Source organism: Populus nigra, chromosome 6, assembly GCF_951802175.1.
Source record: "Populus nigra chromosome 6, ddPopNigr1.1, whole genome shotgun sequence".
Lineage (NCBI taxonomy): Eukaryota > Viridiplantae > Streptophyta > Magnoliopsida > Malpighiales > Salicaceae > Populus > Populus nigra.
In genome coordinates, this window is record NC_084857.1 from 2,160,769 (window position 1) to 2,438,941 (window position 278,173).

At 35.1% G+C, this 278,173-nt stretch overlaps 33 protein-coding genes, 2 long non-coding RNA genes, 1 other non-coding gene and 1 pseudogene across 66 annotated transcripts in view; 17 read left to right on the forward strand and 20 right to left on the reverse strand.

The window, feature by feature from the left end:
* Window positions 1-4,086: 4,086 nt before the first annotated feature.
* LOC133697254 (uncharacterized) lies at window positions 4,087-13,391 on the forward strand. 4 transcript variants are annotated; one of them, XM_062119711.1, is made up of 5 exons: window positions 4,087-4,367; window positions 4,634-4,906; window positions 6,227-7,093; window positions 7,656-8,786; window positions 10,209-13,391. In XM_062119711.1, exons 2-5 carry the CDS (start codon window positions 4,708-4,710, stop codon window positions 13,175-13,177), a joined length of 5,166 nt encoding a protein of 1,721 aa, XP_061975695.1. In that variant the 5' UTR covers window positions 4,087-4,367; window positions 4,634-4,707; the 3' UTR covers window positions 13,178-13,391. The 4 variants fall into 4 exon arrangements, with proteins under 4 accessions (XP_061975695.1, XP_061975694.1, XP_061975696.1 ...); XM_062119710.1 differs by having other exon boundaries at window positions 4,089-4,367; window positions 4,531-4,906; XM_062119712.1 differs by lacking the exon at window positions 4,634-4,906 and having other exon boundaries at window positions 4,089-4,367.
* Window positions 13,392-14,692: 1,301 nt separating this feature from the next.
* Window positions 14,693-16,726, reverse strand: LOC133695816 (uncharacterized). 2 transcript variants are annotated; one of them, XR_009842554.1, is made up of 5 exons: window positions 16,425-16,724; window positions 16,021-16,344; window positions 15,329-15,913; window positions 15,024-15,092; window positions 14,693-14,865 (listed from the first exon to the last, which is right to left on the reverse strand). It is a non-coding gene; the product is annotated as an uncharacterized LOC133695816 (long non-coding RNA). The 2 variants fall into 2 exon arrangements; XR_009842553.1 differs by having other exon boundaries at window positions 15,024-15,913; window positions 16,425-16,726.
* Window positions 16,727-17,247: 521 nt separating this feature from the next.
* On the reverse strand, window positions 17,248-19,877 carry LOC133697658 (uncharacterized). Of its 2 annotated transcripts, none has more exons than XM_062120367.1 (4): window positions 19,611-19,877; window positions 18,758-18,914; window positions 18,190-18,483; window positions 17,248-18,077 (listed from the first exon to the last, which is right to left on the reverse strand). In XM_062120367.1, the coding sequence occupies exons 2-4, from the start codon at window positions 18,890-18,892 to the stop codon at window positions 17,451-17,453; spliced, it is 1,056 nt and encodes a 351-aa protein (XP_061976351.1). In that variant the 5' UTR covers window positions 18,893-18,914; window positions 19,611-19,877; the 3' UTR covers window positions 17,248-17,450. The 2 variants fall into 2 exon arrangements, with proteins under 2 accessions (XP_061976351.1, XP_061976352.1); XM_062120368.1 differs by lacking the exon at window positions 19,611-19,877 and adding an exon at window positions 19,391-19,577.
* A 1,351-nt stretch (window positions 19,878-21,228) lies between these two features.
* On the reverse strand, window positions 21,229-26,097 carry LOC133697458 (uncharacterized). Its single transcript, XM_062120015.1, has 6 exons — window positions 25,697-26,097; window positions 24,321-24,429; window positions 23,494-23,624; window positions 23,344-23,409; window positions 23,061-23,207; window positions 21,229-21,641 (listed from the first exon to the last, which is right to left on the reverse strand). Exons 1-6 carry the CDS (start codon window positions 25,979-25,981, stop codon window positions 21,522-21,524), a joined length of 858 nt encoding a protein of 285 aa, XP_061975999.1. The 5' UTR covers window positions 25,982-26,097; the 3' UTR covers window positions 21,229-21,521.
* Window positions 26,098-26,231: 134 nt separating this feature from the next.
* Window positions 26,232-31,653, forward strand: LOC133697457 (uncharacterized). The gene is made up of 12 exons (XM_062120014.1): window positions 26,232-26,389; window positions 26,809-27,255; window positions 27,353-27,441; window positions 27,783-27,891; window positions 28,598-28,665; window positions 29,025-29,102; window positions 29,228-29,292; window positions 29,859-29,925; window positions 30,033-30,215; window positions 30,604-30,660; window positions 30,793-30,888; window positions 31,322-31,653. The coding sequence occupies exons 2-12, from the start codon at window positions 26,814-26,816 to the stop codon at window positions 31,478-31,480; spliced, it is 1,413 nt and encodes a 470-aa protein (XP_061975998.1). The 5' UTR covers window positions 26,232-26,389; window positions 26,809-26,813; the 3' UTR covers window positions 31,481-31,653.
* A 1,604-nt stretch (window positions 31,654-33,257) lies between these two features.
* Window positions 33,258-43,065, forward strand: LOC133697102 (E3 SUMO-protein ligase SIZ1-like). Of its 4 annotated transcripts, XM_062119457.1 has the most exons (21): window positions 33,261-33,460; window positions 33,547-33,589; window positions 33,767-33,847; window positions 34,013-34,055; window positions 34,370-34,448; window positions 34,697-34,853; window positions 35,117-35,247; window positions 35,885-35,953; window positions 36,253-36,340; window positions 36,462-36,537; window positions 37,278-37,351; window positions 37,526-37,633; window positions 37,937-38,092; window positions 38,513-38,617; window positions 38,708-38,788; window positions 38,883-40,065; window positions 40,747-41,099; window positions 41,714-41,763; window positions 42,026-42,392; window positions 42,581-42,905; window positions 43,017-43,065. In XM_062119457.1, the coding sequence occupies exons 2-17, from the start codon at window positions 33,560-33,562 to the stop codon at window positions 40,872-40,874; spliced, it is 2,589 nt and encodes an 862-aa protein (XP_061975441.1). In that variant the 5' UTR covers window positions 33,261-33,460; window positions 33,547-33,559; the 3' UTR covers window positions 40,875-41,099; window positions 41,714-41,763; window positions 42,026-42,392; window positions 42,581-42,905; window positions 43,017-43,065. The 4 variants fall into 4 exon arrangements, with proteins under 4 accessions (XP_061975443.1, XP_061975442.1, XP_061975441.1 ...); XM_062119459.1 differs by having other exon boundaries at window positions 33,258-33,460; window positions 38,883-39,546; window positions 42,581-43,065; XM_062119456.1 differs by having other exon boundaries at window positions 42,581-43,065.
* A 2,603-nt stretch (window positions 43,066-45,668) lies between these two features.
* Window positions 45,669-48,381, forward strand: LOC133695618 (elongation factor 1-alpha). Its single transcript, XM_062117524.1, has 3 exons — window positions 45,669-45,794; window positions 46,544-47,025; window positions 47,155-48,381. The coding sequence occupies exons 2-3, from the start codon at window positions 46,564-46,566 to the stop codon at window positions 48,040-48,042; spliced, it is 1,350 nt and encodes a 449-aa protein (XP_061973508.1). The 5' UTR covers window positions 45,669-45,794; window positions 46,544-46,563; the 3' UTR covers window positions 48,043-48,381.
* A 1,347-nt stretch (window positions 48,382-49,728) lies between these two features.
* LOC133696225 (uncharacterized) lies at window positions 49,729-52,405 on the reverse strand. The gene is made up of 2 exons (XM_062118345.1): window positions 52,248-52,405; window positions 49,729-50,586 (listed from the first exon to the last, which is right to left on the reverse strand). Exons 1-2 carry the CDS (start codon window positions 52,324-52,326, stop codon window positions 49,937-49,939), a joined length of 729 nt encoding a protein of 242 aa, XP_061974329.1. The 5' UTR covers window positions 52,327-52,405; the 3' UTR covers window positions 49,729-49,936.
* Window positions 52,406-52,478: 73 nt separating this feature from the next.
* TRNAP-AGG (transfer RNA proline (anticodon AGG)) lies at window positions 52,479-52,550 on the forward strand. The gene has a single exon. It is a non-coding gene; the product is annotated as a tRNA-Pro (tRNA).
* A 3,061-nt stretch (window positions 52,551-55,611) lies between these two features.
* Window positions 55,612-58,588, forward strand: LOC133697700 (transcription factor GTE6-like). 2 transcript variants are annotated; one of them, XM_062120442.1, is made up of 9 exons: window positions 55,612-55,734; window positions 55,857-55,980; window positions 56,063-56,287; window positions 56,569-56,646; window positions 57,032-57,256; window positions 57,367-57,465; window positions 57,695-57,753; window positions 57,940-58,090; window positions 58,189-58,588. In XM_062120442.1, the coding sequence occupies exons 2-9, from the start codon at window positions 55,864-55,866 to the stop codon at window positions 58,384-58,386; spliced, it is 1,152 nt and encodes a 383-aa protein (XP_061976426.1). In that variant the 5' UTR covers window positions 55,612-55,734; window positions 55,857-55,863; the 3' UTR covers window positions 58,387-58,588. The 2 variants fall into 2 exon arrangements, with proteins under 2 accessions (XP_061976426.1, XP_061976425.1); XM_062120441.1 differs by having other exon boundaries at window positions 55,860-55,980.
* Window positions 58,589-60,425: 1,837 nt separating this feature from the next.
* Window positions 60,426-63,149, reverse strand: LOC133697699 (elongation factor 1-alpha-like). Its single transcript, XM_062120440.1, has 3 exons — window positions 63,006-63,149; window positions 61,830-62,311; window positions 60,426-61,700 (listed from the first exon to the last, which is right to left on the reverse strand). The coding sequence occupies exons 2-3, from the start codon at window positions 62,289-62,291 to the stop codon at window positions 60,813-60,815; spliced, it is 1,350 nt and encodes a 449-aa protein (XP_061976424.1). The 5' UTR covers window positions 62,292-62,311; window positions 63,006-63,149; the 3' UTR covers window positions 60,426-60,812.
* Window positions 63,150-64,105: 956 nt separating this feature from the next.
* LOC133697698 (elongation factor 1-alpha) lies at window positions 64,106-72,422 on the reverse strand. 4 transcript variants are annotated; one of them, XM_062120439.1, is made up of 4 exons: window positions 72,264-72,420; window positions 71,041-71,522; window positions 65,389-65,742; window positions 64,106-65,259 (listed from the first exon to the last, which is right to left on the reverse strand). In XM_062120439.1, exons 2-4 carry the CDS (start codon window positions 71,500-71,502, stop codon window positions 64,372-64,374), a joined length of 1,704 nt encoding a protein of 567 aa, XP_061976423.1. In that variant the 5' UTR covers window positions 71,503-71,522; window positions 72,264-72,420; the 3' UTR covers window positions 64,106-64,371. The 4 variants fall into 4 exon arrangements, with proteins under 4 accessions (XP_061976423.1, XP_061976420.1, XP_061976422.1 ...); XM_062120436.1 differs by lacking the exons at window positions 71,041-71,522; window positions 72,264-72,420 and adding an exon at window positions 66,739-66,891 and having other exon boundaries at window positions 65,389-65,870; XM_062120438.1 differs by lacking the exons at window positions 64,106-65,259; window positions 65,389-65,742 and adding an exon at window positions 69,653-70,912 and having other exon boundaries at window positions 72,277-72,422.
* A 14,799-nt stretch (window positions 72,423-87,221) lies between these two features.
* LOC133696488 (uncharacterized) lies at window positions 87,222-87,959 on the forward strand. The gene has a single exon (XM_062118683.1). It carries the CDS (start codon window positions 87,222-87,224, stop codon window positions 87,957-87,959), a length of 738 nt encoding a protein of 245 aa, XP_061974667.1.
* Window positions 87,960-94,134: 6,175 nt separating this feature from the next.
* On the reverse strand, window positions 94,135-98,433 carry LOC133697463 (protein IQ-DOMAIN 3). 2 transcript variants are annotated; one of them, XM_062120025.1, is made up of 6 exons: window positions 98,364-98,433; window positions 97,388-97,470; window positions 96,950-97,282; window positions 96,415-96,642; window positions 96,044-96,163; window positions 94,135-95,173 (listed from the first exon to the last, which is right to left on the reverse strand). In XM_062120025.1, exons 2-6 carry the CDS (start codon window positions 97,442-97,444, stop codon window positions 94,442-94,444), a joined length of 1,470 nt encoding a protein of 489 aa, XP_061976009.1. In that variant the 5' UTR covers window positions 97,445-97,470; window positions 98,364-98,433; the 3' UTR covers window positions 94,135-94,441. The 2 variants fall into 2 exon arrangements, with proteins under 2 accessions (XP_061976009.1, XP_061976008.1); XM_062120024.1 differs by lacking the exon at window positions 98,364-98,433 and adding an exon at window positions 98,020-98,249.
* Window positions 98,434-100,930: 2,497 nt separating this feature from the next.
* On the reverse strand, window positions 100,931-103,041 carry LOC133698015 (uncharacterized). Of its 2 annotated transcripts, XR_009842978.1 has the most exons (5): window positions 102,638-103,041; window positions 101,866-102,530; window positions 101,691-101,726; window positions 101,443-101,597; window positions 100,931-101,233 (listed from the first exon to the last, which is right to left on the reverse strand). It is a non-coding gene; the product is annotated as an uncharacterized LOC133698015 (long non-coding RNA). The 2 variants fall into 2 exon arrangements; XR_009842977.1 differs by having other exon boundaries at window positions 100,931-101,597; window positions 102,638-103,040.
* Window positions 103,042-104,995: 1,954 nt separating this feature from the next.
* On the forward strand, window positions 104,996-110,710 carry LOC133696990 (uncharacterized). Its single transcript, XM_062119302.1, has 7 exons — window positions 104,996-106,853; window positions 107,279-107,696; window positions 107,858-108,002; window positions 108,409-108,524; window positions 108,608-108,686; window positions 109,311-109,544; window positions 110,090-110,710. Exons 1-7 carry the CDS (start codon window positions 105,650-105,652, stop codon window positions 110,408-110,410), a joined length of 2,517 nt encoding a protein of 838 aa, XP_061975286.1. The 5' UTR covers window positions 104,996-105,649; the 3' UTR covers window positions 110,411-110,710.
* Window positions 110,711-111,782: 1,072 nt separating this feature from the next.
* Window positions 111,783-114,946, reverse strand: LOC133697955 (ATP synthase subunit d, mitochondrial-like). The gene is made up of 5 exons (XM_062120799.1): window positions 114,677-114,946; window positions 113,973-114,054; window positions 112,454-112,518; window positions 112,256-112,342; window positions 111,783-112,171 (listed from the first exon to the last, which is right to left on the reverse strand). Exons 1-5 carry the CDS (start codon window positions 114,845-114,847, stop codon window positions 112,070-112,072), a joined length of 507 nt encoding a protein of 168 aa, XP_061976783.1. The 5' UTR covers window positions 114,848-114,946; the 3' UTR covers window positions 111,783-112,069.
* An 11,329-nt stretch (window positions 114,947-126,275) lies between these two features.
* On the reverse strand, window positions 126,276-128,115 carry LOC133696930 (LOB domain-containing protein 1-like). The gene is made up of 2 exons (XM_062119228.1): window positions 127,720-128,115; window positions 126,276-126,939 (listed from the first exon to the last, which is right to left on the reverse strand). The coding sequence occupies exons 1-2, from the start codon at window positions 128,053-128,055 to the stop codon at window positions 126,616-126,618; spliced, it is 660 nt and encodes a 219-aa protein (XP_061975212.1). The 5' UTR covers window positions 128,056-128,115; the 3' UTR covers window positions 126,276-126,615.
* An 8,237-nt stretch (window positions 128,116-136,352) lies between these two features.
* LOC133696336 (pentatricopeptide repeat-containing protein At2g16880) lies at window positions 136,353-139,367 on the reverse strand. The gene has a single exon (XM_062118508.1). It carries the CDS (start codon window positions 139,230-139,232, stop codon window positions 136,878-136,880), a length of 2,355 nt encoding a protein of 784 aa, XP_061974492.1. The 5' UTR covers window positions 139,233-139,367; the 3' UTR covers window positions 136,353-136,877.
* A 3,031-nt stretch (window positions 139,368-142,398) lies between these two features.
* On the forward strand, window positions 142,399-144,349 carry LOC133697677 (uncharacterized). Its single transcript, XM_062120400.1, has 3 exons — window positions 142,399-142,707; window positions 142,980-143,313; window positions 144,171-144,349. The coding sequence occupies exons 1-3, from the start codon at window positions 142,535-142,537 to the stop codon at window positions 144,234-144,236; spliced, it is 573 nt and encodes a 190-aa protein (XP_061976384.1). The 5' UTR covers window positions 142,399-142,534; the 3' UTR covers window positions 144,237-144,349.
* Window positions 144,350-144,817: 468 nt separating this feature from the next.
* Window positions 144,818-150,043, reverse strand: LOC133697676 (protein GET4-like). Its single transcript, XM_062120397.1, has 12 exons — window positions 149,914-150,043; window positions 149,531-149,610; window positions 149,220-149,298; window positions 148,379-148,460; window positions 147,915-148,065; window positions 147,211-147,301; window positions 146,718-146,801; window positions 146,295-146,341; window positions 145,997-146,125; window positions 145,652-145,736; window positions 145,372-145,452; window positions 144,818-145,058 (listed from the first exon to the last, which is right to left on the reverse strand). Exons 1-12 carry the CDS (start codon window positions 149,959-149,961, stop codon window positions 145,047-145,049), a joined length of 969 nt encoding a protein of 322 aa, XP_061976381.1. The 5' UTR covers window positions 149,962-150,043; the 3' UTR covers window positions 144,818-145,046.
* A 6-nt stretch (window positions 150,044-150,049) lies between these two features.
* Window positions 150,050-156,596, forward strand: LOC133696490 (uncharacterized; annotated as a pseudogene).
* A 2,174-nt stretch (window positions 156,597-158,770) lies between these two features.
* Window positions 158,771-159,457, forward strand: LOC133695829 (salt stress-induced hydrophobic peptide ESI3). Its single transcript, XM_062117783.1, has 2 exons — window positions 158,771-159,049; window positions 159,164-159,457. Exons 1-2 carry the CDS (start codon window positions 158,969-158,971, stop codon window positions 159,245-159,247), a joined length of 165 nt encoding a protein of 54 aa, XP_061973767.1. The 5' UTR covers window positions 158,771-158,968; the 3' UTR covers window positions 159,248-159,457.
* Window positions 159,458-161,322: 1,865 nt separating this feature from the next.
* LOC133695956 (small ribosomal subunit protein uS12) lies at window positions 161,323-163,511 on the forward strand. The gene is made up of 4 exons (XM_062117943.1): window positions 161,323-161,479; window positions 162,380-162,535; window positions 162,635-162,761; window positions 163,179-163,511. The coding sequence occupies exons 1-4, from the start codon at window positions 161,475-161,477 to the stop codon at window positions 163,317-163,319; spliced, it is 429 nt and encodes a 142-aa protein (XP_061973927.1). The 5' UTR covers window positions 161,323-161,474; the 3' UTR covers window positions 163,320-163,511.
* A 564-nt stretch (window positions 163,512-164,075) lies between these two features.
* Window positions 164,076-167,699, reverse strand: LOC133695955 (uncharacterized). Of its 2 annotated transcripts, XM_062117942.1 has the most exons (9): window positions 167,535-167,699; window positions 166,876-167,052; window positions 166,586-166,774; window positions 166,201-166,452; window positions 165,799-165,833; window positions 165,426-165,573; window positions 165,200-165,349; window positions 164,712-164,956; window positions 164,076-164,576 (listed from the first exon to the last, which is right to left on the reverse strand). In XM_062117942.1, the coding sequence occupies exons 1-9, from the start codon at window positions 167,602-167,604 to the stop codon at window positions 164,220-164,222; spliced, it is 1,623 nt and encodes a 540-aa protein (XP_061973926.1). In that variant the 5' UTR covers window positions 167,605-167,699; the 3' UTR covers window positions 164,076-164,219. The 2 variants fall into 2 exon arrangements, with proteins under 2 accessions (XP_061973926.1, XP_061973925.1); XM_062117941.1 differs by having other exon boundaries at window positions 164,712-165,349.
* Window positions 167,700-168,500: 801 nt separating this feature from the next.
* On the reverse strand, window positions 168,501-174,764 carry LOC133697786 (uncharacterized). Of its 5 annotated transcripts, XM_062120558.1 has the most exons (4): window positions 174,619-174,764; window positions 173,014-174,429; window positions 170,142-172,902; window positions 168,501-168,983 (listed from the first exon to the last, which is right to left on the reverse strand). In XM_062120558.1, the coding sequence occupies exons 2-3, from the start codon at window positions 174,377-174,379 to the stop codon at window positions 170,165-170,167; spliced, it is 4,104 nt and encodes a 1,367-aa protein (XP_061976542.1). In that variant the 5' UTR covers window positions 174,380-174,429; window positions 174,619-174,764; the 3' UTR covers window positions 168,501-168,983; window positions 170,142-170,164. The 5 variants fall into 5 exon arrangements, with proteins under 5 accessions (XP_061976542.1, XP_061976541.1, XP_061976540.1 ...); XM_062120557.1 differs by having other exon boundaries at window positions 168,501-168,964; window positions 170,142-174,429; XM_062120556.1 differs by having other exon boundaries at window positions 170,142-174,429.
* A 5,673-nt stretch (window positions 174,765-180,437) lies between these two features.
* On the reverse strand, window positions 180,438-183,836 carry LOC133696146 (probable RNA-binding protein ARP1). 3 transcript variants are annotated; one of them, XM_062118211.1, is made up of 7 exons: window positions 183,634-183,836; window positions 183,329-183,531; window positions 183,086-183,227; window positions 182,478-182,613; window positions 182,343-182,385; window positions 181,814-182,048; window positions 180,438-180,807 (listed from the first exon to the last, which is right to left on the reverse strand). In XM_062118211.1, exons 2-7 carry the CDS (start codon window positions 183,512-183,514, stop codon window positions 180,767-180,769), a joined length of 783 nt encoding a protein of 260 aa, XP_061974195.1. In that variant the 5' UTR covers window positions 183,515-183,531; window positions 183,634-183,836; the 3' UTR covers window positions 180,438-180,766. The 3 variants fall into 3 exon arrangements, with proteins under 3 accessions (XP_061974195.1, XP_061974198.1, XP_061974197.1); XM_062118214.1 differs by having other exon boundaries at window positions 180,438-180,827; window positions 183,329-183,833; XM_062118213.1 differs by lacking the exon at window positions 180,438-180,807 and having other exon boundaries at window positions 181,405-182,048; window positions 183,329-183,835.
* A 7,455-nt stretch (window positions 183,837-191,291) lies between these two features.
* LOC133697953 (nuclear transcription factor Y subunit B-1-like) lies at window positions 191,292-195,800 on the reverse strand. 4 transcript variants are annotated; one of them, XM_062120795.1, is made up of 7 exons: window positions 195,614-195,800; window positions 195,089-195,310; window positions 194,599-194,728; window positions 194,457-194,531; window positions 194,247-194,330; window positions 194,099-194,137; window positions 191,292-191,613 (listed from the first exon to the last, which is right to left on the reverse strand). In XM_062120795.1, the coding sequence occupies exons 2-7, from the start codon at window positions 195,304-195,306 to the stop codon at window positions 191,566-191,568; spliced, it is 594 nt and encodes a 197-aa protein (XP_061976779.1). In that variant the 5' UTR covers window positions 195,307-195,310; window positions 195,614-195,800; the 3' UTR covers window positions 191,292-191,565. The 4 variants fall into 4 exon arrangements, with proteins under 4 accessions (XP_061976779.1, XP_061976778.1, XP_061976781.1 ...); XM_062120794.1 differs by having other exon boundaries at window positions 195,089-195,320; XM_062120797.1 differs by lacking the exon at window positions 195,614-195,800 and adding an exon at window positions 195,495-195,613.
* A 1,403-nt stretch (window positions 195,801-197,203) lies between these two features.
* Window positions 197,204-200,257, reverse strand: LOC133696461 (uncharacterized). The gene is made up of 7 exons (XM_062118652.1): window positions 199,504-200,257; window positions 199,272-199,389; window positions 199,009-199,124; window positions 198,476-198,561; window positions 197,997-198,106; window positions 197,872-197,904; window positions 197,204-197,696 (listed from the first exon to the last, which is right to left on the reverse strand). The coding sequence occupies exons 1-7, from the start codon at window positions 200,064-200,066 to the stop codon at window positions 197,667-197,669; spliced, it is 1,056 nt and encodes a 351-aa protein (XP_061974636.1). The 5' UTR covers window positions 200,067-200,257; the 3' UTR covers window positions 197,204-197,666.
* Window positions 200,258-200,995: 738 nt separating this feature from the next.
* On the forward strand, window positions 200,996-202,201 carry LOC133696492 (uncharacterized). Its single transcript, XM_062118689.1, has 2 exons — window positions 200,996-201,843; window positions 201,946-202,201. Exons 1-2 carry the CDS (start codon window positions 200,996-200,998, stop codon window positions 202,199-202,201), a joined length of 1,104 nt encoding a protein of 367 aa, XP_061974673.1.
* A 2,475-nt stretch (window positions 202,202-204,676) lies between these two features.
* On the reverse strand, window positions 204,677-208,238 carry LOC133697952 (protein RETARDED ROOT GROWTH-LIKE-like). Its single transcript, XM_062120793.1, has 7 exons — window positions 207,738-208,238; window positions 207,539-207,647; window positions 207,040-207,199; window positions 206,441-206,589; window positions 206,204-206,355; window positions 205,125-205,239; window positions 204,677-205,009 (listed from the first exon to the last, which is right to left on the reverse strand). Exons 1-7 carry the CDS (start codon window positions 208,163-208,165, stop codon window positions 204,869-204,871), a joined length of 1,254 nt encoding a protein of 417 aa, XP_061976777.1. The 5' UTR covers window positions 208,166-208,238; the 3' UTR covers window positions 204,677-204,868.
* Window positions 208,239-210,114: 1,876 nt separating this feature from the next.
* On the reverse strand, window positions 210,115-213,799 carry LOC133697951 (APETALA2-like protein 3). Of its 3 annotated transcripts, none has more exons than XM_062120789.1 (10): window positions 212,778-213,799; window positions 212,603-212,628; window positions 212,450-212,483; window positions 212,219-212,306; window positions 211,953-212,098; window positions 211,722-211,766; window positions 211,512-211,615; window positions 211,288-211,418; window positions 210,989-211,108; window positions 210,115-210,510 (listed from the first exon to the last, which is right to left on the reverse strand). In XM_062120789.1, exons 1-10 carry the CDS (start codon window positions 213,332-213,334, stop codon window positions 210,250-210,252), a joined length of 1,512 nt encoding a protein of 503 aa, XP_061976773.1. In that variant the 5' UTR covers window positions 213,335-213,799; the 3' UTR covers window positions 210,115-210,249. The 3 variants fall into 3 exon arrangements, with proteins under 3 accessions (XP_061976773.1, XP_061976774.1, XP_061976775.1); XM_062120790.1 differs by having other exon boundaries at window positions 212,450-212,480; window positions 212,778-213,798; XM_062120791.1 differs by lacking the exon at window positions 211,722-211,766 and having other exon boundaries at window positions 212,778-213,798.
* Window positions 213,800-233,122: 19,323 nt separating this feature from the next.
* On the reverse strand, window positions 233,123-246,076 carry LOC133697094 (regulator of nonsense transcripts UPF2-like). 2 transcript variants are annotated; one of them, XM_062119444.1, is made up of 18 exons: window positions 245,943-246,076; window positions 245,650-245,752; window positions 245,287-245,374; window positions 243,468-243,670; window positions 242,460-242,804; window positions 241,989-242,084; window positions 241,692-241,819; window positions 240,530-240,706; window positions 240,296-240,377; window positions 239,547-239,837; window positions 239,253-239,450; window positions 239,027-239,128; window positions 238,216-238,467; window positions 237,920-238,138; window positions 236,564-236,734; window positions 235,926-236,111; window positions 234,553-235,014; window positions 233,123-234,210 (listed from the first exon to the last, which is right to left on the reverse strand). In XM_062119444.1, exons 2-18 carry the CDS (start codon window positions 245,710-245,712, stop codon window positions 233,713-233,715), a joined length of 3,561 nt encoding a protein of 1,186 aa, XP_061975428.1. In that variant the 5' UTR covers window positions 245,713-245,752; window positions 245,943-246,076; the 3' UTR covers window positions 233,123-233,712. The 2 variants fall into 2 exon arrangements, with proteins under 2 accessions (XP_061975428.1, XP_061975429.1); XM_062119445.1 differs by having other exon boundaries at window positions 245,854-246,059.
* A 14,589-nt stretch (window positions 246,077-260,665) lies between these two features.
* Window positions 260,666-265,296, forward strand: LOC133696500 (mitochondrial hydrolase YKR070W-like). Of its 4 annotated transcripts, none has more exons than XM_062118699.1 (12): window positions 260,667-260,941; window positions 261,040-261,143; window positions 261,246-261,281; window positions 261,553-261,626; window positions 261,754-261,794; window positions 262,324-262,446; window positions 262,539-262,740; window positions 263,399-263,500; window positions 263,860-263,927; window positions 264,399-264,603; window positions 264,727-264,810; window positions 264,970-265,296. In XM_062118699.1, the coding sequence occupies exons 1-12, from the start codon at window positions 260,817-260,819 to the stop codon at window positions 265,027-265,029; spliced, it is 1,224 nt and encodes a 407-aa protein (XP_061974683.1). In that variant the 5' UTR covers window positions 260,667-260,816; the 3' UTR covers window positions 265,030-265,296. The 4 variants fall into 4 exon arrangements, with proteins under 4 accessions (XP_061974682.1, XP_061974684.1, XP_061974683.1 ...); XM_062118701.1 differs by having other exon boundaries at window positions 262,375-262,446; XM_062118698.1 differs by lacking the exon at window positions 264,970-265,296 and having other exon boundaries at window positions 260,666-260,941; window positions 264,727-264,924.
* A 1,017-nt stretch (window positions 265,297-266,313) lies between these two features.
* LOC133696465 (large ribosomal subunit protein uL10c-like) lies at window positions 266,314-267,352 on the forward strand. The gene has a single exon (XM_062118655.1). The coding sequence runs from the start codon at window positions 266,445-266,447 to the stop codon at window positions 267,126-267,128; it is 684 nt and encodes a 227-aa protein (XP_061974639.1). The 5' UTR covers window positions 266,314-266,444; the 3' UTR covers window positions 267,129-267,352.
* A 2,082-nt stretch (window positions 267,353-269,434) lies between these two features.
* Window positions 269,435-272,725, forward strand: LOC133696464 (leucine aminopeptidase-like). The gene is made up of 4 exons (XM_062118654.1): window positions 269,435-270,607; window positions 271,139-271,372; window positions 271,461-271,787; window positions 272,334-272,725. Exons 1-4 carry the CDS (start codon window positions 269,603-269,605, stop codon window positions 272,628-272,630), a joined length of 1,863 nt encoding a protein of 620 aa, XP_061974638.1. The 5' UTR covers window positions 269,435-269,602; the 3' UTR covers window positions 272,631-272,725.
* Window positions 272,726-274,119: 1,394 nt separating this feature from the next.
* The window catches only part of LOC133695976 (protein TONNEAU 1a-like), a 5,343-nt gene continuing 1,289 nt past the window's right edge, over window positions 274,120-278,173 (forward strand). The window contains exons 1-4 of the mRNA XM_062117969.1: window positions 274,120-274,329; window positions 274,956-275,088; window positions 275,799-275,887; window positions 276,002-276,124. Coding sequence (XP_061973953.1) covers window positions 274,243-274,329; window positions 274,956-275,088; window positions 275,799-275,887; window positions 276,002-276,124 — 432 coding nt within the window. The 5' untranslated portion in view covers window positions 274,120-274,242. The remainder of the gene's footprint in view (window positions 274,330-274,955; window positions 275,089-275,798; window positions 275,888-276,001; window positions 276,125-278,173) is intronic.

Genomic DNA, 278,173 nt, shown 5'->3' on the forward strand with positions numbered 1-278,173 from the left:
CTATTGTTTTTTTTATGGTTTTTGGAATTAATTTTTGTTTTACAGTTTTATCCTTCTTCATTGTATTTACATGTGAAATTATGTTCTTATTTTTTTATTGCTATTTTTTAACCCTGACAAATTTTTAAAAATGATTTTTTTATTACATCTCTCAACCTTAAATTGAACTTATTGATCGGCTCCGTGTCTAGAATTTAACGAATTGTAAATTTGAGAGATTTACTTATGTTCAGGAGAGTTGCCCGAGTTCACTTGTTGTTTGTTTTTATTATTTTTCAAGCTCATGTTTTCAAGGTCATCACTTGGCATTTAATTTAATTAGATATTAGACTCCATAATTTTTTTCTCTCTATATATTTTTTCTTTACTTTTAAAAATAACTTGAGTTATTTCGAGTTTTTTATATTTTTTTTCTCTACTGGATTTATCTTTTTTTCAAATTAATATTTTTTAAAATTAAATTTGAGGAATTGCTCAATGTTTATTTTTAATACTTTTTCAAGGCTAGGAAAAAAATATTTAACTTGTGAACATAGTGTAATGTATTAAATACTTATTTTCTTTTTTTAGCTTTTTTTTTTGTTTTATTTTCAGCGTTTAATTTATTTGAGGACTAAACTCCCCTTTTATTTTCATTTCTGTATGACTTTTCACTAATTTTAAAAATAACATGAGTTATCTTGAGTGTTTTTAAATCTTTTTTCATTGTCCATTGTTATAACCATATTAATAAAATTAATACGACTTAATGGATCCATTCATGTTAATTACTTGAGTCTTAAGATTTTATTTCTTCCTTTAAAAATTTGGTTTGAGTCGTGTCATAGTGCAATACACTATCCTAGGTTCACTCAAGTATATTTTTTATTTTTACTAAATTATTTTTTCATTTAAAGCCTTCGATATTTGGTTAATTTAAATTGTGATTCCTAATTTGTTTTGATTTAGATTTAATGGTGTTGTCGCATGCTTGTATCCTATATCGAAAGTTCTGCGAGTTAAACATGACTGGTACTAGAGCTGTTCAAAAGACCGAACAACTGAGAAAACCAAAAAAATCAAAGAAAAATTAACCGAGAAAACCAAACCGGTATGAAAAACCGATTTTCAAAACCATAAAATCTTGTCGATTTGGTTTCGATTTTAAAACTGAAACCGATGAACCGAACCGAACTAACTAAAAAAAAAAGAGGGATATAAATACTACAGTTAACCTAACCCTAACAATAACATGACATCTCCATCTCTTGTGCGCAACATCTCCAAAAAGTCCCCGCCCTCCACTCTCCTTCTCAAAACTCAAAAGCTAAGCCATCTACCCACAAATAAATCCCGAACAAAAACTCACATCTTCATCTCATTGGCTTCTCTTTTTATTTATATGCAACATCTCCACCTCTTTTGCACAAGCTAAACAAAAACCCACATCTCCATCTCCTTGGCTCCTCTCTTTTATTTATGCATAAGCTGTTAGGAAGATCTAGTTTGTCTACTTGTTAAAGGGATAACTTTCGTAGCAAAAATTTATGATAGATTGGTGGCCTAGTGAAAAACGCGATTACAACTAGTGCCCGTGGGAGAAGGCTGGCCTCCTCGATTTGGTTTGTCCTTTTCTTTTGTTTTGTAAATTTCGTTACTAACAAATATTCTTATCAATCGAGATGCTAAAACTTTTGGGGCTTTGACATGTTTGTAAGATTTAAATAACAAGATCTTGACTAAATTGAAATATAATTGCATGCAATCGTCCTGATAATTCTAAAACGGAGATGACAATTGTAATCCTTTATATAGCAAGCATACATGAAGAGTTTTATATTCTCATGGAATAAGATTAGATTTTCCAGTTTTATGGTAAAAAAACTGAATTTCACCGAACTGAGCTGGTTTGATCTGAATCGATTTTTGGTTCAATTTGGTTTAAATTTTTCAAACTTTAAGTTTGTCGGTTCGGTTGGTTTTTATAATTCGAACAAAACCATGAACAATCTTAACTTGTACTAATCGAATCAATGGGTTAACATATCAATTTTTTAAAATATCATATAATACATCACAATATTAACATGATTAAAATTCTTCAGCCATTATCAAGTTTTAACTTTCTAATTTTTTATATTTTTTTACAAGACAAAGCAGCTTGGGTGAAAAAAAGTGGTGAACCGACTATACTGAGATTTCAGGTACGAACAAGAATGTATTAACAGAGACTGCACATTATTTTAAAATAAGTTAATGATTTCCACCATCATTACAGTGTAATTGTATAATCATAATCGCTCATTCTCTGCCCTCCATTTCCGCATCTGCTGTAAATAAAAGAACGTCCAGATTGTGATTTAAACATGCATTTGAAATGAGAGTCATAATTTCGAGCAAACGAGATGCTGTATTCTTGTTAAAATAATCAATTAAACTGTTACGATTAATAAGTAAATATACTTGACAGTCCATGACTTACAATTATTTTAATCAATTATCTGTAAAAAAATGGTAGACACACCATACGAGAGATAACAACGCCACGTCCTGCCTTATCCTTTTTCAAATTAAAAGACAATTTCCCACGTTGACAAGAAGAGTACACCGTCCTTCAAATATTTAGTTAGAATAATGATTTAGTTAAAAAGATTTAGTTAGTATTTAGAATTATAATGATGATTATTTTTTATAATATTTTTCATTTAAACATATACTATAATAATATATTTTTTATTTTTTTCTACATCAGTATATTAAAATAATTTAAAATAAAATTTCATAAACATTAACAGCAAAAACAAACAAAATCTTATTTGGAGATTTCCACTGCCATATAAAGCATTTTAAATTTAAAACCAGCCTATCTTGCCATTCTTCGGAACTCGAAGGTTAAACTCGTCAAAACCCCAGTTCCAGCGCGTGCATTTCACTCCAATGTCACCCGTCAATACGTGCCTGCAATCAAGGGCATTGCCTTAAATAAGTGAAAGAGAACATGGCGGGGGGCCAAAGTGAGAAAAACTGAAAAGCAAAAGCTTTGATTGACGAGAAAAAAAAGGAGTTAAAAATAAAGCTTGTGAATATATAACTCAAAGAGGGGCACACGCTAATCAATCAATAATTAATTAATTTAATCAGAAACTAAACCTTACTAAAAAAAAAAAAATACAGAAACAAGACTATATTTTAAAGACTAATGGAATTATTTCAAAATGTTTTACTACATAAACAAAAAATCTTTAGAGGTGAGTAAAAAAATCAAAAAACTAAAAAAACTAGAAAAAAATAACTGAAAAAATCAAACCGTGAAAAAAATTGATTAAAATTTTAAAAAACTGTCCGGTTCGGTTCAGTTTTATAAGTCTAAAACCAAAAAAATCAAACAAAAAAAAACTGAGCCAAACTGATTTAAACCGATTTTTGTCCAAAAAAACATAACCGAAACCGGTCGGTTTGAACCAGTTTAGGTTTTTTTAATTTTTTTTTGGTTTGATTAACTTTTTTTGATAAAAATCAAATCGAACTGAAAATAATCACCCCTAGTTTATCCATCACTCAAATAGAAAATTATCAATAAAAATTATTTATAAATTTGATCTTTAATAGACTTCAACCACAAGTGTAATAAATGATTAATTTTTTATATTAACACTTGATTTTTATTTTTATGATTGAAAATAAAATAATAATATTATGAAATCAAACTTCAATAAAGCTCAACCACATATGTAATAAATAATTTCTTATACTATTTTACTTTATTTTTATTTTTATGACTAAAAATAAATTATAGTTGAAGTATCTAATATGTTTTTAATAATAATATGTAAAACATAATTTAACCTTGAGTTTAGAGATTAAAAAGGTTTTTTTTTTAACTCTTTCATTATTAGAGTTAAAATCTAAAAGCACTTATTTCTTTGAACGCAAGAAATCGAGGGTTTGCTCAAAATCTATGGGAGAGAATTTATTTACTGCTGTTTATAATTTAAAAAAACAACTGGCTAAAAAAAATACCACACAAGAAAAAAAATATTGATAAACAAAAATTACTCCCGAAATATTTATTTTAATAGCGGACGCGAGAGAAGAATGAATTAGGGTTTAATAGCGCCGTTGAGATACGGGTGCCACTCTCCCTCCTCTCTCTCTTTCTCTCTCTCAAGGCTCTCTGTGTCCCTTATCGTTACACACAAAAAAAGGAAAAAAAATTTCTCTTCTCGTCTCTCCTTTTCTCCCACAGATTTTCTTTCTGCAACCAAATAGCAGCAGAAAGGTTGTTCTAATCCAAAATCTCCATGGAATCATTGCACTCTACTATCTCTTTCGATCCAAAACCCTAACTCTCACTAACTGCCAATCAAATTTCAACCCTCTCCTCTCAGGTGCGTTTAATCTTATTTAAATATATTTTTTTGTAAATTTCTCCATCTTTAATCGAATTATTAGTTGGTAACACAATGGATTTGGTGCTTTTTTTGGACTTCCACATAATTCTAATAATAACATAATAATAGTCACTATAGTAAAAAATATCTATTTTCTTAGGCTAATCTAGGTGCCGTGGATTCTACTCGGCTGTTTCGTGAAGCTGCTAGTGCAGCAGCTTTTTCAATCTTTTTTCAAAGGAATTGCGTTTGGTGCGGCGCAGGTGGAAAAGAATTGGCGGCGCATGTGATATAGGTGGATTAGACTAGGGTTAGGGTTTTTGTTTTGTTAGTTTCGATGCCGCCAGAGCCATTGCCGTGGGATCGGAAGGACTTCTTTAAGGAGAGGAAGCACGAGAGGTCAGAGTCGACGTCTTCTTCTTTTGGTGGCGGGTCTACGCCGCGATGGAGGGAATTTCCTTTTTCTTCCGCGAATAATTATGGATCCCCTCGCGATTTCAATCGTTGGGGTCCCCACGACTTTCGCAGGCCTCCTGGTGAGTTTTCTTTGTTTCTTTTACAAGCTGTTTGGAACATTAGGGTTTGACAAGAATTGATTTCATTTCATCCATTTTAAAATTAATTATTTTTGGAATCAAACAATTGATTTCAGAATTGATTTCCATCGTGCGGTTTGAAATCGCACCTATAGATGCTATTCAATGATAATTCATTATCACCGTTGCAAAGCTCACCAAAACCTAGCTGTTTCGAAGCCCTTGTCCTGCAATTTTTTCAACCACCAACCAAGACTTGTTTCCCCAATGAATATCACCAGCTAAGCACTGACCTATTGGTCAAAATAAAGTATGAGAAGAAACCACATTTCAACCATAAAGTGGAACAGCCTCTCATCATGGTAATAGCAAAACTCAATTACACTGATCGACCTCCTTGTATGCATCAAAAGGCACCCACAATTGAAGGGAGCAAAAAAAGATAGAAAAGGAAGCGATTTAAGAGATAAGATGAGACAGGGTAAAGGAAATTGAGAAGAAGAAAACACGGAGAGAAATGATGGGCAGAGTTCATCAATAAAGAGAAACCAATGTTCTTGTTCCCCCTCTTTTTGACAATAAGAAACTTTTGTACGTATCCACCCACATGTAGAAGAAGGAACTAAGAGACCAGTTTAGAACTGAAATCTCTAGTCCAAGAAACCAACGTTTGTTTATCTTAGACTCTAAGGGTAATATGGTTAAATTCAAATCTTATACACATCAGTATCATTCCATTCAGAGCATTTGAATTCAAAATCATTTTTCAAATCTTATATACATCAGTATCATTCCATTCAGAGCATTTGAATTCAAAATCATTTTTCTCAGTTTTACTATCAGAAATGAATTCAATTTCATCGTGGAATTGGTTCCTGACAGGTGCTAATTTCTCAAATTTTGTTCTTTTTAATTGTATGCTGCTGTCTGCAGTATATTTTTTAGAAGAGATTTAACTTAGGTTTTCTTTGGAATTTGAGGCAATAGGCTATTGCTTTGATTTTAGGTACTTTTCCTTTTCTAGTGAATAAATTCATAGGTGTTGAGGTGATTGCCTTTGCAGTGTTCTAATTTTTCTTTTTGTATTTTGTTGTTTCTTATTTTAGTTTTTACTGAACAAAATCTGACTTGGTGGGTTTTTTGGTTATTAGAATTTGTTATGTTCATCTTTTGATTATTGGTTTGCTAGATCAGAACTTTTTTGCTTCGGGGTACTTGTTTTCTTTTCAAAGTTCATGTATTCTTTTTTTTTTGTGTGGTGAAAATATATACTTTGCTTATGTTAATTATGTGTTTTTTCCCTTCAAATGTCATGTGAAGGTCATGGTAAGCAGGGTGGTTGGCACATGCTTGCTGAAGAATCTGGTCATGTGTTGTCACCTTATAGGTTGAGTGACAAGATGCTGGAAGATGAGAATTGCAGGCCTTTTTCGCGTGGAGATGGAAGATATGGCCGGAACAATAGGGAAAATAGGGGGTATGTCAGCCAGAGAGATTGGAGAGGTGGTCATTCATGGGAAATTATCAATGGGTCTCCGAATATGCCTGGGAGGCAGCATGATGTGAATAATGATCAGAGGTCAGTTGATGAAATGCTAATGTATCCTCCCTCTCATCCTGCTCATTCTGACTTTGTTAACTCATGGGATCAGCATCAATTGAAAGACCAAGACGATAATAATAAGATGGGCGGTGTCGTTGGTTCGGGCACAAGCCAAAGAGGTGATAGAGAGATCCCACTTGATTGGAAGCCTCTTAAATGGACACGCTCTGGAAGCTTGTCTTCCCGAGGGTCTGGTTTCAGTCATTCAAGTAGCTCGAAGAGCCTTGGGGGTGTAGATTCAAATGAAGGAAAGACTGAGTTGCAGCCAAAGAATGCCACTCCAGTTCAATCTCCATCAGTGGATGTTGCAGCCCGCGTTACTTCTGTAGCACTATCTGAAGAGATTTCTTCTAGGAAAAAGGCGCGCCTTGGATGGGGTGAGGGGCTGGCAAAGTATGAGAAGAAGAAAGTTGAAGGCCCAGATGCAAGTGAGAACAAAGATGGAGCTGCCGTTTCCGCTAGTAACATGGAGTCCATTCATTTTCAAACTTCAAACTTGGCTGACAAGAGCCCCAGAGTTATGGGCTTTTCAGATTGTGCATCTCCTGCAACGCCTTCCTCCGTTGCTTGTAGTTCCTCACCAGGTACTTGTTCGTTTCTTTGTAATTTTTCTGTTAAGCTATTGTGTTTAGTTATTTCTTCTAAGTTGTTGATATGACATGGAAGTCTGGCACATTCACATGGCTCGTAAACTTAAGTGATATGCTGGTATTTTTCATTTAATTGTCTCTGCTATTGCTGCTATTATTTGGTTGATTAGTTGACGCCTAGTACCGGGAGTATCACCTATTATGTATGTGATTAGAATAGTGAATTGCTATGTCGCAAGGACTCATTACTCATATTGAGGAAAATTTGTGCCATCCTCTTCTAGTTCTTCCTGCCTGATGACCTAAACTACTCTCATAATCATAATTTGGTGTAAGAAAATTGCATTGCCAATTTCTTCTAGAGGAATTTTAGATGACCTTTCTAGATCTTCTTCCATCAATACGAACTTTGATTTTACTCCAAAATACTATTCTTCTCTTTAAGAACAATGTTTCAGACTGCCATGCTAGGCAGTGTCTATGTTCATGAAGTTACTATATCTTATTTTCTCTTTTTTTTTGCCGTTAAGGATTTTAATTTTTGCCTCTATTACAGGTTTAGAGGAGAAAACTTTTCTGAAGTCAACAAATGCTGATAACATTGCTAGTAACTTATGTGGTTCACCTAGTGTTGGTTCTCAAAGCCATATTGAGGGATTATCTTTTAATTTAGAGAAGATGGATGTTAGTTCTATAGCTAATCTGGGATCTTCCCTTGCTGAATTGCTTCAGTCTGATGATCCAAGTTCTATGGACTCTGGTTTTGTGAGGTCTACTGCAATGAATAAGGTACTTGTATGGAAAGGTGACATTTCAAAGGCATTGGAATTGACGGAATCTGAAATTGATTCTCTTGAAAATGAACTTAAGTCCATGAAATTTGAATATGGAAGCAGGTGTCCCTGGCCTGCAGCATCCAGTCCTCTGTTTGTGAGTGATGTAAAACCTTGTAGTGTACAGGGGGTGGCCTCTAACACTGTCCCTCGACCTTCTCCCTTGCAAGTTGCATCACGTGGGGATGGAATTGTGGAGAAGGTTCCTCTTTGCAATGGTGGGCTGGAAGTTCATGGTGATGTTAAGGATGATGATATTGATAGTCCTGGAACTGCTACATCTAAGCTTGTTGAACCAGTTTGCTTGGTGAGGATAGATTCATCGACCGTTGCTTTGGAAAATGATTTTGATGGTATTCAGTCTGCAAGGATGGACTTGAAAGGCCCAGTTCCCTGTGCTGATGATGAAGAGACTGGTGTATTAGCTTGCAAAGATGATGTAATTTCTTCTGGTGATGTGATTTCAGAAACAAATGGAGAAGATAATTTATGTAGTTTAATACTGGCTTCTAATAAAGAATCTGCTAGTGGAGCATCTGAAGTATTCAATAAGTTATTTCCTAGTGATCAGTGTAAGTTTGATTTTTCGTGTGTTACCAATGGACCCTCTTGGCAGAGTGGTGACTTAGTTGTGGAAAAAATTGCTAAAAAGAAACGGCTATTAAGATTTAAGGAGACAGTTGTAACCCTCAAGTTTAAAGCTTTTCAGCATCTGTGGAAGGAAGAAATGCGACTGCCTTCTATAAGGAAGTATCCTGCGAAGTCTCAGAAGAAATGGGAACCAAGCTTGCGGACAACTCATATTGGGTATCAAAAACATCGTTCTTCTATTCGTGCTCGATTCTCTTCTCCTGGTAAGGCTACTAATTTTGTTTGACTCTTTCTTTATAAGTTGCTGTAGTTTTACTGATTAAACTTGTTATCATTTTAGTAAATTGGAAAAAAAAGGTGCCTTATTCTTTGATAATTTGGAACCACCATAAGTTGCTGTGCAAGTCTGACACCATTCTGGCTAGAAAATGTTAAGCTAACAGATCTGCAAGGGGACCTTTTGTTTTCCATATGATGAAGTGATAATAAAGCACATGGCTACCAGCTTATAATGTTGTTCTGTTTCTGTACCACACAATGAATCTTTACAAACATGCTATTGTTCCTTGTGTCCGTTGTTAGGGGGTTGGAAATCCATCATTTGAGAACTGTCCCTGTATTTGTGCCATTGACTTTCCTGTTTTGTGCCACAAAGTCAGATGCCCTCTAAGAGGTTTGTTGGCTAGAAACGATGTGTTTAATTGTGAGTTTACTTGCGATACTCCATCTTAAGTGGATCTGGAGTACTTGCCCTATGCATAAAACAGGAGTTATTTATTAATGAAATTAAGTTTTAGAACGAATATTTTTGCATGACATCCTTCCTGGCACCAGTTCTACTGTGGAGGATTTGTGACTCATTCCTGACCGGTAATTGTTGTTGCGGAGAGCTTTTGCATGTACCGAGTGACCAAATGTCTGCTTGAGAAGATTTGGATCACAAATGCTCTGTGAACATTTCATTGGTGGTGGTCTAGAGTTCTCTTGAACTGTATGGATAGTGCCTAGGTGAAATTGGATCTCTTATGACCTTGGCACCTGATGATCAAACAAATAGCAATTGTCTGGACACTGCGAGAATCACATGCAAGTATTTGTATCTTTGGGTAACTTCATCCATGGGGCATTATGTAGCTCCAATCTTATAGACTGGATAGGATTTTATAGATTTTGATGTCTAATTGTTAAACTGTGTTGTAACTCAGGTTTTATGTCATTGGACTATGGTGTAATTAAGGTTTTTATGGCATACATGTATATGACCTTTACATTGTATGTCAAAATGGATACTGCTCTATTTGGTCACAGTGATCTAAGCCAAATTTGTGACATTACATCTGTTCTGTTTTTAGGATATGGTTACAGTAATTATTATGGTGCAGATGTGGGCAAGTATTATCATTTGATTCCTGTCTCCCTTCCTCCACTTTTGTTATATATGTTGTGAAAATGTAATTTTCCAGAGTTGACTAACTCTGTATTTTTGAGAAAAATTCTCCACCCCAATGTCCTTTATCGGTCTAAGCCAAACCAAAGTTAATTTTGGAACTGTGAGGATTTTACTTGCTTGCTTAGTGTATTGTGAGTTCAAAATATGATAAAAATGATTCTTAATGGTAGTCTTAAATTTTAAGATTTATGTTGTTGAATTCTCTTGAATTATAATTTTTGTTTGAATATTGCAGCTGGAAATTTGAGCCTGGTCCCTACAACAGAGATCCTCAACTTCACAAGCAAGCTACTTTCAGATTCTCAGGTCAAGCCATACAGGAATGCTTTGAAAATGCCAGCTCTAATTTTGGACAAGAAAGAGAAGATGGGATCACGGTTTATCTCTAGTAATGGATTGGTTGAAGATCCTTATGCTGTTGAGAAGGAAAGAGCTATGATCAATCCCTGGACTTCTGATGAGAAAGAAATTTTCATGCATAAGCTAGCGACTTTTGGGAAGGATTTCCGAAAAATTGCTTCCTTTCTTGATCACAAGTCAACTGCAGACTGTGTTGAATTCTACTACAAAAATCACAAATCTGATTGTTTTGAAAAAACCAAGAAGAGTAAGCAAACTAAATCTTCTACTAACTACTTGATGGCATCAAGTACAAAATGGAATCGTGAATTGAACGCTGCTTCGCTTGATATTTTGGGTGTGGCTTCACGGATTGCAGCTGATGCTGACCATGCTATGAACAGTCAGCAGTTGTTCTCTGGGAGAATCTTTTCCAGAGGCTATTGTAATTCTAAAATAACAGAAGGTGATGACGGTATTTTAGAAAGATCAAGCAGTTTTGATGTTCTTGGGAATGAAAGAGAGACTGTTGCTGCTGATGTCTTGGGTTCACTGTCCTCAGAGGCCATGGGTTCTTGTATTACTACTTCTGTTGATCTCATGGAGGGCTATCGAGAACAGAAGTGCCAAAAGGTGGATTCTGTTGCAAAAGCACCTTTGATATCTGATGTTATGGAGAATTTTGATGAAGAAACCTGCTCAGATGAGAGTTGTGGGGAGATGGATCCTACTGATTGGACAGATGAGGAAAAGTCCATCTTTATGCAAGCTGTGTCATCATATGGCAAGGATTTTGCAATGATCTCCCAAGTTGTCAGGACAAGAACTAGAGACCAGTGCAAGGTGTTTTTTAGCAAGGCTCGGAAGTGTCTTGGACTGGATTTGATGCATCCTCCACCCAGAAAGTCCAGGACACCAGTTAGCGATAATGCAAATGGAGGTGGGAGTGACACTGAAGATGCTTGTGCCATGGAGACTGGATCAGCTATCTGTAGTGATAAGTTGGACTCTAAGATTGACGAGGACTTGCCATCGTCCATCATGAATACAGAGCATGGTGAATCTGATGCAGAGGAGATGATAGGATTGCACGAGGACCTGAATGGAACTGAAGGCAATAATGCATGTGGGATATTAGATAAGAATGATTCCAGGGTTGTAGATGAAATGGTTTCTGATCCATCCGAGGCAGGGCAGAGTGCTGATATAGCTTTCGATGTTGACAGCAAATTCATGAATACTGTTCATCAGTCAGAGCCTGTACAGGCCCAGAAATTGTTGATTGCATCAGCTAATGCAGAATCTGAAAGAGATCAAGTAGCTGACAAGGGTGTTTCTGTTGTTGAATCACTGTCTGTTGTAGGTGCAGTTGATGTCAGCACATCCAATGCAAATACTGCAATTGAGTTGAAAGGTGTAGCTGAGGTCTCTGGTAATGGATTGCAAAATGGTTTTACAGAGCAAGAACTTTTTTTACCTGAAAATAGTTTGGGTAGTCCAAGTGGCTTGATGCAAGATTCAACCAGCAATGCCTCACACCATCCTGTACATATGGATTCCTGTTCAGAATTCAGCTGTAATTTAGAAAATATGCATCAAGTCTCTGTCCAGTTAGAATCTGTGGAAAAGCCTCCTGTCATCTCATTGCCACAGGAAAATAATCTTGCTTTAACAAATTCCATCTTACAAGATTCTGCTGTCATCCAATTTGAGAAAAGGCACAAACAGGATACACTTCAGGAGAGCAGTAGAGATAAGCAGGGTAAAATATCTGTTAGTGGAGATGATTACTTCCAGCATCTGTTGGATCATCCTTTGTTGAACCATAACGAATCCTCCCAGATCCCCCGGGGTTATTCACTGCAAATTCCTACAAAGAAAGAGATGAATGGGGTTATTTCTGGTAGACTTCTTTCTGGAGCTCAAAGCCTTCCAAACTCAGAGCAGAATGTCACCAGTCAGTCTGAAGCTCAGGAGTGCTATCTTCAAAAGTGTAGCAGTTTGAAAGCTCAGCATTCAGTGCCTGAGCTTCCATTCATATCCCAACGGCGTGGACGTGGAAGTGATAATCTGAGAGATCATTTACGGAGCTCATTAGATGTGGAAAAGCCATGTAGGAATGGTGATGTTAAACTGTTTGGTAAAATACTAAGTAACCCCTTGCAAAAGCAGAATTCTAGTGCTCATGAGAATGGTGAAAAAGAGGCCCAGCATCTTAAACCAACAAGCAAGTCTGCAACTTTTAAATTTACTGGCCATCACCCTACAGAGGGTAACATAACTCTCTCGAAGTGTGATCCTAATAATCAGCCTGGCCTGGAGAATGTTCCCATGAGAAGCTATGGTTTCTGGGACGGGAACAGAATACAGACTGGGTTTCCATCTATGCCTGATTCTGCTACTTTACTGGTCAAGTATCCTGCTGCATTTAGCAATTACCATGTGTCATCATCCAAAATGCCCCAGCAGACATTGCAAGCTGCTGTCAAGAGTAACGAGTGTAATCTGAATGGCATTTCTGTTTTTCCTTCAAGGGAAATAACTGGGAGCAATGGAGTGGTGGACTATCAAATGTACAGAAGCCATGACAGCACTGGAGTGCCGTCATTTACTGTAGATATGAAGCAGCGGGAGGTTATATTAGCTGAGATGCAAAGACTGAATGGGCAGCAAACAAGGGGGATGGCAGGGGTGAATGTTGTTGGAAGAGGGGGGATTCTTGTTGGGGGAGCTTGCACAGGTGTTTCAGATCCTGTGGCAGCCATTAAACGGCACTATGCCAAAGCTGATCAGTATGGTGGGCAAAGTGGAATTGTCTTCAGAGAAGAAGAATCTTGGAGAGGTAAGGGGGACATAGGCAGGTAGTAGGAGTGTTAAGAGGGCATCTTTAGGACGTCCTCAGTGGCAAATTCTTCCTTTGCCGCGCTTTGTATCATAGTTCCTGTATTTTCAATGGAATGTTAGGGCATTAGACGGTTTCTCAGTCCCATCTTTTTGGTAAAGTTATTTTAGGTGTCTGTATTATTGCAGCTATTTGTTGTATTTGATGGAAAATGCAAAAATAATTTGTTGTTGGTTAGGGCGACGCGGAAGCCACCCCCCCTGCTTTCAAAAACCTAATCTTGGAGACAATTCACCCTTTCTTGCACATTAACAGAACTCTGCAAATTTATCCTGTTTTATGAGGTGATTATTTTTGAATTGGTTTGGTTTTTATAAAAAAAATAATTAAACTGAAATTTTTTTCTTAAAAAAATACTGAAATTGAACTGAAATTAGTTCAAACTGTTTGATTTTGGTTTGATTTGGTTTTTTAGGATAAAAATCGGTTTAACCTGGTTTGACTCGGTTTTTTTTTGTTTGGTTTGATTTTTTTTCTAGTTTTTTTTTTATGAGGGTTGGATTTGGTTTGGTATTTTTAGTGTTAGGTTTATAAAATTAAAATCGAATCGAAGTGGTTAGGTTATTTAAAATTTTAATTTTAATTTTCTCAATTTTTCAGTTGTTTTCTTTTTAGAATCAGAAACGCTCAACTAATGGGTTTTGTGACTAGAAACGTTAAGTATCGTGTAAACTGTAAACGTTAACCATGTGTAAAAGAAAGAGAAAAACACTTGAACACGGTAAAATCTTATTGCTTAAGAACACCCGCGTTCAACCCTTGCTCAAACCGCGGCAGGACAGAGGTAGCGACATTCATCACTTCTTTGGTTTCAGCCTGTGCGCGTAAAATGGATGGGATAGGTGCTGTAATTTATAGTTCTTGCAGTTAACCAAGGAAGAAATAACTGAAGAAAGAGAACATGAAGCCTCTTGCATCTTAAAAATTGCATCACAGTATCACCAAGAATTGCTTAAAAAATAGTTGAGCAAATTTTATAGCTGATCATGAAGCTTGTGTAGCACAAAATCACCAAAAGTTTATATAAAAAAAAAAACAGCACCTTTTCTTGTTTTTTAGTGTATCTCATAAAAATTATCTCGCAGTGATCTCTTGTCCATCTTAGCTTAACATCTCCTGGGAATCTTGCATTGGTGTCTTTTATTATATCTGTCTGTGAAAGCCCACTATCCTAAGAGGGGAAAAGAGTATAAAACTTTTACTCTGGGATGCAATGAATTGTTAATGATTCAGCAAAAAGCTCTCCTTCTGTTTTTTTTATTTTTTTATTTATTTTTTCTATGCAGCCCTTTTAACTCTGTTTGATATATGTTACAACTGGGGTCTGGTTTGATCTAGTTACTATTATATATAGCTTTGTTGTACGGCTTGGCTCCTACATTTTTTTATCCTTGATCAAGGAATTCATTTAATTCATAAGTTCTTTTAACTTCAGTACACATCGAATTAGCAATTAATGAACCATAATAAACACTCTGTAGCGATAAACAGCTTTCTTTCCCATATCAATTGCCTTCTGAATGTTGACAAAGGTGTAAACTTCATTCAAATACACAGTAAAAAACTATCCACACTAAGGTCTACCCAGCAAAGGATGCCCTATGAACGAGAGAAGGCAAATCTGGCGTGGGCGTCCTGATTCAATCTCAGCCTGTTAAAACATATTAACAAGTACTTGAAAGTTCAGAAAAAAGTTAAATGATGTTCCACTGCCTTCCCTCCATTTTTTCAGATGTTGAATCAGAGAAAGCTACTGCATATGTGCGCTAAGACAAATTCAAAATGTACAAAGTGAAGCGTGCAGAGTACCTGGACCAATGTGTGGTTTCGTCGTGCATCTCTCTCAAGGACTTCCAACTTTGCTCAAAGATGGTTATCCTGGCTTGGCCATTAGTAAAACATAAACATGATCAGAAATACATTCAAAATAGAAAAGGAGGATCTTGACAGCAAATAGTGGAATAACAAACATTCAAAGGCGAGGACACTTCAGGAGACTAGAAAACACAACTAAAAAATTTCTATATAGTATTGAATTTATGCAGTAACTAGGAGTGCTTGAGAGGAGGAAAAAAACAGAAATTTTATTTAGAGAAGGGAAGGATTTAATGAACCTGAGGGTGAAGCAACACACAGCCCTTTGGCCACTCCAGGGAAACGCATTGTTACCTATCCTGATTCTTATCATGAAAAGTTATTTGCAAGGAATGGCGTGATTGAGAAAAAACAAACAACCACTGGATACAGATGGTTCTTCAAGTTGTCAGCATTATAAACACAAAATAATCATTGCCAACCAAAGAAGAAATCACAGCATAACCAGAAGAGTACAAATGCCACAAACAGAAAAGGAAGCAAAAGGCAGTGGTTGAGCCAAGGTGTTACCTATCCTGATTCAGTATCCCATTCACTAGTGCTAGGTATATCTTTGAAATCTTCCGCTTTATTCTCTGCTCCATGTTGGTATTGCTATACATGAGGGAATCGAATACGTTTTATCAGCAAAATATATTCTGCTTTACAACCATGACATTGGCTGTCACACAATTATGTCAAGAACCGTTTCTTCAGTTAAAGCAGAACAGAAGAAAATTATGCCAGGTCTTCGCTTGTCAGCATTTCTTATTTTCATATCAATGCAATGTAGTAGTGTAAAGTAGTCCTCATAAGCAAAGCTTCCTCCTGACTGACTAATGAAACTGGAAAAAGAGTGCAATTATCACGTGCACATTTCCAAAATTTAGCCAGCGGTAAGCAGAGAAAATAAGAGTTATGGTCATTCATTTATTCAGCACCAGTAGCTAACCTGATGCAGGCGATGAACAGGATGTGATGCTTGGCTTGCTAGGGAAGAGATGTCCTTGCTTGCCCTCCACTAGAGTTGCATTAAACTTGAAGACCGGACAGCTTGTTCAAAGCAATCTGATCATCACCTTCACATGAAACTTGAAGCAAGGCGCATCAGGCTCTCTCCACGGAGCCTATGATAGGCCAATTCTGAACCATCCCTACAAAATCATGATCCCTTTCTACCCAAAAAATATACATGAAATTCTTTTATTTGGTTTTCAACAGAAATCTACCCAAGGATTGTATAGGGCTCTTTAAAAACTTCACCATCAATTCTTATCTGTAACCAAAAACAAAAACCCATTTCAAAGAATTACTCAACAGTACAGTACATCACCAAAAATAAAGTGAAAAACTCACCATTTTCTCAAGACTATGAGTAAAGTGGTGATGTGCTTCCCCTTTTTTCTGTACGTCACTATGGCTCTCACCCCTTTAGTTAATGTGGTGGTTATTTGTTTTGGAGTAGTTTTAGTTTTACCACTGTCAGTAGTGTTTTAACATCCATGAATTTCAAAATTCTTAATAGCCTATTGACCATCTTCCTCGTAAATTTTTTTAACAGGTGGACATGTAAGTTGTGTCAAGTGAGTTTTGAATATATATATATTTTTTATCAGTGGAGTTTAGACTTAAGTGGTTTTATTTTTTGAGGAAAAAAGTAATTATCTTGCAATTGATCAGGATTTGAAGACTTGACAAAAGCATTAGTGTCAAAACAGGCACCCCACAAACCCTGCACAATGGAATGTTGAACACAAACGGGGACCAGGTCATTCGTTCGTCAAGAACAAACTGCAACTCGAAGTACAAAAATCCAATATAAACTAGTGTTCTGGGTTCAAGCAAATTAGTTGACCTGCTCCCATGGTCGATTGCCACTAAAAAAAGAGAGCGCCATTTGGATATCTCAGCAAGATTTTGTTGAAAATTCCATAGATGGCTTATGGAGATAGGGAAAAAGTGACAAGCAATGAAACGTGGATCTCACAGACGTTGAATGATAGGTTGAGCATGGAAAAATTAGTTATCGCAATTTTGAATGATGTATTCATAATAATGCATTGCTATCTTATTCGGTCACTTTTTTAAGTTCTAATACGCACAGATAAATTCCTATTTGTTGGAAAGATGACAAGATCTCAAGTATCAAGCACTCCAAGATATTTGTCTGGACAGAGAATTGCCTGAATAATAAATAAATAAATCACTCATGATTTATTATCTTTTATTTCTTCAATTGCCGGAATCAGGTCTTTACAGGAAAGGAAAACAGCGACAATCATGGAAAAACAAGGAGCAGGCAACCACCCCTTGTTGGACACAAATTACAATAATGTAAAAGCACAAAGATGGGGTAAACAAGTAAGTGCCAAGACAGAAGAATTAGCAGAACACATCTGCTGCTGAAGAGGAATTCCCTGCCATCTGAAGGGAAACTGGATATTCCACCAGAGCGCCGCAATGTCCACTCTTAACAGCAACAACTTGCAACTGACTGGAGCTACTGGCAGGGGTGTCGGCTAGAGGCATTCTCTTGGCAGCTACTGCCTTCAGCCGGTACCGCTCTGCCCTAGATCCAATAACCTGTCCTAATATAGATGCTCCAATGGTAAGTGCCATGGCTGACTTTGGCATCAATATGGATTTCCTAAGCATGGCTATGAATGGAACTGCAGCATGGACAGCAGCAAACCATGATGGCGAAAATTTTTTGGTGTGTTCCCTCCATATTCCTAAAGGAACATTTGCTGCCATACCCAACATCCCAATCACAAGTATTTTTGAGGGCAAGGGCTGTGGCCGGAGATTCTTTGCAAAGGAAGTTCGTGATATAGCTGCTCTGGCTGCAATCACTGCAGGTGGGCACTTGATGTTCATGCCTGGAGGGGGTTTCAGAACCTTAGCTACAAGTGGCAAGACACTGCTAACTGCCCGATAAGATTTCGCAATAGGGCAGTTTCCAGTTTGCAGCCACTCATTGCTCAATGCCTCATGATTAGATTGTCCTCCCTGAAACATTATCATAAAAATTTGTCAAAAAGGGAGAGCTGAAACACAATTTAAAGTTTCAAATTTGTTTTTCATCATATATGCAACAGTCTAGAAATCAACATTTATTTACCTGTGAAGACGACCCTTTCTTGGATGAATTGGAGTTTTTCTTCTGATTATTCCACTTCTTAGAAAACGCATCAAAACTGAAGGGCCCCCCAGCTCCAAAGGATGAAAGACTGATGGTGGCTGCCTTTGCAGCTAAAGGATTGAATTTAGGTACAGTGAGTTGAGGTTCTACTTTCTCAGCATTTGATAAAGATCTTTCAGAAAGTGGGACTACTCCATCATGTCCATGGAATAGCCTAAAAGCCATGTCAAAATTGGGACCATCTTCAAAAATTGGACCCTTACCCATGCGCACCTAGCAAAAAGATTGATCAAAATTTTAGTCGCACATTAACCAATTTCAAAGGTGCAATGGACAAAACATCGGATTAAGTAACAGGTGAGATGCAAGCCCAGGTTCAGAATCTATTGGTTTCATACTAGGCCAGGCAAGCTTCGAGCAACAATACAGTTTTCCAGGTCTCAGGAAATGCACAAGGTATAATAAATGAGGCAACACCTGAACCAATACCTAATTGAGATGAAGAAACTTATATTTAAGCAAAACTGAGCAAAAATAGAAAACTTACAGGCATTGGGAAAGGCATGGATGAGGAAAGGGAAAAACTAGTGGGCTCATTAATGTTTCTCAGAAAGGGACACCTATGGATGTCTAGCTGAGAAGGTGCGGGATCCTCACTTAGACCTCTGAAGAAAAAGTCCATCTTTATCAGAAATCAAGGTTACCTGCACAAAAAGAGGAAAGAGCATAAAGATAAATGTCTTCATCATCTTATGAACATGAAAAGATAAACTTCCAAACATGAAATCAAACGCTCAAAACAACGTTAAGAATAAAAATTGACCACAACTCTGAATCATACCAACCACCGATCAAGATTGTAAAACCAATCTCAGAAACTGAAGAAACACACACAAGATTTTGATTGCAAAGTGTGTGATCATATGCCCAGTAAACACAAACAATTCATCAAATCAGAAGTTCTAGCTATCAAAATCTGAACTTTAACAAAGAGACAAGCATCATTAACACACAGGTACAGTTTCAATTATATACCAACAATTATAAAAACTGAACATAACTCTTAAAAAAAGAATACAACTAAATAAAACCGGACATCATCTAATATCTCAACAGATCACTACACAAAGCTTTTTATTACAAGAGCTATAGAGTTTAAGATTTTTCGAATTATCTTTACCCGGAAAAAAATGAAACCCATTTGACTTCCAGAAAACCCCATTAAAGTTTTTTTTCTTTAAACCTCTAAATTATCGAACTTTAGCAAACCATTAACCCTCTGGAATCAACAAATCTCAATTATAATGAAATAAAGCAAAACACCAAACAATGCCAGAAAAAACGTCAAAAACAAGGATCTAAAAAACCGAAAGAAAGCAAGAAACTTTAAGATGCCATACCTCTTGCGCTGATGTTATAATTAAAACCCAGAAATCAAAATAGAAAAAAGTGAGTAAAAAAGGGTTTTTTTGAGGGATTGAAGAGACAAAGAAAGGAATCAAAGTTAGGTAACAAAGGGGAGAGAGAGAAAATTGTTCGAGAGAAGAAAGAGAGGGTGTAAACGACGACGTGCTAAGCACACGCCTTGGATGTTTAGTGCTTGTAAATGTCAACGTTCGAGTAACATGCTTTTGTGTTGTTTGGTTTGGTCAGAGCTGGTGGATGGAGGCTTTATTCTTAATTTAAATAAGGGTTGGGATTCTTCGTTATTTCCTTTTCAGATTAGGATTCGGAATTATGGATTTGTTAACCTAATTTTCTCTTTAAAAAAACGAGAGAAAAAATATTCCTTACAGATAATATATTACTTCTTTATATATATAAAAAGGCACAGGCTTTTCCATCTGTGAATACTAAATTTGGGTTTTCCATTGTATCACAAATATCTTATTGACAATTAACTCAATTGATTCGTAGTTTCTAGGTATATTATCAGATAATAATCATCTAATTAGCTAAGATTAAAAAAAAAAAGCCTAATATCAAGGGAAAGAAATGAAATTTTACCTATAAATAAAAAATAATGGAGAAACATGTGTATCAAAGTATTTCAACTTTTTTTTTCTGAGTTTTTATTTATTTTTCAATAAGTAATATTGCTCTCAATCTTCCCAATCAAGAGCCAAAAACTTATTCTAAAATTAATTATTTCGAATTATTAGAACTATACACCAAGTTTAATGGGTTTTTACTAACTCTTCGTTATAGCAATGTTATGCCATCTTTTTCAGAGTCATGTCATCTTACAATCTAGTGTTTAAGAAGCTGAGATGCTGGTCGAGAGGAACAAGTGCTGGAATTACTTGACCAAGTAAATAAAGTCATGTGCTTGGTATATATCTTTCCCACTAACAGTAAGTCTGGGAATAGTAAAAGTGATGTTCGAGCAAAATCTAATCATCCTCGTGAATGGATACAGATGGCTTTCAAGATCTCTGCTTTTGGTCTTGTTGGAAGTTAGCGATAAGGTGGTTGATGACTTCAAGCACCTTTGATTAATTTTAAAACAGTCTTGACTCTTGATCATGCAATTTTAATAAATGATTCTTGGCACTATTACTATTTTATTCCGCCATGGAAATATCTTTTTTGCAGCACTGTTTAAAGACCTGAAGCATTTTAAACATTGACAAGGTGTCCATGCATGAAGCATGTGGTGAAGTTTTTTTTGAAGGAATAGTCCACTCATTCTGAGGTGCTGTGTGAGCCAACTCAAATCCTTTAACCAGCCATTATCTCCGCTAACATTTTTTTTTTTGGGTAGGCAAAAATCAGTTCACGAGCTCGTTGCAAATGACCAAATTAGCTCTCTGCTATAAGTTCACTGGGCAAATTTTATTGTTTACTGAACAAAATCCTTGTATTTTTGACCATTTACCTTTGCAATCCGTGGGAGATAAACAAACATTATCATGACCGGTCCCATACCAACAAATTCACAACATGGGCCAGTTTCAGAAATCACTGATCAGTAGCCAAGGACAGCCTTTGTTTGGCAAGAAAATGAAAGAACAGTCATAGTTGAAAGGGTCAGACATTAAACATTCTCGTAAATGACAATACTCTGAATGAAATATGTGGCCAAGTTTGTATTTACAGAAAGCTGACAAAATTGCCATCGTGTGCTGATCTGAAAACTAGAGGTTAAAAAGCAAAGACGCCTACTGTTTCCTTCGCGGCCTGCCCTCTTGCATACAAGTCAATTTCATTAGAAAGAGGGCATCAGGAAAGTAGTTTAGGGAAAAGGAGAACAGTACAAATTACTATTAATAGAGCTCCTTTCTGCAGTCATTCATCAGCAATACTAAAATCTATTCAGGCGCTGGTTCCTCGTTTGATTTCTTGTATTCCGGCTTCAGCTCATATGATCCTTGATTACTTCCCTTGTTGTTATAGACACAAAGGTCTTTAAGCATGTCTTTAACAAATTGCTGCAGAACGACAAGGTAATAATGAGACAGAGAAGGCGAGGACAAAATACTTCTATACTGAAATTCAACAGAGAAAATGGCAAAAAAGCAAATCTTAAAACAAGCATTTCAAAAGAAAATAAAAGGTATTTCACATAAGCCTTAAAAGATCCTGGTGGCTGGCCGCATAAGTTTTTGAAACAGCCAAAACTATATTTTTTTTGTCTGCAATCCAGATGGGGGAAGGAGGAAGAAGGATGGTCAATAGATGATAAAGTTATTCTAGTGTGACAATTCATGGAGCACCATCTGCCCAAGGCTTGTTCGAAATGTTCAAAAATAAAAAGAAGTATGCAAAGTCACAGTTATTCTGAATTTTGAAACAAGTTCCATATTGGAGATAAACAGAGCTTCTGAATTTCCCAGCATAGAGAAACCCTGGTTAAAATAGATAGAATTGCTAAAATCTGCAAGAAACAATATTATGTAAAATCTTAGAACCCTAGCATCCAAAATTAGGGTTTTGATGAGTCGAACAATTTCATTCAAAATCCAGAGACAAGGTATAGAAAACCATCCAATGAAAGGATGCAATCATGAGGTCAACTAACATGAAGCATGTGGTCATGACCATTCTAAAAAGACATGCCTCGTGCCCATTTGAACAGTCAAGTTAACAAAAAGACGAAAAAGCTCATGCCCATTTGAACCTGTTAGTGAGAGATATTTGAATTTCAACTAAAGGCTCAAAGAACTTTTGCCTAGTGTTTGGATGCAGAGTGCATGTACTTTTCATAGCTGAACAGCTTGGAATTTGGCGAATAATTTTACTTCTGACCCCCATAGAAGAAAAGTGTTATCATGGTGTTAAAGGATGAGTTCATAACAGAAACCAAAAGTAGTAGTATACTAAATAGTAGGAGCCTGTAATGTTTAAACATGGGTATAGCAGGTAAGCATAATGCTGGAATTCTTCAAATTACTATGAGAAGATCAAATTAGAGCACTTTCACCCTACACAAACAAAGAGATAATCAGAGCACCCCAACTTGTCTTACAGCTTTGTAAAGACCCATATTTAGAAACAGCGCCTAACAAGTCAAATGTCCAAATATACACTATATTCTCTGTTGATCTAAAGGTCATGCGTAGCAAAGTTTGTCAAACTCATGATTGCATAGTTCATGAAATCATATATTCCTCTAAAAGCAATATGTTTTTGCATGCTTTCAATACAGCATTATGGCAACAATATGGACACGTAAAATGACTTGGAAGATCGAAAATATGGCATACAGCACTAAAAAGAACTCTGGCCACTAATTCTTGGTATCATACACACATAGAATTTTTAATTATTTTTTTACACGCACTATTGTTACTAAGATCCAAACGGTAGCATAAGCACATTTGCAAAAACTAAGTGGTCAAAAAACATACTTCAGGTTGGTCTGTCTCTTGGACCAGCTGTTTTAGTGTCCAGTTTGGTTGCTTTTCAAAAAGCTTAAACATAATCCCTTCCATTTCTCTACGGTCTCTTCTAGTCCTTTTCATATCTGATGCCTTGATTGGCAGTTTCTTCTTATCCTATTGCAAACACAAATGTTTAGAATAGTCCATATCATAAATATCACTAATCTATCAGGTAATAGCAAAAAAGAAAGAGACTCCACATAAAGCAAGGTGAAAAAACATTGACAAATATGTAGAAAAAGGACAGTACAGCGAGTCCAGATATAATCATCCCCGGCATAGGCATCATATGACTCCCAGTGTCATTGTCGATGACCTGAAATTGGGAACAAGGAGAGGGTCAAAGAGAATTGATCATCCATAAAAAGCATGAAGAAAAGATGTTTAGTGTAAAGCAGACCTTTATTTGTCTACTCTTGACCATGTACTTTTTTGTTCTTTCACGACAGATTTTTCTATAGTTCTCAAGGTTTTCACTATGAGGCCTCACATCAAATTTGTTCAGTATTCTTCCCTCCACAGACAGCTTTCCTATAAAACAATGGAATTTCACCAACTTTAGTTCAGCTTCCAAAGTTCAGTTGCCAAAATTGAAACATGTTTTATGAGTTAGAAGTTAGAACAAGAAACCAGCTGTTTGCTATCCAAGTAAACAGGCAGAAAAAACAGCATATACTAATTGCATATTCTCTTGAAGAAAGTAAGAGTTCCATTTCCATGACGAACTGATGTGCATTTTTTTTGGTACAGAGAAGGGCCCACAGGCACAAGGACACAAATACTAACTAATTATCATGGATACTATTACAAGCAAACCTACAATGATCAGCTGAAAGTAAGTTCAGGAGTCCTGGTAGAGGATCAGGAAGATATTTGATTCCTAACTTCGCATTAGATCTTATATTAGTTAGTCAACCAGCATTATGAGTTCCCTTCTCTGTAGCATGTGCAATTATATTTAAGTTATTGCTCAGTGGCAATACAGTGCAGAAAAATTCAACCTAGAGTTTTCTAGCTATCCCAAAAAAATGATCCACTGGCTTGCTTTTCCTTGAAGTGAACCATCTTAAGAGGTTACTATTGTCCTCAGTTTGGATAGAGAGGCAAAACAGGGAATTTATGCAAGCTATTTTGTCAAATAAAAATGATAAATTAACTATGATCTGAAGTGTTCTTCATGGAAAGTGAATTTCATGACATGGGCTCCAAAGACAGAAGCATGCTTACCTTGAGATGACTCAGAAAACACAGACATATCAACTAAGTCTTTAGACATTTCCATAGAGTAAGACTTGAGTCCTTCTCCAGGTCCAGTGCCAGCCATTTCCATAGTGAACTGAATATGATAGGGGATGACTTAGATAAGGTGAAGCAGTACAATAGACGTCCCAAAACAACAAAAGAAATGCTATATTATCTCCCGAATTTTTTCATTGAGGTCATGAATTAATCTAAATTATTGATCTAGTTATTGTGACATCTTCACTCAACCCAAGGAAAAGAAGAACAGAAATCAAGGCAAACATAGTACCAAGAAGCTCGTTATTATCAAATTTTGTCCGTGCAAATTCATTCGTATGCACCACATAAAGGAGCTCTACAATCCAACAATTCCTTTCAAACCTTAGTCAATGCTGATGAAATTAGAAAATTTTAATGTCATGATCACTGCTCGCTAAGAAATAAAACAATTTGAACACACCATCTTCTAACTCATCTACTGTATGTTGCACTTGAAAAGGATTAACAATCGGAATACCAGAAAGGATTGAAAGCATTTGATATCAAGTTTGCATAATGAAATAGATTCTTTTCCATGGGAACATGATGATTACAGCAATTCAAATATTTCCATCCGGATACTGATGTACTTCCTAAGAAATCTTCCAAGCACAAAGTTATGACTCACTCTGCCTTCAATTCCCACAAGCCAATCCAACAGGAAAAACAAAAACATGCAAGTCGCAACATAACAGAAAAACAACAAGTCGCCTCATCTAAGATTTTTTTCTTAAAGTAGAAAAGGTCATTACTAACTTGCGGACCACAATTCCTGAAAAGGGAAATATGAAGATAATGGGCAGAAATATTTAGTTTGATACATGAAATTCAATTCTCATTAGCAAAATTCATTAAAACTAAGCAACACGATACACAACATTACAGATAAAGAAAATCAAAATGACACGAAACTGAAAAATAACACCACGTTCCATAAGAGTGCGATAACTCGTGAAATGCAGAAACCAAAAGAAATCGTGAAGTGTGAAAACCAAACAAAACAAAACAAGACTCAACTCGAAATTTAATGCATTCGGATAATCCCGCAGTAAAATGTCACCATTAACCAAAACAATCCAAAACCACACAAATTAGTCCCTAGAAATGACACGGCACAAAATCCAGCCAGCAAAAGAAAAAGAAAACACAATCTTGATTCAAAACAAAGGGAACCCATAAACCCCAAGGAACCACACAACGCAAATAAACCATCAAACCTACAAAAACCAACCATGCAAGGCAAAGAAGAAACCCAAAAGACATAAACTTGAACATATCTTAAAAAAGGAAAGAAACACAAAAAAAGGTTGTATCTTTTTAACCTCAGTAGCAGAATTATCATCATCATTGCTTTTAAGAGGGTCAACAGAGACAATGACTTTAGCTACAGGTGGCGAAGAGGCATCACCATCACCACCTTCATGTTCTTGGCTTCGTAGAAAACGAGAGACTATTGAAGGACATTTCATCAACCAAACTGATTTCTCTGCTTTGCTTGCATCCAAGAACCCACCAAGAACAGGACTTTTGTTATTATTGTCATTTGTAAGGTTTTTGTTGTTGTTGTTGTTGTTGCCGCTGCTGCTGTTGCTTGCCTCATCGTCCATGGCGCGAGAGACTAAAATGGGGCAACGGGGTCTTTCTCTCTTTGGGAGTGAAAGAAACGGTTTTTGAGATAATATTTTGGTTTTTTATTTTTTTTTATTTTTAGCAGCGAGAAGACCACAACGGGTTATGGGGGCAGTTTTATATAGCGAGAAGGAGCCACGTAAGGCGTGATCCAGCTGGAGTCTTTGTGTTTGAATTGAGGAATTAGGATTATTAGTTTATTAGTTTATTACCACCTAGAATTAACTAAACCTGGTTTCGCTACAACGACAAGTCGTCTGCTGCCACTACATAGTGAACCAAGAGGATTAAAACCCCGCTACGAGCAACAAAGTTTGTGACTTTTTTGAGTTCTTTTCATAAACTCTCTCTCCCTCTTTCTCAATTTGGTCCTCATTACTTATATGGTAATCTCTTGATCTCTCTTTCCTCTTTTACATGCAATTGTTCATTCTTCTATGTAGTTTTGATTTATTTTTTTTGTTATATATATAATGGTGGAATTGTAAGTGAAAAAGCAAAAGCCCAGTTGCTGATTGGGATTTTGGTTTGTTCTTACGAACTGGGTTCTTCTTACTTTGGTCTCGAAAGTGTAAAAATGGATGAGTTTCTGGAATCATGTTGCATTGTTGTTTGAGGTTTATGTCCGGTTCTTTGTTTGATTATCAATTGATGCAACAATGTTAAGTTATTGCAATTTTTCAATTTTGAGAAGGGAAAAGGCTGTCTAGAGAAAAAAACTTGAGCTTTCTTTTACATTTAGTTATAGTTAAGCGATGAATCTTGTTGTTGTAGAAATTTGTCTTGATATTTAGTGTTCGAATAGGTAAAATGGAGAACAGAGTTGCTAATCAGCTCCCTGAAGTAGACTCTTTGCCAGATGGGTTTGTTGACAGCTCAATAGAACCCGTGGCTCCTCAAACTCCAACTTCAGAGCAAGAGAAGCCAGTCAGCGACTGCAAGGAGGATAGTATTGGTAAAGTGGATCATGTGAGTGAAGCATTACAGGAGTTGGCTGCAAATGAGTCTCAAACCAGTCAGAATGGTACCGAGAAGCCTGAAAAGATGAGAAATTTCCCTGTTCCATTGTCTGATATCGATGGATGTGATGCTTCAGTGCACTTGGTAGTTGAGCCTGATCAGGGCGCGTGGCAGGAAGAGGGTACACTTACCAAGCCTGTTTTAGATGATTTAGTTCCTGAGGCTTCTGTTGGGGTGTCCAGATGCAGCGAGGTAATCGAAGTTCAAGGGAGTTCTCAAAGTTCAGATAGATGTAATTATCTTCTCTTCCATTGCAATTGCTTTCATAACTCCAATTTTGTTTTGAGTTTCTGATTTTACATTGTTGGCCCTTGGTCATTCCTTTGCAGCCACTCAAGGAGGTTTGGACTCACAAGCCACTGGTGTAAAAGAAATATCTTCATCAGAAAGCACTGAGTTACAGAAAGGCAGAAAAGTAGTCAGTGACCTACCTTGATTAGTTTGATCACTAAAGAGACTTCTAGCTAATTTATTTTTTCTTATTTCTAGCTACTTAAATGCATTTTGATCTCTGTGTGAGAACTGCACAGTTGTGTGTTCGTTTCTTTCCTATTCCTATAATTCCTTGACAGTGAGGCCTGCCATCTTTTTCAGCCATCCAACTCCATACTGTCATGCCATTTTGACAACAACATGCATACTACCATGCAGTATTTTTTTTTTTCCTGGATGTGCTTTATTTTTATGAACACCCCATATTTCCATCTATATAGGAAGTATTACTATTGTGATTCACTGTACTTCATTTATTGCCTTCAGGAAGCTACTGAAACAAAACGTAAGAATGCAAAACGAACCTTCAAGTCAGAAAAGGAGTTTCTGGAGTTCACTTTGAAGTATCAACAAGTGCTTACTGAAAGAGATGCTGGTGAGTTTGAATGTGTTTGTAGTACCTGAAGCTTACTTTCATTGTATTTGATAAACTTAATACATCCTTAAAGCGAAGAAATTTTGAAGCTTCTTTTTAGTATCTCCTTAAGTATAATTGATTTGGATGTAGCATACCTTGTTCAGATATTTGTTTTCAGACTAGCATAATTTGATGACAATATAACTAGGACATGTTTTGTTGGTTTATAAGATTTGCACCCACAATTATGAAAATGAAGCAAACCACATTTCATGCAGGAATTTAATGTAGAAAATGGCTTTCACTTGTTACCTGGGCTTGCAATATGTTGATCTCTGGAATCTAGAACATCACTTCTTCACATTTACAGGAAAACACTGTTAAATTAAGGGATAATTCCTCCTTTCTGAGAACAAGTTTGCCAAGGTCTTCCAGATTCCTGCCAAAATACCTTCCTTTGCTTTCTCCAATGAAAAAAAAACTTGTCAGAAGCTGGTGACAAATGGATTGAACCATTGAAGCTGTTTTTCCTTGAATTGCTCATTGTAGCATTTTATACAATCTTTGCAGGATCGAAGAGACAACTACATCAAAATTAAAACCATTTTTTATCGATTTTTGTTTGTAAAATCATGATACCCATTGTGATTTTCATTAAAATCTTTACAATTTTGAAGATAGATCAAACTCATGCTCGGTAACCTTTTCCCTTATTCTTTTGCAGCTATTGTTGTTCGTGACAAGCTTGAGTCACTGTGCAGAGAGTTGCAACGCCAGAATAAAATGTTGATGGTATACTTGCTTTTAAACTGTATCTATCCACACTGAGTGAACTGTAAAGTTGTTACTTGTTTCAGATGATGATACTTTACATGTGATTGGTAATGTTTGGGTTAGTATTTTGAGCATGCAAAATCTGTTGAGGTCCTTGACTTTTCCCACAGTTGATGGCTTTTAAAGTTCTGTTATCATCTATCCCTACTCTTGAAAATAACACTCTTAAGGGAAAGAAACTGTTCAAGTTCTGAACTTGTATTTTTCATTCACAAACTGTGCTTTATTTAATTCAGTGGATTGTTTCTCTTACAAATTTGATATGAGAACTTGTTTTCCTAATTAAGATAGGAAGTGATGGGGTGATAATTTGACAGGATGAATGCAAACGGGTATCAACAGAGGGGCAACATTTGAGATTGGATTTATCAACCAAATTCCAAGATGCAATAAAGGTTTGGTTAGCATTTTTCACTCAATTGAGATTGAGTATTGAGCTGTAGTACACTTGCATCATTCCTTTTTCCTGGGAGGATGAACCATCTGATGCAACTGGAATAACTAGTGTCTTCTGTTATAGGACGTGAGCAACAGACTAGAAGAGCAGAAGGAGGAATCTCTCACTCAGTTGAAGGAGAATGAGATGTAAGACAAATATAAAATACATGCAAAATTATCAAATTTTATAGTAATTTCATTTTTTGTTTGAAGTGGATGAATCAATATATAATAGTAATATTGTTGCAATGATAAATATTCTGGGCTTGACTATGACGGTTCAGTTTCGAGTAGTGAGCAGCCCGTTTATTACAGACAGGTCTGTCTCCAAATTCCCCTTCCCTAAAATTACTGCTGGTACACAAAATTGTCAATACGTAATGACCGTGGCTGTATTTGATGTTTCTCTTTCATGAATAAGAATTGAAGCAGAATGGAATTGGATTCCTTGAATCTTGAGATTGTATAACCACGCAGTAGGCATCTCTATATCATAAATAAGAATCACCATAGCTGTGTAGTCACAAACAAAATTTTGTGATTTGGCTGTCTCAGTTTTTGTCCTCTATCCCTACCCTTTTATGCCCAGATCATGGATGCTTTCTTGGATATATCCAGGACTTATCCGCTCACACCTATCAATGGTTCTTTAAAACATATGAAGTGTGAATACTATTGCTCTCAACATAATCTACCTGATTTTTCATCCTTAGGTTAAGAAAAAAGCTGAAGGAATTTGCTGATCAGTATGCCATTTCTGAACAGCAAAATGCACAAAAGGTTTGTAATTTATGCTTTACTTGAATATGAAGAATGCTCACTTGTTCCTTGTCTTTAAGTACTTGTGAAGTTGTTGTTGATCTTGTTTTTGGAATTTGAATTCACAGTTAAAGCAGAAAACACTGGAACTTCAGATTGCTGATTTGAAGATCAAACAACATGAAGAAAAATTAGTTCAGGAGCAGTCACAGATGAAAATATATGCAGAACAGGTGTCCCAATTATTGGCAACTGAAAAGAATTTGCGTTTGCAGTTGACAGCAGATGGAGACAAGTTCCAACAATTCCAGGTCAACTTCATTTGCTGTTATGCTTCAGCTTACATCATTATACATGAATTTTAAATTGGATAGTGAATGTGAATTTCAAGTTTCATGTCCTGGTAACACTTGATAAAGGGTGGTATGCTAAGATGCTTTTTTTTTTGTCCTTGTACAATATTGATGCCAGCTGATCTAATTAGCTAAAATCATCATCAGCTTCTCTTAACCAAAAAAGAAAAAAAAAAGTTGTAATCTCTTCTTAATCCCGCTCCACTTTGTCATTGTGATGTCTGTGGCCCGTGGCAATTATTTTCGAGTTAGAGAGTACTGTATATAATCCATCTCCCACAACTTACATATTCCATTCATAATAACTTAACATTGAGGGATCTAAAGTGCTAAGTTGATTTTGCAGGAAGCGTTGGTAAAGAGCAATGAGGTTTTTGAAACATTTAAGCAAGAGATTGACAAGGTACACTTGCATTTCTATGAAAGATAACATACATTTTATTAACGTGCCTATTCTTGATTTCTCTCTGTTTCAGTGCTGTGTGCATTATGTGTGTTGAGTAATCATTTCTCCTTGTTGTCGCGGAAATAATAGATGGCAAAATCGATCAAGGAACTCAAGAAAGAAAATACATTCTTGAAGAGCAAGAGCGAGAAATCAGATGTTATGCTGATTGAGCTTGTTGATGAGGTATGGTTGGCTTGCATTTGTAGATTACATCTTTCTCGATTATTTGCAACCGGTAACCCTTCCTTTTTTAAAGCTTTAATTGACATGCAAGCATGGATTTTTACCAGTACTTAAGCTCCATGAGCTTTTAAGCATGTTGCTCTCTTCAACTTCATGCAAGGGGTGTGTCTGTCCTCCATCTTTGGAGGATATTATCCTCCTCCATGTGCTATCTTCAAATGTAGAATTTAAGTTGTACATCAAGAAAGCCTTTTGCCCCAACTACAATTGGCTACTCTAATTATATGTGATCCGCCCATACAAATTCTAGACATTTCATTGCTCGTTCCAGTGATTTTGGTGCAGTACTGATTTACTACTGCAAAATTCCTCTATTAACATATGCTTTCTATTACCTGAAACATAAAGCCCTTTGAATTCTTCTTTTTGGCAGAGAGAGAAGTTGAAGAAACAACTGGATAAAACAAGGAATCAAAAAGAAAAGCTGGAGTCACTGTGCCGATCACTCCAGGCAGAGAGAAAGCAGAATAAAACTGGGAGCAACAACAGTGATTCAGTCGGGAGCAACAGCAGTGATTCAGTCCCAGCCTGATTATTATCGATCCTCCACCTGATTATTATTGATCCATGCTTTAATCTCATTGTGAATTTTGGAATATTGTTTCAAATTTTATTATGTTTTGTGTCGGCTTTGGTTTCTTATTGAGGGGATTCGCAGTGATCAAATGTAACCAACCCTTTATGAGTAGTTTGCTTTTTTCGTGAGATAGTTCTCTTTTCTTTTCTTGGAACCAAAAAAGTTGTTCTTGTTATTGTACTGCTTTAGCTTATTCTAGTACCTATGTTGTGATTGGCATCCGAAGTTACTTTCGGAAATTAGTGTACAGTTTTTCAGGTTAGTTTTTGCTCGCAGCCCTACAGATTCAAAATCTAGATAACAATGAAGAATATATCTAATAACCATTTTGCCAGAGTTCGAAGTGATGTGGGCCTCCAAAGCAGGCGAGAATCTCTTCGAGCCTTCCTCTATTCGCTTTACAAATCACCACGAGTTTCAAGCTCGTGCATGGTAGGTGTATTTCTTGCAATACGAAGAATATTTGCCTCGTCATGAAATCCTTACCGGACAAGGAAAACATCATGTTTTCTCCTTAGAAATTTGTCAGGTAAAAGACGTCGTCTCCGCCTCTCAGGTTACTTCCAACCATTTTCCATTTGAATTGTTTGAAGGTGAGGAATTGTCGGTGTTCGAGAATTGTTGACACGTATTTGTAAAAAGAAGAAAAAAACCTGGTCGTATTTCTTCTTCTTTTTCCTTTTCAAACCAATATTCAACATGTCCTGCAGAGGTAATTGTCGATCACATATTTTTTCCTTGTAGTGTTCTTGGTGTACAGCACATATCCAACTGCGATTGTAGTATTTGTAAATTTTTATACCAAGATCATAATCTAAAATGTACCATACATGGAAATTTCAACTGTGGTTATTTGAACTAAATTCATCTCTCCAATTTGACTAAATTCAATTAATTTTTGTAAATGGAAACTTACCTTCTCACACACTAAAAAGGAGATTATTGAACACTTCCAACACATAATTAATTCACACTCACAAAATTGGTGAATCCCACAAAACAATTTAGAATCTTCGAACAAACCAGCACACAATCAATTCACACCACAGATTTGGCAATCTCACAAAACTCCATGCTTATCCCCTTCTTTTTTCCACTGTATACTAATAACATCCTAGTCGTAATCCACACATTTTTTGGGATAAAAAAAGAAGACAGCACGCGAATCTTTTGTTTGAAAAGACTGAGAAATTTATAATTAATCAAACATGTTTTCGTTTTTTTTTCATGCGACACAAACAATTTTTCTGCATACATAAAGTATTAAAAATCTAGGAATTGAAAACCGGAATCTCAAAGCCATGAGGTTTCTCATGATCTTACGTTTTCATTAAATGAACATGTAAGAACAAAACGCTTGGAAAATAAATATATTTACAAAGGGAAGGCAGGAGGAGAGTTTTGTGGGGAGACTTGAGAGAGATGAAGAAGAGGGCACCTCACCTAATATTATTTTTTGCTAACGCCAGTTGAACCGTGAGTCAATACTAACGGACTTGGGCAGCCACGCCGAAAAGACACTGCCTACGTCAGCAGAATCCACGATAATGTTCTTTTAATGTTTCTCGTACTCACTCACCAACTCCAAGACCCCCCGAACCGTCGCACACTCATTTGCTCAAAGATTTGACAGCCAATAGCGTTCCTCCACGTTTCCCCAAACTCCCTACTTCTGCATGCACCGAACTCAGACCCGGACTTGTACACAAACTCCATAACATGAAATTTATATAACCGTTTCGAATCCGTTGTTCTCGTATGTAACAACCACCTGAACCATTCATCGCTGCAAGTTTAAGACCCATCTTCCTTCCCCCTTTTCCCTCTCCAAAGTTTGTAAAGTCATGAACTTTACTGATCACTAAAAACCCTAGCTCAGTATAATCACTGCTGTGTTCCTTCTCCTTTTCTCTTCCTTTCAATTTCAAGTCAAAGGTAGGCCTGTTTGTTTTAACCATCTATTGTTTGGGTGATTTTATGGTTTTGGGCTGAATTCTGTGGTTTTGTTATTCATTTTTTAGGGTTTTTGTGCTGATGGAGATGAATTTAGTGGCTAGTTGCAAGGTAATCAGTAATTTAGTATACTTATCAGTGGTGGTGTTGATCAAAGTGTGGTTTATTTGGATGTTGATTCACGTTTTTGTGGCAAAGAAGAATTTTATTTTGTTATTTTATGCATGCATGTATGTAGGCGTGCATGTATGTATCTGTGCTAATAATGTTTATATGCTTAACTTGAAGGGAAAGTTGGCATATTTTAGAATTAAAGAGCTCAAGGATATTTTATCCCTGTTGGGTCTTTCAAAGCAAGGGAAGAAGCAGGTCTCTGTCCTCCTTTTTCTGTCTTTTTTTTTTTGCAATTGTTTGTGCAAAGATTTGCAGGTTTTACTCATTTTTAACTTGTTTGTTGGCTCAATAATTATTCAGGGTCCTTTTTCCTGCATTTAAATCATGATTGTTTTATCTGATATTTTTCTTTTTGTGCAGGATTTAATGGACAGAGTTTTGGGTTTGCTCTCAGATGATGAAAGTGAGTTTCATTGCAATTTTTGTCATCGATAGAATGTTATTTATTATTTGCCCTTGGTAGTGTTAGTCAGGGCTGGTGTGAATCACTAGGGGAATCAGCCTGTAGGTTTTTTTTTTTTTTGTTCTTTTCTTTTATTTTATTTTTATTTCAGATGTGTCTTTCGTGCCAATGTTTCTCGGAAATCTAATCATCCCTTCTGTTGTCATGAATTTGGTTTCTCTTGTTTAGAATCACAACTCTTTATTTACTTGCCTCAGCGCAGTTTAATTCAACTCTTGATAAATGTGATTAACATGTGTGAAAACTTTTTGCAGTTTGCTCCGCTCGCAGCTTTGTAAGGAAACAGCAGATTGGAAAGGAAGCTGTAGTGAAAATAATTGATGATGCTTACAGGTATTTTTTTTCCTTCCTATTTTCATGTCCTGTGCGTGAAATCCTGATGGCTGCTCTGTAGTGTTTCTGTGTGGGTGTCTGCCTGTTATTTCCTGACTTGTTTTGTACAAATGGTTTGGTTTTCTAATCAAAATACTTCTAGTTTCTTCTAAACCTATATTTTGCCCATCTATTTATTGGAAAATAAAGTGTTATTTCCCCTTGTTTCTTGCTCAAATGCTGTGTGTTAAACCAATTATTTTGCCCAGAAAAATGCAGATAACAGATGCATCAGATTTAGCAGCGGGGGCTCCAAGTGGCTTACATACTATGAGTGTTAAAGAAGAAGTTGAAGATTTCATTAGTCCAGAGAAGAGGATTCGTTGTCCTTGTGGAAGTTCACTGCCTACTGAGTTCATGATACAGGTAAGGTCAAACATAGTGGTAATTTTCTTTTCGGGTTTGAATTAAACGTGGAAGAACTCTGCAGTCACAGCTTAATCGGATATCTAGTTCTTTGTTTTAATCTTAGAGTTTTAGCAGGAAGAGATAGCTAGCTATGAAGTTGAATGCGTTACACAGCACCTTAGGATTCAGAGCACTTACATTGCCTGATTATTTGATTTTTGCTTCCCTTGTAAAATGTAGAGTGTTGTTTCAAATTCTTACTGGGGCTTTTCTATATGCAGTGTATAGATTCAAAATGTCAAGTGCAACAACATATTAGTTGCGTCATTTTTCTGGAGAACCCTGTGGAGAGTGACCATCCAATTCCACCTGTATTTTACTGTGAAACATGCCGTATTGACCGAGCAGATCCGTATGTATTTTATAGTTATCTTTTTGTTTGGTCATGTATGTATATTCCCAAGTGAATCATGTCTAATTAGTCCAGTTATGGCCATCACTATTTTTCTTTTCCTGGTGCATAATTATTGTCTTCTAATGGTGTCCGAACTTGAAAATGATTTTGTGTCCACAATGGAATTTCTTCTCTATATGAAGGTATTGTAAGCTCATAATTGTTCTGTATGGATGTGACTTTGAACTTGCTCTATTTAATTGTTGCTTGCTACTTGTCGAAACAAAAAAGTAGTTCTGAGGTAGAATGTGAAGTGGATAAACTCTCTATTTTCACCTAGCAAAGAGGATCTCCATTTGCATAGAACAAAATGGTATAATCATACCAAAAAGGCATGTCAAAATATTATTTGGGACATCCTTTAGCATGTGTTGCATGACTTGTTTTCACACGTGATATGATGATTTTCCATGAGAAATTACACGTGGATCAACATATTGATTCCCTTAATAGAATTGATGCTTGACCATCACCCATAAGCGCAATGGACTCCTATTGGCGATTTATGTTTGTTTCAATCTTTTTACTTTTGTTTTCTTTAGATTAGATTCGCAAACGAAGGGTTCTACTATATTAACATGCTTCTTGTGGACAGTTTTTGGGTTACTGTGGCGCATCTATCATTGCCTGTGAAGTTAACGAGTTCAAATATTTCAATGGATGGGTGAGCTCTCTCTCTCTCCCAACCTTAGAATTAAGTGCTACTACAACTATGGAGGGTATCCAATCAAGGAATCCACTTAAGCCTATCACACGACAAGAATTAATGAGCCATGAAATTGATTTTGTTAGCATTATCACTGTTGCTATAGCTTTTTGGATCTATAATTTTGCAATTCCTTTTTTTGGGTTAAGGCTTTTTTTATTTTTCATATGCCATTCTAGCTCTTATTTTCTCAATTTTTTGGCTCATGTGTTTTTGTAATCCATTATATTCTAATTTTTTTTCTCAATGTTCTCCAGTAATATCACATTGCAGAATGTGGAAACAACTTTTCAACTGACAAGATCAGATCAACACCTACTACAGAATTGTGAATATGATGTTCAGGTTGGTTTCCTGAATGGTGCGTTGATTGCAGAATGTTCACGATTAATAAAAAAAGAGTGTCATGCCTCCATAGTTTTGTCATGTACAGATAAATTTACATGCTCAAGTTGTTTTCGTGTAGGCCTGGTGCATGCTTCTCAATGATAATGTTTTGTTTAGGATGCAGTGGCCACTTCATGCAAATTTACAGGTTAATGGTATGCAAATGTGATCTTCTTCCATTATGCATTAATGGGTACACCAGCAGCTTTACTACCTTTCTCAGATGTAATAGAATTATTAATATGAGCTGAACAGTCTCTTCTGTTACCCTTTTTTTTTTTAAATCTGGGTGTAACTTTGGTTAAGCATTGGTGCTGTCCTTAGGGCAGGTGTAGAAATGTTTCATAATTCAGTAATGACTAGACTTTCCTTGGCCATGAAATGGATGGATTGTATCGTGTTGTTGCAATCCATTAGGCTTTTCTCTTGGATTAACAATAGTGTTGTATGGTGAACAATAATTGTTATGCATCTGATGCATTACACAAGGATCTTTTGATCATGATAGGGTTTCAGGTGCAACACCTTGGCTAAAACAATTTATTTTAGTGGGTTAAGGTTTCAAGGTGCTATTGGTCGATATGCATTTATTTAACTTAGAGAAGATATGACACCTTTTATCTACGACTTGGTCTGCTAAGCTTGCCACATAAGTACCCCCCCTCCCCGAAAGGCCTGATGCTCTTTATGCAAAAGAGGCAAAATAGGTGATTTAGGAATGTTTGCCTAGTATGCTCATTGCTCAGACCCTCCAAACAAGTTGCTTGGAGTTGGTTCATTTTGTTTTAATTTGTTGACTGACAAGCCGGTGGAGCTGGTATTTCAGAAGTCTTGTTTTTTTTTCCTGAATGCTATGCAAAAGCCCAGTTGACAGTTCTTCATTCTTTAAATGCAGATATGCCCGTGAGAACGCTAAATAGACCGGGATCACAGTCTCTTGGTGCTAATGGCCGTGATGATGGTGCACAAGTGAGTCCATTCCCCATTCTCCTTTCTTATGAGATGATTAATATCCTACTTGGCATTGTTTGTGTCCATTTTTTTGTGCAACTTTGTATTTGATTGGATATTGTTTCGAGTTAAAGCCAAGCATTCTTTCATTACATGTTTTATTGAAATTAACATCGGTGCTCTTGATGTCAGATCAAATTATGCATTCGAGAGGGAATAAATAGAATTTCTTTATCAGGATGTGATTCTCGTGTTTTCTCCTTCGGCATCAGACTCGTAAAGCGACGAACTGTTGAACAGGTGTTCCCACCCTTCATTCATATGATTTACTTGTTGGGACAAATGGATGGCTCATCTCTTTGAAGACTATGTCCATAGAATCAATTTTTTGGAACATTACATTACTGCCGCCTCTATTTGCCTGCAAAAAAATGTAGCGAACTTGATTTTAATAAAAATGTCTTCCTAAGTTTATTAATTTTGTTTTAAATATTTGTTTGTGCTCATCTATGCTACATCTCACTCTTAGATCCAAAGAAACAATGTGCCTTGAGTTCCATGTCACTAAATGTTTTTCCTCTGCTGACCAATTTACTATCGAAGGTTCTCAACCTGATTCCCAAAGTTGGTGAGTCTTTTGAAGATGCTCTTGCTCGTGTTTGTCGTTGCATTGGTGGTGGGATGAGTACTACAAACGAAGATAGTGATAGTGATTTGGAGGTGATTGCAGAGGCGATTACAGTTAATCTCCGCTGTCCTGTGAGTATGCCTGGCTTTTCCGTATTCATGCACCTCGATGTATTAAGCACATGTCATGAAGTTCCATCTGACCTTGATATGGATAATGTCCTATGATTCTTGGCAAAAGATTCATTTTTCTTTTGATCTAGCATAATCCCAAGTTTGGGTATCTAGTATGATCTTTATGCATCATGATGTTTGCATTTTGATAGGATAACTACTGTTTATAAAAAAAAACCTAGTGTTTTTTTTTCTTGTCCATTCCACTGTTAATATGTCATTATGTGCATCTATGGCACACAAAAATGGTTTAATGAGAAAGACCAGTTCTATTAAAATTGTTGGTTGAGAATATTATTCATTTCAATTTACATTTCTTTTCTTTTGTGTGTTGGGGTCCATTAGTAATGTTTTTAACTGACCATGTGTATACTGTAGATGAGTGGCTCTAGAATGAAGATTGCTGGCAGATTTAAACCTTGTGCTCACATGGGCTGTTTTGATCTTGAAACTTTCGTGAAACTAAATCAACGCTCCCGCAAGGTAAGTGATCTAACATACATGTATTGCAATTCTCATTTTGTATTTGATTCACAAGTTTATATATCTGAGTGAGGTGTTCTGTGGTTGCAGTGGCAGTGTCCTATTTGTCTTAAGAATTACTGTTTGGAGGATATTGTCATTGATCCTTACTTCAACCGCATTTCAACTATGGTAGTTCCTATGCTTAATATCTGAAACTTTTTTTTTACTAGCATGCCCATCAAATGTCTAACAAGAGAAAATGTATGTATGCTTATTGGTATAGATGTGTCATTGTGAAGAAGACATAACTGAGATTGAGGTGAAACCTGATGGTTCTTGGACTGTAAAGACCAAAGTTGACATAGGTGATCTCAGGCAATGGCATTTTCCTGATGGTTCTCTTTGTGCTCTTACTGATGAAGTTACTTCCTGTTACAAAATCCCGAGGCAGATCGAGAAGGGAGATGGCTTGAAAGCACATTTTAGTCCTGAGACCGGAATTAAGAATAATCTCAGTGGAATTGTGCAAGGAAGAAACCCTCAGCTTGCTTTTTGTTCCTTAAAGAATCAACTTGAGGGAAGTTTTGTAAATCATGGCCAAAGGACAATAACAATGAGTAGTAGCACCACTGGAAGTGGCGGGGATGAAGAGGACCCAAGTATAAACCAAGATTACAGTGGGCATGTTGAAATATCTCCCAGTAGTGTCAATGAGATCAACTCTATCTGTCATTATTTTGACCCAACACTTGCAATAAACCATGGTAGTTCTGTGCCACCAGGGAATGCTGACATCATTATTCTAAGTGATTCCGATGAAGAGAATGTCAATTTAGTTCCTCCTGAAACTGTCTATGATACTTACAGAGTAAATGGGAGTGGTTCTTCATTGGCTGTCAATCCTGGAATAACAGACTCATACTTAGAAGATCTAGCTCTTGATGCAGGTGCAAATTCTTGTTTTGGTCTCTTTGATACAGGTGTCAATGATGTTGGGATGTCTAACTGGTCATACTCTTCTTGTACTCAAGCTGGTCCCCATTTCCAATTATTTAATACAGACCCGGATGTATCAGATGCTTTTATTGATCTGGATCATCCTTCCATTAGTTGTGCTGTTCCAATGAATGGTTGTACACTGGCATCAACGCCAGCTATAACTTCTGGTGGTGAGGTCCTAGATTCTTTAGCCTGTGACGCCAATGTTGATATGGATGTTGGCTTGGTTGATAATCCTATGAGATTTGTTGCTGAGGACCCCTCATTACAAACATTTCTCCCGGTTCAACCTGTGCAGCCTGACTTGGTGCACCAGCCTCTTGTATCAAATCGTGCCACTACTGAGGATTGGTTTCCCCTTAGCCTCAGCAGCACCAGTGAGAGTTTTGGCAATCACACCAGGAATCATGATCAGGGTGCTGCTAAAATTGGGGTTGATTTGAGAAACCAGTTAGGATCAAATCAAGGTGCCTGATTGATATTCTTACATTGTTTTAAGCAATACTTTGGATTAGATGGTAATGTTGTTGCTTTATATTCCAGCTGATTAAATCCCTGTTAAATTTCCAACATTTCAAAATTTCTATAATTCTCCAATACAAATTTGTTTCGAAATGTATCATGGAGGGCTTAATTGTTTTGGGATCAAGAAAATCTTATGTTGATTCCTTTAGGGTCCTGAATTGGTATTTATGCCAATTTGTTAAATCATAATTGAATGTGACCAACTGACGATCTAAAGTGTTAACACGGTGATGCTTGCCACTTTTTTGGCCAATGATATTGCTAGCATGTTTTAATGTAGTTAGATACTTAGATCAGGTCATGGGTTCTCATGTGGTGCCATTTATGCAATCAAACTCCTTGAAGTTTCGTGGGTGATCATTAACTATGCTTTTAAAACCGGTTACTAATCTTTAGACTTGGTCATTTATCCCTTCTGGTAGAAGCCTTTTTTTCTAAATCAGGAATATGAAAGCAATTGCGTGTTAATTTCGTGATGAAATATAATTTTGTGACCTATAATATCGATTCTTCCAGTTTGTGGTTGTGTTCACTCACACATTCATCTGTGTAAATGTATGGGTTGAGTTAAATTTTTAATCGTTTATGGTTTTTGGTAAGGTGTTAACTTTGAGCCTTTGCAGCTACTTCAGTTGCAGCTCTAAACGATGAAGCTAGGTCTAACAGGAAATGTAACAAGAAATTTTCAGATGGCCCTTTCTCATTTCCTCGCCAGCCACGATCTGTGAGACAACGTGTTTATTCTCAATAGATTCTGAAAGACAAGAAGGGAATATACATTGTTTGATTCATCAGGAAGGCTAATAGCCACCAGCATGATGCTCCCTGTTCATGTCGTTTAGTCTTTTTCTTGTGAATGAAGCAAATAATTTCTTTCTAGCATGTGCATGTGAAGCCTATTGATCATGCTGCCTATGGGATCAACGCTGATGTGCTACATGATTTTGCGGCAGTAATGGGTCTGCTTTATTTAATGGTGAGCATTAATCGTACATTTGTCATTTTAAATTTCAGTGTTGACTGATATATCATGACTTTTAGCATCTATACTTAACACGCATGTGCCTCTCTGCGTATGTTTATATGTGAACATGTGACTGCGATCGTGTTATACATGTAATATTGGGTTAAAGTAGTATACTTTGTAGATACTATAATTGAACATCTGCAATGCTAGCCAAATGATTTACATCGGTATGACTAATACAGCCAAAGAAAAATTGTAGGGAGTTTCTAAATGGAGTGTGCTTCTATTTATTTGTTGTTATTTTTTTTAGTAGAATTTCTGGATATTCATGTTATCATTCAGCTGTGAGTGCTCTGATGATAACCTTGTCTAAATATGGTAGGAAATTATTGACTTTTTGAGATAAAGACCGAAACGTGAATCATGCATTTCATAACCAGCAATAGTTGTAAAATTGTGTTGAATAGGAAACTATGTATGATGCAATTGAATCTGTTGCTAGTGTTAACAGAATCAGTGGATGCTTATAAATGAGCCGACCATCTTTGATAGTTGTGTCAAACAAGTTTTGACAGTATTATTCAAATCAGATTATCTAATGCTATTTGCTCGCTCTCTTTTAGGTACCCTTATATTTATCTATTTTTGGATCTTGGTGTTGAAGATTTGGCAGGTCAGACAACTATCTTGTCTTTTTGAGTTTTACAACTGCTAATATCAGTCTGAACAAGGGAATGAAAATCGCATTTTTCTCGGTGGTGGTTAGTCTTAGACATCATAGGTCTTTCTTTGAAAAAGAAAAGTAAAAAAATAAATTTTCTCATTGAACTGAATTATCGGAGAATTATAGACAGCTGGAGAAATCTGCTTATTTTGTCTTTCTTTGACAAAAAAAAGTAAAAAAATAAATTTTCTCATTTGTTTGTGGCTGCCAGTGGAGCCATGGGATGGGACAGGATGGTGAGTTGCCAAACAAGCAACATTTGTGGCATTACCGTGTCAATAGGGTGAAAATTGGAATTGGAGTTGTCCAACATAGAACATTAATCCCTAGGTGGATGTGGAAGTAGATGAGCAACCAACAGGAAGCAGGGCAGGTTTCTCCCTTAGTTGCTAGAGGTGGTTAAATTTGATTTCCATCTCTTTGGGAACTTCTATGTTACAACATTGGAAGGCATGCGATATGATATCAGGTTATTGCTGAAGCGGGTTTTGAAATAGATGCAACCAACTGCAAGCAAGGCAGATTGTATTCAACTATGAAAGAGGGGCTGTAGATGGGGTTCATCGCACTGCCTACAGGTTTGTGGTTTTACAAAAATTGGTTGTAGGCTTGAATGGTTTTATTGGATGGAGCCAGTCGCCCTTAATTTGATTTGTAGGAATTGTGTTCCAACATCTTACCTTGGGGTTGCTTTGATTAGTGAATTTCGTCATTGTGGATTTCTATCAGACCATCAAATTTAAATTATTTGTTTGTATAAATGCAGACAAGTTGGGCGCTCAGTCTCTGGTGGCCGAGGTTGAGCATGGAGAGACACTGCAAAGGGGGGTAAATGTTGGCCTGTGTGAAGGTAGATTCAAGATGTTAATCCTGCAACTTGCATGATTCAGCAATTTTCTTCGTCGCGCGGTACCTGTGAAATGACTCGGATGAAGATTCTAAGATCCTATAGGCAGAACTATGACATGTAAAGCAATGAGCACCTTTTAACCTTCTCTTGAATATTATTAGGCTCGTTGTGTAATCTTGGGCAAGGCAAAGCTGCATTACATTTTCTCAAAGCCACCAATTTTACTCAAGTAAACGTCTAGGTTTGTTTTTCTGGGATGTTCCTTTTGTGATCTTTGGTTCTTCAAAGTCTTCCTTGCTCTTTATGCCTCGTCTAATTTTCTTGTTGCGTTGGTACTTCTATGTTTGTGCAGAACAAATATTGTCGCCGTATATATGATTTGCCAAGTTTAATCCTTTTCATCTGGATGCTACTCATTTGTATTTGTTTAGAGTATGTTCTTGTTCTCTTGCTTCATCGTGTTTTTTTTACGGCCTTCATTTATTTTTGTCATGGGTTTCATGTTTGCAAGGTCAAGGTTCATTTTTTTTCTTGTCAAAAAATGTTGTTTGGCTGGGATTTGATGATCTTAGGGTTCCCTTGGAAAACTTTTCTTGAATTTCCCAAAACATCTCCAAAAACTCCAAATTTACACACTAATGGTAGTAGTTATCGCTCCACATATAGCTTTTGAAATTATATCTGTAACCTTCCATCTTCGTAACTGGCATATACAACTCGATTTTTTCTATCAATAATTCCTATAATAAATCGAACTTGCACAGACACATGACTTTTTAACTTGCTTCGACTAAATTAGTCATTCTTAGAACTTTGTTTATCTCAGTCAATAATAATAAAAATTTGAGGCACGAGAGGCTATAGAATGAAGCTTTTATGGCTTTCTTGACCCAAAAGCCCGCCTCAGCAAATTATAATTAGTCTAACCCATGTGAAAGAAAATTCTACATCAAGGAGAGAAAACAGCTAACAATATTAAAAATTAAAACTAAGAATTAGAATCTTTGAATAGAAGTTAGAAAACAAAACTGAAACATGGCGGAATTTTAATGTCTGTGCACTATTCATCCCCTTATAGTAGACTGGGATTTATTTCTTTTCGTTTTGATCCCTCCAGTTTTTTGCTCGGGTTATATAATTTATTTATTTAAGCTATGTTGTTATTATTTTATCTTTTGAGATGTGGTTCGTTGCACATGCTCTCCCATATATATGTTGTAATAGAGATTATTATTACATTACGTTAAAGATAATTGTTATGAAATAATAGGTTGTAGTTAAAAAGAATAAAAGAAAAAAAAAAGTACTTTTTTTTCATTTGTGCCACTTAAAGGGTGTCTTTCTAAATTTCATGAAACTTTATTTTTTTTATATTTCAATTATTAATGGGCGAGAGATGTGGGAGAGCCGCTAAAAATAAAAATAAAAAGGAAAATCTAATGACATCAAAAAAGATTATCAATGGTGACCCGAGTGGATCACATATGTCACCCAAAGACGACAAGTGGCTCACTTGTTCCTGGCTACAAGTGTGACCCACTCGGGTCGCCGTTAATGATCTTTTTTGATAATGTTGGATTTGTCTTGTCGAAATCTTTCTAATGGTACCAATGATGTAAGAATCAGAGCTTCAATGTGTCATGAAGGTATTTTTTTCTTTCTTTATTTTTTCTCCATCCCCCCTCATTTTTCTTGTCCATTTAGAATTTTTTGTTGGATGTCGTTGTTTTGAATAGCAACAAGTTATAAAAATCATGTTTCTTAATAGTGACATGTATAAATTATGTTGTTTCGCCAATTTTTTTTTACGTATGTTATTTCGACATTTTGTTTTAAAAAAAATGTGCTAATAACCAAAAATAGATTTTTTTCCCCTGAACTAGCATGGTAGGAAAAAAAAAATATTTTCCAAATTAGCACATTTAGAAAAATAATTCCCAAGTTAACACAAGAGTTGATATATGCATACAGTACATGCGCAGTTATATGTGTTGAGCACATGCACAACCAATAAATTTCCATTGTTTGTTTCTCAAATAATTCACATGTGCAAAAGTCAACATGCATTTTCATAAAGCTCCAAATTGCATGAAAGAAACAAAAATGATATAATTGCTAAAAAAATATGATGAAAAAAAAGAAAAAAAATAAAAAAAAGGATGAAGTATCAGAACTCATAACACTACTTGAAAAATATATTTACAAAAAAAATTCGTAAACATCATGAAAAACTAAATTCAAAATTACTTATGAAATGCACATATAATTTAAAAACAACAACGTGCTTATTTGTTGACATCTTAACACTAGCTTTGAAGTTAATTTTTTAATTTGTGTATGAATTCATCTCGTTGATTTTTTTTTAGTACTAAGAGTTTTATTGTCGGAGCGACATGTCTCCAACGCCTCACTATTTCTTTCTTTTTTCTTTCTTTTTTTTTTTTTGCCATGCCATTTTTCTTTATAGCCATTAGATATATATATATTTTTTCATGTCATCGGATCTTTATAGAAAGAAATACATGTTGATTTTTGCATAGATGAATTATTTGAGAAAGAAAAAAAAAATGAAATTTGTTAGTTGCTGCATGCATATTAATTACTGTGTTAGATTAAGAATTATTTTTTAATATACCAGAAATATTTTTTCTAATGTGGCACTCCTGGAATAAACTCCCAAAAATAGCCTACAAAAACAGACAACATGACGTCGTCTATTCTTCTGCCTTTGCCTTTTGCGGACAGCAAGCGTTTATCATTTGCCATTTCTCTCATTTTTCTACCGTATTCTCTATGACACCCTGTCAAATCCTTAAACCTCAAAGTGGACACAGACACTTCCACCACTTCCACGCTTTTCTAAAGCGCGTGAACAAACATAGGCACTGATTTGCTTGCAGGATAGTAATACGCGCATTCATGCGGCTGGTGATATAACACATCAGGGGAAAGTCACGAGAGGATAGCTCAGTGATTCTAAATTAACAACAAGGACAGTTTAGGAACTCAAATTACAATATTTGCAATATAAATAACACAAACCCTACACTCTCTCTTCACCCCCCCCCCATTTGCTACTCTCTGCCTATCATCTCTTTCGCGGCTAAGGTTTAAGCGAAACTTTCTGCAGGTCGGATTCTTCGATCCCTATCTCTCTTTGCTTTCTATTCTAGTTCTAATAAAGGTTATTATAATTGTGTTTTGCTGGTTAATCTCTAATTAAGTTTTGTTAGTTTTTCTGGTTTCGTTGTCGAAGATTTTAAGCTGTATTATGTTTAAAATTTGACTGTTAGTGCCTTTGTAATTCTTTTTATTTTTTATTTTTTTACGCAGATCTAAAAGATATCATTAGTGTATTTGGATTCCGTGTTAGAACTTAAATGATAATTTTTCCTGCTTGACAGATATGGATATTAGAAATTAATTGTTGTTGTTGTTATGATCTTCTGAAGAAAAATATTTTTTTTACATATATGTTGACCTGGCTTCCCATGGATGATATTTAGATGTTTTACTCGTCTGTTGATGAGATAATAGACTTGTTTAATTTTCAGGATTTGAAATTTGTAAATTTGAAAAAATGCAACTGTTTATCAGATAATGGATAGTTGGTGTTTTTGTTCTCTCTAAATGGATGTTGCACTCTTGAAGAATTGTTATATAAACAGTTCTCACTGTACTGCTTTGTGATTTTAATAGCAATTTTATTATAGGTTGAAGTTTTGGAAATTTAATTACTAAAATCTGTCAATAATTTAAAGCTACTGCTATGATTGATCCTCTGGATGTTGACTTTATTCTTTATTTGGAGTATGCTCTCATCGTGTATTTTAAGTATGGCATGGATGGTTTCTAACATTATATTTTTATGTTTAACAGTTTAACACTAAGACTTAAGCATGGGTAAAGAGAAGACTCACATCAACATCGTGGTTATTGGCCATGTTGACTCTGGAAAGTCGACCACCACTGGCCACTTGATTTATAAGCTTGGAGGTATTGACAAGCGTGTCATCGAGAGGTTCGAGAAGGAAGCTGCTGAGATGAACAAGAGGTCATTCAAGTATGCCTGGGTGCTCGACAAGCTCAAGGCTGAGCGCGAGCGTGGAATTACCATTGATATTGCCTTGTGGAAGTTTGAGACCACCAGGTACTACTGCACTGTCATTGATGCCCCCGGACATCGTGACTTTATTAAGAACATGATTACTGGAACTTCCCAGGCTGACTGTGCTGTGCTTATCATTGATTCCACTACTGGTGGTTTCGAAGCTGGTATCTCTAAGGATGGCCAGACCCGTGAGCACGCTCTTCTTGCTTTTACCCTCGGTGTGAAGCAAATGATATGCTGTTGTAACAAGGTATATTTATTTTTTCTTCCTTCAAGTTAACTGGGTGGTTAATTTTTCATTGAACTCTTTCCTGTTGCATGTTTGTAGTTAAGTTGTTTTTTGCTCTCTACTGATGTTTGCTGGTTCTTTTTGGAAAAGATGGACGCCACCACTCCAAAATACTCCAAGGCAAGGTATGATGAAATTGTCAAGGAAGTGTCATCCTACTTGAAGAAGGTCGGTTACAACCCTGACAAGATTCCCTTTGTCCCAATCTCTGGATTTGAGGGTGACAACATGATTGAGAGGTCCACCAACCTTGACTGGTACAAGGGCCCAACACTCCTGGAAGCCCTCGACCAGATCCAGGAGCCCAAGAGGCCCTCAGACAAGCCCCTCCGTCTCCCACTTCAGGACGTGTACAAGATTGGTGGTATTGGAACTGTCCCAGTGGGTCGTGTTGAAACTGGTGTCATCAAGCCTGGCATGGTTGTCACATTCGGTCCAACTGGACTGAGTACTGAAGTCAAGTCTGTTGAGATGCACCACGAGGCTCTCCAAGAGGCTCTTCCTGGTGACAATGTCGGGTTCAATGTTAAGAATGTAGCTGTTAAGGATCTGAAGCGTGGTTTTGTGGCCTCAAACTCTAAGGACGATCCTGCCAGGGAAGCTGCCAACTTCACCTCCCAAGTTATCATCATGAACCATCCCGGACAGATCGGAAACGGTTACGCTCCAGTCCTTGACTGCCACACCTGTCACATTGCTGTGAAGTTTGCTGAGATCCTCACCAAGATTGACAGGCGTTCTGGTAAGGAACTGGAGAAGGAGCCCAAGTTCCTGAAGAACGGTGATGCTGGTATGATCAAGATGATTCCCACCAAGCCCATGGTGGTGGAGACTTTCTCAGCGTATCCTCCACTTGGTCGTTTTGCTGTGAGGGATATGCGCCAGACCGTTGCTGTGGGAGTTATCAAGAACGTGGAGAAGAAGGATCCCTCTGGTGCCAAGGTAACCAAATCTGCTGCCAAGAAGGGTGCAAAGTGAATTGTGCGGGTTGGTGCACTAAGAAGCTTTAATAAAAATCAAGAGTGGGTTCTTGTTACTGGTCCATTTCTTGGATGTCTATCAGTTCATTATGAGAACTGTAGTCTTAAGTCATCACCTTCATTGCAAGGCTTTTGTTCACAGAACTGGGTTCTTGACAGGCGGTGGCGTCTTTTGGTCTCAATTTTTTTTCCGAGTCATTGTTGTGTCTCTCATGTTGAGAATTTTAATCTGTTTTTATTTTTACTAGCTCTGCTCAGGAGTTAAGTATTTTGCTGTTATGTTAAGTACCCTGGAATACTTTTTTACAATTTTACCTGTCTAGTTTTTGTTCGTCTACTTAGTTTCTACCTATGCCTTTGTAGAAGAGTGATATTCTGAATGTTTTTTCCATTGCCTGTCTCTTAAGGTTTGAACCGCAATGCAGTATTTGCAAGGTTGTATCGTGATACTTCCCTTGCGGGTCGAAACCTCCACGAGGATTGTTCCAATCAAGACGATTGCCTGTTCCCATTTCTTGTTCTTTGTGCTTCATTTCTTAGGTGACTGAATGACTGTAATGTCGTTGAAATTTTTTTTTATAGAGGCAGGCAAAATTTGTCAGTTGGCCGCCGGGAACGAATGCTTGGGTGGACAGGCCTCTAGCTGCAGAGGCAATTGGGATTCACAACTGTTTAGTGAGATCTTTTTGAAATCTGTTGTGAGAAAAATGGTGTGACCCGTCTTCCTGATGCAAGCTCGAGCCTGTATTAATTGATTTTGAGTGCCCTTATAGCGTGGAGACCAAAACGAGTGCTAATAGATTGCCTTCGTCCTGGGTTAGTGTGGAGCAGACCGGTGAGAGTGGAAAGGCTTGAGTTTTTCAAATTGCCTAGAGAATCGTTTAGGTCCCAACTTCAGAGTCTCAAAACTGGCAAAGAAAACGATGATCAGTTGCATTGGTGTAGTTGAGGGCTATTAAATCCCAATGCAACTCACCAAAATAATCCATTTAATTTCCCCCCTCTCTCTCTCTTATGTTTTTTTTTTCTTAGTAATAACTTTAACTGAAATTTCATTTCTCATTCTATCAAAGAAATTAAAGCAACCTGGAATAAAGCATGCTTCACCGAACCCCACGTTGCTGGGGAGGAAAGGCAAATTGCTTGGAATACCCTCCCAAGGTCGGTTGAACTTAACATGGATGGTTGAGCAGAGGAAAACCTGGAATTTTAGGTGCAGGAGGCTTGCTTCGTTATTGGCAGGGGATATATATATATATACATATATATGGTTTGCTTCATTCTGGTACTTCCTGTACATCACTTAATTAGAGCTGAATTTTGGCGTGGGAGATGGCTTGGCTGAAGGGAGTCACTGGATATATGCAGGTGATATTGGAGGTGCACTCTCAGATAATTATCCACTTACTAACAAAGGCCAGAGAAAAATGCTGGAAGTAATCGTTCCCTCATTAACCAGATTAGAACCTTGTTAAGGAGAGCATGGCAAGTTGCAGTTCCAGCATGAGCTGATTGGTTGGAAAACAAAGGAGCAGATCAAACGATCAGCAGCGTAGTGTGTTTTGCATAGCCTCCTACTGGTAATCGGAAATGTTTATGGGCTGAAATGGGATTGCCACTCCACGTGATTGCAAGGATTGCTAGCTTGTATTGAGCCTTTTGGCCCCTCCCCTTACCCAAGATAAAACTTCAAGTGTAAATTTATCCATTACTTCAAACATCAAAATTCAAATATTGATTCGTTTCCTACTCTAGAAAACATTGTCTCGATAAGTAGAAAAGGCTAGGGGGGGAAAATGCCCTTTGGCTCAAAACCAGGCCAGAGCTTATCACAAACCATGAAGTAAAATCAGGTCATACCGTACTCAGGGAAACCTTGCAGAATTTTCCAATCACAAATTTTTGAAAGCAGACTCGTGAGCTGATTTCTGTGGGGTTAGTCTATTCAACAATGCCTTGTTATGACAGTGCTCTGAATCAACGAAGTAGAAATTTCCGTTCGCCTTAAAAGTCACAAAGGGCCTGTTGGTTTCTGGAAGCCGGATATCAGCAAATTTGATAGTCTTTGGAATGTAGGTTGCTAACCAGGACATCATCTCCACTTCAAAACTATCTGAGCCGGGCTGCCATCTAAGCTTGTGAATGTAGGGGCTAACAAACCAGTGCAGAGCAGCAGTGGTTGAAGCACTGAAGAATATAACAGAAGATGCAACTGCCCCCTTCAGGATGACATTTGTATCTTGAGATGTCATAAAAGTTACAACTGGACCCAAGGATACAGACAGACAGCATGTTGAAAGAGAGAGCATTTTTACTTTCTTGATGGTGGATGTGATTGGACCATAATACACCACCCCAGTTTCTTTTTCATCTTCTCCTGCTTCCTTCCCTCGGCGTGGTCCAATGCTGATCTTATTGTCATCTTTTGTTGTTGTAGCTCGAGATGCCCATCTTTTCTGAGTAGCAGTGAGACTGGCATGGTTGAAGTTGAGTTTGGCACACTGATCGTGTGGCCATGTGCCAAACCGACAAGGATGATAGCCTAAAAGAGAGAAAAACAATGACGATAAGAACACATAGAGTAGTGGCTATTTAAGAAATGCTCCCAAGAACTTTGTAGATATGCTTTCTCATCTATTGATTAGCCTCTCCAAACAGAAGCAGACATTACTACATAACAGATAATACTAAAACATAATCAAGCAACTTCAGAAAGAATAATCTGCATTCGACTCATAATAAGAACCTTCCTGACACAAATCAATAGGCCGACTCTAAAATATGACTTGTCATGATCAGCAACAAATAAAATATGTATAAATGAATCCGAGTAAAGAGAAAAATTGAACAGAGAATAGCATATTCCAATAACAGGTTCAGATACACATAATAGAAATTGCCATGGGGCATGGAATTATCAAAGGGAAATCAATGATCACGTTATGAATCCTGTAATAGCAGGTGCTACTGAATTGAAATACAGAGTCTAAGACAGTGAGCAATTTGTCAAGTCCGATTCGTTTAGACTATGGCATTGGTAGAAAGTTCCAAGACAACGCCTAAGAAGTTCATTCTCTTATTGAAATCACGTAAAAAGGAGCTAAAAATAAAATGTAAGTGACAGCCAGTGGTACTTCTAGAATTCATCTAAACAGATGATACCTTCAGCCATATAGTCCATCACAAGCTATAGGGCACAACAGATTCCCACTAACAAGTAAACCATATCCATGAACAACTGAACTTAGCCAGTGACCAGCTTTGCCCAAAAACAATTTAATTTCACAGAAGTGACCTCATATTTTCAAATGAGAATTTCAACATAAAAGCAGCAAAAAGCAAATGACTTTAAAGTTCCTGACGTTGTTCGATGAAACCATTTAAGAGACAAGGGATATTACATACAAAGATCGACAAACACACTAGCTGATTCAAGAAAGTGTCCCCGTAAGCAAAATTAAATATGATCTTTTTAGTGCAAACTGTAATTAAGTCCAGGCATATATTTCAGTCTAGGCAGCACAGAACAGAAATTGCAGCAAGGCAATATGGTGCAGAGGGAAAGATTCACAAAAACACGGTTGAAAAAGGACCGTCTTAAAACAAAATACAACAAATTTAATTCATGTGAACTGGTTGATCCTAAATCTTTATATTAACGGCTTAATAAGTTCAAAACACAGAAGAACAGGCATTGAGCCACATACATTCCTAGCTTCCAACGTATCAAGTATTCATTACTCCAACAACATCAAACTATTCAAAAGTGCATATGGTTCACATATGCTCGGATATTGAGGATACTCAAGAATCTGAAGACTGGTCGATCCTAAATCTTTATTGAACGGCTTAATTCAACAAAGTTGAAACCTTTTCACTAGATTATATACATAAGCCAGCCCCTCCCTCTTAATTCAACAGAACCTCTAAGAGCACAAAAACAATTAAGGGTCTCTTACACCCTTCCAATTCTAAATCTTTATGCTTTTGAAAATTTAAACCCTTGTATGTGCTAAAGATTCCAGCTTTATTCACTCTAGAACAAACCCCCCACAGATATGAAACAACCTGGTTTCTTCTCCAATCAAAAATCAGATATTGCATCGTGACTTTTAAGTTAGTTACTGGTTTGTGCTCTTTTAAGTAAAAATGAGATTGTAAAATGAAAGCCAGGTATAGGGAAAAGGAAATGAAGAGAGAAACCTGAGTGGAAGTTTCTGATGGTTGAGAGCTGTTTGCTTTGAGATCGAAACAAATGAAGAAGAGCCGCTCCTCTCGCCATTTCTTTGGGCTTCCTTTGAGTTTCTTGATCCCCGCAGGACTCCCTTCGTGAGTGTAAATATCCAAGGGTTTGGTTTGGACGGAGGGTTCAAGAGCCTTTGAGCTCAAGAATAAACTGTGTTATTAATAATTAGAAGAATCCGAAGGCCAAAAGGGCATTTGGTCTAGTGGTATGATTCTCGCTTAGGGTGCGAGAGGTCCCGAGTTCAATTCTCGGAATGCCCCTTGGTTCCTTTGTTTTCCCCTCACTTGTTTTTCCGGTGAAGTGTTTCGGAGGTTTTCGGGCTAAGCAATTAGGAGATTTTGTGGCTCAGCGTGTAGTACTGTGATAGCTGTTGTGATTGTGCTTTGAAAAAAATTGTTTTATAAAAAGTATTTTTAGTTGAGGTTGGTTTGAAAAAATAGGTATTTAGTTAAAACTGTGGTTGAAATTGAGGTTGAAAAAAAAATAATTTAATATATTTGGTTAAGAATGCTTTTGAAATTAAGGTTATAAAATAAATATATATATATATATATATTAATATTGATGGTTTTAAATTTAAATAGAGTAGAATTAACTACTCCTATTACATCATGAAATAAATAATACTTGATATAAAATATTTTTTATTATTTCATTAAACTATTTATAATTCCATTATATACAAAATTCAGCCGATAAGAACTACAGTTTTCATAATTTTGTGAGCGTGTAATAAAATCAGATAAAATATTATCAAGTATAAAATTGATATTACAGTGCGAGTGAATTTTATTTACTCTATACTAGTTTTTCATGAAAAAAAATATTGTTCACATCACAATGCGAGTGAATTTAATTCACTTTAAACTAGTTTTTTTAAAAAAAAATTGTTAAAAAAATTAACAAACTGAAAAAAAAATACACGTAAACAGTGCAATTCACTGAATAGTGTGTTTCATAGACTGAAACTCGTAAAAAAACAGTATATTACTGCTTCTGCAAAATCGTGGTCCTGCCGCATATAAATGCCGGGACCCATGTGTTTTAATTGTTTCAGTATTTGTAACCAAACGATCATTTCATGTGTTTTTGAAGAAACGCAAACGCTAACGCGTTGCTAAACGGGTTCTTAGGGGAAGTCTTCCTTCAAAAAGATTTCGGAGATTTTCGGGTTAAGCAATATTTGTAAGTGCATTTGCAATGTTTGTAAAATGATTTCCAACATTTTACCATCGACAATGTCACTCATTATTATATAATATAGGAGACACAAAATAACAAAACCAAAGTAATTAAACCTGGTTTTGTCGAAACAGAAGAGATCCGTCTGAATGGAAAGGAAAAAAACTAGATTAGCCAGCTAATTATCACAATGATATTTTTTATTTATTTATTTTTAATTATCAAAACGATAATTTTTAACATAACACTTTAAAGTCAATAAAAAAAATTATATATTTCTAGAACACAGTTTAGCACAATTTACTGGCCACAAGCAGCATCAAGTTAATTAATCATACTATCTAGAGAGCTTTTGTATTTGACAGCTTCTTTTCAGACCCAGTTCCTGCAAGAGTCAAACAATCTATTTCCTAATTGTTTCTCTCTTCCAAGCATCGCATTTCCTCAGTCCTAACACACCACTGCTGCTGCCACGTCCTTTCTTTCTTGCATTTTTATTATTTATTTATTTATTGAACCCTCAAACCCAGGACTCCTTCCAGAATCCTGACAAAACAGTCGAAACAAAAATGAATTAATCAAATGAAATAAAATATTCTAATGTCTTGGAAGAACCTTCCCTTTAAAAAACGAAGTCCTCCTCTCTTCTTCCTTCATATACTTTGATTTTGGCTAGCAAATCAATCCATCAATAACCATCTCTCTCTCAACTTCAAGGCCATTTTTCGTTCCTCTCTTTCTTTCCTTCTTTTTAAAAAAACAGGCACACAAGATGGAAAACACCACCATTATTTATCACCGTGAGGTGGGGTTAGAGCCTGAACAAGACCTCTCCTTCGGTGATCTTCCATCATCCTTCGACGAAGAACCTGAACGCGACACTTATTATCATGATGATCAAGAACAAAGAAATTCTTTTTCCAGCCAGGACCTGATGATCAGAGCACAGAGACAAACCCCCCGCGAGATATCGTCTTCTTTGGAAGAAACATACTCCACGAGACAAAACAATCCGTCAACAGTCCTCACCCTTTTATTCACGGAACAAACTCTCATAACCCATTCAGCCGTTCACCTCACTTGTTGAACAGAAGCAGACGTTCACATTCACTTCACATAGAAACCTCAAAACCTTCTAAGGCCCCAATTTCAACCGGTAGTTTCCGGGACCAGTACTCAAGTAATAATTCAAGAAAACACAAGGTCTTGATAGGATTTGCAAAGATTCCAACAAAAATGGAGCTTAGTGACATCAAGAAAAGGCAGAGCCGTCAAGCACCGGCACCCATGATCCCGGCTGCGGTGCTGGCTGGTGATGAAAAAGGCCTTTTTATGGGCAATGATAGATCAGGTAAAAGCAGCCAAAAGGGTCGTGGGGAATTTGCCAAACCATTAAAGTGGAGGACATATCTTTCAGGTTCTTTCGCCAAGGCTTGTTTTAAAGGGTGCATTCCCCTCCTGTGATCAGGACTTGATCATCCTTGCACTTGATCAGAGATAGATTCTCGGATTTTATGTATATAGAAAGTCCATGGGTAATTATAACAAGTGGATTGTACTTGATTATCGAACCATCTCTACAGTTCAAATCATTCCCATCGTGCAATACTTCTGAAAATGTGGAGTCTTGATGTTCTTCCAAGTACTCTGCCTCGGGCTACAAATTGGTGGGGAATTTGTATACATACTTTGTTTATATGGATCAAATCTGTATAAAAAAATTCTCTTATCTTAGCTCCCTGTAATTTTTTTTCTTAAAAAGAATTTAATAGAGAAATGGCTTGAACATTTCTTAATTTCTAGTTTACATCCACCAAGAATCCACTTCTGATTTCAACATGTTTCTACTTTCTACCTTACAATTTTTTTAATTCAAGTATAATTTAAACTTGTATATAATTTTAATAAATATCATTTTAAGTTTGGTATATAATACGAGAAAAAAAATTAATTTTTATATATAAAAATTAACTTAAGGATATGTTAAAAAGATTTGAAAAAAAGTTCAAAACAAAAAGACATATTAGAGGTACACTATTTTGGTGCATCTAAAGAAAAACACAGAGAGAGAGAGAGAAACGGCGCCGTTACCCGGCATATCACAGCAGCATGAATAAACCGACGTCGTTAAAAAGAGAAGTCAGGTTTTCGTTTCGCAATTTGGCAAGACAGATAGCGAGACAAAGCAGTCTCCCTGCGCCTGCTCTGTTTACTTCCACCACTCCCTCTACTGTCTTCGTATACAGATACGTATATTTCCAGGTATTTTACACATGAAATGTATGTATATATATTCTGCTTAGCGATTCAATTTTACCATCTTTGAATGTTTTTAACAAAGTTTAATTTGTATTTGTTTTCTTTTCTTTTCTTTTCTGTTTTAGCAGTCAGATGGAACCGTCGGTTTTTTATTTTGGTAATCTTCCGGTAAGAAATCCCGACGGCAACGATGCCGACACGGAGGGTTTCAAGCATAGCGTGGATGAAATTTTCCAAAAAGTTGATAAAGTAAGCTAGTCATCATAAAAAAAATTGCGCGTAGGATGAATGTTGTGAAAGATTTGAGGATTTTTTGCTTTTGAATCTGTAGTTGGAGCAAAGAATGAATGGGGTTGAGCAGTTTTACTTGGATATAAGTAAAAAGCAGCAGAGTGGTTCTTCGAAAGGTGGTGGTAGCCCGATTGTGAAAGATAAAGATAAAGAGAGGCATGTTACTAGTATTAGGAAACAGCAGCAAGATGCGTCGAAACGAGAGGCTGCTGCTGCTAAGAGAATGCAAGAGCTTATGCGCCAATTCGGTACCATATTGCGTCAAGTAATGTATCACTCGGTGCTTTCTATGTTTTTCGTTTGTCTGGATGAAACTTGATTTTTCCTTTCTGTTATGAAATCTTAAGGTGGATTGAGAAATTGCTGTCTGGCTTGTTTAATATGTTATGGAAATTGGTTCCTTTTACCCCTGCTATATCTCATTGTTATGATGACAGACCATTTAGTTATGGAAATTTGTTCTTGGATGCTTGAGGTTAAAGAAACAAAATAAGTGTTACGAGCTGATTTTCGTTATCTAATGTAGTTTCTTTTTGTTGCCTTCAGATCACGCAGCACAAATGGGCTTGGCCTTTTATGCAACCTGTAGATGTTAAAGGTCTTAGGTTGCATGACTATTATGAGGTGAAGTTATAGCATCCTTCTCAATTTCCTATTTCATCAGCATGTACTATAACAGAAATCACATGAAGCGCATTTACCCTTTTCCAGTGACTGCGCAGGAATCGTTCAGTATAATTGTGAACACGAAACAACACACAAACCCCATTTAAACATGTATCGAGTTGTTTTTAAAAGGATAGCAAATTGTGCTTTCAACTTTCAGTTTGTGTGATCAGGGATCACACACATGCAAGTGTGACCTGTTACTTAGTTGGGAATATGACCCACCATGAATTTTAGTTGTTTCAATCATTTATCACTCTGGCTGTTAATTGCTCTACCATTTTAGAGTTGGATTCCATCTGAATATGACTTCAATGAATTTGGCACATATGGTATTCAATAGGTTATCGACAAGCCCATGGATTTCAGTACAATAAAAAATCAAATGGAGGCTAAGGATGGCACAGGATATAAGAATGTCAGAGAGATAAGTGCTGATGTGAGGTTAGTGTTTAAGAATGCAATGAAATATAATGATGAAAGAAGCGATGTTCATGTTATGGCCAAAACATTGCTGGGAAAATTTGAGGAGAAGTGGCTACAACTTCTGCCTAAAGTCACTGAAGAGGTATGTGTTATGGAGCTATCTTAGTCCATGATCTTTTTGCTGAGAGAAATGCAATTGCCTTGCTTTCTATTTTTGGATAATTTTATGGAATACCAAATCAATACACACAGGAAAAAAGAAGAGAAGACGAGGAAGTGGAGGCTAAATTGGATATGCAGCTTGCTCAGGAGGCTGCTCATGCTAAAATTGCTCGTGATTTGAGTAATGAGGTATACTGAAACATCACAGCCTTTCTCACAAATATATAAAGCACTGAAAAATCTTTTAATTTGCTTCCTCCCATGCTTGATCTATTAATATTTTTGTATAACTATAGAATTCTCCATAAACATGTTGAAATTGATTTTCTATTATAATCAAGTTCAACAATGCATTTCATCTTGTATTAGGGTTATGTTGAAAAATATGTTTTAAGATTCTGTAATGACCTGTTTTCAGCTTTATGAGGTTGATATGCATCTGGAAGAGCTTCGGGATATTGTTGTTCAAAAGTGCAGGTTAGTGGTGGTCCAACTTTGTATATGTAGTGGATAATACTGCGAATACAAAAGTTATTTCTTACAGGTGTATTCTGGGTATGCTTAAAAGCTAACTTATGAGTTACATCTGCTTGAAGATTTAAAATTCTGTTTTCCAATTCTCCATGGAAACTAACTAAGTTAATTTTGAAAATTCCATTCCAGAAAGATGTCCACTGAAGAGAAAAGAAAGCTCGGGGTGGCTCTTACGAGACTTTCTCCTGAAGATCTAACTAAAGCATTGGAGATTGTTGCTCGGAATAATCCAGGCTTCCAAGCAACTGCTGAAGAGGTGGATCTCGACATTGATGCTCAGGTCATAATTTATGTTATAATTAGTGCTTCTTTGTTAGATTCTTAACGAACTGTTTAGTAAAGGGTCGAATTGTTGAGTTTGCTCTGTTCCCGTTGCAGACTGAATCCACCCTGTGGAGGCTAAAGTTTTTGGTGAAAGATGTGCTGGAAGTCCAGGGAAAAAGTGCGGCAAGCACAGGTGGCAATAACAACAACAACAACAACAAGAACACCAGCAATAACAACAAACGAAAAAGAGAGATTTGCGATGCTATTGCCAAAACTGCCAAGAAAAGGAGTAAAAAGCCCTCTTCTTGATCTTTTTGTATCATAAGCAAGTGTTTTTCTGGATTTTGGTAAGCTTGCATCTTGGTTGCATTTTCTTATGGAACAATATAGCGGGCAGCAATTCTTACTGTCTGATAACGAGTCTGATTTGTCAAGGCACATATCTTGACTTGTCTCTTGGTAAATGATATTTATCTTTTGAGAGGAGCTAGTTGTTGCTAAGCCTTTCTAATGTGCAATTGTTTCAAAAAAAAAAATCAGATTCAAGCGGTTTTTTTTTTTTGGCCATGTAAATCTCCTTCGCTTGTTCTGCCACAATTTTGTAAGATGTACAACAACGACAGAGCCAGACACCATTTTTTGCATGAGTTTGAAATGGAGGCGTTGGGCCCCTTCTTGACTTCTTGGCCATTTGCTCAACACAACACTTTCAACCATCGATTCTGACTTTACACACATCCCACTCTTCTCTGTCAGAGTAGGAAGATCGCTTTGATTGTGTCTGAACTGCCTATTGACTCTCACCCAGAAAACTTCCACACTGGGTTACCTTGTCTTCTGTTTCTGAGTGGCATAATCTCTTTGCATGAAAATTTTTGCTTGGTCTTCTTTCTTCAAGAAAATGCTTCCCCAATCCCTGTGATGAAAGAAACTAGCAAGATGAGAAACGGAGCATTTACCTGCGAGGCCATGACTGTTTAATAAATGAACATTTTGATTGAGTGGTGATTGTCGGTTTGTGGATCAATGATTTCGAGTGGTCCTGTTCGTGGGTGATGTTTTTGTTTATAATGGAGAACAGGGATGGGACTTGAATTTTCTCATCGTGTCACTTGGAACAGCTGAATATTTACTGGCGGCAATGCTTTCGTGTTTTAGTTTTGCCACGCCTTTTTTCTTTCTATGCCACGCATGTCTAGCTGCTCATACGGCTTCTTCCCCAGTTATGGAAAAAAGGAGGTTTTGTAGCAGAAGTACCTCTATGGAGCACCAATGGGCAACTGGATTCACGGTACTTATCTCTTTACTCTTATAGAAAGGGTGGGGAAATGTGCGGGGGAGTATGGAGCATCTGAGGGAAATCAAGCCACGGTGCCATGGAGGGGATGGCTTGCAACCCACTGGTGCTAGGCGATGGAAATTGCTGGAACTGGTGGCTGAGCAGTTTGCAGCCACCCGCCCATTCTTTTTAATTCCTTTTATAACTACTTGTTTTTCTCACAGCAACAAGTCGTCTCCCAATGTATAGAATGCCAAGTCTCGTTTTTTAGTTCCTTTTAATTCCGAGGAACGGAAGGTGCACCAGAGGGTTAAGGATATCGATGCCCAATTGCAATTTTTTATAGAATTTAGTCTCTAATTTATTATTCTTCTTCAAGAGCAAGCTATTAAATGTGACAAACGTTATAGATTTAAAATCATATATTTCTACCTAAATTCGTAAAATAATTAAAATGGATCGTTGATTTTTAGTAAAGTGTCACCCCTTTTCACTACTGTAAACAAAAGAATGTACAAAAGTTCAATAAGATGAGTTCTACATAACAAAACAGACCCTATACACAGTTATTAGCCCGACCCTAAGAGTTGGGCCTCCATATCTTTATTCTTCAACACCCTTGTCAATGTTTCAGCCCACAACCACCGTTTAAATTCGATATGCACAGGGCTCCCCAAAATTAAAGCTTTCAAGGGATTCTTTGTCGCCGCCCAATTTATAAAGCGATGAATGAGCTAGTTCATGAACCTCTTCACACTCCAGATTTATGAAATGATGCATGATTGACTGGACAGGACCTCTTCACACTTCCAGATGCGCAGAAGAAAGAAAGGAGACACATGAAGACGCTTCCACGGCATAGAGAATATTTTAGACAATTAGCGGTTCCCGGAAAAAACGACTCCTGGGTTTTTCATCGCATAAACCACCTCGCATCCTCGGTGAAAATGGCAGAGACTGATTGAGACAGGAGGCATCCCCGAGACAGAAGCAGAGCTTGCGAAGCATCGCTAGGATGCAATGTATTACATGGCATTCATTCTATCAAGAAAAAGAAAATCCAAAGGAATAACGCGAAATAAAAGATGTACTGACTGATAACGAGTTTTGACATGAAATTTCAGATAAAACACAACACGTCTTCCGGAGTTCCCGGAGTCCGATAACTAGACATTATAATTAAAATAAGACCTGTTCATGAAACTAGAAACATCACCATCTAAATTTAAGAGAGCCAGCAAAAATGCAGGCAGAAACTGACTGCAGAAAGAACATCAAGCCTTGAATCACGCCACCGCCGGTCAAGAACCCAGTTCTGAGAACAGCCTTGTGATGATGGTGACCACATAAAACTACAAGTCTCATGACCCAAAGATAGACATCCATGGGATAGACAACCAATAAAAAGCAAGACATTATTTTTAAAATAGCTTTCAATAGCATCAACCTGCGCGGTTCACTTGGCACCCTTCTTGGCAGCAGATTTGGTCACCTTAGCACCAGAGGGATCCTTCTTCTCCACGTTCTTGATAACTCCCACAGCAACGGTCTGGCGCATGTCCCTCACAGCAAAACGACCAAGTGGAGGATACTCTGAGAAAGTCTCCACCACCATGGGCTTGGTGGGAATCATCTTGATCATACCAGCATCACCATTCTTCAGGAACTTGGGCTCCTTCTCCAGTTCCTTACCAGACCGCCTGTCAATCTTGGTGAGGATCTCAGCAAACTTCACAGCAATGTGAGAGGTGTGGCAGTCAAGGACAGGGGCGTAACCGTTTCCGATCTGCCCAGGATGGTTCATGATGATAACTTGGGCGGTGAAGTTGGCAGCCTCCTTGGCAGGATCGTCCTTGGAGTTCGAGGCAACAAAACCACGCTTCAGATCCTTAACAGCTACATTCTTAACATTGAACCCGACATTGTCACCGGGAAGTGCCTCTTGGAGAGCCTCGTGGTGCATCTCAACAGACTTGACTTCAGTACTCAGTCCAGTTGGACCGAATGTGACAACCATGCCGGGCTTGATGAAACCAGTTTCAACACGACCCACTGGGACAGTTCCAATACCACCAATCTTGTACACGTCCTGAAGTGGGAGACGGAGGGGCTTGTCTGAGGGCCTCTTGGGCTCCTGGAGCTGGTCAAGGGCTTCTAGGAGAGTTGGGCCCTTGTACCAGTCAAGGTTGGTAGATCTCTCAATCATGTTGTCACCCTCAAATCCAGAGATGGGGACAAAGGGAATCTTGTCAGGGTTGTAACCAACCTTCTTCAAGTAGGATGACACCTCCTTGACAATTTCATCATACCTTGCCTTGGAGTACTTTGGAGTTGTGGCATCCATCTGTTCCAAGAACCCAAGAATAAAGATTAGCAGCCAGCCAAAGAAATCTTCTCAAATACACGTGACAAGACAGATATCAATGCAAAATGAGTAATAAACTTAACTTGAAAGAAGAGAATAGAAATATACCTTGTTACAGCAGCAGATCATTTGCCTCACACCAAGGGTGAAGGCAAGGAGTGCGTGCTCACGGGTCTGGCCATCCTTGGAGATACCAGCTTCAAAACCACCAGTGGTGGAATCAATGATAAGCACGGCACAGTCAGCCTGGGAAGTCCCAGTAATCATGTTCTTGATAAAGTCACGATGTCCAGGGGCATCAATGACAGTGCAGTAGTACTTGGTGGTCTCAAACTTCCACAGGGCAATGTCAATGGTGATACCACGCTCGCGCTCAGCCTTGAGCTTGTCGAGCACCCAGGCATACTTGAATGACCTCTTGTTCATCTCAGCAGCTTCCTTCTCGAACCTCTCGATGACACGCTTGTCAATACCTCCAAGCTTGTAGATCAAGTGGCCAGTGGTGGTCGACTTTCCAGAGTCCACATGGCCAATGACCACGATGTTGATGTGAGTCTTCTCTTTACCCATTATGAAATCTTAGTTTTGAGCTGCAATACATAAAAGTCTAAAATTTAAAAACAAAATACTAGGACACTGAAAATCACTTCTTAAACATTCAACTAGATCTAGTTGAAGTGTCCAGAACAATAACAAATCCACCATGGCATGTCCAATCCACCTTCAATACATCACGATTTCTGAGATATTTTAACACAGCATAACATTCTGTTCTAACATAAAAAATCACGTACAAAAGATAATCTGTATAAATATTCAATATGATTAATCAATCTAGTTACATCATTATCAGTTAATTTGAGTGGCAATTCTTACATTCAGATTAATCACAATAATATCAAATCAACAACTTGAGAGAACATAGAATAAGTTTAAGAGTTCTTTTCAGTACCAAAACCGACAAAGAGGAAATCAAAACAAAATAATTTACTATCTTATTATATCTGTATAACAATTTAAAAAAAAAACTTCCCCTGCAAAAAAAAATAATCTAAAAGACCCGTGTATACAAATCTTAAAAGAAAGTAAAAAGGCACTAAAAACTAGATCCAAGGCTTGCTCTCAAAACAAAATTGGATTAAAAGCTAATAAATCTGATTGAAATCACAAAGCAATCAAAGACTTCATACGAATAAGAATACCAGTCATTAACTAGATAACCACAGTGATTTCCAATTAGAGATAAAGAGAGGAGTGAGACGAAGAGGCGATAGTGAATCGAACCTGTTAAACTCTAGCCGCGAGCGAGGAGGAGGAGGAGGAGGGTTTGAGGGACTTCTTGATAGGGTTTGTGGATATATTTATATCACCCTGCTGGTATTTTGGTTTCCTAAAATGTCCTCATTTTTTAGGTTAGAATCGCCATCATGTCCTCATACCTACTCTGTTTTAATATATGGAATCCGCGTGCTTTCTTGGTGATCAAGGACCTTAAACTGTTTTTAAATGAAATGAAATTTGGTCCCTTTTTGGTTCCTCTGAAGGTTGCCAGGTCACTTCCCGCTGAGGGAGATTTCATGATAATAATTAACTAAATAAAAGAGTAGCTCCAAATAAATCTAAACAAAGCAACGACTTTGGGATGTTCCATGAATTTTATTGTACCGAGGGCATAAGCTGAAAGGAAAAGATCCGTTATTTTTAATTATTTCAAGAGAGTACTTATTTTTAAGTTGAAGACTATTTATATACACACGCGTTTTTCAAAAAAGTTAAAATTTATTTAATATGTTTTTATGCATAAAAAAGATTTAATAAATAGTTACATTAATATCAAATATGTTTTTTTCTATCGAAGTATGCATATGAAAAAAATACTATATTTACATTATTTAAAAAACTATATTACCAATTTGACTGTACCAAATAGTTTTTTTTTAATATAAATTTCAAGGTTGACTAGAAATTTTTATTTTTTAAAAAAACTCTACGATTCTAAAAAATTTTGATTTTTTTTATTTTAATATTACAAATAAATTTTAAAAAATAAAAAATATATATTATTGTAATATGTTTCTGAAAAAAAAAAAAAAACCCCTACGTGATGATGGTCTATAAATGTTTAGTCTATATCTGAGTGAGAAATGCCTTCTTGAATCTACATGACAAAGCCCAAATTTAACAGAACATGGAAGACAACGCTTGATAGAAACAAGAACTGGTGCTTCACAGCGAAGACCATTACAGCTACATGTATTGGCCCAAGGTAAATTAAATTGACGACAAGAGGCAGCGCATTTCAACGCATTCAAAATAGTAAAAAATACAAGAAAGAGATCGACAAGTTTACGGCAACTGAATAAAAGCAGACAGAGAGGAAAGGGTATCAAACTAGAAAGAAGACTGAATATATGAGCAGGCGGGCAGACAAGTAATGTAAATTCAACGCCCATAAACAAAAACATGACATGGAGTTCTTAGTGTCCAAATGCTCGAGACCTAAATTTCACGAGCCGATAATGAATCTAGAAACATAATACAATCTCCAAAATTTTAGAACAAGATTCCACAAAATAAAACTACAATTCTCATGACACACAGCTCAGGGACAATTAACAAGAAACAAACCAGTAATTGCACAACACAATGATTACTTGGCACCCTTCTTGGCAGCAGATTTGGTCACCTTAGCACCAGAGGGATCCTTCTTCTCCACGTTCTTGATAACTCCCACAGCAACGGTCTGGCGCATGTCCCTCACAGCAAATCGACCAAGTGGAGGATACGCTGAGAAAGTCTCCACCACCATGGGCTTGGTGGGAATCATCTTAATCATACCAGCATCACCGTTCTTCAGGAACTTGGGCTCCTTCTCCAGTTCCTTACCAGACCGCCTGTCAATCTTGGTGAGGATCTCAGCAAACTTCACAGCAATGTGACAGGTGTGGCAGTCAAGGACTGGAGCGTAACCATTTCCGATCTGTCCAGGATGGTTCATGATGATAACTTGGGAGGTGAAGTTGGCAGCTTCCCTCGCAGGATCGTCCTTGGAGTTTGAGGCCACAAAACCACGCTTCAGATCCTTAACAGCTACATTCTTAACATTGAACCCGACATTGTCACCAGGAAGAGCCTCTTGGAGAGCCTCGTGGTGCATCTCAACAGACTTGACTTCAGTACTCAGTCCAGTTGGACCGAATGTGACAACCATGCCGGGCTTGATGACACCAGTTTCAACACGACCCACTGGGACAGTTCCGATACCACCAATCTTGTACACATCCTGAAGTGGGAGACGGAGGGGCTTGTCTGAGGGCCTCTTGGGCTCCTGGATCTGGTCGAGGGCTTCCAGGAGTGTTGGGCCCTTGTACCAGTCAAGGTTGGTGGACCTCTCAATCATGTTGTCACCCTCAAATCCAGAGATTGGGACAAAGGGAATCTTGTCAGGGTTGTAACCGACCTTCTTCAAGTAGGAGGACACTTCCTTGACAATTTCATCATACCTTGCCTTGGAGTATTTTGGAGTGGTGGCATCCATCTTTTCCAAAAAGAACCAGCAAACATCAGTGGAAAGCAAAAAACAACTTACTACAAAAACGGCAACAGGTAAGAATTCGATGGAATATTAACCACCCAGTTAACTTGAAGGAAGAAAAAATAAATATACCTTGTTACAACAGCATATCATTTGCTTCACACCGAGGGTAAAAGCAAGAAGAGCATGCTCACGGGTCTGGCCATCCTTGGAAATACCAGCTTCGAAACCACCAGTGGTGGAATCAATGATAAGCACGGCACAGTCAGCCTGGGAAGTTCCAGTAATCATGTTCTTGATAAAGTCACGATGTCCAGGGGCATCAATGACAGTGCAGTAGTACCTGGTGGTCTCAAACTTCCACAGGGCAATATCAATGGTAATTCCACGCTCGCGCTCAGCCTTGAGCTTGTCGAGCACCCAGGCATACTTGAATGACCTCTTGTTCATCTCAGCAGCTTCCTTCTCGAACCTCTCGATGACACGCTTGTCAATACCTCCAAGCTTGTAGATCAAGTGGCCAGTGGTGGTCGACTTTCCAGAGTCCACATGGCCAATGACCACGATGTTGATGTGAGTCTTCTCTTTACCCATTATGAAATCTTAGTTTTGAGCTGCCATCCATAAAAGTTTAAAATTTAAAAACAAAATACTAGGACACTAAAAATCACTTCTTAAACATTCAACTAGATCTAGTTGAAGTGTTCAGAACAATATCTTAGAGCTGAACTGTTACACGCAAAATGAACAAAATTAAAACATAATAACTGGTTATCCACAGAAAACAAAATTGTATATGGCATGATTTCTGATCCAAGCAGACGTAAAAATAAAAAGTCTCAAGAGCAAGAGCTTAGCACTTGTACAGTTGGACAACAAATCAATACAAAATTGATGTTTAAGAAACCATCACTACAGCAAACGAAAAACTAGTTCCTTTTAGGGCAGGGTATGATTCTAATGGTAAGTTAGACATGGCAGATGACAGATAGTTCCGATGAAATTAACGATAATTAACTAGTCAGTCTAATTTTATTAACTTCATTTCATTTCACTGATGATTCTTAGGGCCACGCTAATCACATTCATATCAATTCAGCAACTATAAAATAAACAGTCGAATAAGAAATTTATTACTAAATACCAACAAAGAGAAACTGTTACTGAAAGTAAACAGTCAAGCAAAGAACACCTAAGCATTTCATAATCATATAAATTAGTAGCTTATTAAATCTATATAAAAAAATCAGTGACGAGATGCTGAAACCATATACATCGATTATCATGTAATAGATCTGCGTGTATAAATCTTCAAAGCAAACAAAAGGCACGAAGAAATCAAAGTAAAAATCTTGCTCGAGATAGAACAGATTAAAAGATAATTAAACGGCCCAGAAACACAAATGCTAGACAGAGCAAACTGATTTACAGTCAAATTCAATTAATGATGCGATGGAAACGAGGAGGGGGAGAGAGGCCGACCTGAAGAGAGATGCTATAACCCTGGCTGCTGGAAAAGATAGCAAAGAGAAAGAAATGTGAGAGTGAGAAGTGAGATAGGGTTTGTAGGTATTTATTCACCTTTCTTTCCTGAAATGTCCTCGATCTGATGTCTGAATTCCCATCATGTCCTCGTACTTGCTTGGAGATCAAGAACTGCAGGTCGATTTTCCCTGGAAAGGGAAAATATCTTTTTAATCCTCTCAAAGGTGCTCCGGTGCTTATATGATATTGAGATTGAAGTTGTTTTTTATAAAAAGAAATTAATTTGAATTATTTTTTTATATATTTTGTTATTATTTTAATATGTTAGTGTTAAAAATAAATTTTAATATAAAAAAATTATTTTAATATAATTCAAATTAAAAAATATTTTAAAAATTAATACACACCAATACTCTCGAATACCCTAATTTTCTATTAGTATACAAGTGACCATCTCACAACCCACGAGCGTGAAAGCTTGGAGGAAATGAAGGAAATGCATGTTATTTCACCTTCGATATTAAGAATATATTTATTTTTATATTTTTAAAGTATTTTAAAAAAAATTTCATTTCAAATTAATATTTTTTTTGTGTTTTCAAATTATTTTAATATGCTGATATCAAAAATAATTTTTAATAAATAAAAAATTTACTTTAATGTATTTTTTAGTAAAAAATATTTTAAAAAATAATCGCAATTATATTTTCAAATAGTTCCTCATCACTTGTTTACTTGTTTGTTTTAAGAAAATTGTTTTTCTGAAAAGTAGTTTTCAAATTTTTTAATGATGGATTAACTCTAAAACATTAGTTTTCAACAAAAAGAAAAAAAAGATTACTCCCTCCAATAAAATATTTTTCTCTTCTTAATTCTGAAAAACACTTTCTTTCAACACGTAAAATAAACCTCATGCAATTACACCTTCCGCAAATCTCTCTTTCCACGTCCCCGTACAAAATAAACTGTTAATTAGTGTCATTCACTAATTTGGCTTTTTATCAATTTTAAAAAAAAATATTGAGGTTTCGAAAATAAGATTTACTTTTTAAAAAAAATTAACAAGTTATATTTCTATGATATCATGTTTAAAATATTTATATTATATGTATATCTATATTTTATAAAATAGGTATGTATAAATATATAATATAATAACTTTCAATAACTTATTTTTGCGAGTAATCAAATAGTTATATTTAATGTTATGTATCCCTCTTGATTTTGTCTCTTTAAAGGATGTTTTGAAGTGTAGTTATGGTTGTTTTTTAAAGTATTTTTCACTCAGAAAAGTATGCCAATAATATTTTTTTTATTTTTTAAAAATTATTTTTGAAATTAGCACATCAAAATGATTTAAAAACATCAAAAACATATTACTTCAGAACAAAAAAAAAATTAAATATTTTTAAAAACACTTTTAAAAAGCACTCGTAAACGCTATTTTAAAGATGAAGCATGACTTGTGTTGATGAATTTTGATTTTTGTCCTGAAATAACTTTCACGCCAGTGATCTTCTCCTTTTGATATGCAAAGTATAAATTAATTTAAGTTATTTTACTAAAAAATACAAAAAAAATCAAATACTTAACACGAACGATCCTTGTTGTTTAATAATTTTTTTATTTATTTTATCTCAATGGTTAATTTTAGCTGTTGAAAACAAAAAAATTTTGTTTTTATACATGCACCATATAAAAAGAACTTGCATGTATACAATACGGTTAAAAAAATGAATTATAAAATCTCATTAAAACAAACTAAAAGTTAAAAAATTTAATTATTATTTTTAAAAAATGTTAGCCAGGCAGCTTAAGAAACAAGAGGGAGCGTTAATTAAAATTTAAATAAAAAAAATCAAAATCAAGGAACTGAAACACAAATAAAAAAAAATGAAATTTTGAGATAAAAATGTAAAATTTAAAACATAAAATCATATCAATGTAACCTAGCCAGTGAAACTAAAAATAAAAGTCTTATAAACAAAATGAAAAGGACTATAACCCTATTCACATGAACAAAATATAATCCACTACTCTAGAAGCACAGTGAACTTCACTATTTATTTTTTTCCATTTTTTTAGTTTATATTTCAACTAGTTGAACTTTAATCTATAGTATAATTTGTTCAACTAGATGAATAAATAGCTATTTTTATGAAAAAGAGTTGGATATTCTTTTATTCATTTCTTCAGGTCATACATTAAAGATATTTAAAAATATAATAACGGTTATTTTTTAAAATATTTTTTATTTTAAAATATTTTAAAATATTATTTTTTTATTTTTTTAAAATTATTTTTAACATGAACATATTAAAATGATATAAAAATATATAAAATATATTAGTTTAAAATAAAATAAAAAAATTTAATTTAATTTTTAAAAAAACATTTTCAAAACGCAGGCAATGTTTATCCAGCCAGATACAACACACATCCGGCCATATTAAGATAATTATTTCCAAGCCAACTGATGGCAATCCGACACGAATGAAAAAGAGAATACAATAAGGCTAAAGTTGCTGGAAACTTGATTGAAACAACGTTCTCTAAATTTTTATTTTATTTTTGTTAATTTTTTATATATATATTTTTAGATGCAAATCTTAAAAATAATTTTTAAAAATTAAAAAAATACTATTTTAATATATTTCACCCTCATCCATCCAATCCAAAGACGGTTTCCTGGGAGCTATTCCGGCCAGATTTAATTTTAATAGCATGTCCGGCAACACGGCCTGGCATGCTTTTAAAACTATCATTTTTTAAAAATAATTTTACATCATTAAAAATATATATTTTTTTAAAAAAAACCTTCTACTGCAATGCCACTAACAAACAGGCTTTTAACAGCTTCAGGCAGCAAATTGTAAATTCACCTACAAGAAGCGGAAAAGAAGGAAGAAAATGCAGAAAACCCTGGGTAGGTTACCAGTAACAGGCCAACGACAGAGACCAAACAAAACACAACACTATTCAAGTACAATATAGAAGATGTAGAATCCTCGGTAACAAGACCTACCAGTCGCGACCAGTTCATGAAAATAGAAAAGTCTGACAAAACCTTTAACTTTTAAGACAAAAAAGTGCAGAAGATATCTAAAGATATACATCGCCACCGCCGATCAAGAACCCAATTCTGCCAACAGCCTCTTGATGAGAGTAGTGACATAAAACTACAGAGATCAAGACACATGGATAAACATCCAAGAAATTGAGAACTAAGAAGAACCAAGTAGTTATTTGTAAAATAGATTCCAGTAGCATCAATCTCCTCCGTTCACTTGCCACCCTTCTTGGCAGCAGATTTGGTCACCTTGGCACCAGAGGGTTCCTTCTTCTCCACGCTCTTGATCACACCCACAGCAACGGTCTGGCGCATGTCCCTCACAGCAAATCGACCAAGTGGAGGATACTCCGAGAAAGACTCCACCACCATGGGCTTGGTGGGAATCATCTTAATCATACCAGCATCACCATTCTTCAGGAACTTGGGCTCCTTCTCCAGTTCCTTCCCAGACCGCCTGTCAATCTTGGTGAGGATCTCAGCAAACTTCACAGCAATGTGACAGGTGTGGCAGTCAAGAACAGGGGCGTAACCGTTTCCGATCTGTCCAGGATGGTTCATGATGATAACTTGGGCGGTGAAGTTGGCAGCCTCCTTGGCAGGATCGTCCTTGGAGTTCGAGGCAACAAAACCACGCTTCAGATCCTTAACAGCTACATTCTTAACATTGAACCCAACATTGTCACCGGGAAGAGCCTCTTGGAGGGCCTCGTGGTGCATCTCAACAGACTTGACTTCAGTACTCAGTCCAGTTGGACCGAATGTGACAACCATGCCGGGCTTGATGATACCAGTTTCAACACGACCCACTGGGACAGTTCCGATACCACCAATCTTGTACACGTCCTGAAGCGGGAGACGGAGGGGCTTGTCAGAAGGCCTCTTGGGCTCCTGGATCTGGTCGAGGGCATCTAGGAGAGTTGGGCCCTTGTACCAGTCAAGGTTGGTAGATCTCTCAATCATGTTGTCACCCTCAAATCCAGAGATGGGGACAAAGGGAATCTTGTCAGGGTTGTAACCAACCTTCTTCAAGTAGGATGACACCTCCTTGACAATTTCATCATACCTTGCCTTGGAGTACTTTGGAGTTGTGGCATCCATCTGTTCCAAGAACCCAAGAATAAAGATTAGCAGCCAGCCAAAGAAATCTTCTCAAATACACGTGACAAGACAGAATCAATGCAAAATGAGTAATAAACTTAACTTGAAAGAAGAGAATAGAAATATACCTTGTTACAGCAGCAGATCATTTGCCTCACACCAAGGGTGAAGGCAAGGAGTGCGTGCTCACGGGTCTGGCCATCCTTGGAGATACCAGCTTCAAAACCACCAGTGGTGGAATCAATGATAAGCACGGCACAGTCAGCCTGGGAAGTCCCAGTAATCATGTTCTTGATAAAGTCACGATGTCCAGGGGCATCAATGACAGTGCAGTAGTACTTGGTGGTCTCGAACTTCCACAAGGCAATGTCAATGGTGATACCACGCTCGCGCTCAGCCTTGAGCTTGTCGAGCACCCAGGCATACTTGAATGACCTCTTGTTCATCTCAGCAGCTTCCTTCTCGAACCTCTCAATGACACGCTTGTCAATACCTCCAAGCTTGTAGATCAAGTGACCAGTGGTGGTTGATTTTCCAGAGTCGACATGGCCAATGACCACAATGTTGATGTGACTCTTTTCCTTACCCATGATGATATATTAGAGCTGAACTGTTATACAAGAAGATATGAAATGTTTAAACAATCAATGGTAGAGTAAAAAATTACAAGAAGAAAGCATACTCAACAAAAAGTATTAAGTCAAATCAAATTAATAGTTTCAGATTATATACAAGTGTTATTTATTAAACACCAGAAGAGAACTAAGAAATAAACAAAGGCGGTACGGAAGAACTGTTTAGATAATAATTATTCGTAAATACCGCATGACTGTTAAAAAATACGGCATGAAAATCTAATAACTATTATCCATAATAATTAGGGCATAAAATCGTCCCAGACTTTTTCCAGCTTCAATTTTCAAAACTACAGGGTTAAAACTGCAAGTCTGTTGTCTCAAATATTAACAAAATCATCGCCCAAGTAAAAGCATAAGCAATAAAAACAAACATAAAGAAATCTATATAAAACCATATTTTAATATGCCAATGAAAATAACACAGACGTATAAAACGGTATTTATCTTCGAAAAATCTTATATCCCAGCGATTAATTTCTTAGATCTATCTGTCAAACAAGAACAAATTTCATGCAGCAACTGATAACACGAAATAAAAAATAATAAGAATTAAAAAAAACTAACAAAAAAATCCACGCAGGATACAGCTTAAAATTCTAGATTAAAGCCGAGAAATATATCACAAATCTTCGACAAATAAGTCAATAATCAACAACTCAGTTATGTAATCTTGATCAAAACTACAACGGAAATCAAGAGAAGATAACACGTACCAAAAAATCCAACCTTAAGAGAGAATGGATTAAACCCTGGCCGCGAGAGAGAGGGTGGGAGGAGAGTAGCTAATGACGGATTGGAGAGATTGTAGGGTTTGATATATTTATAGTACTAAAGTGATATTTTGTTCTTCCTAGATTACCCTCCAGAATAATTTTGAATACCAAATATATCATCCTGTGACCTTTATAGCCATGTCTATGTCTGGATCGCATAGATGCACTTATTGCTAAATCCGAACTTATTATTCCACTGGGGTTGTTTCACGCGCTTAAGGAATGCGTGAGAGAGCGTAGAAGTGTTGTTTGCGTCCACATTCCGGTTTAAGGACTAGTCAGGTGCCTGGAGAGCGTGGAAAATTTTGAGTGAAGGGGAAATGCGTGCTGCCGAATGCAGGTAGACAACGACGTCGTGTTGTCTGCTCAGTGAAAACGAATATCTTAACATTCACTTTTGGGCCGAAAAAAGGATTTTCTTTCACATGGGCTGGACCTGTTGCCGTGGAGATTGATGGATAAATTGTGGTTATTCTTAATAATCAATGTGGGGTAGCTTTGATGCATTTGGTCTCCCTTTTTATTTAACCCAGAAAATAAAAAAAATAAAAATTCAATTCACTCTTAAATTCTTCTCGAACAAATTGTCATGATGAAAAGGCTAATGTGTCCGAACTTCCCTTCAACCTTTCTATATTTGTTATTTAACCTTTTATTAAACAGTGTCAACTAACATACAATTCTCTATTTTGTTTGTTGTTATGTTTTAAAAATATTTAAAAATAAAATAAAATTTTTTTATTTTAAATTAATATGTTTTTATATTTTTAAATATTTTAATGTATTAATATCAAAAATAATTTTTAAAAATAAAAAATATTATTTTAATATATTTTTAAATAAAAAATATTTTTTTAAAAAAATTACAACCACACTTAGAAACAAGTCAGAAGAGATTAATGTAATGGCAGTGAATCATTGAAGTCACAGCACATATACCTGCACAGGAAGGTCACATGACCGTTATCAAAAACGTTAATTAATTCTCATTGGGGATTTACCTTGTCACGGTACAAGACATGGAATACTATTTATTATAGTAGTTTCATGACTTTATTGTCTCCTTGTTCTGGGATGAAATAGTTTTTTCATTGTGATGTAAATATTTATTTTTTAAATTGAACAGAGTTATTTTGATAATTATATTTTTTAATATATAATAAAATTATTGATATAATTTTTAAATAAAATAATTAAATGCTATCTATGCAAGGTGTTTTTGTATTTCTATATTTGATAAAATAGTAGAATAATTACATTGCCCTTATCATTTAAATTTTGTAGCCTTGGCTTCATAGGCTTAGTTGTAATATCATAATTTGTTTGTTATTGTTGTTTAGTTTCGAGGATATTTTCAGTTTTGTCCAATTAAAAATAAAAACAAATTATTGGCACATGCCTCATACATGTCAATTGCTTCGTCGTCTTATATTAGCCTGTGCAGCTGACTTCAGTGGTTGTAATTGTGATTTTTTCACATCATTTGATTTGTCTCAACGTTCTTTTCCTATCTGATTGGCGCATGTATAGTGGTTCAGCGTGATTTTTTTCAAAAATGTTTTTCTTTTCTTTTTTCTTTTTCTTCTCTTTCTTTCTCGAATTGTGTACTGACAATGCAAAAAATCACACCAGCCCTTAAAGTTAGTCTTTAATTTTATTCAATCTTTCTTATCTTATTTGCATTAATTATTTATAGTTGGATTTCATTTTAGATTTTATCCCTAGTTATTTGATTTTTTTAATTTGTTTTCAAATTTAGTTTTCATTCTTTTAATTGTTATTTGTTTTGTTTTGAATTATTTTAGTGATTGGTTCTTCTTCTTTTTTTCAATTCCACCCCTGAGCATTTATTTTCATTCATTTTTTTATGTCAAATTTAGTCATAATTCTTTTAGTTGATATTTTTTAATCATCTTCTTACCGTGTTTGTTTTTTACAATTTCATCCCTAAACATTAAATTTCATTTTATTTTTCCCTTAACATTTAATTTCATCTATTTTTATGTCAAATTTAGTCCTAATTATTTTAGTTGCTTTTTTTGTTTTGCATTGATTTTTTTAATTGATTTTTTTCTTAATCACATCCCTCAATATTTGTATGATTAAGAATTTTACTTCTTTGTTTTTTTGGATTTTCATTTAATGGGATCACTTCGGTCTCATGACCTGCGTCGCAGATCTAAATGATTAACTTGAGTTGACTTTCATATTTTTTAATATTTTTTTGGTTTTCTATTTATAGGATCATCCCAATTTCATGTCCAAAGTCATGTGTTTTATTTGTTGACCCGGGTTGGTTACCGAGCTCACTTGAGGCCTTTTTTTTATGCTTTGACAAGTTTTTAAAATTTATATTTTTAAATTGGCTTGTAGTAAATTTTTGATAGTACTCGATTTCAGAGTTTCATAGATTGTGAGTTTTTAAAGATTTTACCATATTTAGGATGTCTATTCGAGTTTGTTTGGTTCTTACAAATGTTTTTAATTTCACCTTTTATGAATTTTTTTAATCTTTAAGATTTGGTCATTATTCTTTTAATTGATATTTATTTTATTTAAAATTATTTTTTATTTTTTTCCATTAAATTATATCATTCTTGAGTTTTTTCTATCAAATTTTATTATCATTTATTCTATTGCTTTTGCAAATTGTTTTATTAATATTTTTTCTACCGATCTCATTATTCGAAATTAAATTGGTTGAGAATTATGATTCTTGATTGAATCTAGGTTAAAAATTTAATGAGATGCGTCTTTTAGATATTAAATCATGTTCAAGAGATTTGTCAGGCTTGCCCTGTTTTTTTTTCTAAATTGATGTTTTTTTTTATTTTTTATCATTTAAAAAAAACTTTATTTTTGTTATTTCTTTGGTTTAATTTTAAAAAAATTTTGTTTTTTTTTCCGGTTTAGTTTTATTGGGTTAGCTCTCGATAATTTTTTCTATTTCACCTGAATCATTTTTTAATCTATAAATAATATATCATATTACAAATAATTTTTAATTTCACCCCCTGTGATTTTTTATCTTTCAAGTTTGGATTTAATTCTTTTAATTTAATTTTTTTTGTTTTGGATATTTTTTTTTAAATTTCATCTTCATTGGGTTTTTTTTTATCAGATTTTAACCCAATTCTTTTTTTTTTGCTACTCATTTTCTTTTGCAAGTTTTTTATTGATAATTTTTTAAATTATTTCATATTTCAAAATTAAAGTGGATAATATTTAAGCTTATTGATTGAAACTTGGGTCCATGATTTAACAAGTTGCAAGTTTTTTAAATTAGACTAGATTTAAGAGATTCACCTAAGTCTGTTTGGTTTCCTCCTTCTTCTTGTTTAAGCTGATGTTTTATGTGTTTTTTTTTTAAGTTTGACTTTTTGTTATGGTTTTTATCCATTCAGGTTAGCATTGTCTTGTTTGATAATCTGAATAGGCTCGGGTGTGATTTTTTTTGTTGTTTTGTTTTCTTTTCATTTTTTTTTTCATTTTTGTTTACTTTATCACTCTAGCCAATGACTCAATACTTTAATTTTTTGTAACCTATCACTTTTTTTACATAAAAAATTATTCTACGTGTGCAACATATCAAGTTATATGCCAAGCTTAATGGTGTGCAAAGAAATTGGGACTCTTGATTAGCAATATAGAGGGATATGTTGTCCAAAGTATCACATGTAAGTTAGAGAAGATTATAGTCATTCAATATCATAAAAAACATAATAAACTTGTAATAACAATAAAAAGGATAACATGCATGTTTCTCTCTCTCTCTCTCTCTCTCACTATATATATATATATATATATCATTGAAACACAATCCTAGCATAAATACTAATATAATAAATTAAAAAATTAAATTAAATTAAATAAATATATTTACTTGTTGAAACACTTTAAAAATTAATTAGACTTTATTATTGTCAAGGATTAATATTTTATTCTTAAAACTTTATTATTTGTCATTTGGTGTAAAAGAATTTTCTTCAACAATACTTACAAGATTCCAACAATACTACCTTGTTTAAATGCATTTCTAAACTAGATCTAATGAAACAAGACAAGTGTACTTGATAATCTCTTTGTAACGATTAAACCTAAGCTCTATAAATAATAATAAAAAAATATAGAGATTAAATAGAGCTTAAAAACAAAAAGAGTTGAGCTAGAAAAATAAGCCAAGAGTCATGTATTTATGCATAAGATTTTATCCAAAATTGTGTAGAAAAACGAAACTTTAAACACTTTTCTTCAATTTTATTTATAGAAAATTTTAAGAACCAAAAGTTAATAAAATCTTTAGCTAATAGCTTTGATTATCCAATATAATCAGAATTAAAATAAAATATTTTTAAATTTATATTAGAAGATTTCTAAGGTGAGAAATTTGTCGAGGCATTGTTGAAAGTGTTATAAAAAAACTAATCGGATTCTAATAATTATGAACTAGATAAATTAATGGCTGAAATAATATTTTTTTTCATGGACCATATTCAAGCCCTTATTTCACTTCCGGCAAAAAAAATAATTATTTGCAGCATAAAAATTATTCTATAATAAACCTAGGACTATATGAATGCTAGCAAGTTTAAACCCAAAATTCACTCTGTTTAAGTACCTTCCTCTTCAAAACTTTGAATGCTTTTTGGATCCAATATTAATTCCTCACCTTTCTACCTTTCTACTAAATAAACCCTAAATTAACCATGAGAAGAACTTGTTTATGTCTAATGTGTGCTATAATTTTTTAGAGTTTTAGATTTCAACAAAAATATATCAACTTAGAGTTATTTAAGATAATTTTTATATTTTTTTATAATTTTTTATAATTATGGTAATATTCCATGTTAAAAAACTTAAATCAGTGATTAAATTTTAAAAATTTTTTAACTTAAAAAATAAATGAATCCCATTTTTAAACAAATTTTCAGCAGATCAACATAGAAAATTAAAATGATCGTGGACTAAGTTCACGTTGGCCAAGATTCAGAGGATTTTAGATCACTCGGCTTAAGGAGAAAGGAATTTCCTCCTAGGATCTTCGTTTTTTTTTTTTTTTTAATGATCTGTGGAGCTTTGTCGGAGTACTGCTGCTCCTAGAAACCGTGACGTGCAACGAAACAAAAACGAACCTAAAAAACAAGACAAGCGGACACGAGCACTGAACAGGTCAGGTAGCATTTTCTGTGCAAGCATTCACACCTGGTTTAATAAGCTTACCATTCCAGAAAATTGACCTAGTGGAGTAGATATTTGCTCTGGTTCTAGAAAGCAAGAATAATAAGCCACAAATGCTTGGTAATTAAAGAACCTCATCTCCTCTGTATCTAGAAGGGTCTGTATCATGCCCTCCTAGAAGGAAGGACGCAGACACCACGTACGTCCATGGACGACGGAGAGAGCAGACTGAAGAGTGTACATTTCATGTTGCAACTCTCTATTTTATCCGTCTCCAAATGGCAAAAATAATTACAATTACTGGAAAATATTTAAAAAAGAAAACGAAAAAAATAATGGGCAGTGACTCAATATTATTGTTCTTCATCGGAAAAGGCAAGACCATAATTTTGGAAGAAGCTTAATTCAGTAGCTAGTGTTTGGGAACGGGAATGATTTCGCGTCTCTTGAAAATTTGATTTTTACATATTATTTTAATATATAAATGTAAAAATTAATTTTTAAAAAATAAAAAAATATTATTAAAAATATTTATAAATAAAAAACAATTTAAACTACAATCAAAACTATATTATTAATCATGTTCATGATGCATGGCCACCTGCATCATTGACCGCATGAATAAATACGTTCTAAATTTACCCTCAAGTTCGGAAAAACCAGATAACCTGAGACTTATGTAATTCAAACTCATATTTTAAAAAAGAAATTAAATACTTAAAGGTGCTGAGATCTATTAAGTGATTAAAAAACCTAAAAGAATTTATTCTTACAAAAAAAACATATACTTATAATCGTGTAAGAAGAATTAGAAGAAAGATCATAGGGTGATAAAAACTCCAAAATGACTAAATAATTTGCCCACTACAGAGGCGTGTGATTTCCATGTCCTTTTTGGCGAAAACGGTAAAAAGCTTTTTTTAAAATAGAAATAAAAAAATCCAAACGCGGAGTATGACGTTCTATTTTACACGTCACGAAGTGGAAAGCCAATCACATACAAGTGAGTGCCTTTCCCTTCCACCTGCCCCGTTTAATACCATCTCACTTCCTGTATATCCACCTGTGTGAAATCGTTCTTCCAATTCGGACCGGGTTCACCTCAGAACAGACAAAGATTGGGCGACAAATCTGATGGAGTCCTGAATCTCTCTCTAGTTTTCTAAGAACAGCAAGAAATTTATTAACGCAAGATACACATCACCTAGCACAAAAGCCAAGCCTAAATGTAACGATAGAAATCTAACACAGAATTCAACAGCACGCTTTGGAAATAGAACACTCAAACCCTAGAAGGACGATAAATTAAGAAAATCTAGAACAACTCAAACCCATGAATTTTCTTGGAATGTCTAAACATTTGAACTAGATGATCTTCTAGACGCAAATCCCAATTTAGAAATTTAGAGAAGAAAGAGAACCGTCCTATTTGCTTCTCTTAATTTCTTGTTGTATTACTAGTCTTCTAGACGAAGTTTGTTTTTGTGGTGTGAATTTTTTTTAAAAGAAATTAATTTTTTTGATGATTTTAAATTATTTTGATGTAATGATAATAAAAAAAAATTTAAAATATTATTTTAATATATATAATTTTTAGAAAACAAACCAACCAAATTATTAAACGGTATAGAAGTCAAATCTATCTGTATCAGCCACCTCTAATTCCCGTCCGTTTATCTCTTAATTTCTCCTCTATATATGTACGTATACTTCTTGATGAGCCACACCCCCCCGCCCCATCAAACTAAAATTTGACCTTTTCAATAAGCCCTCCCTAGCTAGTCCTTAATAACATTGATCACTTGCTTGATCCATATCCTTTTCTCTTCTCCATTTTCTGATCACGCAATGATTGGCACCAAGGAATTTGACCCTGAACCAGTACAGGAAAATACTAGCTTGCAGGATTTTGAAGATGCAGAAGAAGCATTCTCATTCTCTTATCTTTCATTAAAGAACTGTGACAATTATGGGGATGACTTCGCCAAACAAGACCTAACCTCCTCTTTTGATCATCAAGATTTCTTTGAGTTTTTCAGTGAAGAATTTACCAGCACGGCCAGCTCTACTAATTCCTCAGACAGCATCATCTTTTGTGGAAAGCTCATACCTTACAGAGGAGAAACAGTGGTAGCTGAGACAGAACAGAACCTGGGACTCGCGGCGCAAGAAACAGAACAGGACCTGGGAATCGCAGCGCAAACAAAACATACCAAGAAGGGCTCAATCTTGCCATCAGAACTATCACGCTCTTTCAATAAATCAACTGAAAGAGCTGCTGCAAGAAGCAACACCCCACCAAAGAAAAAGAAATTACAGAAGAGTGACAAGGCCCGTGAAAGTACTAACAAGGGATATGCAACCAGGAAATTAAGTGTTGATCGTAAGTATGACTGTTCAATGAGAAAAGGACCAGACTTGTCACCCTTGATGAACTCAGGATGTTATTCTTTTAGATTAGGAGTTGGGAAGTTTCCAATGGAGATGGATTTGAGTGATATCAGGACGAGGCAAGGTAAGAAGAGTACACCTCCAGCCAGGAAGCTTCCGTTCAATAATGAGTGTCACCAAACGGATAAGAGTGGCAAGGGAAAGAGAGAGAAGAATTTGTGGGGTTTGTTCAGGGGTAAAGCTTCTCTTGGTTGCATTCCACCAGTTTGAGTTAAGCTTTGGTCACCGTTGTTGCCTAGGCCAAGTACGTTGTTGTTTCTCTCTAGTCTACAGTTTAGTAATCAAGATATATAGAGGATATGTAAAAAATAAAAAAATAAAAAATAAAAAAATTGTAGAGGATATACTATTCAGCAGCGTACATTTTCTCTAATATTCAACCAGAAAGTATTTGAAAATTATTATCATCCGATTAATTAATTAAGATCCTTTCATGGTGGAGTTCCAAGACTCAAATCGTATGTTTTACTTAATTTATTCCGCACATTTTATATGATTATAGTTTATTAACTCTGTTTCGGAAAAAAAATTAAAAAACTTTACAACAACAAAAGCTTCTACAAAATAATTGTTTCAACTCTCTATCAAGTGAATCAAGCATTTAATCTGAAATGAACGGCTGCATAAACTAGTATGACCAATGATCTCCATGCCTGCGGGGAAAATAAAAAGATAAATTTGCTGCTTTAGCACACACAAATAAACAATTAACAATTTTTTTTAAAAAATATTATTTAATATATTTTCAAATAAAAATAAATTTCCAAGAAAACAATAGAAAATTCCTACAGTGCACTATTAATTACAATTTATAATACCTTTTTCCAGGTTTGGATCACATTATACAAGTGAAGTTGCTTAATTACTCAATAGATAGTTCAGAAAAAAAGTAAAAGTAAAATGATTATTGACGTGTTGATGGGTCTTTCCCTTGAATTTACATGAAGACCATTGGGTGCGCAGAACTAACCAGTCAAACAGAGTGCGACCGCAACTGTAAAAGCTGTTTGAAGATTTTTATCTGGTTTGGGAACGTGGTGAGGCTACGTTTCTAAAAAAATTTAATTTTTTTTTATTAAAAATTTTATATAATTTATATATTTTGAATTGTTTTGATATGCTGATATCAAAAATAATTTTTAAAAAATAAAAAAATATCATTAATATGTATTTTAGCATAAAAAATTATTTAAAAAACATCCACAATCACACTGCCAAACATGCTTTACATGCAACTGCTTTTGAAGTTAATTAATCAGTTGATCTTGAGCGCAATCAATGCTTCACTAATTTTAAAAACAGACATGGAATCACTACGCGCATTTCTTTGCTTTTACTGTGTTTTTATGCAAGATTGTACTTTCAGAGCGTCTTGTAAAATTATACATATCAATATTAAATATGCAATCTAATTGGTTTAGAGGGAGTTTGGTATTACGGTAAAAATATTATTTATTTAATGTTTGTTTTTTTATGTTATTGGATTATTTTAATGTATTGATATAAAAAATAAATTTAAAAAGTAAAAATTTTATTATTTTAATATATTTTTAAATAAAAAATATGTTAAAAAATAATTATTACTGTATTACCAAATAAAATATAAAAAAATTGTGTTGGACTAAACTTTAAATGAGATATGTTGACTTACCGTTTTTGTTCATTTTAACGGTCATGTGATACTTATTTAACCTAAAACTAAGACACCATCCACAGCAAAGATAGAAAAATTATACTTTAATGACTTGCCTTTGAAAATAAATCCCAACTAGACCATCCTCAAATTAGAATCCGCGTTATTCTACATACATAAACAGAGATTATGCCAATTTTAATTTGTTATTAGAAGCATTAGTTATCAGGCCTGATTGAGGGTTTATATGTTTAAATTCTGGGTTGTGAATTTAGAATTAACTCGTGTTAATTTAATTTTTAATATTTAATTTTTTTTAATTTATTTTGAAATAATATTGTTTTTTTGTAAAGAGTAAAAGACTAATTTTTGTTATTGATACTTAATGTCTAGATTAATAAGTCACTAAATTGATTCGCAAGGCAAGACGAGTTTCAAAAACAAATACAAAGTATGAAACCGACTCAAAAATACATGTTAATGGGTTTCGAAGTTCAAACTTGTTTTGTATTTTTTTTAGGAAATTCAAATTTATACCTTAAAAAAGTAGTTTTTTTCCTTACCTGTCTGACAATTGATAAAATCTCCCTATAAATTAAAAAAATATAACTTTACCAATTAAAAAAACCCAAACGCCGTGGATGTTGGTCCATTTTATACGTCACGAAGATTCGAAGCCAAATCACACACGTCCCACCACCTACCATCGTTTCAATTCATCGTAACCATATATATATATATATATATATCCACTGACGTTGATTTATTTTTTTCGATTAGGACATGGGTGGGTAGCCTTAAACGGACAAGACAAATCTGAAGTTTTCCTGAGAATTTCTGTATACGAAGATTGGATCTTATCCACCCTATTTGTGCTCGAACAGGACATTCATAGAAATGTATTAATTTAGGAAACAAACAGCACAATTCCTACCATATAAGCCAAGTCTAAATGCATGTAATTATCAAAATCTAATATAGAATCCAACGCAACTCGTTAATGAGAGAAGAGAAAGAGATGACATGCATGAACTCTAATAAATCAAGGAAATCTTGAAAGATTCAAGCCCAGAATGCATGCATTTCTTGCTGTATTTATAGTCTTTCTAGAAGTAGCCAATTCCATCAACATCAACCAAAGCTCATTCCCTTCTGTCTATCTCTTAATTTCCTCTATATATAATTTTATATACTTGGACTCCTTGATTAGCCCCCCCATCATTTGATTTTTTTAATAATCCCTCCTTGGTCCCTAATTGATTGCTTGCTTGAACCGTATCCTTTTCTCCTCCAATTTCTGATGATCACACCATGATTATAGGTGCCGGCCAGGATTATAACCCTGAAGCAGTGCAGGAAAATACCGGCTTGCTAGATTTTGAAGATGTAGAGGAAGCGTTCACATTTTGTAATCTTTCATCAAACAACTTCGACAGTGCTCACAGGTATAACTTCTCTTTTGATCATCAAGATCACTTTGGGTTTTTCAGCGATGCCTCTGCAGCTCATTCTTCAGACAGCATCATCTTTTGTGGAAAGCTCATACCTTACAAAGGAGAAAAGGTGGTAGCTGATCAAACAGCACAGAAGTACCAGGAAATTACAGACAAATCAAAACTTACCAGGAAGAGCTCCATCTCCCCGTCAAAATTATCGCACTCTTCGAGTAAATCAACTGAGAGAGCTGCCGAAAGAAGCAATGCTTCTCCAAAGAAAAAGAAACAAGAAAAGAGCGATCGCGAGGATTGTGGAAGTACTGACAAAGGGCATGGAGGTAGGAAATTAAGTGTTGATAAGTATGATTCTTCAATGAGAAAGGGATCAGACCTGCCACCCTTGATGAAGTCAGTATCTCATTCGATAAGATCAGGAGCTGCGAAGTTTGCAATGGAGATTGGTTTGATCAGTGATTTGAAGACGAGGCAAAGTAAGAGGAGTTCAACTCCAGCGATGTTTTCATCTGAAAACGAGAGTGATAAAAAGGATAGGAGGAGCAAAGAAAAGAGAGAGAAGAAGAATTTGCGTGGTTCGTGTAAGGGTAAAGCTTCAGTTGATTGCATTTCTTACTTTTAAGTTGAGCTTTGGTGGCAGTTGTTGTTCAACACACCAAGCTCCTGATTCTCTCTAGTCTAGAATTTGCTTAAGAATTATATCGTTATAATCAATCAAATTAAGATCCTTTCATGTTGATGCAAAAAGAATAATCATCAGGGACGAATCCCAGATGTTACATTTCAGGGGGACAAAATTGTATAATTTTTAATTTTGGAGGTCGAATTTATATAAAATTAAATTTGTATGCACAAATTAAAGGGTGGATTTCGACAAAATTTTAAAACTCTTTTTTTTAGGGGGGTGGACCCCAAATTCTTCCCTGCCAATCATTATAAATTAATTAGTTTATTCCACACACTTTTTTTTTTTTTTTGATTATCGTGGGTGTCCGGGCCAGCTTACGCGCACCTCGACTAATCCCACGGGCCCTAAAGTTAACGACCATGTAAGCCTCCAGTGGCCATCATATGAGCAGCCATAGGGTTTGAACCTGAGACCTAAGAGGGAGCAAACCCCTTAGTCCCAAGCTCTTACCACTAGGCCACCACCTAGATGGTTAACTTTGCTCCAAATTCTTCCCTGCCAATCATTATAAATTAATTAGTTTATTCCACACACTTGATTTGTTTTAAGAAAAGTCTAGACTAGTATTTAACTTTGCTCCACTTTGAATTCCATGCGAAAAAACAAATCCATTTCATAATCAGTAATTAATAAGTCATTAATTACGAAAAAGAAAAGTATGTGCTAAGTCACAGTAAATATTGCAATGTTCTTAAGTAAACAAAAAAAAAAAAAGGTTAGGATTAACAATACTCTCATGTTAATTGATTTCTCTTATATTTGGTCACAATATTACTGTAAATTAAAGCATGATTTTACTTGATTATTTTTTTTAACAAGCAAAAGAGCCCCTTAAATATTTTTTTTACTCCAAAAATTAATAAACAAATCATTCTCGTTAGGTAGACTAAAGTGGGGTTGTATAACAATTTCTTGAATATCATATATAATATGGAATGCATGGGGATTTATTTCATTTTGGCTTTGTTTTTTAGAGAAAAAATCAATTATAATATTTCAAAATGAAGGAGAATAATAAAAACCAGAGATTAGCAACAAATTAATTAAGTCTATAATTGGCACTGATTAGCCAAAGATAGATTCAGAAAGAAAGGGTAATTATCCTCGAAAGGCATTCACAGACCAAAGGATTCACAGGGAGAATACTGCTTATGGCGCCGTTGCAAAGGAAAGAAGCGAAGTCTTGTAAAAGGCTTGAGGGAACGGGATCGGAATCATGACTTTTCAAGAGGCGCTTTATATATTCTTTCTTACGGGGATCGGCAATCAATGATTATTCCGTTATAGTGCAATCTCAGATCAGTCGATCTGATCTTTCCCTGCTTGGTTGATATCGGCTTGAGTAAAGTAAAACATTGGTGAGATTTCAATGCCCTGGAAACCCAAGGGTTTCTCCGCAAGTTCTGTCCATGGAGGGTGAGTCAGGGTGTGAGTTCAAGCTGAAAGGCGTAGTTGATGGACAACAGATGACTATTACTGTACTAACCCTCGCTGGTCTCGAGGGATGGGGGGGGGGGGGCTAGGCTAGCTGAAAATGTTCATTGAAGTTAATTCTCATGGAATTAAACATGTTCGAGTACCAGGTGGTACGACGTTGAAGTTACTCATGTCATGCTCTCAGGAAAAGCTCAAACGACCCTCAACAGAAGGGTATACCTACGAGCGTGAGACAACCCTCTCTAAAAAACTCGACAAAATAACCCCGTAACTTTGGGAGAAGAGGTGCCTCCTCACAGAAGGGGTTTAAATACTAATTTCTTGCGAGAAATGTATTGATATGTTGTGCTTGAGTCATGAAAGATCTTGAATGTAAGGTAATTAAAATTATAAGATTGAATTAATCGTTGTAATCAATTCATTAATCAGATCATTCTATTATTTATGATTTTATAGTTAAAATAAATAAATAAATTGCTGCTATGTATAAATGTATGTGATGATATTCTCAGCTGAGTTGTTAAAAAAAAAATTACAAAGTTGTAGATTAATGTATGGATATGGGGTTATTATAGCTGGTCACGCTACTTTATACTAGAATGTAAGTGTATTTTATGATCCTGTTTGTTTTTTGTGTTTTAATTTTTTTTTAAAATTGAATTTTATTTATTTTTATCTTTACTTTAAATTAATATTTTTTTGATGTTTTTAGATCATTTTGATGTGCTGATGTTAAAAATAATTTAAAAAAATAAAAAAAATATTATTTTAATATATTTTTAAATGAAAAACATTTTAAAAATCAACTATTACAATATCTTAAAATAATAATAATAATAATAATAATAATAATAAAAACAGTTATGTCCTTTACATACTTAATTTCCGGACTAAAGCTTCTATTTTAAGTGAGGTTAATTCTCCTTTTATCACTAACAATATAAAATAATAAAATGACAAGAATTACACACAAGAAGTTCTCGAATGATACAGTGCCAACATACTTGCTAACAAGAATTTAGCACCCAGAAAGAAAAATCCTTGCTGACCAAGAATATTCTGATGAGGTCGTTGTCATTCTAGATCTCAACACGCGGGAGACCACAGCATCGGTTGAGTGCTAATTAAGGCAGAGCACCAGTCCAAAATAACAATATCAATCACGTCCTTTATCAAGAAGAAAAAAACCCTTCCCCTTTACAAAGATTAACAACAATAATAATAAAATATATTTAAAATTATTAAACTCAGTATAGCTAATGATAAATTAAAAATCTAGATTACAAGTTGATCAAGTTAATATAAGAAGATTTTATCTTAATTTATTTTAAAAAATAAAATAATATTATTTTAAAATCACGAAACAGGCCAGGTTTAATATATACACTGATTCCAACATGAAACTTATGGTCCCATGGACGTTGCTAAATTATTATTATTATTATTATTATTATTTTCTAAATTATTAATTGCGTGCATGATAGTAGTAGAAGTAGAATCTCTCCGGCATCCCATGAAAGCTCGACATAGTCTCCTATATTTTCTTTCTCAAAAAAGACAGCAACGTAGAGACAAACTCTGTACTAACTAACTAGTAAACTATACTAGAAGGCCGAGCCAAAGAGAGAAGAAATATTAAAAAAAGGAAAGGTAGAAGGAAGAGCAGCCTTAAGATGCGTTAATGGAGTCTCATCAACCGATAGAAAAACTTGACACCCAAGGCAATAAGAACCCACTTGTCTATCTATGACCGCCTACTGTTCTAGAATCAAAGAATTTCTAAAACTATCCGTGATACTTGCCATATTAATTTATTTTTCTTTATTCTTTGCCCTCTAGAAGCCGCCCCCACTCCCCATTAATTCACCAACTATTTCTAGGCATCATGTCAAAGCATCTTCCTTTGAGCTTCTGTTGAACGTGTAATATATAGTGGTGACAACTTTGCCAGTTTTTCTCATCAAACTACAGCAAAGCCATTTACAGACTTCCTTCATCAAGAATCTCTTCTTAATTCTTTTTGGATCCTCACCTTTTCTTGCCATTGTTTGATATTCACAATGGTTGCGAAAGAAATGAGCCTTCGACAGCTACAAGAGGACAGTGAGTTGCAAGATTTTGATGATGAAGCAGAAACACTATCTCTTTGTGATCTTCCATTGTACAACTGTGCTTCTGATTGGGATGACCTCTCCAAAGAAGATCAAAACTTGGAAACGTCTTTTGATCAAGATTTCTTCGAGTTCTTCAGCGAAGACTTCGCCGCTTCAGCCTATCCCTCAGATAATATCATCTTTTGTGGAAAGCTCATTCCTTACAGAGGAGAAACAGTAGAAGAAAAAGCAGAGAACCTGGCCGGAAGCACAAAGAAAGCGAAGGATTCCAAGAAGAGCTTTAGATTCCCTTGGAAATCATCCTCTTTCAACAAGCCAAGGACAACACCGCCAAAGCAGCTACAGGAAAAGAGTGACAAGGCTTTGCAAGTGCCTCTATCAGAGAATCATGGGTTGGCAACAAGGAAATGCGATGATAAGAATGACTTTTCGATGAAGAAGGTATCGATACTAGTGACCCCGGTAAAGCCAAGATGGTACTTTTCGGCGTTTGGAGTTGGAAGATTTCCAATGGAGATGGAGCTGAGCGATATTAAGACGAGGCAGAGCAAGAAGAGTCCGTCGAAGATGTTTCAATCCGAAAAGGGAATTGAAATGAGTAGCAAGAAGAGAGGGAAGGGACTGTGGAGTTTGCTTAGGGTTTTAAGGCACAACAGTCATCATTCATGTGCCATGGCTAATTAGGCCTCGTTTGCTATCGCACCCGTTGCGTGAGAGGTCAGAGGAGTACTCCTGGCAGCGTGTATGGTTAAGCAGGCCAAGATTGACCGAGAGATATTGAAATGCAACGGTAAACTAAGATGATCATTTTTTATAATCACAAACGGGCCTACGTAGCTGATGACTCTCTAGCTAGTATTCAACAGGGAGCTAGGGATGGCTGACGAGAGAATTAAAGAAAGTTCAATTATAGAGGCATATCACCATTGAAATTTTGTTCTTAGGGACTGTATGAACATGGCTTAGATCATGAACACATGATAATTGAGTACTCTGTATGCACGTATTCACACTTGTTCCATTATTGATCAGTGATTACAAGATGTTATACAAATTACAATTCCTCGGCATATCAGTCGCACTTCTCCATGGTCCCAGAACACCGAAGATGGGTCCTGGTTGAGGAAACCTAATTGCAAACCATGAACAAAATTGAATTCAACTGACAAAATGTAATTTAGGTACTAGCAAGCTAGCTCTGACATTCAAAACAAACAGGTACTTTTGAACGACAAATGCCAGCTCAAAACTTGAAGCTTGGTCTCGTAAATTTGGTGAACAAAACTCATCGACAGGGATTTGTCAGACCTAATATATCCAGTCTAAACAGAAATGAACTTGAATATCGGCTTTGAAGAATTTTTAGAAGCCTAAACATGGAGCACATCAAAATTTCTGTAAGAAACTATAACTAGCAAAAACTGATAGTTTCTGTAATCTTACAAAACATCGAAAATGGTGGCAGGAAAGCTGAGTTTCTTCCATTTCTTTCCGCTGTTTACATCTCACCAAATAAAGTTCCTATTTATTGCGAATCTCCTTCACCATTAACAGCCAAGTAGCCTTCTTTGGAGGCTGTTGCCTCTTTTCTTTTGATTTCTTCTGATCCAGGGAACTGCAGCAAATATCATTTTTTTAGAGCCCTTTTCAATTTTGTTTTTAGATCTGTCAAATTATAAAGATTTACAAGAGATTGCACAGAGTTACTATCCAATCTTCACTGCTATAAAGGGGCACGCCAAAAATGGGTGAGCCAATGCAGTGACAAATTACACAACATTCCTGCTAGAGACAACTACACTAGGCTTGACCCAGTATGACCTTATTTCTACTGGTCTTGGACTAACAAGACTGGGGATGTACTGGAATCTCCATCAAGTAAATCAAATCCAATTTGAACAAATTTGATATCTCACCATATCGAAACCAACACAGACCTGAAGCTCCTACATAGCTCTAAACATACTTGACTGCCTTTTCCACGTGTCATTGAATATCAACATTCGCCAAAAATGTGGAATGAAGCATCAGAATAACTCAATTGTCAACCCAAAGCTAACATTTGGTTTCGACCAGTATCACGCCCAAATACGTCAAAATACACCTCGCTCATTTGCCCTGTGCTTGTTTTAACAGGTTTTTATAGAAGGGAAAAGGTTTCTAAATAAACTCACGCCATAACAGCACAAGCCATTGACTGCAGCAAATTAATAGTAAAAAGTAAGGCCAAGTAAAGGGAAAAGATGTCTAAATATTACTTATTTTTCCATTCATAAGTAGATTTCTAGAACCAGCTTTTCCAATGACACTAATGTAATAATGTGTAACGGAGCATCTCCACCGCATATTTCAAGCTGCAAATCAACCACAAATCAAATTTAGAACATGCGACATCCATCTAACACTACAAGAGAATGGGTCACTGACGCCTGCAGAGGACTAAAAAGCAAACTTGAAGAAATGATTCAACAGATTGCTAATCATTTGGTGAAAAGAAACCTCATCCCTCTTCTTATGCACATACTCCACGTTCTGCTCTACCTACAGTTAAAAACAAGCACGGGAAACAATCTTATGTGAATCATACATCCTTACAAGAATCACCATAAATCATTAACAGTGATAAAAGCACTGTTGAATATCAACGATTATGGTTAAATTTATGAAAACAGAAAAGAAGAGATAGACAAGAACTAGCATGATCAAAATGTAAGAATTTTCTAGTGTCAAAATAACAAGATGCTGAAAGCATCTATTGCTTGGGCCCAAGTTGGGTTGGTTCTCCATGTAGACCTCCATAAGGATTGCAACTACACTCTACAGCTTTCATGGCAATTATGCTGACATGTAATATAAACTAAGTTCCAACCTCTTTAGAAATCCATATTGTTGGATACAATTGAATGCCATACTCTTTGGAAAAGAATACCTGATCAATAAACGCTTCACCGCATGCCTTAAACTCTCAATAGTAGTCATCTCATGAATTTTACTCAAATGGATGATTGGAATAACTTTAGGATCAGGAAATGATATGTGATGGCTCCGCTGAGCACAGTGCACTGCCAACAGCTCAATAGCTGAAAAAAACACGTTCATCCTGGAAGTTTTGAGATTTAAGCCAATGCTTTGGCAACTGCACAGGAAACAACACTGTGAGCTTTACCAGTTGTGCAGTATACTTGATGCCAAAGAGTTACCAGGTGGATTTTAGGAACCAACTAATTGACATTGAAAGAGATCAGGCATAAAAGATTCGAACAAATATTACCAAACTAAATAAGGTTGCGATGCGAGCCACATAAGAAACCCAGCCCAGGGTAAGTGAAGTTTTGTACTGACCTTAGCCGCAGAAGAAAAGCTAAAGTCCTTTCCAGGTTTCCAACTCTCCTTGCCTATATTATATTCCAAAATATCCAGCATTAATGATGTAATGGGAATGAAAAACCCACTAGATCCAGAGAGTATTCAACCATTGGTTACATTTAACTCTTAAAGGCATGTATCTTGGTCCTGGAAACAGAACGGCTACTCCATTTATGATCTGAATTATCGTATAGAGGCTGCAGATCATAGTCATGTATATTTACAAAAATAAACGCAACCCAGATAGCACACTGCCAGCTGCATATCTTAGAGTCGGTAACCTTGCTCAGGAGAAACAGGGTACTTCATACGTAAGACTTGACTAGTGGTTTCAAAGTTTTCCATTTGGAGGTATTCTTCAGTTCCAAGATGACCTCTTTCCTTTCATTGGAGCAAGATATTCCCAGAATTTCATGGAATATGTTACCAGCCTCATGAAGCATGAATGTCAAGATCTTGCCAAAAGTGCAGCTGTCTCCAATCTCCATCAATGGTGGATGATTCAGATCCATAGTGTCATGCAGCCCTGTACTCATTTAATAGCCTCACAAAAGCAGGTACATTATTCTGCTCCTTGAGTACTACACATAAAGAATCAACAGTAGAACTACTCAACTTCCCTATTTCATTTGCAGATAGCCTGTCATTCTCACTAGTCTCTTCTTCGTCTGGATACTTCCGTGAAGGAAGATATGATTAAAAATTGTTAAAGGGAGGGAAAAAAAGGTACACAAAGCAGACTGGGTATAAGGTTTGATTACTAGAAATTACGAACTTCGATGGACGCAGCAACTTTTCGTCTTAAAACAGATCATATGGACAATAATATAGATGACAGCTATATATTTTAAACATCAAGTGGTTATAATATAGATATACAAGCTAATGGTGCCTAGAATTAGCACAATATCCACACATTTACATTCTCAAGATATTAAAAGTCCAGGAAGAGGAGATCAAGACTTAATAGCTTATATTTTCCTCATCCCATAATGTCTGAAGACGTTCCTTGTTGCTTTCCAAAAACTTGGCAAATTCTGGATCCTGTCAAATTTTAAATGACAATGCTTAGTTGAATCTCTACATGATGACAGTAAATTCATAAAAATGGATTCTGCTCCTAGAAGGCATTTGGAGTACAGAAGTAAATAAGAGAAATTTAATATCAAAGGTTATCTGATAAGCATGTAAATGCTAAAAAATATTGCAGATTATTGACACGAGGTCAAAGCAATCACAGATTTCCCCTTCACGATTAATTTATGATAGTTTTAGATTTTAGCACTCACAAAATTTAGCCTTGACCAACAAACTGAAGTGCTATATGGGAAATATTACCCAAGATCGAATAGATATAAAATCCTTAAAAACTTTGTTTTCAGAAAAAAACAAGAAAAAGATTATGATCTCATCACCTTGGCTTTCAAGCCGTTCAACCTTGTCATTTTCTGTGCCAGTTCTAAATGAATTTCCTTGTTCTGACTGATAAATCACCATCACCATTGTTCTTTGCATGCATATTACTAAAAACATAAACATAAAGGCAAATTATAATTTAAAAGACTAAAAAATACCAGAAAAACTGGTGATGATATCCTGACCTTTTAGATGATTCTCACTTTCAGTTTCACCATTATATGAACAGCTTGCATCCTGAAATTTTACCGGAACCAAAAATGTTAGAAATCCTAGCAGAGGAAATATGGCAAGTTAAGTTTACCGGAAAAAAGGGAGTTGGCATAACAAATTTCAAAACCTCAGATAAATATCCGTCACTATCCGAATCATCCTGGTCCATATCACTGTCATCTTCACCAAATACTACACCATGGGAAACATCTTTAAGATGTCAACTTCATTGTTTCTGTGTACAAGATAAGGATTTTAAAGAGCTAATTCAAATCAATAAACATATCAATCCTCGAAATCATTCTCCTGTACAAGCAAACAAGCAGAAATGAACTGAACTAATATCAATAAGAACCAAATGAGCTATTTAAGAAAAGCCTTTTATCATATATTAACAGGAAAACAAAAACGAAGCTAATCTTTCATGGTCAAAACAATGCGCCCCGATAGCTTTCTTTAGCTTCCACCATATATTTCTTTTCTTTCTCCATCTGAGTCTTCTCTCTAATCTCCTAAGCCAATAATTACTCACAAACTCAAAGCTCAAGCAACCACAAAAGAAGAGAAAGCAATGAAGGTATCAAAAACAAATTTATTCATACTATAAATTCTTCTCTGCAAACTTCCCTGCTTTCTTTCCTAGTTTCCCCATTACTTCCCCTTTCCTGCCCAAAATATCACCAAATTTTCTATAAAAACACAAAACTTGGAATGGAAAAGAACTCAGAAAACAGTTTTTTCTTACTTCAAGAATTAACGACTTCAGCTCTTAGGTTTTGGTGGCTTTCGGGCTCGGAGAACAGCAGTAGAGTATCAGTGCAAAGGAAGACAGAGAATAAAAAACCCGAAGTATGAATTTCGGGTATCCAAGCCCGACCTATCAGATGTCGGGTACCCATAACCCGACCCACTTCATAAAAACGTGTATGAATTCTCATAGTTGAATTCTTGAAGGGCTGGAGATGCCTGGGGACTTGTTAAAAAGTCACGGGACTCCTTTGCCGAGCTTATTTGTGATTCAAGCCTTAGAACATTGATTCTCTGCCATCAGCCACGTCGAAAAACCTTAAACTGGAATAAATTTAAACCAGAGAACAAAACAGAGGAAGAAACACTTACCAAGGGACTTTTTTTTTATATCAATCAACTGAAACGAAGCACGAAGGATCTTAAAAACCCACTCTAACATGCATTTCATCGAACGTATCTTTTACATAATAATGCACCAAACAATAGTTAGCGTACAGGAATCTAACAATAGATTTCACAAAGTAATGGTAGCAAACCATCCTGAAACTTCAAAAATCAATGAGGCTACAGTAAGGATGTGGTGCTTGGGAAGACATAGGATGGTGGGATCTGCATTCAATATGCCCTACTGCTTGTTGTTGCTCATAGGGCTGAGAATAGGTTCTCTCGAACCACATGAAACTGTGAGTTGCTGCAACGTCTCTTTAGTACCCAGAATAACTCAATGGGTAGAGTACGAATCTCACTGTTCAACAGCGAGGATTCGTCCCGCCACAGTTCTTGTTGATGATGACGATTATAATTGTGCAATCAACCATCTGTTTATCACTTCTGGTTTTATGTTAATAGCCTTCAATTTATACTCTCAGTTGACAGTAAAATAGCACTAGCACAGAACAGAAAATCGGAATGGTAGATTTGAATGGTGATGATAACTCCCTAACATTCTCAGTGGAGAAAGATTCATACATATGGTTTGTGTGAATACAGGCAAATTAGAAACGAGCAAATGATAAAAAAAAAATCTGATTATTAACACAGGACACCGAGTTTTTCCGTCACAGTACTACAAACCAAGTTAACCGGAGAAGAAAGAAGATGAAGAGTGGTGACGTTATTCCGACGAGACTACTACAACTAAATAAATCAAATTGTTAACATCCCCAGAAGCAATCCTGCTACATATAACAAATGACACATCCCTAATAATTGTAAGAATAAGGAGTTAACGGTGATCACAATGATGATGAGAACATGAATCACAACAATAACACATTTATTCCCTCCCTTCACTTGTTTCACAAAGAGTAGACACCGAAGAAGAAAATGGAGGCAAAGATGAAAATCTAAAACCCATTTTTATATCTTTTGTTTTTTTTTTCACTGATACCTAAAATGAAAATTTTCTCTCGTCTCCTGCACTACTTGCTGCTTGCTCCATTGCTCATTTTATCTTCTGTGTGCATTTGAATGTCTTTAACAGCACTAGCATCCACCCTAGGAGGACCAGAGTGTCTCCTTGCTCCAGCTGGTGAAGCAGAGAAGGAAAGCCGCTTCTTTACATAACCCACTGATGCCTTATCTGGTGTCCCATGATTATCTATGCCTAGCGGGCTTGACAAGCGGGATTTTGCCTTTGCTGACTGTGACCGTGTGGGTGCCATGTAACTTGGAACTGAAGGCGAACTTGCAAGACTCTCATCATCTCTTATTGATGACCCTGCTATGCTATGTCTCCGATAGCGCTCAGACTGGACACTGAATGTGCTCCTGGAGTCCTCGTCTCCTCCCCAAGCACTCCCTCTAGGGCTTGGTGGCTTTGCTTTCCCTGTTACTGAAGATGTAGATGGTGCCTTAGAGGGAGGAGTAGAGGGTGATTGCCGACTGGGAGGCCGACTTGATTTCTGAGCACCAGGAGAAGGTTTATTGTCATGGTTAAGATCACGACGAGAATAAGCTCTGCTGATTTCTCCAAGAGACATGGTACGGCTTGTTGTACTCTTAACAGAGGCCCGATCATTGTTATCTATTGTGCTTCGGCTCTCCCAAGGTCGGGCTGCCATCCACCTCTCTAACCAACTCCATCCCCAGCGAGGATTGTTTGGATCCATGAATGTAGCATTTGCTGATTTTGAAGATTGCTTCCACATTTGCTGTTTACAAAAATTAGTCATCCATGTTAGTTTTAAATTGAAGTTTGATTCAAGAATGAGAAATAGATAGTCTTTTAGCATTGCAAATTAGAAGCTCTAGACACGTCTTTCTTTTGACATTTTTGTGATGAGTACAAAATAGAAACTCTTGGTTTTCTGGGACAAGTGTGTACGGAGTAGAAACTCTCAAGACAATAATGATAAGCTCCAGGAAACTGTTGATGAAAAGAAATATTGGTTTCATATTTGTGTCCAACGCTATTCCTTTGCAGTAAACGAGCAAGAAAGGGTTCTTGTCTGCTCCGTGTTCTTAAAATACATTTCTCGAGGAAATTGATCGATTTGGCTTGTGACCATTTAACAAATACCAGTGTTAAGACACCCTAAGGAAGTAAAAGTAAGCAAAGTTGTTCATTTTACTTGAATACTAAGTTCAGTAACACGAGTCATTGCTGAACAAAAGGAAAGTTGTAATGAAATGGCATTATTTATTGAGCAGCAACAATTATAAAGTGTCTTCACATGAGATATCTGAAAAGCTATTTTTGTGCCCAGTGTGTGCGCACATGTCCATTAACTTATCAGCAGAACTTTGCATCAGGAAGGAGTGGGAAAATCTGAAAATATTCCTGAATTCAAATATGCCAGAATTTCCCAAATAACCAAGACTACTTAAATGTCTTCTAGTATTACAAGTACTAAAATGCAAGATGGAATAAAACACCAAAAGCAAGATACTAAGCACCAGTTGTGCATATTGACTTAATTTTTTCTCTTTCTTTGGCTAAAGGTAATCAGAATGCATGCTCCATTACAGGCTATGTTACAAAATTTTTCAACAATGGACTATTTAAAAAACCACTAAATTACCTGATGCGAGTATGCATAAGCCAGTGCCCTTTCTCTTCTCATGGCAGCTTCTTGCTTTTGTAGTAGGCTGGCTTCAACTTCTTCCTTTGATTGTGGGCTATCATCCCATTGTTCTCCAATCTGTTGCAAAGGTATATGAAACATATATATGCACAGGTTAATACAAAATATTCAAACTTTCAAAGCAAAGAAAAGGGAAAAAAACACCCATTAATGAAAGGCAAAAGCGAGAGCAGTGTAATGCATGTGACAGCAAAATACTCGGGTAAATTTGGGTTCAGAGGAGGGAAAAGACTCGGAGTGCAAAAACAAAACAGAAATTACTACATCCAAAAAAGTCAGGTAAAGAAGTATGAGATGATCGCACTTACAGAAGTTCTCAACTTCTCAAGTTCTTTGTCATGTTTCTGCTGGAGCTGCCGTTGGAGGGCCTCATTTTCCTCGGACATTCTGATCCTTCTTGCACGAATCTGAGACTGCACACGAGCAAGAGTCTGCATGGCTCGTAATGTGGCAGTTGCTTGCCGTTTGACAGATTGCCCTTGTATCAATGACTTCAATCTCACCAGCCCTCTCAAAGCACGCAATGCCCTCCTCGCCTGAAAGCAGGAATAGCAAGAGCAGTTCTTATATGCAACTAATTACAGGAAGAATATGAAAAGGTGTAGATTAAGAAGTATATTACGTTCTCCAATAAGTATGGCCAAGTTTCCACGACAAAAGTAGAAGGTTTGATTACATTAAAAACAAAAGTAAAAAAGAAAGCAAAAGAACCTAAAAGTCAGATCCGTCATACATGGAAGTTTTGACACATAACTTGTACGGACACAGTACATGTCTTGCTAAGAAAATGAAGAAACCGTAAGAAATAAAGAAATTCCTCAAGTAAAATCATAGAAAACATACCAGGTATCCTCTAAATGCTGTTTGAATCCTGATTGCAGCTATTTCCTCCTTCGATTTTCCAGAGTAATGTGCCACTGTAGTAAGCCGAACAACCTCAGCCGCAGCCTGGGCGGCTGCAACAGCTGCCTCAGCTGCCACAGCAGTGGCAAGCGCCACGGAATAAGCATGCTTGCTCTGCTCGTTCTCAGCTTCAGTTAATTTTACATCTTCTGCTGTAGGAGGAGGTGGTGTACGAGGAGGAGAAAGAGAGGGTGCAACGGTTTCTTCACGTGAAGAAACACCTAGATCCCGGTTCTTCTCTTTTTCTGACCATTTCTTCTTTGATTTGGATTTCTAATTAAAAAGAAAAGGGTAACTGAACTTAAGATTATCAACATTTCGAAATAATTACAAGTTACAAAAGCCTTGTTGAATATATAGGCCAAAACTCCAACAAACCTTAGAGGAACCGAGGGCTTTCTTCAAAGCAGAGAACCAACTCCCTCTTTTCCCCATTGCTTAATTTATCAATCTTGTTCGGGCTAAAACAAGAAATCCAAGCCCAAAATGAGATCAAATCATCAAGACACAGTAAAAAATCTACGACATATGTAACAGTAGAAATGTAGCAAGGACCATATAAAATTTCAACAAATTGGAAACAAGGGAAGTGAATAACTAAATTGCTGAAGGAAACCGCAAGTTAGTAATTCAACCCTCAAAATATGTTTAAACAAGAACATTTCAAGTTACTAAAAAAAATGCAAAACCCACACTTGAAAGTTAGATCTATCATTAAACACAACAATAAACTGCAATTAAGAATGCGTTTACACATGGAAATGAAATAAGAAGACAACATCAAGAGCTACGGGTAATAAAGATGGAAACTTTAACCATTTACTGCATCTAACCAACAAATGGCAACAAACCAGATGTTAAATTTGCAAGATCTTCTCAAAAGACATAAGCCCCAGTTCGAACTTTCCAATTCTAAACCAACCCAGAAACACAAAAGACAATAAAGACTCACAAAATGAGACAAAACAACAAATGTATCAAAAACAAATAAGAGAACTCCAAAATTATACCTCTAAATCAGAAATTCTCAGATCTCTGTGACCTAAAGATCATTCTCTCTATATAAACAAACAAAAATATCCAAAGAAGTTGAACAAATCACAGGTTGTGTGTGCACTTGTGTGCGTTAAAAAGTAGATCTTGACAGGGGATGAAAGCTTGAGAGATTGGAAATGGAACAATAACAGCTTGGTATTGACCCCACTTTTAACTGTTGTGGTCCCTGCTTTGGTTTTTATTACTATACAAAAATAAGATCAACACAAAATATAGTAACAAGAAACCGCAAACAACGATATCAGACAGCCTCCTTTCGCTGTCTTTTCAGTTTTTTTACATTGAAGTTCGCGGTTACCTGTAACGGTTAATTTTTGGAGTGAGGGTTTGCTGTTGTCGCTATGGGGAAAGAGAGTGTTTATTCATTTGACCAACCAGAACTTGCCACATCTAATTTAGTCAAGTTCCTTAGTTTATAAACACACTTGCTATTAAACCCACTTCGCCGCCGGTATTAAATTTTTCTTTAAAAAAAACCCTAGTTATAGAGGTTATTTTTTTAAAAAAAATTAAAGTATAAATAAAAAATTTTAATGTAAGTATCTGATAAAATAAATATATAATTATTTATATAAATAAATAAATAAAATTATTAACAATAAACAAAAAAAACTAAAAAAATTAAGAAATAAATATAAATCAATATGTTTATTAGCGCAATATAAATTATTTATTTGATTGAAAATTTATTTGATTGTGTTCAATGAATCTATTTATAAAAGTCAATCTGCAATAAAAATCAACACACATAAAATTTATTGAAAAAAAATATATATGCAATGTTGTAAATATTAAAATATTAAATAAAAAATAAATGTTTTTTATTTTTTAAAATAAATTTAATATATAAAAAATATAAATAAATTATATCAATTTCTTAAAAAAAGTTAAACACACTCAGTATAATATAATAAGAAATAATAATTGTTGATTCAAAAAGGCTAGATAAGCCAGAAAAAAACAATTACATAGAGGGGGGTATTGATCAAAACTTAAATGCAAAATTTGTTTTAAAAAAGACATACAAAAAATTAGTAATTAAAAAAATTATATAAAAAAAAGAAAAATAAGGCCAAATGTTATGAATTTAGTAAGCCAGGCCTAGCGTGCTGACCATAAAAAAAAACCTGTATGCACAAGTCATTTGTTCTCTAAAGTTCGTTGTTCACCCCATTCTTTGTAAAAAAAAAAAAACAATGTGTTTTCTAAAAATTGCTCAAGATTCGACCATTATTGTAGTTGAAAAAACAAGGCTCTTGTTTTTTCAATCAAAAAACCTATTTTCGACTCACCTTTGACCCAAAAACACATAGGAATCATCCTTGTAACCTTGTTTAAACAATTCACGGGCTTAAAAACACAAAAAACCGCTCCAAAACCCATAACCAACCCGAAAATAAAAAATCTTTCATAGTTCAAATATGTTATTTTAGATGTTTTCAAGGTAATAAAACACTTAATATAAACTCTCATCATCATATGAAATCATTTGACATAAAAAATCAATCGTTTTAGTTGTTAAATTGTTGCTAACGACAACTTTATCTCTCTAAACTAAAATAAAGCAACCCCCTCTCTCTCTTCCACTAAAATAGAAGGAAAATAAAGTATGATATCAAAATATAATATTTAAAAATTATAGGGACCAATTACCTAGTAGTTTAAAAAGATAGGGGATTAAAATAAACTTTTTAAATAAATTACAGAGCCGCCATCCAAGTTACTTATGTTTTTCAATTAAGCCTTTTTTCTTTCAATTCAACCTCCACCCCCTAAAAAATATGCATCAGGGCTCTAATTTGGGATCAAAATAGCTTAATTATGCAAACAAAAAGCTTGAGAATCAAATTAATTTTTTTTAAAGTCTTACCATTGAAATCCACCGTTGATGGTGTTTCGGGGAAAAAAAACATGTTTATAAAATAAGGATTTTTAGTGGTTTTACTATGAGTTAATCAAGTGATCATTCATATAATTCTCTTCACCCATATAAATAAAATAAAATTGTCTTGATGAATACCTTGGATGTTGTAAAAAGCTTTTTTTGAGAAATTTAAGCACCCTCCGTGTATATATATAGGGTGTTCGGGTTTTCTTTTACTTTACGGTACACATAAAAACTAATCTGGGAAATTATTATATATATATTTTCTGCATTTATATACAATAAAAAGAGGACCCATCCTAATAATCATTTGTAGGATCCTCTTTCATGCAAGCTGGAGATCACTTAATTACCTTTTTTTTTAAATAAAAAAATTGGTGAGAATAGAAGGATGCAACTTGAAAAGAAGATTGTTTTTGGTTGATGGTAGCCGGAAAACGACAATGAGATTATGTTAGGGAGGAAACGGCGACGATGATAATGGTATTTACAAGTTCTCTTATGAAAACTCCAAGTGGTTTGCTTGCAATCATTTTACAGATCGGCTTACCGGCCATTCACCGGGCCATTGCTTATTTTTTACATTTAATTTATTTATTGTCTATTTATTTTAGGACAGAATTTGATTACCCTTTTAAAATAAAAGAGATGGAAATAATAAAACAAAAAAAAACATTTATATTCTTTATTTTGGAGATATAGAAATTTATTCTAGAATTATTAAAAAAATATGTTTGTTTTTTTAAATATACCTTTGCACCAGCAGCCGAGTTACTAACATTTTTTAAAAGGTCCCATCTTGCTCATTCGTGTAGAGGGTAAAGGCCCAAGATCATTCTTAACTTATGGCGAACGCATTCATCATAGTTATTCTCTGCCAAATCCACGTAACGAATATCTTTTTTTTTTAATATTATTTTAATACATTGATATTAAAAATATTTTTTAAAATATAAAAAAATATTATTTTAATATATATATTTAAATAAAAAACACTTTACACTACATTTATTATCTACATGACAAAGACCCAAGAAATGGATAGAGATAACACCTTCTTTGGAAACAAGTGTTATCTTTTCGAGATCCCGGCAGACACCGCATTTAATACAGCGGCATGTTTTTTGTGGTTGCATTAATGGCATCACATGTCATGCTATTCTCCTCCATTTTTAATTTACCTGTAGAAGCAAGTTCAAGCCAGGAGCCCAGCACCAGCACCAGCACCAGCATCCCCTCCTCTTCAAATGGTGTGGTTAGCCAGACCACCATGACGTGATCACCTTATAATTTACAAGAAAGGGTTAAAAAAAGATATGCACAGAAAGGCCCAGTTTCAAGTACAGAGCGGATAGTGTTGAGGGAACTAGCAAAATGGAACTCGGTGTTTTTTAATTTTTGTTCCTGTCCTAACATGATGTTTCTTCTTCTTCCTTTCCTCCTCACAAAGGAACGCATACGAAATATGTAAAACAACCATGTTAATACATACAGGTAGTGTCTTTGTAGTCCGTGCTGGTACATAAATCTCTCGGAAGTGATAGGAAATGCATGCATGCACTAGCCAACGGGCAGTTCAAGCATATGACTAATGCCCATATCGATCCTTCTCTCTTGATGAAAAGGAGAAACTGTGGAAACAAGGATCTAAAAATGCAAAATAGTCGCTGATAAGAGGACTGCCACACACGTGCACGAAAGAAAAAAGATGAACCTCGGAAGGAAAGTTAAAAGACACACCGTGTGATGAATGATGCCTTGATTTCTCCGAGTGCCCTGCATTCAGATTAGAAGATCATATATTATTAGAAATGTGTTCCGAGAGCGCTTAAAGTTGTTTCTAAATTCCAAAGTTGTTTGAGCGAACCTCCAAATTTAGTGTATCATTTGGAAAAAAAGGAACTTGGGAGCTAACCTGATTCTCTTCCTCTATCCTTTGAACGAGGATGACCTCGATCCTTAGCTCTATCCCTGTCTCTTTCAGTTTCATCTCGCTCTCTTTCCCTGACAGAATCTCTGCCCCTATCGTGATCCTGGGCCTTTATCCTATCCCTATCCCTCTCTCCCCTCTCTCACTGTCCCTGTCTCTCTCCCTGATCCTGTCACCCTTGCTTAAGTTCTGTGCTCAGACCTCGATCTTGGAATGAGCTCTTCTCTTGCCTCTACCTCAAGGAGCTTTGGATTTATCATCACTCTTCTTATGTTCCTTCAGCATTTCTGAGGCAACCTTTGTTAGGTCCTTGGATCCACCAGATTCAACACTCCCACTTGGAGCTGTCTTTGCTTCAGTTGAATCATTATTAGCAGGTAGGCCACTCCATGGAAGTTCCTATAAAAGAGCACATGAGATCACAATTTCAGTTATTTGGTTTATATAATGAAGCATCCCTGTCTCGGATGAAATTGCAGAAAATATCTACAATGTTTGCAGTTCTCATCCCTTTTCTGATCACTACACGAGGTTGCTTTGTTTTCTGAAAACAACAGCAATACTTGCTCCATCATTAGGCAATCCACAATGCCCCATCTGAAAACAACAGCAATACTTGCTCCATCATTAGGCAATCCACAATGCCCCATCTGAAAACAACAGCCGTTGATGACAGGGTGACAATTGCAAACATTGTAAGAAACAAAAAATTTCAAAATTCGAATTTAGAAACAAATGAAGTAAAAGAAAAACTGACCCGCCTTTGGAACTGGCTGCAGTTGTGAATCTGACGACTTGTTAGAAGAAGAAAAATCTCCATCCCTGCAGACTGATATATACTGTGCCTTAGGAAGGCTATACAGATGAGCCAAAACTTTACAAACTTCATCAATCCCATATTTCTCTGCATCGAATGCTTTCCAACATGGTGGATTTTCAGGAAGAGGTACTTGGAATCTACGAGCTGCAGCATATACAACCCCACAAGCCACAACCGCACTCTTGAAACAAATACACACAAGGTCGTCCGCAAACTGCATGAAAAAGTAATTGATGTAGAAAAGGACCAACAAGAAAGCACACCAGCAAGTCTCAGGAAAAGAGGATATAATAAACAAGCAAAAACACCAAAATCTGTTAATAAAAAACAGAAGTTCCATCTGTTTTTCAAACTATCTTATTATGCAGTTCTGTCGTGTACTGATAGCTTCAAGGAATATGCCACCGAGTAAGCAAAAAGAAAAGGTTGTAATTCATGCTAACTGTTAAGTCATTATTAAAGAAAAAATAAAAATTACACACTCACACACGCTTTTCCGTTCATCTCTCAATCAACGATCTTCTTTGAAGTTACCATTCAGACACGAGCTTTAAAAAATTTTACGGTGTCCGGTAACTATCAACGTTCTGTTAGGTTACCTGAAACTAATTATTTATTATAATTAAATTTAATCATGATATTTGATCTGAATTTAATTAATAAATAAAGTAAATTTATATATTTAAAATAGATAAAATTTAATTTATTTTGTTTTTTATGTTATCCTTGTTACCTTCATTTTATGTTTGATGGATATTTTAAAAATGTTAGTTTTAATATTTAAATATCTCTTTTTATGAATTATAAATAAAAGGTGTTAACATCTAATTTACTTTTGTAGTCTTTTTACATATCAAATTCTATTATGAAATTCAGTTTTTAACACTCAAAAAATTTGAAAAATAAGATTTCATTAAAGCTCTGAATTGAATCCCTTTCAAATAATTTCAAACAAGTTATTAATTATTTTATAAATCCATTTTGAAGGGGAAAAAACACAAGGAAAAAAAAATCACGACCTATAAAAAAATAATAATAACAATATCTCATGTATCTTTCCTATTTTAATTTTTTAATTTCATATTTTTTTTTTGCTTCTCTCTGCCTTTCTGTTAGTTTTTTTTTTTAGTTTTTTTCGCCTGTCTTTCTACTTGTTTTTTTTTTTTAAAATTCTCTGTCATTATTCTATGAAAGGAAACTTTTTTTATTACACGAAATATAAAGTGTCATTGCAAATTTTCAATGCTTTTATGAGATGGATTATTTGATTATGATCCCAAGTGTAAATCAAGCCTCGTGACATGCAAGTTTTAAGTTAATTTAAGAATATCATTAATTACATCTTTTTGAGAATTTTTTTTGAAAAGGCAACTAAATGCAACATAGTCGTAAAAAAAAAAAAAAAACAATACATTTTCACTCTACAAGCTACCCAGCGCAGCACAATGCGTTTCGAATTAAATTATGGTTTACGGGAGAGAGCAATGCAATAATAATAATAATAATAATTAAAAAAAATACATATGATCGTGAAAATTTTTCGGCAATTTAGCAATTACTCCTTGTATATTTTAAATATTCATCAACATAAAAAATAGATAACTTGCCTAATGCACAAAAGTTGTGAATGGTGGACAGGCATCGGACTAAATTATCAACATTTGGTTGATATTATAGTATAATTTTTTTTAAAATATATTAAATTTTTTTTCTTTTTAATATTATCATATTAAAATTAAAAAATAAAAAAGATATATTAATTTTAGTTTTTTATATGAAAAATATTATTAAAACGCTTAAAAAATATAGATTAATATGCAATAAAAACATGTTCAAAGAAATGTTTGGAAGTGTAGTAATGATTGTTTTTTAAAATATTTTTATTTTAAAACATTTAAATTTTTTTTTAAAAAATTATTTTTAACAAAAATTTAAAAATATAAAAAAAATAATTTTAATAATTTTTTTAAAAAAATCATGAAATGCGGGTTACACTGCAACCACAAACAAGAATATTTGTTTTCGTGTTTTTGAAATTATTTTTAAAAATTATTTTTTTATTTTTTTGTGTTTAATTATTATTTTTATATTATTTTTTGATTTTTTTGATATATTTATATAAAAATAAATTTTAAAAAATATAAAAAATATTATTTTAATATATTTTAAATTAAAAAAACTTTACAAAACAATTATACGAAAGAAACTTTAAATTTACTATCAATCACACTATAATAAGAGTCTCAGAACCCAAGATCCAAGTCCCGCCTACTTGGTTCTCACGTCAGCTTCTATGCAATTTTCGATCTTTCATTATCCAAAGAAACAACAAGAAAAACAAACAAATACAGCAGTGGTAATTTCCTCTTCACTTTTAATTCACAAAAATCAGAAAAAAAAACCAACAATAATTGTAATAAAAAAACCAAACCAGAGGCCTCCTCTTCCTCTTCTTCCTCCGCCACCGAATTCTTTCTATTTCTTTTAAGAAATAAATCTACGAATCTTTTCTAGCACTTTATTATCTCTAAAAGTCCAAAAAAAATTTCCACAATTTATTTTTCTCTCACAAAAAATCTGAACTTTCACTGTATATAAAAACCCCCCCTCTCATTTCCATCCTTTGTTTATCAAGAAAGCGAAGAAAATGCAAAAATGGGCACAACACTGCCGTTTACCTGTCCGTATACCTGGGCCCTTGCAGTCTCAGATTCAGATACCCTGTAAGACCTTTTCAATGGATCTCGCAGCAATCTGGTCCAGTTCACTGTACATGTACCGCGCCTAGTTCTTCCGTTTTATTCAATTATGTGTTTTTCTTGGTTCAATTTTATTTCTACTGTTTTTATCAGAATTGTTGTTGAGATTTGAAATCGGTAAGGCGCATATAAGAACCGGGAGAGTAAAAATATTGAATTTTTGTAATTTGGGTGTTGTGATTTTGGAGTAATGTTGTCTACAAATGATCCAATGGAGTCTTTTATGAATTCAATTCAAGTGGTCAAAGATGCACTTTCACCGCTTGAACTCGGGATTCGGAAAGCTGCTAAAGATCTTGAAACTTGTTGGGGGGTTTCAAAGAATGATGATAAGGCAACCCATGATCTAGTTACTGATAATAGCAGGAAAGTTTCTTTCTTTACTGTGGAAAATAAGAGTGTTAGTCTTGGAAATAGTGAGAATAGGCAGGGTGTGGTTAATGAAGAGAAAAAGAAAGGATTTTTATCTATTAAGTTTCCTATTAGGAGTTTGTTGGGGATGTTTTCTATGAATTTGGAAGGTGGGCATGGAAATAGAGGTGATAATAAGGCTGGGCTTCCGAAGAAAGTCTTGAAAGAGAAGGAAATGAGCAATGAAGACGGGTCTTGTGTAAATTGTTTGCGGTTTGCCATGACTTTGTCTTTGTTGGTTAATGGTTTGGTTCAGGCATTTCCTGGCCCATTTAAGATGAACAAGAAACGGTTTCAGAAAGTAGGTGACGAGGATAAAGAGTATTTGCACTCGTCCAAAAATGGGTCGAAAGCTAAGGTTTCAGGTGAAATGAAGCAAAGGAAATCAAAGGGTCAATCTGTTAAAGGGTACCAGAATGTGAGTGAGAAGGGTAAGGAGGGGAAACATGTGTCCCTCGAATGCTTTATAGGGTTTCTATTTGACCAATTGGCTCAGAATCTACAGAAGTTTGATCTGGGTTTACAGGAAAGAGATATCAAGGGTTGTGAAAATAATTGTTCAACCTCACCTCCAGCATCCTCCCAGTTTGATCATTTGAGGGCAATCATAAGTATTTGGGAAGGTCAAAAGGTGTATGTAGATGGGGTTTTGGGAAATTTGAGTTTTGCGAGAGTGGGTGGTGTGCCATCAAGTATAGTTGGAGTATCCTCTTCAGTTAATGAAGAGGGTGATGATGGTGCAAGTAGTGCACCTACCAACAGCACTGAGGACACAGGGAGTAGTTCACCACAACAGAATCTAGCAAGTGGGATACTGAGCATTCCACTATCAAATGTAGAGCGTTTGAGATCCACATTATCTACTGTTTCATTGACAGAGCTAATTGAGCTTGTGCCACAACTTGGTCGATCTTCTAAAGACTATCCTGACAAGAAAAAGCTATTCTCCGTCCAGGATTTCTTTAGATACACAGAGACTGAAGGTATGGTTTTTCATTTCCTTAAGGAATCAATCCTGTATTGGTTTTATGTTCTGTTCCTTCTTGTTTCAATGGAAAATGAAATATGTGTGTATGAAATATTGCTGAGCATACAGCTTGCTAGTGTTGTAGCCTTTTAGATGAGTAGCATGTATTTGTTTATTTCAAAGTTTACACAATATCAGCTGAATGGAGCTGATATATTCATTTGTGCTTATGGAATGTGCTTCACTGGAAAAGGAGATCTTGTTTGACAAACAGAACAGTAGTAGATGCAACTGTTATTTTTTTACCCTCCAGATAGGGTAGAAAGATAAAAAGGCAAAAAAGAGAATTGCTTACCTTCAAAAGGATTTCCAATTATACCGATCCTTTCTGTATCTTTCATCCGAAATAATGCTCTTATTTGCACCCTCACATTCTTATAGGAAGAAGATTCTTTGAGGAACTTGACAGAGATGGTGATGGTCAAGTGAATTTGGAAGATCTTGAAATCGCATTGAGAAAGAGAAAATTGCCTCAGAGATATGCCCGGGAATTCATGCGGCGTGCTAGAAGTCACTTGTTTTCAAAATCATTTGGGTGGAAACAATTTTTGTCCTTGATGGAACAGAAGGAACCAACAATTCTGCGTGCTTACACTTCTCTGTGTTTAAGCAAGTCTGGGACCCTGCAAAAGAGTGAAATATTGGCATCACTAAAAAATTCTGGACTTCCAGTGAATGAAGACAATGCTGTTGCTATGATGCGATTTCTGAATGCTGATACAGAAGAATCTATTTCTTATGGGCATTTTCGTAATTTTATGCTTTTGCTGCCTTCTGATCGACTTCAAGATGATCCCAGGTAAGATGTTTGTGTTCACATATTCAGAGCTATTACATAAATTTTGGGCAAGCTCATTTACATCATTTAGTGTAGGCTTAACTCCATTTGATCAGAATGAAGTTGTGTAATTTACTGGATTATGTCTAACTGATGTTGGCTTCTCCTCCTAATACATACAGGAATATATGGTTTGAAGCAGCAACTGTTGTTGCCGTTGCACCACCCGTGGAAATACCTGCTGGAAGCGTTTTACGATCTGCATTGGCCGGGGGTCTTTCATGTGCACTCTCTTGTTCTCTTATGCATCCTGTTGATACAATAAAGGTAAACTATTCAGTGTAATTTTGTGCACTTTTTTTTGTCTCTATTGCAACTAGAAACATTTGACCAATTATAGAAACATTGACTATTGGTAATTTAGAGGGATATTCATGATCAAATACTACATAGCTTTTCCACTTAAGTTGGCATCTGCTTTCTGTCAGTATCTCATCTTTTGCTTATAATAGCCTTGTATTAGACTTTCAAAAGGTGGAAAAAAGAGGACTTCAGATAATATAATTCAGACAACTAAGTATTGTAGCACATAGATGCAACGTTAAATTGAGAAATATAATCTTAATTTGCTTTTGTTCATCCTTAAACATATATATCTGTGGTTTTCCATTGTTGCTGATGTTAGGTCTTCTTGTGATTGTTTTCATGATCTGTTGTGTTGATATTCTCTTAGACTCGGGTGCAAGCTTCAACATTGACCTTCCCAGAAATAATTTCAAAGCTTCCACAAGTTGGAGTTCGAGGATTGTATAGGGGTTCAATTCCTGCAATTTGGGGACAGTTTACAAGGTTATCATTATTTTTCTCTTCCAGACTTTTGATGAGTAGCAACTACTTGTCGGCTAGCTCAACTTTCTCTATTGACATTTCAGCCACGGCTTGCGAACTGGGATATTTGAAGCTACCAAACTTGTGCTAATAAATGTTGCCCCAACACTCCCAGATATCCAGGTGATGCATATTATTATGCCACTAGAGTTAAATTTTTTTTGATTTACAAGTACTGAATCTTTTACATCTTGGTCTTCCCGAATCTCTTGAATGGTGCTTATAAGCAAAGAGTTTGAAGTGGCAGTAATAATTTCGAGCAGCCATTTCTTTATTGCAGGGAATGGCAATATTGTTGGCTTCTGCTTAAGCATGAGACCTTCAACAATATTGTTTTTACCACTGCTTGTATTGCTGTTATTTCAACTGATTAAAACAATTCAGTTGCTGCTCTCTCTCTCCTAGCCATTAAATCTATGTAGGCTGCTAAAATCTGTGTGTTTAATTCATGCATCTTGTTCATTAATCATTGCAAGTCCGCTCTTTTGAAAGAAGATGGATATATCAGTGCAGCTTATAAAAGTATACTTTAGTTCTTGACTAGGCTAATTTTTTGTCTTGCAATCTTTGCTATTATATCAAACTCGAAAGTTGTTCCTATGCTAAAGGAGATGACCAGACAGGTGGCACATAAAATGAATATGATAAGGCCTATACCCCAAGTTTTATTAGGAAATGTTATTCTGAAACAACTACTCCAACTCTAATCTGAAAAAAACTGTTAACCTGCTTTGGGGTGCTATACAGGTTCAATCTGTAGCATCATTCTGCAGCACATTTTTGGGGACAGCAGTGCGGATCCCTTGTGAGGTATTGAAGCAGCGTTTGCAGGCTGGCCTTTTTGACAATGTAGGACAGGCTATTGTTGGTACTTGGCAGCAAGATGGCCCAAATGGGTTCTTTCGTGGGACTGGTGCCACTCTCCTCCGTGAGGTTCCATTTTATGTTGCTGGCATGTGTCTATATGGTGAATCCAAGAAGGTAAGCAGGTTTTCGTGCTTAAATATTTATATCCCCTTTGCTTTTGTAAAATTTTGAAGGTGCAGTTTTGCATTCTATGTGCATGTCAACCAGAGAGTGATATTTTTCTTCCTGCAGTCCACCAAATTAGCAAAAACATTATTACAATAGAAGGGCATTATCAATTGCAATATTTAATTCCATGGAGGCTTGGTGTTTTTAGCTTACTTTCTTGAAATGAATTTTATTTTCAAGATGATTCGTAGTAATAACATTTTTGTCGGGTTTTGTACAATTGTAATGCCAGGAATTGGTTGTTTCTTTAAAAGAGTTGTACGAAGGAATGAAGTTATGACTAAAAATTACGAAGGGGAAAGTAACCACTGCAATAAATTGTTCAAAACATGCCAACAGATGAATAAACTGTTTGTTTAAGCTTTGCTTGATCTTATCCCCCCGCTAGATGCATTTGAGTTTATTTTTCTATCAAAACATAATTTTTTCTTTTGCAATTGTTTTTTATTTGTTGTTTTCTGTATAATGTGTAATTGATTTGGCTCTTAAAGGTTGCTCAACAACTTTTAAGGCGGGAGCTGGAACCCTGGGAAACAATTGCTGTTGGGGCTTTATCTGGAGGCCTAACTGCTGTTATCACTACCCCTTTCGATGTACTGAAAACTAGAATGATGACGGCTCCACCAGGAAGAACTGTATCAATGTCATTGATAGCTTTCTCTATACTCCGACATGAGGGGCCCCTTGGCTTATTCAAAGGAGCAGTGCCAAGGTTCTTCTGGATTGCTCCCTTAGGTGCCATGAACTTTGCAGGCTATGAGCTAGCAAGGAAGGCCATGGACAAAAACGAGGAGGCCACAAAAGTTGAGTAGTTCTGGGTAGATATCTATAACGGCCTTTCTGAAGCAAGAACCCTATCAACCACAGCCTCCAGTTTTAGATTTGTGAATGCTGGTGGAAGATGTTTTTCTTTTTCTGAGTTCTCAGCAACAGATGCATCAAATTTTATCTGTCGACAAGCCCTTTTTGCTTTCCTTTTCAGGGTCTCTTGTTAAAGAATTTTCAAGTTTTGGCAAGAATAGCAGTTGATCTGTTTTTGCAGTGATCTTGTATTTTGTTCCCCAAATTTTTTATTGTACATTTTTTGTGCAGTTATTTTGCTCTTTCATTAATCTGAATCTTACTGCATTCAACGAGTCATGACCAGGTTGTTGAATAATTGTGCATTTGCAATATCCTTATCTCCAGCCGGCATCCACTCTACTTGTAGCTAACATATGAAAAGCACAGACGCTATTTGAATTTGGTAGTTGTTTGGCAGAACCCTTTTTGTTAATCTTATGACATTGCAAACCCAGTCTTTAACTCCCGCAGGCAACCGAGAATCGTTTTTGAGAAAGGAAAACGACAAATTGACACGGTTTCAAAGCACACAAACGTCTATCCTGAAAGCTTCCGAGTGTGAGGTGCTCATCCTTAGGAGTTACTGTGCCCAACACTGCATCAAATTTATGCTTGCATCGTGGAGTTGCTGTGACGACACAGGGAGAGGGGAGGTAATGTCACTCAGTACCATTACATGAACCACAAAGAAAAAAGGCCTAAAATATTCATGCGAGCTGAAAAATAAAAACTAAAAATCTGAGATCTTAAAAAGCCAAGAAGAACAATTTTTATCATCATCTAACACGTCTGGGGAAACTTCGAACAGCCTGAATTGTATCTCTCGATAGCCTTATTTGTATCTTTGAGGAGCCTTGAGAGACGAGCCTTAATTGTTTCTTTGATTATGTTAGATGATGACGCTTAAAAAATATTTATATGATCTTCAGTCTACGAATAATTTAGATCATTAGAAATTCGGACACCACCACCAAGCATCAATGAAGCAAGTTTAGACAGCAATGCAGGAAACTGGGTCACAAATTTAGTTGGAAAAGAAAAGGAAAAGGCAAGCAAGAAAAAGCTACAAGGAGTTCTTTTTTTTTTTTAATTAATGTAGATATCTGCACACCTTAAATAATTTCATGAACCTATATAAACCTTCAATAACCATCATATTAACAACCACATGGCTCAAACCTGAAACCACAAGAAAAATAAACCTCTTAATCTCAAACTTTTATTACTGGACTACCTACTAAAAGTTCTATTGTTTCCACTAGAGTTGGTAAAAAAAAAGTCTTGGTCTCTACAAGGAGCGAACATCACCTTCAAAATGAAGTTGAACATCATAAATGGATGTTTTGAATGTTAAAAAAGCCTGCATTATTTGCACCATAAACAGTCAAAATGGGAAAAAGGAGAGAACAATGACAATTGATGCTGGTCAGAATAAGCGCATCGCCTTGTAAATCCCAACCGCCCTGTCCAAATGAAGTTTAGCATTTGACATGGTCACTGTTGAAGGTCCAATTCTACAAACATGGAGCCACCTCGTAGTAATTATTATTATAAAAGGAAAAAGGAAAACACCACAAGTTCAGAGTTTCAGGGTTGCTGGGGCTTGAGGCCAAAATCAGCTAATGTGATCAATAACCCCAATAGTCATTACGGATTTCATCATCAAACTTTTTCTTCAGCTCAGGATGCTTCTCGAAGTACTCTTCTGCAGTCATGGTGCTGATTTTTTTCTGCTCAGATTAATGACTGGATGTTAGAAATCATAAACTGGACACGAATAAAACTAAAAGATAAAAGTATCCATTTCCATTTACCTTCAATTCTTGAACATCAGCAATTTCTTTATCCAAGCGCTCAGACTCCTTCAGGGATTGTTGCTCTGCTTCTTTCAAATCCACCAACTGCAAACCAAATGAAAATATATGCTATGAGAGAGAGGGAGGGAGGGGTGGCAGCAAGAGGCAAGTTTTAAGAACCAGTATAAAAATCAGAATTGCACTTTTGGCTCGCACCAATTGATCAAATTTAGGCTTGTATTCTGGAGTCGTTTTGTCTTCAAACTTAGGGATCTCTATGCCTGCAGAGGAATACAGATAATTGGCTCAAATCAGTGCTCTAATAGACAATGGCTCCATTTTAGTAACCAAAAGTTACAAGGAATGAAAAAACAGATTATATTCCTGTTGATAAGATCCAATAAGATAGGTACACTTAATGGAGTGTACCTTGAAGCCTATGATTCTAGGTACACTTAATTTAAACTTTAAATTGAAAATGGGGAACAGCACCCTAACTAGCCCAAAAGAGGCCATACTAAACACAGTATGGACCAAACCTAAAGCAAACAAAGCACTGGTCAACACACTCCATTGTAGGACCAAAACAGTTCACACAAACTCCAAGAACTAAGATGTGCTGTGCGGAATCTAAAGTATAAGTCTAAGCATCATGTCATGCACCGGAAAACGCATACTGGGGAAAGAAGTTGGTATTAAACAAGGGACAACCTAACAAAAATTAAGGAATCAACTTAATAATGGTATACAACACATAGCAAACAAAAAAGACCTCCAAGTCAGTGCGTGAAGCATAGAACCAAAACAAAGCACTTCAATTTCAAAAGGAATAAACAAACAGAAAGCAAAAGGACTTTTGGAACACGGGAGATTAACATGGGTCATCTAAAGGAGCTTGCAAGCATATCAATAAGGAATTTCAGCCATCAATGGATTGAATCATAAGCAAATTCAGAAAAAAGTAGATGAGTTTTCAAAATAGCTTGTAAGGGGAAGAATGGTAACTCTACATTGGATAGCTTTCAGCATATCATCTAAAGAAACTTCTAAATACGAAATTACATGAGAAGATCAAATAAAGAGCTAAAATGCCATTCATAGATGTTAAGCTGAAATTCAACTTTGAAAAAATTGTTTTAGGTGTGATGAAAGGGAAGCCTATCCATTAAGCTGAAATTCAACTTCGGAAAATTTGTTTTAGACCCTGATGGCAGGGAAGCCTATCCATTAAGTGTTCCTCATGATCAATTATTAACGAGCAATTAGAACAGTGAAGCCTAGAGCAGGGGGGAAATGTCTTCCTGCACTGTTAAAATCATGAAGAGATAGATATGGCACTAGCTCTTAAAAGTCCAAAAAACTTGGCGGGTATCGAGCATAGAATCAAAGGTCAAAGTTTTCCAGTTTCCACATAGTTGAGAAATATATCTGGGGAAGTCATAAATGCAGTTCCACATCCAATCATCTAAAGGAGTATTTTAATCAACCTATAGCAGATTATTGCTGGCAATTATAAATCATTTTGCATCAACAATATATCCCAAGTTAATTATTTATCCAATATGGGGCAGTAAAACTTGAATAGTTAACTGCCAGCAACATCACTGACACCAGCAAGTAAAAAAATCAAATCAAGTAAACAAGTATCAAGCAGCACAAGGCAGCAGTAACATAAAGTGAATCAGGTAACCTAAAGACACGAGGGTTACATTTGTGAATGAACAATGAAACATACTTTCATATGCCTGTTTGTACATGTCCACCAAGCGAGAGCCAATTCCTTTTCTGTAATATTCCCAGTCTATGGGTTCGGGTTCCTGCACAACAAAACAACTAACACTCATAAAATAATACTTGCAATCACAAGCAGAAGCAACTATAAAGCTATAAACCACTAGTAAGGACAATAGACTCGACTTTCACAGGGCTGCTTTCAGAAATACAATGCCACTCCTAAAAGACGAGCATGAATCTCACTCTACGTATTCACAATTAATAGGTCTCTAGTGCTTTTGGAGACAGAATTGAGTGAAATGCATCTTGAATTAGCACAAAATAATTCCATATATTTTAACTTTCCTACCAACTCAACAATAAAATGTCCTCATACAATCATACAGTGCCAGTACAGACCAATCGCTAATTTCCCATTTTAATTTTTCAGGAAACAGTGTAATTTCAATACAAAACAGACCCATCTCGTAAATCCAAGCCAAATCCCTTATCAAAACGCAAAAACATATATAAAATTAAAAATCACCAATCCACCATAAAAAAATAATTCAAAAAAATTACAAAATCCCTAACTACATAATTAAATAAATCATATGCAAACAAATCTAATACAGTTAACAAAAATTATACATCTAGAAATGCCAAGATTAAAAAAACAATAAATCCAGATAAAAGGAGAGATCTAAGAAGATAGAGAGGGGAGACCTGGCTGAACTTGGTCCCGAGTTGGGCGTTAACTTCGTTGAAAGCGCGACGAAGAGTAGCAAACTCTTTGCGAGCCTCATCGGAGACTAAAAGCTTGGCCATCCCATCCCAATCAACGGTTTTCGATGCTTTAAATGCCACATCCACTACTTTCTTTGAAGGTCCGCTCATTTTCTCTCTTAACTTTCTCAGCGGCCAAGCAGGAGGTTTTGAGATTGGTAGATGTTTTGAGTGATTTTATCACTGGCAAACGGCCTTCACTTAGATGGCCGTGTAGCCCTTTCCTTGTTTTTGTGTGGAATCTGCGACGTTTTGGGTTGAAATTTCGAGCGGTAGCCCAATGGTCTGTGATGGGCTAAGTTCTCTAGTTAATACGGCCACATCGAGTCCGTGGATATTGATATTTGGAGTTGGGCCTTTATTAGTTTCCTCAAACCTTAAACATGAGCCTCCAACAAGCTTTTAATCTTATGGCTGAGAACACCGTTCGGATTCGGGATTCGACAAACCCATCCATAGCTTAAGCTGGCTGTATAAAAAATTAATTTGGAATTGGAATTGACTTAGTAAAAATTTTAATTAATTTTTTATTTTAAAAAATATTTTTTAAAAAAATAATATTATTTTAATTTTTTTATTAACCCGAATTAACCTAATTTGACCCATGAACAGTCGTTGCTTCGGATCTATCTTCAAGTTAAATTTTATACTATGAATAAAATTATCTGAATGATTTATCATGATAGCATATATTCAGATAAATAGCATTAATATAAAGGTTAGTTATTAATGAGGTAGATTTTGATCTGAAATTCTGAATCCATTCCTTTTTTTTAATTAATGCCATTAAATAGATTTGATACACAAAGTTCATGAATTATTTATTCCCTCGTATGCTAAATGGATCAAATATAAATTTATTTTAACCTATTCCAATATGGAATTTATGAAATATTGTTTTTAAGAACACCAAAGCATAGAAATAATGGGCCAATTTTTTTTAAAAAAATAAAATTGATTGGCAAATCTGATGATATATTTACTAATCGGGTGTACATTAATAGGATATATTTGTTCTATGTAATATTATTAAAAAGTCTTCTTGTTAATGACGTGGCGATGACTAATGTTTAGATCAGTTTAATGACTCGAGGTTGAAGTAAAGTGAAAACATTACCTTGAAATGTAGCAATAAATGCTAAGCAATCAATTACAAAGAGATGGTATTCTATTCATAGTTTAAATTTTATCTGTATTTTATTTATTTATAAGTGTGTTATCAATTAAGTACCCGAGTTAGCTATATATACATATAAACATTCTTAATTTGAATTCTATTATTTATATGGTAAAAATACGATCAATTAAAAACAAACCTCGAGTTAGCAAACTTTTTCTCGTGGTTTGACGTGGCTGTGATGTGTGTCATGTCTAGAAGTATTTTCATAATATAATATTAAAAAAAAGGAGAAAAATCCTTGAAATGGAAGAGCCAATTCTTGACGAGACTCGGAGGATTAAACAAGCTCTGTTAATGGCGGGCAGTGGCAGTCTTGGACTTTAAGCGACCTAGGAATTTAGGTATCTCATATCCCATTGCGTTTTACAGCAAGGCTTGACCGCTACTTACAATCAACAAGTCATTGAATTTATGAGCTAACGTGTGTTAGATATATAGCTTGTTTGAATATTTTGCTCTGATCATAGCATTTCTTCTCGGAAGTTCTAGATGAGGCACGAAGGGCCTTGCCATTGAATTCTACAACACTTTGATACGAGGTCTGAAATCTTGGTGCCCTTTCTGAAGCTGTTAACGACATCAAATCAGTTGATGTTCTAACTACAGGAAAGTATTGATATCGTTTGTTTTCCACCAACGAAGGGGCTTCACTGTTCATGCCCTCTCAGGACTGTACACAGACCACTTCGAGGGTGGTCCACGTAACTGGCTACACAGCACGCACGCACACAAAATGTAGACAGGTTTAATATGCTGCAATAATCTCGCTTTGACCTTGAAATTTCTACGTTTCATTTCACAGTAGAGCTTTCTGGTATACACAAATGTTGCGTTAGTCTAGAAATGATAGTATTAAACGTGACTAACAGAATGTTTCTGAGTTTGCTAATGCCTAACGCAACTCGTCAGATTGACTACTTAATAATCCCTCCAGATTTTTGGTCAGGTTACCTCAAGGTGACCAGTTCAAGTAAAGCAACAACTTGACTGTATCCCTGCACTGCAGTCAGTATTCATCATCAAAGACCTGGAAGAATTATTGAAGTGTTTAATTGTCTCTTTACATATTGTAGGGTCACTTTTCCTCGGGCAATTTCTTGTCCCTATAGAAGCCGAATGGGTGCGTGTGAATTCTGCATGTATGAATTCAAGAATTTTGATGTGTAATGTAATTAGCTACAGTCCATTGCCTTAAACAAGGTAGCTGAAGGACAGCTAAAACCTCTCTTTCTTTCTGTGCTTCACAATGTGTGAACACAAGAATCGATCAGGAACAGAGGCATTAATTTGATGATCACGCATATCGTCTTGCATGTTTCTGATGGGTGATCCATGTTCTTAGAAATTACAATCTACTTTCCACAATCGTACAATAAGGTGGAATAAGAGTTTGTATTGGTAGTTGGTACTGTAAAAGTACCCATGTCCTCAATTTAGACTCCAACTTCGCAATATTATGATGATGCTGGGCGGGATTAGCACGCGCATGTCCGTCAAAACTTTCTTCTTCTTCTTCATGTTCTTTCTCCTTTTCCTTTTCTTTTTAATCAAAAAAATAATTTTTTAAAAAATATTAATAAATTTTGACCGTATCATGGGTTAATCCGAATCTTTGATCAAGTCAAACTTTTTTTTTATTATTTGTTTCAACTCACTCACCATGTTGCGTGAATTTTATAACCAGGTTAATTGGGCCCCAATGTTATTTAAATATTTAAATCTCATTCCATATTTTTTAGTGTTGGAATCTAAAACCTTCAAACGTAAATTCCAAGTTTTGACACTGGGGCTGTCCTCATTATATACATGTTAAACTAGTCAATCACCGTTTGTAAAGGCCCACAAAAGGAGCCATTTCGGAGAAGTAACTTAGCACTAAAGCTTCCAATGGTCAAGGCCTCTCTGGATTTTCCATAAACCATTGAGTTTCAGAAGGAAATTTCGATTATGTATTCAAATTTGGAAGTAGAAACCTCAAATTAGCCACTAATGTATATAAACGGATAGGGACACACCACCCAATTAAAAAAAGTATAGAATGCTAGGAACTCTATTGACAAGAGTTTTTGTTCTGTCGTGAAATTGAGAATATATAGGATAAGATTCTAGGGACATCATTGAGGTTTCTCGAGTTAGAAAACGTAAGAACTGGATTCAACTGAAAAGACAGTGGAAGAGGAGAAAGCAGAGTCTCCTGATTGGATTGTTGTTCTGCTTTGCTCTGAGAATCTCTCGTTTTCTGCCTTGTGGGTTCTCCTCTTGGTGTCATCTTAATTTCGTGCATCATTATATATATATATATATATATATATATATATAATCCATCAATTAATTAAGGAATATTACTAGTTGCTTGACAGATTATAATGAAGCAAGTGTTGGAAATTAATCTTACTTTGACACTCGCATTGTCTTCCATCAAAAGTTTAATTATGTCCATATCCCCCTTCAAGTAGTGAAGCTCCTTCTATTATCTATAGCTACAAAAAAACTACTCTATCTGTATTCGATTCAGGGTGTTCACATCACTCCATTTACAAAGCTCCTTCTCTGCTTCCCTCTCCTTTTCGTTCTGAACAAGGATTTATAAACTTTTATTCAGTCCCCAATTGTCTTGTGTATATATATGGAGAATATTAAAAAAACTAAAGTTAATGGTTAAAAATCAAGTATAAAATAATGATGGATCCGTACTAATTTATAACTCAAAGTACTTTAACATTATAAAATGTGTTATATATTAATATAAAACTATGGTCGAAGCTATTGTTAAAGTTTGGCATTGATAAGATAAAGTAGGATTACTAGAAAAAAGAATTCGCGAGTCAATCACGCAATTTATGGTTTCTTGGTTAGTAAATTAGTTAGATACATAGTTACATGTAAATTCATAGGTTGATTAGAATGCAAGTGAAAGTAGAGTTGGCCTAGATGCATGCTAACTCTAACTCTAAATCTAGTAAAGTATATGACTTTCTCAAGTTTTCATAGCTAGATAGCTAGGGATGCTAACCATCCTTTTCCAGTGACGCAGTGCACGCAATTTAGGGTCTTTGAGTTTGCTATATCAAGTTTTAATTAATTACAAGTCTGAAGCAACTTTCCATGTTAAAAGCTTAACCTAAAAGGTTAATTTTATGCTCCATATCGTTCTTATCCGTGCAAGCTGACATGTAAAGTGAAAACTCGACCTTCTAGCCAAAACATTGTCAAAATGGCGGACTTGGGAGAAACTGGTCTTAATGTTCTTTTGTCCCATTATAGGTTACAATCGGAGGCGTTTTCTAACAAAGAAAACCATGTTCTCATGGCTGCCGCGACTTATTTATGGGTTAACGCGTAAGAGCAAGACATGCCTGAAGATTTCAGACTATTATCCTTCTCTTGTTCATACTCTCTCTCTCTCTCTCTCTCACTCACACACACACACACACACACACACACACATGTATGTATGCACCTGAAAACGAGTCGATGAAAGTCAAGGTATCGCTATCGTACAAATTAATGTGTAGCTGTGATTGTTGCTCTAGAAAAAGATGAAACATTAAAGAGCTTGTTCAGACAACTATGCCTCCGTAACAATGTTTTGTAGGGTGAAGAAAAAGAAATCATGATATGAAATAATACCCAGCAAAAAGATTATTGATAATTCAAAGTCTAGAACTACAGAATTAATTATCATTGTTTCAAGCTGGTAATTATATACTATTGCCTTCTATAACCTTATCTTAATTAATTAGTACCATATGGAAGGATCCCAAGGGGGGTATTTCCACTCCAGAAAGCAATTTACAAATAAACGGCTACTCCCCAGAATTAAATTATGGAGAGAGTCTGTCAACTATTTAATAATTATTGACAGCCAAGCTCACTTTGCATAGAATTGTATGCTTATGAACCAGAATAAGGTGAACTTCGAATAGAAATCAACACGCTGATTCATGGATTCACCAACCAAAACCCCACTGTTTCTCCTCCTTCAGTTTCAGGGGTACTGGTCATTTATAATTGAAAAATATCAAACGAATTTTCCTTGTAATTCCCTCCGTTCAAAATGATTTTTTTTATTTTTATAAATGCATTAAAATATTATTTTTAAAAAGTTTTTTTTTAACATTAATCTAATAAAAAATCTACAAGCATAAAAAACAATTTAAAATAAAAAATTTTAATAAAAAAATAGTTTCAATCTCAACTTCAACGGGATACGAGGTTTCATGCTACACGTGTTGAGCAAATTAATGTCCCCAAGGGGTATAGCGTGCTGGCAAAGGACTTGAGATCTACACAACAGGTCTCGAGTTCGAGTCAGGGCGTGCACCTCTTGTAAGAGCTTGGGACAACCGGGGTTTTACTCACTCACCTAGAGCCCACAAAGGAATGGGGTTTCCTCGAATCCAAAAAAAAAACAAAAAAATAAGGAATCACTACTTTAGTCCCCAAGGGACGTAGCGTGGTGGCAAAGGACTTGAAATCTGAACAGTATGTCTCGAGTTCGAGTCAGGGCGTGCATTTCTTGTAAGAGCCTGGGACAGCCAGGATTTTACTTACTCACTTGAACCCACACAGTACACTTTTTAGGGGATGAGATTTTCTCGAATAAAAAAAAAAAAGTGTTGAGCAAATTAAACGTTCGTAATTAAAGAGAGAACGTGATTGCAATGGCTCACGACTAGCAGTTGAACAAGAAAGTCTTAATGACACATTCTTTTTGGCAGCGTCGTTAATTTTGCTTGGGAGTACTTAATCCTAGGGTCTAGACCAGGTTACGTACGCCTGTAAATGATTTTCAGCTCCTTGCCAGGAAAGAACGTCAAATAAACATTAATTTAAATTAATGTAGAGCAGGGCCAACGTTTCCAATGAAATTAAGAACCCAAGTTTTTTTTTTTTTTTGTACCCAATTTTATCGTACATTAGCTCATCTTTTTGTCAAATTCGAGTGGTAGAAAACACCGACGAAGCTCAAAGAGGAAAGATTGCATAAGTTAGATATAGATTTTAGAGTGAATAATTATTTAATTAGTTCCTGTGTTTCTAGCAATATAATAGTTTAGTCCTACTAGTTTTTAAAATCATAATTTAATCCCTTGTTTGTCTATGAGGATTAATTATTTAAAAATTCCTTTGGTTTTTAGAAAACCAAAAAATTATCAATCATAATTTATTTAAGCAATTGATAAAATTAATCAAAAAATTATATAATGTGATACTAAGATGAAGAAGAAATTATCGGACTTTCAAGAAATACGAAGAATCAACTTTGTAGTAAGAATTTAATACGAATCAAGTACCGAATAATTAAGTGCTGTTGCTCAGAAAGGTAAAGGCGATAGTGTGCGGGCATCAATCGTTTTATTGCTCAAACCTACCTTAATTTAATTATTATATCACTCTTTCAAGAACTTTGTTCCAAGCATTTATTAAATCTGTGACCAATAATATTGCACCTATTATATACTTAATTAAAATGGGAAGCTATATGTGTACATGTCAAGCCGATTCTATTCATACTTTAGAGGGGTTTTGGAGGAGACTTTCCCAGAAACAGTCATTAATTAATTTAGTTGCCATCGTTGATCGAAACCATTTAATTTCAATCAAAATTTATTGTGATTAGATGTGATTGTTTGTCTCTACCATTTGAAAATTAACTCTAACCACCAATTAATGTGTTTCTATTTCAAATACCATTCATGCATGCCTTTCTTTTTCTAACAGGTTTCAAAGTTTGAATTTCTTTGTTTTACGTAAGAAAAAAAATACCCTTAACATAACTCTTGTTATTCAGTGAGAAAAGAGAAAAAAGAAAAAAGAAAAAAAAAGCATACCAAGCCAAACTCTTTTAGCTTCGTCGTCAATGTTGTTGGTTGGTTTAGAGTATATATATACACACACAAGATAGATAACAGGGAATCATTCTCAAAATAATAAGAATATATAATAATTAGAATAAGAATTAATAAACATTTGAGTTAACCGAACCTAATATATAAATCCAAAGATGAATTGATTTATCATATATTTATTTTCTCCTGTTCTAGAATGTTTAGTTTATAAATGATGGGCCTTTGTTTAATGCTGTCGAGTCGTTGTTAATGAGTCCGTCAATTTGGTGTACATAGTTATTTGGATTACGAATTAGGAGGCCGTAAAACAAATATTAATGGGAAATTGATTAAAAAAAGGAAGCTAATTGCAGAACAGTCTTGATAACCTCCCGCCAAATTTATTCCTGCTCATTATTTACAGAGTATTTATGAAGCTACGTACGGTGAAGACCCGAAGATCTTTCTGATATCAATAATGCCTGCAAATAAACTTCTTCTTTATAATTCAAGGGGTTCACACTTGCTCCCAACTGTGTCTTACATGGGGAGAATCTGTGAGACGGGAGTCAATAGGAGAGAGTGTCCATGTAGCAAAAGACAAATACACACAGAGGACAAGATTTTATAAATAGTTCTTGACAAAGCACATTAATTTGTTAGTTCATCGGTGTTGGTTAGCTACTCGTTAATTTAAAAGTTTGATTTAGCTGCTCTTTATGACTCCTCCTATTTTCTTACAGAGTCGGTTCTTTTCTAGCGATGATCGTGACTAATTTGCAAGGCTCCAGTCACCAGATACATCATTATACCAGCCCCAAGGTTCCCGGGAATATCGAGGATAAACTAGACTTATAATGATATTGAAAGAAAAAAATGCAAAATATTGTAGAGAATTTGGAAAGGTCATCATATATGACGTCGAATTTCTCCTGCGTCAGTCATAGATGTGTTATTAATTCCTGATTTTTCCAAGGTTATGTGCTATTCTCGAACATTAGACGATAGTAATTTTCTATGCGATAATTATGGATCGAAGTAGGATGGCAATAAGAAAAATAGCTGGAATTTTCATGTACAGAGTATCTGGCCTACAAGAAAACAAAATCCTCAAGACCAAACCACAATAAATCTTGATTCATAGCCTACATTTCCAGTCTCGTCTAATGTGTATCGGTTCAGTAAAGCAAAAACCTGACGCCATTGCAGGTTATAGCGCATGCTGCCAATTTTGATGACTTGAGAGAACAAGTGGTAACGTGGTTTTGTCCATTGCATCAACTTATGGCTTGACGCTTGAAAGGATTTACTTCCCTTCATCGTTCACACGGCACTTGTTTGATGCTCCATCTCCAAGAGATCAATTGTTTTGATTTCTAGACTGGTTTTATGACCCGAGAGATTAAATCTGGTTGGCTGATGAGGTCAAGGTATCACCGTCGACGTCCTGAATACTAATTCATTAATCAAATGTGTAAACATGAGAATTTCTTGCGGCTTGCTAGCTGGGCTGGGCAATCCTGATGATCAGTTCAGCTGAATATTATACAAGCACGAAGTTTGACTCGTGAAGAAAAAACAAAGACAACATTTTCGTTCAAGATTATAATTAAATGCATTCTCATCTCGGGTCATGAACGCAATTAATTTCATTACTGGTAACTTATTTCAAGATTATAATTAAATGCATTCTCGTCTTGGGTCGTGAACGCAATTAATTTCATTACTAGTAACTTATTCCAACAATCCGTGTAGACAACAATATATATATATATATATATATATATATATATATATATATAGAAGTTTGATTTTTGTTCTGGTAAACAAGTTTGCTGTTAATTGGTCCAAAATCATTGTCATAACTAATAAGCTATGTTCCATTTTTAATTTATAAACAAGAAAAGAAAAAAACGCTGAGTGATGAGTTGCAATATATCAAGAACATTTCTTGCGTCTAAAATCAGCTGATCAATGACTTATCTAATCTAGAATTCAATATGTTGACTCGGTATAACAACTCTAGACACCTTCTAAGTCTGAATTTGGCATGGCACTGCCCCTTTCACTACGATATGCATTTGGACACCACTAGAAATTCAACCAAAACTAACAGGATTACTAACAAAAAATTTTATAATTTAGGGTGACAATTACCAATGAATGTAAATCAGTCGGTAAACCTATCAGTATATACCGACGGAATATATTTGTCGGTATATACCGATAAAATTACAGATAAAATATATAAAATTGTTGTTTTTTTTAAAAAAAAACAGGTTGTTGACGTGAAAGATTTTGTAAGTGATTTTTGTCGATAGAAATATCAAGGGAATCAAACTAGGATTTCTGTACAATGACGTGATCCCTTCACCAACAAAATATAATTGTCGATAAAACTGTTAAATATTGTAGTAAAATTAATTAATTTCTATCAGTAAAATGCAAAATAATCTCGCCCAGTGATCTTAATCTTCTTCTTCTTTTTTTGGCTTAATGGCATGGACACAAAGAAATAAGCATGATCATGATCATGAACATCTAACTAACTATATATTAACCCTCGGATCAAGAGGCATATACATTTTGACACTTTTACATTTGCTCGATGTAAGATGAATGCATCCCAGGGCTTTCTTTTCTTTTCCTCGAGGAGCTTTTAAGCCATCTTCGGTACTGCATGAAACCATTAATGAAAATCTTGAATCAACTGTTCTTGCCCCTCCAAGACCGTACATATATTGCCCGAAAGGTCCATATGTGACTTGGACTACACACACACATATCGAAATTATATTCATTATTGCTTCCCCCGGGTAAGAAAAGTAAGCTGCATATGAACAGAAAGTTTGTCATTATAGTGAAAATGGATGCATGATTTGGAGTGGTTCACAATTTTGCATTTTGAACTTCTTTATTTTCTTTTGGAGGTGATTTGAACCGGGGAAGTACCCTAAGCAGCTGCATTATTATCGATCTGTCAAAAAAGAGGAGGAAAAAAAAAAAAGATTCTGCCGCTGGCGTAGAACACAAAAAATGTTAGGGAAAAAGATAAAGAATGTACTGTCTGGAGATGCCGACGATATGTTCTTTTGCTTATAAATCACAACACGCATGTGGGGTGCACGTGACATGATTAAAGTGAAAAAAGTTATATAGCTTTGTACGTGTTCCATGTCCTCTCCTCAGGTAGAATATTAGGTCTTCCATGAAAATTGATTTTTTTTAAAAAAAAAACAAATTATATTTGTTTGTTATTAGTAAAATTGATCAATAAAAAATATTTTTTACTTAAAAAATTTAATTGGTTTCTAGAAAAGTGATTTTTTTTATTTTGAACGGAAAATACTTTTAAAAAATTATTAAAAATATCATATTATTTGCTGATTATATCAAATTTAGTTTTTAAACTTTTGATTGCCATGTATTTTGTTCTGAATTTTTTTTTAATTTCATTTCTTAGAATTTGATTTTTATATCAACTTTGATTCTTATTTTTATGATTGTTATTTACTTTTTTCTTATTATTTTTTTAATTGAAATTTTTTATTTGTTAGATTTGATTGTTATTTATTTTATTTGAAATAATTTATTAAATTAATTTTTTTTTAATTTCATTCTTGTTCAACTTTTTTAATTTGCAAGATTTGTTCCTCATTTATTTTAATAAACTTGAAAAAAAAATTAATAACTTATTTTTCAGCTTATTTTCATGACATAGTCAAATATTGAAAAGTGTTTTTCAATTTATTTTTCATAACACTACCAAATATTAAAAAATAATTTACTTTTCAGAAATATATTTTTTAAGAAAATCACTTTCTAAAAAAACTATTTTTCAGCAAACAAACGGGGCTAAGTACACTTATGAAGTGAGTTTCATTGCCTTTTGTTCATAAATAGGGTTTGGATTTTGAAATTCACTGTATTAGTTTTTAATTTCCTGCTTAAAATGTAAAAATTTTCTTAACTGGATTTTTTTTCAGAGCACAGTATTATATATGTTTATTTGACAATTACAAGGAATTAATTTCTCTATCATGAAATCTGTGTGAGAGTTAATTGTAGTTTACAGCCTGTTAATGTGAAAGAGAAACGCGGATATTAAGAAAGTTGAAGTCATTGAAATACTCACCATCAATTAAATTATCATAATTTCTTAATTATGAAAACTAAATACTATAAATTAATTCGATCTATTAATTCTTCATTTATTAATTAGTTTGGTTGTGATATTAGTATTTACTATTAAAATAAGGTCCATTATACTGATAATGCATGAACGTCATATTTACTTGGGAATTTCTTTTCTTTAGCTCCCAAGATGCTACACTTCCAAGGGAAGTGGCATGATCGATCATCCTCCCACTTTATGGGATAAAGGGAAAAACATGGATTTGAAATACTTTTGAATGATGGATCAGTAGATCCACCAATAGCTAGTGTTTTCAGTACTCCAACAGTGGTAAAATCAAAATAAAAAATCGAAGCAAGAAAAAGGTCAAGTGCAAGGTTGACAAGGAACTCATGAACAAACAATATGTATTAGAAAATTAGGTCACCGATATATAAACTTCTTTAATCTGATTCAACAATTAGCACCGATCGATCTCCTTTTCTCTCTCTCTTTCTCTCTCTCTTTTCTTCTCAATGGTTTCCCTCCATTAATTTCTCCTAACATTACAGGTATAAGAAAGACCCATCAATATCAGTCCGTTTCGTCAACATGGCTGAACAGAAATTCATCATGACACATATCTACCAAACCTAATATGGTTACTTTATTTAATTTTTTCTTAATGAGTATGTTTTTCGATGTCCCATGCCTGCCCCATCTTGAGGGCATAAGTAATTGGCATAGTTGATCATCATGTCCAAAGAGGTTCCCATGATGTGCCCAAGTTGTTCTCGTCAAGAAAGCAGCTTGTGTCAACGTATTGGTGTTGTTGCAAGATGGGTTCTTGTTGAGACTGTGTCATTTCCATGCAGAGTAAAGCAACTAAATTGGCCTGCTGGCATTGCATGTTCACCACCTCAGCTTGTGCCTTGGCTAGTTGTGCTTGGAGGTCACTAACTTGTTTTTGAAGCTGAGAAATTGCACCAGCACAGCCATAAACCGGGTCTCTGATCCTCGCATTGGCTTCATAAACCATGCTGCTCACTGCATCTGCTCTCTGGGACTCTGGCAGTTCCTGCAGTTTTTCACAATGGTAACAGTACTGATCAGTTTTCAAAATTGAATCTTGAAAGCGGTCCATGCAATGTTTTAAGCAAAAATCTGATGTGATTCCTAACATGACAATATGTTGACCTTGAAATGAAATCCCAAACTTGCCCTTTGGGGGTTGGTGATGGGTATTGCACCCATGTGCAAGTTGTGGTGTGGAATGGCTTCTCTATATAACTACTATAAACAATATTGTGGTGGGAAGAAGTAGCTAGCACATCAATTGACCTCTAATATGGACACCTTTTTTTGGTTTTGACTTCTTTGTGCAATATGCTGGTAACTAATTGTCCATACCCTCCTCTCTTTTTCTTTTGGTTCTGTCTGGAAATAGTGATTCCCCAATTCAACCTCTCATGATCATTTTTTTCCATAAAGCAGGTGCAGCAGCACTGCAGCTAGCTGCTTTGCTTTTGTTTAATTAGAGAAAGCAAAAAATGGTTGGAGTTAAAAAAAAAAGAGTTAAAACCATTTAAAAATCTAAAGGCCCTCAAATGTCCACTATCGAACTTTTTCTTAAAAAAATATCATAGCGGTTGAAGAAAAATCAATTTTTGGAAAAATTGTTTCAAGTCAAACCTGAAGAACTGCATTGTGCTTATACATTGGACGAAGAAAAAAAGGGATGAAAAGACATAAAACTAATTTCTATTAATGTTCAAATCTCTTAAATTCAAATATTATGGAGGAAGGCTACTTGTCCTATAAGGAAACTGATGGAAACAAAAAGAACGTCTTATGGTACCTGCAAAAACTTGATGATGTTGCTGGCTCCAAAGACCCTATGAGCAATGGTGAACTTGTATGGCTCAGAAGGAGGAAAATAAGGAGCTAAAACACACTTGTCAACGCAACGCCGGCGAAGGATTTTGCAGGCAGCACAAGGGCTAACAACAGCCGGAGGAGGAGGGGGAGTGGCAGCTGAAGGTGGAGTAAGATTTGGAGAAGATTTTGAAGGAGAAGGAAAAGTAGTCGGAGAAGAATGATGAGAAGAAGGTGGTGAAGAAGAAGATGGAGAGTAGGAGAATTGAGAAGGAACATTGATCGGAGATATTGCTGCAGATTGCTTAATCATATCCATATTTGATCAGAGAGAGAGAGAGAGAGATGTGGAGAAGGGAAATGGAGGAGCTAGTTGCTGCTGCTTTGCGAGTATACTTCACAGAAACCAAAAGGAGGGAATATATAGAGAAAGAAAGCATTTATTTTAATGATGTCAAGCTTATGTCATTAATCTTTTAATGATGTCACAATTTGAAACCAGTCACGTTTCGTTTGGTTAGTTTGACAGTGTCCGTAATAAAAGGTGCAAGAAAATAAATATAAAATAAATTTATTTTTCAAATAAGTTTTTATTATTTAAAAATAAAATGGTATATGGACTTTTTTTTTTCCTTCCAAAACACTACATTTTTTTTTTATCTAGTCGTAACATGTCTTTAGTTGGAAGGCAACTCCTAAAGGGCAGGACAGGTTAGGAAGAGTACTCATACAGAACTGCCAAAATTAATTCAGAGAAGTTTCTTTCAGTGCTGGCTATGAATTATCAAATTTCTAGTTGCGTACTTGACCTTGAATTACTTGAACACTTAATTTTGTTTTCAAGGTAACAAACAAATTAATTATGCCTAACCTTGAATTTTTGTCATATATATATATATATATATATATATATATATATATTGCATTTTCTACAGAGAAAATCAAGAGATTTTTGAACAAGTCTTAATATTTTCCGTCAATGTGAAAATTAAAATACTAATAAATATTAGTTGATATTGTGGTGGAGTTGCTTTGCAAAATATTTTTTTATTTTTTAAAATTTATTTTTGATATTATTACATTAAAACTATTTTAAAATACAAAAAGTATATATTTTAAAACAAAAAATATTAAAAACAAGGCTAAACCCATAAACAAACAGTGCTTAATCATACACTATAGAAGAAATAGTTGACTCTAGCTAGCTTTGAGTTTAGCACGATATATATGTGTGCTGAAACTTTTTTCTTCCTCCACTGTCTATATATTAAAAAACCTTTTTCAGGGATCTGTGGATGACATCATAGAGCAAGATGGAAAGAGAACCCACCAGGAATTCAATAGAAAAGTGGGCAAAGAATTGATTAGTTCTATACCAGAAGGTCTACTAAACACGATTATGTCGAAAACTAATTGATTAAGATAGCACTAGTGTGCCTTGATCACTCGGTTAGTACATAGATTAAATGCTTCACCTGGGAAAAAAAACATGGCGAAAGCAAAAAAATAATTGGGAAAGTAATCTTGCCAAGTAAGGAAATCAAACGCTTGTATGATTTTGTTGTGCAATATTCTTTAGCATATTCAGATTACTTCAAAAATTAAAATCATTAAAATGAATGTTCAACAATCGGCACCTTTTGAGAGCTGACTCCCTGTAAAGTAGAGGTTTAGACGTTGATGAATTAATAAAAAAATATGTTTTAGTTCTTATAACCTAAAGTTTGAAATATACATTAGATTTATAACAAAAAAATTTAAAAAAAATCATTCATATTTGTAAAAAAATTATCTCAATCTAAAAACTTAAATTATTAGATAATATCTCAAGATATGATTTATATCTTTAATACACCTTCTTAGATGAAAGTCATTTAGACTTGAAACTTGTATAGATCCATACTATCTTGTGTTTAATTTTTATCAAATAAATAAGAATAAAAAAATTCAAACTGATGACCTTTTGACCATCAAATTTATGATACAATATTAAATAATTATTTTAACTACTAAATAAAATTTTAAAATATAATTTATATTATTCTACCACACATAAATATTAACTACTTCACATCCTACTTGACTGATCGTCTACGTGGATCCTTGTTGGTAAGTACTCTCCATCATTGCTTACAAGTCGTTCAAATTTTAGTAGGTATTGCTCATCACTAACTCCATACCAATACTAGTCCTATCACAAATGCCTTTCAGGACTCGGGAGATAAAATTGGCTTCGAGGCTAATGCCAACACAGTACTATACAATCCCCAGCATTAGTCGTACATTAGTTATAATTCTAGGAATAAATTAACGACCTTCTGTTATGTCATCATAAATATCACTGTCAAACCTTTGTTCCAGCGATCAGAACCACACATTTGTCCGAATTCCTGAATTTGCAGTGATGTTTTTGTTACTGATCTTGTTGGTAAATTAACTAAACATGAGTAGGTGTGGATCATCGATCTTGGTACCAACCTGTCGAATCACTTACCAAGAGACCTTGTTATAGAATCTCAAGGCTGATGAAGTAACAGTAGTTTCGGCTTCTCTCCACTAGTCTGAATAATGTATGAATGTATGTATTCCACAATACTACAGAAATGATCGCGTGGACATACACATGTATTCATAGACAGGCAGGCGGCACTAACATATATGCAATATATATATAGAGACGTCGAGAGCGCAAGCTGCTCTTTCTCTTTGAGATATATTGCCATCTGCATGGGGGAAAATTAAAATTAAAGTCTCGACTACAAAGAGAATGCCACCTGGCCGATCTAATTGCCATCCAAATTAGTTCATCGGATGCCGGCCTTTTACCGAGGGATTATGACTTGCAATGCTGCCACAGCAGACCGAGAAGGAGATGCAACCTATCACCATCTTTCAACTACTTAACTGCATGAAGTGGCGAGTATTAGAGATAATGACCGAAGATTTAAGAGAGTACAACAGATGGAGCCCTAAGCTCGCATTGTCCATGGTGGGTCACTAGTTCGGTGAGAACCGATGGCTCGTGGGGGAGCAAGGAAACGAGAGAGAAAAGAGGATCCTTATCATCTTCGTTTTGTTATGAAAAGTCCCCTAGAGTGTGACCTTTTAAAGGAGACTTTCGTTTTCTCCAAGTAATATTTCTACGCTCTAATGCCATTCTTTCTTCAAGTTAGAAATTTTTGGGTTTGTAACATGGTTTGTAGTGCGAAGTAGTTGGACAGTATTTTTCTTGCCTATTCTTAATTTCAATGTGGTGCCTTTGTTAGGTTTCTCCCCTTTCGTCACCGATATATATATTAATTTTAAATTAGTTAAGAAGAGTAATTATAAAAAAGACCCCAGGACAAAAAATAGTTAAGTGCTCGATATTCGTTGCAATATTAATTAATTAATTTATATGTTTGTTATATTAATTGTATTTTTTTTCTTTAAGTTGGTTAGTATTCTTGGATTGATTCTCATGTGTTGTTGAGATTAAATCGAGATCTTCCCTTTTCAGTTCAAAAATAGACAGACTATTCACATTTAATATATATATATATATATGTTTGAATTAACAACAGTAAGTGAACATTTTGTTTGTGATTTTTAATTCTATATATCTTTTTTTCTACTAAAATACTATTTCTATATATCTTTATAAAAAACCAAAAGTAAGGAGAAGATACATAAACCCGTGTGGCTAATGTCTCTTTATCTATAGTTGACTTTTATTTTAAAAAAACAAAACAATAAAAGAAAAGAAGTCTGTAAACTTCAAAATAATTTTTTATCATTAAAATGCATATAAACAAAAAAACAATATATATTTATATATATTATTCAAGAAACTGTTTTATCAATTTGGGTCTAATTCAAAATAGCATTTTTTTTTTATTGGAGTGGCTCTCGTAATATTGTAAAAAGCAAAATCTTGATGAATTATTCATTTTCAATGGTGGTGTTTTTCTATTGGATTAAAAAAAGAAAGAGTAGATAATTAATAAGTGCCGTAAACCACTAATTTAATGAGTCCACTCTCAAGTTTTCTAATTCGAGATTGATACCAAATATTAGAGGCTTCGCGGTTCCATGCTCGAAGTTTTTCAGTGGATACGTTTCTCAACTTCTCTTGTCACGTTCGAGACAGACAGAGAGTCTTCTGCGTGTGGACCAAGGCCAAGTATAAAGAGATATGGAATTATTACCCCACCCATATAATAGAAAGGTAAAAAAAAGTGATCAATCGATCTTAAACTCCATTATTAACCATGATTGACACAAGTCATGATCCTGTGACAGATGACTTTAACATTTCTTAAATTTCCCTTTTAATTTTCAGCAACCTAATACTCATGCCAAATTCCCCTAAAGTCAACAAATGTTCATAATAAATCTAGCCACCAATATGTTCAAATTCCTTTTTCGCACCCAAAATCATGCTAGAATTATTTAGCCTCCACCACCAATGAATGCTTGTTGCTCGTCTCTCCTATACTTCACAGGGGATCAAGCGTGTGCGCATGGATAATACAGATAAGCATCTGGAATTACGTAGCAGCCAGATTTTGAATCGATGTGAGTCATGTTTATGAACATTAATTAAAGGTAAAAAAAGGAATTTCGTACACAATTAGTCCAGATTAGGCCGAAGAGCTATGATTCCATAACGAGCAAAAAAAAAAGGAGGAAATTTGGTAGTCCGCATCTTACAAACACGAAGACAAGAGATGAATGAGGCACATGAGCCTCCAATATGAGAATCAATGGTAAGACTTAAAGATAAACTAAGACATGATGTTTGAAACGGGATCAGAGAAATGAGACTTTTGACTACACAGCACATAAGAAAAGGTCCTGCAGCCATTCGGCTGTTCCACAATGGTTTATATATAGCATAGTAAACATAAGATATTATAGTTTAAAAAAATTTGGTGAAGCAGCGCGTATTTTTATCAAATTGCGTTTTTAAAATGAGGTGAAAGTTGTATCTAGTTATATTAATCATGTGATTGTTTTATATAAAAATCAAAATTTTATAAATTTCTTCTTTTAAATATATTTTATAAGTCAAATATACATCTTTATCTAACTTGTAGGCTACAAAATATATAGACTATAATTAAAATCTCAAAAAGTTATTATTCAGATAGTAGTTGTTATCTATTTTTTAATATCAATAATGTTGCCAGACTTGTGATAACGGGTGATTCTGAGTATTTAGGTATGGGTTTGTCATAACTATATAAGGATCTGTTCCAAACAAATTACATGGATGACCTAACAAATGCATTTATTGACCATTATAATAGGTTTAGGTCCAAGAGTAGATTTGATCGCGCTAGACCAAAATAACATATCAAAAGGGCATTTACTTTTGATTTGACCATAGGATGAACTCAAATTTTTACAGGACTTTTCAGAGGTCATTTTGCCTATAGTAGTCACTGTGTCGCTACGTGGACCATCGAGTCTCTAGATAGAAAAAAATCTTGCCAGACCCATAAATTTTGGTAGTTTTGAAATTTTTTCATGTTATTTTTAGAATTGGTTAACTAATTTCACTTACCATTACAAATCGTGGCCGACCGGTTAAGCTAAAAAATTAGACTTTCTAAAGCACAAAAAGATAAAATGTATTGTTTCACCAACCTTTTTTGAAATGAATATGTTACTTCATCAATTTTTTATGTTTATTATGCTAATTGTCCAGTTGATGCTTCCACAATGCAATCTAGATTCCTTTACTGATTACACAATAGTTTTGGTGTTTGATAAATTATTTTCTACACGCACCTTTTATCTAAGGAAAATAATTAAAGTTGATTAAGGAACACATGAAAATTGCTTTTGCTTCATAAGTGGTGGTTGTAATGTCACCCCCCGACCAATTATAAGACCAAAGAAACCATTATTTTGCTGGTTGGGGTGTGCGCATGCTTTCTAAAAATAGCAAAGTTCTAATGCAATTATCACCATCTCAGTAATTTTCTGTCACCAATTAATGAAAAAAAAATAAATCCCAATGCTTTTCCAGATTAGAAATGGGTTTTTTTTATGATAATTTGTTTTTTTTTGTTTTTTTCATTATATATCTCTGAATCTATAGTGTTTGTTTTTGCATTATAATTTGTTTTTCAAATTATTCCCCACTTGAAAAAAAATATAAAATTAATATTTTTTAAAATTTTTAAATGGTTTGGAATGACTTACATTAAAAAATTTAAAATAATTATTTTAATATATTTTCAATTATAAAAATACTTTGCATGAAGATTTTTAAAAAATAAATCTGTATGAAAATTAAATCAAATATTCCGACCAACAATGCCTTGGCAATACCTCCTCAATAAAAGAGTACTTAATTTCAAAAACTTTATTGCGTATTATGTGATAATTCAGCCATTATTATGTGAAAATAAGAAGAAAGAGAAGTAAACCTTAATTATATTACGAATTATAATAATTTTTTCTGTCCAAATCCATAAAACTATACATAGGCATATCAACATCATGCTTCCCACGAGAGAGGACTTAACATGGAATTATATGTAAATAACCAAACATCCCAATCAGTCTCGTAATTAATCAGTTCAGTGCAGCTCATTAGACTAAATTAATTAGATCTCAAGCAATATCAAGAAATTGGATTGCACCAGTTTCCATTAAGGTCCACGCGTCATTGCTTAGTTTGAATAAATCTTGTAGGGCTTTTTGCCACACGGTTTCTTCCTTTATTTTCATTTTTTTTTAATTTCTTTTTAATTTAACATGAATATTCAGACTAGTTTACACACTTCAACTAATTCTACGAATTAACTAACTTTATTTTCATTTTCTTGAATCTATCTCCAGTGACCTTCTAGAAAGAAGAGATGTAAATGCAGGGCACCCATTTCAAGAAGAAAAACCTCTCCCGCGGTTAATAGTCTTGTTTACTTGCCTGCAAGAGTACAAAAGTTAGCCAGAAGTTGCTGTCTGTAGTCAATTTGGACAGTGATTGTGCTCTCGTTAATCAACAGAAAAGGGAAAAACTGATTTTTTATTTTATTTTGTCTATTTTTTTGGTTTAGTGTAAACTGAATTAAGTTGTGGAGAAAAGCAAGGGAACGTGAAGTTGATTGCCTTTAGTTCGGGAAGAAAATTCATAGAGAAGAACATTGTGTTTTAGACAAGGTCAGCAATCGTGTTCTGGAGATTGAATTTTAAGTTAGAATTTTCTGCTGTTTATTTTCTAGGGAATCGATCACTCGGTCATGTATAATCATGAGTGGAAAAGAAATTAAACAGCTGCATAATTTTAATTTCCCCCCCATTTGTTTAGCGAAGAAAAAACTCAGTCTTGCCCTGTTGACACGACCTTGAGCACGCAATTCCTTCACACGACAAGTTTCTGGGCACCATTTTTCTTAATAGGAAGTATGTGTTTATCGTAGTTATTTTAGGTCTTTGCCAGAAAATGTGAAGGCTTAAACATGAAACATGTTGATCAGGGTAAGGTTGGGTGAGACTTCTCCTACCCCAACTCACAAGGGTCAAGGTCATGTCTCCCTATTTAAAACCTAAAGTGGTTTCATACTGGGTAAATTTATGGATTTTATGGCTCGAACAGAAACTGGAATAAACTGTTGTTTAAATCTTCTGGTGAAAATATTGTGCGAACAGCTGCCTTGAGCTAAATTGTTCCTTGCAAATCTCAGACTGGATCGATCTAGTTGATTATGTGCCATGAACATCCTCATTAGTTTCTAATTGTACAGTAAAATCAATGCAGTCATAAAGCACTAACTCATTGCATCCAAAAAGTAGTGAATCCTGCAAAGGGATATTGAGAGAAGGTGGCGCGCACAGTGGAAACACCAGATATTCACTTAAACTGATATTCTTTTTTTAGCAAAAAAGGGTTGCAAGTGGCGCGCACAGTGGAAACACCAGATATTCACTTAAATTGATATTCTTTTTTTAGCAAAAAAGGGTTGCAAGTGGTGACTTTATTATAGCAAGTAAACAAGAAGGCAAGCGTCCTTGATCTCTAGAAAAAGTCCATATTCCCATACCTTAGATACTGCTTGGTGCTTGCTTCGTTCTGCTTGACCATGAACAGCTGACAAAATTAAGATACAAGGCATGTAACCCTTCCTCAGGGACACAAACTCCACTAACCCAAAGTGATGCATTAAATTAATATTTCTTTTTTAAAGTAACCTTTCATGTTTGTCAACAAACTCTATTATATTAGTACGAGCTCACATTTTTTTACAGGGATCAGAATGGAAGAGCAAATGAGCAACCATTTTCACACTTTGCAAAGCCAATTAGTCCCCGCTGCTGATCCCTTCAACTTCACACAAGCAGGAAAGCAACTTAGATGATGAATTAAAAATAAACTACTGAAATACATTCTGGCATTAAATGGATGAGTATAAGGAAGAATTGGCGAATCAGTCTACAGAACTACAATGAGTTGCCATTACCTAACAATGGGTTATCAGTTTTTCATCTTTCCTTTTCTCCGCTATAAATAGAAATCTGATGTGCAAATCCCAGTATCCGTAGAGCGGATACTCAGATTCAAATTGTATAGCATATGAATCTAACGGAACAACATGATCAAACCTGAGGTAATACAATCCAAAATGATCCCAGAAATAGAAAGGAGAGATTTTATTGCACTGTTTTACGCAGCAATTGTACAAAATTTTGATTCTATCATCTATGGGAAGGTTAGATTTTATTGCACCGTTTTATGCGGCAATTGTACAAAATTTTTACTCTATCATATATGCATGGCTGGCTTAATTGAAAATCAACACGACAGTATACAAAAGAACAGGAGTAAGGACTACAGAACTAGAAATATCAGGACTTTTGAGGAACAAAAGCTCAGTGTAATTTGGTAGGATTGCAACTCTCCTCTTTCAGGGTTGGTGTATTTTTCCCTTCTTTGGCTTTCAGAAGGCAGACTCTAATCCCCTTCTTTGGCGCGATACCTTCTCGAATCTTTTGCCAGAAAAATATCTCTTCAAGTTGTTTAAAATGAAGAAACTGATCCAAAAAAATTACTGAAACTCGGCTTTGAGTTTAAATCCTGATGAATCTGAGCTAAACTTGACGATGAGCCTTCTCCAAGTTAACACTTTCCAGAACAACCCCAATAAAAAGTCACGAAGATAACATGCCTTTTGATGTGCTTTTCCTCCTCTTAATAAGGCCATCCATCAGATCAATGTAAGTAGATTTAAGTAAGATGATGTTCTTTTGAGTCGATTCATGGAAAATTTTCATTGCATCCTTGTACCTCCCTTGAGAACAAAGCTCATTAATCTTGTTTGAATAAGCAATCGCATTTGGATGAGGTTCCTGGGGAATCTCACTGGTCCTTGCATCCTGCCTCTTCCCCAATTCTAAGAACTGATACTCCGATTTTCCTTTCTCAGCAATTTTTGATATGAACTCCTCTGCATCCTTCATCCTTCCAGCATCAGTAAGTCCACCGAGAATGGCATTATATGTATAACAATCAGGTCCTAGTTTCTTTTCCTCCATTTCTGCAAGAAGATCAAAGGCTTCCCCAAATCTCTTCTCTTTGCAAAGAGATAAAATTATTGTGTTGTATGAAACAGCATCAACATCTTTACCCTTTGAAATCCATGTGTTGAAGAGCTTAAGAGCTTTTTCAAGCATACCTTCTCTGCAGAGCCCACAAAGAAGAGTATTACAAGTAACTACATCTGGCTTCAAGTTTTTCTCAACCATTTTGTTGTGGAACTGAAATGCTTTCTCAACTTGACCCTCCTGGCAATATCCATGAATAATTGTGTTGTATGTAATTTCATCAGGGACCAAACCACTCTCCAGAAGTTCATCCAGCTTGTCTAATGCTTGATTAGTTTTTCCCATTTGGCATAAGCCTGCAATCATAGAGTTATAGGTGATAATACTTGGAATGATCTCTTTCTCCTTCATCTCATCCCAAAGCCTCAAAGCTTGACTTGCCTTTTCATGCTTAAAATATCCTATGATCAAAGTGCCATAACTAACTTCATCAACAAAATAGCCTCGCCTACGAGCACTGCAAAGCAAGTCGTGTGCTTCATCAAGCTTCCTCTCCCTACAGAGGGCACGAAGCATAGTGTTAAGAGTCACATCATCCATCTTCAGACCTTTCCTCCCCATTTCATCCATCAATCGGAATGCTTCATCCATCTTCCCCACCTTACAATGCCAACTTATCAAAGTATTATAAGTAACGATATCTGGCAAACACCCACTTTCTTCCATCTTTCTAACAGTCTTATCCACTTCATCCATTTTCCCTTTCTTCACAAACCACTTAACCATCACATTATAAGTAACTGAATTCGGCTTCATTCCTCTCCCTTCCATCTCGTCAATCAATTTAAACCCCTCCTCACTACTCCCATGTTCAAAACACCCATTAATTAAAGTATTATACGTTACCACATCGGGTGACAGCTTCAAATTCTCCATCTCTTCCCTTAATCTCATTGCCTCAGCAATCCTACCCTGTTTACAAAACCCACTAATCATCACATTATATGTCCAAGCATCTGGCACCACATTATTCTGCGACATTAATTCAATAACGTTCGCTGCCTCCTTTAACCACCCTAACCTACAACACCCCACGACCAATATATTAAACGTAGTCCTATTCGGGAACAACCCTTTATTTTTCATATCCAACAACAAATCCCTAGCCTCATTTAACCTCCCTTTCTTACACAAACCATCCAAAATTGTATTATAAGTAATATTATCTGGCGGACATCCATAATCCCGCATTTTACCCAAAACCCTTATTGCTTCACCAAACCTGTTCTCCATGCAAGATCCATGAATCAAAATATTAAAACTGTTTGTATTAATCTTAACACCAATCTTAATAAAATCAGTAAAGACAGCTTTAGACAATCTGATTGAATGCGAAGACGGGTATCTCACTAGAGCATTTAACAAAGTATTGCAAGTTAACAAAGTAGGCTGCATACCCAATCTCTTCATTCTGTTAAAAATTTGTGCAGCTTGATGGGGCCTACCGCACGCAACATAGGCTCCAATGGAAATATCAAGAAGAGGCTTCGAAATGTGCAAACAGGAGACCGGGTTATTGGTTTTTTGGGGGTGGAGGAGGAGGTAGTGAAGGGAGCTCGATTTGTCGACGTGGATAAAGGAGGAAAGAAGGGATTTGGCAGCGTAGAAATGGCGGCACCGGAGAATGGAAGGGAGAAGAGAGAGTAGAGGGAGAGGTGAGTGGTGGGTAATTGAAGGAGGGAGGTATGTGTAAAACTGAAGGAGAGTGTTAGGGTTTTGAATTAGGGTTTTTGAATTTAATAAAGAGATTAAGAGGCTAGGGTTAGTGGAGAGATGGGGAATGTAGGGTTTTAGGGATTCAAAGGAGACGTTTTCTGAAGTTAGGATTTTTGTTAGGGTTCCTAGTAGGTCTTGTTCTGATTGTGGTTTAGAATTTTGGGGATCTCGTGCTGGTGTTTCCATTGTTGAAAAGTTTCAAGCTTTGATTAGAGAGTTTTAGGGTTTTGAGTAGATGCAGATTGCAGAGGGATAGGCGGGTAACTGGAGAGAGATGGAAAAGGTTCAAACGACATTGCGTTTGGTTTTCATTAAACAAAAATCACGTCGTTTTAGCTGTAAGGCTGCACTTAGTATTTTGCAACGGGCCAAGTCGAGTTGGGTCAGAATTGGGCAAGGCGTTATCGAACCTTTGAGAAACTTTCAGGTCGGCTCGGATATTAGCGAAGCGGGCCTAGTTTTATTTATTTATTTATTATTATTATGGTCGATGGTGATGGAAGAACGAATAAGTAAACATTTAAAATGATTTAATAACAATTATTAAATCGTAATTGCAACCAATCATTTTAAATAAATCTTTATCTTACAATAGATGAAGATTTATTTGCCAAAAGTCATCAACTAAATCTTTCTGCTATTATTATAAAACTTGAACTGATCTAAATGGTCAATATAAAACTCAATTAATCAAGAATTTAGATTATTTTAGATTTTACAAGAAAATAAAAAATGAAATTAATATATGCGACCCGGCAAAACCTAATAAAAAAATCCATTAATGTTTTTTTAAAAAAAAAATAAAAAAATATCATTTAGAATTTTATTTTATTTTCATTAACCCTCCCTGCTTATAATCCAAGCTTTGCTTTAAGCTAACTCGAGTCCAGTTTTTTAAAAAATATACTTCCTCCATTACAATAAACCCAAGGAAACTTCAATGGGAACTTTAACTTTACTTAATCCCAATGAATTACAAAATAACCACCGTAATAAAACACAAGGGATGGTAACAGTTATTTTACTTGGACTACAAAGGTAAAATTATTGTTTCACCTTTTAGTCAGATAACAAGTCACCTGCTTGGGAGGGTGTTGTAATTTTTTTTTGTGAACAGTAAAAAGATCAAAAAAAATTATAACAAGAAAAATTATAAACCTTTGGTAAGGGGTATTATAGGTTTTAAAAAGTTAGGTTACAATTAGATTACTAAAATGCCTTTAAAGTTAGCAATACTAAAGCTCTTAGTTAAGTGTTATTTATGTCTTTTTTATTGCTATTTTCTTGTTTTGACAAAGGCATTGTTATATTTTACCATAATAAAATGATAGAAAGTTTCAAAAAGTTGTTGGTGTATATATTACACACCTTAACGTGTTAGAAACACCCATACATTTTGGACAGCGCATGCGGCGTCTCTTGGTGATTACAACTATCCATCCGCCCTGCAGTTAGATGTACCGTCGCGTTTTCTCTCAGATGATACGGCGCATGTCATCGACGGTTAGGTAGTATGTCGCTTATCAGCCTTTTTTCTTTCTTTTCTATTTCCCCTGACAAAAAAAAAAGAAGAATAGTCCTCTTTGTTTCTAGCATTTGTGCTATGGTCCCTTTTCTTATGTTTTTTTTTAATGTCATTGAATCTTTAATAAGAGTTATGTTTCTTTACAATCTAGTCCCTCAATTTCAAATATTGATATATCATATTTTTCAATTTTACCCTTCAATTCATTTTTATCTCGTGTTATTATTTTCAATTTGATCCTCGTTATCTTTTTTTTATTTGAGTTATTTTTCTCTTCAATTCAACTCTCCCAGCGAAAATTTTTGTCTTCTTTTATTGTTATTGTTTTTGTCCTTTCTCATATTGAACAAGTGTTATTTTTTTTCAATTTAATCTTTCAATTTTATTTTTCATGTATTTATTTATTTTATTTGATTCTTATTCCTTGAATTTCTTTTTTTTCCTTGATCATTGTATTAAAGTTTTACTGTCTTGTGATCTCACTCTTCAATCCAGGTTCATAGTGTGTTATTTTTTTTCAATTTAACCTCATTATTTTATTTTATTTTCCTCTTGCTTTATTTATTTTTCTTTTCAATTAAAAAAATCCAGTTGCCCTCTAATTTATCTTTCATTTTAATTTTCACTCTCATTCTTTTAATTATCATTTTTTATTTGAGATCTTTTTGCCTAGTTAATTTTTTTCTTGTCATGTTCTCTCGTATTTGTTGACCCGATCTAATTTTTTATTATTTTTTTATCAAATTCATGCGCTTGTTATCTTTTTGCAGTGTATCGTGATTTTTTTTTAAAATCCAATTAATATCATTATATTTTTTTTACCATCCAATAAAAATAAAAACAACCTATTAATCTTTATTAGTATTATAACTCGAATCATTAACTTTTTTTTATTTCTTTAAAACATGTTTATATTATCTAAATATTTTTTATGAAAAAAAAAAAACCTGTATGCATCATTCCAGCATCGTTTTTTGCGGAAAAAATACGAACTCGGAGCACCGGCCCATGCCAAATATTCAACTATCTTGTCATGCCTGCCTAGTGAAGGAAGTATTTTTATAAAAAAAAAAATAGCATAGGGGTTAAAAATTTTAACCAAAATATCAGTTTATTTATAAAAACAGCACAATTTATTATTGACACGCGCAGGTCTTATGGGTGACCATGTGAGAGCTTTGGTCATGCATGTGAGAGCTTTGCGTCTCAGGGTTACGCACGTGAGACATGAGCATCTCAGCAAGCTATGCTATTTTTATAAATAAGATTTCAGATGTGCTATTTTCAGAAATTCTTTTTGTTACTGTGCTTTTTTTTTAAAAAAAAACTCCAAAATCAGTAAATACAACATCATTTAAATTCACAAGCAGCCGCCCACGAACCACCCCCTTCCCTTCTTTTTGCTGCGTTTGATAACAAATGAAGAACACATCAGATTACGTTTTATATTTACAGGAATCATTAAAAAATTAAGTTTAAGTTTGAAATGTAATTTTTATATGTTTTTTTAACTGAATTTTTCTATTTATTATTCGCTTTAAAAATATTTTTTTAAAAAAATTGAATTTTATTTTATTTTTTTCTGTTTTAAATTAATATTTTTTTTTATGTTTTCAAATCATTTTAATGTACTTATATCAAAAATAATTTTTTTTTAATAAAAATATTATTTTAATATATTTTCAAAAAACTTTTAAAAAATCAACAACTATATTTTTAAACATAATTATATATATTTTTTATTGTATATAAATTCTACCAATAATTTTTACCAAATATATATCTAAATTAAACAAAACATACTTAAATATTTTTTTTATCATCACCACAACAACTATCTGAAAAATCAACATACTTTATCTAAAAGTAGCGGTTGTGAGTAGCGAGTCTAGTGACACCGAGAAGGTAGAGAAACTGTATTTGATTCTCAGTTTTGCTTTCGGGTAGACAAGGAAGAGGAGAAATGGAAATCTCAGGGAAATCAAAGCCACAGCCAGTGAACATGAAGGCGGTGAAACCAATTGAAGCAACGCCAGAGAGCTTTAAAGAGTATGGTCAAGTAATAGAGGCATCGCCTGATGGTGAGGAGTTTGGTCCCAAAGATGCCCAGCTAAACCTTAGCCAAGGAATTCCAAGGTAACATCAAACACATGTTTCACAGTCACTAATCTTGTTCGTATATTTTAGGGTTCTTTTTTTCTTTCGGTTTTAAGGGGTCAGCGTATTCTCGGGCCAAGTTGCGCGCACAGTCGGAGAATTTTAGTTTCCGAACGATCATAGGCAGAACATTTGATGCATCCACGAAAGAATTTCTCTATCTGCATTACCTTGGCTAAAAGAGGTGATATCAGTATCACCATGGATGCTGTATTGTGAAAGATGTTAACACATCTTTTGTTTGTTAATAGGTTTTACATTATGAAGCTGGAAAAAAGGTCACTGAAGTTTTCAACGATAACGCACCATGCTAAAGTGACTCAATGCCTTGGGTCAATTGGAGGTGGTGTCTGGTATCTAGGAGTGGCTAAGCCATCGATTGTGGAAACGAAAGAAAATGCAGGGAGTGATGCTATGCAGTCAAAATGCGGTCATTTTTATGCGCCTCCTGCTGTTGATAAAGTCCAGGTTTTCAGAATCTCTGGGTCCAAGTTTATTAAGCTTAATATTGGAACTTGGCATGCGGGGCCATTGTTCAAGCCAGAGACAATGGACTTCTACAACTTGGAATTGAGCGACACCAATGTGAGCCTCTTTCTCTTGTCGAGCTATTTTTTATTTATTTTTTTCACTCATCTTCTATGGATGTTCGTTCGCTTCTCATTGTTTTTGTGAGAATTGTTTATGTTTGTGCATGCACGGTGTGTCTGCTAATCGAAGTTGAGTTGTTTTGAGTTTAGCTGTTGAAAGAATGAATCAAAACTAAATGGCCTATTGCCAACTTATCTGGTTTAGCTACTTGGGATAGAACGAGTCAAAAAGGAAAGTTAGAAACCTCAATTGATTCTGATGATTCAATATCGACAGGGTTTCTGTCATTACATTTATGTGCTTCACTAATCAGAATCTGTTTTAACAGAGCTCAACGCCGATTCTAATGATCATAAATTTTCATAGTTGCATGTTTCTTCTTATCTTGCATTCACATATGACTTTGCCCCTTCCTTCAGCTCCACTCTGCCCTCCTTTTTCTTTCTCCCTCTGTTTGGCTCCCGTGCCTCATAAATCGTTGTGTGCCAGTGATCAAATTGAAACACATGTGATTCATTGAGATCCTTTGAGTTAAAGGTAAGAGTTGAGCTTATTTATCTGCTTCCTTAAAACTTTTGTTAAACTAGGGTATGATAATCCATTCGGTGCTTGTATTTGAAAATCTTCCCTTCAACTCATCCCATTATCTTCTGAAGGGAAAATTTGTGTTTTATACTTCTGAGATTGGGTTTTGGTATCTTTAATCCATTCCTGGTGTACGTTGTAGAACACCTTCCAGGAGTCCCCCATTTAGCATTTAGGCATGTCAACAATTTATGAATTTTATTCTGTAAATACGAAGGTATATGAATCAAGGACGTTTTGTGACTTTAGTCTTTCTTTCTTTGCAGGTGGTGGATCACACAACACACAACTTCAAGCAGCAAGATGGGATTGTTTTTGTAATAGATGACTAATGTATAGGGCGGAAGAACTTAGGGAATCAAGCAGGAAACACGTCTCTGTTGTTGCAATAAATATGCATTCCTAAATTTCTGGAAAAAAAGGAAAGGAAAGCATTTCTATCTAAGCTCTCAAATTCTATGCATCTCAGGACTTTAAGCTGAAAAATAGGCGATGAACGGTTTCTCTAGCTGTGATGGACTGATGCAATCCATGGCAGGTTCTGAAAGAGTCTGCGGGAATTCATCTTTACTACCAGCAGGCACTTTCAATATCCCCAGGAAAAATACGATTCCATTTACCAGTCAACGAGCGTGGACATCTATGTATTTACGGGACACCAAAAAAGTTGAAGGTTCATGCTTTATCACTAATTTCTGTACCCACCAATCCACAAGATACCTGGTCATAGCAACACAATGACGACGATGCATAGCCAACCTTTTCAATTTCAACCCGTTCAAGTTGCTTTTTAAGAATGAACAGATGATGAAAAAAAATGTTCAATTGGCACGTTTGGAAATTTTGCAAGTGCAGACTCAAGTTCTCACATGCATATGCCAGCATTCATATTTGGAGAGGTTAGCCAAAGAAGAATGAGAATCAGGAAAAATTTCATTCACTGTGGTCTACTAATAGCTCACCCAGGATAAAATAGGTGGTCAATTACAAGAGATCTTCAATTGCAAAAACAATGATTTTACAAATATTCAAATTATGCTACTAATGCATCAAACAGATGATCACTTCATCTAAGAAAACAACAGAGGTCCAGTTGCTAGTCCAGTTGAGTTGCTGACACATTGAAATTGTCTGTGTTGCCGTCAACCCATCATCTGAAAAATTTAACGTCAATAGTCTAAGTAAGAATTCTGCTTGTTAGAAGCATTATACTTTCCATTTGAACCAACATTATCTTTGCATATTTCACACACGCTGCTGTAAAAAAAATTCAGAGAACATTCTCATTGAAATGGGACAAAGAATTGCATTTTTGGTAGATATAAAGCAATTGTATCTGTTATTATATACGTAATATTTGAAGAGATCAAATTCTGTCCCAGTTGATAGTATCAAGCCTGTGACATATTTGAACTCAGCAAAACCCGTGTTGCAGAATACTAGATGCAATAGCGTTAAGAATTTTACCTTGAAAATATCTCCAAACATCCCTTGCAAGGGATTCCTACGTTGTACACCATAGAACAACTCTGCAATTTCATCTAGTCGCTGATCCATAATCCATAATCATGTTAGAATTTGTAGACGCAGAAAAGGTCATCACAAGCCACAAACATCAAGAAAGTTACAGTATCATAAAGAAGAGCAGCAGGAATGGTGCAGAAAAGAAATAGCTAGATAAGAGGTCCATTCTTGAACAACGTGGAAACCAATAACGAAAATTCTAATTAGCCAGAAAATTGCACACCTCGTTGAATGCAGGTTCCCTGTCTATGCTTGACTTGTACTTAGTTCTCAGCATATTGAAAAGAGGTAAAGCATCTCTTTGCAACCTGTGCAGAAAAGAATTTATGGAACTTATTTTACATGGATAGAGAAGACATCTAAAATGATTTGCTTTCCCGGAAAAACTCACAAATGAAGCTGGTTAAAATGGAGTAGCTATTATTCCACTTTAAGGACAGAATTCCAACGAATCCATTTACTAGCAGCATCATATAAAGATGTCTCAAAAGTAACACGAGAATCTTTTAGTCAATTTGAGCATTAAACTCTACACAGTATCCCTGTATGGAGAAAAAATACAACTTACGTTGGCAGAAGATGATTGATGAATTGGATCAAATCTGATCGGTGAAGGTCATGCTCCTTATATTGTGCATGCTTCTTTAACTCATCCATCAGAAAATTAGCATCTCTAAGATTACCCATAGCTAAATACCTATCACAGAGGAGGAAAATTACCAGGTAAGTTGACATTCCACACAACTACAATTACATAATGGGAAAAGGATCGGGAATTGCAGGGTTATGATTGATATGTCAAATAATTTTTGCATTAATAAAAGTTAAACCGTAGGCAAATATTTTAATGTTTTAGAAGTGTTTACATTAAAATTGCTCGTGCAATAGCCAAATCATCTTCACCAGGATAACACTGCATGGTGAAAAACCCATCAAAATACTAGCCAAAGAAAAATAAAACCTACACTTAAAAGACATGAAATATGGCATCAAATTACTGGATAGTAGATATGCTATTTCTGGTCTGTTCAGCGTGAGATTACAGCAACAATGACTTCTAGATAGTAAATGATAAATAAAACATTAAAAGTTAGCAGATTACATATTGATGCTATAAATCAGACATACTTCATTAATCTTATATATTAAATATAACCACAAGTCATTAGCCAAAAAAAATACTTCATCAACATATGTTATTAATATACAATAACAATGACATTAATGGAACACTATAGATACAATCCACATGAATAATATTCATCTATATAGAATTAGAGAAGACTAACCTTGCCCATAAAATTGACTAAAGTAGATGCAAACTTCTTTGGGTTGTTTCCTCTAACAAAATGATATGATACTCTAGTCATGTCCTGTACATAAGTAGCATATAGCAGTGACCACATCAACATCACATAGAAATGATCTATAAAATCACATCAGGCATAATATGGACCTCCATATTCCATATCACCACTTACACAGTGCATAGTGAGAAAATATTAGGGTAACTTCAAAGGCATAATGAAAATTTGGTAACCAGAAAAAGAAAGTCCACTGGATCTGCCAAAGCAGGTTAGAGCTGGAAACAGCCATCCAGAATCAAATGAATTGGAAACACGATATCATTGCTAAAATAATTGTAAGAACCTAAAAGAAATAGCATCTTCTCTCAGTGAGCCAAAGAAAAATAATCCAACCAAGAGCTGACCCCAGTAGCAATTATTTACTAACAAATCATTTCAACCAAAAGTTTATAGCAAACTTTGACCTCAGACCTACCAGCTCAGGAGATTCAGAATAAACATATTCCGCTAGCATAACATGTAGTTCTGGAGAGCCATTCCTATGAGCTCCAAACTCTGCAGACCACCTGAAAACAAAATAGCTCAACATCAACAAGGCAGTTAATTGCAGTGCCACAGGAAACAATTAAAGATGTGGAGACCCACATAAACACATTGCACCTTTTTCCTCTCATAGGTTTTGTTTTAATTCATCACACCTTCCCAGCCCTTTCTCATGATACTCTCTGTCTCATACACTTATTTACTCCACACATTATTTGCCCCCTGTCAAATCCTCCCATTATTTTGTCTCTCTGGATGAGAAAAATGTGAAGCTCAAATGCTCCAAAACACCCTCATAAACACCTGTTCCACAACGATAACAGCTTCCCCAGCCCAAAAAATAAAACCAACCCCGGATGGCCCACATTAAATGGGATCTATACATGAATTCAAAAAGGGTATCATGGGTTTTGGTGCCAAGAAAACTAAAGAAATAAGATAGAGAGGCCTTTTTACTACATACACCCTCATACCACCAACAAGGGCTCTACAGTCCAATCTAACAACTACAGAAGAGATAAAGGAGGCAAAATACCATCTTAAAATATTCCACAAAAGCACGTGTATTGGAGGTATTATAAATAAAAGCACGTTGCAATTTCCAAAAGAGTAAAAAAACAAGACAAGATATCTCACTTGATAGCAGCTTTTAAGAATGACAGGCAGCAGTCTACACGTATTTTTGCAGCCCCAAGGGCTTCATTGAGTTGTTGCATATCTTCGTCCTCTCCCAAGTCTTGTGGCAAAGGTATCTGAGGAAATGTCTTGTAGATTTTTCTAATGCAATCTAAGATAGATATTCAGTCATGATAAATAATGGACATTGTTAAAAATCTAAATAAGCAGCAGCATGGCTGTGCAAAAATGTGAGACATGACAATTGAAAATCAAACAATGCACTCTCCCTAAGTTATTTTCAATATCCATATAAACCCTAAAATTTCAGTTACCAGAACAGATTGAGGAAGATTTTTTCCCCTTTTTTGAGATGTTGGAGCAAGGGAGAAATAGAAAGCATTAAGAATCATTCCATGGCATAGAAAATAGACCAAGGGAAAGTTTGAAAGCATTATAAGCCATATCAAAAAGAATATACTAACCAAGTACACCATCATCATAAGGAACTTTTGCTTTAACAAGCATCTCCACATAGATCACAGCAAGCTCCGACCCACAAGTAACCTGAAATTGGTTTGTTATGGAATGAATTCTAATTCTAGAAGTATGAGAATAGTCTAGAATCCAGCAATATATTCCATCATGCACAATTAGTAATGCTTTCTTTTTCTGCCATTGTATGTACACGTTATACAGATATCCTGGTCAGAAACCAACAAAAAAAAGAAGAGTAAATAATCTAGTTAATGGAATGACAGGTGTAGCATGGAACAGCCATGGCCTGACTTTTTCAATTGTAGAAGATTGCTTTTCAGGCCAAGAAATCCATAGCTAACATTCCAACCCCACTTCAGTTGGACCATTACATCAATTATGCAAAGTTGTATCTCAGCTTAGAGGAAGCTATGCAGTTGTATATCCATGTATTTGAAAGCAAGAACATAAAAAAATTTCAAATAAATTGACAGATGATGCAATTGCTAGTAGTCAGCTGTTTTGATGTGCTTCTTCCATTCCAATACCCCTACTACCCATCCACCCTTGACATCAATCCACTTTAGTTAACAGAGATCTAATGAATGTTCCTATCATATCAGACTTTACCGTTTATGTTCTCATACTCATCCTGCAACCAGTCAGACAGAGCATAAACCAACCATCAGCTCATGAAGACAACTTGGATATGCTAGCATCCAGCTGAAATATTTTTCTTTAACAGGCCAAATTTCATATTCCCATTGGCTTCTATTTAATAATATTATTATACAAAATGGCCAAAATCACCTGACAGAAATAGCAACAATGGAATTGAAAGAGAATAACCTGGCCATTTTTCAGTTGGAGGCATGCTCCCGAGTGAAGAATGTCCAGAGCTTCAGAATGTCTTTGAGCTGATACGTATCTGTAACAAAGTAAGTTTTAATATCATAACAAAGAATGATCTCAGAAGAACACATATGGGAACAAGTTTAAATATCCATTTGCGTAAATCTGCCCCGGTTGTGTACCATAGCAAAATCACGCTTATATTCAACTCTAGTTAGACTTGGTAAATTCAAATACCATAGGTTGCACAAGCATCGGTAAAGCAAGATTAACTTGACGAAAAATAAAATACACAATAAAATGAATACCTTGCACTGATAGACTTGTACATCTGCTGAGCTCCATAGTAATTACCCTCATTTATCACATTCTCCAATTTCTTAATATTCTACAATTGACACCACAAACACAACGTAAAGCCATTAGAAACCTCTTCTTCCTTGGACAAAAAAAGAAGAAGCAAACAAACCCCGCATCAAATATAAGAGATCACAAGCTTTCAAATTCTTTCAATCCAGTTTTCTTAGCTGATATCTGATTTGATAATTTAGAATCAAAATATTATCCTTCCATTGTCAACCTCACTTTCAACATAATATATCAATACAACTAATCAAAGCAACAAAATCACAAACCCAATTTTCTCTGCATCCAAACGTAAGTTTAAAGGTTAGTTTCCTAATTCAATTACCTCTTCAGCAGAAGGGAGTGGAGCCCTCCTTGGTCTTTCTCGCGACATGTTGTCTCCCTCCTCTTCTTCACAGACAGATCCAATTCAGTTGTTAACGAAGACGGACCCTTTCTGTTTTGTTACATTATGGGCCTATATGGGGCCCATAAATGAGCTATAACACTTGAGCCATAAGGCTCAGTAAGAAAATCCCTTGAGATTGAATATTTTAGCACTTTGGTTAAAAAATATTTTAATTTTTAATATTTTAAAATTAAAAATAATTTTTAAAAAATAAAAAATATTATTTTAATATATTTTAAAATAAAAAAAAAACTTTAAAAAATAAACCCTACTGTATTTTTAAATATTTTTTTGGAATTCCTCAACTTTATCAGTAACCAAACACAGGTTCAAGATTTGAATTTTTGTGGAAATTAGTTCCAAATAATTACAAGCTTCAAATGTATACAGGGATCTTCTCAAATCTGTCAACAAACACATAGGAAAAAAAGGCTACAAGAAGCATTTTGGAGATTATATAACACAGGAGTTTAGAGAGAATTGCAATGTTTTAGACCGATCTTCTGTTCTGCAAAAACTCAAGCTTGCTCGTGATTACACTTTCTTATTCAACAGCGTGCAGCATCACAAGGTAATTACATTACCAATTGGCATCTAATGTTTTGATTTTTTGAATATTGTATGATTAAGTTTTTGTCTTTACCTTGTCAAGAGTGAATATGATTTCGTTTTTGGCTCAAGTTTGATGATAATTTATTATAATTTTACATTTTTCTTGATATCTTTGAAAGAGGGGCAAAATCCAATTGTGAGTTTTGCTCATTTTGTACTTCTAGTTAGTGCAAGCTAGCTTTTTGAGTGAAGTCACTTGGAGTGTGATATATGCAACAGACCCTTCACCAGGCAACCACGACATGCACGCAGACCACCTTTACCATGCAACCACGACATGCACCACGTTCGTGGATCATGTGCTGACATGTCACAGTTAGTTAGTTTTAAGTGATGCAAATAATTAGTGGGGTTAGTGCCCTGCTTTTCGTTATACGCAGAATGTGTGTGGGAATCATGCACCGATTATTTCTGCCATTATTTCCATTTCATTGTATCAGTTGTTTTATTCATTCATTAGTTGGCTATAAAAAAGTTATCTGAAGTGTAAGGAGGGATATGAATTAATTATGCAAAACTCTCTTCTCTGTTTCTCATTCTGCCAATTCTTCTTCTTTTCTTAAATTACATTTATCAATTGGTATCAGAGCCTCTCATTTCCATGGAGACTAGAAACAAAAGCAATACTGAGTTTCGCAACGAGGTCACTGAAGCCTTGGCTCAGCATGAGTCTCAATTTGATCTTCTTAAAACCCAACATGAATCTCGTTTCGATCTCCTGAACACCAATATGACTCAAGTTACCTCATCCCTCCCAAACCTCCAAAACACCATCAATGAATTACAAACTTTGTCATTACGTCACAGTTCCAATCAACAAACCATTATCCAAGATGTCAATTCTTTCACCAAGGGAGAAACTTCCCAAAAGGGTCGACAACCAGTATCTGCTTGTTCCTTTACAAGTACTGGTTTTGACAGGAGTCATCAACAGCTCAAACTGTCATTTCCAAAATTCAGTGGTGATGATCCAACAGGTTGGGTTTATAAGGCAGAGCAATTATTTAAGTTTCAGAACATTGCGAATGATCAAAGAGTGCAACTCGCTTCCTTCCACCTGGAGGGATTAGCTTTGCAGTGACACCGTTGGCTGACTAAATACAAGGGCACACTCACCTGTCGTGAATTTACAGTAGCACTCCTCCAATGTTTTGGTCTGACTGAGTATGAGGATCCCTCTGAAGCTTTAACTCGTTGCAGACAAGTCACAACAGTAGCAGCGTACCAAGAAGCTTTCGAAGGGCTATCACATCGTGTGGATGGGTTACCAGAACCATTCTTGGTTGGATGTTTCATTGCAGGACTTCGGGATGATATCCGTCTAGATGTCAAAATTAAACAGCCGAAGACTCTAGGAGACACCATTGGAGTTGCTCGTCTGGTGGAGGAACGTAATCTCCTGCAACGAAAAGGTAACACTTTTGTGCGATCACCTGCCATTTCTCGTCCTCTGCCAACCACCAACAGTGGTGTATTGGGACCACCACCGGCATCCAAACCAGTCAGCACCACCGCTCCATCCTTATTTAGACGGATAACAAACCAGGAAGCTTGTGAAAGACGTGAGAAGGGCCTTTGTTTCTATTGTGATGAAAAATTCATACCAGGTCATCGTTGTCAAAGGCCACAGCTGTTTATGATTGAAGATTCCACACCAGAAGAAATCGATACCAGTGATGATTGCACCGTTGACATTGCAACTGTGGAATCTTTTCCAGAAATATCATTCCATGCCATCGCTGGAACTGAGCATCCACAGACCATTCGCGTACTGGGAAAACTGAAGAACAAGGATGTCACAGTGTTGATCGATGGAGGAAGTACACATAATTTCATCGACCAATCCATTGTCTCTTAATTCGGGCTATAAGAAATTCGAGATAAGACGTTTCAAGTGATGGTGGCTAATCGTGAGAAGATTGTTTGTGGAGGACGGTGTCTTGCTCTTTCCATACTCATCCAAGATTACTAAAATCTCACGATGACTTTCACAGACGGGGGCACCAAACGCATGTTTCAGGGCATTGGTCGTGTTGGTTTGGAGGCCTTATCTAATAAGGACCTTTTTAACTTGCAACAAACTGGGTTGTTTCTCCAGATTACTATGACTGAGCATGTGGACTCCACTACCACTTATTCCAGTGATCTCGTAGCAGTCCTTGACAACTTTGCGCATGTTTTTGACACACTGACAGCTTTGCCACCAAATCGTTCACATGACCACCGGATTCTACTTCAACCCAACAACGAACCTGTTAGTGTTCGTCCATACAGGTACCCGTACTATCAAAAAACTGAGATTGAAAAGATGGTTAAAGAACTTCTTGAATCAGGTTTAGTTCGTCCAAGCAACAGTCCATTTTCATCTCCTGTTTTGTTGGTGAAAAGGGCAGATGGAACGTGGTGATTCCGTGTCGACTTTAGGGAACTTAATCACATAACAGTGAAGGATAAATATCCTATTCCGATTGTTGACGAGCTCTTGGATGAACTACATAGTGCCAGGTTTTTTACAAAACTGGATTTACGTTCGGGGTACCACCAAATTCGGGTTCAGGAGTCAGACATCCAGAAAACAGCTTTCCGCACACATAAAGGACACTATGAATTTATAGTAATGCCTTTTGGTCTTACGAACGCCCCAGCTACTTTCCAGAGTCTCATGAACGATCTGTTCAGACCATATCTTCGCAAGTATATTATTGTGTTCTTCGACGATATTTTGATCTACTCTAAAAATTAGGATGAACATATTTCACATATAATTAGTATTCTAACCATTTTGTCCAGTAACAGTTTGTATGTCAAGAAGTCAAAATGTCAATTTGGAGTATCACAAGTGAATTATTTAGGCCATGTCATATCAGAGAAAGGATTCCAGGTTGATCCTTCCAAGATACAGGCAGTGGTGGATTGGCCATAACCGACAACAGTCAAGGGTGTGCGTGGGTTATTGGGGTTGGCAGGTTATTATAGAAAATTCATCAGTGGCTTTGGCAATATGGCAGCACCATTGACTCATTGTTTAGGTAAGGAAGGATTTCGTTGGGGAATAACTGAGTCCACAGCCTTTAACAAACTTAAACAGGCCTTGACTTCACCTCCTGTTCTGCGATTGCCTGATTTTTCTCAACGTTTCTTCATTGAATGTGATGCTTGTGGTACTGGAATAGACGCGATTCTCATACAACAAGGTCAGCCGATTGCATTCTTCAGTGAGGCATTAAAGGGTTCATCTTTGGCACTCTCCACTTATGAAAAAGAGATGTTGGCCATTGTCAAAGCCATCCGGAAGTGGCGACCATATCTTCTGGGTAGACCCTTCACTGTCAGGACTGACCACAAGAGTCTCAAGTTTCTGTTAGAACAACGCATCACAACTCCAGCACAGACTCGTTGGCTTTCGAAACTCCTTGGTTATGATTATGTGGTGGAATACAAAAAGGGCCCTGACAACAAAGGTGCTGATGCACTGTCCAGAAAAGTCGAGTTCAACTTTATAACAGTTTCCTTGCCTCAGCCCGATTGGTGGATACATCTGCAACAAGAAGTTCAACAAGACTCTTTTTACACTAATTTATTCAAGCTGAATTCAGGTCATCAACGACAGCTGTATACTTGTAAAGATGGTGTGTGGTTCAAAGGTGGAAAGGTATATTTAAATCCCTCTTCTCCATTAATTCCTTTAATTTTGGCAGATCATCACTCTTCTCCTATTGGGGGCCACTTTGGTTACCACAAAACTCTAGCGAAGATCTGCGGTACCTTCTTTTGGCCAAAACTGCGACAACATGTGAAAGATTTTCTCCGGTGCTGTGATACATGTCAACTTTTTAAGGCAGATTGTTTAAGTCCTGCAGGGCTGCTGCAACCCTTGTCTATTCCAACTAAAATATGGACTGAGGTGTCTATGGATTTTGTGGAAGGGTTGCCTTCTTCATTGGGCAACACAGTGATCATGGTTGTGGTGGATCGTTTAAGTAAATATGCTCATTTTGTAGCTCTGAAACATCCATTCACGGCCATTACTGTGGCCAAATCTTTCATCGCTAATGTTGTCAAGCTTCATGGAATTCCTGTGTCTATTGTCAGCGACCGAGACAAGGTATTTTTGAGCTCCTTTTGGAAAACTCTGTTTCAACTGCAGGGTACTCAGCTCAATATAAGCTCCAGTTATCATCCTCAATCGGACGGCCAAACTGAGGTGGTCAATCGGACACTGGAGCAGTATTTAAGATGTTTTACAGGTGATCAACCACATAAGTGGGTGGATTGGTTGCCTTGGGCAGAATTTAGTTATAATACTGTCATTCACTCTTCCATGAAGATTTCACCATTTGAAGCAGTTTATGGCATTTCACCACCAAACGTGCTTTCATATGTGCCAGGAACTACTCGTGTCCAAGCCGTGGATGAATATTTACGTGATCGGGATTCAGTTCTTCAGGATTTACGTCATCAACTAGTCCTTACGAGAGATCGGATGAAAACTCAAGCTGACAAACATCGCCGTGAAGTTCATTTTACTGTGGGAGATTTTGTTTATTTGAAGTTGCAACCATATCGGCAAACATCAATTGCTTTTCGCAGGTCAATCAAACTGGCGCCACGTTACTTTGGCCCTTATCAAGTATTAGCTAAGGTGGGGGGAGTTGGCGCCACGTTACTTTGGCCCTTATCAAGTATTAGCTAAGGTGGGGGAAGTTGCCTATAAGTTTGCCTTACCTGCTGGGTCTCACATTCATGATGTTTTTCATGTGAGCCGCCTACGCAAGTGTTTGGGTTCTGTGGTTCCAGTCTCTCAGGAGCTACCTCCAGTATCAGTGACTTCTACCATTTTGCCACTGCCTGAGTTGGTTTTGGATCATCGTGTCATATGTAAGGGACAGTATCAGCCTAAGAAGGAGGTTTTAATCAAATGGAAAGGTGCTGCTATTAAAGATGCTACATGGGAAAATTTATGGCGTTTTATGAAGACATATCCTGATTTTATCCTTGGGGACAAGGATACTCTGAGGGAAGGGGAATGATACGTGCAATAGACCCTTCACCAGGCAACCACGACATGCACGCATACCACCTTCACCATGCAACCACGACATGCACCACGTTCGTGGATCATGTGCTGACATGTCACAGTTAGTTAGTTTTAAGTAATGCAAATAATTAGTGGGGTTGCTGCCCTGCTTTTTGTTGTATGCAGAATGTATGTGGGAATCATGCACCGATTATTTCTGCCATTATTTCCATTTCATTGTATCAGTTGTTTTTACTCATTCATTAGTTGGCTATAAAAAAGTCATTTGAAGTGTAAGGAGGGATATGAATTAATTATGCAAAACTCTCTTTTCTGTTTCTCATTCTGCCAATTCTTCTTCTTTTCTTAAATTACATTTATCAGACTGAGATATCAAAGTCTAAGTTTGGACCAAGTGTAAGTTTTGATTTCTCCGTACTTAGGACTACAAGAATTGAAGAAGGAGAAGGGCTACCCTTGTAGTGTAACTTAATGCTTGATATTTCTTCCAATGAACTGAAATGATTGTTGTTCTTGTAGGAATGTACTTCATTCTTTTGTATATGGGTAATTTTTAGCAGAAAGCATTTTATGGTATTGCTTAACTACAAGGCTGGTGCTGGCTATTGTTTTTGCAGGGGTTGCGGTTCTCTTACAACCTTGCTGTGGATAGATCGGATGAAATGAAAAGAATACTAGGAAAATCTGCTGCAAGTGTAGGTCTTCAGCTTCCCGAGGCTTATCAGGCCTGATGGTCAGTTGGCTTTGCTCTTCATCATATTGTATCCTAAAATAATTGTGGCTCCATTGTGCCTCAAAAACTAGGAAAGTTAGTTGAAGCAGATTTATTCAAGCTTAGATTTTGAATAATTTCTTGTTTGTTCAGGAAGAAAATTAGTTCAGAAACTTTGATTGAACCAGATGTTCGACATGCTTCCTTGTTTTGTTTGGAAATTGTGTTATTGGAAATATGGGGAAAATCTGTTAGCTGCTTTTCTGAAATTTTCTTTTGGGTTACGAATCAAGTTGTTTCTGAATTTTTCGTAATGAATCCTGTTGTTCCCAGATGTACGCGAGTCACCTAACTGTCGCCTTGTCTGATGCTTGCGAAATCATCAATGGCTACGTCTCCTGTTCGAGGAGTAGATGTGTGTGTGTGTGTGTGTGTGACTAAGCAACCCATCATCACTGTCTTTTTCCTTCGCGGCCGTTTGGGGTATTTTTTTTATGAAATTGTCACCGGATACTTTACTTTGGAGGCCAGTTGGCCAAGTATGTTGTTAGATTTTGCAAAGCAGCCAGTACAGATGTGCAGTAACTCTAAGTATTCCGATGGTAGTTGTTTCGGTTATAATTTTAAAAAAAATATTTTATAAAAATTATTTTTAGTTATGGTTGTTTTTATATTTATGGGAACGTTTGGGAACGCAGCTGCGGTTGTGTTTCTAAAAAATTTAATTTTTTTTTATAAAATTTAATATGGTTTATATATTTTAGATTGTTTTGATGTGCTGATGTCAAAAGTGATTTTTAAAAAATAAAAAAACATCATTAGCATGCATTTTAGTACGAAAAGTTATTTGAAAAGCACCCACAACCACACTGTCAAACACGCTCTATCTATGTTAAAACTGTAATTGAAATTGAGGTTAAATAAAAAGTAGTTTAATGTATTTGGTTAATAATGCTTTTGAAATTGAGGTTATAAAATAATTTTATTAATATTGATGGTTTTTAATTTAAATATTATAAATTTAACTATTGTTATTATATTATAAAAATAAATAATACTTTATATAAAATATTTTTCATTATTCCATTAAACTATCTACAATTTCATCACGTATGAAATATATCTGACAAGGACTACAATTTTTTTTTGTTTCTTAAGCGCGCGACAATATAAGGTAAAATATAATTAGGAACAAAATTGAAATTGCGATAAAATTCTGCAAACGCTACGTCATTAAGCGATCTCTATCTAATTTACGTAATGTCATTAAATAATGTCAAACACTAGTTTTTCAAATAAAACACAATTAAAAAATTAAACATATTTTTTATTTTTTATTTTACTATATCGGACCTTGTTCAATGCATGTTGAGCTTTGGACTGAACCCGGTTTGTCCGAAATAGTGTAGCATGCTACATTGTGCATGCTAATTGCACTGTTCACACTGTTCACTGAACAGTGCAATCAGCATTCGCAGTGTAAGTAGGAATTCCTTGTTTTTCTTTACCTGCATTTCAGCCATAAAAATAATATAGGATCCATAAATAGTAAATTATTTTTTTTTTATTATCAAACAGCTGAAAATTACGGTGTAATTAAAACGCAATCCGTGTCACATAAACAAAGGCCTCGAAAACCGACTCTGAATTAAGATTCATGAGCTAAATGCTTGATAATCAAACATGTTCTTTGAATCACTCGTATGAATATAAATGGCTAGCTAGAAACATTCATTATGTAAACCAGTCAAGTCATTAGCTGATTTATTGAAATAACATCCATGTTGTATTAATAAGCAAAAAAAAAAAAAAAACAGTTTGCGTATATCCGAGTACAGTAAAGAAAGCCTGCTTTTCAAAAGATTACGAATGCGAAGTTTGCAAATCCTGTCTGTTACCGAAAGAGGGGTGCCCCATGAGCGTTTCTCCTCTCTTCCCTGAAAATGTTTAAGATGCAGCGAATTAATGAGTTGCTGTACCCTCTTTCAGTGTTGAAAATGCAGTTCTCCGGCTGCTGGACAAAAATCTCGATCACATCAAAGTCGGCTGGTCATGTGGCAACATAGACGGTTCATAACTTAAGATTGATTTTATGCCAGTACTTTATTATTAGCTCCCTTCGAGATTTTGCCAGAATGACATCGAAAATAATTCTTTTGATGTTCGAAGTCAAACTAAACAACAGCCTTTGAGATTCATAGGGACGAAGTTCATGCAGCTAATTGAGCTATAGTATTCAGACCTGGATATGCTATCTTGGTCGAATTCATGAGCAAAGAGCTGAGCTGCCACCTTATTAGGCACAATTTCAGTATAGCATCGTGCTCTTTTCACGTGTTGGCAGTAGTATCAAATTGATACTATCAATAGAATCCAGGCCTTGTGTGGATCAGATCCGAGATCCAGTTTCTTAGTACAAGTCAAACGAAACACTACAAGTTAACTAAGATTAGACACCTGTGCAAACTTTCACATACGTGGCACCCTGGATCTCTCCGCACGCGACACCATTTTTTTCTTGTTTTGTCTTGTTTCTCCTGCTTCTTCTTTATTAGCTAGAAGTTATCAGTAGCTAGAATTAGGTGCCAGTCAGGATATTCAACACCACCACCATCACCAGCAACAGCAGTATGGGTTCAGCGACATTCCTAGAAGTGATACTGGCCATTATCCTACCACCTGTTGGGGTCTTCCTGCGTTATGGATGTGGAGTAATTTCTTGTTAACCCTTTTGTGCAATCCTAATTTTATGTTCATATTCCTTTCGCTTGGCAAAAAGGGCTGATTGAATTTGTTTTTTTTTTTTTGGGTTATTGAAAATGCAGGTGGAGTTCTGGATATGTTTGCTGTTGACCATATTGGGATACCTTCCAGGGATAATATATGCCATTTATGTATTAGTTGGATAGTGTGTACTACTGTGTAGATCTCTCTTGATGAGGTTTGATATTTGAATGTTCACAGACAATTCAGTTTGCCAGTCTTATTTTTCTATTGTTGTTGATCAGCTGTTTTCTCTTCTCGTAAGATGATCAGTGTATATCCCAGTATGGTTTAGATCATGGTGGACTTCCTTGTTCTTAATTTATGACAGTTTACATCATGTCAGATTTCTTGGAGTGGCAAACTCTTCTTTTTACCACCGCAAGCGGTGGCTTGACCCGTATAACTCGTTGAGCACGTGAATAGCTTGATTTTAACAGGTCCAGAAATATGTATCTAATCTCAGATGATATGATAGTATTATGCAGAAAAAGAAATTATCCCGAGTCTTGAAAAAAAAAAAGCTAATAAAAAGAACTATCGACAGTGACTATTTTTTCCTTGATATATTAAGTTGTTTTGCAATCTAATTTGTTTGAAGTGAGGAAAGAGAGGAGGGTAAAACAGAGTGGAGAAATTTCATTGAGATATATAAAAGTGAGTGCATGTTTGAACAGGATTCACCGAGTTTTCTCCGATCCAACATCAAACCCGACCTGGTTTCTGAGTTAACCCCCTTGTTTTGAGCAAGACTGGGTTCCATTCTGAATTTGTTTTTAGTACGTGTGTATAGATGAAGCCCATGTAACAAAATATAAAACAAACACGGAATTGAACCAGTCGGGTAAGTGGTGGGTTAAGGCTTGGTAATTGCGTTGGGCTTACAAGCCCCGGCCATAAAAACGCCCATCATCTGTCGAGTCCAGTGGAAACTGGGACTTTTGGATGGGGGCCCGATTGCCACCCCTGGTTTGCATGCAATTGACAGTGATTTTTTAATGACACCGTCCTATCTCATGATCTTTAAAAATCACAATCAGGAATATAATTTCAGCAAATATTCCGTGAGATCTGATGTTTCCCTAATTAAATAATCAAAAGGTGATGCGTTTTTGAATTACAATATTAAAAAATAAATAAAGGAAAGATTAGGTTCAGACATCAGTTAAAGTGCATATTATGTTTAACGTTTCCAGAGAATTATGATAGCTTTTACTTTTTATTTAACTATATATTAAAAATAAAAAATTATTCTGTTAGTTAAATAGTTTTTGCTTTGATATCAAGCTTATTTATTATACTTTTAAAAATTTAATTTTATATAAATTAAAATAACATGTTTTTTTATTTATAAAGATATATTTTTATTTATTTCATATGCAAAAAAATTCCATTTATATTTTAAAAAATACAACTAAAAGTGTTTTTTTTTAAACCACAGTCACAAAAGTTATCACACTGCCAAACATAAAACTGTTGGCATTGTGTTTTTACATGTGTTTGAGTGCATTTCAAAAATACACTTGACATAAAAAAATATTTAATTAATAGTTTTAGTATTTTTTTATAGTTTTAATATATTAAAATAAAAAATAAATAAAAGCTATTTTAACTCATTTATTTAATTAATACTTTTAGTATTTTTTTATAATTTTAATATATTAAAATAAAAAATAAATAAAAACTATTTTAACTCATGAAAGTGACTGTTTTTTACCACGATGCAATTACATGATACAAGAGAGTGTTTATAAATATGATAGTGATTGCGATTTAAATTGTTTTTTAACTCGAAAATACATTAAAATAATATTTTTTTATTTTTTAAAAATTATTTTTGACACCAATATATCAAAATAATCTAAAAATATATATAAAAATGATTTTTAAATAAAAAGTTTTAATTTTTTTAAAATAAAATCTTAACGGTAGTCTCAAACATGGACAAGTTTTGAACTTTTGAGACGTCAAAGCTGCCATCAGCCGAAGGATGGCGTAGGCTTTGTTTGGGCTCTTGAACTCGTCCTGTTTACTGGGTCAGTGTCTGAGCCGTGATGGCCTTTTATAGTCTACATTCTATCATACTTTGAATCTGTCCACCTATTGACAGCCCAGGTTATTTTCCTCTCCACAGCCCACAAGTCCAAAAAATCCAAAAGTCAGTATAACGTATCCGTAATTACACCAAAAGAAAGGCTATTTTAGTCAATTAAAAAAAAATAGCATGCAACCAAACAGCCCTAGCACACCATATATAGAGTCGAATAACCAAATTAGGGTTCCTCTGTGTTTTCCACTAGGCGGCCTCTCTCTCCCAGCATTAAACAACCAATCCCCGTCTCTGGACTCTAGCAGCACTCTCTCTCCGCCAAAATGGGGTTAGTGTCTCTCACATCTTCTCTCCCTATGCACTCTTTTATTCTGTTTTGTCACCCATGGCTCTGTTTCTGTTATTCTTGCTTCGTAGTCAACAGTGCTCTAGTGACTATCAGTTTTAGTTTGTTTTCGTTAACTCGATATCTTGATCTTTTTTTCAAACCGCGTTTTCGTTTTTCTCCAAAGTGCATGTTTATTTTGCGGCAAAAACTGCGTTTTTCAAATGATTTTTTTTTGCATAATTTTGACATGCTTGATTCAAAAATGAATTTTAAAAAATAAAAAAAAGATTATTTTGATGTATCTTCCAGCGAAAAGCATTTTGAAAAGTAATTAGTTTCACAATGTCAAACAGGCACAAAGGGTCGCTGAGTATATCGTTGGAAGCCCAATAAAATATGAAAAAGTTTGAATCTTTATGTTTGATGTTGCAAACAAAAATAAGTTTAAACTGCGATCTATTGGTGGTTTTTAGTTAAACTTTGTCTTGTGAAAGAATGGGATTGTTGTTTCAAACTAATACGTGTCAGTATATCTGTTTTGAGCTTCATCTGTAAATAATTTATTGTGTTTCTATGCATGACCCATTATCTGGGTTGGTTTGAATCGATTGGATTGTTGGTATTAGTTAAAGTTTTCTCCTTGATTTCAATTCTATCCACGAAAAAAGCAGCTGCAAAAATGCTTATATCAATGCATTATTTTTTAATGTGGTAATCTGTAGATGTAATTAGTGCTTGTGCACTGATAAGTCGTTTCCAATTGTTTAATTAAGAGGAATCTTTGCAATGCTGCTTTGTTTTACTTGCGTGGCAACTAAGGATAGGATTTAAAGATAACTGGATAGTACTATAGAGAATGGAATGTTTTGTAACTTGGGGAATTTGTATACAATAATACAGTAAGACTCGTGGAATGGGAGCTGGTCGTAAGCTGAAGTCGCATCGCAGAAGGCAAAGGTGGGCTGACAAGTCGTACAAGAAATCCAACCTTGGAAATGAGTGGAAGAAACCATTTGCTGGGTCTTCCCATGCTAAGGGGATTGTTCTTGAAAAGATGTAAGACTTGTTTCCCATTATTTCATCTTTCAAGGAATGTTTCTGTATTCATTAATGCTTACAACTGGGACATGGATGTTTGTTAATTGGTTTATGCAGCGGCATTGAGGCTAAGCAGCCAAACTCTGCTATTCGAAAATGTGCTCGTGTTCAGCTGATCAAGAATGGGAAAAAGATTGCTGCCTTTGTACCCAATGATGGTTGCTTAAACTACATTGAGGAAAATGTAAGTTCTTTCCATGTTTATAAAGCATGAAAAGTTTATAAGCATAATATCAGAAACTTTTATTAGACAAGCCCAGTTTCTTGTAAAATTTATCCAACAAAGATATTTATTTTTGAAGATGATTATTGTTTGGAACTTAATTTAGTGATCTTTAGGTTTTGATCTTTTAGTATCTACTGACACAGTGACACCTAGGTGGATAGTCTGGAACAGCTCTGTATCCTAAATTCTTTATTGATTATCTTTGTGGATTTGTTTGCTCCATATTGTCTGCATTTTTTATATTGCTTACTTGGCAACAGTTTGTGCTCGGAAGCCATCTTCTGTTAGAAAGCTTGAAATGTAGATGTCTCGCTTTGTTATGGCTGACTCCTGTTTACATGTTAAATCTAATTTATACCTTTCTCTTTTGCTTAGGATGAGGTTTTGATTGCTGGATTTGGACGAAAGGGCCATGCAGTGGGAGATATTCCTGGAGTCAGGTTCAAGGTGGTGAAGGTGTCTGGTGTATCCCTTCTTGCTTTGTTTAAAGAGAAGAAGGAAAAGCCAAGGTCTTAGTTTTACTGGGAGAGCTTTTCCTTGATCCAATCTCTGCAATATCTTACCCTTTCATCTATAGTAGTAGTCTTTATCATGTAAGGCAGAATTTTGCAAATGACTTTGAACATGAATCTGTTTGTCTTGAGAAAACAAAATTTTCGACCAGAATGGTGTTTGAATGACAATTTTTTCTGCATGGTGTTGCCCTTACTTTTCCGAATTTTGTTCTGCTGTGAATTATTGATCGAATCTGAGATGGCCTAGCAACTCTAGGTGTTTCTAATGCAGGACATTTAGTGTCAAGCTCGTTATTTTTAGTCACGACATTTTAGGCCGAACAGTTTCAAGAGAAAAAAAAAATCTCTATTTTGAGAATTGGTGAAAAGCCGCATATAATCGAGGCATTTGGTTATGTCGTAGTAAGAAGTTTATAAAAATATTAAGGCAGGCTATCTAGTGGTTCGATCAAAGTTCGATCTCCTTGTAAAGGACAGTTGTGTCCATTTGCGGATTCACTACCCCTTCCTATCTGGTTCCGCTATGTTAAAGTTAGTTGCTTGCTAACTGTCAATGGTTGTCTCTGTTAGTCAGCTTTTATCATATAGCATCTCAAGCTAACAAGTGCTTCGGTGACTGCATTAGGCAACAGCAGATTACCCAGAATCAGGAGACTGGAGAGAGAACCACTGTTTATTGAGTTTCATAGATACGTTACAGGTTTTCTCCCAAGTTTTTTTAATTCTTCTGGCAATATGCTTTATGAACACATCAATATAGAGGGAGAAGGCGCTTGCATTCAAAATCCTCTTATTTTTATGTTATCAGCGTGGAGTTAATCGGATAAAAAAATTAAAGAAAATTCAACACGCTTGTAAATAAGGCCTTTTATTTACTTTAGACTACGTAATCAATTCCCTCCTAAAAGCAAATGCCTTGCACACGTCTGCTCAGGTCATCAACTTGATTTTCAAAACCACCAAAGTTTTCTTTATCTTCATCAATTCTATGCACTTTATTTCCACGATCATGCCCCTTGATAACTTCACGCTCTTTCACAGGTTGCTTCTTCTCCTGCAAGCAGACCAGCACCAGCTCCTTTGTGCCTGTTTTACTCACAGACATTGATGTGGCGCCTGCCAACCGATGCATGCCATATCTTGTTCTATCTGTAGCTCCATTGGCATCACTAGTACCACTTCTGTTTTTGAAAGAAGTGCATTGTACACCAGAGGAAAACTTCAGGCCTCCATTTGGTGCTATATCCACGAAATTTTCCTGAGAGAGAAGAATTCTTCATGCATTTTAAGAATTTACAAGACAATACACTAGATGTGAAATAAACTGTATCATGTCCACTCTTAGCAAAACAGAAAGCATTCAAATAAAAAAGACGAATGAAAAACAACCAACCGCATCAAAATATCCAATCTTCGGCAATGGCATTCGAAGACTTGAAGATGTTAAGCTTTTTGAAACATTGGACCGAACAAGACTGGTTCGCTCTGAGTTTTTGTTTGGTTGCGCAGTCATGAAGCTTGTTTCCTGACTTTCATGTACCAAAGAAGGTTCTTCATAACGACGTCTCTGAGAATCTGTTACCTGAGAGGCATCCTTGCCAAAAGAAATCCCTGTGCATGCTGTGGTTGCAAGAATGGCTGCAAAACCATTTGATCTTGGGTTAAGAACGATGGAAGATGATTCTGAGGACCATCCATCCATGGAACTAGCAGGTGATGTACAAGATGATGACTTGGGCGTGGATAATAAACAGACAGAGTCTCTGGATTTCATCAAGTCATTTTTGTTTCCAAATGAATGCTTTGAAGGAGTTCTAGAGGTTGAAACAGAACTAGACACTTGGGAATTAATTCTCCTCAGGGAATCTGGAGGAGATTTACCAGTGAAATTAGGAGCACAGCAAAATCCTCCAAACTCTTTCCCTGCAGTGGGCAAAACTGAAGAAGGTGATTTCACTGGTGGTGTTGAACTTGGGACAATACTGCATGAACCCCGGATACAAGTTTTCTTTGACACAATCTTGGTTCTCCCTATAAGAATAACATAGAGGCCATTACCAACAACAGTATCTTCTGAGCATGATGAGACAATTTTTGGAATTCTTACCTGAAGCAACTTGTGCACCTTTGTTTTCCAATTTAACATGGTTTACACCCAAAGAAGCCCTTTTGTTGGGAGCTGTGGATAGAGTGCGAGCACGGCATGATATCTTTGGTGGCTTGAGAAAAGATTTGGATTCTTTGTTAGTTGCAACCTGCTTAATCACATTCAAAACTTCAGTTCCTCTACAATAGCAGGCACTAACCTATTCATCAATCTTGACAGTGGATGCAAAAGCTGTAGAACACCTCTTTAATGGCTCCCTAAAGCTAAACCATGGGATTAAAGCGAAAGAATGACCATTTCAGATGATGCATAGGTGAGACCTTGGTACGGTACAAATAAAATGATGTAGTGAATATGAATCAAGACAACTTACTCTTGATCGAGAGGAAGCATCCAATATTTTTGAAGCTGAAGAAACGACAAAAGCAGCATGAGTACCGAATTGAACACGTGATTACTGAGGGTGAATACAGGAGATCAAGATAAATACAACAAGGAAATGAAAGCAGCGTAAGGAAAAAATATTTTAAAAATCAAATTGAGCAGTACACAGTTTACAAAAGCAAAAAGTTAATGACAGAAGCTTGGTGGCTTGCTTAGCCTGACATGGCAATAGATGGAGAGAAAACATATACAGAAGGAATGAGGTTCAATAATGGAATGAAATTGTAGAACAGCCTGACAAAGACAGCTAGAATTCAACCCAAAATTGAAAGAACGAGCTGCCTTCATTCACTCTCAATGCATATACTTGTAGAAACAACAAAATACTTACTATTTCCCCTTCGCATTTCATTTTCTCTACCAACTTTTCCGGTTGATGTTGGCCTATTGGCTGATGCCTTATGTGATTTTTGCATGAATGCTCTCATATTGTCTAAAAGATCAATCTCAAGGCTTGCAAGGGAGTAAGAATCGGTATTTCTTGTTGAGTTGGACCAAACTTCTTCAATCCCAGGTAGTAAATGTGCTTCAGATGGTCTAAATCCTCCATTTACAAGAGACAACTCCTCGGCATTCAAAACTCCTAGGAGCAGCAAACTTGCTATTACAACTACTAAATCAATTAAACATTGAAATCATACAAGATTACAATAAGAACAAGCATTGATTTATATATGGGGCCTCAACAGAGACTTCTAAATCATCTAAAACGGTACCTGAACTTGTAAGAAAGGCACTATCCCAAGCTAAACTTTTGCGCACAGCGCAATCATCAATTCCATCGTTTCTTTCTGGTCCTACAGGCTGAGAGGGTACAGACCTCAGTTCCCCGCCCCCGGTTGTGTATCCTCCATTATCTACAATCCGAATACTAAGCGTCTCCAGCTCTTCAGGGTCCAGAACTCCTGAGGAAGCACAACAAAACGCATTCATATTTCCAACTTTCAACCTTCGAAAACAATCGGCAGCACTTGTAAAGAAGGTTTATTCAGCCTAGGAAGCAAACCTGGACTAGTGAAGAAGGCACTATCCCATGCCAAACTCTTGCGCAAGTTAAACTCGGATTCAGATTGTGAAGCACCCGTCTCTCTATGTCCAGCTCTTTCTCCATGATTCTGCAAATGCTGAGGATTCAGGCTCTGAATCATCTGAACATCAACCTTCTTTCTACTCTCTGAAACTTCTAAAAAATAAAAAAGCCAAGGTCAAAAGTATAAAAGCAACCATTTCTACACTCCAAGATTGAAAGAACAGAACCAAAGAAAACCAACCACGCTGATATGTCCTAATTATTTTCTCTTTAATGGGCATTGTTCGGTGTTTTCCTTTCCAACACCATCGTTAAGACAATCTTTTCACTTAAAAAAAATACTTAACTGGACATACGAAAAACAGAATTGTTCTGTAGAACAGAGGTGCAAAACTTTCCAGGCATTTCTCGAATCATAAACTGTTATTACAGCAATTCTTGACTCTTTAAATCCATGAAAATAAAAGGAAAGAGAAATTCAATAATGCAAAAGAAAATAAAACAAACTTGTCAAAACACAGGGCATGCAATACTAAGAAAAAATGATTAAAAAAAAGTCATAACCAAAAGGAAGTATAAATAAAAAGCAACAAGAACTTGAAATCCATTCTTTCTTGCAAAGGAACAGAGAGAACCTGAGAATTGAAACTGTTGAAAACTTCCTTTAGAAGACATTTTTGATGAAGTGGTATTTTCTTTTATCATTCAAAGATTTCTTCTTCAATTCCTCGAGACTGTTTACAAGCAGAGGATATATCTAGGCAGGGGAAGAGACGTTTAAGGAGAGGGAAAATTTTAAAATCTTGATAATGAGTTAAGAAAAATAAATTTTGAGTAATGAGAGGCGTTATTTATAAAACGGCTGCAGTTTTTTTCGCTCAAGGAGCGGAATAGAAGATTCTATTTTCTCTCGGCGCGTGAATTTTGTTTTTCAAGATGGCAAAAGTGATATTCTTACAGTCTCGTGGTTTAAGAACCGTTAAGAGTGGCTCATTTACGCGCCATTACTGGATTGCCAGTAAGGTCCGATCTTTTTGGCCAACTCGGGGCCGGTGATGATGAAGTTGCTTGTTTGGCAGTATAATTTTTTAAAGTGATTTTTTGTTAAAAACATATTTAAATAATTTTTTTATTTTTTGAAATTCATTTTTAATATCAAATCAAAAAATGAAAAAACATTAAAATTATTGAGCCGGTTCTAAAAAGTATCATGAGGTATCAAAATTATGAACGATTTGTTGTCTATCCAAGGCCTCACTCTTCACTGATTTTTAACTTGATCATGTTGCATCCTCGGCTATTTCTAAGTAACAAGCCGAGCTCCTCAATTTGAAAATTTGGCATGGCCTATACGCTCCTAAAAGTCGCCCTGTTGAGCTCGAATCAACAATTCACCATGAACTTTAAGAGGTGAATCTTGACCCATCCACGACAAGTCAAATTATTACTATAAAAAGAGAAGAATTTGGCCCCTGCTTTATGGAAAATTAAGGAAAGGTGGAGCTTTGTGCCACACGTGCCAAAACTCTCTCCCAAGGCTCACGCTTTTTCAAGAGATCCATGGATGCTATGGATCCAGGTATCTGCCAAAGATTACAGCGTTGCTAAACTGCCAATGCTCTCAGCATTATGGACAAAAGTGCTCTACCTCTTTCGCAGTTTCTTACAGAAGGAAAATCATTCCACGTGACATGCAGACCTACCACCGTAAATGACGGAAAGGCAGAGCATGATTCCATGATCGAATCTCCTACTCATCAAGAACATCAACTACAATCCGCTAATAACCTGCTTTACAATGCACTAAGTTAAGACCACTGAGGTTTCAGAACAAGGCAACATTCTACATCCTCCTTCAGACACAGTCAAGTGAAAGCTCAAGTGGAAGATACAGAGAAACATGTTATTATTAGTCTGGTTATTTCCTCAGCAAACCTATCTGCCGAACATATGCCAGCCATCAACTGCTGCTGCGGATAACTTGTTTGCTTCATTACTTTTCTCAGCAAATTCATCGGTTAAATGTGCCAGACATTGCCTGTAGCTGTGTTGTCTCCGTGTGTATCTGCAGCACCGGCCATCTCCTATCATAAAAATTGATTCATAAACAAACAACATTTTATACAAGTAATGAAGCAAAACAAGTGAAAAGGAGCAATAGCGTGCTGCAGCAGTGACTGATAAGAAGTCAAAACTTAAGGTTAATCTCCAGAATGTTACAACCATCTAAAAGCCATGCTTACTTTTCATCAAAATGTTTTTAATTTTTGAAAGGGAGAACTTTAAGGCCGATTCATGCTCTTGGCAAATGATGAGTACTTCCAACTTCAGTGAGAGTGCATATTTTCCAATGAAAGACATGCACACACAAACACAAACATGTATTTCCACCCAAGTGTTCCAGACTCCAGAGACTTGCTACTCCCAGAAGACGAGATGCCTATCTCCTACAATTTCTTGGTTTTCAGACATTCTCTCCTCCCATGAACAAATTCAAATATTTAATATTGCTGGTAACTTAGGCATGTGCATTCGCACATGTATAATTCAGTTCATTGGAAATTTTTAAGATTTTAAAAATACATTTATTAACTATCCAAGCATTACTACTTTGTAAAAAAAACAAGGGCATACATGGATATACCTATGAGTTCTTTTCTTTATTTATTTAGAAACGGCATTGAGTTATTTAGCATCACCATGATGCACTTCTTGTTTAATTAAAAAAAATGAAGTAAATTAAAAATATTTGCAAAAAAGGTAAAGTGAAAATTAAAAAAAAAACAAAACAATAGCAGCAATAATAAAAGAAGTAATAGCATCAAAACACAAGGGGTGGAAAAATAATACATTAGAATGAGAAGGAATTTGATCCATGCCTCCTATTTCTGATGGGGAAGTAAAGCTAAGACATCTGAATAAAAGAACAGGCATGACCGATTATGAAATATTTCTTTATTCAGAATTAGAAGAATAAACATAAGGGAATTTGAAGAGAAAAAAAGACAAGTGTATTTTACTCTAATCAAATGTTTACATATAGTTAGTACTTTTTATATATAGATACGGATAGTTCGATTATATTTGTCCTAAATCTGCTAACCAGTTCTAAATAAATCAAGATCTACCAAGAAAGAATATGAAAAGGACATTACCAATTCAGTAGGAAAATATCACAAGGCTGCTAATATTTACCAAGAAACCATATGAAGAAGACATTCCTAGTACAGTTATATGTTTACCTGAGTTTCATACCAGATCAACTTCAATATTGAAGAAAAAGAGTTGCATCTTCCTCGTCTTGGAATAGAGCTGGAGTTTTAAAAGGAACAGATATAGAGTAGTTGAGCTGGTAATTCACAAGAATCGGACCAAAAATGTTGAACTTGGGAGCACTGCCATAAGCAGCTTCTGCATCTGAACACCTCTTGAAAATTACTCTCGCACGATTGGTATCCCTATCAACTTCTGTTTCGGATTCTTTTAGAGGTCCAAAGCGTCTGAACATCTTATTTAGGCTTATTTCTGAAGGAACAGAATCCACCACAGGGAAATGCATTACAAGCTCTGCCGGAGCCTTCTCATCCACATAACCAGCTGGTTTCTGAGCTGATACATCATAATTGCTATCAGAATATTGTTTCCTAGAGTTTGACCTACCACTGGGTTTATCCAGAACAACAGGCACAAAAAGATTATCCCTTTTCCTACTTTTACGTGGCGGTTGCTCTTCAGAACCATTTTGAATAACCCGGTCTGTCCAATAAGTGTCATTCATATCTTCAAATTCAAATGTTTCAGGAAAACCACCAGAAGAATGGGATGTTTTTCTCTTACCAGATACTTTATCATGCTGGTCCATGACCACTGAGTTCCTGAAATCAGAGAAGAAACTAATAATGATGTTCAAGAAACCATATCCTTTCAAGGGATCTTGTGCTGTCAAGTGAAGTTGTGATAGCAGATCATCAAGTGATGAGTATTCTGTTGGAACTATTATTCTCTTTATCTCAGCATCCTCAGAATGCAAAAACGAAGAATCAGATCCATCTCCAACAAGCCCATCGCTGCTTCCATCTACCTTAGGGCTATTACACTTCAGGATAGAAGGAGACCCAGTCATTTGGCTAGCAACTCTTTGGATGCATTCGCCAATCTTGAAGGAGGGCTTCAATGCAGTTGAAGACACTTTTGCAAAAGATATAGTCTTCCTCCGTCCTGTCATGTATGCATCATCAGCAAAGGTATCGGAGCCTTTTCTTTTCTTGCCAGAAGGGGAAACTAGCATACTGTTTGCTTTCCCATCAGACCCAATTTCATCACCCACAGAATCCCACGAGTCACTGATCAAATCAGACAAGTTTCTCTCTTTTTTCCTTGGATAGATGCTATCCTTCAGATTATGTTTGCGTTTGTGAGAAGAGCCTCTTTGAGTTTGCAAAATCTCCTCACCCGATGAAATTTGCCCATGGTCCTCATAAACAGCAGATGTGTGATCAATCGATCCATCCTCAAATTGTAAAGCATCTGACTTCTCCAACAACCCTCCACAAAACTGATATTCAGGCAGTTCAGAGTAACCTTTTAATCGATAGAAGGCCAGCAACTGAGACTTTGCAATCACAAACTCCAATCTATTAGCCCCACCAGCAGGAGATTGCGCTAATGCTTTCATATAATCCACTAATTTATCTGGTTGAAACAAATCAGCACTCATATCTTCGTCAACACCATCTCTTGTACTTGCCTCTGGCCGGATTCCAGTATTTTCAACTACCTGACATTTGATTTCATCGTAGGCATCCTTTGGCAGACATGAGCAAGCCAGACCCAGCTCAACTCGTCTGGAAACTTCTTCCAGAGCACAATCAACAGCATTCTGAAATACTTCCGAATTGCTCTGCTTCTCAACCTGAGAGAAGTGTGACCTGAAAGGTTTTAGCAAAGATGCTTCATTCCATGCAAATGTTCGGTCCCCAAAATATGCTACTAAATAGCAGTCCTTCTTATGATACCTCATTGCTTTCTCGGAGGCATCTGATGGATCAAAGATCTGTCCAGGCCACCAAGGATGACTCCTTACTTTACCCCAGACCAAATCTGATACAGAAAACTCACCTTCATTATCTGGCGGCAGCAGATAACAAGCCTGATCTTCTTTCTCTGAGCTTCCAGGCTTTAACACTGACAATTTAGAAGATTTCTCCTCCATGGTGTTCAGCTGTTCAGTGTCAGTATCCTGTTCTTCAACTTCCATTTCTTGCCCTTGTAAATCAACCTGTTCAGCATCAAGAACATGTTCTTCATTTGTCATTTCTTGCCCTGCATTTGAAACAATCTCAGAAGGACCATGAGATGCACCCTCATCCAAACCTTCCTTGACCTTTAATTGCTGATCACTTTCAGCAAGCTCCTTGAGTTCAGTTTTGGAAATCAAAGCTTCCTCATTGCTTGCGATAACATTTTCCCCCACATCCATGAGCTGGCTATCTGTTTCTGTGCACACGGATGCTGTTTCGGCATGTGAGTTCTGTTCTTCTAGGTTTTTCTTCTCCCCTCCAAATTCTTTAGCACGAGTAGCCTGTTCTTGAACTTCCATCAGTTGTTCTTTGATTGAATCAACATGAGCACGATCACTGGGTGCAGTTTTGTCTAAACCTTCTTCAGGCTTCAACTGTTGATCTTTTACAGAAGGATCTGGAACTTCAGTATGAGAGGTCAAAACCTCATCGTTGTGTGTCAAAGCCGTTTCAACATCAATTTCCATCCCTCCACATGTTGTCTTAGTCCTTATTTCAGTGCTTCCATTAATGGTCTCAACTTTCTGCTGTTGGCAAACTGTTATTACTTGCTCTTTCTGTAGATCAGCTTCTTCAGCGTTATTAACTATGCACGCAGTTATTGCTTTTTTATTCTTTTCAGGATTCAGAAGCACATTGTTTTCCTTTGCTACAACTACAGCTCCAACAACTACTTGAGCTGGTTGATATGAAGATTGTGAATCTGCACATGCATTGTACCCATTTTCAGTGCTCCCATTGGCTGTCTCAGATGTTCCCTGCAGTTCTTCCACTGAAAAACAAAAACTTTCACTAAAAGCATCAGTGTCCATACCTTCATTGTTAGGACATGTTATATTTTTGTCGTCAGTTGATGAAACCCTCCCTTCAATGGCAACTTGTGTTTGTTTATCCAACAATTCCGAGTCTGGGTTGGCAATGCTGTCTTTTTCTGTTAAAACTGGTGAACTTTCAGAAGTTGAGATAATCCCCTCTAAATCACCAGCAAGTTCTCCCTTCAAAGCATCACTCCTAGTTGCTTCAACCTTGGGATCTAAACCTTCATTATTGGCCATCACCACAACTTCCTCAACAACTTTGGTCTCCACATTCATATCTTCCACAGTTGGAGAAGTTACAACTGCAGTTTCAGTACCAGAATTCCACACGTCGTCATGCAAAACAAGCACCTCTTGCGTCTCTGAATCCTGAAGTGCATCGTTCACATTGCCATCTTTTTCCTCGGTCCTACCCGCAGCTTCCTCAACCAATTCAAATTTCTCTATAACTTGGGTTTCACCTACTGAAGAAACTACTGCCATGGAAGGACCTCCTGCTCCACTTTCAGCTCTTTGATCCTGAGATTCATTCTCTGACAGCCCAACTAGTCGAGAACTCATTTTCTGACTAACATCAATCTCAACTCCCTCAACACCCTCCTCTACCAATTCCCTTTTCAAACTCTCCTCATCCGTAACGATAGTCGCTTCTTCTACTATAGCTTGGGCTTCCCCGCCAATCCCACTTACAATTCTCACACACTGAGCATCAGCATCAGTATCTGCATCCTCGACTTCAGATGAAGTCTTACCACCATCTCCGCCAACCTCCATCTCTTCCTCTCCACCCTCTACCGGTTTATCTTTTCCTTTAGATTCTGCAAACTCCTGAACTTCCTGTGAAGTCTCATCACCATTGCCACTCACCTGCCTCTCCTTCTCCCCGCCCTCAGCTGGTTTCCCTTCTTCAGATTCTGCAACCTTAGAAGACTCAACTTCTGAGTTTGATGCCTCAACACCAGAACCCCTATTCTCATGCGTCTCTGAATCACCAACTACACCACTAAAATCTGAATGTTGCGCATCTCCGTCGGCATGACCACAAGCAGCAGTTTCCTTTCTCCCTCCCCCTCCACCTCCATCACCCAAATTGCCTGTGCACCCACCATCAACATCCTCGCTTGAAGACCCCCTAACCATTACTTCATCTCCATTACAAGATCCACCTTCCTTTGCCACCACATCATCCCTTGAAGAACCCTCAATATTACCCTCACCCAGACCCTCAGCCTCCTCACTGGCTACGGCGTCGACAACAACTGGGGTCGTTGCTTTTGTGGTTTTCTCACTATCTGCATGTTCACTAGTCGATAATTCCGTAACATTACTAGCCAAATCATTATCATTCTTGCATTCATCCATTTAAAACAGTATTTGGGTCGGTTTCAAGATCCGAAAAGGAAGCCTTTTCACTATAAGAAACCAAAATTTTAAACAAAAATATTAAGAAAGTGATAAACCCTAGCCAAAAAAAAGTCCACAATTCTGTAAAGAAAAATAGTAAATCAAGTGATGTACTTATTAGAAAAAGATATTAAAGAACAACAATTTAGATTGCTATATTAATAAAAAGAGTGATTTTTTTAAGATTACGTGTTTACCTCGTTAGATCTTGTAAGAAGTGGAAGCCAGGGGATTGCGGGGTTTTTTCTTTTTTGAGTTTTTAGAGAGAAAGAGAGAAGATAAAGGTAGTGTTTGGGCATGAGAATAACCTAGGCGTCCTCTTAAGTGATCTGTAAACAAAGCCCGAATATAATGGGTTCTTGTCCTTTTTCACTTTTCAGTGATTGGTCATCTCTGTAACTGTTAGGCGTACTTTTATGGATATGTTTGATTTTATATTTTAAAAATATTTAAATTTTTTTATTTTTTTAATTAATATTTTTTTAATATTTTAATACACTAATATCAAAAATAATTTTTAAAAAATAAAAAATAAAAAATAAATTTTTAATTTTTTTATGTTTTTAAAAAAAATAAATTTTTTATTTATTTTTTTACTTTAAATTAATAATTTTTTATATTTTCAAATTATTTTAATATATTAATATTAAAAATAAATTTTAAAAAATAAAAAATTTTATTTTAGTATATTTTTAAATAAAACATATTTTAAAAAATAACAACAATTCTAACTTTTTCCTTCATTTTCTACCAATGAGTGTGAGAAACTTTGCTGGTGACCGATGGATTGTGACGGCCCAATAATGTCTGGGCACTTGTGGTTAGGATTTAGTGAGAAGGTGGAGACCGGTGGATTATTCCGTGGCTTTTGGTGATTTGATAGGGCTTCGGTAAATGTCTTAATCATTTTTTAATAGACTTTTTTCGGTCAAGGAATATTTTTATCACGTCTCTATCTCTTGATAAGCTTTCACCATGCGATCCTGTGAGAGTCCATAACAGAAGATATCAACACCGCCTGTTGTCTAAGCTCTTTTATATTCACAGCACAATATCTTATTATACTTATTTATTTATTTATTTATGGGATTATTCCACTTTTAAAAAAAATAAAATGGATGGGGGTGCTTTGCAGTGAATTTACGAGCAGTAATGTAACGAGGTATGTCTGGTAGAAAATTGACTAATTGTAACCAATTGGGTCATCCTTCTTCAAAATTGTCCCCCTAATCTAAGAGATTGCTGCCCGATTTACGGAGCAAAGGACGAGAGAATCCTTCTGGAAGTACTGGTTTCGTTCACGACCACCCTTTCCGACACAACAAAAACCGCAAACATAGTTGCGTGCTCGGTTGATAAGTGTACTACTTAGGTTATTATAGTTGACTCGGAGTCGCTGAGTTCACTTATTTAATCTCAAAATAGAAATTAAAACAGCGTTATTCTTTTTTTATATATAAAAAAAAAACGATTGTTGACTGGGTCAGCTTCTTTTTTTTTAAGTCCTGACCACGGGCTGGGTCGACCCAACTGCCCAGACCGATTTCAGTTCATGTCTACTCGGTTGAGTTCTGACATGAGCTGCACCTGCACGTGGGTGGTAGTTTTTCACCAGGAGTGCACTTAGAGTGTGTTTAGCAGTGTGGTTGCGGGTGCTTTTTAAATAACTTTTCGTGCCAAAATGCATGCCAACGATTTTTTTTTTTATTTTTTAAAAATCATTTTTGACATCAGCACATCAAAACGATCCAAAACATACAAACCATATTAAATTTTAACAAAAAAAAAACAAAAAATTTTCAAATTTTTTAGGAACGCGGCCGCAGCCGCGTTCCCAAACGGTGCCTTAATTGACTGGGTGATGGAGATTTTTTCCAGTACTATCTAGATACCGGCGATGGCATTTGTTTTTGAGGGTGAATTCAGTGTTTTTCAGATTATTTTTTACATTGAAACCCATTCATATAAATTTTTTAAAAAAATCTAGAAAATATATGTTTTTAATTAAAGAATATTTTTACAAAAATACAATACAGTGCATCTTTGACCTTTTTTTTTTTTTTGGTAACCCGGGGTGTCCGGGCCAGCTTACGCGCACCACAACTAATCCTCGGACCCACTAAACACCCTGCAAGCCCAGTAGGCATGTAAGATACCGCGGGAATGACAGGCGTACATGCTAGGGCTCGAACCCAGGTTACAGAGGTAAGAAAACCTTGCCTCTGCCGCTGGGCTACAAGCTGTAGTGCACATCTTTGACCTTTTGCATTGCAGCTTGCTGGTTACAATTAAAAAAATACACGACAAAAACTAATAGAAGTTTTCTTCTCTCTCTCGTGAAACTATTTTTCTTTTTGGTTTTTAATAAAAATTAAGAATGTGCATAATTATTAAAAATGAAGATAATCTTTTTTTCATTTTAAAAAATAAGAATTTATCAAGATCACAATTATTTTTCATAAAAAATAAAATATCATAGTTTATAATAATTATTTAATATTTTATATTCATGATAATCAAATTATATGATATTAATTTTATTTTATTCAATATAAAAAATATAATGAAAAATTTATATTGTTGGCTCGGTAAATGTTTTTATGTTTATGATATTGACTAGATATATAGAAAAAATTAATCGTTTATAATGCTAAAAAAATACTTATATAACAAAAAAATATTTTTCATGTCTTTTATTAATTGAAAAATAAATAAAAACTTATAAAGCAAAATTATGATAACCTCTAGTAATGTCTAAACTCGATACAAAATTTAGAAAACTATAGAACTAGTTTTTTAATTTCGTTGAATCTGAACATGAAATTTCTAACTAAAGTTTTCTATGAAAGCATTTTTTATTTCAAATTTTCATAAAATTAAAATATTATTTTGCTTGTAAATAGATCCAATCGCATTTTTACTTCAAGGTTTGTTTGGTTCAGTAGTATAGAAGTCGAATAAAAAAATGGAACGTTGATCGGAACCTGGAAGCTTTCATTATGGTTCTTCGGGTTGATTCTTTCCATTGTTGGATTGAAACTAAGGATATCCATCTCGGGAATCAGATCATTTTCAAAATTAAGACAGCCTAGCAATATTATGAGAATAAACGTTTTCTTTTAGAAATATTGTTAAAAAGTACTTCACACTAAGAAAATATTTAAATATTTAATTGTATAAAAAATAAAAATAATTATTTAAATATATTTTCAAACTAAAAACAATTCATATAATACCGATCACTTATTTAATCCAACTAAAATAAAGTGTTCCTGATGTTGAAGCCATAAGCAGATCAACACGTTTAAGAGAGTGCTATGCGGCTACGAAGATTCCCTCGGCCCAAAAGAGTCCTGGCCAATAGGTTAACAGATTTTGAGACCCAATTGATCTGGTCAGGGCCAGTGAATTACGATCACTTTACAGGTGATCTTGTATTATATTCTGAGCCCTCGCCGGCCTAGATACCAGATCCAAAAGACTCTGTCGAACCCACGTTATCTCATCATTTTTTTCCCCGAGAAACAACCGCGTGGATGGGCTCCAAGCCTCCAAGGTACATCCCCTCGACGTCCCCGAATGATCCAGGGTCTTTTCTCAGGATCTGTAGATTTCGTTTTCATTGCATTTTTCTTTTCCATTTTACGTGCCAACAAAACATCTGGTTAGTTTGATCAAACTACTTCTCGAGGAAAATTCAAATCACCCCCTCAAATGCAAGACCGAATGTTGCTAAATTGCAAAATTATTTACATTTAATGGAGTTTTGTTTTGCTTGATATTTTATTAAGAATTGTTTTTCTGTTTCTCGGAAATTTATAAGAACATTGATCAAGTTACGAACCTAATTCATCTGTTAGAAAAAAACTTTAAGCTCAGGGTTTTATAAGATATTTAACAAATAGTAATTAATTTACAATTATAATATCATTTTAATTATTTCAAAAATTATTCGTTTTCATTGCCGCAACAACCATCATCTCATCCTTGTCACCAATCACCACCATATTTTTTCTATCATGGGTTCATCAAAATATCAAAAAAATTATCTAAAAAAAAACATTTTATATGTAAATATCTAATTATTTATCCTTGAATTGATATTCCTAGACACCCGGTTTAGCAACGAGGAACTCTTCTATAAACAAAATCTTTTTAAATGCAAACATCAAGTCATTTTCTAAGCCTCATAAACTGCTATAACGCAAGGTTGTCTTCTTATATGTTTCATTTGCAAAATATATACAGGTCTGCAACTACAAATAGCTTTATAATTTATTTTATAATCTGGTAATTTGCAGATTACTAGATCTAGCTAGATCTCTTAAAGCAAGCTTTAATTACTTTGTGAAGTATATCTTGCTTTTGCTAGCAGATAGCCAGAGTATTAATGAACACTTTTCTTAACTTTTTTTCATACGTGAAATAAAATTATCAATTATAATTATTTTTTCATGATAATATATATATCTTTTTGCTGGAGGCTTTATTTCTCCAAGTAATATTTTTTTTAGGTACATCTGACTATCTGAGTCCATTGTTGACCTCGGACAAACAATGAACTAATCTTGACATTTCATTCACCTTGTCGATCCCGAGATGTTCAATCTTCATTATTTGCTCCTAAAAAAGGCTTGTCAATGAAGGCTGTTGTGATTTTTGCTGCTGCGAAGAGAGTTGACGTTATTGCTATATGAATTTGCTATTTTCTTGGAGTCTGTGTCTATGCTGCTGCTTCTGCGTGTGTTTTTGCCAGCGAAGGCATGTTTTGCTGCCAAGTTTATAGTATCCTTTTTCTTCCAAGCTCTCACGCCAATTATTGAAAATAATGAACACTCAAGTATTTAACATTCCAAAATCTTATTTATAATCGATATTTAACATGCATTTTTACACAATTCTGAATACATGCATGATTCTAATAAAGAAAAGCTAAAACTATCAATTTCTTTCAGCCTTATAACTTTAACAGAGAAAGGTATCCTTTATAATTTTGAAATTCAACCCAATCAATCCAAGGTTGGAATCAAGCTAAGTTAAAAAAATTAGAAAACATCATGATTCGGTGTAATTTGACTGATCCAGTGGGTTAACCTGATAATCCGATAAAATCCGGTTAAAAACCAGATTGTAACCTATAATTTTTTATTTTTTTATTAAAACGATGTCATTTTAATTTTTTTTAAATAGAAATTAACCCGAATGACTCTGATAACCTGATCAAAACTTGAAATTTGGGTTTTGAACCAAACCGTTTTGGGTTTAAAAACTATAGTACCGTTTATCAAGGAAGGAAAGATTCGAAATAATAGTTAAATAAAGATTCTAAATACAATTTTTTTTTTAATCAAGGATTTCTGTCAAGACTAGAATTTCAAGTAATATCTTAATATATGCGAGTGAGAGTAGTTGATTGGAGCATGCTTCTTGTCATTAACCGGAATGAGACTTACCGACTTAACGAACTAAACTTTAACGTTTCCAGGTTATAACAGGAAACGTCCGTTTGTGTCTTTGATGATGGACTTTTCTTTTATATAATCATTTAAAATAAAGGGGCTATCCTCCTTTTATTTGCTATCCAAGCATATATCTTCTTTTTTGAAGGGCATAATGATCTTTTCCTGAATGGATCTTAGCTTCCCGTATCGTATTCTAAATGCTTTTTTTGCCCTTTTAACGAGCTTTTTATACATCGAGACCATTATCCAAGTATTTTATTTCAGAATTATTTTGAATACAGATTTATTCTATATTTTTATTTTTTAAACTAAATATGTTTTTATATTTTCCATATATATATATATATATATGTACACGCTTAATTATGTCTCAGAATACCAGCTATATCCGCAAATGCTCGAATTAGCTCTCTCTTCCAATCAATGGGATGGAGGGGGGGGATTAATTTATGCTTGTACTGTATTCATTCTCGGCATAATAATATACTGCATGCTTAAGCATTGTTATAGAAAACTATATAATATATAGACATCAAGCTAATAACCCAGTAGAGGGGGGGCAAAAAATTATTAGAAGATGCAGGCTTTTTAAGCAGAAAAGTTCATTGAAATCCATCAAAAGTAACCCATAAGATATGGGCAAACATACATGACGAACTTCAATTACAACTTTTTTTTCCGGTTCTAATAGTTCACACAGCTCAAGCTGAGATGTTAGATAGAGAAAGTGAATGAAAGAATCTTATCAAACACCTAAGAATCATAAATACTTTTTTCCTTAAGAAATAACCACGGAAAGAAGAACCACAGCAGATCTGATAATAATGTTGTTCTGCAGCTACTCCCCTCTCCTTTTGTTATTGCCAACTGAGTGCCCCCTCTCTTATCCATCCCTTTTAAAGCTTTCACTTGCGCCACCTGTACCTATTCCACAGCCAGGCAAACTGTCTCTGTAATATCAGTTTATATTTATCACCGAGTTCCATTGAACACACACACATCTAGCGCCATTCAGTCACAATGTAAAGAGAGAAAATACTGGAAAAAATTAAAGGTATACTCAAGAAGATATTGCCTATAATGTCAGCATGGAGCATCAATATCAATCTACGTACTAGCTAGCACTACTGTATGTTTCACTTCATATATGAAAGGCTTGCTAGGCTGGTAAAGATGTACAGCACAATCATGAACCTTTAGTTCATTATTTACCCACGCGGAATACTCTCACGTGTCTTTAACCTTTCTTCTGGTTTAAAGATCATCTTCTCATGCCGATTTTTATATTCTAACAATAAATATATTTTTGTTAGTTTAATTGTGCTTTTAAAATTTTTTGAATATTTTTTTAGTTTGAATTAATTTTTTATATGTTATTGAATTATTTTGACATGATGATATAAAAAATATTATTTTAATATATTTTTAAATAAAAAATAGTTATTATATTTCAAAAGAAGCCCAAAATCTTTTTTTAACTTAGATATAAACCATTAAACGTACGTTAGCAACATGGTGGCATGGCTTCAAATAGAAATTAACCTGTAATTTATTATAAGTAGGAGTTTATCTCAATGAAAGGACAAACCGGTAAGTAACTCAAGAGATTAACACAAGGTGGCGAGGGACAATGAATCAAACAAAACTTATAAATTCTACGCTACAAGCAATTTGTGTTATTGTAAACAGCAACTAGCATGCAGCAACCATAGATTGGAAAGTATCCACTGACTTTGAGGGCGTTTTGATCTTCTGGGCACGTGAGTTTCTAACATGCCAGTTGTAAACGCACCCTATTCAATCACAAAGGCACGTGGCACGATGATTCTTTTGTTCACCTTGACTAAGGCTGATCATGTTACCATGTGAAGCTAACCCAAGAGGCTATGAAATCATCGTGTACAGCTAACATGCATGGAAGAGTATGTACCTGCACTAGGAGGAGCAATTGACGGTGGTTTGGACATGATAGTGGGGACGGTTGTCATGGGACCCGCTGTTGTTGGTGGGAAGATGTGGGCAGCAGGTAGGCCCATGGCTTGTGATTGATGGAAGTGATAGAAAGGGTACATTGGCATCAATGTATTGGCACCCACCATAGCTTGCCCTGGATACACCTGAGAGAAATGCCCATTCATGTAGGACCCGCCTGTGTAGTTTAGCTTCTGTGGACCATCATAGCAACACGTTGTCACGATCGACTCTCTAATATTTTTCTGTTAATTTTAGGGTGGATCGGATTGTTTAAAATTTGGGAATTTCAACTCAATTTCGTTTTTCATCGCTGAGAAATATTCCATTAATTGGCTGAATTTGTAGTTCATTATCAATATATATCGGGCTTTCATCAACTTGCATAATTATCCATAAATTACCATAACCACCACGCATACTGAAATGATCATGTGTTTGAATAACTATTCATCAATGATATATAATAGAGTTGTAGAAAAACTTACATGATTGCCACTGATATCGGTGGCAATGTAAGCTGGAGAATACCTGAAAAAGGTAGCTACAACATAAGAAACGCTCCATGTTTACATTTCATGTGGTAAAATTAAGAGCAATCAGGCCACAGAGTGCCAGCTTACCCGTAAAAGGGAACGGCTTGGTGATGCTGATGATGAAACGGCGATGCTGCTGCAGCTGACCCTGCCGGATAATACCACTGGACATGATTTGCCGGCGCTGCTGGCGTGGACCTCGGTCCAGCGTTAATGTTAGGCCCTTCATGATTAAATTTAATCACAAACATTAGCAAACTATATATATGATGCTAAAATTTATTGAAATCCTATCATATTTTAGAGATTTATTTCTCGTTTTTTATGTAAACATTTTTTTTTCCTTTTAATAAAGGGCAAGGTTATATATACAAATAGGAAAATTATACAAGTTTTTTTGGTAATATATAGTAAGTGATCATGCCATAAATGATCAGACGATCGTCAGATTTTTAATACACCAATTTTATCAAGCATTGATGCGCGCATGACTCCAAAAATTATTTGATTTTATTTCAAGAAAGCTGGCAGTTTAATTATATATATATAAAGAGAATCCACAATTCTTTTTTTCTCTCTCTCTTAATTTACATGCCCTGAAAAGAAAATAAAGAAATATTCCTTTCTAGGAAACATATTAACATAGATAAACATCTATGTTGAAAATACGTCCATAGACTTCAAAATATCCATACCTTGTTGAGGAGGGGCCGGCGTTGCAGACCTAGGGCGGCGTGCACCAAGGGAAGCCAGATTGCAGTTGGCACGGCGGCCATTGATGATGGGTGAAGCATCCTCACAAGCTTTCTTTGCCGATTCAGCCTCCTTAAACGTAACCTAATTATTTAAAACAATCACCAAAGCTAACATTAGCAAAACAGTAGCAACAATTAAAATGAAACCGTACTCGTCTAATGTACAGTGAAATTAAGACTTACAAATCCATAGCCCTTGGATCTACCAGTGATTTTATCAGAAATAATCACAGCCTCCAAAATCTCACCATACTTTTCAAAATGTTCTCTCATGACATCTTTTGGTGTCTCCCATGCTAACCCTCCAACAAACACTTTGGTCAGTGTGGTATCACCAAACTGCCCAGCAATATTGTTGCTCATTGTCATTCTTTTTCAGTAAATCCCTGCGCAAAAATTTAAATTTGACGCACAATAATCCAACCCAACTCGATTAAACTAAACCTTATATTTATTTATCACGACGAAATGTGTGTTTCAGTGCTTACGGGGAGAGAAAAAGTGGCACGTCAAGAAGGGTTCTCTGGAAGGGAGGAGGAGAAGAGAGGGAGGGAAATATAAGGGGAAGAGGGAGGGGGGAGTACAGGGTGCTCAAAGAATAAAAGAATAGAAGAAAAACAGGAGAGACAGGGAGGCAGACAGGTGAGTTGGTGCTTGGGCTATCAACAACGTGATCACACAGTCACACTAACATATTTGTCAATACTTAGCAGTGATGACATAGTTCTTTTATCTGATGATCCTGAGCTTTTAATGTGTTCTGTTTTTGTTGGTAGGAAAAATGTAATTAAGCTACTCGCGCTTACTCTTACGCGCCTAAATTAATCAATTAAGCGTGATACGCCTCGTATCGTGGTTAGTTAGAATATGACACGAGCATCTTTCCAATTGCATGCCCTACCGCACGCGTCAACTTTTCCTTGAATGCATTTTTCCTTTTACTACTATCTACAAAATCAAGGATAAGTCCATGCATAACCTTTTCTTTTTTTTTAAAAAAGGCAGGGTACTCTCGGCTAGTTTTTGGGCACCAATTAAGTTGCTGTAATCATCCATCACCAGTGTGTGTCTGTCTATATATATATATATATATATAGTTAACAATATAAATATCATCCATAACCATCTTCAGAAGTTTTCCATTTACTATATAATTCTTTAGATTTTTTGAGAATTTAATGGAACAACAGATTTTATAATGAACGTAACTAAATACTTATCTATGTTAATTTTTTTTACCCGTCTGTTTTTAGCTTAGCTTTTTTTTTTCTCAATATGACTTTTTTAAAAAAATAAAATTTCTTAATACAACATTAAAGTCGGACACCAAACATGGTAACAACAGATTTGCACCATATGTGGAAAACGATGAATATAAATTTTTTTGTTTCATCCCTTATTTAGAATTTTTATTTTAATTATAGTCTTTTTTGTGAGGCAACTTTAGCTTTCCTGTCTTATTATTAACATATAATCTCTCTTTTGTTGGTAATAAACAAACAAGTACTCGTGATTTTTAAATCCTTGATTAGTATTTCATTGGAAATAATTTATGGTCTATTTTTAATTCATATAATTGATCAGGAAACGGAAATGTAAAAGGTCAAAAAAAAGAAGAAGAAAAGCCTAAATTCCTAATAAGATAGAGCGTGGTTTCACGCGCAGAGAAGACGGTTAAAGTAGAAAAATAAAAAAAACACAAAAGACAGCTAAACGCCGTACATTAACGGAGGGAGAGGGTCCGACAAATTTAACGAACGCGTCGTGCCGACATAAGATTTGCAAGTCTGAATTTGAAGGCCGGTCGTTAGGGGCAATAATTATCAGTTACTCGACTCCGCAACTTACTGTCATTACCAAAATAACCATCATGCCCTGCCATGTTCGGTAAAACTAGATTTACTCTCGAGGTTAAAAAGGAAACATGCAAATAGCACATTCTGTTTTTTAAGCTGGTGACTCATGGTTTCCAAACGCGACCACGTGTGCGTGGGCTGAAGTGTCAGTGACTAGGCACTCCATGGTTGGGAAGCACGAACAGCGAAAAGTACCAAACCAGTAGTGGAGTAAGCTCCTACTAGTCAATTAACAAAAAATTAAATCACGTAGGAACTGCTGTAGTATTTTTTACTATTCATCCTCTCATTTTTATTCTGAACTGTAGTAGTGATTTTTTTAATTTTGTAATTCGATTTTTTTTTTCATGATTGAGCCACTGAATTAATAATCAATTGCATATTTTTTTTAGAAGAAATTGTCGAATAGAAAAAAAGAGGATTTAAGTGAGTAAAACGGTTAAAATAGATGATGATTTTAATTTATATTAAAAATTTATTTTAGCCCTTCATATTTTTTTAGTTATTAAATCACCAGTCCATGTAATTTTTAAGAAATCAATTCTAATACTAAAATTCATTTTCTTCATTTTCAATCATTTCTTTGTTAAATGAGAAAGAAATAATCATTGGATTCTGATGTAGAAAGAAAAAGTCATTATTGACAACGATAAAACATAATATAACCTCTTAAAAAAAAAAAGGTGGGCCAAGTCCAGACGCGCAGGTTGGGTTGGAAGGCTCACACTTGTGAGTTGTTATCTTTAATGTTCATGTACACACGAATTATTTATTTATCTTTTTGCTATTTTATATTTGGCTTAAAAAAATTTGATAAAACAAATAATGAACTCAATTGAGTCTATTATTTAAGTTACATGTTTAATGGGTTAATCTACAATGTCTAGACTATTATTTGTTTTTTTATGCTTTTTTTGTCCCTCAAATTAAAAAAAAACACAATTTCATCCTTTAATCATTTTTTTATTTGACTCGAACCTAAAAAGAATGCATTCTCACTCTTTTTTATTTAAGTTGAACCTATAATGGTTTTATTACTTTTTAAAAAAATATATTTCATATAAAAAAATTATAACGCGTCTTATTATCGTGTAATTAAATGAAAAATAATATTTTAGATGAAATTATGATACATGATATTTTTCAAAATAGTTTTTCACTTGAAGATGTATTAAATAATTTTTTCTCATATTTTTTTTAATTTTTTATATCAGCACATAAAAATCATAAACAAAATAAAAAATATAAATTTAATATTTTTTTTCAAACCAAAAATATTTTAAATAAACCCCTAAAAAATAGAAGCAGAAAATATCCCAAACACCCATTGAATTGCCTCCTCCACTCTATCAACACAAAATATGTTCCAGCTTGTAGCTAATTAAGTGGTATATCCAGGTCCTTTCTGGATATATTTCAAATTCAAATCTTTTCTTGAAAAATAATTCTTGCAATTAGTAATATAATGGGGCAATGATAAATGTTTATCTTAATAGGACATGGGGTACTAAAGTAAATACCTTATTTTTTTTATTATAAAACATGTGTAAATAAAGACTAATCATATATACATATAACAGGATCATTGTATTGTTCATGCTCGTACATGCACATTTATATACTAACCCCATCATTTCGATATTAAGTTGAAATTTAAAATGCCTGTAAATAAAACCAAGATCTATTATTTTTTCAGTGTAGAGGTTCGAATTTAATACTTAATTACAAGTGAATTATGCATCCCTTCCCTTATATATTGCATAAACCACCTCGAAAATTGGCTACAAGAGCGTGTATATATCTAAGATATTTGAGACGTGGAAAAGCACGGATTCTCAATCAACTAAATTCACACCACGATCTTTCATTTCATCCATAAATCATATCTGATTCTTGTGTCTGGGACGGTGTGATCAATAATTAGTAATTTCATTGTGCTAATTTACATCTTATATATATATATATATATATATATATATATATTACGCCCCACTTGGACGTGTATATGCAATTTGTGCATGCAATATTTATCTTCCTATTTATATATAAATTTCTTGTTCCTTCAGAAGAGGTGAAGAGCGTACTGATAATTAAATATATAAAAGCATGCACTAGCAGAACTTTATAGGGTGTAGATGCATGAACTAATAAGATGCAATCACGTGACAACCATGTAGTTTATTGTTTTTATAGCGTTGCAGATTTTGTTTGTGGATTACATATAGATAGATTCAGAGTTCTAAAAAATGTTAATCAATACCCTAATTAATCCCTATTTTTCTCCCTGCTCAAGCATTGACTGGCTGACGCCTGGTTTGCTGGGTTCATGATGATCATGGGGTCCCACGACAGATGCCTTTGATGTTGAGGAGGTTGTGCTGAAGTGTTTGGCATGTTGTTGTCATTTGTCAATCGCTTGACGAATCTAGGAAGAATGGAGGTGATTGGATGCACGTAGTTGGAAAATTTAACTTGTTAGTTACATGGCCGAGCACTTTGTATTTCTTCCCCGCGTACGTGATCAACGGGTGGTTTCTGTGAAAAGTTAAGCCGCTGATTGAGGGGTTTTCCCGTTGGAAGATTTTGTTTAAAAATGGTTAATTAATGTGTATAGTATTTCAGATTCAATTAACAGAGTCCACTTATTTTTTGGTTTTTTTTAACATAAAAACTTGTTTTTTGGGCTCAATCTTAATTTAAATTTAATCTTTAATATATATAAACTCTTTAACATAAAATATTAATATAATTTAAATAAATTTTACATGCATGAAAAATATTCATTTTAGAAAAATCCGTAACCCTCAATGTTTTATACGCGTGCTAGCATGATTATATGTTTTCAATATTTGCAGGCTTGCCATTGTACATGTTATTTACAGGCTTATAATCTCAATTTGTATATATTTTAGTTAATTTTTACTTGAACATCCATTTAATTAGTTATTAACAGGCTTATATTTGATAATTTTGATGTTTTCAGAGTGAATTAATTTAAAAATACCAAATACATTCTAAACATAGTCCGAACGCATAACAAACAAAACTTAATGTGTTTGCCTGCAAGAGGAGTTCTATGAAATTATAAAGAGAAACTCTTTAATTTAATATCTTATAAAGCTTAAGAGCAAATATTGTTATTGAAATATCCATGTCCGATTAATCTTGCTAATAAAACTATCTAAGTCTTGACCCGATATAAATATATTAAAATCAAGTTTTTCTATAGATTTGCAAGTGAAAAATATGAATTTCTTCTGTTAAATTTGAGATAAAATAGCTTGGCGGACGTTAAAGACAGTATATAAACCTAACCATTAATCTCCTTTAATAAATTTGATAATAATCCAACCACCAAACATTACTCAAGCCTGTTAGTGTAGTTTGGTCCACACCAGCAAGGGCAGTTTCTCTTGGTTTTCCACGAACCATACACAGCACTGAAAGCGAGGGTTTGTAAATGAATGGATTCAAAGGTTTTGGTGAGATGAACCAAACAGTAAGATAAATGAAACCATGCCATAACAGGTAGCAATGAAGCCATTTCATTAGCTGTCGCATCTGTCGTCGTCTTCATTAACCGTTGAGTAAGAACAGAAATCGTGCTAAACACCTAATTCTAAATGGCCTCCATGATAAGTGCCTTTGAAAAAATTCATTTGTTTGTTTTTTTTCCTGGAGATTTTTTAGTATTATTTAAATTAAAAATATTTTTTTTTATACCACGGACTCTATATTGCTTACTGTGTTTTAGTATTTCACAACTACAGTGACAATAACAATTAGTGGTGGAGTTAGGGCTGGACCAGAAGGTCGTCCCTCTAATTTTTTTCCCTCTTCTTTTACCTCGTATTTATTTATTAATAGTTACAACTACAGTGACTCTATATGTTCTTTCTAATTTGTTTTCTATTATAATATTTATTAATAATTACAGCAGTTTTTCCACGACAACAAACTTTTTAAATCACGAAAGTGTTAATTATTTTATTATTATGGGAATGATTGACACAATATTTTTTTCTTACTCAACTGTTTCTACTTCTGTTGAAAATTTTTATGGCAACTACCAAATTGATGAGTTCTGAATGATGAATGATTAAAGATTTCTTTTATGATTAATAAAAAAAATATTATTTTCTAATACATACCAGTAATTATATTATTTTTTAAAACACTTTCTCGTATGAAAATTTTTTCAACTTGAAATCGAACATGTTCAAACTATGTTGTGCTATTATAATTATATCAAATATAAAAAGAATAATGAGATTCGAACTCGTTATCTTTATATCAATAAAATTCTGATACCATATCAAATAATTATTTTAATTAAAAAAATTAAATTTTTAAATGAAAATCTAAAATCTAATTTATATTATTATTTGAAATATATAATCGTACTCACATCAAGGATTTGAAAGTTGCTAAGTATCTTCTGTTGTTTATATCTATTGAACTGATCGATTTTATTTTCCTACTTGTTTGTATATATAATAATAATAATAATATAAAGTAACACAAGTAGTTGTATAATGAATTAATTAATCCGAAGGCCAGTTTACAACCATTTGGCTTCCAGTTTACTTCCTGACAACTTTTATAACAAGAGCGTGGCTGCTGGCTAGTAGCGGCCATGATGTAATGAAATGAAAACAAGAGAATAAAAGGGTCTGGTCTGATCTTGATGGTTGATACCCTAATATTGTCTGTGCTTGCAAAATTGAAATGCACCTAGCTAGGGTTTAACCAGCACGAGGCCATGTGAGGATTTGCTAGATGTTAACTCATGAATCTTTCTCACTCACTCTCTCTCACTTCCCTGTACTGGATTGTATATAACGTGGCCAGCTGTAGAGCAAAAGGGTCTGTAAGCTTGGTTTGACCATGGAAACAACAGATCAGTAGACAGTGAGTTTGACGAGGATCACTTTTGGGAGTAAATGGAATTAGGAAGGAACGCTAGGAGTGGACTCCTATTGTTTCAACGAAAGAGAGAGATATATTATAAACAATAAATGGCGACGGCCCAGCAAGGGGTGCTAGTGGTGTGAGCTGGAACTTTCTCTGCGTGTGAGTTGGCAAAGAGCAGACATCGCGACTCTTGCCCCTTCTACTAACATGATTCTACGCCACGCAGATGATAGATGGGAATAATATATATATCTATATTTATAGTACTATTAGATACCCCAAACTTTATTCAGATGAAAAGCAAAATAAAAATAAAAATGAGTATAAAATTACATATAATCATGTCATCTTATTATATTTAGTCCTTGTCAAGTTTATTTTTAATGAATAAGTGAGGTCTAGGCGCAAGTATCTTCTTTACAAATCAATCCATCACAGTTTTTTTTTTTTTAAAAAAAAAATTGACAGTAATTTGTGGTTATCATTTCCTTATATCACGTTCAAACAAAATATAGGATTCAAACTCAAATCCCTTTACATTACAGTGCTATCCATCCCAAAATAGCGATAAGCAATTAGTTTTTTTTTTAATCTGAATCTATCAAATTGTAATGGATATTATTTAATAAGTTAATTCATAATCGATAGGAATCAGAGGCACGGTACGGTACAGTCATAGGAGAGGGAGATTGATCGCCTACACAGAGGGCAAGTGGGCAATGATGGGGGGTGAGCTGGCAGGCTCGTGCAAGCAAGAAATCATGGTGACGTCGTGGGAAGGGATGGGAGATGGAGACACTGGATATTACAAGCATTGCCATGCTGCTATGTCTTGTTTCAAGCACTGGGTGGTTTCATATCCAAGTTTTTCGATTCGACAGACAGCAACAAAAGCATGGCATGATGATCGTGACTCTCTTTCACTGTAAGCTTGTATTATCAGCACTCGCCTGAAAGTAACGTGTCACTATCTATGTCACGTGCTACTATGTGTGCTTCTTCTAGGTGGCAGCAAGTTCGTTGGTACAAGAGTGTCTGGCACTTCATGCTTGTATGTTTCAACTAACGTGCATTTGGTAGGTTACATGTGGGCATTTACTTTCAACACCATAAATAAATGCACAATTTGGCCTTCTTGTTGAAAAAAGTTTGGGTTACCCAATCTGATTGGGACCCAAGAGCTTGCAAACGAGATCAATTATAAAGGGAATATGCGACTACAGGAAATAAATTTCTTGAGCGAAACAATTCCCCCCTTTCTGATCGTTATATTTCAGCATAGGTCCATTAATTTGACAATTGATGAGCATATAACATGTTAGCATTCCGAAAAATCAGAGGCTAACATCGACAGGCCTATGAGGTATGCTTTCAGATGCTCCAAGAAACCATCCTGGCAATACTCGGAAGAGTATATATTAGATAAAGGGCAAATTTACATAACTTAATCTGACCAGTAAGCTGCTCTGCTGATGACGGCACCAACCACATTTAAACCACCTCCAACAATAACCAAAAACCAAAGCCGCCAAAATGCATAGCGCTTTGGTTTCAATCAGATCAACTAATGCAAAAGACTCTACAAGTGTTGAAACTAAAGAGTTTTGCCAGCACTAGAATTCATTGAATTGACAAAAGCAAAGCCGAATCCTACTCATTGCCTTGCATGGAAGGAAGGATCATATGCTGTCCCTGTCCCTGCAAGATGGCAAGAAGCCCATGAGAATACAGGCCGCAGGTACAATTTCATCAAACCCCCTAATTCCCTTAAAAGAACGGGAAAACAGAACTAAAAAAAGCATCTTATTTCATCTTCCATGTTGCTGACACACCTATCTACAAGGAACAGAGCAAGATAATAAAGAATGAACCCGGCGCTAAACCAGCTACATCCCTACGTGTAATTAAATCCTAACATGATCCCATCACTGCATGTATGCATCGAAGACAATATGAATGTATGATGTCAACAAGACCATCAAAGAATGTCATCTGCAAATGAAAAGAACTACAGACATAAATCAATAACATGCCTGAATTTAGTTAGCTTATTTAATTTAATCTGCACAAAAAGAGAATTTGACTACTGATTCTTCCAAGCCTCATATTTTCATCCCAATACAATCATGCAAATATTTCACGTTCGAAGTATCAGAAGCAGAGTTAACTTGAAAATATCAACTGCTTTGCATTGTTCACAAGTACTCTTGAAAAGGTCCTGGATAGATTAGAAAGGATAAACCTTTCAATAAGAAGAAGACGACTGTTAATGTCAAATCATTAGGATGTACAGTGTCACTCTGTTTAAGAGAAGATTATTCAAGAGCAACATCCAGACCATCTTAAGACTAACACAGTGTCAAAAAATTCGATCACCAAGTCAAATATGATCTCCCACATTACTAAACCAGGTCTATGATACAATTACCAACCCATACTTGGATTAAACCGAGCATTGGATCAATGACCAACCATGTCAGAATCATCATAAGAGGCAGCATGTACAATACAGGCTCAAGTTCCCTGCAAGAAGTTTGCAAAGAGGTCGAGGAATAATGCAGTCAGAATTGGTCAGGAAGAAGGGCCGGCAAAGTTTGGCCCTCCCTTTATGCCTATCAAGTTTTCACTTGGGTTTCATGCAATACCATATGCCTATCAAGATTTCTTTTTTCCTTTACATAAATGATGCTGTCTGCATTATAAATGACCAACAAAAAAGTCTTTGTTTAAATAGTAGGATGTCCTGAGATAGTAGCCCTGTCCCAAACAAACTCATAGTCAACCATAAGTCATTCCAGCATGCTGGAGCACACTGAAAAATGATGCTACTATAAGAATGTTGATCATTTGAGGTCTGAGCAAAATGGGAAAAGGGAAGGATTTAATTTAGGCTGGCCAGGGGCTCTTCAACAGCATATCAAGTGTTTACTAGCAGAATATTATTGTTGACTGGTTGCAAGGTTCACTATCCAATAAACTTCCCACATATTAGAGCAGACATATAGATTATTGAAGGTGATTATTTTGCTTCTAGAGACTCTGGAAACGGAGAGTAGTTTCATGGGACGATTAAAGACAAGTACTTTGAAACTGCCTTTATCAGCAATGATAACTTCAGACAACACATGTTTTCTCCAAGAATGGCTGTTCAAAGGAGATAATTACAAGGATCATGGGAAAGCTACTAGCATATAATTAGAGGCACCAAACCAATTATGGTATAATAGTACTGGGATTTAGGACAAGAAGCCCCACCTTCTATACATACAGAAACCTTCTAGTATGAAGTTCAGAAAAAATAGGTAAAGCTCATCTCAAAAAACCAAAATAAAATCCATAATTTGCTTCAATTCCGAGATGCGACATAAAACTGCAAATGCAGTGATTGTCTGATAGATATTTCTCATGAGATCTAAAAAACCAGGATCCCCAACAATCACATACAGCCTGAGTCCAGAAGAAATGCATTCTTTCACTTCATTAACAATCAGATGGTTGAGAATTTACTTGTTTGAACATGTATACAAGTCACAAAGTTATGGTGATTATATAACTACCCAACTATGGTTGGTTTGGACCAATATAGTAAAAGACATTTCCTTTTCTCCCTCTTGAACCCCTTATCTACTCCACTTATCAATATGATTGTGAGAGAATAGATTTATATTTTTTTACAGACTTTTCACTTTCACTCAATCATCTAAGCATTTAGTCATCAAAACATTGGTCGCCCTCCCTTTTCTCTGTATTTTCCTCTGCGATTATTAGTTAGCCTTACATTTTTCTGTATAACATCTGTGACTTTGTAACCTATCTACAATGTTGATTTTTTTCAAGAATTTAGTCAAATTTGTTTTCCTGTCAATCCAGGATTAAAAATGAAGACACTCTGGGAACAAGGGCGGAAGGTGCTCCTACATACTCTTTTTGTGAAGAAAGAAAAGAACTGATTATTCTTGCATAGTATGTGTCATTTATATTTGACCCAATGACAACAGTTCTGAATCCAAGAGAAGGAATTTGCATGACTATTTAAAAAAATAATTCAATAAATGAAGATTTATAATTCTCTAATACTATTAGTTTAAATGTTTAACATTTGACTCTATATTCCATTGGTTTAAAAATCTTTCTCCCTGTGTGTGTGTGTGTGTGTGTAAGAGAGAGAGAGAGAGAGTATTACTTGTGGGCTTATATAATTCATGGATCCTTGAAGAGCAAACTGATGTGGTTGTTCATCACAAATGCAGGAAAAAAACAATTCGGTGAGTTCATGAAACTTCAACAAGGACAGAATAATCAACCTCTAAAGCATGTTTACAAAAATTCACCTGTGCATTTTGAGCAGGCAGACCTCCAACTGCTTCCCTTTTAGAAGATCCATCTCCACCTCTAGCAGATCCCTTTGCATCACCCTGCCAAAGTTGCTGAAACATAACTCCCAACTTTACAGAACATATTTCTTATAAGAACATTTATATAGAAGTTGCTTAAGCTAGGAGAGAAGGAAACAATGTTTTAATTAAAAAAATGTTATTTACCTCCAGCTGTGGCATTGCATCATCCAATAAAACCAGAGAAAAAAGAAGAGTCAGAAGATTAGATTCCAAAACAACCTATAAAGTAAAACAAAATAAATCATAAACTAGAGCACAGACGACCCAAAAATCAAAGACTAATTACCTCCCGGTACCTAGCCAGGTACACCTTAAGTGGATCAATATACTCCTCGAATCCTAATGTTGCCATTGCCCACAACAAATCATCCCCATTGATTGTCTTTCTCTTCTCCTTCTGACACTTATCACTCGCCCTAAAGAAAACAACATCCAATCACATTTCACAAACCCAGACTCTCAGTCCAAGAACCCTAAATTTCCCAAAGCAGCAAAATTTCACTGCACAAACTAAAACCTTAACCGACAATTATATTAATAAGAAAACCATTAATTCCAAACACACCAAACAGATAAACAAAAGATACACTTCAAAAGTCCCAACTGCATTTCCAAATAGCAATAAACATCCCATTTTCCCGAAACCCCCAAAAACAGTTCCCCACAGAATCCCACTACCCCTAGAATTAAAATCCACCAAAAAGAGCAAACAATTTTCAATAATCAAAAACCAATATCAATCACAAAAGAGATACATCATCATCACTTTTACTTACTCGCTGGTAACGAAGCTAATAAACTCAGAAACACATTCCTGAACAGTATCCTTAGCATCCTTTGCAATTTTTCCATTAGCTGGCAACGCCTTCTTCATGATCCTACTTATATTAGCAATTGGCAGGTATCTATCCTGCTCTCTCACCCCTGACCGCGGGCTCTGTTCACCACCACTCTCGTGGCTCCCCGCCGCCGGACTCGTCGGATTATCCGCCATCTCACTTAGAAAACCTCCACATTGATCAGAAAAACACACCGCATTAATTCAAAATTCAAAGCAATTATATGCTAATCACAAACCAAAACAAATTATTCTAATTCAATTCTAATTAAACTAAACCCTAAATAACACGTATAATACAAATTCAAATACAACACGACACGTTTCTATACGCATACACCGACAGAAACGGACAAGTATACGTATGTTGAGACGGAAAGTAGAGAAGAGAGTGGAATTGAAGGAGATCAAAACCCTAGGTGAGATGGTTTTAGAGAGAGAGGAGGAGGTTGTTAGGTATTACCTGGAGAAAGAAAGAGGGGGAGGAGAGGGTGGTTTTGTATTTGGCGCGGGAGTTGGGAGGGAGAGAGGGAGAAACAGAGAAAGAAAGAATGAAAAGTTTTTAGATCTGACGATGGAGAAAAGAGGAGAGGGAAGAGAGGGGAAGGAGATAGTAGTTTGTGATTTGCTGGATTTTATTTTCCTTCTTTTATTGGTTTGGCTTTATGTTTATCAACGCCGTTGGTTCCTTTTTGGCTCTCATCGATTAAGTAAAATAAAAGTTATTTTTTATTTAGTAATACATTAAAATAATTATTTTTTTATTTTTTAAAATTTATTTTTCATATTATAACATTAAAATAATCTAAAAATTTGAAAAAATATTTAAAATAAAGAATAAAAAAATTATTATTTTTTTAAAAATTCTTTTAAATTGACAAAAAGCTAGTGTAGTTATTATTATGATCATCATCATCATTTAATTCATCTCATTTCTAACCAATTTGACGTTTTTTTATTTTATTTTGTTTTAACGCTCAGATTTTGGGCGTGCTAAAGCTAAACCAAGTTTTTTCTATCTCATATCTTGAATTTTTTTTCATAAATTATTTAATATAGTAGGGGCTTTGAAGTTTGAATAATTGCTGAGTAATACCTCCGAGATTCTGAAATGGAAGTCTTTCATTGTTTGATAAAAGCGTTGACGATCTGTAATCCACTGCTAGGTAGTGTAAAGGTGACCACTTATTCTGATTTCTGCCAAATCTGGTATTTGATGCCTTCTCCATGTAAATGCTGTGCTTGTCATGTGGGCTGGGCTAGGTAACTTTAGGTTGGGTACTTGTAGCTATTATTGGACCATGTTCCATGGGCCTTGGGTTCAGTTTAGTTCTAGATTTGGGCTCTAACACCCAATGTCTAAAAGCCCAATATATGTTCTAATTTTTACAGCAATATAGAATTACTAATTAAAGAAAAAGGGAGAAAAAAATTGCTGCCGAATAATTCAAGAACAGGAGGAATAGGCCACCCACAAAACCTTCGCGTTGATCATGGAAGATATCCCGAGATTGAAGAGAAATTCTTGGTGAGGATCTGCGTCTCATGGTTAGCATTTGAGGTGAACATATTGCTGTCTCCGAAGATATGGACTGTCCAGGTAATTAGGCTGGAACAGCATTTCAGTCACCAAACCTACAAGCCTGGATCATAATTCAAAATCTCCGCCATTTATCAGGGCAGGTGCCTTTCGATAGTCAGGTATTCACTCAATTCCTCTGCGAGAACATGGATTCAACTCAGGCATCAAATCCTCAAATTTTACCACACTCGTGAAGGAAACCAACTGGAGCAGGTGGATTTGCAGAAGGTTTATAGGTTACAATGGCTATACTTTGACTTGGTTTAGTTATTACTCAAGAATCCGTGATAGTTTCCTTCAATCTGCAAATATGGAACAATACTGTGCCGCGGATTTCCTTTAGAAGGCCATACCAAATAGAACATGGTAGGTACAACAACAAGATTTGTAATTCCGGGAAATGGATCGCAACGTTTAAATATGTTACAGGCCATGACCATGGCGTGTTGAGTTTTAAAAAAAAGCGGAGTGTAGGCATGGCAATATACAAAGGGTATCATTTATCTAAGATAATGAACAAGAGTATGAATCTTGGTCCAGAATCATTGGAATTGAGTTCTAACAATCAGCACCCCGAACAACAAGGGGTAAAATTTGGTAAATACTATTCACTACAAATATATAGCTAATGACTTTTCACGATCATGTGTAAAGAGCCAACGGAAACAGAGAAGCTAAAAGTCATTGGAAAGAAAAGAAATTCTAAGCCAGAGGAAACAGAGAGGGCAAAAGTCATTGGAAAGAAAAGAAATTCTAACTCCTCTCCAGAGAAAAACAGACAGAAAATAACATTTTTGACAATTGTTGTCGCAGAAAGTGATAAAGCAAACATATCGTCAGGTCTTTTTCATGATCAATTGTGTGGCATGCACTTTTCCGAACTTCCCAAATTAAATGACATGCAGCGTGGGGCCTTCAGTAGAACGGGTACCCTTTAGAGGCCTGCCTTCTCCATGATCTCTTTCTGGTAAAAAGTGAATGAGAACATAATAGTATGAATTGATAAATTAGGGTAAATAGTTCAAAATGATATTGCATGATTAATATTTGCAATGGTTGCTACTTATAACTAGTTTGTTCCGTCTACATGCATGAGCTTGCAGTCTTACACATGAAAGAAGTTTAAATGGATGGTGTACCTGGATCAATGCTGTGATCATCCCAGGATCCTCCTAATAAAAATAGCAATATAGTTTTAGTTAAGAGAAAAGACAGCTTCTGCAACTGAAAGCCACAGTTTTACAAATTCCATATATTCACACACCTCAAACTGCTTTTCCCCCCATGAGATCTCCTTAAGGGCTTTTAGTTCCAATGACTGCCACGAACTTGGAGCTTGAATTTTCTCCACTCCCTGTATTATTCTCAGGCTACCTGCAACATCACTTGACTGGGTCAACTGCAGGTAAAACAAATGTTTACGGGAAGAGAAGCTGAGAAATAAGTGGAGCTGGAATCATATTCCGAATCTGAAGATCCTCACACTTCATTTCATAACTCAATAAAACTTCAGAGCTACATACATGGGTACAATTGTGCTACTCAAACTGTTGCCATCTAAGGTCTGACCACCAGCCAATGCCAAGCTTCTTGTCAAATGCTAGGACTCAAATTTATCGTTAACAAATCACAAAACCGGATTCTTGAACTACACTAATCAAGTGTTTATGGCATTTGGAGAGTTCTAGTCAAAAGCTACAGAAGCTAAAAGCAAAGAGGATGTGTAAAATCCAAGAGGTTTACTTGTAATGAATGCTTCTTGCCAAAATTCATGCTCCGACCATGATGGAGCAACTTCTCGAAATGGAATTCCCTTGCTCAAGCACACTCTGAAACAAAATACTAGGTCAGATGATTATTACTCTCAGTTCATCAAAATCAAATGCATTGCTTAACGATGCTAAACTTGGATGTAGTCGAATAGCATGGCCATGCAGAAACTTGTATTGCCCAAGTGTTCAGTCCCTGACTTTATGAGGACATGCTTTTTAAAAGGATTTTTTAAGATATAATTTTGCAACCACAATTTTAATTACATTAGTTTGAAATCATGAATGCTCAACACACACCAGGAACAGAAGCTTTGTAACAACGAAGGTCACCTTAATAATATATTTCCAGTCTTCGACATTAACCTTACAGAGCTATAAAGACTTCTCCTTTATAATCAACAGCAAACGCTCATATGACATAGCCAAAGTATACTCTGTTGTGCGAAAAGGCCATCTACCTCTTCTGCATATAGGTTCAAATGTATCAAGCAAGGAAAAACTTACTCAATTACTAATTGGCGTATGACTCCTGGAAGGACCCCGTCACCAATAGGAGCTGTCTGTACTTCATAAGGAAATGTGTTTTCGTTACCACCTAAGTATTTCTCGTTTCGGTCATCCTGAAAGCACATAAGACAAATCATAGTTAGAAAATCAACAAAATGCAAAAGAGCACAATTCACATACCCCCTCCCCAAAAAAAAAAAAAAAAGCAACCACCTAGCATGAAAGTCTTGAACATTGTTCTAACATTCTCAAGCACTCACCTTGCGACAAACAACAAAAAAATTCGTGACACAACCTTCAAGTATTCGATCACCATCTTTAGACAACAACAGCTCAGTTACAGAAGGAGGCCTCAACTTTTCCAAAGACTTCCTTAACCTGCACACATCCTCAAAAATCACAATTCACAAAACCCATCTCGAAAATAACACCAAAAAAAGAAGAAAAACTAATATTGAAAAAAAAAACTTTGCTTTTGCTTAATTTTCTTACCTAACCCAATCAGAATACTTAGCTTCTGCAATATCCCTCCCAGGACCGACCACAGCTACTCTTGCTCCATTTCCTTTAACACCAAACACGTGAGGCACATGGCTTCCAACATGAACATGAACATCAAGTGCCTCATAAACATTTCCCTTAACTTCACTCAGATTCTCTGTATTTCCAGTAACAAGAGCAGTAACTGCCAGTTCCTCTCCTTCATTTCTCGTCTCCCTCAACGCAACTGGCAACACTTTATTTACCGTCTCGTTGACGAGAGACTTAATTGTCGATTCCCACATGGGGTTTGGCGGTGGAGGAGGGGTCAATAGTGGGTTTATTGTGGAGTTTAAGGATTTGAAGAGAAATTGTGGGTTTGAGGTTAATAGGATTTTGACAGAGTTTGAAAGTCGTTGTAAGTGTCGGTCCCAGAATAAGAGAGATGATGTATTGTTGTGTGTCCGTGTGGTGGTGTAAGCTCCTGGATTGGATTCGAGGAAGGTGGAGATGGAAGGTGTGTCTGGCGGGTAGAAAATCATGCCGTTGCTGTAGAGGAATCCGGTGCTTGTCATTCTTGCTGGCTTGTTACAATCACGGGAACTGAAATTGCAAAAATGACGTGGAAGTAGTAGTGCTTTTAACTGTATTCTGATTTCTGAGTTTTCTTTACGTTTGAGACTTGGTAGTGTAGTAATTAAACCGATTCGATTGGCTAGTTTAATCCAAGAAATTTGGGATTTGAACCTGGACGGGGATCAGATTTTTAATTGAATTGGACGGAATATTGAATTAAACTCCCTCTATAACAGTGCATCCAACCTTATTTTTTATAATTTGATTGATAAAGTATTTAGTTCCTGTTTTTTTTTAATTTTAAAATATTTTTGAAAAACATTAAAAAATTTTATTTTTTTAAATTAATATTATTTTAATATTTTCATCAAAAATAAATTTTAAAAAATAAAAAAATATTATTTTAATATATTTCAAACAAAACAATATTTTAAAAAATAATTATAATTATATTCTCAAACATTTCTTCGTTGTTTGAGTGTTGGTATTATTGTGTTTTAAAAATATTTATTTTTAATTTATTTTTTTAATAATATAACATTATTAATATAAAAATTAAAAATATATATATTTTAAATAAAAATATTTTTAAAAAACGCACCGAACAAGAACACTTGAGGAAAAAACAAGAAACTTCTGCCCTGGTTGCATTGCACTGTGAGATAAGAATTTTGATACATCGAACCCGACACATCTCCAACCAAGAACATTAATTTTGAACGCTGTTTTTGAAACCTTTTACGGAAACTAAAACGAACATACCATTTCTGCAAAAGAAAAATGGCAACTCTTCAAAAGCATACCCCTTCATTCCCTTAAGTCACAACTCAAATCCGACTATTGTGTTCTTTCATCTCTATAAGAATACACACGAGTGTTTCCCCTTGTTCTCTCTCATTTCAGAGTACCAAATCACAGTTAAACAACTATGGAATCATCTTCTTCTTCTGTTTTGAATCCTATGGTGAGTCCAGAAGAGTTCAAGATTTTTCACACCATAGACCGAACTCTTTATACTAGACTTGTTGTCAATCTTGACCGCGACCCCGCAGACTCAATGCAAGTCATGGCCTTGTGGATTTGGCTTGAAAGGGAGGCACGTGGTAATTTAGTGAAAAGAATGCTGTCATTGCCTGATACCCTTATCAATTCACTAGCAGATGAGGCTGTTCTTTGCTTGAATTGCATAGAGACAGACCGGTTTGATTTTTCTCTAGAAACTATGAACGATGAAATTCCTTTGACTCAACAGTTGACAAAAACTGGTTTCTCTCTTCGGTTTTTCCATGACAATCGACTTGGCATTCTTCGTGCGATTGCAAAGATCACCAATGAAGTTTGTGCAAGAGCTTTCGAAGATATCTCGCGACAAGTTATGGAGAGAAAGGCTGTTGCAGGAGGAAGTAATGTTGCTGAAAATGTTGTTGGTCAAAACAAGAACCCTTTGAATTATTATGGTCCAGTGATTAATCCTGTACTGTACTGTAATTCGAATGCTGCTGGTGTTTATGGTCAAACGGGGATCAGTCGACGATTAATGTGGCCTAATGTAGGGCCCCCTGGATTTTTGCCTGGTTATGATCCTTATGATCTTGCATTTCAGAGGCAGATTCTGAACACCGAGAACATTGCTGGGGTATTGAATCGTCTAAAGATTAGTGCTGGCGACCAGAAGGAAGATCAGAAGGAAGTGCAAGCTGATAGTAGGACTGTTTTCTTGACGTTCTCCAAAGGGTACCCTATTTCAGAAGATGAAATCAGAGACTATTTCACCAAGTAATCTCTCGATCGATATCTCTTGCACGTCTAGATTTTGAGAAAGAAAATTCTGAAATTGTATTAGGAACTGATCACATTAATGTTAATTTGCGGTAACAGAAAGCATGGAGATTGTACTGAAGCAATATATATGCAAGAAGTTTCGGCAGAGGAGCAGCCACTGTATGCACGCCTTGTTGTACCCTCTGCTGCCATCCTTCATAACGTTCTCCTGGGACAGGGCAAGGCAAAGTTCACCATTAATGGAAAACATGTTTGGGCCAGGAAATATGTCCGGAAGAATCTTAAGTCGTCGTCTCCATCAAAGTCACCAACATCACCACAGCCAACCTCACCCGACACGGGATCATCTTAAAGAAAAGGCAAACTTGGGTGTGTTTGTATTGTGTTTGTGTCTTTTATTTATTTATTTATTTATTTATTTTGAGAAGTGACTTCTAGTATGCGTTGATTATGAGATTTTGATGGGCTGAAAGTGACTTCGAGTCTTATTATATATCACTGTGCATTAACAAGTAGTTTGGTGAGATTATATGTTGGAATCCGCTTATGAAAATATTTATCTTGTTGCATACCGTTTTTCATTATCTTTCATACAAGTATACATTAGAAATCAGGATTTTTCGTCTCTGGGAAAAATCACATTTGTATTACAGACTTTATGGTATAGTATAAACCCAACAAATCACATTTCTAGACCTCCTTCCAAGCCAATCAGATGATCGACCCCGTCTGCATAATAATATATTTTTTCTAATTTTACAAGCGGCGGACTCTCTTTTTTTATTATTTAAAAATATATATGCACCGGAAGAGTTTAAAGAAAAAGTATTTTAGGCCTAATTTTACTAGCATCCGCCTCCTCTTTTCTGTTGTCGTGTCAGGGAAAGTGTTTGTGAACGTCTCTCCCCGTGTTTTTTAAAAAAAATTTAATTTTTTTTATTATATTAATATTAAAAATATATTTTAAAAAATAAAATATATATATTATTTAAATATATTTTTAATTAAAAAATACTTTAAAAAACAACTTCACTGCATTAATCATATACTAAGAGTTTAGACCATAACACTGAAATTCAATTTTTCTATAAAAACCAGCCCATTAAATATTAAATATAAAGCTAAAAAATATTAGAAAAATATTGTTTTTCCAAACTTATTAACATTGTGAATTTTTCATTTTATTTTAACCTTTTTTCCTTTCGTTATAGAATTTTTTTAATTTAGTTCTTATATGATGTATTCATAAGGATTTAGAGCTAATTACTTATTTTTATTTACTTTTAATATGGTTATCGCAGTATAAAAAAAATCTCAATATTAGGTTAGTGTTAGAAAAATATCTCAGTATCACGGTATGATATTATTTTTAAAATGTTTAGTTAAATAAAAAATGATTTTAAAAAAACTAAGTTGTGAAATTGTGTGGAGTCAATGACCCGGTTTACGAGTTTGACTAGGTAATCATGGTTGCCCAGGTTTGCGGGTTTAGCTGGGTATCTTTTTTTCTAATTGAACTCGATCATATGATCATTTGTTTTGCTTTTTATCATATAGTTAAAAAAAATAGTTTATGGAAAAAAAAACATGTTATTAAATTTTTGAAAATCCATGGACATATAGACAAGTTTGATGAGTTTAACTTTTTTTTTAATTTAATTTTTTCGATTCCATCCTTTGATATTGAGCTGATTGAGAATTGAGTTTTATAATTTGTTTTATTTTACTTTTTATGATGTTATTATAGTTCTTTTTTTAAATCAGTATTTATTTAATACTCAATTTTATAAATATTTATTTTTTAAATTCTACAAAGAATAGTCCGATTTGTAGTGTACCAGTTAACAAGAAACCAAGTGGGCACCGGAAAAGAAAAAGAAAAAGAAAAAGAATTAGTAGAATTTAGCCTGATGATTTTGTATTTCCAATTTCCTCAATTATAATAATATAATAAAAAAAATTACATTCAATTGTGTTGTCAAGATCTGTTGAATCTTTCTTTTAAAAAAAAAAAAAAACTCTACTCTTTGGTCATCATGTGACCAGCATTAAAATCCAACACAACTGAGGATGTTGTTCGGTAAAAAGATGCCCAGGTTAGTCCCTGGGGTAAAGTATAGCTAGAGAAATTATAAGATTCGAGTGCATTTACAAAACAGCACCCAAACAGTTGGTTTCGATCAGAGCAATTCAAGAATAACAAGCCTCGCTGTCATCCCTCTCAACGTTCGCCATCGTTATCACTATCAACAATCAAAATACATCATCTAATCCATCGTTGATGTTATTAGGTAACAGTCTTGAAGACCGACGAACCGAACTTGTTAATTCTGGGCTTAGATAATATCCAATTCCAATTAGCAATGATATCATAACAGTAGAAGTGTTTTTTTTTATCAATAACGTACTAATTCCAAAATACAAGAATAATTAATGCCAAGAACTATCATTGCTTCTTTAGCCCCTCTGATACTTGCTACGGCATGAACTGCCATTGCCTCTCCATGTACAAGAGGAGAGAAAGCTCATTTGAGCAAGCATGGCCAGGTTAAACTAATTGAATTACCATAAACACATCCTTTCTACGTTCTCCAAATCACCGACTTCCACAGCTGATAAAATGATTCTCTTAAAACAACCCAGTTTGATATACAAGGTGAATGTGGCCAAAAATAATTGCCAACTCCAATTTAAATAGATTAGCCCTTGATCAATGCTGGTATTATATGATGCATTTCTGCTGCCGACAGCACAGAGGAAAAAATGTCTAGAGATTTCCAGTGGTTTTACCCATGAAATATGCATATAATGGATACGGAAAACGGGATTGCTGCGCCATCATGGCTCCACAAACGAGAACTCTGTCATTTGAAAGGAAAATTTGCAATCCGAAAAACTATTTACAAGCTGCGAGAAACAAGATGGAAGGTTATTTGGAAGGAAAATTTACAGCAGGTCCCACCTCAATCGTAACCTTTCATGTCTGACTCGTGTATAGAAGACATTGATAGTAAACTGATTAGAAGAATTTAAATCCTGATCTGTGGACAATATCAAAAACGGATATAATGATTTCGACACCAATCAACACAATGATGAGCCACTCCAAAAAGTCTGATTTCCTGTTTTGCAAAATTTCCTGAAGAAAGCGAATATTATGCTGCAAAGACAGGTAAAGACATCAGACATCACCGTAACACTTCGGTTAGAGAAGCTTTCTAGCACTAGCAGCAAGAGTGCAACATAATCACATGAATTTCTAACAAAAAAAGTACCTCAACAAACTTCAGCTTAAAATCAAGACTCGCAAATCTCTGAGTTAATTCAAATTCATCTCTGAGATATTCCCATATCTGAGCATATTTGGCATCTTTCCAAGCTATGTCTGATCTGTTGAAACCATTAAGTACTTTTGGAGTTATAGCACATTCATAACAAATGAAACAGTAAAAACAGAGAGAAAAGAAAGAGAGACTGAATTTGCCATCCTTGGATAAATTAGAAATTAGCAGTATGATGAGATCGTTTCTTTGTTTATTTCCATTTCTGGGTAGCTAAATAGGCCCCCAGAACTTTGAAATGTCCGCTTTAGTGATTCAAGTAGAGCCATCACCCACTACGCATTAGGCAACAAGGAAGATAAAGTAGGTGGTTGGCCCTGGCACTAGCAAGTATAGAGACAAAGCAACAACCACAGTACATTGAACAGCAAATGGATGCAGCTTTCAAAATCTCTGGCCCTCTTTCTTCCTTCTTCTTGTTATATATCTTACCATATAGCCCATCCTCACCAAACCCCAGTCCTGTCATCTCCCAGAAGGCCCTTAAAGCACAGGGCATCTACAAGTCCAACCAAGGTTGGATTGGCCCAGAAGGTTCTTGAGCTAGTTAAAAAGTGTCATTCAGGAAGCATTTGGTTTCCAGAAAAATATGGGGTGAGAAAAGGGAGAATAGGAACGATGAGATACCATTCAGGATGCATTTGGTTTCCAGAAAAATATGTGGATGAGAAAAGGGAGAATAGGAACAATGAGATACCACTTCATTAATTACTTGGATGTGCTAAGAAAACAAGAAATAAATGCCACAAGCATGCCATTCCTCACAGATCCAAGCAACAATAACTTCTCATTTTATTTCTTTCCTTTTCCTTTAGTTTCTTGATTTTCTTCCCCTCTCTTTCTGAAGAACCTCACGCATCCTTACTTTTGGATTTCTACAGTTCTCACAAACTCAAAACCTTAATATCAAATTAAATTGGTATCGGCTACAAGAATGTTTTTCTTTCACTCTGTGCTAGATAGATCTATTATCATAAGAATAGGTGCAATAAAATAATCATTAAAACCTTTACCTTTCAAAAAGCCCAAGCTTTAGAATCACATCAGCAAGATTAGAATTGGCCTTCCCCACTATCTGAAAAAGCTTTTTACTGTCCATAGAAAATGTTCCAGTTTTTTCCATCCCGCGATTTATGTCAGTAAATTCAGCAACCATATCATCAACCTAGAGAAGAAGAAAAGGTTAGGCAACATTCTCAGTCATGAAACTTGTATAAATGCAAACACTTTGAAAATAACATAGCCCATACCTGGCGTCCATAGTAGTCAAGAGCTATACTTTGACCAAGAACACTACCAATTGTCCGTATTCCATCGGTGTTCAAGAACTGCAACATAATGTAATCCAATCCACCTTGCATCCATGTGTTTAGAGTTGGCTTCTCTCTCACCTCATACTCTTGCAGTTGCGAAACAAAAAATAAAGTTCAATAAAACACAAAAAGGTACAGCATGATAGATTAATAACATAAGAGAATATATAAATAAATTAAAGACTGCCACAATCAGATGTAAATGTAATTACTCTCCATGGTACAAAGTCAATAGATACTAGACAATGAATAACCAATGTCAACATTTCCACCAACAAAGTGTTCTTCTTCTGTAAGCTATGTGCATATCTCTGTGGTTCTTGGTTACCTAGTTTTTAACATCAATTAATTCATTTTTTTCCAAACTGCAAAAATAACTTTCTTCTAATATACATATATATATTTGAACTGCCACATCATCTTGTGCTTCAGCTACCTAGATTACCATTCTCTCACATTTGGGAGCAATCTATACAGTTTAGGTAATAATACATAGTAAAATTGAAAATCAAAATAAAAACCATATGAGAGCTTACCATCCTTTCTCATTTCAGGGAGCAATCCTGAGGCATGTCTCCTTACAATGTTCAGATATTCATCAACCTCATGTTCACGGACATTAAACAAAACAATGGATCCATATTGGAATACTACCATGTAAGAGCAACTACTTCCACTTATGCAAGAGCCCAAACCCTGGAAACAACTTAAAATTACATTAAGTAATACATCCAAACTGATTTATCATCTATAGAGACATTCGGGTTACTCATACTAAAATCAATGAGAGAATCGATTTGATTGCACCATAAATTGCATCTTTCATCTATAGAACGCAGGGAAAAACAGTAGACTCTACTTTGATAATTGCAATTTCACTAAGAGAACAAATCCATGATTAATTCTAAACAGAAAAGAGCAATTTAAGCATAAACAACACATTGTTTATCTCCCAATATTCGATACAGTAATCCTCTAAACTCATTTCAGTAAAACAGGCAACTTCGATGAATATAAAACTGCTACGAAACTTACAGAGGGTTGAGAGAGATTCCCAAACTTAAGAACAACATAATTAGTCATTCGCGACGTTGGTGGTATAAAATTTTGCTTGTTCCGTTCCACTACGCTCTTCAAATCCACACTATAACAGCAACAATAATAACCAGCTCCCAGGTTAAATTTTAACAACTACAGAGAATGAGAAAGAGAAATCGGCGTAAAAAAAGAAAACCTAGTAGAGAAGAAAAAGGCGCGAACAGGAATGGACGGCCGGGTGTCCTCCTCGACACCCGTGCCTTTACCACCAACGCCTACGTCCGAAGAGGATACCGGCTCATTCCAGTCCACCGCCGTGTGCTGCTGATTCGGCGCCGCAGAGGCCGAGATCGAAGAAATGCACCTCACAACCACCAAATTACCACCGCGAACTCCGCCGCCGCAAGCAACATTATTACAGTGGCGTGTGGTGAAAGCGATAACGGAAAAGGATGTACTAGAGGCTGATGAAGAGACACTTAGGGTTTTGAAGAGAGAGAGAAAATGACCGGATTTCGGTGGTTTAAGAGAAGAGATGGGGAGAGGTTTTTGGGGGTAAGAGAAGAGGGCTGTACGGAGAGAGAAGAGGATTGTTTTCGAGTGAGCGTCAATGGCTCGCCACATTTTCTTTCAGGGTGGGTGTTGGAGGGAGCAGGAGAGAGCTTAAGTTTGGCTTTTGGGGTTTAAATAGGGTTTGAAGGTTTTTTTTTGTCATTTTTTAAATATAGCCCGTATTGCACAGACTATTTTGTAGATAGGAAATCTTTATACTTTTTTTTTATTGCTAAAATATATTTTTTAAAAAGAAAATCGTTTTGGATATTAATGTATTATTTCATTGAAAAGTATTTTTATCTTTTTTATTAATCGCGTGATAGTCTATAGTTGTCGAAAAAGCAAAAACTAAATTGTTATATTAATACAATTTATAAGTTATTAGTTTTTTTTTTAATTTTATTGGCGAGCAGCAAGTGCCAACATGAATCAAGAATTAGCATTTTTGACATTATTCCAGATTAATTTCAAATGCATTTTTTTATCAGCTTCTTGGACCTAAATCCATATATTTGTTGGAAAATAATTAATATCACGTTCGTGATTTAAATATTATAATTACTGTCTTTCAGAAGTATTATCGAATTTGAGAGAATTGGGCCTGTTATGTTTCATTCGGTAGAGGTCGGTTGATGCAGGATGGGCTTTGAGTGTTAAAATCCTCCGGTGTCCAATACTGCTTGTAGCTTTGCATCGCCAGGCTCGCCCGACTCCTTGTCACTGACTCGAGTGCAAAGATACATGCTATGCCTGTTTTTTACAAGGCTTCTGTCCCATATAGTAGTTGTGACTAGATTTCTTTAAATATAGAAAATATAATTTTTATTAAAAAAATTAAATCATAATATCATATGGTTAAACCCGATGTGAAACTCCTCTCTGAAGGGCTCTTCTTGGATTCCAGTTTGAAATAATAGAGCTAGAAATAAATCTTTAAAGATCTTGTTTTGTTTTTGTGGGTTCAGCAACATGCATTCCCGAGTTTATTCTGTCTTGCTAGACCCAATCACGCGGGGTCTAGTAGTTTCTTGACAAGACAGCAGAGAGATCAGTCTATAATTGCCGCACTATCGAGGCCACAGAGCAGGCGTGGTGGCTGGGATCAGAAGTTCTATTCAAACTCACTACAAGAAAACAGAAATGAGGCCATTCGCATCACCTTGAGCAGAATCCCAAGAACTTTTGCTGTGTATAGTTAGGTGTTCTCTGCTTAGTTTTCACCTTGTTCAGAATAGGTTTTTCCCCATGAGATTTTAAAATTTATTCACACATGTATAATATATTTAAAAGAAAATTTATCAGAGTCTCCTTTCGAAAATCCATAAAAATCACACATCGGATATCTATTTGGGCTATGATTCTTGTACAAAAAGAGCTGCTGGAAGTCTAAACTGTTAATAATTCTACCTGCTTATATATTTTTATAAACATGTCTTCATTAGTTATTTTATTTTATTTGTTGTCCACTGACTGAAAATTAAAATGCTGCCGCGCGATCTGAGCAAGTTGAAGAAAACCACCGAAGCAACCAGAAGGCTAGAACTTGGAGAATTCAATCTGCTTGAAAGAGTTTGAATAAAAAAATGTCTACCCAACTGTCAATGTCAGCATTTCTGGCTGCCAATGACAAAGCTGGGATGGTAGGTTTTTCCAGATATAGTCAGAAGTAGGCAGCGATATTTTAATTAATTTTTATCCTCGGTAGATATGTTCATTCAGTAACTAATTTGACTTGATACTTTCCATCCCTGATACTTGTAGGAATATTTTCATCAATCTAGGTCATGAAACAGACACGATCGAAGTCATGATGTAATTTTGCACCGCTCAGGTCGTCCTCGGGAATAATTTAATTGCCTCCAAGTAAATGAACAAGATCCCGTGTCTTTTTATTCTTTGCTAGGGGACACCATTTGCTTGGGCTTGATGATTTAAATTCGAGTATCGAGAGTGACCAATTTGTTGAAAAAAACGCAGAGGAGGATTAGCTCCGATTCTCCTTTAGGCAGATGAACAGATTGTAAGCAATCTATGCTTCATGTTATATTACATAATCAAAACAATATCCACCCTAAAGACTCCAGTTGATTCAGTTTTCTTCCTCTGCTTAATTTTTAGCACAACGGACAACGCACTCAAGGTTTTAACATTAATTATCTCTTGTAAGAGTAAAGAGAGGGGTTGGGGGAAGATGTGGAGGATGCAGCAAGACGCAGGTTGCTGGCGAAATGGTTCTGTTGGTTGAATGGAAGGGTCGCTGAAGAGGCAGTTATCGTCGAAGAGAATCCTGATGATGCTGCAACAGAGAGATGTGACATTGTAGCAACAACATTGTTGCTGCCATTTATTAACCACGGCCAGCTTGAGAATCTCGGTGAAGAAACAGCTTCAACCTTCTTCTCTGTGGTCCTTTCCTGTCAGCATAAGATCAATCAGCACTTGTACTGATAATGATATGAAAAAATCAGCACCGACAATTAATATGAAAAGCATTTTCTTTCGAGTAAATGAGTAGAAGCCCTATAGACACCACAATTTTAGGAGATTAGAGAAAAGGCACCTAGTTACCATGTCTCAATTGACAAGACAGCGCTCCTAAAATGAAGCCCTCTATTATCATAAAGATGGCATTTCAGTGGCTAGACTCTTAACAAACGAATGGTCGTTACATGTTCATGGGCATAAGACTTGATTCAAAAGCAGTTTCTTCGTGCGAAGGTCCAGGCCAAAATCGTTCTTTCAGGAGCTAAATTTAATGGCACAGTTTTTCTGCTGTTATTTGAAAGTTATTCTTTGAAGCTAAAATATGCTGCATGTGCATTTTGTTTTCGGTAGAAAAGGCAACTCAATTTCCTGTGAGGAAAAAAGGCACAACGAATAGAAGGGAACTACCTCGTAGCTTGATAATAAACCAGGGTAGATGCCAGACCATGCTGGAAGGTTCTTTGATGCCATTGGTGAACCATAAAGGGTCTGCAAACCCATATGTGCTGCAGCAGTACTGCCCTCCACCTTCAAAAGCACAACGTGGCAACAATTTTCAACAGCTATATTACAAGCATTTTCAGAAGAGAAAGGACTACAACCAGCCACATGATTTAAGATATGCCTAAAGAATGGATCGAGCAACAAGAATATGTTCAACAGTGAAAAAAAGCAATTAATTTCAGGCATCTTAGATAGAATCATACCACTTGTCTCTCTTTTCTGGGTATTTCACAACCACCATAACGACAATGGGAGTCTCCCACACTGTCATTCCTCTTAGGATCATTTGATGGCTGAGAAATTCCAAGACTCAAATCAAGATTGTGGCCGCTTCCTGCATTTATATCCCCAGGAAAATTTATTATATTTACTAATCAATAGGGAGAAACTATCCATCTTCTATAGCATCATAATAGTCTATTAGTACCTCCATTGTTAGGATCGGAAATCACATCTCCTTTATAAACACTAGGCTCAAAATTGGTTACTGCTTCTCTTCCATTAAATTCGAGGGCTGCCTTGTCATAAGCCCTGGTTTATAAGAAAATGAAGATGGAATTATATGTTAGCTTTTAAATATCATCCGGATATTAGTAACAATTAGAATCGAAGAGAACAAATTCAAGATCACAAGGACCTTGCAGCTTCTACTTCGCTGTCGAATAATCCAAGATAAATATACCTGGTAATCAGAGAAAGTGTTGCCTGAGCGTTTTTTTCTCTTTGAAATAGCCATCTTAAATTTTACTTCTTGATTTAGTTTTTTAGAGTCTAATTGAAGTGTAGAACAATGCTTATCAAGTTTTAACAATCACATGTCCTGACATCAATAAAAAAAAAAAGGTCTTTAGGTTTTAGGTGCTCTCACTTCTTTCCAAGGAATTGCCCCATTCGAGCTTCCCATCTGCCACATTTGTGAAGAGTTACACCTCTGTATTTTGAGCTACCTCGTGAGAAACCGGTGCTTTGACGGCGAAGAATGTGAACAAATTCTTCTTTACTAAGGTTTTTCATCTACAGTCCATCAATATTGGAATTAATATCCACAACAACCCCCCTTCCCAAACCAGAAAAGGGAAAAAGAAAATAGTAAGAGACAATAGATAGTAATTTATTATTGAGAAGAATCCTCACCTGCTTCATATCTTCTTCATAATCACTTGAATTAAAGTTGATGTCCGCGTCAATTCCCCGAAACTTAATTGCAGCTCGATCATATGCCCTGAACAAGTAAGATCCAAATACGGGACAAAGTTAACAAGATTTCAAATCCTTTTAAGACTGGAACAAATTAAGTACTTTCTCGTGAATTCATGAGAGAAAGCACTTCTAATTTAAAGAGAGGAAAATTAACAAAATTCCTACCTTGCAGCAGCATGAGCAGTGTCAAATCCACCTGCTTAACATGAAAAGACAAAAATTATTTATGAAATGTCATCATAATTAATACAAGATCGCAACCAAAACTAATATATTGCCAGAAATTTCAGTCACCCGTGAGCTCATCCATCTGCTTACCTAAATATACTTGCTTCCCACAATCCCTGTGCCAATTAAAAAAATAAATCAAGATCAGTGAACAAAATAACCAGGCAAAACTCTTATCAACAGACATGCACATAAAAATAAAAACAATTAACATGAGCGATTTAGAAAGGCAACAAATCCCAATAGCAAATCCATGCTTGCTCACCATATATGTGACTCCCATCTCCCCGTTCTCCTGTAAAACGTCACTCCTCTATACTGTGAGCTTCTAGACCTTGGTCCTCTCCTACTCTTCCTCGCTTGCTGCTGTTTTTGCTGCACATTTTTCGGCTCTGCCTCCGGACTTGACCCCATCTGTGAAAGCTTCAGCCAGTGAGGTCTTGTAGCTGATGCTACAGCCAATCCTGGCTGGAAATTCAGCTCCAGCCCGGTGCTGTCAGGAAGAAGTTGTTGAGTTGTGAAATCACAGTTCCGGCTTGTTTCTTTCGAAGCATTAATCGTGCTTGTGTTGGTAAAGTTTCCATCTTTCTTCAAGATATCAAAAATGAAAGCAGAGTTACTGTTGTTTGAGGAATTCTCATCTTCGGTAGTGTTGGTAATGGAGGAGTTTGAAGTAGCTGAATCTTCCATTTGCTGAGTCCTCGAAGCTGCTGCTTCTTCTTCTTGGTGGTTCTCAACATCAACAATTACCATCATATTGTTCTTGTTGTTATCTTCACAGCATGAATCACTAGAGGTGATACCAAGATTGAGATCCAACATGGTGATCTTTTCTTTTCTTTTTCTGTTTGGCTTATGTTATGGTTCTCACTCCTTAGTATTCGATCCTTTAAAGAAACTAACCAGGATAAGCAAAACCCATTTCAAGAATGGCGTCTAGTTAAAGAAAAATCAACAAAAGATGCATAAATTTGTAACAAACAAATGGTAGAGAAAAAGAGAAATTGAAAGACAGTTTCTTGAGTGTAACGGATGGGATCAGAAGAAGAAGATAGACTAAAAAACTACTAAGGTGTGTGTGACCAGGAAACCTTAACCAAAGTACATTTGAAGGATAACGAAAGAGAGAAGGAGAGAAGGCAGGGGTGTGTAAAAGTAGAGAAAAAACTGCCTGTCTGTCAGATTATATGGACATATGGAGAGAGAGAAAGCGGCCAGAAATATAGAAAAGTTCCTAGAGAGAGAAGATGATTGAGGAGTTTGACGATCAGAAGGGGAGAGAGAAGCATCTGTAGCTGGCTTCAAGGACTAGAAAATAAAAATAAAAAAGAAAGAGATGGGGACGTGTTAACCGTAAAGGGTAATATTCTTACACTTGCCCCTTATTTTTGGGATGCCTGTTTTAGTAGGTGAGACTTGCACTCTAGATATTTTTTCACAAATCTTAATTTTACCTCTTTGTCGGCCAAACCCGATTTCACATTCCTCACATGATTACTACTTACTTCTACTGATTTTAATTATTTTATAATCAGTTAAATTTTTACCTTGAAAAAACTAATAAAACATCAAAATTAGCTTCCTTTAAATATCATAATATTTGTTTAAACTATAATAATCTCACAAAAATAAATTAAAATAAATTGAAAATTAAACAAAAAAATATATGAATATTGACTCAAAATAAATTAAATATTAAATGATGAAATTAATAAAAAATAATGACAGAAAAATTCAATAAAAAAATGAAAGATGGATTTTTAAAAGGTTTTTTTTTTCTACATATTACTGTTAAGGTTTTTAAAAGATTATGATTGTTTTCTGACAAGGAGAATGTATGAATAAATAAAATAAAATATTTTAAAAATCTTTATACCTCCAATGTTTTTAGTCTTTGAAAATCATAAAATGTAACAAATTTATTTATCACTCGCTCTCTTGTTTATCAGGTTTTCACTCATAAAACATCAAAATTGGTTTGTAAGAAATGTTATATAAACTTGATTGGTCGAGTATATTTTGCAGCTACAGTTGATTAGCGCGGGGGGGGTTTGAAAAAACTCAACTAATAACCACTATTACTATTCTCTTAACCATTTTGGTTATGGTGTTAATTAAGGATAATATTAGTCTGAAAATTTTAATTTCAAATCATTTTGGGACAGAATTAATAAATAAAGTAATCATCCCTAAGTCAGTACTGTCCTGTGTTTTTCTTCTTCTTCTTCTTCTTTACAGGAGTCAGTGTCCTAAAAAAAATCAGATCTGAGTTCATGTGCATTAACAATTAATTAGTAAAATTATTTCGGCTTTCAAATAGTAAGAAGAATATAATCATAGATAGTAATTTACCAATCCAACTCGCAGTGGTGAGAAAACACAGGGCGGAGGATCTGGGCTCGGGGTTTGGTGTGTGACAAGAAAGGCAAGGTAGATTAATGGAGGACATGATATGATTACTGAAGAACTTGTTTGATGGGGGGAGGACAATCACAGCTGATACAGTAGAATTCTGAAACAAACGAAACATTATATTCAAAGGAATTGATCCACTGTTTCATGGTAGAAATGTTGAATATTGCTCTGATAGCCTGTTATCAATTCACCATCATTGCACATATTATTTTCTTTAATTTGGAAAACATTTTAATTTATTGTTAATATGTCCTTTTATGTCTAACATGAAAATTATCTTTTGAATTTTTTAAAAAAGTTTAAACTCTCAAGAAATGATTATTTGATATAATATTAAATAAATTTTTAATTAAATTGTCATGAATTTAAATTTTATTATTCTATTTTATTCAAAAAAAAAAAAAATATAAAATAATATATACATATGAAGATTTTAAGCTAAAAAAGCTTTCATATTAAAAAACTTAACTTTCAAAGTTGAACTGATTATTTTACACAGTATTAACATTCAGCATTACATCCTTTTTATATTATTTTTGTTTTTGTATTTTAAAATTATATTTAAAAAATATTTTTTTATATTTTTTTAATTATTTTAATATGTTAATATCAAAAATAAAATTTAAAAAATATTATTTTAATATATTTTTAAATAAAATTTTTTTAAAAATAACCACAACAACAATATTAAAATATAATTGGGATGAGCAATCATGATTTATTTATTTATATGTTAGCAATAAATTAAATCTATCACGACAACTAAAATAATAAATTAAATTTATTAGTAGAGGTATGCGCAAAGTGATCCAAACATTCATATTAATTTTTTTTAAAAAAAAGAGGTAAATGGACTCTATCAAATTCATCCGAAAGCTAAATCACCATCATCGATCTTACTGTCTTTACACAACAAAAAATACATAATATCCACCACTTCGTAAGAAAAAAAAGGAGGGAAAAAATAAAGAAAACATTAATGTGCACATAATTTGACAGACTTGTTTGTACTATTCCCTGGCAAACCAACGCTAAAATACACTAAATATAAATATATACTTTGTATACATTCATACAAGAATACATGTATATAATTTCATAAAAAAAATTTATTATAGATACGACCAGCAATATCGTCGTCGTTATATATGTCTTATTTTATTCATGATTTTTAGTTGAAATTGTCAATATATAAGACAATTTTTCTAGCAAAATACATAGCAATTCACAGGAACCATCAACTCTGTTAGCTAGCCATTCAACTTACAATAAAAGGTCGGTCATCAATTTTATGAAAGCATAGCCTGCCTCTGCATTCCCATTGTCTTCGCCACACAAATAAATAAATAAAATTAAACCACACACGAAACTCATCAAGCGGGAGAGATACGTGGCAAAACATGATAGGCTTTGAAAAGTGGACGGAGATACCATAGCCGAATATATATATATATATATATATATATATATATATATATATATATATATATATATAAAGTCGGGCTGAAACAACGTTACTGTAAATAGAACTTTAATTTTAATTCCAAGGGCCACCCTCCCTTGATTTATATTTTTGATCTAGTTATTGTCAGACGTACAGGTAATAGTGGTCCCCACATCATGATCTGTAGACAATCGTCAATAAATCCAATGGCTGTGGTTGTTTAGTCTTGGTAGCTGGGTCCCACAAATATCACGAAGGGACCACAGGTTTTCCATGTGTGTACCAGGAAGAAGAAGACAACCCTTCTTTCTTAAACTTGCTTCAAATGTCATTGACAAATCTGATTAAAAAGGAAAATATTGCGGTTGAAGTACAGATATAAAATGCCTTATCTTTTACGTTTGTTTATGTAGGATCCTAGTCCTCTTTCATTTCCACACGAGACTCGCTAGAATCCCGTGTCGAGGTAAGAAAATAGAAGACAACTCGATCCTCCCACTTTTTGAGAAAATGATAAAAAGAAGTTAATTACAGTCTAAAATTACAGTAAAAATGTTTTACATTATTAAAAAAAATTGCCATAAATATAAGGGACAAAAATAACAAGAAGGTGCAGCTGGGGAAGATGGGACTGCATGAATATTTATATTTTATCATAACATTTAATGGATCTTGAACTATATAGTAAGAGTTAGGTCTCCGTCTTTAAGTTTTCATCCTACATTTTTCAATATTGAAACTTAATATATATTCCCAAGAGAAAAAATTAAATCTAGTTAGAAATTATTCTCTTGAAGTTGGAAAAGAAATCATAACATAGGCGAGAGACAGGCGCAAAAGAAGAAGAAGAAGTCAATACTGAAATTCACTAAAAAATTATAAAAATATTTTATTTTTCTGTCTCTTTTTTAATTCTCTCTCTTGTCTCTCTCCCACTCATACATCCCTATCATGTATTTTTGGATGTCTCCTCGAAAACAAATATCGGCATGCATGCGTCAGGCTAATATTAATTATTCCAATTCCATTTTTGGCGAAGGAAGATTTAAATTCGCATAACCCTTGACAGGGTGGCGGACTGGAGGAGGGCAGGCACTTGCACGAACCGGTCACGTGCCCCGTCTATCAACGCCGACAGGCTAGTGTATAACTGAATGGATCTCTTGCCTCCATGTTGTTACGTTGCTTGATTTTTTTTATTTTTTATATATTTATTTTTACATTACAAGGAGTAACAGTCTTGGCCTTTCTGAGGAGTGGAAGGTGCCCAGGATAAGCTAGGATAAAAGACGAAGAAACCGACCGTGAAAAGATATTTTCACTTACGGATTTGCCCTTAAAATCTTTGACTTACGTGTCCTCAGACGGTTCACTCAGTCAGAGCAAATGCTGGTTTACTCTATCCCATTGAAATTGTGTAGCTATAATTAACCATTGATGCATATCACTAATAATACTTATTGTTTTTAGAATAATTTTTATTTTAAAATATATTTTAAAAAAGATATTTTTTTTATTTTTAATATTAACATATTGATTAAAATAATAAAAAAACATAAAAATAAAAAAATAAAAACTTTGAAAATCACGATCAAATCCACAAACAAATACTATCTAATTAAGAAGCAAAGATTGAGATTTTCATAATTTTTTTTGTCTTGTAATGGATATGATAAAATGAAGTGATTGATTTAATTAAAAACGTGACAGTAAATAGACGAATTAATACCACGTGACAGTAAATAGAGGGAAAAAAAGACATTCATACTCGTACATAAATATTCTTTGTTGATCCATGACGTATTACTAAGTATATACAAGTTTCAACCAATTCGATTACTGTTTAATAAATTTATGCAGCTTTTTTTCACGAGATACTACGTGACAGTAAATAAATTAAGAGGAAAAAAAGACATTCATAAAAGTGTTTTTTTCCTTAAAAACATATTAATTCTTTTAATAACATGCATTGAAATTAATTGAAAAACAATAAAAAATATTAATTTATAATTCTTTCAAGATAAATGTATTTTTAAAAAGCACAAAGTTTGATGACGTGGTAAGTCGTCATCGTTCAATTTGATGATCATGCTGTTATAGGGACAAGAGAGGATATCATAATCTCGGAACTTATCCATCTATCATAATCTAATTAATTAAAAGCCAGCAATAAATTCAACCGCTTAAAATTCATATTGATTATCGTCCAAATTAAATTCTTTTTTTTTCCTCTCGCATCATGACAAGCAGCTGACATTTTTATCTAGTAAACCAGTAATGTTGTTTCTCGTGTTTGTATAGAGTTGGGATTTCTTAAATCAAAGTTTGTCTTTCTAAATCAAGTTTTAAACCATCTTTCACCCTTGATTATTTTATCTTTTAAATCGTGTTTGGTCAATACATACAATGTTAAGAATTCTTATGTTTGATAAGTTAATAAATTTCAAATTTATGTGACATTACATTGCTTGCAAGGTAATAATTGCTAAAATTCAAGATGTTTAGAAATAAGATTAGTGTGTTGAATAATCAGTTAATTTTTTAGTTCAAGTAATCTGATCTACTATACCTAGCTAAGGTGTCCGATGTTTTAATATTAAAAGCTCGTGTGGCTGATAGCCAGTAGTGAGTGGTGTCTGTTAAGTCAGGGTAACTAATAGTCGGTACCTCTAAAAGATCTCCTTTGATAAATATAAAGATTTCCTGATGCTTAAATGATTAATTTTTACAGGGAAAAAGTGTAATGATAATTTAGAAATATAAACTCTGAAAATATATATGCTGAAAGTGTTAAAAATAAATATATTATGAACCTCGAGTTTAAAAGATTTAAGGTAAATTTATAGCTAATAAGTTTTGTTGTTTTGTGAAAAGGACAAGTTGAAATATAGTCTCATCCTTGTGATATTTTGAGCTATATGTTATTTAAAATCATATGTATTGAATCAATAAAAAATATTGAGAGATCCACGTGAGGTCTTAAAACAATTGTCAGGAGAGTGGTGGACTCAGGTAAGGTGTTTATGCCCATTAAATTTAAAAATAGATCTAGACGCGTTTCTTGGACCCAAGCACATTGGGCCTAAGTATGATAGCTCAAGCCCACAAGGGTGTCAGGGTGCATACCCAACACTAGCTGGTCATAGGTATAATATAAGCTCGAGTTTCCTGCTCGAGCCCATTTACCTTAGGCTCAAGCTATATGTTAGGTTTATTCTTATAGCCTAAGTCTGAGGAGGGTTTAAAGTTTTTAAATGGTTTTTAAACCGATTAAATTTGAATTATAAAAGTGATTAACTTCTAAAATTAAAAAAGTTCGAAATGTTAAAGTATTCATTCTTTTTATAACTTCACCACCTCGTTTTCTATTGTAAGTTGATTAAGAGCTCACATTTACATTCAAAGAGAACACTTAAAAAGGTGCATGCTAAGCGCTTTCTCAGTGGAGGTTTATTATATGAAGAATTGGATACCGTTTGATATTATAGTGGTTTTTAAATTTGTCTAATCACGTACAAAAAACCATTTGGTTAACTAAGCAACCTATTCTTTTAGTATTGTATCTCATACATGATTATATTTCAAACTTCGGTTATATACAAGCTAAAATAACATGTTTTTACATAGATTTGCCTTTTATTTTCTTTAAAAGCACAAATCCATCTCATATTAGTTTTAATCAAACACTTGTTTTTTTTTTCTAAACTACAACTAAAAATATTTTTTAACTTATTTTATTTAAAAACACAACCATAAAAATTACTAAGATACCAAACACAAAATCAATTAGAATCCACACCTAATGAACACAATTTCAATTGGGAACAAAGATGAAAATCACTTTTAGAGATTGAGCAAACAAACTAAAGCATAGTTTTAAAATCTGATCTAGCCTCACAGATCGAACTGAGACCCGACCAATCTAGAGACGGAACCAAGCTGGGTTTAAGAAAAAACAAAGGGAGACAAAAGCCTTGGTGACCTGTCAAAAACTTAGGTTGACAAGAAAAAACTTGGTTGCAACCTGTTAACTTTTTATTTATTTATTTTAATAATTTACAACGTCGTTTTGTTTTATATTAAAAAATTGGGTTCTACCTAAGATGATCTGGTCAACACTTGTGATCTGGATCTTGAATCGAGTTAAATAATGAGCTAAATTTTAAAACTATGCATTTAAGAGATTCTCACTTAAAATGAGAAATTCCATGGAAGATTAACAAATAAATAAATAAAGTTCCTATCAAAATTATTGTGCATGCAGAGGCAATCCATTGTGGATTGTAACAATAAATGCTTATTGGTTTTTTTTTTTTTTTGTAGCTTTTGTAATGGTAAGGGCAACTTGGATATTAGTACGAGTTTAGTTGTTTTACGTCTATTGTTGAATCTAAATACATTTAGATGCTAAACTTATATACATTAATATTGACATCTGAATTCTAATTATTTCATTTCCACATCTGAAACCATAATTGAAATTTTATTCGAAGAGAATTTGAATATATTTTAAGAATTTTAAGAAAATCAATTATTTTTTACTTTTCTTGATTTGTTTTACAGGTTTTATACGAGGCATTCAAATGTATACTATAGAACGCCATGGATAGAGTATACAAAATTGAGAGCAAAATCACTGGAAAATAAATTTAGGCTGAGCTCTTAGTTATAATTCTAAAAAAAGGCTTTGATTATTTATCATTTTCATCTATTTTTAGCTCTTTATAGATCTACTATTGTTTCATTTCATGTTCGGAAACTAACCCTTTAATAGTTGTTCATTCATGATATTAAAAAGTGTGGTGTTAATAAGGCATGCTATTAATGTTTGGTTTTTCACTTTTTTTTTTTTTTGCTTGAAATCTAATTAATATTGCCACGAGTTAGATTTTTATATATATTTTTTCAATGTTAAATAAATGGAGAATATATTATGGAATTTTATTCCAGCTTGTGTATGATTTCTTGCGGTTTGGTGAAACTTTCATCGACTTTAGACCATTTTACATCAAGGCAAGTGCCATTCTTTTCTGTTCCCTATCTTGTGCTGCTTTCTAAAGTTATCATGCTAAATATCACTTGAAATGTCATCGGTTAGGTTTCTATCACTGGTGAAGAAAAGAAATGTTATTGCTTAATCAGGTAAGCCGGCCAGTTACTCAACGTAGCAAGTTATTTGACTGTCCAAGTGATATCATTTAATGATTGCTGTTTCACATTTAATTAGATATATATCAAGTTATTTCATATTTAGATGTGAAGCTTTTGATCATTATATATCTACGTGGTGATTTTAATGGAATATTGAGGCATAAATCGTAATAATTAATTACATCACAATACTTTATGTAGTTTTGGGTTTATAGCTATCAGGATTGAAGAATTAAAAGACTTGCTTTCATGACTTCGAGTACTCTACATATAAATATTTTGTATTTTTTTTTTTTTTTGTGATTTCATGGTCTTACAATTCGAGTCCTTCTCTCTTCTTGCTATGATTAAATACCACCATTTTCGACTCGTGTTAATGCAATTAAATCAAGTTCATGCCCAATTAGGTCTTCCTATTACACGAATTTTTGTTGACATTAATCAGTCCATAACTAGTAAAAGCTATGATCCAAGGAAGTGCCTCTTCTCTTCTTCAAAAGGCAGATGTTTTTATCATCATTGGACCACAAATTTCCTCCCTTTGAGATTACCCGCACGCACATTTATTTTAAGGATGGGAACTGAGAAGCTCTTATGATTCCTTTTTTTTTTCCTTGCCAAAGGCTCCCAACTACCTTGCCTTGCCATTTTGTGAAATTCTCCAAGTATCGGTGCTTTAATAGGAGGAGGAGGAGGAAGAAGAAGAAATCATCTCCAGCGCTCAACTATACTTGCAAAACAATATCTATAATGATAAAAAAAATTATCACGAAAGATTGAGAATCACTGGCCTGGTGGGTTGTATATGTGAATAATGCTAATAAATGATTTTAATAGTAATCAGATGCAGATGAGTGGTTGATTATCCAAGCACCAGTGGCGGGCAGGTTTGGGTGCTAAATTATGAATCGATCTTTTCATTAAATAACTGGCGAAAGATTTTTATTTATTTATTAATAATTTCTGTAAGGTGGAGAAGGCGTTAAGGTCACGTACAAGAGATTTTAGTGAAACGAACGAACAATGGAGAGAAGAGGAGAAAGGGAGGATATTTTAGTGAATCCAGCAACGAGAAGCCAACCACCAATTGTGTGGAGAGGAGAAGATGAAGACAGAGAGTGAGAGAGAGAGGGGGTCTTGTCAGGCGTCAGTGACAACGACAATGGAACCCGGACACGTAAACATCAATCAAAAAGGTTGAATAGCCTCGCAACCAAATCTGGACCGTCCACTTTCCCCTTCTGGTAGGACAAAGTTGATTGGGCTTAAAAAGACAAGAAACGCCTAGAATCTTTCATATCTCCTCACATGGAAGACGGAACCTTTCCTATTTGGGGTAATCCTTAACAAGTACCTTAAAAACAACATCTATTGTATTCCTAACACCCCGTGGGTCCCGCCCCCGCCCCCGCCCCCGCCCCGAAAAGGGACCGCTCTGCCTCTATGAAATTAAAAGCCACCAGCTCCGTGTACTATTCGGGCATGTTCACATAGGAGTGATGCATCACCTCGCTCGTTACTTGGTAGGCATGACAAGGACACTTTGACTAACTACAAGCTTTAATGGCCGTGAATCACAAAGTTACACGTTGACCAGCAGATTTATTTTTATCAAGATTTGATCAATGGGGGCATCGAAGGGCTGCTCGCGGGATTTAAGTTGATTTTTTTAATTTATTTTCTTGCTGTCTCGGGTCGTAATTGCTCGCCTGGTTCGAATCCCGAGCCACAACTCTCCTAGTGCCCTTTCAAGAAGGAGACTGTGATTATCAATTAATAAAATATATTTTATTTTGCTCTTATCAAAACAAAAGGATTTTGTGGTTAGCGGGGGAGGATCACGGATCACCCCTTTATTTCCATGAAATGCTTGGAGTTAGAGTGACGAAGTTTATTGTTTTCAATAATTTGCATGGATTATAATTATAACTGCCTCCTTTGCTGTATTACACGCTACGTCTCCCAGGAAATCATGTCGAATCAGGAGAATTTTTTAGAGATTATTTTATAGTGATTTAGCTCTCAAAAACCATTATTTTTTTTTTTGCTTGTTTTTGCTAGATTCCTTTTTTAAAGAAATATACGTTAGAATTTTTATTTTTTATATTAACGAATAAAAAATACAAAAAAATATTTATTTTAAAAACATACATTTTAAAAACACGCTAAAAAAACAAATATTACAGTACCCAGGCGTTCGCTGAGGATATGCAACTTGCAACCCTGCGATTTTTCTTTACTGAAATTATAATCAATTGATGCTTCTATAATTCTGATTAAAATAAAACAGTAATATTTATTAGATGTGACGGATGCCTGATTAAAATCAATGCTTATTACTGCATTAAAAGCACCACGCCACTTTCTTGCAGTTCACACAACCACCCCTTATTCATTTACTAAAAAAAAAAAATTCAACAAAGATTTATTGTTTGAACAATTTACCTTTTATTACAACCTTCTGTTATAAAACTTCATATTCTTGATTTTTCGATATCCTCGACCTTGTGATGATCTGATTTGTAATTCCATGAACATTTAAAAAAGTGACCTAGATACAGACAGGGGCGGAGCTGGCAATAGTGATGGGGAGATCAAAATTAATATAATAAATTATATTATAAAAAAACCTATTTATTTAAAATAAAAATATTACATATTCCATATTTAAATACTAAATAATAAAAAATTTAAAATGCTTTCCAGGAACCGAATCCTTGTTTGCCTCCCCTAATCCCGTCCCTGGATATAGATATGATACTGGAATTGGCATGAAATTTCTAAAATCTTCAAAATTATACATTTTATTCCTTAAAATTTGATGGGTTTTGAATAAACTATCCAAATTCTTTGCCAGAATATATATATATATATATATATATATATATATATAAAAGAAAATTAGTTGGCGATATCTTGACTGGGTTGAGAAAAGGGGAAAAAAAAATTTATACAATTCTAGCCAGGTGTTTACTTTACTAGATGTGATGGGCACATAATGAATGAAAGCTACATGTACCAAATATAAAAGTTATCATAACACTTTGCAATTAAGATTGCTGCCTTTCCCTTCACTTGACATGGATAATTATAAAATTATAATGCACTCATCCTCTGGTTTCTTTGATGTTTACATGTGGATCTGATTTCAAATTTTTTTTTTCCTTTCACGGTGAATTTAAAATCTAAAATCAAGAAGAAGCTCTAAAAAAAAAATTTCTACCGCAAGTTAAAATTATTCACTTAAGATTCAACTAGGATGAACTTCGTCTACTCATGAAAGTTAGTATTTTCCCGAATAAATAAATTAATAAACGTGGAATGCTCAATAAATGATCACTGCCCAGTCATTGTCTTCCACGTAAGCCAACCACTTCCCCAACCAAGATAAGGTGCGGTGGGCCCTTCCGGTCGCCACACGAAAGTTAGGCTCTCTACTCCCACGCGCTCTTCATTGGTGGGCTGTTCAGAGATGCTCCCGTACAGTAAAATCGCACGTGCACCACCCGCACTCGATTATGTCACTGCTTAGATCAGGACGCTCTTATTTAATTAATATTTATATCTCATCGTGATTAAATATTGAATAAAATAATTCATGTCCCCGGTTACATAATTGAGTATCGAGGTCAAGTTACAGTGATTGAAGATCTCTTAGGTTGTCGTATTAAATCACTAGGGACAGTCGGGGTTTTACTCATTTACCTGGGATCATAAAGTGCGTTTTCTAGAGGATGGGATTTCCTCGAATCCAAAAAAAAAAAAAAAAATATTAAATCACTATATACTTTTCTAAGATTAAAAAATATGGTGACGAGCGAGCATGTCCTGTGATGTAGTTAGTCCCTGTAAATCAATATTAAGAATTTAATAAGTATTTTAATATTTATTGAAAAATCAAGGAAATTGAGAAGGAACATTGGAATCTGTAAGCTAGTGTAATGGTATAAGAGTATGAAAATAATATCTTATAATATAGTCTTGCATTCCATAATTATATCATACTTTAAATTTTTTATTTCAGGTCAAGATTCAAGATTAAAACCTGTCACATCTAGCACTTTATTTTAAAAAAAAACACAAATATTAAGAAATTTCTTAACCACATCCCGCATATTTAGATGTTAAAAATTGGAGTATTAATCATTTAACAGTTGATCCAATAGAAAGAATTTAAGATTAAAAAATTTGTATTTTTTGTGATTTCAAGATCGAATGATATAGTTGCTAATATGATGACAATTAAATGTTTAGATGGTCGTTAGCTTAAAGATCTGTGAAATTAGTTAAGATACATCCAACTTGAACCAAACATTTATATTAATAAAAAAAATTAATAAAAAAATTAAAGTATTAATTAATTCCTTTGAATGTTTAATATTATATAATATATAGCCACATATAATGATAACTGGAGATTTGCATGATGTTTAATTTTAAAATCTATAAAATTAATTAAAATACATATAATTTTAATCAAACATTCATGGTAATAAAAAAAATTAAAGTATTAATTAATTACTTTGAACAACAGCAAATAATTTTGAGTGGAGGGAGCTAGATCTAACGTGTCATGATCTTTACTTGTGGTGTTAGATTCCCGAGAGAACATGGGAAAGCAAAGTACAACGATGATACCAACGTTAATGGTTAACAAGGAAACACTTATCCTAAATCACATATATATATATATATATATATATATATATATATATTCTTTTTTTTCCAGTATTTGACCACTTCAATGCGGAGATGGGTTTGACTAAAAGAAAAAAACAAAAAAATCAGAAGCGTACGAGAAAACGAAAAATATTACAAATGGATCCGACACCTACCTTCCACCTTTAACTTTTTTGCATTTTGGTCAAAATAATTGATGGAGTAACCTTGGAAACATGTGATCATATACCTTCTTATATGATTAATTCTGCTAAAAAACCACGTGATTAGAGAGACTAATGGTGTTTTTCATGTTTATTAAGAGATTTCTGTAAATATATTTAAACATTAAAAAAAAAAGATTTACGAGACTTTTGTGTATTACGTTATAAAAAATAATTCCTCCATGTACTAAAATAACCAAGGTGCTTGGCTGTCCCTTTCTTTTCTCATTTCTCATTTCAATTTTTTTTATATTGATTCTTTTTTAATTTTATCTTATAATAAACAAGTTCTATTTTTTTTACTCCTTTTCATTCCCCTTTTCCACTTTTAATTTTATTTTTTTTCTATTTAATCTTTTTTTAACAGTTATTCAAGATGCTTTTGTACATGTCATATAACTAATTTACATCAAGAAAACTCTTATTTATATTATTTTAAAGCTCGAGTTATATAAAAAATTAATGAAAATAGTTTATTTCCTATCAATTTAATTATTTTCTTGCAACTTTAAACCTTTTTTTTTTATCGATACACTAGGTTTCTTGATTGAGCAAGGAGTTAGGCTAATAAGGGTTTTTTGGTTAATCTTATAATTTTTTTTTTAATTTTATTATTATATTTTTATTTAATTACTAATTAGGTTGTTTTTAATCCAACCAGGTTAATTAAATCATATTAAAATAATTCTAATATAATTTTTTTAGAGATTTTAAGATTAATATGTCTGGTTAGATTTAATAATAATATTGTGAACTTTAAATTTTTTTGTCATGTTAACAAAAAAATAATAATAATTAGCTGGCATGCATAGTGACGCCAACTATAAGCTAGTCTTTAATAGCTCGCAAAAGGGCTAAAATATCAATTATAGCATATCAACTAAATTCATTCTCAGTTAAATCTATTTTGTTTTTAATTTCATTAGAACAATACAAATTGCCTGTACACTCCAAATCCAAAATAAATTTCAATTTTGTATTTATGAGCACGTCTTGTAGTGTAGTTAATCCCTTTTTATCTACGCTAAAAACTAACTTCATGGGTATTTTAATTAATATTTCCTTAAAAATTCAATAAAATCACAAGGAAACATTGGAATTTGTCAGCGATTATAATGGTATAAAGATATGAAAACAATACCACGTGTCACATTGTTGCCGTCATGATCGTGTTACAGTTTCATTTTTTATATATATCAAGTCTAAATTCATATTTAAAATCAGTAAAATCTTGCACTTGACAAATAAAAATACACAAATATCAAGGAGTTCTTGCACCGCATCTAGCATCCTTTGATGTTAAGATTTGGAGCTTTAATTTATCAAGAAAAAAAAAATAATATTGCGCGGAGAAAACCAGAGATAACGTGTCGTGATCTTTACTTGTGGTATTCGACAATCGATTTCCCAGAGGACACGAGAAGGCAAAGTACAGCAATGATATCAACATATACAGATCAAAAGGTGTTTTCTTTTTTCTTTTTTCTTTTTCTTTTTTCTTTTTTCCTTTTTCTTTCAATACTTGATCCCTTCAATACGGAGAAGAATTTGACTAAACAAAAAACAAAAAATCAGAAGTGCACGAGAAAAATAGAAACATTACAAAAGGACCCGACTCCGGCTTAATTTCTGCCTTTAACCTTTTTGCGTTGTGGTCAAACTAACCGGAGCTGTAAATCTTCACAAAGCGGTAACCCTGTGAATATTTACCACATGTGATCACGTACGGCAACGTTTGAATTTTTTAAGATGTTTCTTTTAATTGATTTTTTAATTTTTTTAAAAGGTTTTGACGTGTGATATATTAAATTATTTTTTTAAAATAAAAAAACATACTATTTTAATATATTTTAAAATAAAAATAACTTGAAAAATAACATATAAACATCACACACATTACTATTTGATTAACTCTAAAAAAAACACGCAATCTAGGAGATTATTGTTTTTTTTATTACTGGTATTGAAAGATTCATGTAAATTTCTCCCTGTATATAAAAAAGTATTCATGTGATTTTTGTATGGACAGCGAAGGATGATTTCTAACTAATAACTAATAAAGGGGCTAAAATATAAATTTATTTTTAGAACCTTATTGTTTGTTTATTTTTAAAATCGATGATATTACTAAACAAGTTATAATATATCCAAATTTATTTACAAACTATCTCCAATTTCAAATCAACACTACTGCTGGACTCTAATTAATCATTTCACAATCCACACCTAGTTTTTTTTTTAATTATTATTATTATTGCTATTGATTTCGAGCTAAATGAAGTCTGGCATCCTTTAAATGCATGAATTCGATCACAAAGGCAACAGGGGGTGACAAAAAGCTAGACGGTCCCAAGACAGGCAAAGCCGTGAAGTCTTATCCATCACCTGTCTCCTATCATATCTTCTCAAGAAAGAGGAAATTAAAAAAAAAAAAAAAAAAAAAAAAAACGTTTCTTGGGCACGAAGTGGGTTGAGCGTTGGTATTATTAAAGCTACATTGGTATTATTGTAGCATCATCATGTTTGTTGCTACATGGTATTACATGATTGGTTGATTATAATATTTATTTGGTGCGGATGTTAGATGGTGAAATTAGATGAGAGACCAATGTATTTTGTGTACTTGTCGGCAAGGGTACGAGGTTTAAAAGGATGTTGAGTGACGTGGCCTCTCCTTCTCCTTTCGTACCGAAGCCCTAGCTTATACTGGTAACTTTTTGGTCAAATCTTCGCTCTTATTTACCAAAACGCCCTCCCTGTCATTTTCGTTGCACGTTTTCTTAATTTCCAACCGTACACGTATAGATACACACTCGACATGAGCCGTCCGTTTGCTACTGTTAACATGCGGGCTGATAACGATGGCACTGCAAAGTAACATGTGCAGGCGAAGACTAATTTCTCGAGGTTCGAGAGGAGAGAAAAAAGAGCGGCAGCAAGTAATTACTAATTAAATATTAAAGGGGAAATCAAGCATAATTATATCAAATCATTGCTATTAAACAGTGATTTGGTTAGACTTTTTGGTTGCCCGAGTGAAATCATTCAGAGAGTTTTTGGTTCGGAGGTGGCGAAAAACAGACAGCATGATATAGTGATTTTTTAAAAAGAAGAATAATAAAGAGGGGGTGAATAAAGAATATTATTTTTGTAAAAATAGAAGGGTGTTAAGAAAGATAGCCTGAAGCCTGTAGAGTTTAATGTCAATGGTGATTCTTACAGTGTCTGGAAATGTATTGTCGAGGAGGATAACATTAAGGTGTATTGTATTGTACAAGAGAAAATTAAATTAAATTTACCGATTGCTTCAGTGAATAATAATATAAAAATCAAGGTATTATCGATCATGGCTGGCATTAAAATTTTTTTATTTCAATTTAATTTCTTTTATGAGTACTGAGCTACTTTTCATGGCATTTTTCGTCAATGAACAATGGTTCGGTGAATTTCAACCACCCACGGCAGTACATGTCAAGACTTGCGCAGCGTATTTTACCAGAGCATAAAAGAGCTAGAAATTAGTCTTAGCTAGCATGTGCTACATGTGTTTTGGCATGAATACACAGCAGAATTAATTTTTCCACGTGCAAAACATGGAAAAAACGAGGCCCTCCTGCTTTGCCTGATCTTCCGAGTAACAATTCACCGATGACGGTGCCTACAATAGGAAAGTATTTTCAGGAGATTCGAGCACGATTACTAGCTAGAGACAATATGATTCGAGAGATTTCGGTCTGGATCAAAGCATGGGGACTCTCCTCATCACAAGCATATATAGCCACATATACTTCAACGTTGCTCTCAAGAATCCAAGATGATTTCTACTAAATGATGAAAATTTTGTCTGCACTTTAATTATCTTCGATTTAAAACACGTGCGTGCTCTATTTTCTCATTTATTTTCTGCTTTCCTTGAAATCTAATTCGTTGAATTTTATTTAAAAATATAATTAATAGTAATTAATTGGTAACTTACATATATTAAATAGTAAACACATGCGTGCCCTATTTTCTCCTATATATATATATATATTTCTCTTGCAGATAATATCCACATCAATGGTTTCTAAGATTATCCCTATATTTTCAAGGATAGTTTATATATATATATACATAGAAAAAATCAGCCTTGTAGAATATATATCAATACCGATGAAAATAAAATTCTTTAGTTGGTTTATAAGTTAGACACATATCATATCATCAATATAGAAACCCACGGGAAGTTAGCTAATGATTTGTCTTCACACCCTAATTTCATGAAATCTCAGATAGGTATCTTTGACTCCGTTTTGTTGTTCTTCAGTTTTTCACCTTTTCTTGCTCATCACTTTTATTTTAGAATTAAAAATTCTTCTTCGGCATTGAATAAGGCAACACGTAATTCAAGGTTCCGATCCCCTTAATCTCTCCTAGTTTATTTTATAATTGTATCAAACACCCATGATTTACACGATTAGACTGTCTTTTTCCTCATGGTAGAGATGAGAAACGATCACATGAAATGAAATAGCGTCGATCACAGAAAACGAGGTGATTATATATATATATATATATATATATATATATATATATATATATATATATATATATATATATATATATATATTCAGTGCACCAAAACTAAGCCGACCTTCACCAGATATACTCAAACAAATGCCATTTATGCTAAAATCAGAGATTTACAAGTGATCACCTATTCGTACAACAAGCACCCCAATTCAACCAATCCCTTTAATCCAGAGTAACATTTTTCTGTAAAAAAAGGAAAGCTACCAATCCCTTTGATCCGGCAGCGTTTTCTTCGATGCCTTTGGTCTTAAAATGTCTTTGTTTTTCGAAAGAACAAGGATTTAGAGTATAGAAAACAGAAACAGATGCTAATTAGCATATCTCCTGTTAGATGATAAAATTAATTATTACCCTATAATCGATAAACTAGGTTATTCAACATTCTGTCAATCAAATTATCGACCATGACAGGACGTTTCCAGGCGTATCCGGATTTCGCGATATAGATGACCAATACCTTTGAAAGGGCACAAAAATAAGATCACTCTCTAACAACTTCGAATGGCATGGTACCCCCCTTGTCTCCCACCCTAAAAAATGGATCTACTCTACTAGGTCGAGCACCAACTGGTTTGAGGTGGACCCGCAGGTCGAGCTGTCCCATAATTACGCTGAAAATATACGGGGAAGTACTGTTGAAGAAGAAAGAGAAGAGGCACGCAATTCTCAAACTAGAATAATGCATTCCAATGATGTATTCTGATAATGGTTTTAGTGACAAAGAGTACTCGAGAACCAAATTCCTAGCAAGAAAACTCTTATTGCTTTCACTTTTTAAAGGAACATATCTTGTTCCACTCTGAGCAATAACTACCCTTGAAATGTCAGCAGCAAAACTACCACTTAAGGAAATACTTTAATCCGGGATGTTCCAATGGGAATATTTTACAGATCAATTAGATCACAAACTGGATAATTTTTTTATTATATGCTATAATAAACTAAACATTGTAACCTTCGAAAAGGCTACTTAGACGTACACGTACCTCATGTTTAAGAATACTGTCAGGAGTATTCTAGTAGTTCCAATTGCTTTTATTGTGGTCAACCCGAGTGGCGTTTTTGGCAGGCAACGATTGATTGCTCCAAGGCCCCAGCTGCATCAGGCTACGTATGAGGTATTAGGTAATCGCCCTAGGGAGGAGTGCTTGAGGGTTTATATGTATAATTTTTGAAAAAAAGATAACCAAAATGGCATGAAATATATAAAGAACGAGAATGAGTTTTGGTATCTGATTGTCCTCGCCTTAGATCTGACTGTCCTTTGCCTTAGATCCTGCTTAAAAGGAAGAAACGAATAAAAATGTCGGGTAAAGACGATGAATTAGATACCACTATTCTGTTGGGTTCCCAAGTTTGTCCGCCAGTTTCTTTACTAGTGTGGTATTAGCATCGCATTTCCATTACAAACTCCATGACAATATCTCCTCGAATCTGCTGCCAGCAACAAGCTTTCAGTATCAGACGACCAAGCATACCAAATTCGAAAAAATATCACGTTTACTGTCTTGGTCATCTAATAGCGTGTTTCACATTTATCTAATTAATCACCTATCTTTCCGGGGTATTTTTTTTTTTAACTGGGGTGGTATATTTTACTTCTAAAAACTATATTTTTGAATTAGGATATTAAAAAAATTAAGATATTATCATTTTTTTTTAAAAAAAACCAATAAATTTTTAATGAGGTTTTTTGAACTGACCGCATCACTTGTCAATCCAAGTTTTTAACCATGTCATAATGAATAAGCTCTCTTTTTTTTTTAGAACTCAATCTAATCTAAATCCTAAATTACCAAGTCATGAATCAACCCTTTAAGCAAGGTCATTCTCCTCTAATTTTTTAAAACCTAGTCTAGCATTAAATCTCAAGTCACCCAAGTCATGGGTCAACTCAGGTAAGGTTTTAAATCAGTTACCAAATCCCAAGATAATTTTTCTGTCCACTTTGTCAATAATCTGTATCTATGGGCTGGAGTGATAAAGCCCAAAATAACTGGGAGGCCACACATGCTTTAGTTAAATTGCATACCTAGTTCCTGACCATTCGAGAAAAACAGGAGACGAAAAAAAAAATGTACTTAGGATCTTGGAAGACGTACAAAATGGTTCAGGAGTTCATCTCTGAGGAAATCAAAACTCCACTAGAGTAAATCTATGGTATGACGTTCTTTATCATTTACTTTGTCAGCAATACTGGGGCAGCCTACACCATTACCACAAGCTAGAAGCACGACCTGAAAATATTAGACACTACATGAGGCAAACTTTCACATGTAAACAACGGACGCAACAGACATAACCAATTAGGAGTATGCACAATTTTAATTACAACCACACCCCGTATATGTTTCAGAATGACCACACTGCAAGCATACATAAACAATTCTATGTACAACTTCGTTCTGCATTCAACACACTCTGATCGAGATATCAACCTGCCGATTTATCAACAGAGGGGAACATAATTCTTCCTGCTATAACGGATGGCTTCTGTACCTCGTGATTGAGAATGAATGCCAAGATTTGCAGTATCTTTCAGAATCGACCTCAAGGCATACTGCACCCTGATCAATCACAGCGGGGTAATTGATGTTGATCTATATTTCCAAATAAAAAAAACCCTGTAATTAATTTCTTCTGTTGTTAAAGATCCTTTTTTTCTGCAATCGACTCCACTGCCTTGTCTAATAGAAGTGCCAGCAAGTCAAACATTTCATTTCCTCTCCAAACAATCACCTTCTTCTGCCATGATAGAGTCCACTGCCTGAATGATGATAATACCCGTATCGTGACCCAGCACCTCTTCCTCTACTTCCTTCCCATGTGCTGCTGCGGCTGGTAACTCTGCTGGTACCACCTGGCATCCAATTCAACGTCTGATTCCCCAACCCGTTATTCTCCTCCTCTTCTCTATCATTATACTCCAACACCAGTCTCTTGATGTCTCGTTTCTCTTCAAACTCGGCTGCTTCTTTCTGTTTTGTGCTCTGCACAAGAGAGCAATCCCTAGGAATGTACATCTGCTTTGTTTGTTGCTTATTCCCACGCTTCACAAGAACTTTCACCTGAACATCCTTGTTTCCTCCAGCCTCCTCATCCTCATCACCACTTTCCCCTCCAACCCCCCTTCCATGATGATCCCTAGGGGACCCCTCAAACAAGTTCATGGGTATCACCATATTTAATGCTGGCCGACCACGGAGTTCCTGCCTGCGTTGCTCCATGCTTTCCTGCACTTGCAATTGAAATCACAGGTGTTACTAGGTTACCCATTAAAGTTTCTGGCAATTATTGAAGCTCAATTCCAGAATCAATTATTTGCAATGGCAGCTATCAAAATTTCATCAGCAAAATTATGTAATTGGCCTCATTAAAACGTAGACACACAATACAAATTATAGACTACTTACCATCAGAATGTTTAAGAATCGTTTCAAACCCCCAAATATAATTTTTCATACATGTATCAGGCACACTGTGGGAGTGTACAAGTGCCTATGTATATTGTATTCACTATTGAGAGAGAGGCACATGCAACTGTGAGCAAAAAACAGTAATAATTTGTATCTTGCCTGCATTACAGCCCTCAACTCCTGCTCAAAACTAGCTACTTCATGAGGGTCCGCCTCTGCAAACTTTTGTCTGACGTGGACTTCATCATCCTCATCAGAAGCAGGTCCACCCCCATCATCATCCTCATCTTCCGTGTCACACCTATCATCATGATTCTCTTCATCTAACTCTTCTTCATCATGTCCATCCTGGTCAATGGTGCCACTGCCTGAATCAGTGTCACTGCCACCAATGTCATGCAATCCATTTTCCTCATTCCCATTCGTGGTTCTTTGTCCATTGGCAGATATGATACTGGAAGCAGTCCTACTCAATCGTTTATCAATGTCAGAGTGCTTTTCACTATTGGCCTTGTCAGTGGAGACAATACGTTCATTCTCCTCATGTTCTATAAGAGCAACATTAACTTCTTCAATGGATGTATATCGTATCATATTTGGACGTAATTCCACAAATAAGTCCTGCAAATGCTTCAATGTATGAGCACAGTGCATTGAATAAACAGGGATGGTGAAGATATTTAAATCAACTTTACAAGTACATAGAAATAACTCCAAAAAAAAAAAAATTTCATAACACAATTATGCAAGAAAAACTGCAATCAAAATATCAATCAAATAAAATGGAATAAAAAGACAATTCTCTTTCCAAGATCAAGCTGAAGTTCCTTGCAAGGATCTAATTAAAACCCTCTACAGTTGCATTTACAATTTAGAGATGATAGTCAATGTCCTAACCAAGTAGCACCTTGATTAACCAGCAGCCTTGCCTGATTAATTTCTAACCTATTGTTTTGTTTCAAAGATGTTACATTCAAAGCAGAATACTTTCCTTTCTTTTCAATTAAAGCAGAAGTTAGAGAATTACGGTCATATGTTGATTCTTTCTCACTTAGTGTATTTTTCTGAAAGAAAGCATATCTAGGTATGTCTAATATTGCACAATTGCAAAAGCAAAGTTGAAAATTCATATTCATACATAGGATGCAACTAGTTCTAAGTGCAAAGTCCCCTGAATAAAATGACGTGTATTTCTGTGATATAATGTTTTGTTACATTTTTTGAGTCTGTATCACTCTTATATTCAACAAGAATCCATATTATTATTTCTGTTTATAATATCTTAATGGCGGTCCCAACTTGTGTCGAATTAAAGCATACTGCACAAAGCATTTATGCTCCCTACCTGCACCACATGTAAGAATATTCCTGTATTACTTATCAAGCAGCATCTCCTTAAACCAAAAGACATACTTCGCCATTCCACAATATAGTAAAAACAATTTAACAAATTCTAAACTCCAATCCTCTTACAGTAGACAGACCTTACAGTTAATTAAGAAAGTGAGCATAACAAGGTCTGTGCGACTGACCTGCAAGTCAAATTCAACATCAAGAGGTAGTGCACCTTTGCTGAGAATATACCTCTGAAAGTGCATTAAAAATCGATCAAGTTTCCTCTTAGAAGAACCTCGGTCAAAGTAGTGTCCGCAAGTCTCCAGAAGAATGATAACCATCCTGATGCGGAAACAATCCTCCGGTGGATCTAGCACGTCTTGCTAGTAGCATGAACAATCAAAAGCATATCATAAAGCAAGCAAATTATCATATAAGCAACAAAAACTAGAACATAAATTTCACCACAAAAAGGGATTAAAAAGAGAAGGCAATATATTACCACCTGACACTGGTACCAGAAGTAATAAAATTTCAGATGCTTCATATATAAATGCTGTCAATTTCTCACCCAGAACTTTTTCTGAATATGCAGTCTATAGCATATGATATGATTAATAACAAGTGGAGCAGATACATAAGTTAAATCATTTGTATTTTGTGTGATTCCTAATAAACAACTGGTCAGATGATCAGTTGTCAGACAATAATGAGTTTTTAAATCATGTCTTTTATCAAAGATAAACCTTTAGGAATTATTCATGCATACGCTTGATCAGACGTCCTCTTTTAAGGCCTTAGTTATATCTAACAATGAATTTATTACATTTCATACCTCCGGAGTGTCATGACCAAAGACAAGGATCAAGTTGAGAGTCTCAAAAATCACAGAAGAATCCACATGTTCATAATTGTATAGTTCCCCCAAGAATCGCATGTGGGCTATGCGCCTTTGCTGCATCCCATAGTCATTTAATTCAAGCCCAAGCCTAATCTCCTCCAAAACCTGTAAGCCAAAAGTAAACTGTTAAAGTTCCATTAAAAAGCCCACTACACACATTCATGTCCTCACATGTGCAAACTTTGCATGCTAGACTGCATGCCAATATACACATGGCCAAAGATGCTGGCAAATGAGGATTCAGAACATTCCACATCTTAAAAACATCGATGACATGTGAGACAAGACAAATTTAGAAAGCTGTCCACAATTTATTCAAGAGTGGGGACTGTAGAAAAAATTGTTCAAGGTCAAAGACTACTTGCTGATTCAGATGGGCTAAACTAATGGTGGCACGAATAGCTAATAGTCAAGAAGTAATCAATAGAAAGAAAAAGCAAGAGTCAAAGCAAAGAAAAGGCGGCAATTCAAATCAGGATGTCCCCAGTACCCTGTCAAGAAGGAATCTTAAGGAAAATGAGGGGAAAAAGATTGATTTTAGGGGGGAAGATTTTGGCAAAAGCATTTTTAAGGTGTCTCCCAATCACAATGCTCCGATTGATCACATGATGAAGCATAAAAAATACAGTCTGATGACAATCAACCCAACAGGAGAAAAATGAAATCTATGGGACAAGGGTAACATCTACTAATACAAAAGTTAGCCATTGTCTTTTTTAAATTGTAAGCAAACAAGGATATAAGCATCTACTAGAACACCTGCCACCCATCTGTTGTAATATCTTTATTAAAAGTATCCCTAAAACCATTATGGCAAGTCATCTGTAACTAACCCATATTCAAAATCTCACTTCATTATGGCAATTCTGTTAGTTCTGTAACTAACCTAAATCTCAGAAAACAAGATTCTCTACATGAGAAGCCAAAACTCTCACTTCATTGAGCAAAATTGCTTCTGATAAAAGTTCCACTCAGTGACTATCCATATTCAAAATTATTCTCCTTGTTACATATTTATTGGTCTTAAATTCTAAAAAACAAAATTAATAGAATTTAAATTTTTGTTTGTTATAACAAAAGAAAATCCATTTTATTTGGGGGTGGGGGGGATATTTTCCACAATAAAACATCTGAATGGTGCAGCTTGCAAATCCTAAACTGCAATTAGAAAAAATATAAAAAGCCAACTGGCCATCACACAAAAATGGGAGAAAAGAAAATCACGATATTATCTTTTCAAGGAACAATAAAATATTAACAACTCGAATTTCCAACATGAAAAAAACAAACCTCGTCAACAACCGACACTGCAAATTCATCATGATAACGGCTCAAGCCAGCAGTGAGAGAAGCAATCAAGTGAATTTGACCATACTTCCCTTTATGAACCTTCATAAAGCACTTTAAAAGGTATGCCTCACATTCACTCCATGGTAATTTACGAAGTTGCCTGAGCACATGCTCAATAGAAGACTTGTCTAGATCGGAGAATAGTAATTTTCTGATATACTGCATAGAGAAAACATTGATTAAACATATCTAAAGTAAAAACAGTTGAAAAAATGGTGCTGTAAAATGGTTCACACCTGATACAAGGGAGGACGGACTTTAGACACTCGTGCAGACCTTTCAGGTGGTTTGCACAGATAGTAAGCATTTTCTACAAGGGTGCTATGCCGAGGATCCAAATTTTTGACATTTTTCAAGCGCATAAGTATCTCCAACATATTAGCCATGCGCACAGTAGTTTCAGGAGAACGATACAGAAAACGGCCACATGTCTCAAGAAGATTGCAAGCAACATCAATGTTATGGTGAGTGAAATCATCCAAACAAGCCTGTAGGAAACAAAAGCATAGATGTAGAAGCACATAGTCCAGCAAAATGAAACATGATGAAAGTGTGCCATCTCAGATCCCAACAGACCATATACTAGTTTAAATTCGTCTTCTATCAAAATCAAATAGCAATAATGATATTAAAAAGAAAGAAAAATGAGGGTTCAAAAATTAACTGCATTGATTGTAATGTAAAAAATTTGCTACATTATGTATCATGTCCCTGGTTCTTCCTGTCTTCCTAAACCAAAAGGCATCAAAAGCAAATGGAAATTTTCATAGGAACTCCAGCAAGGTAAACAAGAAAAAAAAGGAAGACCCATCTAAGCATAAAAATTGATTTGGAGAACTAACAGAAGATACTGTTGCCAAGGGAAGAGGAAGATTGACAACACGGATTAATTTCCTGGGAATTGATAAAAAGTATGTCTTGCTAAAAGCAGAATTGTGCAGGAAGACTCACGTAGCCAACCCATCTAGTTACAACAAAGGCTCAATAGGCAATAGAGCAGAAGCCAATTAAAAGAAAAAAAATAAATGAGTAAGCCACTACACATACCTTCAAGCAACTAAAAACAGTGCTTGCTGGTGCAATTCTGAACTTGCATAGCTCTCCAATAAATCTAATATTTCTGATCTTCGTTTCAATGTTCATTTGGTCCTGTAGAGAATTTACAATTTGAAACTTCAATCATAATATTTACAGATTGAAATTGAAAAGGCAAGTAAAAGAACATTGACAAGAATAACAAGCCATTCTTCAATGAAACACGTCAAAAACAGACCTTTTTATTAATTAAGAAATTGAACTCCTCCTCTAACAACTGTAAGAGCATGAAAGACACATCCTTCATGCAAGTTGAGAGAGTAGCAACCATGCGTGAGTAGTATGGTAGCAGTTCCAGAGATGTCCTGGGTACATTAAATAATGCCCTCACAAGCTTTTTCCGATTTGACTTTGAATTAAAATAACAAAACTCTACCTGAAACAGAATATCCACAAAAACACACAGCAATGAGATCTTTAGGGTAAAGGTGAATAGCTGAAAATCATTTTATCTTCAGAGCGGTGTGATTACAGTCAATTGATCAATTAGGTCACGGCTGACGCAACCAGGGAGCCTCTGTAACAGAGCATCCAGATTAGTCCCTTCAAGACTTTTGAGTTTCTCCTTCTCATTTTCTCCTTTTCTCTCCGCATCTTTTTCCTTGCCTTTCTCTTTTTCAGGATCTTTTACTTTCTCTTTATCTTTCTCTTCCTTATCCTTTCCTTTCTCCGTACTTTTTCCCTCCTGCAAAGTGCCAGACTCTGCAGTAACCTCTGCCATGTCTTGGGTGGATTGGCCTTGGTCTGATTCAGGTGCCAGCTCCTTAAAATAAATAGAGACATCATTAAAAAGATAGTCATAAACTGCTTTCATGTTGAGGGTAGAAGTAACATGTTTCACAAAAGAACACCAAACCAACCCTAGATAAGAACAAATACAACTCAAAATGCTTATAGTTTGATGGAATTATATCTGTCATTGATTGAAAGCGCCGGAATACATTTAAGTTTAGAAACAACAAGAAGCTCACTTCAGAGAAGAGGAGGGGGGCGGAAAGGCCCACAAAAGGCTTTACTAGCATAAATCACAATACAACAGATTTAACCACAAAGTAAGCCAGCTTTAACGAAAACTGCAAAATGATCACCATAATTCACAAGCTACTAATAAAAATTTATACAAAAGTTAGCACAAGTTCTTTACCATTTTTTGTCATAATTTCAAAGTTAAGTTGGGAACAACCAAAGCCCTAATAAAACATCTGAGTTTTAATTCCTTACACTTTGTTGATCTTGAGTCTTCACAGAATGATCATTCGCTTTGGGTTCTGCCTCTCCCAATAACACTGCTGGAACAAATGCTCTAAAAGGAACGCATAAAAATCCAACTTAAATTTCAAGCTAGCAAATTTTGTATATAAGGTAGCCAGAATCAAATTTAATAAGAAAATGCATCTGTAACGACTGACACCATTTTTTTTAACTGGATTGACAGATTATCTGGCTACAGCAAACCTGAGATCCGGTAAGCATTCATAGAAGGCTCTAGTATCTTCATCATCCCACAAAGCTTCGAGGACAGAAGAATCTTTCCCTGCAGCAGGCGATGATATGTCCTCTCCGCTAGTAAGCCTAGTTGTATGACCATCTTCTGGCATCACTGGAGGTTGCATATGAAGTGCTTCTGCTAAACTGATATAAAGAATTTACATGTCAATGGAAAAATCATGAAGACGTAATACCAGATGCAAGCTGAAGGGGCATTACTTTATAGCCTCCTCAGAAGTTGAAAGGTTGGCACACCAAGAGATTAGGCTCAAATAATACAAGCAGCACTACATGCAACAAGGAAGAATCAACCAAAGCATTTACTATGAGGGGCAGGGCACTTAATTGCAGGTACAAATTCATCAACTATCCCATGCATTTCATAAAATTTTATCAGCACCTAAATTCAATTCTAAAGCCCATCATAGCAATCACAGCAATTAGCCAATTCTCAGAGTCAGAAATCTTCTACTTAAAAGTGTCTGAAAGATTCTTGATAAATTAGTAATTAGCTTACAAGCTTTCTTGCAAGTTGAGATTGAAGAAAAGATGGAGGCTTGAACCAAAGCCAGAAGCAATAAAGAACTTTCAGGCAAGCATTTATAAATAAGAAACATGAACCATAGCCATCTTGCGTTGCTAAGTAAGTTAAGAAATTGACATCAGAAAAATAAAAATGTCCACTCTGCACACTGGTTTCAGCAGTTTCAAGTTTTCTACACCCCAGCAGTGGTTTTTCTCATCTTTGACCCCACGAAACTTCATTCATCAAGTTCTCATTGGCTTTACAAACTACCATTTAAAGTCCAGTTAAAGAGATTGTCTTTTGACATGTATTTCCAGAGTGGCAAATCTTTTTCAATCAGAATTAAATTTTTTACTTGCATAACTTCTAGCTAAAATCATCATTCATGAATTAAGACCATGTACAGTAACAATGGTGGTGTTATTGAGAAGGTAAAAAGGTTATGGATTCAGAAAAGCAGACATGAAGATAGAGAAGGAATTCCAAAGGAAATATGGCATGTTTCGATTATTACAATGTATGGCATGCTGTTGGAATGGAGTCTGCTTGTCTAGTCACCCAGAATAAATACAAGAAGAAAAAGAAATCAGGAAGCAAACTTACGATGACACATTACGGTACAAATGGTCATAAGATTTTCGCAGCTTTTCATATGATGAAACGTTTTCATCACTCAGCTCTCCTTTAGCATTCAAAATCTTTGCATTTTCATGCTCCATTTGACGAAGTGACTGTTAAGAGATAAAAATCTTACATTACTGGCATCTTTAATGATACAAGTAAAAAAAAAAGTATAAATGAAAAGAAACCAAGTTCCTCATTCAAACAAGAAGAGCCCAGCAAAATCAAGAATGAAAGGATGGATTAAAAGTAAACAGCTAAAAGAAGTAACACTCTTACTGCATGATCTGACTGAAGTAGTTCAGCGACAGCATCATAGTATGCGTGGAAGGCCTTCCTGAAGGTTTTCTTTTGATCTGTCGTGATGTTAAGGCCCTTAAAAAACCGCAGCAAAATTTCAGAATGTAAGATATAAACACAAACTTAAAAACGATTAACAAAGTAATTTTAAAGGACCTAAACACAACAAATAATGCAAATAGTGGATGTAAATGAGTTAGAAATTATCTCAAAAAGAGGTGTTAGGCAAAACTAAGATAAACACAAACTCAAATGATATTGGCAATTTAATCTAAAGAACCTAGACACAGCAAAAATGTGAAAAATAAAAGAAAATGAGGTAGAAATTATCACCAAAATAGAAGGTGCTAACAAGAGTAAGATCAAATCAGTATCATGAAACATATCTTTACAAATAACCAGGTTAGCCAGAAAGAATTAAAATTGAGTGAATAAAAGAATAAGTAGCACCTCTTCATGAATTTCTTGTCCAGATAGTGGAAGTCCCAGAAAAACTCTTCCTTGTCGAGCAAAACTAGCAAGGAGAGTCAGATTTGTCTGGGTAGTATCTCTGTCCTTTAAGTGCTCTGCACTGGTAAGATCCTTAATAATATTGATGAAAACACTGCTGTCTTCTGTAGCTCCAACAAAGAAAAGTTCCAAAAGCAGCTTTAAGGTGCTTCGCTTCTTCATAGCCTTTGAGTTCTTGTCCACATCCAAGTCTTCTCCAGATTTTACAGGAAAAAAGACTTTCAAGAGCCCTTGTACTAGGCTCGGCGAGAAGTCTTTGTATCGTTGATGAAGCAGTGAACAGATCTTTTCAAGAAAGGCATTTGTTAGAACAGTGCAGAAGGGCAAGCAAAATAATAAACATGCCATGCAGACTTCATGCAACAAGTTCAAAGAAAAATGCAGTTTCCAATACATAGAAAAAACTAGCAAGTTGCTGGATAGCTCTACATGTGACTTTGTTATTGTCCCTTGAGAACTTTACAAAGTCTGCTAATTGAGAATAATTGCAGACTTGACTCATCAAAATTTAAATGGCGATGAAAAGGAAAACAAAGCATTATGAGGAAACCATCAACTAATCCAGAAACTTGAAGCATTCAAAGAAATTTGCTAGGCACGGTAAAAACCTAATAACATTAAATTGCACTTATTGCAAATTAAAAAAAAAAAAAGAAACAGCACACTTCTGCAAAACTTGCAGTGAGCATTTGACTGTTTTATAACATATCACTTTAGATATTTTCATGATCTTAAGCATGCAATAACCCAATATATAGTCTCAAGAATTGAATGAATAAGCAATAGCTTGAAGAAATTTTAATATGACTACCATTATCCAGTAACTAAAAAGGTGATCAAGGCATGAAGACACATGCGATTTGAAAAAAAAAAGAAGTTCTGCAGCTAGTGAATCATATCCACACGCACACACACCCAAAAAAATCAGTCTGTGACTTTAAAAGCTACCTGAACAGCTGCTTGTATGTCAGAAGTTCTAAGTTTCGCATCACAAATGGATGTTACAGCTTCACTGACAAATTTGCTAAGGTTCACATTTCGCAACTCTTCCATCAGTCCTTCCCTCTGTTCCTCATTTATCTGCTTTAATTTTTTAATAACTGCTGTATTGCGCTTAATGCTGGAATCCAATGTCCTGAGAAATCCTGAGTCTGGTGACAGTGGTAAATTTTATCAATATCCCCTACTGCATTCTAGAATTATGATAAAATTGCATTTTTGTTTGAAACATAGCAGCGTACAGTAAAAGACTTAAGATCACTTTCAAAGGACAAAAGATGGTGAATCCAACTAGAATCAAAAGCACTCACATATTCTTTTATCAGAAACATGGCAGCTATATTTGAATTCTCAAAGACAAGCCATTTTATAGTATCTATAGAATATCAATCAGGCATGGAGAACATGGTGAATTGTCAAAGTCTCGCTAACATGTTTTAGAAAACCCAACCGTGAGAGAATTCTCTCCACCTCCAGTAAGAGTGCATGTATATGAAGGAATTTCAAAGAGAATTGACTTTCAAAAAGGATTCGTTAATTCAAGAATATCCATGACTGGAGTGAAAAGGGGAAGATTTTTGAGATATTTCATGTTTAAAACTAGAAAGCATAGGGATATTTCGAAAGTCTTTAATTAAATTCAGTCTATGCTGCTGTCATTTTTGAAATTCCATTTGTACAAAGTTGTTAGCTGCCTTTAACATCATTTCTTATGTCCTATAACGCCAGCACAGAAGCACATACAACTGCAGTGCTGTTACCAGAGTCTTTAAAATAGCTATTGATGCTAAGAGAAAGGTGTTTTTCAAGAATTACTACCAAAAGCACAATGTTCTATCATCACTACTAACCATCCGCACCTTTTTAGGATCAGCTATTATTAATCATCATTTGCATCACAGTGATTATCATTACTGCCATTGAAAAACCTGTCAGGAATATTACCACCTCTCACTATCCTTAGTTCTTACCCTTTTTACACCATCACTATAATTCTACCACCATTCCTCAATTTCTTGATTGATGTTTTTCTATAACCATCTCATGCAAGTGGCCCTAGATTAGAAGCATTGACCCATCTCCAACTGCATGAGCATGCCCACAATCTCCCACTTCGTCCTATTATGGGAAAGTCATCCAGCATATTTCACATCTTGATATTCTAAACAAAAACATCTGCTTTCAGGATCCCACTATATAGTAGCGGAGATAACGAGAAAAATATCAAAGCACATCCAGCATAGGATTCAATCAGACACTACAAAACTCTACCAAATTTGACATTGTCAAACATTTCTTTTTTGGATAACCAGAAAAAGACAACATAAGAACTTACATAGGCAATGCACCAAGGTATTGCCACCCGTTACATACAATAAAAACCAGTAAAATAATAAATAAAAAAAAAAGATAAGTCATTTGCACTTATAAAAGATTCCTCAACACATAGTGATCGTATATTCCCAATTCAATTATCTAAAAAAGAGGAAGTGGGGAACAGACCAGACCTCCGGAAACGTGATTTTATTATCAGCCTTGAAAAAAGAACTTATTTTCCTGACTATTTTATTATCAGAAGCATTATCAGCCTGAGGTTTTTTGTTCATATTTTATCACGCAAAAATCACTAAACAACCAACAAGCCATTATTTTATTTTTTTTACCGTTAAAAAAAGTAGCAAAACAAGAAACTGGTAGTTGATCTTATCCATTTCAGTAACCAATAAACAGTTCAACAAAGCTAAGAAAATCTCGTAACATAACCAACCAGGCCTTTCAGGGTTCAAATTGCTTTGACGAAGAGCAACTTTTGCCTCGATAGATTTCTTCATTTCCTCAAGTCGAGCAACAGCTTCCTGACAAACAAACAAAACAAATCATCTCAACAACATTGCTTAAAATAACAACACAGAAAAGCAAATGATAACAATAAAAATAACTGCAACAAGCACTGCATATCCTAATTCATAACATCTAAAAACTAATTCAAATTCAACTTGAAAATCATAAACTAATATTTGTTAAGCAAAAACTAACGTTACTCAGAAAATCTAAAGATCACACAAACAAGCACGCTCGTGCCCACGCGGATAAAAACACAAGGTAATAAAATGAGAAAAAGCAATCGCACCTCATCGTCTTCCTTTCTAGGAGTTTCACTTCCACCACGGCTCTCATCTTCATGGTGATCCATCTTTCTCTAATTCGAAACCTATAACTTATCACAAAAAACCCTAGCATAACAAATTGCAGAGTTTAATTCACCATTAAAACCCTGGAAATAGTACTAATAATCGGAAATTAAATGGAACTTAGAGAATAAGAGAAACGCGACCTGCACTTTTCTCTTGAATCGTTGTTGCTTGTGTGGTTACATATAAGTATATAAAAAGTTAGAGGAGATAGAGAGCGATTAGGGTTTACCTGATCGGAGATTAAACCGGATAGTAACCGGGAAAGTAAAGGAATTTAGAGAGAGAGAGGGAGGGGGGAAGGCTATGCGCAGGGTGTGTTTGGGTCCGAGAAAAATAAAATGTCCGAGAAAAATAAACCCTTGAACTGAGGCCTAGTACTTGGCTATTTTTTAGTTGAAGACATGTTATAATATTTTTAATTTTTAACATTAATGTTTAATATTAATATGTTAAGCTAATTTTAAAATAATAATTTAAAAAAATAAAAAGTAATTCTAAAAGCTCTTTTCGTAATACATTAAAATAATATTTTTTTTATTTTTAAAATTAATTTTTAATATTAACATGTAAAAATAATTTGAAAATATTAAAAAATAATTTTAAATAAAAAATAATAATTTTAAAAAAATACTTTTAAAATACATAAACAATTAAATTTTAAAAAAATAGAGGTAAATATCCAAGTTAGGTGTGGAGGTTAATTGAACCATTTATTAGTAATGAACTTTGTATTTAAGTAGAAAATGCATTTTACAAAATTTAAAAAAGTTACATGAAATTAATTATTTTTTTTAGTGTTTTGAAATTATTTTAATAAGTTGATATTAAGAATAATTTTAAAAAATAAAAAATATATATTATTTTTATATATTTTTATAAAAAAACTTTAAAAAATAATAATATTACAATACCAAGTATTGCTGAAATTTAAAAGGGTAAATCAAGTTGCCATGACCCAACGCAGGATCGACCAGGTCCGAGGTCTGGAATTTCAAAATTTCATCTCAGTTCATGTGCTGTTACAAATTCAGTATTGCAAGGAAAATATCCTTCCTTCCAGGTTCCAAAAAAAATCATTCAAGGGCCAGATTCTCTAGGCTCAGGAACTATACACACAATACCATCAGGCGGCCACAGTCAAGTCACCTCGACCCAGGTCAGTCTAGTCCAGTCACAGGTCTGCTAGAAAAAATGGCCCAGGAAATTTCAGAAACAGAACCCATAAGTTTTACACTGAAGCCCAGTTCCTTAAACAACAACGAAACAGGTTATAGCTTGAAAGTAGGGATACCGGTTTATTCAAAGTTTCGGCTAAATTTTTTTAATGTTTTTATATTATTTTAATGTGTTAATATTAAAAATATATATAAAATAAAAAAATATTTTTTAAAAAAAAACCAATAGTTTCCAAACATCCAATCACCCTCAATCAGTACCTACTGAGTTAAATTAAATCAAATGAATATATTTTTTTAAATAATATATTCTTTTATGAGTGTGTATATATATATATATATATATATGATTACACCTTATTTTATGATAAATAACAAATAGTATGATACTAGAATGTAAGAGGCAAGATATAAATATTTAAATTTATTATCCAGATGTTGGTTGATATGGTATGAATGGAGTACAACCCCATGAAAGCTGATGTCTATTGCCATCTCTTCTTGCAGGGTAGTATTCACTTGACCTTCTACCTTGAACGTTGACATTTCAAAACCGTGTTACTGACTTATCAGACGTCATCATATGCTTTGAGGAAAATGTATGATTTTTTTTTAAGAGTCAACTCATTCAATTAAAAATACAGGAGGAATGTCGCAGTTTAAAAATTTATGCATCACGGTTGAAAAACATAACATTAATAACTCATTGTTATTTTAAATAATGATTTATATATAAAAAAAACATTCAAATAAATAAGAAAAAGAAAAGAGAAAAGACAAGAGAAAAAAATTTAAAAAAATCAAAGATAGACTGAAACTTCAAATATAACATCATCAATACCATCAGAAAAATCTTTATAAAAAAAATATAACGATACAAAAAAAATTCATGATAGTGATCCAAGTGGGTATAGTTACTGCTAAAAACGAGTTACTCGTTTTTTTAATGATAAGTGCAATCCAATTTGATCATTATTTGCTATTTTTTATGTTATTAAATTTATTTTTGTGAGATCTTTATAATAATATTACTAGTGTGAAAATTCGGTGTCTTTCCAATATTTTTTTTTTCTCTCAGTTTTTCTATTTATTTAATAATTTTTGTATGAAAATCGCGTTTTCTAACATGTACAAAACTTTGTCATTTCACTTGTTTTTTTTAATTGTGTTATCTCTCTGGTATTTATTTGAAGTTGATGGTGAAAAAAAAAAAGCCAAAATGTACTGGATTGTTTGACCCGAAGGTAAAATAAGATTATTTATTTTTTAAGATTTCTGTTTATAGCTCATAATTTTTGAATGGTCCCCGCGCAAACAAGCCAAAAAATCACACTGCAGACAATTCAAATGTTGAATTCCTGTCGCATATCTTCTATACTGATTTTCAATGCTAATTACTTTTCCGCTTTTCACTTGAATTCATAGTTTTCAGATCTGGTTTTATAGCCAGCCCAGTTTAAAGTTAAGGATTTGGGTTTTGATTAGGTTGTTTGGGTTATTTTTTAAAATTAAAATGATATCATTTTAGTAAAAGAAATAAAAGTCAACGGGTTGCAACCGGATTTTTGACCAGGTCTTGCCGGATCATCAGGTCACACCAAATTTTTATTTTTTCTACTTTTTTTAACTCGATCTGATTTTAACTCCGAACTAACCGGGTTCTAGATTGACCTGTTAGGGCAGACTGAGTTTAAGAAGTATGCTTAGAACTGGTCCGGGTGCATAAGGGTGCTTATCCTCAAATTCAAGACTAGGCACTGCTGTATTGTACTATCCAAAGGAAATGGCCACATTATTTTCTTTCTTTCGTTGATCCAATTGCCTCACATTATTTTTTTTCTTTCGTTGATCCAATTGCCTCGAATCCAATACTTTCACGGTCATTAGCTTAGAGATGTTCGTGGCGTTGTTTTTAAAAATAATTTTTATTTTTAAATGTATCAAAAATATATTTTTTATTTTTTATAAAAGTATATTTGATATTAATATATTAAAATAATAAAAAATTTATTTTTATAACACAATTCTGAGCACAATTAATAAAAAAAACAAAAGGTTTAAGCTCCCAGCTGAATGAGAGTGCTCTTATCACGTAACTTCACTTTTTCCCATTTTTTTTTTTTGAATAACTGTCACGCATCCTCGTCCTCTTTGCCATATAATTTATCGCCATTTGATCAAGTTCAAACATTCATCCTGGCTACAAAAACCAGTAATTTCAATCTCTCCATCAATGTCAAAAGAAGTTTCTATAGCTCATGCGACCTGAATTTGTCCAATGTCTGTCGCTCCCACATTTCCATTCTCACACCTGTGGGCTCAAATTTATCGTTTTACATGCATGAACCTGGCGGACATTGTAACACGAGACCTTTACTTATTTTTTCTGCCATTTTCACTCAAACACCAGACTCTAATACCATCTCCTAGAAACATATCAATGCTTTTTTTAGCATATAATATGTTTTCTCATCACAAGTAGGAGGTGGGCCTATTTGCATCCGTGCAATTCAACTCCCAATACCCCAGCCTTGAGAACTTAGCCGTGTAGCAATGCCTCATTTGCTTGGATGTATGCATTTTTTTCCACACTAATGGTCAAAACCGGTGCATTACTTCTCAATCTCACTGTAGTGTAATCACCAAGACATGCAAGTTGGTTGAAGACCACAAGCTTTTGAGTTGTGTGACGATGCTTTTCATAAATCATCACAGAAATGCATAGAATACGTCAAGCCATCTTCAGGTCTGGGATCCAGGAATTGATTCTGTTACCACTATCAAATTCTTTGAAGTGATATGTTTTTGACAAAACTCATGTTGCCACTACTGAGATTTTTAAGAAATGACAATTATTTAAATCCATTTGTTGCCCTGTCTTAGAATCTATCCATATCACATCATGACTAAAAAAATAATTAAAAAAATATTCGAAAATGAAAAAAACAGCTGTCTAACTTAAGAATTTCCACTTCCATAGTTGAATTTAAGCATTTATTTCTGGTGAAAGTTCTGTTCACACTTTGTGTGAATCCTTTTGACTGAACTGGGTTGGGTGATTCCCTCTCAGCTCTACATATACGCACCACCGGTCTCTTACCCCCTACTAAACCTTCTTATTTCCAGTGACTCGGCTAAAAAAATAAAACTCTCTATACCTTCTGTTCTATTTGTCAGGCCTAAGCTTTGTCTCACCTCTGTTTCTTCCTTCTTTTGAAAACAGAGTTTGTGTTCTGTTTCTATTACTTCTTTAACAGTTCAAAACAATGGAAGAAGATAAGAATCAGGAGACACCAAAAAGGCCGGAAATAGTAAAAATCCCTCCACAAAGGGGTCAGATTAAGGCCAGGATATTCAAGGGGTTCGCACAGAAAGTAAAGAACGCTGCTTCACTGATTGGATTTGCAAAGAGGCGTGGTGGCAATGGAAGCTCAGCTTCTACGAGCACGTATACTTCAGAGGGCCACTCAGATTCTTGACTTTGAATGACTAGAGCAACCAGTTCTTCTTCTTTACTTCATTTCCTTGTTCACAGATTAAGCTATGTTCACAGTCTTTTGTTTTTTCCCCTTTTCTTTTCAATAAATTGACCTTAAAGCATATGAATAGGAATACCCTCTTTCTTCGTTTTAGCCAATTGGAAGGAGGAATGGAGATGGACTTGGTTGATTGAGATTATTGTTGTAAGTAGATATAGATTATATGGTGATTGTGAATTTTGTATTCTGGATACATTTGCAGAATTCCCAGTTGTTTTATATCTCATCTATAAATATGCATTTATCAATTTTGATTTCTTATTTTATTCCAAGGTTTTACAAGATGGTTTTATTTTCGGAGCTAGACTAGATGCGAGTCTATGTCGTTTCTGGGATAGAATTTCTTCTACATCTGAACTTGCTAATATTTATGAAAAATTCTTTTTTTCCTTTTTCTTGTTTTGTTTTCTTTTCCTGCTTTCGTGTTCATGCTGTTAGCAGAAGGTAAAGGCACCGCAGAACCCTTTCCAGGGAGCCATAGACAGAAGAGACATGGTGGTGAATCTCTGAAGAATAATTGTGTCTTTTTTCTTTATAAATCACAAAGCCGATAACAGATACCGATCAGCTGTTGATGTGAGCTTTATATGATTGAGATATAAAGCTTGTAGGGTTTTCTTGGCTATTCATATAAAGGCTTATGATACAAGAAAGAAAGGGGTGGTGTGGTGAGCTAGAGAATGATTCTTTTCTTTATATTATAAAATGATTTTATTCTTGAACAAGGGCCTCCAAGAAAGTACTATTTGGAGATCCTATCTTTTATTTTCCCTCTCGCTAGTGATTTCAATACTGTCGACCTTTTAATTTGCCAGCCAACCTTGTAATTTCCACATCAGGGTTTGGTTTCTGTCTAGATGAGAATAGCAAATACAAGAGGAGAAGACAAAATAAATCCTTCTAAAACCCACTAACAGCGTGAACGCATCATGAAATACGATTTTTGAGAGTTGTTAATTATCATATTGCATGTAAATTAAAGCTTGATTCTGAACGAAGTCTGTTTAACTATGCACATGGGGTATGCTTCAGCAGACAATTATCTCATAAGATTTTGTGTTTTCAGTTGGAGTTATGACTAACTTTTGTAATTGATTTAGAATGCATCAAGACTCAAAAGGGCATGCGTATCAGCAATCTTGAAAAAAGTCGAGCGTGCATTTGGCTTAGTTTTGCTTTGGGTGCGAGCAAGCATATCATAGCTTCACTTTTTTCGTAGTGTGCCTGGACTCGATTGTGATAAGGTATCTGGGATTACTATTTCAAAAGATCATATAAAAGTTTTGATGCCAGTAGGCAGTATTACTATAAATATACCGATACAACACGAGGACAAATATGTTAGGTTACTAAATTGTTTGTATGTCTGCCACGGCAATGTAGTAAACTAGATCTTTATCTGCTTGGTAACCTTTACGCTATTATCCAGTCAATTCTTTACATTATTTCTTTGACTTTGAATGATAATTCCAGAAGAAACAACCAGCAGGTTAAGAAATTTTCCTGATGGATTGATTCCACCTTGTGTCTTTTGGAATGCTTTGCCTTGTTGAATTGAACACAACCCCACAAGAGAATATCCTATTACTGTATATCCAGCAGTACTGTGTGACGATGTGTTCACACTGTGCTTTGTGTGACCCTACCCCGTGGTGCCATCCCTTGCCTTGCATTTCTCCTTCTGTGAGTTTCAAGGCTTCTTTCTTGTCCTCCTACATCCCTTGGAAACACAAACTATATTTTTTTTTCTCTCGAATCAGAAGCATGGACAGCAAAAATGGCACCCCAGAGGAGAAAGGAAATGCTAGCCCTCCACCAAGAAGGGGTCAAATCAAAGCAAAAATAGGTGAAGAATTGAGAACATTTGTAACAAGAGGGGTAGGGAGAAAAGGTGAGAAAGATGCATGGTGGGCAAAGCTTGACATACTCGCCAGCTAGTGACTCCTGCCCCGAGTGGACAAGGCAATATTGTTATTCCGAGTCTAGTATTTCAAGGGAGGAGAAAAAAGGGGGAAGGGGTGAGGTTTTTAGCAGTTTATGCTGTTGTTAAAACTTGCTTGGCAAGTTGTCACTGTGCAAGTGTTATTTTTTTTTGCCTTTTTTTTTATTATTATTTGGGAGAGTGATTGTGGTTATTTTTCAAAGTAATTTTTATTTTAAAATATATCAAAATAATATTTTTTTATTTTTTAAAAATTATTTTTAACATTAACATATCAAAATAATATAAAAATAATAAATTTTTTAAATTTTTTTAAATATTTTTAAATATTTTTAAAACATAATAAAAATAAAGATGACACTCCACTGATTATGAAATTCATGTAAAGGGAATACATGAGCAGGTTCCCCTGCTCCTTCCTCTGTGCTTGTGTTCTCAGTTTTTACTAACATCATGTCCATGCCAAGTTTAAAATCTTCTTCTGCTGTATCGATTTGGATTGTCGTGTTCTTGAGTTATTTGTAATTTATAATTTTACAAAACTAAAAAAAATACTTTAAAATTTAGTTCTGAACACGCACACCTTCTAATCACGTTATGTGTCCTAAATTATACATTATCTGTACTCAACTTAACCCAATAACATATTAAACCAAAAAAATATAATAAAAATAATAATAGTTCACGAATATAATAAACAAAGCTGATACAATACAAAGATAGCTTTAAAATATGCGAGCATAAATTCCATGATCTTCCTCTCTGTTATGCCATGTTGCTGATGTTCATTATTCTCGAACATTTTGGTCACTGGAATCACCGATGATTCATTGCCTCGAGATCATGAATCACCAAGGAGCATAATGCTTGGTTGTGAAGCAAACATTACAGCCTTCAAAGTTTAAATCAATGTATGAGAAATTTATGGTTTCTGGCTTGTTTCGGCACCTTTGAAATCCCTTTTTGCAACGTCATTTTCTAAAAAGAAAGGGCAGGCATCATCTGGTACAATGTATGTCGACCCCGTGGCAGAGCCACATCCACATGGGTGCGAGACAGGGCAATTGCCCCTTAATATTTTTTTTCAAAATATTTTTATATTAAAATATTAATATGATTGTTCTACATGATTAAATTTTTTTTTAGCTACTAATTGTTAGCTTTTCATTATATATTAATTAGTTATTAAAAATATTAGAGTTTATAATAATTCATGGGTTTGTTAAATTAATATGTGTACGAGTAATATTATATGCTAATAATGAGTATGAATTGAAATGAGTTTTGATGAATTGATAAGTATTTTGCATTGAAATTCATATGAAAAATAATGGTGATGAATTTACTAGTGATTAAAAGTGAAGTACACGACAGCTCAAAAAATTAGAAACATAATAGATAAATTAAAAAGAAAACATTTAATATTTATATTTAATCCACTTGTACAAAACAACAAGTTAGCAAGAACAATATCAATTTATAACAATTTTTAAGCCATGATTTTAGATGTTATGTATCATATGTCGGCATAGAATTGTTGCTAAAAACCTTCGTAGTTTTTTGAATATTTAGAAATAGATAAATAAATGTTGTATATATCAAGAAATATATTTTTAATGAGATTAAAAATAAAATTATTACGAAGTAATTTTAAAATATAAAATCTCGAAGAAAACAATTATAATGTAAATTTTTTTATTTTAAAATTTTAAAATTAATTTTGCTTGACTTGAGTTGATATATATATATATATATTTCAAATTAATTTTTTCATATAATACATGTCTATATAATATATAATATTAAATATTTGTTAATAATCTGTATATTGTAATTTTCGGTTCTATCTGCCCATCAGCCAATGAACACCAGAAAAACCATATAATTTCTTCTGTAGTTTCATTACTCCCCCACTAATCAGCTACAGGCTACAGTAATGGTCGAGAGAGAGGTGTGTGTTATGACGAGCAACAACTTCACATCATTGAAGAATCAACGTTCAAAGTTGGAATTTGTGCTTGACCAATATTCCATGGCTAGAAAGGTAATGTTGCTTCGGAAAAAAATACGGGGGTCCATTATTCTGCTTTTTCCATGTGAAAAAAAAAAAAAACACTTCAAATCCCATGCCTAGGAAGGCAATCCAAGCACACTTGCAGATTCCTTATCGGAAGATAAATTATTTCAATGGGACCTTGACCAACTTGAAATGGACTTGTGGGTCCATTAAAAATAAAGCTTTCGCAATTTCTGAGTTAATCCATACAATCCATTCGGCCGGTTCCGTTAATTTATAGTGCTTTAATTATGGAATCAATTATTACATGGATGACCCAAGATTTAAGATTTTATAAGGTTTTATTTATCATATAAATACTTGAAAGAATAAATTATACTTGAAATTTCTTTTTATAAATTGCTGGTGTTTTTAGTTATCTTTTTAAATGATAAATAATCTTTGAAGCAGTGATTTGCCTATAATTCATTTAAATTAATAAAATTATTGTTCTGAAAAGAATCCAATCCAGTCCTCTACTAGTATGTTTTTTCAGGACGTGGGTGGGTTCTATGTGAATTGAGTTTCACGAAGGAATCTGGTACGGTAGCGGCCGGACAGCAAATTTTCTGACCTCATGTCTTTGCATCACTCACCCCATGTCAGCACCAGTAAGACCCCTGCTCCGGCTTCCAGTGCGCCTCCATTGTAGTTAATTATTATTCTCTTTTTTTTTTTGGTATAATAATTATTATTCATTGATTGACGTTCCCCCTCCCATTTTCCGAATCCCACTTCCTACAAGCAGCATTTCACTGTATCCTCAAGTTGACTGATATTAACAGAGAAAATTTGTCTTCGCCAATGAACTGGGTTCGAATTGGAACAACGCCTGAGCCATGACACCGACTCTAACAAAAAGTTCAGGCACATTTACCACTATAGTCATCCACTCATCTCCCAGGTCTTGCTTTCTGTTTTGCACTGCGAAATCTCTAGCCCTGTGCGTGGCGCACACCCAGCCAGCACCATTCGAGATCCCTTTCAGTCGCTGTCAAACTTGCATGATCCAGTACAATGTATGTGGGCTTGCAAGAGGATTTCTTGATGCTTTGAATTTCAATTTTAAAATGACAGCACTTTTACTTCTTCATGGTTGGTTTCTGCATGAAATAATGCTCGTCTAGATTTCCTGCTTTCACTCAAGCTAGAGGACCAAGTTGTATGGAATATGACACAGTAAATTATTTTTAAATTGTAGTGAATATAAGCCAGCAGCATTATGCTTTAGAGCTCTGTATTTATCCTAATACCATCTGGCGTAAATCTGGGTTCCAGAACGAAAGTAATCGATTATCCATGTCAATTGTTTTGACTGGGTCTTCGTAGTAGAAGCCAGCCAGGAAATTGGATTTGGTGATGAAGGGGCCCTACGTGTCTTCTGTCTTGTTATCCCCATGTATATTTTACTGGTTGCCCAGGAAAGAGCATGCTTCCTTCTCTCTTATTTTCTAGATAGAGTACTGTTCCTTGGAATCTTTCCTTGAAGCTCAAGATAAGCTTCGAATTTCTCTTTTAATTAGATCATTTCTTAAAAATTATTACACAAGCGATAAATTAACGATGGGAAATAGAACCGGTGGGGGATGTCAGAGTGATGTAATTAATACGTAGAATTTCCCAGCGTCTCTCGTGTCAAAGAGACGATCAGCGACAGTAGAATACAAGGATCGAAAGTAGAGAACCAAAATGGCCCTTTTGTACACGTCAACGACCGCTGATTAACAGCGACCATCGACTTCTCTTCAATGTAGGTACGTGGTTGGAGTTTTTTTCCTAGAATCTGTAGAAAACAATATTTCCATTTCAAATATTCTTTTTCTTTCTTGAATAATTTACATATGTAAAGGTTAACATGTACTTTTATAAAAATTCAATGGCATTAAATAAAAACAATATAATGACTACAAAAAAAATTGATGTGGCAAAAAAAAAAAACAAAAAGCAAAAGGGGAGAAAAAAATTAAAACAAACAAATAAAAAATATGATGCCAAAAACATATCAGAGCCTATCAATTATATTGTTCATGGATTTAACTCGTTGATATTTTTTTTTAATAATAATGAGAGTTTTATCATTAAAGATCCTAGCATGTCTTTAATGTTTTTTTTTAATGACTTTTGCACGGGTGAATTGTCCGAGAAAGTAAATGAAAAATTAAAATCTGTCGGTACAGTGTACCTAGTTGCATATTTATTATACACATGTACCAATTACTGTATTAATTTTCTTGGCTTCAGGTACCATGCCTTTCATCGAACATGGGATTGTGAGTGCAGGGCCGGAGAAGGATCTGACTGCTCAGCGGGCCTATATGGTGACTTTGAAAGTTATCATGCGCTTAACCTGCCTCCGTATATATAGGGTGCCGTGATATCTAATCAATTGGAATTCTTCATGTTATTAAATCCGGACCAGACTGGCAAATCGATGCAAAATCTAGTTAATTTAGTGGTTCAATCAGTTCAGGCAAGTTAAAAGATCAGAATGAATCAGAATAAAAACCCTGTAAAATCTAGTTAACCCAATAAAAAAAAATATTTGAATTTAGTTGAGATTTTTTTTAAATGTGTTTTTTCCCAGTCAAACCCCTCTTTTTATATTTTTTTAGTTGATTATTAATTATTTTCAAATTTCATTATATAAATACTGTAAAAATATTTTATTTTTTCGATATTGGATTTAAAATCCTTTAGTATATGTAGTTTATGTTTACAAGAAAAAAAATTATTTTTTCAATATCAGATTTGAAATCTTTTAATATATATACTCTATGTTTATAAAAAAATATATTTTTTAGGATACAAAACATTTTTGTTTTAAATACTTTAACTTAAAATGATAACATCATAGTATAATATTTTTTTAAAGTGGGATAAAAAATATTTTGAAATAATTTTTTAAACTTTATTATTTGTAACATATCTAGTTTATATTCACATATATTATTTTTTAATTTTTTCATAAAAAATATTAAAATTTTAATTTTTTTTAAATATTTTAAGATTAATTTAAATTAATCTAGATCAATTTATATATGAAGATCTGATTTCTTAATCGGATCGGCACTGTTCTGGCCCGATAAAAATAATTCCATCACGGAAGAGGAGCACGTGCATCAATTGATGCAATTCTATTGGTCTGATAAGATGGTTTGGATGGGAAACAAAAATCTACAATAAAAAACAATCAACATGGATACGTCGCAAGTGAAAATAACAGAAAAATGCCCCAACTTTAAACGTGGATCATTTCTATTGACACGTGGATTTGATACTCTCGCACACTTGTCTCTTGGTAGCCTATTGACTTTTCCATCAACTGTCCCTCCCCCCCCTCCCCCCTCTGGTGAAGCCTTGAATTCAATACCAGGCCCATGGAATTTAATAGATGTTCTTGACAAGCTCGCTTCCAGCTCGTCCCAATCCAGCTCCTCATCGAATCCATCATCGTCAGGTAGGGCCTCTTCCGTTTCAGCAACTGCCCTTGTTAACGTGGTCCTGCTACTGAATTGACACTGGCCTGAGACTAGACACAAGAAAACCATGGACCATTAAACACCAATACCTGAATTGAAAAAACTCTAGATACTCGATGTGCACGTATGTCATCCTCGCGATGTCTAACCTGCTCTTGGGCTTGCAGGATATCCAGTGGACCGTGGGTAATAGTCGTGATGCGCGCAAGTTAACCCGAACACCCCATATAAATAAAAAAGAAATCAAAAAAAAAGAAAAAACTCTAGATACTTGGCCCTTTCTGCTCGCCGAGCAGCCTAGCTAGCCTCTCTTTCTTCCGCTTTTTTCTTCTTCCATTGCATGAAGAGTTGACAATCATACTTATTAAACTTGACATGAATGACTCGATCAAAAAACTGGATTTTAAATTTTATAGGTTAATTTAGAAAATAATTAAAATAATTATTTAAAATTTTAATATTTTATATATAAAAAATTTAAAACAACTAATATGAATATAGACTATACATGTTGTAAATAATAAAGTTTTAAAAAATATTTTAAATTTTTTTATTTTAAATTGAAAAAATATTATATTATCTTTTTAAGTTGAAGTATTCAAACTAAAAAACTTTTTTATCCCGCATTGAAAAGACACAACTTTTTTACTATAAACATAAGTTTATATATTAAAGGGTTTCAAATTCCATATTGAAAATATATTATGCTATTCTTTTAAGTTGAAATATTTAAACAAAAAAACCTTTTATTCCACGTTGAAAAAACTTAACTTTTTTCTTGTGAACGTAGAATATACACACACTAGAAAATTATAAATCCCACATCGAAAAAATAAAATATTTTTCTAATATTTATACACTGAACTTTAAAAAATATTAAGAAATAACTAAAACAAATGAAAAAAAAAGATATAGAAAAAAAACCATACTTGAAAAAAAAAATCTCATTCGGATTTGCCTCAGTCAAATAGAGCTATGTACATGTTACATGCAAGCCTCGTCTGCCCATCAACAAGGCAAGAAAAAAAAATACAATACATTTCTTCCTCTTGTCAACAAAACATTCTTCCACCATTTGACTAACATGCTTGCTTGTGATCCGGCTTTCAATCTGTATATAAATCGGAACAAGAAGATATAATAATATATGTATATATGTTAGCTTGTCATGGAATCAGTACATACAGCCCAAGTCCAAATAGGGTACTGTTTTCGTTTTAGATGTGCATAAAAGTCTTTTTCTTTATTAAAAAAAAAAAAAACACTCCGCAGCGTATGAGTTTATTTAAGTTGATTGGATTATTACTCTAAACAGTTTTTATCTTACCTAGATCAATCTAATTATCGAGTTAACCCATTAGATTAGTTCAAGTTTAATAATTATAGTAAAAAATTTTAATCTCACACAATTCACAAATAGCACATAAACAATAGTTAAAACTCAAAAAAAAACACTAATAACTTTCCTACAAGGCACGAGAAAGAAGTATTTTGTAAGAAAATATGATAAATAACATAAAAAAAATAAAATTTAAAGAGTTTATCAATACTGTTTTTAAAGATATTTTTTAAAATTTAACAAATTTCTTTTCTAAAACAAAGGTCACAAAAACAACCGTACCAAAAACAAAAAAAAATACAAGCAAGTTTTGCATATATATAAAAAAATACAATAGTTTTTGGCACCCTTTAATTGTAAAAGTGCGTAGTATATATAAATTGTTAGCATGTAACAATAAATAAATTAGAGAATTAAAGAACCATTTAAAAAAGTTTTAAAATAAAAAAGCTGTTAGAATTTTATAATTATCAAAAAATTAATTTCAAAAGATACAGATGCTAATTAAGGGGCAATCAAAGATTTTTCTATTGTCTAGTTCAATCTCCCATGCGCGAGCTAATTATCCATTCCTTGTTAGTTATTATACTGTATTAACATTCATTATATAAATATTAAATAAAAGTTTATTTTTTAAAAATATGATAAAAAAATTATATATTTTTTAATTTTTTTAAAAAAATTGTATTTTTTGAATGTAGAATAAAAATATCTTGAAGTAGTTAGAAAGATGGGACACAATGTAAAAGCTAAAGAAAACCAATATGATCATCACCTGATTTTCAATCGCTTCTTCAATGGGGATTTTGTCATCGTCCTCTTCCGGAAGTGCCTTCATTTGAGATTCTAAAACATACCCAGGAGGAAGTGCATGTCTGTGGTGGCAGTCTTTACCCTCATTCGGGCAAACCCAAAACCAACCATATTATTTCCTCTCCGCTGCTTCCAGAAAGGATTTTTCCAATTTTCAACGGGACAAAATTATTCCCCTGTAACATCTTAATATATCTGGCTATTTCAGTCAGTTTAACACCACCGTAGCTAAAAAAAAAACAAGGCGGATTTATTTTTAAAATTCTATTTAAAATTTATCTAATTATTAATTTTATGAACTTAAATAATTAGTTGACATGTATACAAATTATCCAATATACAGTTAAAAAGAATACACTCGCACAGACCTCACATGATTGACGAGGAAGGGATGGCAATTCTCAAGGGAGCAGAACAACAAATAACATGATATAGGCTTGGCATCGTCACCTATCCAAAAGCCACATTCCCATGTAAATGCCTTGAAATCAAGTGAAAAACATCCAGTAAAAATAAAATCTTAACTAATTTAACACACAGTGAATATTCCAAAGCATGCAATAAAATTGAACAAGATAAAAAAAATAAATTAAAAGGAAATAATGATAAAGCGGGGCGGCGATTTTAGTTTTTCGTCGACGATTCGTGGCGCTTGTGGTTTACACAAAACCACGACGCATTACAGCCACAAGGCTCCTTGCCTCCTCCCTTAACGAGAATTAACCTCTGTACCAGAAGCGAGACAGAGACATAGAGAGAGATGAGATTCCAAAAAACGGTAGCGTTTGGGTTTCCCCAGATAAAAAACAAAGCAGCGCCATTTCTGTTTCAATATCATGCCTCGCGTTCCTTCTCCTCACAGCTTCAGTCAGGGCAGAAACGACGGTTCATCTAACCAACTCCTAAGACTTTTGTTTGTACAATAACAACAATGGAAATTAAGACGAAATTAATTTGGAAATTTCGGTGATTACAATTCACAGGTCCTCTTTTGGAATCGCCTTTGATATCGATGGCGTTATTCTTCGTGGTAAAGATCCCATCGGCGGCTCTCCTCAAGCTCTGCGTAGATTATACGGAGATTCTGGTACTCTAAACGGATCTGCATTTGTATGAACACATGTATTTATACGCATCGTGCATACATGCTAGCTGCATCTAATTGTGATTACTGCCTCTTACTCTGCAGGAAACTTGAACGTTCCCTTTTTGTTCCTGACAAATGGTGAGCTATTTCAATAATTATTTTCTAAAATGTTGTCATCCACTAGCTTAAAAATAGTTTATTTTAGCTATTTGTAAAAGAAGATGACTGCTATGGTCCTCATGTAATGAATCTATGAAACAGTGTAGGCATCGATGGCCCGCTGCCTGCATTTGTATGAATTTTAGCAATGTTTAGATCCTAATCTCAAAGCAGAAATATGATTGTTAGAGCGAACAGTAGAGCAGTTAAATGACTAATTGCATATTCTCCTGATATTATATTTTATCAGGAGGTGGCATTCCGGAATCGAGGAGAGCTAGTGAGTTAAGCGAACTGCTTGGAGTAAAGATTTTACCTTCTCAGGTATTACTTTGGGATTTTATTTTATTTTTATATGATTTACTCGTTGTCATTTTTTTTTAGTCTATCCGTGACCACCATTGTTTGACTGTGGAACCGTTTGCATAGCTGTCTCTTTTTCCTGGTACAGGTTTTACAGGGTCATTCACCTTTTAAAAGTTTAATGGAAAGGTATATGTATATTTATTGATTTTGAGGTTTTTTTATTTTATTATATTATTTTATGCACATGTCTTCAATATCAAAAAATGACATGTTCCCCGCAACTTACCTAGTTTTTTTTTTTTTTTTGTTGCTGTTGTTGTCATCGACCTCCCATTTTCCTTTATCTTCAACCTGGTTACCACAATACCATGTTAATATATTAAGCACATTGCTGTCATTGACAAATTATAAATGAGATGTGTCGTTCCAGCGTGGGAGATGTGGAATAGGATCTCCTCAAGGACATGTTGGAGTGGAAGGACTGGCTGCAACTTTAGAAATCAATATAATTGCCTGCCCACTTTAATTTATGACTAAACCAAAGTATGAACTAGGGAAATGCAGCTAGAGCAGATAAGTTAAAAGGAGCCATCCCAAGGGAAAAAGGTTTCATTGACCTAGTAGATTTATTTGACTTCCAGATTTGTTATCTGTATTGCGACAATTCTCATCTCTGAAGTGTCAATGAAATCCATAATCTTTCTGATTTTTTAAGGTGGTGTTGTCAATTGTGCCTTTCCCCCCCTGTTTTTTTGCTTCCCCTCAGATACGAGAATCAACTCATTGTTGCCACTGGAAAAGGAGAACCTGCTGTAGTAATGTCTGAGTATGGTTTCAAGTAAGGTCCCTGTAATGTCCCATTTATTTTGTTATTCCTAGATTTCGAGACTTCTTCACATTCCATATGGCCTGATTTATTCTTCATGGCAGAAAAGCTGTATCCTTGGACGAGTATGCTTCCTGTTTTGAAAACATTGATCCTCTGGCTCAATACAAAAAGTGGACAACTAAGCAGGGGTTGGATAGGAGCAGTCTGCCCCTGAATACAGTGCCGAGATATGATGTTTCTTCTGAAACAGTTAAGGCGGTATTTGTTGTTAGCGATCCTGTAGATTGGGGCAGGGACATTCAGGTATTTCTCCTTTTCATTTGGTAATGTAATATAAGCCAGTCACTGTATCTTTTGAGCTCCATATATTAGCTCCCTTTAAATTTGATTGTTCCAAATTCTATCAAGTGCTGTCCATGTTATAATTCACTTCCTTTTTACCATCAGTTATCCAAGTGTTGTGTATGGATATAATTTCAAATCGCAGTTTTAACCATATTTTGTTTTGAAAAGTCTGCAGTTCATCAATTAGATATTGAATTGTACTATTTTTGAGGCAGGAAACAAAAAACTTTGTGGCTGACCTGAGAAGCAACTCTTTTGTATTGCAATATATTTGTTACATGTTCAGAAATGAGAACTAATGTACCTGATGAATCAGAAGAAATCATCAATCAAAATGCTGCTGACATCTAAAAATATCATGAAATTGTAATGTGGTACTGTTAATAGTAACAGGCTAGGTTTTTTATTAACCCTTGCATGAAAAGTTCTCAACACTGCTGTAAATTTTGAAAAAGAATGGAAGTTTATTATATTTATTTAATTGGTGCTATGTGATAAATTTTACTCAATGGAGTTTTTTTTCTTTTTGTCTCGCTGCATTTCATTTAATTGGATTTAGCATAACTTAGTCATATGTACCTAACAAAGCTCTGCCCTGACTAACGAATGACATTAGGTTCTCTGTGATGTTTTAAGATGTGGAGGTCTTCCTGGACAGGAGAATGGGCATCAGCCCCAGCCTCCTCTATATTTTGCCGCTGATGATCTCGAATACCAGGTTGGTAGTCCTGCTTATTAGATAGTAACAGTTGGTTGTAACTTGTAGGTTCCTTCAAATGGCTTTAAGTTGGATTCTCCAATGCACAACTCTTTCTTTAGAATTGAATGGAAGTGAATGAAAACTTATAAGCAAGAAGTTTTGCTACCTTTATTCTGAAGGATCATCTGACCAGTATGTTTGATTTTGAAATCCACATTGCACGTGATTGTGCCCATCTTCATAAATACTCTCCTGTTTCTTATAAAGTAGTCTCTTACAAGTTATAATTGCTTGTGGAAATTGGCTTTAATGATTTTTCTGCTCAGTTATGGAAACATGGGATTCTATATCACCTAATCAGCTTATTTGATATACAGGCTGCGTTTCCTTCTAATCGACTTGGAATGGGTGCTTTCAGAATTGCTCTGGAGAGTGTCTTCAACAGGTAAGTTCAGTGTCTTCGGCCATTTAAAATTAAATTTCATAATATTTCACTTTGTAATAAATAGGATTGCATCAATCTTAGTGGTTTTGCCAATGGATCTCTGGGTTTTACATGTCTAAATGGATCTCAGAATAGGGCTACTATGAGCTTTGTGACGTACTAAGTCATGATTTCAGAATTTTCTGCTGTTGTTGGCTCATTTTTTAGTTGAGCAACTATTTTAGTAAGAGAAATTTGGTAGTTTTCACAGAAAAATCAGAACTATATAATTCTAGGAAGATCTATGAATACCAGGATAAGACATTTGAAGGAGTTGATTTGATAAAATTGAGAAGGAAGAAACCACCACTAGCATTGACCAGCTAAACATGTTTCTCTTATATTGCTCGCGATAGATGAAAGAAAGACCCAGTACTATTTTTGGGTTTTCCACTATATATATAATGTCTGTTAATTGGTATTTGCTTGCAGAATTCACTATAATCCACTGGAGTATGTTTGTTTTGGGAAGCCTGATCCATTTGTATTTAAGAATGCTGAAGCTATGTTGAAGCAACTTCAGCCATCTTATCATAGTGATAATTTTAAGGAACCTGGAGATTCTGGGTTACAGTCATTCAAAACTCTCTATATGATTGGTGACAATCCTTCAGTTGACGTTAAAGGTGCACAACAGGTTTGTCCTGCCTATTCCTTGTAGCTTTTATTGGTGGAGCACATAAGATTTCCATACCAATTTCTTTGGCATTCCCCATGCACATGTTGAGAATAAAAGAAAATTGTTTCGTTTCTCTTTCAGGCAGGACATCCTTGGTTTTCTATCCTAACAAGGACAGGTGTTTTCCGCGGGAAACATAACCATGCAGAGTTTCCTGCAGATCTGGCAAGTCAAACGATGAAACTTTCTGCATGCTGTAAATTAATATTCATAAACATGATAGGATCACACGTTTCCCCACTGACAAATTACCCAGGTTATTGATACTGTATTTCAAGAACTACTGTACATTTGTCTTGCCTGATCTGTTTTTCAATTGTGCAGGTTATTGATACTGTTGAAGAGGCAGTGGACTATATTCTTGAAAGGGAGTGTATTTCATAGACGTTCTGTGACGCAACATGCTCCATTTTTCCTTCAGAATCAATCCATTCAAAACCTTTATTTTAGAAATCAATAAAAGAAAGTTTTGAAGCTCTTTTCTACATATAAAAAAAAGTTTTAAGCCTGAGATTCGCAGAAATCAGCATCTGATTCCTGATGCCATGGCTCTCTGCTTGGCGTGCTGTCGCAACTATGTGAGTGATCTGGAAAATACTATGACCATTTCAAAGAGAGACGATATATTTGTCGCATGATTTTTTTTTTTAACTTGTAATGTTCTTGGTTAGCTTATGATAGACCTTTTCAGCTTACAAAAGTCTTGCCTTTTATCTCGTTTATCTCACGAGGTCTTTAACATTTTTCAAAAATTTTCCTTCGTAATTCAGATAAATTACAATAACCGGATAATCACAAGAAGGGGAGGGAGTCTACATTCATGCACCGTGTATAGCCCCGTGATTGGAATATTTAAAAGGGCCGGCCAAATTGTAAAACCTCCAAGAACTAAAAGGGCAAGCAATCCTTTAAATTCCCGTAGATTTATTAACGTTCAGTGGTGATATTAAAACTTTTTAGAAACTACATGGGTTAGATTGGAATATTTTAAACTGATGGGATAGAAATGGAACATCGGTGACTGGATATTGGATGTGCCAGATTTTCTTTGCATTTGTTCTGAAGGATTGGATATTGGGTGTGACTGGTTTTGTTTGGGATTGAAAATTAAGAATGCAGAGAGCAGACCCAATTTCTCTTCCCCTCAAACTTAGCCCGGATATCACAATTAACTGTGGTAAAAACAGCGGACGCATTAGATTTTTTGAACAGAAATTCCAATTCATGAGGCCAGTCCTCTCCCATATCTTCAAATTCAATCCCATCCTAATGGGGAGACTATTCTAGTTGGATTGTAGGTCACAATTTTACTCAGTTATCTCTGAGTAGTGATACTGATGCCGGCCGGCGGCCACTTAAATGCGGCAGTGGAAGTGGGGAACCATTTTGGTTATCACATTCGATGCGAGAAAACAAATTGATTATTAAAACCAATTAAGCAGTCACCCAAATGATTTTTCATATTACTTATTCAATGTTTTAATAAAATAATAATTTTGTGAATTAGTTTGGATATAATTAGCCTCTTTGATGCCCAATAAGAGTGAGATTTGGTCTCAAGGAGTTTAAAAAAGAAAATGGAGCTAGAGCTTAGAAGTAAATGAAAAATTAAGTGGCCTTTTTAAATAAAATAAATAAATACAGTCACCCCTTATTTTAAATATTTTCACCCTCCGTTTTTTCTCCATCATCCACTCTGTGCACACCAAAACACAAAACACGAACTGACGATGATAAGATAAGCCACAAAAGCACGCGCTAACACTCTCCTCCTCCTCTTCTAGTCTTCTAGCACCACCATGGAAACCACCGGTCTCCTCTCCTTCCCCTCCTCGAAACCCCCTCTTTCCCGAACCCATTTTCGCCCCTCAAACCCATTTTCCCTTTCCTTCCCCACAACCCACAAAACCTCCGTTTCACACAGACCCATTACCATCAAATCCGCAATTTCCCGCACCAAAAAGGAAGAAACAGTAGAAATAGTCAAAACCCAGCTCGAAAATTGCTACCTCTTAGCAGCTATAAAATACACAGGCTTCACAGTCAAACAATTTCAAGACTTTAGAAGATCATTGCCTGAATCATCAAAACTCATAGTAGCTAAAAACACCTTGGTTTATAAGGCCATTGAAGGCACTCCATGGGAAGCTTTAAAACCTTGTATGACAGGAATGAATGCTTGGCTTTTTGTGCATACCGAAGAGATACCTGAAGCTTTAAAGCCTTATAGGGATTTTCAGAAGGAAAAGAAGTTGGAGAATGATTTCACCGGGGCTGTCTTTGAAGGAAAGTTTTACGGGCCCGATGATTTTAAGCAACTTGAAACTATGCCGTCTAGAGCTGAGATTTATGCTAAGATTTTGGGAGCTTTACAGGGTCCTGCTATTGGATTGGTGGGTACTTTACAGGCGCCAGCGAGGGATGTTGTCATGGTTTTAAAGGCTTATGTGCAGAAATTGGAGGAGGAGAGTGGTGGGCAATAGTGGATGCAATGTAATGTGATGTAAGTGTATTGTTTGAAAGGTCCCCATTTTGTTGTTTTTGATTTGTTGTAGTAAAGTTAATGATTAAACGTTCTATTTTTGGATACGAAAGTGTGAATGAAGTTGTAGGATCTGTAAAATTGGAACCTTAATAATTGTCTTGAAGTTTAGTACAAGGCTGTCATTTTCTTATGGTTTTATTTTAACGAATTTGTTTTAGCGGATGTTTGGCATTGTTTTTCTTTTGTGAGTTTGATTTTCATACCCCTTTTGTGTGTTTGGGATGCTGCTTCCCTGTTGTGATTTTTGGTTGGTTATTGGAGCCAAATCTATGGTTGTGCCAATATACTTGGTATATTGGGAAAATGTGTGTGCAGTATACTTTGTGTATTCTACCTGGTTTGATCGTGGCTGCCGAATTGGGGGATTCTTTCTACATACCCATGCGTGTTTCTCTAGGTCCTACAGTAACTAGTTTGTTAAGGAATCTATGTAGCTGTGTGTTGCATACCATTTATGGTTTTTTTAGATGTCATTCAAGTGCCTGAAGAGCATATGTGCTTGAGACAAATGCGTTAACCTTGATAAGGTATTCCTTCAATTCTGCTTTGTGCTGTTTAAGGAATCTGGTTCTTTGGGATTATAGGAGCATATGTCATTAGACTTGACATCTGAATGTCGATTGTTTTCATACGAGGCACTTCTGGTTGTAGTAGTAGTAGTTAGGACTTAGGAGGGGTCTTCTAGTACAAGAGTCACAAAGGCAAGGCAACAATTCTTTTCTTTTAATGATGCGAGTCCTTTGAATTTAGAAAGTAGATGAGGTGGTTACAGCTGGCAGACATGATCCTGTCGTGCATTGACTGCCACTTTTCATGCATAGAGGTGTGCTGTGAAGGGTTGGAACTGCATTGAAGAGCACAGTATAGTTAATTTTCCTGATAAGGATCCACACAGTGAATGCCTGTGTTTGATGAATCGAGTCAGGGCATCTTTTCTCTATGACATGTCCATTGCGTTGTAAATTTATTTCTTGGGACAGTTGTTTCTAGAAAGAAGGGTCATATCTTCTTTTCTTGAGCATCCGCAACAAGGAATTATAGCTGTGTCTCTGTAAATTGCGATGCCATGAGTGTATATTCCATGGATCAAAAGAGGCTTTGTCTGCTAAACGATACAAGGAAACCATGCAGTAATTGTCTTGCGAAAACCATGAGTTTGAGACTTCTGTAAGAACCCGGCATGGCATCATCACTGTCAAATAACTTTTGCGATGCAATTCTAATCTGTTCTCCGTTCCTTGGGTTTTCTCCATGGTAGTAACTGGGAAATGTCAATAGTTACTCCTCCATGCCAATCCTAGTGTGCATGTTCAATTCTCTTTTGAATCGAAGCAAGTGATGTGTAACAGTTTGATTAGATTGAAGTGGCTTGTGGACAAGGAAATATTCACGGACAACCTTGCAAATTTACAACTTTGTTTCTCAAGTCTGAGAGTTGTTCAAGAAATCGTTCAGTGCAGCCTTCATCTGGTCTTCTACTTGGAAACAAACATTACAAGTTGTTTTCAGACTTGGTAGAATTCTACCATCGTTTATGTGCTTTGCTTTCATCGATTGCACCGTCCTTTTCTCCTTTTTTTTTTTTTTTTTAATGACTGTAATCAGTCTTCGTTTCTCTATTTGCCTCTCCTAGTTCAACCTATCCAAAAAATGCCAGTCTAGAAATGGAAGTAACCCTTTCGGTGTTTCGATACAATATTTATATTATTTCCATTTTATTCATCATCTTTGATATGGAAGAAACCCTTTTCTTTCCTCGGGCAAAAGGAAATTATCTTCCAGATGATTGTTAGCCAGATTTTGATGTCAATCGATAGGAAGAGCATCTCTCGACCCAATATGAATTTTCTCGAGTAAACCTGCGGACACTGAATTCATGTTAAGCACACACGAGGAGGGACCATTTCTAGGTTGATTGTTGACAGCAGAATAAGCATGCTGCATCTCGGCATCCCTTCCATATGCCTCTAGGATCACGGAGTGCATGACTGATCTTGAATCCATGCCCGAAATGTCCAATCGATATGAAGCACCGCCCTGTATTGACCATCTAGAGAGTCTCGTTCATTTTCTTACCCCAGAAAGAACCCCAGGGCGGAGGCGTCGTCCCTTTTGCCTGTCGTTGCCTTGGGAGGGAGGTCTCAGATCATATGACCTGTCATTCGTATCCCCTATCAGATGTCGTTCGAGGAAATAGTCAACAGTATTGACTCTTGAGTGTTGATGACTTGATTCTCTTCTTTTCTTTTTCATGGATACCTTGCTCGTACCCAAACAGCACCAAATCATCCCTTCTTTCCCTTCTATTATTCCCCAAATCGTTCTTTTCCCATTCCCAAAATCAGATTCCTCAAAAAGAATCAAAATAAAACCTCCTAATCCTCCCTCTCACGGCCCAAAAAAAACCCCGCAATGATCGATCCTCACTCATTCACTGATTCAACTCACCCCCTAACCACCCACGTATCCCTCACTCTCTACTTCCACTTCCCTTCCTCCACCATCCACGCCACCGCTCTCTTCACCCTCCAAACCCCACACACTGGCCCGCTCTCTCTCGACACTCGCTCCCTCACCATCCACAAAATCCTCGACCCTGCAACTCTAGCTCCCCTCCCTTTCACTCTCTCCTCTTCTGAACACCCCATCAAAGGGCGACTCCTTACCGTTTATCTCGACAACAACTCCTCAGTTCTCATCCTTTACTCCACCTCCCCTTCCTCTTCGGCCCTCCAATGGCTCTCTCCGCCCCAAACTTTCAACAAAACTCACCCTTTTGTCTACACCCAATGCCACCCTGTTCACGCGCGCTCCGTTTTTCCTTGCCAGGATACGCCTGCCGCGCGTGTTTGTTACTCTGCAAAGTTGAATCTTCCGCGGGAGCTTTCTGCTGTTATGTCTGCTAGGCATTGTGACCGTCATGACCCTGTTGGTACTGATTTGGATGGGGTGTTGACGAATGAGGAGTCTGGATTTGGATTTGATTTGAAGTCGTTGTGGTGCGAGGAAGGGAGGGTTGTGGAGGAGTTTGTAATGGAACAGCCAATTCCGCCGTACTTGTTTGCGTTTGCTGTTGGGGAATTGGGGTTTAGAGAGGTGGGGCCGAGGACTAGGGTTTATTCGGAGGCAGTTGATGGGGTTTTGGATGCAGCTGCGAGGGAGTTTGCAGGAACTGAAGAGATGATTAGGCAAGCGGAGAGGTTGTTTGGTGAGTATGATTGGGAGAGGTTTGATTTATTGGTTTTGCCACCGAGTTTTCCATATGCTGGAATGGAGAATCCAAGGATGGTGTTTTTGACTCCTACAGTGATTAAAGGGGATGCGAGTGGCGCACGGCTTGTGGCGCATGAGTTGGCTCATAGTTGGACTGGGAATTTGATCACTAACAAGAATAATGAGCATTTTTGGTTGAATGAGGTACAGTGAGTGTTTGCTTTTAACATTTGATTTGATTATTTGACTTCTTCTTTTTCGTGATTCAGTATCAGTTTAATGGCCGCCTCAAATAGTATCTCTTTGTATGCTTAATGGAGTTTTATTTTATTTCATTTTCCTTTGTATTTGTTCTTATCTGATGTACCAAATGTGTTGCCTCTCAGTGTCTGTTTGTGGTTGACTTTATTTACGAAAATTGTTTGATTTTGTTTACTGATTCAATAAATTTTCTTTTATAAAATATGGCATTGAGGAATTCATGCTAGTTTAATTGCTTTGTTCCTTTGTAATGCTGATTGTTTGTTATGATTGTTGAAGTGTTCAAGAGGGACATGTTTTAACTCTCTGTGTTGGATGAGGGAAACTATTAGCAGATGGTTCTGATATATTAATTTTGGGATAAATTTCCATGTGTTATGTGCTCTTAAACTTCCAATAGCCCATGGTTATTCTTATGCCGTGCTCAGCAATTTTTGCTCCTTGTGAGTTATAAGTTTCTGATTATGAAACTAGGGTTTCACAACATATGCGGATAGGAGAATTGTTGAGGTCGTGCAAGGCGAAGATATAGCTGCTCTGAATATTGGAATTGGTTGGAGAGGTTTGAATGAGGAAATGGAGAGGTTCAAGGACAACATGGAGTTCACTAAGCTAAAAAACAATCAGGAAGGAGTGGACCCAGATGACGTGTACTCTCGAGTGCCATATGAGAAGGGTTTCCAGTTTCTGTGGCGCATTGAACATCAGGTATATTGATTTATTTCTTGTTTGAACTTGGAGATATTTCAAACAGTAATATTCTTACTGGTTCTGTTTTTACCCTTGAGATTCTTAGATTGGAAGACCTGCTTTTGACGAGTTCCTCAAGAAATATATCGCCACGTTCAAGTTCAAGTCAATTGACACAGAGACATTTCTTGATTTCCTGAAAGCCAATGTTCACGGAATAGAGAAAGATATTGACCTTCAGCTATGGACTGAGGGCACTGGCATCCCTCCAGATGCTCATGAACCGGTTTCAAACTTGTATATAAAGATTACATCACTTGCAAAGGATTTTAAGCTTGGGAGGATGCCGAGAGAGGATGAAGTTGCTAACTGGAAAGGGCAGGAATGGGAGCTGTACCTAAAGAACCTGCCCAGAGCTGTTGAAGCCTCACAGGTAATGACTTGATTCTCTTATCAATTTCCCCATGCTAACCCCCTCCCTTCTTGTTGCAAAAAGTTTCTCGCCTGCAGTAATTTTAATTTCTTGAAACTTTATTTCCTAGTTACTTTGTCTTTCCACGTCTGCATGTGCTCTCTCATTGGAGGTAACCCATGCTAAAGACCATTTAGATCTCTGTAAAATTCTTGTACATCTTTGCCTGGTTTGGGAGCTGGTGTACGTTTCAATTGTCAAGGTTTTTACCTTGGCGTGCTAAGCTTCAAACAAGCGCTCATGCGCTGTGAAAGCGGAACAAACTTGTCTTACTAATTGTTATAATTTTTTTTTTAATTATTATTATTAATGTGGTCATGTAGGCCTCACACCTTAACTAATATTACGGGTCCTGAAGTTAATGACCATGTAAACCTCTAATGACTCTAAAGAAACTCGAACTTGTGACCATTCAGAAGCAAACTTGTGACCATTCAATAGCAAATTTAAAACCTGACCAGTTAGCTACTCTTTATATTTTACTAATCGTTGTAATTCAACATGCAGGTGTTAGCCTTGGATGCTCGCTATAGGCTGTCGGAATCCAAGGACTATGAGGTGAAAGTGGCATTTCTCCAACTGGCTATCTCCTCCAGGTGCAGAGATTACTATGGTGAGGTGGAGAAAACATTGAAGGAAGTTGGGAGGATGAAGTTCCTCCGCTCACTCTACAGTGGTCTTGTTGAAGGCCCCGGAAACGAAGAAGAGAAAATTTTGGCCAAGAGAGTGTTTGCTGAAGCTCGTGAATGTTACCATCCTATAGCTCAAGGTATTGTTGAGGCAATCTTTGCCAAGCACGTGTAGGATGGCTATATACCACAATACAGTGTCTGGACCTAAACCTTTAATGTCTTGGAAGCCAATAAATGATAAATGTCTTCTTGTATTTCGACACTTCACTCCTCGGTAATTCTTCTGATTTTGCATGACTATTCTACTCGCTCTGTCGAGATGGCAGGTGGAACATGTTTTTTTTTTTTGTTAAAATCTGATTTTTTAAAAAATAATATTATTTTAATTGTGATATATTGATATAAAAAATTATTATTTAAAATAAAAATATTGTAAAAATCAATCTTGACTTGAACACCTCTTACAGTATCATAATTATTATTTCACTTTTAAATACCTGCCATGATGTATGCTCGAGATGACCCCTCATTCTATCTACATACTTGGGCCGTGGAGATACTTCAGGTGATCAGAATTTTCTGTTTGATTTTTCATATCGATCCATAAGGGTTTGTTATTGCTGTTACCATCGCTAGAAACATGGGCCGCTGGTTGCAAAAAATGAATCCATTCTGTCAGTGCCCCGTCAAATTGCTCTCGTTAATAGCATTTCTCTGCTTAGTTCAACTTTTTAGATTTAGTGTATTTTAACGAATTTTATAACAATAAAATAAATGATTCAAAAAATTTACAACATGAAAACCCTGTCATTGTATTTGTTCCTGTAAAATTCGTCAACTTTTAGGTTTTTATGACACCTTAAAATTCTTCGTGGATACTCGAGGCTGGACGGGAATTCAATTTCAATGCCATTAAAATTAAAAATCGGTGGTTGTTCGACCAGCAATCCAGAAAGCCGGGACATTGTCTCGAGTGATCGTTGGGAGTTGAGTATTTTCTATTTTTTTTATGTATTTTAAAAATATATTTTTATTAATTTGTATTTTTTATTATTTTAATGTATTAATATAATTTCTTTTTTTAAAATAATATATTTTAAAGCAAAATAATATTGTGTTTCAAAATACTGTACACTACAATAATAAACAGTAAACACGCATCAATTATCAATTTTTTTAGTCTTCTTTCCCCCCCCCCCAGGAAACTACTCTTTATATATATAAAGGTTTTATATTATAAAAACACTAGTAGAATAACATTTAAATACTTACCAGCTTAGAATAATTAAATTTTTTTTTTTACTATTTTAATTCTATAAAGCAACAAAGAATTTTTTTTATTAAAATCACATTTAATCACTAATGATTTATTTTAGAAGATGGCGATGCATTCTTGAGTGATAATTCTAAAATAATATCAACAACTAGCATAATCATGGATGGATGGATAATCAATTAAATTATTGAATAATAACGTAAATTATTATAAGATTATATAACTTATATTTTTAAACAACCATTCAAATTTCCTCACCAACAAGTAGGACCCACAAACTCTAACCTCAGATCCTGATATGGACGACCCAGATCCAATCTTCAGTACCATCGTCCACTGGACCCCACGTTTACGACTACGGTCATTATTTTGACACGCCCCACGGTCTCTCTCCTTCTCCCCTCTCTCTGTGTTTCATTTCTACTCAAAAAAATCAAAATTTTTCAAAAAGAAACAGTGAGCAGGGAAGAACAAACCAGCCCTCCTTTTCTTTTTTTCTTAAAAAAAAATGGACGATTACACGAGAGAAATGATGGACCTGAAAACTCTCGTCACTCGAACCCTAGAGAAGAAAGGCGTCCTTGCTAAGATCCGGGTATCAAACCTTCAATTTCCTTTTTATAATGATAATAAACTAAAAGTAAAATGGTTATTTTGATTGTAAAATCTTAATTCTGTTGTCTCAAGCTAATTAATTGAGAGCAAAGGTACTTTTTCCTGGTTGGATCTCGTCCAGTGGTAAAACAAATTGGATTTTCTTTAATTGGATGATTGTTCTTGCTCTGGATCTTGTTTTCTTTGTTTGAAATTGAAATTAGGTTCTTTTTTCTCGTAGTGGATGGGAGGAGAAACGGGTATTTTTATATTTGTAGCTAGGGTTTTGTGTTCCATGCAAGATCAAGGCTTTTGTAATCTAATGTGAAGCAAAAGGTCTCAATTTTTCAGTGAACTAGATGGCTTTTCCTTCTTCCTTTTTGTAAATTTTTATGCGCTTTATCTGTTGTCTCATGCTAAATTTTTGTCCGGGAAGTGTTCAATGAAGCAATTCTTTTTCGTTTTTTATCCTAAACTGTGTTTATTGAGTCAAATTAAATTGAAAATGTAGCCGGGCACAGTAATCACTACTGGGCTGGTCACTTGGTCTTGTTTCGCCATTGTCGATATAGTTTGTAGTTTCCTTTTTATAAATTTCTGTATCTTACTTGTCTACTCTGTTGGTAGGCTGAACTCAGGGCAAGTGTTTTTGAGGCAATTGAAGAGGAGGATAGGGTGATTGAAAAAGATGAAGGCTTACCTCCTGCATTATTGGGTAGCTGTAATGATCGTGCTAAACAACTTCATGCTTCTCCATCAGGTCGCTCCTTGAATTCACAGCCTTTTCCATCTTTGTCGGACGAGTTTGAAAATGTTGAGCCTTTTCTTTAATTAATTTCTGTTTAAGTTAATGTAATCCATGATAGCATGTTTGTGTACCTTGGTAGCATTTTGTTGTATTTATGAGAGCCTGTGTAAGGTCTTGAAATAAAGTTGGATTGCGTTAAACAATGGGGGTTAACTGACTTGACAATTTATTTTTCTCATGGACTAATACTTATGTTTCGAATCAGTCTATCGTGGTAGATAACAATTTTGATGCAGGGGGGACAAACTAAATAAAATTTCCCCCCAACTAGAATACTTTTTTGAAATCTCTTTCACAGGCAACTAAAACTTTGAAGCTTCGTGAGTGGACATGCTTTTGGGGGCTGAATCAAAATTTATGTTATTTTAGATTGGTTTAGGCTGTCCTTCAAGTTTTCCTGTTAGAATCGTGAGAGTATAGAGGACATTGCAGGACTGCTGGTCTTTCATTGGATGTTGGTTTTTGATAAGACATGATATCAAATAGCTATTCTCCACGTTCCCAATCCTAAAAAATGTGCCTCAAGTAACTTGCTTGTGGCGTTTAAAGTTTCTAGTGATTTAAGCATTTGTGCACGTGTTTTTTTCTTGTAAAGCAAGAAAAAAATAAACATACATAATTGTTTATGTATGTTCTGTTGATTTTTCTTCTAAAAAATGCAGGGAGGCTGCTAACTGCACTGATATGTGAATACTTAGACTGGGCGCAGCTAAACCATACACTAAAAGTCTATCTACCAGAATGCAATTTGGTAATCATGTAATTTATCAATGGTATTTTCGCAAGATTTTTTAACAACTTTGGTATGATATTCATTGCACTTAACTTGTGAATATTAAACAGCAATCCGTACTTTCCATTGCAGCAAAAAGATTCTTGGAAAGCTGAGTTGAATGAATTTAGTAGCAAGAATGGATATGATCTGAACAGGAATGGAGATAGCGGTCCTTTGCTTTTGGATGTTCTTGAAGGATTCTTGAAATTTGAGGTTTGTCCTTGTTTGTAGCTGCATATCTACATATAAGACTGATCTTAGGGGAAATAAAACTGGCAATACGGTGCTCTGGACTTCTGGCTATAAATGTAATGCAATGCTATCTCTTTGGATATTTGATTATTTTTTAGACAGATCACACATAGTAGGAGGAATTGATGCCTGAGTTTGTAATACCTTTTCATGCATGATATTAGGGAATATGGTGAACTAACATGGATGGTTTTTGTTTTGGTCTTATCTCACTTGGATGAGTGGAGTAGTTTTATTGTCTAAATTTGGGGCTGAAACGAGCTTGCTAATTTTTCGCAGCCATATAGAATTTAAAGTTGGGTTCTTAATGGTCCAGTCATGGACATTCATTTCTTATCTTTGGATATTATGCGCTGCAAAAGCTTAGGAGCTAATTTTCAAGTAGATTATCTGACCAGTTTTAGTTGGGGAGATTTTGGTTCCTGAGAAGACTATTGACTACAATCTATCACATGGTTCACTGTTGATTGAAAGAACCTAAATAAACTGAGTGAGGACAAGTTCCCACCACAAGGACTCTGGGAGGCGGAAGAGAGGAGAAGGGAATGTGTAACCGGGATGAATTTGTTAAGTTGGATACATCTGTGTGCTTGGATGATCAGATTAACATTTATGAGAAAAGCTTTTGACAGTTTAAAGCCTAAGAGATGTGAGTTGAAGATTAATGTCTCAACTCATTGAGTCGTAGTTCTCACAAGCTTAACTGGAGAATATGATGACTATAAGGAAATGCACAAGAAGAATGAATCTGAATGAGCTGATGTGGAAAAATGACATAACATGAAACTAATTTTGAGAAGCCTGTGGTCATAGATGGAGCAAGGTGGAAATTAAAGATTTATTTAGTTAATTCTGAGTGGCTGTGATCAGTGGCGGAGCTAGAATTTTTTAAATGAGGAGGCAAATTATTAACAAATATTTGATATTATATATTACACAGACATGTGTTATATAAAGAAATTAATTTGAAATATATGTATCAACTCAAGTCAAGCAAAATTAATTTAAGAATTTTTAAAATGAAAAAACTTAAATTATAATTGTTCTCTTCGAGATTTTATATTTTAAAACTGCTTCATAATGATTTTATTTTTAATCTCATTAAAAATATCTTTCTTAATATATACAACAAGCTTTTATTTATCTATTTCTAAATCTTACAAAGAATACGAAAGTTCTTGGCAACAATTCTATACCGACATATGATACATAGCATCTAAAATCATAACTTAAAAGGATTGTCACAAATTGATGTTGTTCTTGCTGACTTGTTGTTTTGTACAAGTGGATTAAACATAAATATTAAATGTTTTTTTTTTAATTTATCTATTATGTCCCTAATTTTTTGAGCTGTCATGTGCTTCACTTTTAATCACTAGTAAATTCATCACCATCATTTTTCCTATGAAATTCATAGCAAAATACTTATCAATTCATCAAAACTCATTTCAGTTCATATCCATTAGCATATAATATTACTCATACACATATTAATTCGACAAACCCATAAATTATTATAAACTAATAATTTCAATAACTAATTAATATAGAAAAAAGAAGCTAACAATTAGTAGCTAACAAAGAAAATTAATCATGTAAAGCTATTATATTAATATTTTAATATAAAAATATTTTGAAAAAAAAATTAGGCGGGCAATTGCCCCCTATCGAAACACTGGCTGTGATGTAAGGCTTTTGTTCGGTACCATTAACTCGTATACTGAATGTTCATATTAATTAAATACAACATGCATTCTAAGTGGCAATTTAGGATTTATTTAGTTAATTCCAAGTGGCTGTGATGTAAGGCTTTTGTTGGGCACCGTTAACTTTTATATTGAATGTTGATATTTAATTAAATACAATATGTGTTTTTTTGTAGGAGATATCTTTTCTTGGAATAAAAGGTTTTAAAGCTTTATCCAAAACTCAACTGACTATATTGCTTGTGCTTGTTAATGTTTTTTTCTCGTGATAAATTTTCTCAAACCATATTCACTATTGATTATA

Bases quoted from the DNA above. Each gene is read 5' to 3' on its own strand.
- LOC133697254 (XM_062119711.1), top strand. From the start codon at position 4,708: ATGCCGCCAGAGCCATTGCCGTGGGATCGGAAGGACTTCTTTAAGGAG. The intron at 7,094-7,655 runs GTACTTGTTCGT...CCTCTATTACAG, and splicing joins TGCTTGTAGTTCCTCACCAG to GTTTAGAGGAGAAAACTTTT. The intron at 8,787-10,208 runs GTAAGGCTACTA...TGAATATTGCAG, and splicing joins TGCTCGATTCTCTTCTCCTG to CTGGAAATTTGAGCCTGGTC.
- LOC133696465 (XM_062118655.1), top strand. From the start codon at position 266,445: ATGGAAACCACCGGTCTCCTCTCCTTCCCCTCCTCGAAACCCCCTCTT.
- LOC133697094 (XM_062119444.1), bottom strand. From the start codon at position 245,712: ATGGATCACCATGAAGATGAGAGCCGTGGTGGAAGTGAAACTCCTAGA. The intron at 240,707-241,691 runs GTAAGTTTGCTT...TCTTTATATCAG, and splicing joins TTGTACCGTAATGTGTCATC to TTTAGCAGAAGCACTTCATA. The intron at 239,838-240,295 runs GTAAGGAATTAA...ATTTATTTTAAG, and splicing joins AGACTCAAGATCAACAAAGT to GAGCTGGCACCTGAATCAGA.
- LOC133697786 (XM_062120557.1), bottom strand. From the start codon at position 174,379: ATGGATGAATGCAAGAATGATAATGATTTGGCTAGTAATGTTACGGAA.
- LOC133696492 (XM_062118689.1), top strand. From the start codon at position 200,996: ATGGAATCATCTTCTTCTTCTGTTTTGAATCCTATGGTGAGTCCAGAA. The intron at 201,844-201,945 runs GTAATCTCTCGA...TTGCGGTAACAG, and splicing joins ATCAGAGACTATTTCACCAA to AAAGCATGGAGATTGTACTG.
- LOC133695829 (XM_062117783.1), top strand. From the start codon at position 158,969: ATGGGTTCAGCGACATTCCTAGAAGTGATACTGGCCATTATCCTACCA. The intron at 159,050-159,163 runs GTAATTTCTTGT...TTGAAAATGCAG, and splicing joins TCCTGCGTTATGGATGTGGA to GTGGAGTTCTGGATATGTTT.
- LOC133696336 (XM_062118508.1), bottom strand. From the start codon at position 139,232: ATGGAAACACCAGCACGAGATCCCCAAAATTCTAAACCACAATCAGAA.
- LOC133697699 (XM_062120440.1), bottom strand. From the start codon at position 62,291: ATGGGTAAAGAGAAGACTCACATCAACATCGTGGTCATTGGCCATGTG. The intron at 61,701-61,829 runs GTATATTTCTAT...TTCTTGGAACAG, and splicing joins TGATCTGCTGCTGTAACAAG to ATGGATGCCACAACTCCAAA.
- LOC133697676 (XM_062120397.1), bottom strand. From the start codon at position 149,961: ATGTCGCGAGAAAGACCAAGGAGGGCTCCACTCCCTTCTGCTGAAGAG. The intron at 148,066-148,378 runs GTTAGTATATTC...TATCTATCTTAG, and splicing joins TTATGATGATGGTGTACTTG to ATTGCATTAGAAAAATCTAC. The intron at 146,126-146,294 runs GTAAACACTTCT...CCTCTGTGATAG, and splicing joins ATTGCACGAGCAATTTTAAT to GTATTTAGCTATGGGTAATC.
- LOC133697463 (XM_062120025.1), bottom strand. From the start codon at position 97,444: ATGGGGAAAAGAGGGAGTTGGTTCTCTGCTTTGAAGAAAGCCCTCGGT. The intron at 97,283-97,387 runs GTTTGTTGGAGT...CTTTTTAATTAG, and splicing joins AAGCCCTCGGTTCCTCTAAG to AAATCCAAATCAAAGAAGAA. The intron at 96,164-96,414 runs GTAAGTGCGATC...CCTTTGCAACAG, and splicing joins TTGAGAAGTTGAGAACTTCT to ATTGGAGAACAATGGGATGA.
- LOC133696488 (XM_062118683.1), top strand. From the start codon at position 87,222: ATGGTTGCGAAAGAAATGAGCCTTCGACAGCTACAAGAGGACAGTGAG.
- LOC133697955 (XM_062120799.1), bottom strand. From the start codon at position 114,847: ATGAGCGGACCTTCAAAGAAAGTAGTGGATGTGGCATTTAAAGCATCG. The intron at 112,343-112,453 runs GTGCGAGCCAAA...TTTGGTTTGCAG, and splicing joins AGCCTAAATTTGATCAATTG to TTGGTGGATTTGAAAGAAGC. The intron at 112,172-112,255 runs GTAAATGGAAAT...TAATCTGAGCAG, and splicing joins CTGATGTTCAAGAATTGAAG to AAAAAAATCAGCACCATGAC.
- LOC133696461 (XM_062118652.1), bottom strand. From the start codon at position 200,066: ATGACAAGCACCGGATTCCTCTACAGCAACGGCATGATTTTCTACCCG. The intron at 199,125-199,271 runs GTGAGTGCTTGA...ATGTGCTTTCAG, and splicing joins TTTTTGTTGTTTGTCGCAAG to GATGACCGAAACGAGAAATA. The intron at 198,107-198,475 runs GTAAACCTCTTG...GTGATGTTGCAG, and splicing joins GCAAGAAGCATTCATTACAA to GTAGCCTGAGAATAATACAG.
- LOC133696464 (XM_062118654.1), top strand. From the start codon at position 269,603: ATGATCGATCCTCACTCATTCACTGATTCAACTCACCCCCTAACCACC. The intron at 271,373-271,460 runs GTATATTGATTT...TGAGATTCTTAG, and splicing joins TGTGGCGCATTGAACATCAG to ATTGGAAGACCTGCTTTTGA. The intron at 271,788-272,333 runs GTAATGACTTGA...TTCAACATGCAG, and splicing joins GAGCTGTTGAAGCCTCACAG to GTGTTAGCCTTGGATGCTCG.
- LOC133697458 (XM_062120015.1), bottom strand. From the start codon at position 25,981: ATGGACGATGAGGCAAGCAACAGCAGCAGCGGCAACAACAACAACAAC. The intron at 23,625-24,320 runs GTAAGCATGCTT...ATTGTTTTATAG, and splicing joins GTTTTCTGAGTCATCTCAAG to GAAAGCTGTCTGTGGAGGGA. The intron at 23,208-23,343 runs GTACTGTCCTTT...TGTTTGCAATAG, and splicing joins TGATTATATCTGGACTCGCT to GATAAGAAGAAACTGCCAAT.
- LOC133695956 (XM_062117943.1), top strand. The intron at 162,536-162,634 runs GTAAGACTTGTT...TGGTTTATGCAG, and splicing joins GGGATTGTTCTTGAAAAGAT to CGGCATTGAGGCTAAGCAGC. The intron at 162,762-163,178 runs GTAAGTTCTTTC...TCTTTTGCTTAG, and splicing joins TAAACTACATTGAGGAAAAT to GATGAGGTTTTGATTGCTGG.
- LOC133697952 (XM_062120793.1), bottom strand. From the start codon at position 208,165: ATGTGGCGAGCCATTGACGCTCACTCGAAAACAATCCTCTTCTCTCTC. The intron at 207,648-207,737 runs GTTTTCTTTTTT...TTGCTGTTATAG, and splicing joins GCCTTTTTCTTCTCTACTAG to TGTGGATTTGAAGAGCGTAG. The intron at 207,200-207,538 runs GTAAGTTTCGTA...AGTTGTTTCCAG, and splicing joins GGAATCTCTCTCAACCCTCT to GGTTTGGGCTCTTGCATAAG.
- LOC133696225 (XM_062118345.1), bottom strand. From the start codon at position 52,326: ATGGCGAGAGGAGCGGCTCTTCTTCATTTGTTTCGATCTCAAAGCAAA. The intron at 50,587-52,247 runs GTTTCTCTCTTC...TCTCTCTTTTAG, and splicing joins CATCAGAAACTTCCACTCAG to GCTATCATCCTTGTCGGTTT.
- LOC133696930 (XM_062119228.1), bottom strand. From the start codon at position 128,055: ATGGATATGATTAAGCAATCTGCAGCAATATCTCCGATCAATGTTCCT. The intron at 126,940-127,719 runs GTACCATAAGAC...GAAAAACTGCAG, and splicing joins ACATCATCAAGTTTTTGCAG to GAACTGCCAGAGTCCCAGAG.
- LOC133697698 (XM_062120439.1), bottom strand. From the start codon at position 71,502: ATGGGTAAGGAAAAGAGTCACATCAACATTGTGGTCATTGGCCATGTC. The intron at 65,743-71,040 runs GTATATTTCTAT...GGTATTGACAAG, and splicing joins TGATCTGCTGCTGTAACAAG to CGTGTCATCGAGAGGTTCGA. The intron at 65,260-65,388 runs GTATATTTATTT...TTTTTGGAAAAG, and splicing joins TGATATGCTGTTGTAACAAG to ATGGATGCCACCACTCCAAA.
- LOC133697700 (XM_062120442.1), top strand. From the start codon at position 55,864: ATGGAACCGTCGGTTTTTTATTTTGGTAATCTTCCGGTAAGAAATCCC. The intron at 55,981-56,062 runs GTAAGCTAGTCA...TTGAATCTGTAG, and splicing joins TTTTCCAAAAAGTTGATAAA to TTGGAGCAAAGAATGAATGG. The intron at 57,466-57,694 runs GTATACTGAAAC...ACCTGTTTTCAG, and splicing joins CTCGTGATTTGAGTAATGAG to CTTTATGAGGTTGATATGCA.
- LOC133696146 (XM_062118211.1), bottom strand. From the start codon at position 183,514: ATGACAATGAGCAACAATATTGCTGGGCAGTTTGGTGATACCACACTG. The intron at 182,614-183,085 runs GTATGGATATTT...TTAATCATGAAG, and splicing joins GCCGGCCCCTCCTCAACAAG to GGCCTAACATTAACGCTGGA. The intron at 182,049-182,342 runs GTAAGTTTTTCT...GATGGTCCACAG, and splicing joins CCGATATCAGTGGCAATCAT to AAGCTAAACTACACAGGCGG.
- LOC133695618 (XM_062117524.1), top strand. From the start codon at position 46,564: ATGGGTAAAGAGAAGACTCACATCAACATCGTGGTTATTGGCCATGTT. The intron at 47,026-47,154 runs GTATATTTATTT...TTTTTGGAAAAG, and splicing joins TGATATGCTGTTGTAACAAG to ATGGACGCCACCACTCCAAA.
- LOC133696500 (XM_062118698.1), top strand. From the start codon at position 260,817: ATGAGATTCCAAAAAACGGTAGCGTTTGGGTTTCCCCAGATAAAAAAC. The intron at 263,928-264,398 runs GTAAGTTCAGTG...ATTTGCTTGCAG, and splicing joins CTGGAGAGTGTCTTCAACAG to AATTCACTATAATCCACTGG. The intron at 264,604-264,726 runs GTTTGTCCTGCC...TTTCTCTTTCAG, and splicing joins ACGTTAAAGGTGCACAACAG to GCAGGACATCCTTGGTTTTC.
- LOC133697951 (XM_062120789.1), bottom strand. From the start codon at position 213,334: ATGTTGGATCTCAATCTTGGTATCACCTCTAGTGATTCATGCTGTGAA. The intron at 211,419-211,511 runs GTACTAATAGAC...ATATAAATGCAG, and splicing joins TTCCGATCCTAACAATGGAG to GAAGCGGCCACAATCTTGAT. The intron at 211,109-211,287 runs GTATGATTCTAT...GTGCTTTTGAAG, and splicing joins CCAGAAAAGAGAGACAAGTG to GTGGAGGGCAGTACTGCTGC.
- LOC133697953 (XM_062120795.1), bottom strand. From the start codon at position 195,306: ATGGCGGATAATCCGACGAGTCCGGCGGCGGGGAGCCACGAGAGTGGT. The intron at 194,532-194,598 runs GTAATTAGTCTT...TTTACTTTATAG, and splicing joins ACCTGGCTAGGTACCGGGAG to GTTGTTTTGGAATCTAATCT. The intron at 191,614-194,098 runs GTAATACTCTCT...GCCATCTTGCAG, and splicing joins TGAATTATATAAGCCCACAA to GGACAGGGACAGCATATGAT.
- LOC133695955 (XM_062117941.1), bottom strand. From the start codon at position 167,604: ATGATAAAAGAAAATACCACTTCATCAAAAATGTCTTCTAAAGGAAGT. The intron at 166,775-166,875 runs GTTTGCTTCCTA...GTGCTTCCTCAG, and splicing joins TGCCTTCTTCACTAGTCCAG to GAGTTCTGGACCCTGAAGAG. The intron at 166,453-166,585 runs GTACCGTTTTAG...TGCTGCTCCTAG, and splicing joins TGCCTTTCTTACAAGTTCAG to GAGTTTTGAATGCCGAGGAG.
- LOC133697658 (XM_062120367.1), bottom strand. From the start codon at position 18,892: ATGGACTTTTTCTTCAGAGGTCTAAGTGAGGATCCCGCACCTTCTCAG. The intron at 18,484-18,757 runs GTAAGTTTTCTA...TCTTTTTGCTAG, and splicing joins CCATGCCTTTCCCAATGCCT to GTGCGCATGGGTAAGGGTCC. The intron at 18,078-18,189 runs GTAAATAAATGT...ATAATGTTTCAG, and splicing joins AGAAAGGGTCGTCTTCACAG to GGAGGACAATCTAATCATGA.
- LOC133696990 (XM_062119302.1), top strand. From the start codon at position 105,650: ATGTTGTCTACAAATGATCCAATGGAGTCTTTTATGAATTCAATTCAA. The intron at 108,525-108,607 runs GTTATCATTATT...TTGACATTTCAG, and splicing joins ATTTGGGGACAGTTTACAAG to CCACGGCTTGCGAACTGGGA. The intron at 109,545-110,089 runs GTAAGCAGGTTT...TGGCTCTTAAAG, and splicing joins TATATGGTGAATCCAAGAAG to GTTGCTCAACAACTTTTAAG.
- LOC133697677 (XM_062120400.1), top strand. From the start codon at position 142,535: ATGGAAATCTCAGGGAAATCAAAGCCACAGCCAGTGAACATGAAGGCG. The intron at 142,708-142,979 runs GTAACATCAAAC...GTTTGTTAATAG, and splicing joins CTTAGCCAAGGAATTCCAAG to GTTTTACATTATGAAGCTGG. The intron at 143,314-144,170 runs GTGAGCCTCTTT...CTTTCTTTGCAG, and splicing joins TGGAATTGAGCGACACCAAT to GTGGTGGATCACACAACACA.
- LOC133697457 (XM_062120014.1), top strand. From the start codon at position 26,814: ATGGAGAACAGAGTTGCTAATCAGCTCCCTGAAGTAGACTCTTTGCCA. The intron at 29,103-29,227 runs GTTTGGTTAGCA...CTTCTGTTATAG, and splicing joins AATTCCAAGATGCAATAAAG to GACGTGAGCAACAGACTAGA. The intron at 30,661-30,792 runs GTACACTTGCAT...CGGAAATAATAG, and splicing joins TTAAGCAAGAGATTGACAAG to ATGGCAAAATCGATCAAGGA.
- LOC133697102 (XM_062119456.1), top strand. From the start codon at position 33,560: ATGGAGATGAATTTAGTGGCTAGTTGCAAG. The intron at 33,848-34,012 runs GTCTCTGTCCTC...CTTTTTGTGCAG, and splicing joins CAAAGCAAGGGAAGAAGCAG to GATTTAATGGACAGAGTTTT. The intron at 34,056-34,369 runs GTGAGTTTCATT...AACTTTTTGCAG, and splicing joins TTTGCTCTCAGATGATGAAA to TTTGCTCCGCTCGCAGCTTT.